Below are 288,358 nucleotides of genomic sequence, written 5' to 3' on the forward strand. Positions count from 1 at the left end.
CAGTGCCAGGCACCTTATCCTGTCACTGGATCCTCAGAATTCTACAGAGGCAGGTCATTTAGATTAAGGTCACAGTTGAGCAGGCTATTTTTCATCAAATCATCATTTCCTTTGCAGATTTTTTATTATTATTATTATTATTATTATTATTATTACTATTATTATTAAACAAAAGATGAAAAGGGAAAGAACTGGAGACCATCCTGAAATACAATGACCTGCAAATAATAGTTAGAAACCCTGGCAAAAAGAAAGTGCCAATAGTATAAGATGCCTTGGGTGCAATGTCAAAACATCAACATTGACCAAATCACTGGTCAATTTCCAAAACATAATTTCAGTTGAAACAGTTTATACCCTGAAACAATACCTTAATCAAGCAATAACATCTGCCTATCCCATCTAGCAATAGCAATTGCATTTAGACTTATATCCCGATTCACAGCCATCTCTAAGTGGTTTACAGAGAGTAAGCATATTGCCCCCAATAATCTAGATCCTCGTTTTACTGACCTTGGAAGAATGAAGGCTAAGTCAACCTTGAACCTACTGAGATTCGATCTGCCAAACTGCTGGCAGCTAGTGATCAGAAGTAGCTTGCAGTACTGTACTCTAACCACTGCGCCACCGAGGCTCTATTGGGAAAGAGTTGATTGGTGGATAAAAATGCAAATCTAGCCTAAACATTTGGCTGACTGTGTGACCAGCTATACTACTATGAAAATTCTCAATCATCCAGAGTCATGGTTGTCCCAAAGGTGCTTTTTCAGGAGGCAACTGGACTTTGTTTTTTTCTTTGAAGATGTTTCGCTTCTCATCCAAGAAGCTTCCACAGCTCTGACTCCTCAAAAAGCACTTTTGGGACAACCATGCCGTGGATGACTGAGAATCTTCGTAGATGTTTAGCTATGTACTTTGGGATGAACACCCTTCAAATGGTATGAGAGTATGAACAGATTTTCAGAACAATTGCAGACTATGGGAACCATTTGCACTTCAGGTTTGAGATGCAGGCACACAGACTCATCCCCAAGAGGTTGCACCTGTTTTCGACAGTAAAGGGACACAGAGCAAAAAACATCCTGCAGCCAAGAAAGCCCCACAGCTCAAGTGACCCTGAGGACACAGATAAACCTCCTCTAGAAAAGGATGGAAATGGACAGCTGTTTGCAAGAGATATAAATCCTTCCATTCTCCATCATCCACTCAAAGCTGAAGGAAGCTTCTTGGATGAGAAGCGCAATGTCTTCAAAAAAATAAATAAAAAGAAGTTTAGTTCCCTCCTGAAGAGGCACTTTTGAGACATATTGGATAATGTATTAAATATATAGTCTGCACAATTTCTTTCAATATTGTTTTCAATTTGCTTCCTTACACATTCTAAAAGATTTACCAATCTCCTCCTCCTCCTCTTCTTCCTCTTCTTCTCCTTCTCCTCCTCCTCCCTCTCCCTCTCCTTCTCCTACTCCTTCTCTTTTGTCCTATACTCTTTTGCGGCTGGGGATTGCTTGTTCTGATGTATCATCACCAGGTGCCTTCAATTCTTCCACCAACAATGACAAATGCACACAGAAAACCCAGAAATCCCCCTCCCTTTTTTTTGAGGTAAGGAAAAAAGACATTTAGTTTGCAGTGAAAAATTCCTCAAATCAGAGCCATTGCATTGACTTAAAAATGTAAAAATGTGGTCCAGTTGTCTTGAGATGCCAACGCAAGACAAGTCATTGGAAAGCATTGCAAAAAAATCCTACAGGGGTAATCCAGCTTTGTTCCAAGTTCAGTAAACCAGAACAAAACCAAAAATCTTATAAAATACACAAGAACAGTTCCAACTGATTACTCAATACAATGTGAACAGATAGAACCAAATCTGCTCCTGGAATGTTGCAAAGATGTTATTTTTATTTATTTATTTATTTGTCAAGTACGTATTGGTAATATACATAGATATAACATTGTTTATATAGATAAGATGGGTACTGATAAGAGGGAACATTAGGACAGCGACAGTAGGCATGCTGGTGCGCTTATGCACACCCCTTACAGACCTCTTAGGAATCAGTGGATAGTCTAAAGGTAAAGTTTTGGGGGTTAGGTGATGAAATCACAGAGTCAGGTAGTGAGTTCCAGGAATTAACCACTCTGTTGCTAAAGTCATATTTTCTACAGTCAAGTTTGGAGCGGTTCACTTTGAGTTTGTATCTGTTGTGTGCTCGTGTATTGTTGTGGTTGAAGCTGAAAAAGTCACTGACAGGAAGGACGTTTTAGCAGATAATTTTATTTTTGTGCTGAAGGTGAAATAGTTCTAAGTTTTCTAAGTCCAGGATTTCAAGTCTGATTGCATAAGGTATACTGTTATGGGTAGAGGAGTGAATGGCTCTTCTCATAAAGTATCTTTGAACAGTTTCTAATGTATTTATGTCCAATATGTGGTGTGGGTTCCAAATATGTGGTATGTGTTGGATGGACATATCCTGAAAGGACGTGCAGTAAGAGGATCTAACCAGGGCAAGGGTGTTAAACTCACGGCCCATGGGCCAGATGTGTCATGTGTTGGCTCCTCCTCTGCCCAGTTTAGCGAATAGGGAAAAAGTCCCAATACATCATGTGATGCTGCGAGTTTGACAGCACTGAACTAGGATTTTCCAAAATGGAAAGGAAAACACTTGAGATGAGCCCATCACTTAGCTCTCGAATACAGGCATCAAGTCATATACCCAATTTAATCATGATGGTTTTCATTGTTAAGATTAACTGATGCCTTAAAGCTGGAAACATTTATTTCAAAGACCCTTGAGTTAAACAGCAGTTAAGGATCTGCTTCCTGCTCAAATCAAATAATTCATCCTGTCCAGATTTTATTCTAGCAGACAATCATGGCAGGTGCTCTATGTCATCTAATCCAATAGCTCTAATTGCTATAAATCAGGCACTAAAAGAAGACCTGAGAACGGGGTTATCATGTGCTGGAAAAACAACAGGGATTTCTCTCAAAGCCAAATATGTGAACAGACAGAAGACCCTGCTGTAATTTTGTAAGATACAGCAATGATTACAACAGCAACGGTCAATTTCATCAGATGGGTATATCATCCAGAAATCTTTAGGAACCACAAATCAAGAACTGCAACTGTTTTGACCTACAGAGGGGAGAAAAAGAAGGAAACGGTGTGAATAAATCTTAAAAAATAAAAATGAAACACTCTTCTGCTTTGCAATTTGTCAGCTAGTGAAACAATAACAAAATTAGGGCACACAAAAGAAGGAAAAACCCCTCTCGGGATGAATATATTTTTCTCAGGTTCTACAGCTTTAGATTTTACTTCTTGGTCTGAACTATTTATTTATTTCATTTATTTATTTTGTCCAATACACAATGAGGGTTTTAGTGGGTGTGTATATTGTTCTGTCTGGGTTTTCCCAGACCTCCACACCCACTGAAAAAACAGCCAGACACTCTGGTAAAATCCAAAAGTAATTTATAGCAGGAAAAAATAAGCACAAAGGAAAACCTGTCTTCACAGCAGACAGGTTACAATACTTTACAACAGGGTCCTGATGTCCAGTCAATTCCAAAAGCTTCTTGCTGGCACCCCCCCCCCAAGGTTTCAAGAGTCCAAGGCACAAACCAGGATTGTAGCCACCAAAGTTCACAGACAGGTCTCACGAATCTCCAAGATAAAACTCCACAAGCCAGGAAGGGTGGGGCCGCCTTTTATCCTTTCCCAAGAGCACCACACCCAAACCCAGCTGTGACCTCTAATGCTGGAAATATCTAGCCAATTGCGTTCTTCTCTCGTTAGCTCTCCTCTGTCGCATATCTATGAAGTCACTAGCATCTTCCCCCAGGGAATCCAGGCTGCTTGCTGGGGAGAGCTCCCCCTGGTGGAACTCTGGCTGTCCTTCATCTTCAGCCTGGAATTCAGCTTCGTCGTCAGTCTGCCCCTCCTGGTCCTCAGCCTCTGAGCTGGACACCGACAGCAAATCAGCCATACTGTATATGTATATGTATATGTGTATATATATATATATATATATGTAGATTGTTCTGAGTTCGGGTTTTGCCCTGTGTAATATTTTGCATGTTTATGCGACGTTTCGGCGAAATCACATTCACCATCATCAGGCTAAAGTTCCAATCTTTGTGTTGTTGTAAAATGGAATGTTAGCAACTGTCATTTCTTCCTAGTATATAGTGTGGGGGTGGAGATTTGTTTTGAATGTAGCAAATAGATTGGGTGATTATGTTTCAGTGATCTGATTGGTTGGTGTAATCATAATTATTAGAAGGAATGACATGGAGATTTTTATGAAGTGTTTTGTTTAAGGCTGATTTCCAAATATCAAATTTCTAAAATCATAATTATTAGAAGGATTGACATGCTGATTATTATGAAGTGGTTTTTTTGTTGTTTAAGGCTGGTTTCCAAATTTCTGGTAGTCGGGACGTGTCATCTCTTTTATTTATGCATATTTTATTTATTTATATATATATATATACTGTATATATATATGTCACATGTTTAAGCTGAATTTGAAAATTATATATATATAGACACACATAGTAAAATACATGATGGTTATAGAGGAGATACTCATAGTAAAATATATCTAAGAAATAATAGAAAAGAAGATATAGTAATAGAACATATCAATGAAAGAATAGAAGAAGAGATATAGGAATAGAAGAAAGATATAGGAGATATAGGAGAGCAATAGGACAGGGGACGGAAGGCACTCTAGTGCACTTGTACTCGCCCCTTACTGACCTCTTAGGAATATGGAGAGGTCAACCGTAGATAATCTAAGGGTAAAGTGTTGGGGGTTTGGGGTCCGGTAATGAGTTCCACGCTTCGACAACTCGGTTACTGAAGTCATATTTTTTACAGTCAAGTTTGGAGCAGTTAATATTAAGTTTAAATCTCTTGTGTGCTCTTGTGTTGTTGTAGTTGAAGCTGAAGTAGTCGCCAACAGGCAGGACGTTGCAGCATATGATCTTGTGGGCAATACTTAGAGCTTGTTTAAGGCGTCTTAGTTCTAAACTTTCTAGGCCCAGGATTGAAAGTCTAGTCTCATAGGGTATTCTATTTCGAGTGCCTTCCTTAATGATAACAGGGGGAAATATTGATTCCACTAATACAATCTTTCCATCTCTGCAATTCTAGGGTTCTAGTCAACTTATATTCTAACTGAAACAAACTTTACAACACTATTAAAGGAACACAACATGAAATTAGATGATTATGTTAGCCCAGGTGTCAGCAACCTTAAAAACTCAAAGAACCATAGAGGTCTTAATCAGAAGCCTCCTGTTCAATTCTGAAGCCGACAGGAAGTCCAGTTTCCCAGACTACCCCCCTAGAATCTCCTCCTAGCCTGGCATCATTTTTCCTTTACTTTTTCCTAACTGAAAGCCCTATCAGTTGTGGAGCTGATCCGTGACAAGGAGCCACAGCAGAGGGATGAAAGAGCCCCAGAGGCTCTAGAGCCATGGGTTGCTGACTCCTGTCTAACCCAGGGGTAGGCAAAGTTGGCTCTTCTATGACTTGTGGACTTCAACTCCCAGAATTCCTGAGCCAATCATGCTAGCTCAGGAATTCTGGGAGTTGAAGTCCACATGTCATAAAAGAGCCAACTTCGTCTACCCTTGGTCTAACCTCTTGCACTAGTTCTCAAAAATATGAGCCCACATCTGAAAGGGTCTCCACTACTGAAGTAGTTTAGCAAAAAAAAAGGTGTTGAGCAACAGGATAATTGTATTATCTGAAGGCACAAACATCCTAAACCTGAAGAAAGTACAATAATCAATTGGCCAATACGTCTAGTATATTGTATTTACTACCTAAGATGTGGAATACAGGACTTCCTCCTGCCTCTTCAAAAGATTTTGATTATGTAGTGAAGGATTTTTTAAAAAAGAACATTCTATTGGAGGTTATGTACAGGATCTATATACAACACATTTCTTGATTAGTTTTATTTCCTGTAATTTGTATTCTTCGTCAACCAATGTATCGTTAGCTCATCTCAAAAAGCTCCAATCAGCTTAATAACTGAATAGGGCACTACTGTATTATGAAATCACATGGTTTACCGCCGGCGAGATTAGCCAAGATTTATCCAGCATTACAAAACATATGCTGGAAATGTAAAAAAGAAAAAGGCACTTTTTTCCATATGTGGTGGTCCTGCTCCAAAATTAAAAAAATCTGGGAAACCATTCACAACTGGCTCAAGGAAATTACAAAGGAAGAAATAGAATATTCCCTGGAGGGCATGCTTCTTGGAATTTGGAAAAGATCATACTCTAAGCAAACACTTTTCTTATTGACACATATAAACACAGCTGCTAGAATTGCGATAGCGCAAACATGGAGAAACGAACAGACTCCCAATGCAAACTTAATAATAGACAAGATATACTCATGTGCAGAAATGGATGAGATGACAAACTTACTTAAGGGAAATAGAATTAATGAATTTAAAAGTATGTGGTGTAATTGGCACAAATGGATTCAAAAGAAATTTCTTGTATAATATGATATAAAATTGCAGTACAAATTGTAAAAAAAATAACAAATACCTTTTGAATGCTGTTTTTCTGTCCTTTATTGCATAGTATTAAGATAGTGTCATTTATAAGACCTAACTTAACTAAGAACGATTGTAACAGGTAAAAAAGTTGGACAAGATCTGTAAACTGAACAAACAACATGTGATATATGTATTGAAAACAATAAAAAGAAATTTAAAAAAAAAGAAACCACATGGTTATAGATTATTTTTAAAAGTCGGGGATGCGGGGAGAAAATCCCAGAGAAAGGCATTTGCCAAGCCACTTTTCATATTGTTGCCAAGAAAATGGCAGCGCCGGACTTACCCGGCGGCAGGCTTTGCTGGAGGGACCGGGAGACACGGTCCCTCATGGCGGCCGCCATTTTGGATCCCGGGCGAAGTCTCGCGATGCGAGACTTCGCTCGGGAGGTCAGGCCTAATTGGCCAGGCTCCTGATTGGTCCGGGCGGGGCCTGCTTGCCCTATATAAGGGCGAGCAGGCCCGGGGCTCTCCCTTTTCGCCCGGACTGCAGAGCCTCGAGCAGACAGTTGTCAGTCTGCTCGCGGCGGCCATTTTGTGTGCGGCCTCGTGCGAGCCGCCATTTTGTGGCCTGTGTCGGTGGAAAGCCTTTTTTGCTGATCAGCGGAGCCAGCATCGGCTGGGCTCCGCTTGGGTTTGGAGCCCCGTTGCCCCTGGATTGAGGGTGGTGGGGGTGCTGCCCTCCTGTGGCCTTGCGTGCCCGCGAGGGTGCCTGGGGGGGGCAGGCGGCCTTAGTATAAAAGGCCTGGTGGTGGGGCCTTGCTGCCACCTTTGAGGGGGGTGGAGGATTGGCCCTGGGAGTGGCATATACGAGGCCTGCTGCGTAGGGCAGGCCTTGCTTGGTGTGTGCAGGGTCCTGGGGGGTTGGTCACGCCCTCCCCTCTTATTTTACATATTGTTAATAATAGAACATCTTAGCTTGTTCCATGGCCCCTAAAAAGCGTCAAGCTCAGGGCCCTCCGCCCCAACCAGTGGTGCGGCCCAGGAGGGCTGCCAGGCCGTCTGCCCGGGCTCGGGCTGCGGCAGAGGGGCCCCCGGGTGGGATCCCGGCGGGGTGGGGGGTGGGATTTATGCCCACAATCCCTCAACCCGAGATTTCCCCTTCTCTCTCCTGGGCCAGGGTCTTGGAGCGGCTTGATGACTTGGAGAGGTGGTGGTCGGGTGCAGGCCCGGAGGGGCTTCCCATGACTGCCACCGTAGCATGGGGCACCGACCCCGAAGAGGAGTCAACCCCAGAGGGGCAAGTGGCCTACAACACGCAGACGGCCCACACCGGGCAGGCGGCCCACACCGGGCAGACGGCCCAGACCGGGCAGATGGCCCAGTCGGGGCAGTGGTCATCGTTCCAGGGCCCAACAAGGATGGGCCCACCGTGGATGGCTTCTACCCCTTACGGGGCAGGTGAGGTCGCACCACACGTAGGCACATCACCGCTCCTTCCTGTGCAGGGTCCCGGGTTTATCCCGCCTGCATTGGGGAGTGGCAACAGCTTTGTGGGGGCTGCTGCGGGCACATGCGGGCAGGTCTGGTCTCCGCCTGCCCCGCCAGTGGGGGCGCCAGGGGTATCTTTCCCACCTGGGGCGGGGGGTTGGATCTCTCCTCCGCCGGCCATTATGCCACCGCCCCCTTTTGTGTATCCTTCGGGGCTTGGTGTGCTGGGGTCGGGGGCCACCACGGTGTGGGACCCGTTCGCCAGCATCAAGCCTGGGGCCATCCCTTGTGGGTTGCCCGCAACACCTTTAGGTTATCATCTCCACCCGTCGGTGAAGGAAGCAATATGGCGGGGGGAGTATGTCGACCTTTTCTCCATTCTAAACAGGGAGGTCCCCAAGCAAGACAAGGAGGTGGTGCCTGGGGAGAAGGTTAAGAAAACAAAGGTCACAAAGTGTTTCAGCTCTTGGCTGTATGCTTTTTTGACCTTTGCGTCGGTGGTAATTCAGAGGCAGCCGGGTAGGGCCGCTGCCTTGCTGAAGTACATCGACCTTATAGCAAGGGCCCACTTTGAATATGGGGGCACAATATGGAGGCATTACGATAAGGGATTCAGGATGCGTATTGCCCATGACCCCTACTTGCCCTGGGATATGGTGGTTCCGGACCTGTGGTTCCAGGCCACGCATATGTCAGGGAAGGAGGGCTGTGATAGGACCAATAGCGGTCACTTTATGGAAGAGGAGCCCGTGACGCCCGCGCCGGCCAAGGCCGTGGCGGGTGCCGTCGGGAAAGGGGCCTCTTTGGTGTGTAACGAGTTTGCTGCAAAGGGGGCGTGTTTTCGTCCCATTTGCAGGTTTCGTCACGCCTGCGGGAGTTGTGGGGGGAACCATTCCGCAGCCATGTGCCCCTGCCCCAAGAAGGGGGCTGAAAAGAATGGCTGGGGTCCCCCAAAGCCTCCCCCGCCTGCTGGGGGAAAAGGGGCCCAGCCCAATTAATTTACGAGTGCTTGAGGGTTGGTTGGGTGACTACCACCCTCGCTCGAGAGCGGCCGCTCTCTTGCTAGGATTTTCGGAGGGATTTAGGATCCCTTACATGGGTGTTAGGAGGGCCTTCATGTCTGACAACCTTAGGTCGGTTGTTGGTCATGAAGACATTGTTAGGGAGAAGATTCGGAAGGAGGTGGCCGAGGGCAGGGTCCTCGGGCCCTTCCCGGAACCGCCCTTCCCGAATCTTTGTGTGTCTCCCTTAGGTGTGGTCCCCAAAAAGGCGAGTGGTGAATTTAGGTTGATTCACCATTTGTCTTTTCCAAAAGGGGAGTCAGTGAATGATTTCATTCCTGACGAGCTGTGTTCAGTCCGGTATGCATCCTTTGATGCAGCCGTGACTATGGTTAGGAAGTGTGGGGTGGGAGCCCTTATGGGTAAATGCGACATTAAGTCGGCATTCCGGCTCCTCCCCATACACCCAGACGACTTTGGGCTGTTGGGCTTCCATTTCGAGGGGGGTTATTACGTGGACAGAGCCTTGCCCATGGGTTGCTCTGTCTCATGCTCTCTTTTCGAGAGTTTTAGCACCTTTTTGGAGTGGGCGCTCAGGGGGCAAAGTGGTCTGGGTACTGTCGTTCACTACCTTGATGATTTCCTGTTGGCGGGGCCTGCGCATTCGGAGCAATGTTTTGCTCTGATGCGGGACTTCGAAGCCCTTTGTGCTCAATTAGGGGTGCCTTTAGCCTCTGAGAAGACCGAAGGCCCCGCTACCAGGATTACCTTTCTGGGTATTGAATTGGACTCCGAGGAGCAATCTTCCAGATTGCCCCTAGAGAAGTTGGTCAAGAGTAAAAGGAAGCTTGATGAGGTGCTGGGCTGCCGGAAGGTGACCCTACGGCAGCTTCAGGAATTGGCAGGCATTCTTAATTTTGCCTGTCGGGTAGTTGTTCCTGGTAGGGCTTTTTCCAGGAGGTTGTATGACGCGATGAAGGGGCTCCGTTTGCCCCATCATCGTACCCGCCTCTGCGCTGACCTCGGCGTGTGGCGGGATTTCTTGGTCAGGTTTAATGGTTTGTCTTTCTGGAGGCACGAGCTTCTTTTGGAAGCTGAGTTGCAGCTCTGCTCTGATGCCGCGGGGACTTGTGGTTTCGGGGTGGTGTTAGGTGACCAGTGGTGCTGGTCGGCATGGCCTCCGGAATGGAGTGCCTCTTCGTTGGTTAAGGACCTGACGTTCTTGGAGCTCTTCCCCTTAATAGTGGCCTTAGAGCTTTGGGGGGAGCAGTTTAGGGACAAGACCGTGCACTTTTGGTGTGACAACCTAGCGGTTGTCCATGTGGTGAATGCCCTGTCCTCGAAGAGCGACAGGGTCATGCGGCTTGTCCGCCATTTTGTGCACAGGTCCTTGTCTCTAAACGCATTGTTTTTGGCTAAGCATGTCCCCGGGTTGGATAATGGGGTCGCTGATGCCTTGTCCCGTGGTCAGTTGTCCAGGTTTCGGACCCTGGCCCCGTGGGCCCGAGAGTTGCCAGAAGCATTCCCCAGCCACCTCTGGAGTCTGGGGGGGATCCAGAGTGGTGGAGAGACGAGGCATCCCGGGCAATCTCCTTGTCTGTAGCGCCCGGCACCCTCAGGGCATACCAGCGTGCAGGTAAGGAGTTTGGGGAGTTCAGGCAGGGCAGGGGTTACCAGCTTAGTTGGCCTGTCCCTGTAGAGCACTTGGCCGAGTTTTGCGTCCAGCTTAGGCAGCGTGGCCTGTCAGTTAGGACGATCCGGTCCCGGTTAGCCGGCCTCGCCTTTCTGTCCAAGGCGGGGGGGTTTGCAGATTTTTCGGGTGACTTTCGCATCCGGAAGATGCTGGAAGGCTGGCTTAGGGAGCAAGCTGGGGCCCCTGGTGACACTTGTCAGGCTCTGACGGTGGAGCAGCTGTCTTTAATCAATGTGGTTTTTGGCAGTCTGTGTTCCTCATTGTACGAGGCCCGTCTTTTTAGGGCAGCGACTTGGGTCATGTTTTTTGGGGCCCTTAGGGTCAGCGAGGCCATGGCTTCATCTCAGGCTGACACTTCACTCCGAGCCTTCCAGTATGCTGATCTGGCCTTTAGACAAGGGGGGGTGTCCCTTGTAGTAAGGCGGTCTAAGACAGATCAGCTGCGCAGAGGGGTTACCATCCAACTTAGTGCGGCCACCGACCAGTCGGTGTGTCCGGTGTCCGCCCTACAGCTTTATTGTGGTCTGCGGGGGTCAGGTCAGGGGTACCTGTTTAGGCATTGGGACGGTACCCCTCTGACCCATTTCCAATTTTGGGCGCTAGTATCCAGGGCAATGGCCCAGGTGGGCATGGATCCCTCCGGTTACGGAACGCATTCGTTCCGTATCGGCGCCGCCACTAGCGCGGCACTTTCTGGGTTCCCGGCCCATCGGATTCGGGAGATCGGCCGCTGGCGGTCAGCGGCATATTTGGGTTATGTTAGGCCCGCTGAGGATCCTAGGCAGGGCTTAGGCTAGGTAACCTCTCTGTGTGTGTGTCCTCTTGCAGGTCCCCAGGCTAACATGAAACCGACGGCGCTGCTGTGTGGCCACAGCATGATTTTTTGGGCCGGCCGCTCGGCAGCCAGGAGCGCCATCGGGACCCAGCTGTCCCTGGGGCAGTGGGTCAGGGTTGCCTGGATGGGCCGGAGAGATATGCGGTGGGAGGGTCTCCTACCGGCGTTGCTGGGCGGTCAGCATTCTGTGGCTGCGCCCGGCAGTATGGGGGGCGGCTCCTGGAGTCGTGCCCAAGTGGGTTTGGGTGGGCAGCGTCCTGTGGCCGCACCCAGGTGGCTGGTATTGCACTTAGGTGGCAATGACCTGTGCATGCTGGGAGGCCTGGCGCTGATCATCCAGGCACGCGAAGACCTGCGAAGGCTTCGTGAGGTATGGCCCACCACGCAAGTGGTGTGGTCAGAAATATTACCTAGGCTTGTGTGGAGGGACGCCTCTTCCCTTAGGGCCATTCACCGGGCTAGACGACGGGTGAATAGGGCTATGGGTAAAACAGTTAGGGAACTAGGTGGGGTGGTAGTGCCCCATCCCCTTATCACAATAGACCGGCCATGGCTTTACCGGGCCGATGGCGTTCACCTGTCAGAACGGGGGAACGCCATTTTCTTACAGGACCTGCAGTGGTCTCTGCGTGAGCTGGCGCAGCTAGAGGGGGGAGTCGGGGGGCCAAGATAGAGATCTGACCCCCGCTCCTGTGGCAGGTTAGGGGCGGAAAACTGGGGTGGTTTAGCAACCGCGCGTTCTCCCTTGGGCATTTTTGGGGATGATTGACAGGTTCTCCGCAAGCTCATGGAGGGAGTTTCTGCCTGAGCAGCTGGGGGGAACCTGTCTTTGGGTCCTGCACCTTTAATTCCCGGATTCGGGTTAGCCGGTGGGACCCCCCTCATGCACAGCATGGCAGGGTCGCAGGTGATGGTCTGGCCCCTCACCTGGACTTGCATCAAGATACGCCCATGAGTTGCCCAGGAATGTTTTTTGGCATAACGTCATTTCCGCCCCGGAAGTATTTGTTTGACCCTGCAGGTCCATTTCCGGGTCATAGTTGATCATGCTAATTTATGCAAAGTATTGAATAAATTATGCAAATTTATGTTAATAAAAATGACCCAATTTAAATCTAGCTCTTGTGTCCGTGTCGTTACTCCGTCTCTCCAGCAATGGCAGCGCCGGACTTACCCGGCGGCAGGCTTTGCTGGAGGGACCGGGAGACACGGTCCCTCATGGCGGCCGCCATTTTGGATCCCGGGCGAAGTCTCGCGATGCGAGACTTCGCTCAGGAGGTCAGGCCTAATTGGCCAGGCTCCTGATTGGTCCGGGCGGCGCCTGCTTGCCCTATATAAGGGCGAGCAGGCCCGGGGCTCTCCCTTTTCGCCCGGACTGCAGAGCCTCGAGCAGACACCCGCCCGCCCTCCCTATTTTGCAGTGTGCTTCGGGGTCGCCCTTAGGGGGCCGAATGGGAATTTTTTGCAGTTCTGCCTCTTAGCCGAGCTGTTTTTTCGCCCATTCCACACTGAGGAGATGGATGTGCGGTTAGGGGGTGCTTGCATTTATTAGGTTAATTGGCTTACCTTTGGTCATTTGGGTAGGCAGGTTAGGGGCGGAAAACTGGGGTGGTTTAGCAACCGCGCGTTCTCCCTTGGGCATCTTTGGGGATGATTGACAGGTTCTCCGCAAGCTCATGGAGGGAGTTTCTGCCTGAGCAGCTGGGGGGAACCTGTCTTTGGGTCCTGCACCTTTAATTCCTGGATTCGGGTTAGCCGGTGGGACCCCCCTCATGCACAGCATGGCAGGGTCGCAGGTGATGGTCTGGCCCCTCACCTGGACTTGCATCGAGATACGCCCATGAGTTGCCCAGGAATGTTTTTTGGCATAACGTCATTTCCGCCCCGGAAGTATTTGTTTGACCCTGCAGGTCCATTTCCGGGTCATAGTTGATTATGCTAATTTATGCAAAGTATTGAATAAATTATGCAAATTTATGTTAATAAAAATGACCCAATTTAAATCCAGCTCTTGTGTCCGTGTCGTTACTCCGTCTCTCCAGCAATTACATGGACAAGTCTACAATGTTACCACTCAACTCACAGAAGTCTTTATCTTTCTTCAAAGAAAATCACAATAGGATTGCTGTATTTTATCCTCATACATAATCCTGTGAAGATCATTAAAGATCAAATTGCATACCTCCTGTTTGTATCTTCTGAGTGGGAGGAGTCAACAGATCCCAAACTGGGAGAGATTTTTAAAAGTACTTTAGAGCAATCAAGAACATCTATTGCTGAGATGATTTACAGCAGGCCGGTCAAACTGGCTGCCCCTGGGCTGGATACGGCCCACATAGGCCATTCCAACCATGGCTCCATAAAGGCAAAAAACCATCCTGATACATCATGATACGGCCCAAGATGTGATTGGGTTTGACACTTCTGATTTACAGGGTTCAGAAGTAATGTGACTAAATTAATTAGGCCAGAGTCTTTACAGGGCTAGAAGAACTGAGTACTTAACCCCTAAGGCGTAGAGCAGTATTTGAATTGCATTTGTAAAAAAAAAGATGATTAATTCAAACCTATATCAAAGTGTCACAGTTTGACAGTGAGAAATTTCAGGAGAATACAAACATGAAAATGGGAAGAATCTTACTTACTGAAAATATTTACGGATCCCTCGCATTCTGGACATAAATTGTTTCAACTCCTACTCTCAAAACAACGCTACAGAGCACTGCACACCAAGACAACTAGACACAAAAACACTTTTTCCCCGAACGCCATCACTCTGCTAAACAAATAATTCCCTCACTACTGTCAAACTATTCACTAAGGCTGCATTGGTTTTGTTTGTTTGTATTTATATGCCGTCCCTCTCCGAGGACTTGGGGTGGCTTACAACATATAAAAAAGAACAATAAAATACTGTAAGTTAAATCCAATTTATTAAAACTAAGTAACTACTCTAAAATCCTTAATTATATTAAAAATCAATCATACCCATTCAAACAACTACCTTATATAAAATTTGTCAGCCACGGGGCTAAGATCTAATCGCCTCAGGCTTGGCAACATAAATGAGTCTTAAGACTCTTACGGAAGGAGAGGAGGGTGGGGGCAGTGCGAATCTCTGGGGGGAGCTGATTCCAGAGGGCCGGGGCCCCCACAGAGAAGGCTCTTCCCCTAGGCACCACCAAGTGACATTGTCTAGTTGATGGGACCTGGAGAAGGCCGACTCTGTGGGAACTAACCGGACGCTGGGACCCATAGGACAGAGTCTTCTCATCATTCCTATCTCCCAGCTCGTCCCACTTATGACTGCATGACTGTAAATTGTTGCTTATATGCTTACAATTTATATTAATATCGATTGTTTCCTGATTGCTTATTTGTACCCTATGGCAATCATTAAGTGTTGTGCCTCATGATTCTTGACAAATGTATCTTTTCTTTTATGTACACTGAGAGCATAGACACCAAAGACAAATTCCTTGTGTGTCCAATCACATTTGGCCAATAAAGAATTCTATTCTATTCTATTCTGTTCTGTTCTATGCTATGCTAAGCTATGCTATGCTATGCTATGCTATGCTATGCTATTATTATTATTATTATTATTATTATTATTATTATTAATTAGATTTGTATGCCGCCCCTCTCCGAATGCTATGCTATTCTATGCTATTCCATTCCATTCCATTCTGTTCTCCTTGGAATCCCATGACACAATACTAATTTTAAAATATTATGATTTTTGTTCCTCTGTGATGGGCTCCCAAATCATTAGAAGCAATCTTTCTGAAAGGTCTTGAGTTATTTTCTGCCTTTCATCTGACTTACATATTCTTACTTTGTCTAGTCAAAATGGTTCACAATTCCAAAGTTCTGAAACTGGTCTCAGTATGTCATTCAACATACTTTCAGTCCAACAAAAGAATTACTGCATGAGGATTTGAGCCTATTGTCTGCCAATAAAACTGCTTGGGCTGAAGCAGATAATGAACAAATGAGACAGGTACCTGAAGAATATGAAGTGTATCACGAGGTTATTTTGATGCATTGGAGAATGAGTCCACTTTTCCCACATACGGTGCTCGCTTCACAGCAACAGGCTGACATTCCTGCAATGATATATTTAATTTAAAAAAATTTTTTTTTACTTTTCTTAACAGCGAAGTGAAAAATAAATAAAATAAATAGTCTTTATGCTTTGCAAACCTGGCCTAGATGTTAAAAAAAGGAGGAGGAACCTGAGAAAACTCTTGCTAATTTTAGTTGTCTGGACTATTGAGTGAGAGCTGCATGACCATCAAGACATCATTTCCCTTATAAGACCATACAGATTCCTAGTATCTTTCCTTCTTTCTCTCTTCCCCTTTCTTTCTTTCTTTCTTTCTCTCTTTCTTTTTTTCTCTTTTCTTCCTCTCTTTCTTTTTCTTCCTTCCTTCCTTTCTCTCTCTCTCTTCTTTCTTTCTTTTTTCTCTTTTTCTTCCTCTCTTTCTTTTTCTTCCTTCCTTCCTTTCTCTCTCTCTTCTTTCTTTCTCTCTCTCTCTCTTGCTTTTTTCTCTTTTTCTTCCTCTCTTTTTCTTCCTTCCTTTCTTTCTTTCTCTCTCTCTTCTTTCTTTCTTTCTCTTTCTTTTTTCTTTTTCTTCCTCTCTTTCTTTTTCTTCCTTCCTTCCTTTCTTTCTCTCTCTCCTTTCTTTCGCTCTCTTTCTTTTTCCTTTTTCTTCCTCTCTTTCTTTTTTTCTTCCTTTTTTTCTTTTTCTCTCTCTCTACTTACTTTCTTTCTTTCTTTCTTTCTTTCTTTCTTTCTTTCTTTCTTTCTTTCTTTCTTTCTTTCTTTCTTTCTTTCTTATTGGACTTATATGCCGCCCTTCTCCAAGGACTTAGGGCATCTTTCCTTCCACCTTACCTCCACCCTACTGCCCTCAAATTCTACCTCTACAGTATTTTTAGCACCATATCAATAAATTGAGACAAATCAAGTTCTGGTTTCCTCTAAGAAGGCTGACATCATACACAGAATTCTGAAGTTGTTTTGAAAAAAATCATAGAAGTCAAAGAAACCATTTAGATTTATAACCCAACTCCCTACTCCATGCAGACATCCAAATTAAAATATCCACAAGAGATGGCAGTCTAGCCTTTGTTTGAAAAATTAATGAAGAGCAGCCCACCATTTCTCCAGTTAATTGGTTCCATTGTCATTACGCTCTTAATGTCACAGATGCCTCATGTGCATGAATTGGCAGCATTAACTGTATATATAGAATTACTTTAACAAAATCTCTTTGCTGAAAATAAACAACAACAACATTGGAGCAGTAAAAGTTATAACATACATAATTAGTGCAGAATCCACTAGAACATTTCTGACAGATCCAACTTCTGTTTAGAGACCTCCAAACATTTTATAACAAGATATAACTTAACTTTATCTATATCTTCTACATCAGGGATTTACAAACTTGGCAAATTTAAGACTTGTGGGTTTTAACTCCCAGAATTCCCTAGACAGAAATTCTGGGAGTTAAAGTCCACAAGTCTTAAAGTTGCAAGTTTGGAGACCACTACTCTATTGTTGTGTTTAAACACACACACACACAAACACAAATTAGGGAACCTTCAGATATATGATTCAAAGTCATAAGAACTATAAGATCAGTTAAAAGACAGCATTTTTTGCTATGGTCTGATTGTCTTTTTTTGTCAAATGAGAGAAAAGGGAACATTTTGCAACTTCTCACCTAAACATCCAAACCTCAAATACTTTGTTTAATCGAGAAAAGAGGAAACATACTGTATAAATACAGACCTGATCCCGTTGCCAGATTCGTTTGTAAACATATTCAGGGAAAGGGTTACAAGGAATGTATTTCCCCTCTCCTGCTTTGATATGAAAGATTCCATTTTGAAAAGCCACTTTGCCCCGTAAAATTGTCAAAAGGGGAACTCCATGGCAGAACATTCCTTCAAATATATTAAAATCATTGGCCTGGTGATGTGTTTTTGCTGAAATGGTCCTGCGTTTGAAAGAACAAAGTGATATCAGCTCTTATTTTGGATCTTCTGTTTTAATCCAGAATTTAAAGCTGTTGAAAACTTTTAAAAGCTCAAAACAAACAAACAAACAAACAAACAAACAAACAAACAGACAGACAGACAGACACACAAACAAACAAACAAACAAACAAACAAACAACAACAACAGAGAAGTTTGGAAATTCCACTGAAGCAGACAGAATTTTAAGTAAGTTACAGTTTTCAGACACAATCAATATTGATATTTATATGATTTTTATATTTTTAATTGTATAGCTCCCAGAGTCAATTTATGAGTGAGATGAGCAGTCCCTAAATTTGATGTATGAATAAAAATAAATTTGAAATATTTTCCTTCAATGGGGAAATCTCTTCCCATTTTGGAACCGTACTGCATATCCTATGAACAGTGAAGGGGTTTCTGTAGAACAAGCTTTCATGTTGCCCTTTTTGAGTATCACAGTTTGAAAGGAAAAAAACTCTGAAATAGTAATATAGTTCATTGAATCACTGAAAATATTCAAATGGAAAAGCCTCAACACACTCAAAAAGAGTCTGAAAAATGGCTTAAAGAACTGTTTTGTCTGGAGCTCCTTAAATCAATGTTGGTGAAACAAAGTAAGAGTTAAGAAAGCTGATAGGGAGAATAACTCAAAGATACAGGGAAGGCACAGACTGATTGAACAACTACCAATAAATTACTCAACATAGAATAATACAGAGAGCGAATGAGAAGGTACTCAAAGGATACAAGAGTGCAAGTAGATTTGTTTCCTATAATTCCTATTGCAAACCACTTGAAAATGTTCAGCTTTGTATTTTCCCTTCAAATATTTTTTACTTCAGGTTTATCTAGTAGAATTCCATAAGACCTTTTGAAAATGCTTTCTGGCTGCGTTCATGGGGATCTTTAACTCAGTGCATGCTTATGGATTGGTTTCAACCTAAATTATGTTGTGACCGAGGTATGCAAAACATTCAACATGTGACCCTGTTTGTTTGATCATTCTGAACATATTTTCAGCTAGGATTACTTCCTTAATGATTGAAACAACCATCTCAAACTTAGAAAACGTCAACATTTCAAATATATTTTGCTTATCTGTCTCCGTAGTGGAAAGAAATAAGTGAAATGTCTTTGTAAGTTGCTTTGATATCGTAGAAAAAGGACCATAAAATGCAATTCATAATAACATAATAACACAGCTAAAACCAACAAGCATTAAATGTGGCATAAATCCATGATCCCACAGTACACAGTTCTAAAATATTGAAATGCTACTGTAAATAAACCAGTGAAGAAGGAACTCATCTAGGACAATACCCATGCTCTCACTTACCCATGTCCTTCAAGTTAGCTAAACAAAGGTTTTGACATAAAATCATAGCACTGGAAAGAGTAATTAAGGTCACTGGTCCAACTTTCTGCTCATTGTAGGATAAAAACATCCTGAACAGATGGATGCCTAATCTCTACTTCATAGTTAGCATCTTTGCAACAAACCGGACAGGTATATTAGTATATAAAGAGTTGTACACAAGGGTGGGTCATGGTGGCGCAGTGGTTAGAGGGCAGTACTACAAGCTGCTTCTGCTGACTGCTGGCTGTAGTTCACCAGTTCAAATCTCAGTAGGCTCAAGGTTGACTCAGCCTTCTATCCTTCCGAGGTGGGTAAAATGAGGACGCAGATTGTTGGGGGCAATATGCTTACTCTTTGTAAACTGCTTAGAGAGGGCTGTAAAGCACTGTGAAGTGGTATATAAATTTAAGTGCTATTGCTAAAGAACTTGTCCGAACCAGCTTTTACATAATAATAATAATAATAATAATAATAATAATAATAATAATAATAATAATAATAATTTATTAGATTTGTATGCCGCCCCTCTCCGAAGACTCGGGGCGGCTCACACAACAACGATAAAAACAATATTATAATGGCACAAATCTAATATTAAAAAACTAAAAACCCTATCATAATTAAAAACCAAACAGCACATACATACCAAACATAAATTATAATAAGCCTGGGGGAAAGATGTCTCAGATCCCCCATGCCTGGCAGTATAGGTGGGTCTTAAGTAGTTTATGGAAGACAAGGAGGGTGGGAGCAGTTCTAATCTCTGGGGGGAGTTGATTCCAGAGGGCCGGGGCCGCCACAGAGAAGGCTCTTCCCCTGGGGCCCACCAGACGACATTGTTTAGTCGACGGGACCCGGAGACGGCCAACTCTGTGGGACCTTATCGGCCGCTGGGATTCGTGTAATAGTCTCATTTTTCTCATGAAACCTATTTTAATTTATCCTCTCCTGGTGTTGTCCCTCACAAATCTGCATCCTCACTGCTTCAAATACAATTTTTTTCATACAAATACAGCTTCCTAACCCTGTTGAGTACAATATAATTCAAAGTGGGTGTTCTCTGTTTCATGAGGGAACAATGCCTTACATAAGAAGGGAAAATCCAGGTTATGGGGTTTAGAGGAACTGAGACACAACCAGGACAGATGACTCAGTACACAATCAAGTCTGCTAAATAAAGTACAAAGAGCAATCTTCCCAGCATGAAGATAGGGAACATACGGTATCCCCAAAGTAAAGGTGAGGAATAAACATTGTCTCCAATTGCTTCCCACAGTGGATATTGCTAGCCAGGAAAACCCTGGTTTCTTTCTTTTCTTTAACTATATTGAATAGACAGAATTTTTTTTAAAAAAAAATGCTTGCTTGAACCTGCCCATATTTGCAGACCAAAAACAAAACCAACCCCCCCCCCCAGAAACCATGAATTATGTCAGAGGTCTCCAAACTTGGTAACTTTAAGACTTGTGGACTTACACTCCTAGAATTGTCCAGCCGACTATGCTGGGAGAATTCTGGGAGTTGAAGTCCACAAGTCTTAAAGTTGCCAAGTTTGGGGACCCCTGGATTATGCAAACACATCTACTATGGAGGTGGGTTCCTATCCATTCGGACTGGGTGTATAGAACAGTTAGTAACTTGGTGGCCTGGGTCACTGGAACCGACAGTGATCCAGGGCTGACACATCCCCAAGCTGGCCCTCTTGGTGGCACCATAGGCAGCACCAGCTGCTGATACAGTTCTACAGAGGAATCTTTGAGTCCTTCATCTGCACCCTTATAACTGTCTGATTTGGTTCTGCAACTCAACAAGACCAACACAGACTTCAGAGGAGAATCAGAACTGCAGAAAGAACAATTGCTGCCAACCTGCCTTCCATTGAGGACCTGTATACTGCACGAGTCAAAAAGAGGGTGGGGAAAATATTTACTGACCCCTCACATCCTGGACACAAATTATTTCAACTCTTACCTTCAAAACGTCGCTACAAAGCACTGCACACCAAGACAACTAGACACAAGAAGATTTTTTTCCTGAATGTCATCACTCTATTAAACAAATAATTTCCTCAACACTGTCAAACTTTTTACTAAGTCTGCACTTCTATTTCTACCAGTTTTTCTCATTATCCCTATCATCCTTTTCCTCCCACTTAGGACTGTATGACTGTAACTTGTTGCTTGTATCCTAAGATTTTTATTAATATTGATTGTTTCTTCATTGCTTATTTGACCACTATGACAATCATTAAGTGTTGTACCTCATGATTCTTGACAAATCTATCTTTTCTTTCATGTACACTGAGAGCATCTGCACCAAGACAAATTCCTTGTGTGTCCAATCACACTTGGCCAACAAAGAATTCTATTCTATTCTATCTTGTTTTTTTGCTTCTGTGCATGTGCAGCTGCTTTTATTAGTACTGTGCATACACGCAACCCACACCCACTCATGTGTCACATCCTTGAGTGAACCGGCAGTAGCAGAATCTGGAACCCACTACTGATCTGCTACTTATTCTTCCATAATTGCCAGTTACGCTTTATCTCGTCTTAGAAATACAGCAGATGTCATCCATTTGCTCTGTCCTACACATCGGCAAAAAGAATCAGAACTTCAAATACAAATTTAATAAACAAATTATCACAGATAATCCCCATTAAAGATCTAAGTGCCAAAGCCCACTGCAACAACATCGCTAAGAAGGCCTCAAGAGTTGTTAATCTAATCCTACATAGTTTCTGCTCTGGCAATCTCATACTACTTACCAGAGCTTACAAAACTTTCGCCAGACCCATCCTCTATACAGCTCATGTGTTTGGAACCCCATATCGCATCTCAGACATTAACACCCTTGAAAATGTTCAAAGATACTTCACAATAAGAGCCCTTCATTCCTCCACTCGAAACAGAATACCCTACGAAACTAAACTTACAATCCTGGGTCTTGAAAGCTTAGAACTACGACGCCTTAAACATGATCTAAGTATTGCCCACAAGATCCTATGCTGCAATGTCCTGCCTGTCAAAGACTACTTCAGCTTCAACCACAACAACACAAGAGCACACAACAGATTCATGCTTAATATTAACTGCTCCAAACTTGACTGTAAAAAATATGACTTTAGTAATCGGGTTGTCGAAGCGTGGAACTCCTTACCGGACTCTATAGTATCATCCTCTAACCCCCAACATTTTACCCTTAGACTATCTCATTGTGTATTATTGTGTATTGGACAAAATAAATGAATGAATGAATAAATAAATAAATTTAGGAAGGCCTTGAAAGCTTGGTTGTTCCCTCAGGCATTATTGCTAGGACACTAGAAAAACTTGTATACAGTGAAGGGCTGCAGTGAAGGGCTACCAAAAATTTTACTACCACACTGTGGGCATGGCTTATACAGGACGCCCTTCATTTTCTTTCAAAATATTTCAATGCAAATTGGGTGCTCTGGGGTGGAGCTCCATTTTCACTACCCCACTGTGTTTCCTACCCCCACCCCAATCTGGGCAGTAGCCCACCCCTGCTTGTATGCCAACTGTGTCTTTTGCTGTTGTTTTTGTAAATTTGCTTCTGCTGTATGCTGCCAAGAGTTACCATGTTGTAAGTTGGGCTGCATATATAAAACTTTAAAATATATTTAATAAATAAATGTACCTTCAAATCAGATACTGCATTACAAGAAACTACCATGACCCGGAACTGTACAAGTAGTCCTCAATTTACAACTGATCATTTAGTATCTGTTAAAAGTTACTACAGGCTTCCTCCCCCCTTCATACACACACACACACACACTCCCAAATGGTATTTACAACCTGGTTCCAAAATTCCTCACAGCCTGCAGTCATGTGACTGCATTTTTGTGGCAAAAATGTTCTGTAGCAAACGTTTCACTTAATGACCACAGTTTGGTTTAATGCTGCATTTTCGAAAGGCCATGAAGACCTGGCTTTGCCAGCAGGCCTGGGGGCTGTGAATACTACCATGTTTCACGGCCAAATTGTATTGATTGGATAGGTATGTATATTAGGTCGATTGGATTGATTCGCAAGTTTGTATAATGGGATTTTATTGTTTATAATTTTAGTATGTTGAATTAGTGTGTTGACTTCTTTTTATTATATTGTATTGTTTTATATTGTTGTAAGCTGCCCTGAGTCCTAAGGGATTGGGCGGCATTGGGTGGCATAGAAGTCAAATAAATAAATAAAATTTGTTTTACAACTGTCATGTTTTCTTAAATACCATCACAAAAATTGTTTATAAGATAGTGTCAGTCACAGGATGACCTACTTAACAAAGTTCAAAACTTATGACCGTAATTAGCAAGCTCAATTACAGTCACAAGTCATTATTATTATTATTATTATTATTATTATTATTAATTGGATTTGTATGCCGCCCCTCTCCGCAGACTCAGGACGGCTAACAACAATGATAAAAAACAACATGTAACAATCCAATTTAATAAAACAACTAAAAACCCTTATTATAAAAACCAAACATACACACAAACAAACCATACATAACTTGTAATGGCCTAGGGGAAGGAATATCCTAACTCCCCCATGCCTGGCGACAAAGGTGGGTCTTGAGTAATTTGCAAAAGACAAGGAGGCATTCTAATCTCTGGGGGGAGTTGATTCCACAGAAGGCTCTTCCCCTGGGGCCCGCCAAACGACATTGTTTGGTTGATGGGACCTGGAGAAGGCCAACTCCGTGGGACCTTATCGGCCGCTGGGATTCGTGCGGTAGAAGGCGGTTCCGGATGTATTCTGGACAATCTTCTACTGTCCGAGAATTCCCTGCTGTAGTGAGATGTAGCGTACATTTAAAATTATAGCAATACGGTACATTCTTTCCGAATTAATATCTCTGTCTATAAATTAACTCTGAAAGTTTTATGCCATTCTGTGTTCTCTTTCCTTTGGTGATACCTTCCCCCCTTCAAACGGTAATGCAGAGGTAGAAACTCTTTATATAGGAGATGATCCTAATTTCACAAACAATCAGCATTCAGGGTCAAAGCCATCTCTTGGAACACCACTTATAGACTCCTTCAGGCCTAAAGAGGTAAAAGAACATGAACAGTCTTCTCTTATATACATCAAAGCTGACAGCGGTTCCAAGCCAGCTCAATAAAGTGAAGCAAAACAAAGCAAATAAAAAATGCAGTAGTTCTAAAATGCAATTTCCCTGAGCAAAACTAATTTACTCTCAGCACCACAAACATGCCCAGATCAAACAGGGTGCTTCGAAGGCAGGCTGAAGGTCACAGCAACATTAACTTTACAAACTGTTACTAGAATCCGAAGGTTTCCAATCTGGAACCAGAGACAAAATACAGGACCAGAAACTTGACACAAAACAGGAAAGTCAGGGGTTTGTTAGCGCAGCAGGTGAAGTCAGACACACCTCCCCAATTTACTGAAATGATAACTTTTAAATGCCAATACAGACCTGTTCTTTGGACTTGAAGAAAGGTGGGGATTGCAGCTTACCTCCGCTAATGGTGTGGCTGCACACATAGCTCAGGATGACCAGTGTACGTGTTCGCCAAAGCAAGATTTTGGCTTCTGCACATGCACAGGAAGCAAATCTCGTGAGAAGGCACAGGGCTGTGTGAGATTCCGGCAATCTTTTTCCACGCATGCGCTGAAGCAAAAAGTTGCCAAAAATCACCAAACTCTCATGTGCCCACGTGTCCTCTCACAAGATTTTACTTCCTGCGCATGTGCGGAGGCCAAAACTCGCTCCGACGATGCGCCTGCCTGCCAGCCAACCAGACCTGTGCGCGCAGCTCCATTTTTGCTACTATAATGCCATGTCCTCCCTCGTTCAGGTAGGAACCCAATACTGGCTCAAGATCAGGGATTCTAATAGCCAAGTTCAGAAAAGTAGAAGTTGCATTTTTTAAATCATACTTAACTATCTTACCAAACTACCACCTATTTAATGCTACACCTTCTATCTTGCAGATTTTATTCATATTCTCCAGAGAGGTCCCTGGGGTTCTGTCTTAAACTCATTCACACTCTGAAAAGATATTTAGCAGCAGACTAAATAGACACAACTTTTGGGCATAGCATACCTTCTCTAACCAACAAACCTACATTCCCAAAACACAAATTTATGCAATACAGTACAGTGGTACCTCTACTTAAGAAAGCCTCTACTTAAGAACTTTTCTAGATAAGAACCGGGTGTTCAAGATTTCTTTGCCTCTTCTTAAGAACCATTTTCTACTTAAGAATCTGAGCCCGGAAAAAATTCCCAGGAAATTTGAGAGTAGCACGAAGGCCTGGCCAGTTTCCTGCCATTCCCCCTGGGTTTCTCTCTCTGGCAGAGTGTATGGTAGGCAGCTTTGCACCGGGTGTATGGGAGATGCGTGCTTCTCATTGCCGCTTCAGATGCCCTCCTTTAAAAAAAAAAAAAAAAAGCCTTAAAAGTTTTGGATTTTTTTGATTCGGCAGTGACTGTCCTCCTCCTCTTCTTCTTCCTCCTCCTCCCGCCCAAATTCTGAGCTTTTATTTCTTTCCTAATGGGTTTGCATGCATGATTTGCTTTTACATTGATTCCTATGGGGAAAAATTCCTTCTACTTACAAAGTTTTCTACTTAAGAACCTGGTCACGGAACGAATTAAGTTCTTAAGTAGAGATACCACTGTATTTTCTTTTTGAATATCTGTAACTAAGCCTGGATTTTCAGACATAAGTTAGAGCAAAGCATTTAGACTTACAAAGCATTTAACCCCATATTATTTTACAGCACTCTCTGGGGAGTTTACAATGTGTGTTATTTGCACATTGCCCCCAATCTGGCTTCTCATTTTATCAACCTCAGATAGCTGGAAGGCTAAGTCAACCTTGAGCCCCATCAGACCGAACTGTAGGCTATGGGTAGAGTTTGCCTCCAATACTGCATTCTAACCACTGTGCCACCAGAGCACAATGCCACCTTGCATCACTATGTGATTCCATCTGATTTTACATCTTGTTTTGTTCTGATCATTAAATTAGTGCCACTGCATTAAGTCAATGTGATATTCACTAAGCCAGTGATGGCGAACCTATGGCACAGGTGCCAAAGGTGGCACACAGAGCCATATCTAATGGCACACGAGCCATTGCCCTAATTCAGCTCCAATGTGCATGTGTGTGCCGGCCAGCTGATTTTTGGTTCGCACAGAGGCTCTGGGAGGGTGTTTTTGGCTTCCAGAGAGCCTCAAGAGGGATGGGGGAGGGCATTTTTACCCTTCCCCCAGTTCCCAGGGAAGCCTTTGGAGCCTGGGGAGGGAGAAACACGAGCCTCATGGACCCACCAGAATTTGGGAAACTGGCCGTTTCTGGCCACCAGAGGGCCTTTGGGGGCGGTGGAAGCTGTTTTTGCCCTCCCCGGGCATTCAATTTTGGATGTGGGCACTCATGCATGTGTAATAGCATGCGTGCACACTCTTTCTGCACCCGAGGAAAGAAAGGTTCACCATCACTGCACTAAGCAAACCCATTTTAGCCAATGCATGCTTTTTGTGGGAAACTGGAATTAAATACCAGTTTGGGGCAAAAAACATAATTATATACTGCTCAAAAAAATACACTTAAACAACACAATATAACTCCAAGTAAATTAAAACTTTTGTGAAATCAACCTGTCCACTTAGGAAGCAACACTGACTGACAATCAATTTCATTTTGTTTGTCAGCATATTCAACTTTGTACAGAACAAAGTATTCAATGAAAATATTTCATTCATTCAGCTCTAGGATGTGTTCTTTGAGTGTTCCCTTTTTTCTTTTGAGCAGTGTATAATAAATAATAAATAATATAATAAATAATGAAAAGCATAACAGGATGCTGCAAATGGCCATATGTGTGGGCTGGTTGCCATCTACTCAAAATTTGATAATGTGGCCGCAATTGAGGGCGGGGCAGCTGTTGTAACTTTGAAACCAGGTTGAAAGTAGCTCTGGCGACATCTGTCATAGCTTCAAACTGTTGTTAAATGGCCAGTCATAAGTCAAGGACTACTTGTAATAAATCAGGGGCATCTTCAGGATGAATTTAAAAAGGCATTAAAATATAGGATGTAACTGAAGTCAAATGCCAAACAATTATTTTAATTTATCCAGCTTATACGTTTATAACAGTAAATTAAAAATAAATAAAATATATCCAGTTTTGTTCCATCTACAACACTGAAGTGCATCTCTCCGTTGTGAATGAGACCATTTGGTATTCAGCATATATTTTGTGAGCTGCTCCGAATCTTCGGAGAGGGGCGGCATACAAGTCTAATAAATAATAATAAAATAATAATAATATATTTGGTATGACTTTTATGATGGACATCCTTTCATAACAGCCTTTTATTTTATTTTTCATTCACTTTTCCACTTATCATTAAAATAGATTTCCAGGAAACACTAAAGTCAAACCAAAATAATACTGGAACATCATCATGTTTTTTGTATTATTATAAAAAAAATTAAAGTTAAATGGCAAGTTCATCATATTAAGCATGTCATTTTTGTTTTACGCTGTCACAGAAGCAAAACTATTATGTTTCAAAAGAAACTAGATTGGAAAATGTTATTAAGAACTAAAAGTTAATAAAATAAATTCATAAAATATTGAATGATGCTAGAGTCCACTAAGCAATTTATGTTAAATTGTAACAGCAGGAAAATGCTTTGCCACTTTCTTGTAAGGTAATGTTTTGGTCTATCTTGCAATCCCAGAACTCTCTAATGCTGTGATTTAAAATTAAGTAATAATAATAACCATGCCTAAGCACAATTAATTTTTGACTGCAGATAAAATCGGCTTGATCTGTTACATGCTATCTGGTACATGTTCTCAAAATCCAGTTCTTAAAAATAAAAGGGAAAAATAAGTCTTGCAGGATCCAATCTGGGTCAGTCACTGGGACCAGAAGTTTAGCCTTCTGAGCTGGTCCTGATGACTGACCCATATTGGATCCTGCACCATTATAAAAACATCTCCCAGACAAAGCTCTCCAGATGCCTTATGCCTAGACCTCATTCCTAGTGTTTATGCTTGCTGTAAATATGGGTGTTAGACTGCCTGATCTTGAAGCTGCCAAGTTGAAGGAGGTTGGGTCACTATGACTATGAAATTCATCCAGGCTGCTTGCTGTTGTCACAACAGTGAATAATGCTAGAATTTAAGGAGGAAAGTATAATTATCTGCTATATCCTCAGGGAAGAAAGCACTGACATTTTAAATTTATGGATTCAGAAACTATATAAAATGAGTCTGAAAAACAAATAAACCTTGAGTGTATAGTTGAAAAGTTGGACGGATTAAACTATTTTGACTTACAAGTTGATTCTGGGAAACAGAGCAGGATTTATAGATTTATTTACAGCATGCCCAAATTTATTTATTTACTTACTTACTTACTTACTTACTTACTTACTTACTTACTTACTTACTTACTTACTTACTTACTTACTTAACAATAAATGCAACAATACAGATAGATTGCATCAGGTTGAGAAAGGGTTACATACCTTCTATGGCTGTCAAGGCGAACCTATGGCACGCATGTCACAGGTGGCACGTGGAGCCATATCGGAGGGCACATGAGGCTTTGCCCTATGTCAGCTCCAGTGCGCATGTGTACACTGGCCAGCTGATTTTTGGCCTTCTGGAGTTTAGTTTGGTTTAGTTTAACTGGATTTGTATGCTGCTCCTCTCTGAGGACTCGGGGCGGCTCACAGCATATACAAAGACACAGTAGTACAATTAATCCAATTAATCCACTGAAGCTGACTGCAGATCTGAAGGTCAGCGGTTCAAATTTCATCACCAGCTCAAGGTTGACTCAGCCTTCTATCCTTCCAAGATGAGTAAAATGAGGACCCGGATGGTGGGGGCAATATGCTGGCTCTGTTAAAAAGTGCTATTGCTAACATGTTGTAAGCCGCCCTGAGTCTAAGGAGAAGGGCGGCAAACAAACAAACAAACAAACAAACAAATAATATACATAAAAATAATCTCTTAAAATTCTAATTTTAAAAACTTTCATTAGCATTCATTCAATAAATCATACTTAAAACATTTGTTGGTCAGGGGAGAAGATCTTAGGAACCCCAGGCACGGCGACAAAGAGGAATTTTTAAACTCTTTCGGAAGGCAAGGAGGCTGGGGGCAATGAGAATCTCTGTGGGGAGCTGATTCCAGGGCCGGGCCCCTCACGGAGAAGGCTCTTCCCCTAGGTCCTGCCAGCCAACATTGTTTGGTCGATGGGACCCTAAGGAGACCAACTCTGTGGGACCTCACTGGTCGCTGGGATTTGTGCAGCAAAAGGAGGTTTCGGAGATAGTCTGGTCCTATTCCATGTAGGGATTTATAGGTCATGACCAACACTTTGAATTGTGTCCGGAAACAATTGTGTCCGGAGGGTGGGATGAGGCTGTTTTCACCCCAGGCTTCAGGAAAGCCACTGGAGTGGGTTGGAAAGAGTCTATAAAATGGACAGTACAGAACTGGTACTGGTACATGGTGGATCACATTCATTTTGAAATCATGGAAATATGATTAAACAACTTTGATGAAAATAAATTGGAGAAGCTGATGGCACGATGGAATAAGGTGAAAGGTTATATGCTGAGTAGAATCTGTGACGAAAATGTGAAAAATAAACTCCAATCACTCTTTCAATAATAACAAATGCAAAGTAGAGCTAAGGAAATTTAAAAAACAACAACTAGTAAATATTTGAACCCCCCCGTAATTGGTGGTGGTGGTGGTGGGATTGTCAGTCGGGTGATGGGCACATGCACTGTGCACTCTTTTATGTTTGTTTTATGTAACCTTATGTGCAAAACCAATAAAAAAATATTTTTTTTAAAAAAAAGGAAAGCCGCTGGAGCCTGTGAAGGGAAAAAAACAGGCCCAACAGGAAAGCTTCCTGAAGCCTGGGGAGGGCAAAAAACAGCCCAATGGGTCTACCGGAGGTCCAGAGGCTTCAGTGAAGCCTGCGTGCATGTGTGTGTGTGTGGGCAAAGTGAGGAAGTTGTGTGCGCATGCACAGGGGTAGGGCATTGCATTAGGTATGTGGTCATACATGTATGTGCTATTGCACATACGTGCACCCTTTTGGCATCCCAAAATTGAGCCGGGATGGCGCAGTGGATAGAGTGTAGTACTGCAGGCCACTAAAGCTGACTGTAGATCTGTAGGTCAGTGGTTCAAATCTCATCACCGGCTCAATGTTGACTCAGCCTTCCATCCTCCCAAGGGGGGTAAAATGAGGACCCGGATTGTGGAGACAATATCCTGGCTCTGTTAAAAATGCTATTGCTAACATGCTGTTACTCCCTTTGTTAAAAGTGCACTATAAATAAATGTTTATTATCCAAGTTAAAAAAAGTTCGCCATCACTGTTCTATGGTTTCAAGAAACATTTTCCCTTAGGTTTGATATTTGGTATCCGTTGCCTGGAATTGGCAGAGATTGAACACAGGATGTGGTATATAAATCAAGTATACGCCATTTTCTTTGAGTGTCTGGATTATTACTCAAAGATGCAAAACGGATGTGCCAATAGCTTATAGTTTCATTTGGTATATGTTTTGTCATCCCTCACCTCCAGATATATTAGATTTCAATTATCATATCCCCAACAATATAGCTGGAATGCAACAGACTGTGGCCATTATGTAATTTATTCAATTTCTATATCTGCCCATCTCAATCAGTGTCTCTGAGGTGCTTACAATTCAAAATATATAATACAATTAAAACAATAAAAACATTTTAAAACAGTAAAACAATAAAACCTAAATGAAATACTTACCCCAAAGAAAAGAAATATTTGTTTCATTTATTAATCAATTATATATCAGCTCAACTCAGCTCATTACAGTTGTCCTGAGTCTACCCCGAATTAAGAGATTACAGGGTCATAAAAAGGGAGTTTTATATAAGGGAATTGCTATTTTCCTATCTGATTAGCAGTTCAGACAGATTTATTTTTTAAAAAATATACCTACTAAGCATAGTCCTCTACATAGATGCTTTGAGCCCAAATAGTTCAAATTGAATGCCTTCTGTTCACCAGAATGAATTTCTTAAAAATTATTCTTCCTTTACCCAGAGATATGATGAACAAATGGATAGGTCAGACCTTACCTTGTAGCTTTGGGGTCCCAAATGACAATGTCAGCATCAGAGCCCACGGCTATTCTTCCCTTCTTTGGGTATAGGTTAAAGATTTTAGCTGCATTTGTGCTAGTAATGGCTACAAATCTGTTTTCATCCATTTTGCCACTATGCTGCAAAAGAGTGGGGGGGGGGGGGGATTCTTAATAAAAAGCATATGAAGAATGATAGAAAGTGCTCGGGCGGTAATAGTATTAAGTTGGAAGGATACGACAAAATGGACATTACAAAACTGGTATCGGTATATGGTGGATCATATTCAATTTGAGATTATGGATAAGAGGATGAATTCGGCCAATGAAACTGGTCTGCGGGAACTGATGGGATGATGGGACAAGGTAAGAGGATATATGGTCGGTAGAATTCGAGACCAAGCTATAAGAAATAAATTGGAATCACTTTATAATATGTAAATAGATATATTGCTCTTGAGTCAAAATGGTATATACAAAATATTTTGGTGGAGAAGTGCGGATGTTGTCTGGTGGTGGGCACTAATCACTGAGCACTTGTTATATGTTGTGTGTGTGTTTTATATTATAAAATCAGTAAAAGTATATATATATTTAAAAAGCATAGGAAGAAGGCAAAATATTCATAAGCTTAGTCCTGGCGAACCCCATTTTGTTGCTGGATGAGAGATGGGTGGCAAATAAATGTTATAGAGGTAGTCCTTGAGTTACAACCACAACAGAGCTCAAAATTTCTGTTGCTAAGTGAGTTTTGCCCCATTTTACGACCTTTCTTGCCAGCTAAATGAATCAGGCTTCCCGCTTCCCCATTGACTTCGCTTGTCAGAAGGTCACAAAAGGGGATCACATGACCCTGGAACACTGCAACGGTCATAAATATGAGTCGGTTCCCAAGCATCTGAATTTTGACCACGTGACCAGTGATGGGCTACCAAAATTTTTACTACCATACTGTGGGTGTGGCTTATGCATTTTATTTCAACACGTTTCAGTGCAAATTGGGTGTTCTGGGGTGGAATTCCAAATTTTGCTACCAAAACTGCGTTCCTGACCATTTCCGTAGGAGCCCACCACTGCACGTGACTATGTGGATGTTACAATAGTAGTAACATATTGGGGTTGCTACCGGTATGGATGAGGACGGAGCACCAGTAGTGAAAGTTGCATTGTACACACAGCTTCTCTTCTCCAGTGTGCGTGTCTGTGCGTTCCAGCATGTTTTTGCTTCTGCGCATGTGCAGGAATTAAAATCTTGTAAGGGGATGTGCAGGTTCACCAGATTTCGGCGACATTTTGCTTTTGCACACGGACAAAAAATTCCCACCAAAGTATCATGCACACATGCATCCCGTTGCAAGTCTTTGTTTCCTGTGCAGGTGCGTGCGCACGTAGGAAAAGAGAAGCTGCCCGTGCAGTTCTCCAGTAATGGCGGCAATGGGTAGTAAGTGTGAAAAAAGTTCATAAGTCACTTTTTCAAGTGGTCACTAAGTGAACTGTTGTAAATTAAGGACTACTGTATATAAATAAATTAATAATAAACTTTCCAATCTGGGGAAAATAATTCCCATATAACAATAACAATAACAATAACAATAACAACAACAACAACAACAACAACAATAATAATAATAATAATAATAATAATAATACAAACATAGAAACATTGAAGTCTGACGGCAGAAAAAGACCTCATGGTCCATCTAGTCTGCCCTTATACTATTTTCTGTATTTTATCTTAGGATGGATATATGTTTATCCCAGGCATGTTTAAATTCAGTTACTGTGGATTTATCAACCACGTCTGCTGGAAGTTTGTTCCAAGGATCTACTACTCTTTCAGTAAAATAATATTTTCTCATGTTGCTTCTGATCTTTCCCCCAACTAACTTCAGATTGTGTCCCCTTGTTCTTGTGTTCACTTTCCTATTAAAAACACTTCCCTCCTGGACCTTATTTAACCCTTTAATATATTTAAATATTTAAATATTATTATTATTATTATTATTATTATTAATAATAATAATAATAATAATAATAAATTAAAATAATTGTTTAGGGAAATTAAATAGACTAATACAGTACATGAAATTACTACACATTCTTAAAATGCATACAGCTTATCACTATAATAATTCTGAAGTGGGAGCCCAATAAATAAATAAAACTGAAAAAAGTCTTGGAGAAAATATAGAGAAAAGAAATGCAACAATCAGCAAAACTGAATATGGATATTATGGATAAAGTTCCTGCCTAAACAGAAAGCTTGTCTAAATGAATCGCCAAGGTTCTAACTTTGATGGATACTAATATAAATTGCTTCAATAATTTTGCATGTGCTGTCAAGAAAGCTCTCAGAGGTTGCCATTTGTTAAAAGGTGGAACAGGTGCAAATAAAAATATTAGATTATTTGCAAATTTAGCAATCCTATGCATCTTTAAAGTAAACAACTCATATAGGAATTAATTTCCAAGCTGGTAAAAATATTTCACTCTTATGCTATGGAAATGATTTGGTTCCTTAGAATTATTAACTATATTTGGGGGGATAACGTTCTGTAGTACAAATGAAATATTCTCTTTTGGTGCAAAGAAAAATGATATTCCCTTTTCGTGCATAGAAAAATGACACTGGGAAAAGAGTAAAGACATTATCAAATAAATGAATCTTGTTTAACCCTCACAAAGGTCCCAATCCAGAGTGAGTTCCTATGCCTAATTTAGAAATCTTTTTCATGTCCTTGTTCAGATCTATACTTGAGTAGCCTTAGTAGATAATGATTTAGTTATTTAGAAAATTTTATCCTTCTTGTTGTTGTTAAGGATATTCAGAGTGATTTAGCTTCATCTAGCTCAGTGCTTCTCAATTATTTTCTGTTACTCCCTCCCCCCGGAAGAAGTAAACATTTCACGCCCTACAACTTTCCATCAGGATGACTGTTTGCAATATTTGTCACGTTTACGCTGAAAAAATCCAAGCGGCTTATCAGCATGATTGGGGTGAAATGTGTTTAAGTGACGCCTTAAGTGACCCAGGGGAAGAGCCTTCTCTGTGGCGGCCCCAGCCCTCTGGAACCAACTCCCCCCCGAGATTAGAATTGCCCCCACCCTCCTTGCCTTTCGTAAGCTGCTTAAAACCCACCTCTGCCACCAGGCATGGGGGAATTGAGATACTCTTTCCCCCTAGGCCTTTACAATTTTATGCATGGTATGTCTGTATGTATGTTTGGTTTTTATAATAATGGGTTTTTAACTGTTTTTAGTATTGGATTATTATTATATGCTGTTTTATTATTGCTGTTATTGCCGAGTCTCCGGAGAGGGGCGGCATACAAATCCAATAAATGAACAAATAAATTTGGCTTCATGCTGTCCGCTGCCAATATTTTTAGACACAGTACACATACCAGTCTTTCCTCGTCTCCCACCGTAGTCACAATGAAGCCATAAGCTTCGTCATATTTCCTTGTCCTGGGGAGACTTGTGTTTGTCTCATTATCTCTGTCTCTCTCCTCCTTTCTTTTCATCCCTCTTAAATATTTTTCCATGGGGTCTCTTAGGGGTTTGTTATCTTCACTTCATGTCTCCTGCTCTGTGCTCTGTGCTATTATTTGCTGCAAAAAGCCCCTACTCCCTGAGGCAACCCCCTCCCCATATTCCCCAGGGTCACATGGGGCTCAGATAAAGTTATAATATTCTTTCCAGGCAGCTAATTCTACAAATTTACCTGCCATATTCTGGATCATTTCCAGGTGCTATCCAATATCAAGAGCAATCCAGAGCAATATATATAGTCAAATCAGAAATATTACTAAAAGTAGTACAGTAACAACACTTTTATCTTCCAGGAAAGAGAAATTAATGTTAATATAGCTATACCCTTGAAAGAATTTAGTTCAGATCAGAAAGCTAAAGAAAGAAGCAGCCATTTTTGAGAATGCATGTGTTTTTGTGCATGCTTTAGATTTAAAGGGAAAAATATTTTAGTGCACACAAAGGATGCTCATGAAGCACCTTTCTATAGATCTGAGGTTAAGTATGTCTTTTGCTAGGGCTTCATTGTAATTGAAATGGCAAGCATTAAATTCTAGGGAAAGATGCAGCTGCTTTAATGAGAACTTTTTGTTCTTTGTTTTCGCCCATTATATTAGAGAATGAATTGAAATCCCACTTACCACTCCTTTTTCCCATATCACAGACATCCTGTCTTCCACTCCATTCACTCCATTTGGGATCTTTGTAAAATTATCTTTTCCCATAGCCTTCTGGCAAATATCAAATGTACAGTTATCTGTTCCCGTCACAGTCAAGTCATCACTTTAAAAAAAAATTAGGGAAAAGAAATACTACTATGGAATTGGCATAAAAGACGAGATAATTTTATATACCCCAACCATCCTTCCATTTCAGAATTATACACCCTACTTGGTTCATTGTTTAAATCTTTAAAAACCATTAAAGTGCAAAGAAATTTGCTGGATTTGGTATGGTATGGTAAATGATTTAGCTTTACTAGATAAATGGTCAAAGCAATGGAAACTGCAGTTAATGTTTCCAAATGTAAAATAATGTACTTGGGGAAAAGGAATCCTCAATCTGAGTATTGTATTGGCAGTTCTGTGTTAGCAAAAACTTCAGAAGAAAAGGATTTAGGGGTAGTGATTTCTGACAGTCTCAAAATGGGTGAACAGTGCAGTCAGGCGGTAGGGAAAGCAAGTAGGATGCTTGGCTGCATAGTTAGAGGTATAACAAGCAGGAAGAGGGAGATTATGATCCCGCTATATAGAGTGCTGGTGAGACCACATTTTGAATACTGTGTTCAGTTCTGGAGACCTCACCTACAAAAAGATATTGACAAAATTGAACAAAGACGGGCTACAAGAATGGTGGAAGGTCTTAAGCATAAAACGTATCAGGAAAGACTTCATGAACTCAATCTGTATAGTCTGGAGGACAGAAGGAAAAGGGGGGACATGATCGAAACATTTAAATATGTTAAAGGGTTAAATAAGGTCCAGGAGGGAAGTGTTTTTAATAGGAAAGTGAACACAAGAACAAGGGGACACAATCTGAAGTTAGTTGGGGAAAGATCAAAAGCAACATGAGAAAATATTATTTTACTGAAAGAGTAGTAGATGCTTGGAACAAACTTCCAGCAGACATGGTAGATAAATCCACAGTAACCGAATTTAAACATGCCTGGGATAAACATATATCCATCCTAAGATAAAATACAGAAAATAGTATAAGGGCAGACTAGAAGGACCATGAGGTCTTTTTCTGCCGTCAGGTTTCTATGTTTCTAAGAAAAAAAATGAATCACCAATAAAGAAATTGGTAAATGCAGACATTTGTGAAGATAACAGCTCTTATTCGACCATACCTCCAAATTAAATGGAACAATGTCATAAGAGCAGTGAAAATAAAATTATGGGAGACGTTCTGTTCAACCACATAAGGAAGCGAGGAACCCTTGCCTGCCTGGAGAGTTGCAATATAAAGAGTATCTGTGCCTTGGAGCCACATAATCCTTTCAGGAAATAGAAATACAGCCCAATGCTTTCTTTGGAAGCATTCCAAATATTTAGAAATTGACCAAGACATGCTGTACAAATGAGGAGAATAGTGAAGGAGTTGTGCTAGAAGAGGAGAGAAGGATAAAGAAAGCAACCTATTGGAATTAGATTAGATTTATTGGATTTATATGCCGCCCCTCTCCGTAGACTCAGGGCGGCTCACAACAATGGTAAAAAACAATACATAGTAACAAATCTAATATTTAGCAATCTAAATTACAGTTTTAGGTTAAAAAATCCAAAAGAAACCCCAATATATAAAAAACAAGCACACAGTCGAATCATACACAGAAACTACATGGGCAAGGGGGAGATGTTTCAATTCCCCCATGCCTGACGGCAGGGGTGGGTTTTAAGGAGTTTCCAAAAGGCAAGGAGGGTGGGGGCAATCCTAATCTCTGGGGGGAGCTGGTTCCAGAGGGTCAGAGCCACCACAGAGAAGGCTCTTCTCCTGGGTCCCGCCAGACGACATTGTTTAGTCGATGGGACCTGGAGAAGACCCACTTGGTGGGACCTAACCGGTCGCTGGGATTCGTGCAGCAGAAGGCGGTCCTGGAGATATTCTGGTCCGATGCCATGTAGGGCTTTATAGGTCATAACCAACACTTTGAATTGTGACCGGAAACTGATTGGCAACCATTAGCTCCTAGTAAACAGAGAGTTGTTACAATATGGCCATCAAGAGGGCTATAGCTCCATAAGAAGCTGATTTTGAAAAGCTAAGCGGGGTTAAACCTGGTTATTATTTGCCTGGAATGCCACAAAGAAATAACTTGAATTGAGATTAGGTAGGAAGTTGAAAAACCTCTCAGGATATAGCAGTAGCAAATCATTTGTATAGTTTTGCTAATTAAACAACATAGATGTGTCTCTAAGGTCAAACATGACTCACTTTCATTTTATCTTTGTGATTGGTAAAGTTTCCCTTCCAAAATCATCTATTTTCTGAGAGGGTCTGTGATAAATTCTCAAAATAAGCTTCAAGACTTCTGTTCAATATTTAGCTTTTTCCAAGCAAAATGGGAAAACCATATTGTAAATGACAAATATGTGACTAGGGGGATTTTTACACAGGTTTGCCTGGTGCACCATTTGCGGCCCTATCTGGATACTGTTGTGGTTCAGCCTGAGCCAGATCAAAGAGCAGCTGCGTCTCTGCTGGCTCCATGCCCGGAGGAGGCTGAGAGCGGAGAGGAGAGTTGTTTGCAGCCAGACAGTGCAGACAGCAGTCACGAAAGTGATGCTGATGCAAGGCCTGGGAGCCCTGGGGAAGGGCTATCTCCAGCAAGTAGCTTTGATTCTCTGGAGTCCCTGGATGACAACGCACAACCTATCATTAGTATGCGGCAGAGACGCATAGCTCAAAGGAGAAATCAACTGCGTAGATATTATCAGCATTGAATGAGGAACACCAGGGGGTTGGGTGTGGTCCTCATTAGCAGGGAAGGGTTTATAAAGCATGAGAACCATTCCAGCAGCGTGGAGTGTTATCAAAGGGGAGTTGGTGTTATCTGCATTTTCTCTCAGTGTTTTTGTTCCTGGCTCGTGGCCCAGCAGCCTTGAAGACTGGTGGGAGGTGTGTGTCTGTTAGCTCAACAGCCTCGTCTGGCATTAAGGATCCTGTGTTTCTGTATGAACAATTGCCTTCGTGTATCTATTTGGAGTTCCAGTGTTTTCCTGATCTGTAAGAACATTTTCTGTTGGCTTCTTTTCTCTTTACCATTATAAAACTGTGTTTGGATTCAAGCGGTGTGTCTGGCTTATCTTTTTGGGTTGGTCATAGCTTCGGGAGTGACCCAGACAGAACAGATAGGGAGTCTCTTCTCACAGTCACTCAGGCCCTCATCACCTCAAGGCTCAATTACTGCAATGCACTCTACTTGGGGCTACTCTTAAAGAACGTTCAAAGACTTCAGTTACTCCAGAATGCAGCCGTCTGAGCTGTTATGGTGTATCCAGATACGCCCATATAACTCCATCACTCTGCAAGATGCACTGTCTTCCGATTGGTCTCCAAATGCAATTTAAGGTGTTGGTTATCACCAATAAAGCTCTACATGGCTTAGGACCAGATTATTTGCGAGACCTTCTTCTGCCGCATGCATCCCAGTGACCGATTAGATTGCACAGAGTTGGCCTTCTCCGGATCCCATCATCCAAGCAATGTCGACTGGTGGGAGACCGCAGGGAAGGGCCTTCTCTGTAGCAGCTCCGGTCCTCTGGATTTAATTCCCCCCCGAGATTTCACTGTCCCCACCCTCCTGGCCTTTCGAAAGGCTTTAAAAACTTGGCTCTGCTGGCAGGCCTGGGGCCGTTGAGTGACAACATTCTGCTATGGCCAGTAGTATGAATGGCAGATGGATGAATGTTTTTTTTTAATATTGGGGTTTAAAATTTTGTATTTGGCTTTTATTTGGCTTTTATTGCTCTATGTCTTCCCGAGTTTGTCAGGAGAAGGGTAGCTTATAGCTCTAAATGAATGAATGAATGAATGAATGAACGAACGAACGAACGAACGAACACACACACACACACACACACACACACACATATTTCTCTCCAAAATAATATTAGAACTCTTCTCCATATTATTTCATATTTTCTCTTCAAAATCCATTGAAATACATTACAGTGGTACCTCTACCTAAGAACCCCTCTACTTACGAACTTTTAAAAATAAGAACCGGGTGTTCAAGATTTTTTTTTGTCTCTTCTCAAGAACCATTTTCCACATACAAACCTGAGCCTCCAAAACTGTAACCGGAAAAGGTAGGGAGAAGCCTCTGTGGGACCTCTCTAGGAATCTCTTGGGAGTAAACAGGGCCGGAAAATGTGGGGAGAAGCCTCTATGGGGTCTCTCTAGGAATCTCCTGGGAGGAAACAGAGTCTCCACTATCCCTGTGGTTTCCCCGGTTGCACACATTATTTGTTTTGACATTGATTCCTATGGGAAAAATTGCTTCTTCTTACAAACTTTTCTACTTGAAAACCTAGTCACGGAATGAATTAAATTTGTAAGTAGAGGCACCACTGTTCTTGTATTTTGCATTTTTGTTTATGCTGGCTTTAACACCCACTTAGGATCCATCTATTAAAGGGCTCTTGTGAATGATGAACCTCCTTACTTGGCTAGAAGATTCATGAGGAAGTCTGGAGTGGAAGCATCAGGCCTCAATGGAGGAGCCATGACGTGACCTGCTGCGCGAGGCCAGTCCTTATGCCAATAGTGAGTGCCATCTGTACCAAGGCTTGCAGCTATAGGCTCACCATACACAACTTTGCCTGGGGAAGAGAAGAATGAGGCAAATTAATGATAAGACGAACAAAGCCAGTAATACTAACTTGCAATATCAAACAATTGGAACAGATATAATATAGTCTAGTGATGACGAACCTATGGCACGTGTGCCACAAGTGGTACGCAGAGCCATATCTGCTGGCACAGGAGCCTCAGGTGCCAAAAGAATGTGTGTGTGTGCTGTCGCATATGCACAAGTGCCCACACTTATAATTCAATGCCTGAGGAGGATGAAAACAGCCTCTCCCACCCCCGAGAGGCCCTCTGGAGGCTGGAAATGGCCTGTTTCCCAACTTCTGGTGAGCCCAGTAAACTCATGTTTTGCCCTCCCCAGGCTCCAAAGGCTTCCCTGGAGCCAGGGGAGGGTAAAACGCTCTCCCCCTTCCCCTGATGTTTCTCTGGGAGCAAAAAATGTCCTCCCAGAGTTTCTGGGTGAGCCAAAAATCAGCTGGCTGGCACATATTTGCATGTTGGAGCTGAGCTAGGGCAACGGCTCATATGTCAGCAGATATAGCTCTGTGTGCCACCTGTGGCATCCGTGCCATTGTTCGTCATCACTGTGATAGACTTTGGCATACTTCTTATTGATCTCCCTCTCTCACACTTTTCTCTGAAGGAAACCCTAACTCCACTCATTTAAAAATTGCCAAAGTTGAGAAAAAATGCTCTAGGTGTGTCAAACTCAAAGCGCTTAGATCTGGCCCATAGGGCCACCCAGGAAATAGCAAAGGGACTGGTGTGTGGTGCTTCCGCCAGCAAAAATGGAGCTTGGGAAGACCGCACACAGTCCCCCAAGCTCAATTTGTGGCTGCACCGGCCTCCTGCGACCCTCTGCATATGGTGCCCTCCCGAGCTCCGTTTTTGCTAGCGGAGTGCTCAGCCCACCACAGATGCCCCTGACACAAGTGGCATCAAGCTGGCCATGCCCCCCCTGGTCATGTCCTCTCAGGCCCCTCAAGGTCAAACACAACTCTGATGTGACCTTCAATGAAATCGAGTTTGACACCCCTGCTCTAGAGGAAAAGCTTTTCCTCTAGAGCAGTGATTCTCAAATAGTGGGCTTGCCCCCCTGGGGAGGGTGTGGAGCGATGCCAGGGGGCATGTGACCCAGGAGAATGGGGGGTTTTTGCCTCAGGGAGTAGGATGTATGTCCTACCTGACACTTGTAGCGGTAGCTCTGTTGCATTCCTCGGCATTTTGTCCAGGGAAGCCCATTCAAAAAGAAAACATCTCACGAGTTCAACCAAACTTCTCAAACTCATGAGATGCTTTCTTTTAGAACCTGCTGCCCTGAACACAATGCTCAGGAACTCCACAGCTGGATTACTGCATTTCTGTCTAACAGGCAACAAGTGGTCAAAATAGGAAGCTCCTTATCCACACCCGTCCCTGTTAAAAGCAGTGTCCCCCAAGGTAGCGTACTGGGATCTACAATCTTCATTCTCTGCATCAATGACCTTTGCGACCTCATCACAAGCAACTGTGTTCTTTTTGCAGACGATGTAAAACTCTTCAACACCACTGATAACACAACTACCCTACAAAAATACCTAGACTCAGTTTCTGACTGGTCCAACACATGGCAACTCCAAATCTCAACCAGCAAATGCTCTGTCCTACACATCGGCAAAAAGAATCAGAACTTCAAATACAAACTTAATAAACAAATTATCACAGATAATCCCCCACTCGGTCAAGGACCTTGAGATACTAATAACTAAAGATCTAAGTGCCAAAGCCCACTGCAACAACATCGCTAAGAAGGCTTCAAGAGTTGTTAATCTAATCCTACGTAGCTTCTGCTCTGGAAATCTCACACTACTTACCAGAGCTTACAAAACTTTCGCCAGACCCATCCTCGAATACAGCTCATCTGTTTAGAACCCATATCGCATCTCAGACATTAACACCCTTGAAATGTTCAAAGATACTTCACAAGAAGAGCCCTTCATTCTTCCACTTGAAACAGAATACCCTACGAACCTAGACTTACAATCCTGGGTCTTGAAAGCTTAGAACTACGACGCCTTAAACATGATCTAAGTATTGCCCACAAGATCATATGTTGCAATGTCCTGCCTGTCAAAGACTACTTCAGCTTCAACCACAACAACACAAGAGCACACAACAGATTCAAGCTTAACATTAACCGCTCCAAACTAGACTGTAAAAAATATGACTTTAGTAATCGGGTTGTTGAAGCGTGGAACTCATTATCGGACTCCGTAGTATCATCCCCTAACCCCCAACATTTTACCCTTAGACTATCCACAGTTGACCTCTCCAGATTCCTAAGAGGTCAGTAAGGGGCATACATAAGTGCACTAGAATGCCTTCCGTTCCCTGTCCTATAGTCTCTCCTATATCTCGTATTTCTTCTCTACTATATCCTCTATAACCTTCATTGTGTATTATTGTGTATTGGACAAAACAAATAAATGAATGAATGAATGAATGAATAAATCTCAACGGAGGTACTGGTACAAATGTCATGTAGGACGCACATCAAGCAATTTGGGACTGGCAGGGCAGATGGAGCAGTCTGTGAGACGCACGTCGGCAGACAATTAGGGGGGGTGCAAAATGTTTATTTCTTCCTGGAGGGGGAGTAGTAGAAAATAATTGAGAAGTACTGCTCTAGAGCATAATAATAATCTACTAATATAGAATCAGTAATTGGACTGTAGCATCAACTGTTAATTAGAAGAACTACTCCAATTTACCGCAGATTAATTGTGATCATTCCCATCCTTTCTTGTCTCCCAAATGATCTTTATATTAATAATCACACATTTTTAAAAAATCTATGTTTTTGTTCTAAGTGTTTTTAAGGATACTGACTACAGCTATGCAATAAGAGATAACACTACATGTTTTGTGTGCAGAATCTTTAAATCGATATTGTTGAGATATCTCTGCCCATCTATTTTTGCAGAGAGATCAAACAAACAAAACAACCTTTGAAGATAAAAAGACAAATATTTGGGGCCAGCTGAAGATGCTGCTGCTTTATATAGAGAGGGAAAAGCTAAAAATGTTTACTCAATAGCCGATACTTATTTAAAAACTTTGCAAGCTGCATTTCGTACTATTTATCCCAGGACTGCTTACTATTGCAAATTGAAGTGAAACAAAACTGTAACATTTATCATAAAAAAATAAAACCACAAAAATAATTTCAATTGAAATTAAAACAACTCTTTGAAAATTTTGAGTCCCTAGATATTGAAGGCTAAGAAAATTGAAGACGATCTATCTAGGACAGATTTTGCAAAATTGACAGCATAGTTTTCCAAAGAGCCAACTCAGTAAAAATTTGACTGCTATATATTGAACTACAATTGTGACCAAAAACAGCTCTAGATCTATGTACAATAGATTACGGTGTACAGATTTACCGTACTACTATACCGAGATTACATAGACAGTTAGTTGTCAGCAAACAAAAACAGAAAGCTAACCCTCTGATGTCTTACTGATTATTTTTTCCAGGTGTCACATAGGAAAAAAAAAATAGAATCAGTTTGATCTAGAAGTAAAGGCACAAGGCAGGGAACTGTGAGATTGTGAGTTCTAATCCCACCTTTGCTATGAAGGCTGATTTGATGATTTCGGGCCAGTCAGTCTCTCTCAGCCCATAGCATTAGGCTTGGAACAGAAGGCAGTTGATCAATTCCTCTTGCAACTAATAGATCAATACTTTGCTGACCCCAAAAAAGTGGATGCTAGGAAGAAGAAAAGTAGCTACGGATGAGATTCTTATAAACCTGAATTCAAAGTTTTATAATTCTTGCCATCTGCAGCTTTTATCCTAAAACAGCAATTCCTCCTATTGTTTCCCATTAGTTGGCTAGTTCAGCCATTCCCAAATGGGGATATTTGACAGGGCTACTGCAAAGGATTTAAGATGGGTAGGCGATAAGAACAGCATCCAGTGGGCTTCCTATGTATCATACTTATAGATAGTAAGGAAAGTGATCCGGATGGAGATGTGCAGAGTCATTACCTGCACAAAAGGGGCTGAAACGTATTTAAAATCCAAAACAGTGAGAAAACATTCAGAAGCAATCAATGCAGAGGCCTCCTTAATTCCCTGAACTGTTAGATAGAGGAAGAATAATAACACAATATAGGAGCTGTGGTGGTGCACTGATTATAATGCAGTATTATTGCAGGCTAACTCTTCCTATTGCCAGTTCAATGTGGACCGACTCAAGATTGCCTTCCACCCTTTTGAGATCAGTAAAATGAGGACCCAGATTGTTAGCAATATGCTGACTATGTAAGCAAAGAACATAAGAGCATAAGAAGAGTTTAGTTTAGTTTAGTTTAGTTTAGCTTACCTTAGCTTAGCTTAGTTTATTAGATTTGTATGCCGCCCCTCTCCGAAGACTCGGGGTGGCTCACAACATAACAGTGATACAACACATTACAAATCCAATAGCAGTGTTCCCTCTAATTTTTTTGGGGGGTGGGCGGAAAAGTATAGTGTCTGAGCGGCAGTCCCTTCGGGACTGGGCGGCACAGAAATAATAAATAAACAAACAAACAAACAAACAAACAAACAAATAAATAAAAAACCCACCCTGTTTTGCCTCAGAGAATTTCAAAATAAAATACTGCACTGTGTGTCATAATAGGGCAACTCTATCAATATCAAAACGCCACTTAAATAGTTGAGCTAATTTCAAACTAGATTTTGATTTTCTTTCTCTCTTCCTTACTCCCATTCTTTTTCTTTCTCTTTTCCTTCCTCTCTTTTTTCTATCTGTTTCTCTCTCTTCCTCTCTTCCTCTCTCTCTCCTTCCCTCTCACTCTTTCCCTCTCGGCTTCTGGGCAGGTTTGGAAAACTCTGAGTTGATGATGATTTTTAAGTGAGCGGTTGCTCACTGCTCAGCTTAGAGGGAACTATGTCCAATAGTAGAACCATGCTGAATCAGGCCAAATTTGGCCCATCAAGTCCAACATTCTGTGTCACACAATGGCCCTCCAATTGTCCATAGGGTTCTTGAGCAGAAAGAGAAGGCAAAACCCTCCCTTTCTCTTGACCCCCAACAAATGGTACTCAAGGGAATACTGTCTGCCTCAACCAACATAGAGGCAGCACCTGGACATCCATTTCAATAACCCCTGATACACTTGACATCCATGAGTCTGTCTAATCCTGCCTTGAAGCTATCAAGACTGACAGCTGTCACAACTCCTTCTGGAAGTGAATTCCATAAACCAACCACCCTCTGGGTGAAGAAATATTTCTCTTTATTTGTCCTCACTTTCTTACCTATGAGCCCCCTCGTCCTAGTATTGTGTAATAGAGAAAAGAATTTTTCTCTATCCACCTTTTCTATCCCAAGCATGATTTTATACACTTCGATAAAGTCACCCCTTAAATGCTGTCTTTCAAGGCTGAAGAGACCCAGGCGTTGTAACCAGGTATCATAAGGGAGGTACTCCATTTCCTTGATCATTCTTGATGCCCTTTTTTGCACCTTTTCCAGTTCCATTATATCCTTGAGGTGCAGTGGCCAGAACTGTACACAGTACTCCAAGTGTACAAACACATATAGTGTTTGTACACTATAGAGTGTTTGTACAACACTTATAGAATGTTCTAAAGCACTATGAAAGGGTATATGTCTAAATGATCAAATCACCCCTTAAACGCCGTCTTTCAAGGCTGAAGAGACCAAGGCGTTGCAACCTGGTTTCATAAGGGAGCTACTCCATTTCCTTGATCATTCTTGTTGCCCTTTTTTGCACCTTTTCCAGTTCTATTATATCCTTCTTGAGGTGCGCTAACCAGAACCGAGCACAGTATTCCAAGTGTACAAACACTTATAGAATGTTCTAAAGCACTATGAAGGGGTATATAAGTCTAAATGCTATTGCTATAATCAAGGCTAGCAAGATTCTGTTATTATAGAATAAACATAGTTTTAGCTTTCCCGTGCAGTTCATCTAGTGGAGCTGCCAATGCCTGAGGTTATCTAAATCTCAATATAATTTTTCCTAGAAACTGCGGTAGCGAATGTACTGCACTAAATACAATATGTTTGCAAGTGGCCATAATAAATGCTTAGAAATAGCTGCAGTTTATTGCTTCTTAATGTACAAGTCTGACTCCTCTCAGCCAAATCTGTTTATGTGGTGTCTGCAAAAACATGTGATGATGATTGATGATTCACATTAAGAAGAAGGTTGGGAACCCTTGGCTTAGCTGATTAACAGCCTTATAATGTGGGCTCCAAAATAAATGAAGTAGAGTAATGACATAATCATTTGTACGAATGTACATTTGTATGATCAGGTGAATGTTAAGAGATGTACATTAAATATATTCTACCTGGCCAGAGTTCATGTATAGCTGAATAGGAGTGATTGACAATACCAATAAACCTGTCTGGTCCCAACTCAAAAATATGATTCCAGAGCAGACATGGTTAAGAGCTGTCTGGTGTGGTCAGACTTAGTCATTTGGAAATCATTCTGGGAAAAGGCAATAGCAAATCTTCTTTATGGTTAAGACATAGAAACATCTATATGGTAACCACATTATTCACTCCCCCCCCCCCAGTTGTTAGATCATCTCCCTACAAGGACACTATCTGAGGAAACAGGGTCTATAATGTGTAAAAATGATAAAATGTTGCATTTTTCAGAGTATAAGATGCACCCTTTTCCTCCCTAAAAGAGGCTGATAATTTGGATGTGTCTTATACTCTGAATGTAGCTTTTTCTTCAGCCCTAACTAGCTGCTAACGATCTTCTCAGCTCTTACCTTGCAGGCTCTTTCATTGTTTCTCTCTGCAAAGAATGTTTTCCAAGCCCTAAGTCTTGTAGGGTTTTCCCCCATTGGTCTAACTTGCTCCAAATATTTCTTTCCAGCCATAACCAGGTGCTAACAATGTTCCCAGCTCTTACTTACTCGCAAGCTCTTTCATTTTTACTCTCTCTGAATAAAGTTTTTTTTAAAGCCCTAACCAAGGGATAAAATAATGTGCTGCCTAAGGACACTAGCCAGATTCTTTTCCCTATTTTCCTCCCCATCTTATACTCTGGTGCGTCTTATACAAGGGGACACAATCTGAAGTTAGTTGGGGGAAAGATCAAAAGCAACATGAGAAAATATTATTTTACTGAAATGAGTAGTAGATCCTTGGAACAAACTTCCAGCAGACGTGGTTGGTAAATCCACAGTGACTGAATTTAAAAATGCCTGGGATAAACATATATCCATTGTAAGATAAAATACAGGAAATAGTATAAGGGCAGACTAGATGGACCATGAGGTCTTTTTCTGCCGTCAGTCTTCTATGTTTCTATGTTTCTATGTTTCTATGTTTCTATGTTTCTATTATTATTATTATTATTATTATTATTATTATTATTATTATTATTATTATTATTATTATTATTATATTAGTATAAGGGCAGACTAGATGGACCATGAGGTCTTTTTCTGCCGTCAGTCTTCTATGTTTCTATGTTTCTATACCCCGAAAAAATACGGTATACTGAATTTAGAAAAAACGAGTTCATTTTTGAAGGTAAGTTCTGTATTACAATGTTTCTTGGCAAATTTAAGATGTATGAACTTTACCTCTCAACTCAATATTATGAGTTGAAGCCCACACAACTTAAATTTGTCAAGGTGGAGAAACACTGAATGTATATATGCACACGATGAAGCAGAAACCTTCTAATTCTTACCGTTTGGAAGCTTCTGGATAGCCTTGGGAAATTTTGTTCTGACCTACATATTTTAGCTGATTATACAGTTTATTACACTTGATTTTGAAAACACCTCATTTCCCACAAAAGATAGCTTATTCGGGCTACAAAATAAATTCATTGCATTGTCAACAGTGACACCTTGTGGACATCTTGGGGACAATGAAACCAGCCTAGTAATAAGGAGGAAAGGGACTCGGCTTAGCCTTATATTTAAGTTAATTAAATATTGATTAGTTACAGGGGGGGAAAACTGAAGCCTAGACTGCAGAAGAAAGTAGAAATGTTCTTTAAACCCAGAGACAGACTCCATTTAGCTGAAGGATTACTCACAGAGAGCTTTGCAGTTATATCCTTAAGAAAACGCAATGTTTCATAGTCATATTGTCATGTAACCCAGATTCCAAATCTTGTCAAACTTTTAATACAAGAACTTGAGCTCCTGAATATAAATCTAAGACATGTCGGAGAGCAGATTCTGTAAACTCGGACAAAATGGCTGCCATTGAGGAATAAAATGAGGATAAGATGAAATGGTTCTTTGCGAGAGTTTTTGCTCTACAGGATGCATCCTCTTCTAGAGTTTACTTTCTACATTCCCAATCCCTCTGGTACATTTACAGAAGAAAAAAAAATCCAAAAGAAGAACTTGTAATTTTCATTTCCTAATAATATCTGAAGGTCTTATGTGGAAGCTGAGAACATTTTTTTAAATAAAGTTTGTTGTGGTTAGCTCTGTGCAGGTGGATGTGGGGGAAACATCCACATGCCACGGGCCTGTTTTGCTCCCAATGGAATCTGACGACGAAGCCTCCTCTGACCAAGGAAGCATGAGTGACAGGGAAGAGGGGAGTTTGGCAGACAGCCCAGGAGATCAATCATCTGTATCATCCTTGGATTCTGAACAAGAATTAATGACACATCCACGCATGCGTAGAGTGATGCATAGGAGACAACAACTGAAGGATTATTACAAGAGAAAATGAAGCCACCTGTGGTAGGGTGGGGCTGTTGTAATTAGTGCCACAGATAAAAAGAACAGCGTGCTGGTTTAGCCTTGTGACAGTTTATATGATTCATTGTTTCGTCAAGATCATGGTTTTGTGCTATTCAAGATTGTGTGTGGACTCTCTGGACTTTAGAATTGGACTCAATTTCCCAGTTATTGAGTGAGCAATTGGATTGCATTTAATCTGTGCCTTGTGTGTACCAGAAAATCCCTTTGACATTTAAAAAGGGAGCTGTTTCTGTTTTTCTGTTTATAAAAACTTTTGGGTTTTCCTTTTATTGTGTGGTGTGTGTCTTCCTGGACTAATTACCCTGTCAACACGCCGGCAGAACAAAGGGAAGGGTAACTTTGCAACTTGTCCACTTATTTTTGTTTAAGTAAGGACACTGTAAGGAGTGAGGCAGGGTGGAGGAATTAAAACTTGATAGGGCAACCAGCCAAACCTGTGCTCTCTAACCTTGGCAGATTTCAGACTTGCGGGCTTCAACTCCCAGAGTTCCTCCACCAGATTTGCTGGCTGTGGAACTCTAGGCATTGAAGTCCACAAGTCTTAAAGTTGCCATGGTTGGAGTCCACCAAGCTAAACAACCTCCAATGGAGATAACTGTAGAATCATATTGGCACCCCAGGTCTAACCAAATAAGAACATAATAAGAGCCGGGGTGGCGCAGCAGGTAGAGTGCTGTACTGCAGGCCACTGAAGTTGACTGTAGATCTGAAGGTCAGCGGTTCAAATCTCATCACCGGCTCAAGGTTGACTCAGCCTTCCATCCTTCCAAGGTGGGTAAAATGAGGACCCAGATTGTGGGGGCAATATGCTGGCTCTGTTAAAAAGTGCTATTGCTAACATGTTGTAAGCCGCCCTGAGTCTAAGGAGAAGGGCGGCATAAAAATTGAATGAATGAACGAACGAACGAACAAACAAACAAACAAACAAACAAACAAACAAACAAACAAACAAACAAACAAACAAACATCCAAACATTTGTAGCAAGTATGTACCTTGTCTGCGGGCATCTGCCACTATCTTGGCTGAAGACTTACTCATCACGTGTACAACATAAAGAGGGCAATTTACTGAGTTTGCAATGGTAATAGCTCTTAACGTGGCTTCTGCTTCCACTTCTTCTGGTCGGGCCATTTCATGTCCCTCTGGACCAGTTATTCCCAAAGCCAGCATCTTCTTTTCACCCTGTAGACCAACCAAAGTAAATGTACATGCTAGCATTACCAACAGCAAAAGTAAGAAGTGAGATTCGGTCAACAAACTGCTGTAAACATTACAGTCCCATTCATTTGATTGCCATGGAACAGGAAGATTTGGTCCACTAACCAAACTGATTATACCACAATACAGTGTTCCCTCGATTTTCATGGGAGATGCGTTCCAAGACCGCCCGTGAAAGTCGAATTTCCATGAAGTAGAGATGCAGAAGTAAATACACTATTTTTTGCTATGAACAGTATCACAAGCCTTCCCTTAAAACTTTAAACCCCTAAACTGCAATTTCTCATTCCCTTAGCAACCATTTAGATTATTACTCACCATGTTTATTTATTAAAGTTTATTTAAAATTTTTTTATTAGAGGTGGATGAAAGTTTGGCGATGATGTATGACGTCATTGGGCGGGAAAAACCGTGGTATAGGGGAAAAACCCGCAAAGTATTTTTGAAAAACCATGGTATAGCCGTTTTGCGAAGTTTGAACCCGCGAAAATCAAGGGACCACTGTATTTAGAATCCAGCAAACCAATTGCATTACATTGGACTCCCAATGTGAGAAACTATGTAGGGCCAAGCTACATGTTACATGAACAAGTACAGAATGTTTCACCAGACAAAGAAAAGTCGGAATGAACATTCGCTAGTGTTGTGTTTGCAGGGATTGACTATGTGTCAAATGAGTAGGTGTGTCAAAGTATTGTTGTACTATTGTGATGCAAACCCTACTTCTTTTGTATGGGCTGTCACACACAAACACACACATACACACCAAAAGGCCCGAGCCTGCAGCTTGGCACTGCTTTCATTATTTTGACAATATGTGATCCCTGCCGTATTCTCAACATGAATTTAAAATTTTCTGCCTTCCACTGAAGGATTCTCTTTTAGTTCAATGAGAACATACAGGCTGGGACAGATCACCTATGATCTCACATAGGTGAATATTACACATGATATTCAACATCCTATAAGAGAATAAAGGTGGTTTTTACTGTCTATTTATGGAGAACAAATTATGTGATTAGCTTTTGGTTTGGTTTGGTTTGGTTCTTTCTGGATGTAAGTAAAGAAGGAAAGATTAATTACTGACATAAAAGGAAATAACTACACACTGTAAAAATCCAATGAATTTAATGGGCGCACACTTATCTCCTTTAAGGAATCAAGCATTGAAGTCATTATTCAATGGCTTTAACTAGCAGATTCCTTTAAAAAGTGGCATCTTTCTTTTTTAAGGCTATGATGGACAATTGGAAAAAGAGTCCATTTTAATGGCTGGCAGAGATGAAATGCCTTTCTCAAGCTCCTAAATTTTTCCTCCAAATCATTTGCAAAGCATGAATATAACGGATGCATTTGTTACTGTTAATGCTTAGTTTCAATGCACAAACATACATGCATGACAGGTGCATGTAATGTAATTAGGGCGGTTAAGGAGTGTGTGTGTGTGTTTCTCTCTTCTCCTTGGTTTCCTGTATTTTGGTCAAATCTGAGTTAATACATTGTCAGCAAATTCTATCCAATGGATTTTTTTAAAATTGCTACATTTATGCATCCAGAATGATGGAAGTTGTAATAGAATATTGAAGGCCTGGCTCCAACAATAAAACATGCTTGGGAAATATACCTGAGAACTTTAGAAGAGATCCTTAGGCCTCCTAGCTGTAAGTTGGGATAACAAAGGTTCTTTGCACTGCAGTACAAGAGAAGTCTTGAGCAACTGCAAAGCAAACTGAGGCCATTGATCTGTGTAGGCACCCTGATTGAATAAAGCAAAGTGCAGATAAAACTGGATTGCTTTTTTCAAGCAGGCATATATGCCCCAAAGGGAATAAGAAAGAACTTGGAAACATGCATGTACAGTAATGGGCTGCTGCCCCCAAGGAAGGGGGAACATAGTGGGGGTAGTAGGTTTAGCCATTATTTATTGAATTCTAAATAGGTTTTTTTTATTGTCCTTCCTTCTCTTGTACCTTAGTATGATCCTTAATTTCTTTTAAAATAGGAAATAATTAAATAGTATGTTTTTACCCATAAATACGTTAATTGTTTTAATCATTATCTAAAACTGAACTTTTACAGCAATTAAAGAAAATTGAGCTACTTGCCTAATCTGTTATCATACTGAACCTTGTGGGTTCAGTACAAAACCTTTAAATGCTACTGCGCTACTCAGCAAATAATGCTGTCTATCATTTGTCCTTTTTGTGGCTATTCAAATAATGTGACTTAATCAACTGAAAAAAAAAGTCTGAAAACTTATCTTGGTCGGTAAGCCACTCCCACCAGTCACATGACCTTCTGGAACCAGCTCCCCCCAGAGATTAGGATTGCCCCCACCCTCCTTACCTTTCATAAACTCCTTAAAACCCACCTCTGCCATCAGGCATGAGGGAATTGAAACATCTCCTCCTTGCCCATGTTGTTTTGGTGTATGATTGATTGTGTGCTTGTTTTTTATATATATTGGGGTTGCTTTTATGAATTTTTTAACCAAAAACTGTAATTAGATTGGTAAATATTAGATTTGTCACTATGTACTGTTTTTGCCATTGTTGTGAGCTGCCCCGGGTCTGCGTAGAGGGGCGGCATTTAAATCCAATAAATCTAATCTAATCTAATTTTTAAGCCACCCCTGGTCACATGATTGTCAAGCCATTCCCACCTGGTCACATGGCCGGCAAGCCACTCCTACCCGATCACATGACAATCAAGCCACACCTACACAATAAGCCACACCCACAGTGTGGCAGTAAAATTTTTGGCAGCCCCTCACTAAGTATGTATATATATGAGAGGCTACTTTTAGGGCTGTGGTAATCTCAGATGCTCTGCTTTCATGGACCTCCCATCTCCAAGACTTAAATGATAAGGATGTACCTTCTGTGACTGCCTCAGTCTTCACTGGGAGCTGCAGGGCAAGACTGTGAAGTGAGACCAATGCCTTATCAAACAACCTGTGGAGCTTCAATCATATAGTTGGAGATACCATCTTGGCATTTTAACACACTCAATTCCCCAGATGCTCCCGTGGTGTCTTAGGTGCTTTCTCAGCATGGTTGTTTTCCTGCAGACATTTCATTACCAAACTAGGTAACATCATCAATATCTTTTACTAAAACAACCAAGCTCAGAGAGGACCCCACAATTCAACCCTATATGTCATACGTATATGCCAGGGGTGGGTTCCAATTTACCTCGCTGCTGGTTTACTCCCTCCCATGCCACGTGGCTGTGTCTCATGGGCTTGCTTGCACTTTGGGCATATGTACATAGGCAGTAATGAAAAATCCCCCAAAACCCCTCCAAAGCCAGAAAAAAAGATGGCGACCGCATGCACAGTGCTAGAAACTCGGCTTCTGCACATGCTCAGAAGACAAAAATATTTTTTAACAAAGAATAAAAATAAATAAAAATAAAAATAAATAAATAAACCAAAAACAAGATGGTGACCGCATGTACAGTGCCAGGACTTGCCTTCTGCGCATGCTCAGAAGGAAATAATAATAATAATAATAATAATAATAATAATAATAATAATAATAATAATATATTAGATTTATATGCCGCTCCTCTCCGAAGACTCATTTTTAAAAAATTAGCTATATAATACAATATTAAAATTTAAATAAAAGACATTTTATTAATGTTTGCATTGATGAAATGTAACTTTTTATGGTAAGATGGAGAAGAAGAATTTTTATTTAGACTTTAAGAATTGACAATGTTGTATAAAATTAATAGAAATTTTTAGATGAGGAGAGATAAGAGCCTCCATTGAGTGAGTAATAAGAAAAGAAAAGTTTATATATGATTGATTTTAAGCACTGTTATTGTGTTTATAACTATATATTGTTTTATTTTATGATGGAGAAATATAAAAAAAATTATACCCATAAAAAAGAAGGAAATAATTTATTTAAAAATGGCAGCGCCAAGGAATGGTGATGTCATCATGATGTCACCAGTGGGTCGTACTGGTTCAGATGAACTGGTATGAACTGGGAGAAACCCACCCCTGGTATATACAGTACAGTGATACCTTGTATTACGAACTTAATTGGTTCCAGGACGAAGTTCTTAAGGTGAAAAGTTTGTAAGACTAAACAATGTTTCCCATAGGAATCAATGGAAAAGCGATTAATGCGTGCAAGCCCAAAATTCATCCCTTTTGCCAGCCGAAGCGCCCGTTTTTGCACTGCTGGGATTCCCCTGAGGCTCCCCTCCATGGGAAACCCCACCTCTGGACTTCTGTGTTTTTGCAAGGCTGCAGGGGAATCCCAGCATCGCAAAAACGAGCACTTCGCTGGCAACGGAAGTCCAGAGGTGGGGCTTCCCAGCAAAGAGAGCATCAGTGAAATCACAGCATTGCGAAAACACTGAAGTCCTTGAAACCCCACCTCCGGACCTCTGTGTTTTTGTGATGCTGTGATTTCACTGAGGCTCCCCTCGTTGGGAAACCCCACCTCCGGACTTCCGTTGCCAGCGAAGCGCCCGTTTTTGCACTACTGGAATTCCCCTGCTGGGATTTCCCTGCAGCATCACAAAAACACGGATGTCCGGAGGTGGTGTTTCCCATGGAGGGGAGCCTCACGGGAATCCCAGCAGCGCAAAAATGGGTGCTTCGCTGGCAACGGAAGTCTGGAGGCGGGGCATCCCAGAGGCGGCGGTGGGTTTGTAAGGTGAAAATAGTTTGTAAGAAGAGGCAAGAAAATCTTAAACCCCGGGTTTGTATCTCGAAAAGTTTGTATGATGAGGCATTTGTAAGACGAGGTATCACTGTATATTATAATTGCAAGTGACTGAAGAGATCATTTTAAACATGAGAATTACCTCTGCAATCAAATCCCCATTCTCCGCATGAACTTGAGCAATGGCACCAATTTGTTTACATAGACTGAAGATGGTGTGTAATTCTTGATCCCCAATCATATAGACATCTTTATATGCCATAAACATCTTAAATGAATTGACACCCTTTTCCCTGGCAAGAAATTTCATTTCCTCTTTGACCTGAAAAAAAGTAGGAAAAATATTGTCACAAAACTTAATTTTTTCTATGCATACTGCTGAAACTTTTTCTTTTTAAAAAATCAACATATCTAGCTATGATCGTTCCTGTTTCATCATTGCGCCCATAATCATTCTGGTAACATTAATGTTTCATTTAAAAATTATCTAGCATAATATAGTTGTAACTCTCCTTAATAAGGTAGAGAAAAGGAAGACTGATTGTAGACAGACTTCCAAGAGTTATTAAAACTGTAATTACTGAGAAATTCACTTTTAATTATAAGGAAAAAAAACCTCACATGGGACATGTCATTCTTCCAGCATCAACCAATTATTAGTATCTTACATTGAATTAATCACCAGAAGGTATGTTGAAGGCTATAAGCTAAGATGGCTTTCAGGGGGATTAGACAAATTTAAGAGGAATAGATATATTTGTTGAAACATTTCCTAAAACATTTGTATGATTAAGAACTGCCCTTAGTGAGATTAATTATTTTCATAGTTGAGTGTAGAAATCCCTTTCTTGGAAATTTATCTGAGGTTATCTACGTGAAAATCAGTAAGTGGGTGTTCCATAACTGGAGGTTTTAAAGGAAAGAATGGTATAGGGCAGTGATGGCGAACCTATGGCACGGGTGCCATAGGTGGCACGCAGAACCATATCCGCTGGCACATGAGCTGTTGCTCTAACTCAGCTCCAATGTGCATGTCTGTGGCAGCCAGCTGATTTTTGGCTTGTACAGAGGCTCTGGGAGGGTGTTTTTGGCTTCCTGGGAGCCTCCAGGGGGATGGGGAAGGCGTTTTTACCCTCCCCTGGCTCCAGGGAAGCCTTTGGGCCCTGGGGAGGGTGAAACATGAGCCCACCATAAAAAGTTATTATAAAAAGAAAAGCACACCATTCTTACAGTTGTCCATCAAGCTGTAAATTTATGGCCCCCAGGCCTGTCGGCACAGCCAGCTCTTCATAGCTTTGCAAAAGGCCAGTAGGGTGGGAGCAGTATGGATATCGGGGGAAAGTTGGTTCCATAGAACCGGGACGGCCACAGAGAAGGCCCTCTCCTGCGGTCCCGCCAACCTACATTGTTTAGTCGACGGGACCCAGAGGAGGCCAACTCTGTGAGCTCTTATTGGTGTCTGGGAGGTATGCGGCAGGAGACGGTCCCGTAAATAGTCTGGCCCTGAGCCATGTAGGGCCTTATAGGTAATAACCAACACCTTGAATTGAACCCAGAGTTATGCCTACCATACCTGCTCACTGCACCACGTGACGGCCACATGAAGCGCATAATCACAGCAGACCTTAGGATCAGCCCAGTTTCTCCATTGGTTATAGGCTTCAATGAGGGAACAGCCTTTCTGAGGGATTGCAAAGTCCATTATCATAGTGGTGCCTCCTGCAAGGGCAGCCTGAAAAAGAGAGGTTGCAATTAAATACTTGTTTTCCCACTGAGCAATCTAGAATATAGCACAATTTTAAACTATTCCAACATGAAAGGAACCAGTCCAGCGGTAGGCTGTAACTTACCTCGCTGCCAGTTTGCTTCCTCCCGTACTGAGGGCTCAGTAGAAAATAATCCAAAAAATCACCCCTCAAAAGCCAAAAACAAGACGGCAATGCATGTGCAGTGCTGAAAACTTGGTTTCTGTGCAAAAAAAAACTGGGGAAAAAATTCTCTTCCCCTGAAAAACTCCGGGGGGAAAAATCTGATTTTTTTAAAAAACAGGATGGCACCTTCATGGATCAGCACCTACCAAACCATTCCGTGATGTCATTGCGACATCACCAGTGATGGCCTGCTACCGGAACACTAAGGTGCTCCATTCTGGTAGCGATTTTTGGAATGTGTGTGCAGCTGCGCACTCCCAATGCATTTATGTGCATTCCACTGCGAAAATTCACTTCTGCATGCGCGGAAGCAAAAATATCAGCAAACATAATCGAAATCTCGCTTCTGTAAAATCTCACACTGCTGGGTGCCCACGCATTCCCCTGGCCAACTTCCATTAACCCTAATCAATGGTCAACAATGATGGCAGCGGTAGACTAACAGTATCTGGAGAACTGAACATTCATTGCCCTTCTCACAATGACTCTGGTGATGTTATTATATATTTTATTTATTTGTTTGTTTGGATTTCTATGCTGCCTTCTCCGTAGACTCAAGGTGGCTTACAAAAATAGGAATAAAACACAAGATACAGCAGAGGGAAACCCAAACATAAAACTAGTATTAAAACCCCAAAGTTATAAAACCAGACATTCGCATTCATTCTAGCCACAGTCATACATTCATATCATTGGCCGGAATGAGATGCTAGTTCTCAACGACCCCAGGCCTACCGGCAAAGGTGAGTTTTTAGAACCTTGCGAAAATGCCAGGAGGGTGGAGGTGGTGCCAATCTCTGGAGGGAGTTAATTCCAGAGGTCCGGGGCTGCTACAGAGAAGGTTCTTTTATATTATAGGTTACAAATATATCACCAATCTAGTCTTAATTATGAATATAGAAGGCAATTGTCAAGGTTCCAGGTAGTACCCAAACTAAATCAGAGTCCAAATCATAGTACTCCTCAAAGAGAAGTGTTTTTAATAGGAAAGTGTACACAAGAACAAGGGGGCACAATCTGAGGTTAGTTGGGGGAAAGATTAGAAGTAACATGAGAAAATATTATTTTACTGAAAGAGTAGTAGATGCTTGGAACAAACTTCCAGCAGACGTGGTCGGTAAATCCACAGTAACGGAATTTAAACATGCCTGGGATAAACATATATCCATCCTGAGATAAAATACAAGAAATAGTATAAGGAAAGACTAGATGGACCATGAGGTCTTTTTCTGCCGTCAATCTTCTATGTTTCTATGTTTCTAAAGTTCCAATTTATTGCCGGACCCATCCTGGCACCTACACTGGGAAACCTGAATCTGAGTTTCCCACCCAATTGAAAGTTCACATCACTTGTCCCTCACCCACAACTTTGTCATTTATTTATTTTATTATTTATTTATTACTTAGATTTGTATGCCGCCCCTCTCCGAAGACTCAGGACGGTCATGTTGCCCACTCAGATTGTGACAGCGTGGCAAGTCCTTCCTCTGCTTCCGCCCAGGTGGGTGGGTATAGGATGGCCTTGAACCACACAAAATAATGCTTTATGTCTGTATCTGTCACCTCATGAAATCACCCCTCCCAAGTTCCATAAACACACTACAGATAGTGTGGCAAGCCGTTGATTTATCACAAACGTCTGCACCGGCTTGACAACCATATTTAGCCTTTTCATGAACTCACTAGGAAACTCCATGTTGGGGAATGTGTATACTACTGATAAGGAAAGAGGGGTGTGTGTACGAGTGATTTATTGTTGGGGATACCAAGTAGAACATTAGTGGGCTTAAAGGAATGCATCCAGTTCTGGTCACCACACTTCAAAAAAGATATAGAGACTCTAGAGAGGGTGCAGAAAAGAGCAACTAAAATGATAAGGGGACTAGAGACCAGGTCATAGGTTGCTGGAACTGGGCATGGATAGTCTGGTAACAAGAAGGGCTAGGGGGGACATGATAGCTGTATACAGGTACTTAAGAGGTTGCCACGGAGAGGAGGGGGACACATTGTTTTCCAGGGCACCAGAGGGCCGGACGAGGAACAACGGTTGGAAATTGACCAAGGAAAGATTCAACCTGGAGATAAGAAAGAATTTCCTGACAGTGAGAACGGTCAACCAGTGGAACGGCCTGCCAGCGGAGGTTGTGGACTCCCCAACTTTGGACATTTTCAAGAGGAGATTGGACTGCCATTTGGCTGGGGTGCTGTAGGATTTCTTGATCAGGCAGGGGGTTCAACTTGATGACCTGTAAGGTCCCTTTCAACTCTAATAATAAATAATAATAAAAAATTAATGCAGTGGGTTCATTTTTCATGGAGTCCTGGAACAAGAGTGAGGATCTAAAGCATCTGATGTGGCTGGGGCAAAATGCACCATATACATCAGAGGTCTTCAAACTTGGCAACTTTAAGAATTGTGGACTTCAACTCCTAGAATTCTCCAGCCAGCTATACTAGGAATTGAAGCCCACAAGTCTCAAAGTTGGGGACACCTGATATACATTGATTCTGCATAAACAAGTTGGGTATAAAGAGAAGGCTGGAATGAAATCAGACTCCCAAAGTTTGAGACAACTCTTGTTGGAGTAGGAGATGCTCTGAAACTGCTTCCCAGACCATTAAAATACAGTCTGGCCACCTGTGTCGAAAGTGTAAGTATTGTGTGAATGTGAGGCCTAGTTACCTCAACTTGAGATGCCTTGTTGGGCATAGTTATTTGAATAGACTTGTTGGGCATAGTAACTTGAATAGCCTGATTAGGCATAGCTTATTGTAGTAATATAACTTTGAAACTGGACAAGTAAATATATAAATATAAAGGAACTAATTAAGCTTAATTGCATGCTTGTCTTGCTTTTTGTCCAAATAACATAAGGAAAAAAACCCCAAACTGTTGTAAAACTTTGTTTTGAGTGGCTTGAACTCAATTTTATGACAACACAAGCATTATTCCATTATTCACAGCCATAGATTATTACTGGCACTGTGAGCAATATCCCTGAATTGGAGTTACTCTTTTGAACTCAGTTTGTTGGTTTGTATATACAGAGAGAGAGAGAGAGAGAGAGAGGGAGGGAGGGAGGGAGGGAGGGAGGGAGGGAGAGAGAGAGAGAGAATGAAAAGGGGCTGTTTGTTCTTGATACACATAAAACAGTTCTTTTGAAAAGAAAATACACTGCTCAAAAAATAAAGGGAAAACTTAAACAACAGAATATAACTCTAAGTATTCAATAACACTATTTCATTCATTCAGATCTAGGATGTGTTATTTGAGTGTTCTCTTTTTTTTTTTTGAGCAGTATATTTCGCTTCTCTTGAAAAAGCACCTTTGGGACATAGATATCTCCATAGATATCTTCTCTAGTGGTCAGTACTGGACATGATCCAAAGCTTTCCAGCAGAATCTCACAAAGGGGGAAGATATGGCCTCCAAGTGAGATAACAGGAAGATATGAAATACCTTTAAGGTGGACCCTCCTTTGAGAATCAGGTTTGATTCTCCATGAATTGTAGATCTTTCCATGTAAATTGTCCCGGTACTAATGGGAAAGTGAGGGCTCCTTGGTGGTAAAGAAGACTTTCTTTACAATATAATATCCTTTACAACAATATTGTAAATATTCATTACAATATTGTTGTAAAGAAGACCTTCTAAGAGTGTTGCTTTAGTTACTCTTATCTCCTTAAAGGGGATCTTTAAGAAACTGTCTTGCGGTGTTTCATTCAGCTGCACAATTTTATCACTTGTTGGAAGAAGCTGGAGAGGCGTTGGCCATCTCCAAGTCAACAAACCGAAGAGCTCCACTCACCCAACCCAACGTGGTGGTGGTGGGGAAACTGCTGGTGCCGATTTGCAGGAAATGGGAGCGGGGACATTTGCACCAGTAGCTCTATCGTTTGTTTTCCTAAGGGGACCTCGGGGAATCCATGGTGGGCGGAAGGGCGAGGATCGCCTCGGAAGCGTTTACCTTCGTTCCTTGATAAAAGTCGTCTTTGGACTTCGTCCCCATGAAGGGGAATTGCATGTGCGTGTGCGCATCGATCCCGCCGGGAAGCACCAACTTGTCCGTGGCATCCAACACCTGGACTCCGTCGGAAGAAGGCTGGAGATGAGGCCCCACCGCCCGCACAACCCCGTCCTCGATGTACACATCGGCCACTTGCGAGAAGTCCGCGTTCACCACTTTGCCACCGCGAATCAAGAGCTTCTGCATGGTGCGCGCTGGGGAGGGAGTTTCTACTACAGCTCAGTCGCCGCGAGCGGAGCTCCTCGGAACTGAGTTTTGAAGGTTCCCTCTCGACTCCGCCTATCCCCCCCCGGGAGGGGCTCTTCCCCTCTGCCTCCCCTTCCCCTCCCCTCCCTGGCGGCCTTTTCTAAAGAAGGGACTCGGATTCGCTCCAGCGTCCTTGCCAAAGGCCACTTGGCGCTTTCTTGCGCCACAGGTGGAGGCGGTGGCTCTGGAGGCGCAAACTGACCCCGGGTCATTAGTTGATGGCCGTCTGGCCGGGGTAGTAAAGGTCTCATAACTATAAAGAACCCTCCCTATCCCCATTCTATTAAACCCGCCAATAATTACTGTGGAATAACAACACGTAATTAGTATTCTTACTAGTTTCTTACTGAATCTCTATCTCTCCCCAAAATGGAACATTTAGGCTAGGCTGTCTTTTTGTAAGCATTAATTCTGTAAAAATAGTTTTTGAAAAATTAGTTTTTCTACTTTGTCCTGGTTTCTAATTCCACAATTGCTTGCCAGGCTTGCCAACTAGGGTTGCAAAGACACCCTACCCCCTATTGCCAATTAGTGATCCAATTTTTTGCAGCCCAGGTAAGGTAAGTCCTAAATTTGGGGTTACAGCTATTGAAGTCAAACATCTTGCCCTCTGGAGGCCAGAAATGGCCCGTTTCCCAATTTCTGGTGGGCCCAATAGGCTTATGTTTTGACCTTCCCAGGCTCCAAAGGCTTCCCTGGAGCCGGGGGAGGGTAAAAATGTCCTCCCTGTCCCTGGAGGCTCTCTGGAAGCCCAAAACACCCTCCCAGAGCCTCTGTGAGAGCAAAAAATCAGCTGGCTGGCACACACATGCACGTTGGAACTGAGCTAGGGCAACAGCTCGTGTGCCAGCAGATATGGGTCCACATGTCATCTGTGGCACCCATGCTATAGGTTTGCCATCACTGTTCTAGCCTATGAAATATTTTTAATGTAGACCCTTGGACTTGATTCCTGGGGAATTGTAGACCTTTCCATGTAATTGTTTATCTTTTCATTTTATTTATTTATTTATTTTGTCAAGTACGTATTGGTAGTATACAAAGATATTACAATGGTTATATACATGATGCTAGTAAGAGAGAAACATTAGAACAGGGGATTGAAGGCACGCTGGTGCACCTATGCACATCCCTTACTGACCTCTTAGGAATTGGGAAAGATCAACAGTGGATAATCTAAGGACAAAGTTTTGGGGGTTAGGTAATGATACTAGTGAGTTCCATGCATTAATTACTCAGTTACTAGAGTCGTATTTCCAGCAGTCGAGTTTTGAGCGGTTTACTTTAAGTTGGTATCTGTTCTGTGCTCGTGTGTTGTTGTGGTTGAAGCTGAAGTAGTCATTGACAGAAAGGACTGTCTGTGCAACAGTATGGAAGGAAGGGGTTCTTGCTTTCTGAACTTGGTTGTTTTCTTGCAGATTTTTCATTACCCCAAAATCATCAATGTTACAAGGAAGTGACAATTGCTCCCAGTTCATATTCCAGTGGCCTGCTCTGTCAATATTGATGGAAGAGGTCTTGGAGTTACTTCGATAAGACTGTTTACTATTCTGCTTGCTTGGCAGTTCCTTGATTGGGGTATTGTTTACTTCTTGATTGTTGGTCTGGTGTTAATCTTGGCGTTAATGTGGGTGAGAAAACTATCGAGCTCAAAGAGCACCAAGGATCCAGTAGTGGGTTGCTACTGGAAGGGTAAAAGATGCTGCATCTTTTACCCTTCTATGCATCGGTAGCAAAAGCTGAGCTGCGCATGCAGCTTTGAGTGTCCTGGGTGCCTACGTGTTCCAGCGAGATTTTGCTTCTGCGCATGCGCAGCAAACGTACATGTGAGATTTGGGCAATTTTTTGCTTCTGTGCATATGCATAAGCAAAAAAACCAACACACTGAAATCTCCTGCATGGGTCTCCTCGCAAGATTTTGCTTCATGCGCATAAGCAAAATGTCACTGCAATGCACGCACACATGCACAAGACACTTGAAGCTGTGTGCGCAGCCCATCGGTAGCAGCACTAGGAGGAACCTCCCCTGCAAGGACACCTCATTTCCACCCTGAGCTACAAATACAGTGGTACCTCTACTTAAGAACGCCTCTGCTTAAGAACTTTCCTAGATAAGAACTGGGTGTTCAAGATTTTTTTTGCCTCTACTTAAGAACCATTTTCTACTTAAGAACCTGAGCCTGGAAAAAATTTCCCAGGAAATTTGAGAGTGGCACGAAGGTCCGGCCAGTTTCCTGACATTCCCCCTTTAATCCTGGCCATCTGGGCTGCCAGAAGAGCCTTTTGGTGGCACTTAAGGAGGCTTTGGCAATCCAGAGTGAATGAAGCATTTTCCTTTCTCTGGGCGCTTGGACAAGGAATAAAGCTCTGCCAGTGCCCAGAGAAAAGAAAGGCTCCCTTCGCTCTGGGCAGGCAAGGAATCACCACAGCGAAGGAAAGGCGCCGGCTACAAAGCGAACAAGCGAGAGGAGAGGGGAGCCCGTCAGCATGGGAAGGAAGAGGAAGCAGGTAGCAGCAGCAGCAGCCAGTGTATGGGAGGCAATATATGGAAGGCAGTCTCATGCCGGGTGTATTGGAGGCACGTGCTCCTCCTCGCCGCCTCAGAGTCCCTTTTTTTTTTTAAGCCTTAAAGTTTTGATTTTTTTATTCCCCTCACCTCATCTTTTTCCTTCAGCAGCGACTGTCCTCCTTTTCTTCTTCCTCCTCCTCCCACCCAAATTCCGAGCTTTTATTTCTTTCATAATGGGTTTGCATGCATTATTTGCTTTCACATTGATTCCTATCGGAAAAATTGCTTCTACTTAAGAACATTTCTACTTAAGAACCTGGTCACGGAACGAATTAAGTTCTTAAGTAGAAGTACCATTGTATTCTCCTTTATTAATATGAAAGTGATTTGGCACTGCTTATTCCTGAAACATTTATTCAGTTTTCCAAGCTTGTGTACTGGTCTACTGTTCTTCCAGGGCAGCATTTCTCAACGTTGGCAACTGTAACTCTCTCGTTAGCATTCTGGGAATCAAAGTCCACATATCGAAGTTGCCAAGAAACACTGTCTTGGAGGAACAATATCCCCAAACCAACTAACCCAGTTCTAATTTCTCATCTCACATCTATACTGTATTACAATATGCTGAAGTCAATGAACTTTTATCTTTCTTTCTTTTTGGGGGGGTTTGTTTAATTTTCTGATAAGAAGTTAAACTTTAAATAGTTTTGGTCTGCAAACATTGAGTGGCCTTGTGACAACTTGGGATGACCAAGTTGTCAGTTATCTCAAAGGTGCTTTTTCAAAAGTCAACTGGGTGATTGTTTTTTTTATTTGAGGAGGAGGAAGACGTTCCACTTCTCATCCAAGAAGCTTCATCATGCTTGTCACAACTGATGAAGCTTCTTGAATGAGACATGAAATGTTGTCTTCTTTCTCAGAGAAAGAAACAGCCCAGTTGCCTTTTGAAACAAAGACATTTCAGATTCAGTGGCCTTGAACTCAAAACACATTTTTCTCTTAAATGATGGCAGTGCTAAAGGGCCCATTTGGAAAATGAATCAATATTCTTGAGAAGTTAACAGCAGAGGTAAGGAAGAAAGTCTACTCACAAAATATCAAATTGCCATAATGCTGCCTCCTACCATTGCCTCTAGACCAGTGTTTCCCAACCTTGGCAACTTGAAGATATCTGGACTTCAACTCCCAGAATTCCCCAGCCAGCATTGAAGTCCAAATATGTTCATGTTGCCAAGGTTGGGAAATACTGCTCTAGACTTCTCCACCTGCATTGATGCTCTCTGTTGCCAACTTTAACTTAAATTACTTAATGTAATTTTATAATATGTGTGGGCCATGACTATCCTATGGTTATTTTACAATGGCCAAAATGTTTTAATTAATAAATAGAATTAACAGTAGTTCTTGACTTACGACAAGAACAATTGGAGCCAAAATTTCTTATCAAGCAAAGTGATGGTTAAGTGAGTTGGGCCCAATTTTATAATATATATATTTTTTTTTGGGGGGGGGGGGTCACATTTGTCAACCAAATCACTGTCAGGACATTGCAACCATTACATGCCAGTTGTCAAGCTCCACAAATTTTGATCAATAGACTATGTGACTGTCATTAGCATGAGGACTGGTTGTAAGTCACTTTTTTCAATGACCATGTAACTTCAAACTAAACAAATAGTTGTAAATTCAGGATTACCAACATGGTATCTTTACAGAAATGGCCAACAATTGGATTTTGGTTTTCTACTGGTAATCCACAACTTAATTTTATCTATTAAATCAAGGGTCAGCACCTGCAGCTCTGGAGCCGCATGTGGCTCTTTTATCTGTTATGACTCCCTGTCGCCGGTCAGGCACCACAATTTTGAGAGAAGCTTCAGGTTGGGTTGGGGAAAGCAGGGCATGTCAGTAGGAGATTCTATGTCAAGGAATGGATTTTCCGGTCAGCTCCACAATAGGTAGGTCTTCCAGTTAGGACTGGTAGAAGAAAAAGGGCGTTGTGCTAGGAGACTATGGTGGACAAACTGGACTTCCGGTTGGCTCCAGCATTGAACAGGGGGATTCTGGCTAAGACCTTTGTGGCTCTAAGTGTTTAAGATTGCAGACCTCTGTACTAAATCATACCAACATTTGCTGTATCAGCTCAGTATGGCCTATTATCTGCCAGATAAAAATAGAGAAATCTCTTCATGTTTTTGAAAAGGTGGCTTTTCTTTGCAAATTGTAAACAAATTTAATACAACAGAAGGTATATAAATTGAATTTACTAAGTCTGCACTATTACTACTAGTTTTTTCTCATCATTCCTATCACCCATTTCCTCTCACTTATGACTGTATGACTGTAACTTGTGGCTTGTATCCTAAGATTTTTATTAATATTGTTTACTCATTGCTTATTTGACCCCTATGACAATCATTAAGTGTTGTACTTCATGATTCTTGACAAATGTAGCTTTTCTCTTATGTACATTGAGAGCATATGCACCAAGACAAATTCCTTATGTGTCCGATCACACGGCCAATAAAATAATTATATTCTATACTACATAAATAATACATTTTGTTTTTTTGCTGCAACAAACAGGGTTGGAATCAGTTCAAAAATAATTCTGTTAACAGTACATTTACAGTACAAAAAATATTCTTTGTTAACAGTAGTTTCTTACAGACCTGACCTGTTTAATACAGCCATTTCTGTAATATTGTGTAATGTATAATCTGTAATACTGTAATAAAAGTATGTTAATCCACAATGCTTCTCTCTCTCTCCCCTGAACTATATTTGCCATCAAAGCATTTATGATAAGTCACCTCCATCTTTGCAAGTAGATCTGTTCCCTGTTTCTACACATCGCTGGGGCTATGAAGGTCATCCAAAAGATTGCAGGTGATTTGGCAAACCTTATCTTTGACTGAAAAATACTTTGCTCTTTGTGAAAAATTTGTCAATTTCTTTGCAGGAAAATTTATTTCTATTCGTTCTCATTTTGTCAGTACACATAGATGATCTGCTTTTGACAAATCATGTTTCCCTTTTAATTACATTGTGAATAGAGAAATAGGTCCTTCATGTTACTGTATTTAAGCATATTAATAACTTATTTCCTGCCTCTGTTTATAAATAACTAAAGGAGGTGAATATATCTAATACTCGTTCCTCTTCCTATTTTCTCCACAGCAACCATCCTGAGAAAGATGAGCTGGGTGGAGAGAAAGACTAGCCCAGCTAGCTTTCATGTTTAAGGTGAGATTAGAATTTATGACTTCTTGCATGGTGTCTTAACCACTAAACCCAACTGGATGTCTTATGGACTCTTGTGGAGAAATTTGCACTTAAGCACATGAATAATGATTCTGACACCACAGCCACTCTGAACGTAGCATGGGCAAGTCGGTGAAGGCTCTATCCATAGAGACCTTCTCTCCTAAAGAGTTCCTCTGCTATAAGAGAGTCAATATACAATTTTCAAACATATATACTGCACGATCAAGGCAAAAACTGGTTACCTAAATAGTTCTCCAAGTGGTCATCTCATGCTCACAAGTGATGCATTTATACAAAGGCCCATTTGAAACCTCACAGAACTATGTGTCAGGAGCTCCGTCCTTCAGGCATATCATAAAATTATAGTCAGCTTCTGCTAAATACTTAGTTTTAAGATAAGCACAGCAGATTTGAAGAAGCTATGAAATCCTGAGACTATGTGGGTTAGAATTATAGGTCATGTGAATGCACAGATAAACATTCAAAGGCCAGGGAAATACAGATCATTATATCATTTCTTTGCTTAAGTGTAGAATGTTGTCTATACATGTTGGAGCTTGTAAAAGGAGACTCTCTAATATTGTTTTGGAAATTTTTTAATCACCTCCGTAAATAACACACACTGATGAGTAGTAAAATATAGTCCTAGGAAAATGGTACCATAAAATTTAAGTAAAAGGCAGGAATTTAATAAGACATCCAGGGAACAAAGCAATGTTTCCATTGGTGTTTATGAGTTGGTAAAATACAGGAAATAGGTCATAATTCAGAGGGAAGGTAAAGTCTAACCTTGGAAGGAAGTAAATCTTTTGATTTAAGAACTTTGTAATGAGCAGAGTTCTCAAGATCAACTAGCCAATTGGGGAAGGGTTTGTGATGGCAGCCACAAATTCAAAAGATATCAACATTAAAACAGAGCAAGAAAGACCAGAAATGGTAGAGACACTGGACTGTAGAGAAGCAAGCTAAGTCTTTATGAAATGTTTTATTATTTATTAGCAAGTTAGAAAAAAAAGAACCTAACAGAAGAGAAAAGAGGCCTGTATGATATGTTTTATACTTAAAAGAGCCAAGTTAATGAAAGAGAAAAGTGGAAAGGAGATGAATCTGATATTATAAAATCAGATTAATCTGAGTTCTTTATTGGTCTATTGGAGGATGGAGAGCCATTGGCTTACATTCCCCCCCCCCCCCCCATAAAATTGGCTGGAAAATTATTTTTTCACATCTAGAATGTGTGATTGCACCTAAAGTTGCAATCTTACGCATGCCTACCTAGTATGAAGCTGCTTAAACAAACAGGAAAAGACTTCCATGTATAAGATTATACTGAACAACTTAATTGTTTACAATGTAGGATAAAACAAAAGTCATAATCTATTCAAGCAATAATTTCATTATTTTCTTGAAATCACTGAAAATGAAATGTTTTCTAAGCCAGTGATGGTGAACCCTTTTTGATTCACATGCCAAAAGTGTGTATATGTGTGTCTGTGTGTGTGCTAGCATTCCTCCCCCACCATAGATGCGGACTCCCTGTGCTGACCCCTGCACATGCGCACAATCCCTCCCCATCCCCACACATACGCACAGCCTACACTGAAGCCTGGGATGGTGAAGAAACAACCAAACGGACAAACCGTTTGGAAGTTCAGAAAAAGGGACTTCCGGTTTGCCTGTTGGGCTGTTTTTCAAACTCCGGAGCCTTCAGGGAAGCTTATCTGTAGCCTCCGGAATGCAAAAAACAGCACAACCGGCAAACCCGAAATCCATTTTCCCAAACTTCCAGTTTGCCCATTGGCCATTTCACCCCCTCTCTGCGGCTGCAGAGAGCAAATCTGCCTTCCCCAAGGACAAAAATCAGCTGGCTAGCACGTGCATTTGCGTGGGAGCTAACATAGGGCAACACCTCACGTGGCCTCCGATATGGCTCCACTTGCCACCTGTGGCACGCATGCCTAGGTTCACCATCACTGTTCTAGGCATTCGACTTTTGCAATATATTTTTATCTTTCTAAGTTATTTTAGCCTAATTCTACCGGTATGTTTAAAGAAAAACCGCCTGATATTTAGTTTCAAAGATTAAATAATGCTTGAAAACTCAGCAGCCAATTTTGCAATTAGAAATCTTGAATTTGATTCCAGAATCCATTCTCCACCCCCAAATATGAAACATTCCATGTCAGAGACCCCAAGTCCTGGGCTACAGCCCACTACTGGATTGCGGCCTGTTTGGAACTGGGCCACGCAATATATGACAAGGTTTTTTTAATGTGATATATCTTAAAACACGAAGTGTTTTTTGATAGCATAACAAGAATTCCACAAGTCTTTAAACATGCTTTAAAATGACATTCAGCAATGTATGTAAAATTTAATAAATAGGACACAATCATACACAAACACATTTTTCATAATAAATCATTAAGCCTACTTAGACTGCCCAAATATAAATATAACAGCAATTCACAACCTTTATCTTCTCAAAAGATTCATTTCTTGGTATCATCAGGAAGTAACAACCACCAGGTGGCCATTAAACTGGAAACCGTCCCCCCCCCCCCCCCCTATTGCTGATATATTTTGCACTAACAATGTGGGATGTAATAAAATAAAATCCTAGACCTTTCTTTTGTTTTAAAGCAAGAACTAATACTATATAAACTAGTTTTTAAATACAGTGAATAAATAGGAAGTTAGTAAAGCAAATATATCAACAAACCAAAGAAAGTTAGAACACAAGAACTGAGTTATGGAAGTATATATTCATTGTTGAATTAGAGACTAATATTTAAAGTTATAGTGCATGTGCACTAATTCTTTAGAGACCTTAATATAAGTTTAGTGCAAATCCCTTTAGACTGAACAAATTTAAACTCTATCAGGGAAAGATTCATTGCAGTTTTCTAAAGTTATGTGTACCTATTTCATCTTAAAAAACATATTATATACAAGAATCAAATGCATATTTATCTGCTTTAAGTATCTGTCTACAAAGATAGATGAAAAATTTCTTTGAATTTTTACACCTTATTTGGTTGTACCATTCTAGACCAACACATTGAAGTTAATGTTATAAAAGCTACAAAACATTTTTTTGTAATCAGTTTCTGCCATTTCAACATTTACAAGAAAAAGAAAAAAAACAAATACAGTGTACTGTATGGGGGAAAAAATCCATCCTTTGAAAAAAAGAGAAACTTGACAAGAGATCATTCAGCAATTTGACAATATAAACCACAAAAGGAAAAGGAAAATAAGAATACTTTCAGCAATAATTAGCATTTAGTATATTGTATTAAATTATATTGGCAATTTACACTGGATTTGATTTTAACATGAAATAAATATTACGTACAAAACAATCTGACAAATGAGAGTGAATGATAGGCAGCCAAAAGTGTGGATGAGCAGCCATGTTCCTACTGTAAATTACACAATGTTAAAACTATCTGAAACCAAGGACCACTTCCTAGATAGTGCTATTCTCTTTTTCTTCCAGAAAGCATGAGTAAGGAACTGCTGATAGATGCATGCCTTTTACAACACTGAAAATGCACACGTACAGGTATGCCAGAAACTTGCATGCTGCAAAATTCCACCAAGTTCACCCGTTGGTGATGTGTTTTATAAATTACAGAGACAACCTACTCTCCATCAACTCCTTGCACAGGCTTTAAGGAGTCTAGTAGAAAAAGCAGTACTAGGAAAAGCTCTCAAGAAAAGGACCCTTAAAGGGTAATAGTAACAACAGCAACAACAAAACAACCACCCCAGCAACAAACATACATTATGTATGTAGACCAGTAACAATCTTGCTTTGTTGCAACAGATTCACTGAGTCATGCACAATCAAATTTGGAAGTCACATGAGTTGCCCTGGATTCTTTTTTGAAACAAAAATCTATTCCCCCGCCCCACTTTAAGGATGAAGTACAAAAACCAATCACCATATTGCTCCAACTTGCAGACATTTCCACTCATTCAATTAATACTTAGCAGAGTAACAAAGCCTCATCATCACTAGTTTTCGTTTTTCAACATAGCTTCTAAGCACGAGTCAGGTATCTGAGCAGTGTGTACTATTCCACAGTGCTCACAGGGGCCATCTCGATTGGAGGGCTGTACTCCATTAGGCGTTGCACTGTATGGCTGTCTAGGCCCTTGTCCTTGATCTGAAGTGAGATCGAGCAGAGGTTGTGAACAATCATTCACATTGAAGTCTGATGCTACATCAGAAACTGGAATTAGCATTTCAACATCGTCATCTTCTTCTCTTCCTCCACCCACTCCATTATCAAGCTGTCTCAAAGGGCTTTGGTTCTGATTAACCGGACTTGATCTTCCTAAGGTGAAGCGTACCCAACGTAACCCTTGAGTCATTCGACTTAACGCACTAGAAAACTGATGTCGTCCTGGACTAGAACTTGGAGGTTCCATACTTGCTGGTTCTCTTCCACTGTCTGTACTACTGCTAGTATTCTGGGTTGAGGAAGTTCCACAGAAAACAGTTGCTTCCACGGCAGTTGCAGGAGGGACCTTTTGAGGCAATGTAGCAGCAACACCACCAACTGCACCTGTTGTGTCTCTTCGTTCAGTTTCTGTATCAGTATCATCAGATTCCACTGAAAAGAGACTTCGATGTGAACTATTTCTTTCTGTTTCTCTGTTACTGTTCTGGCTGGTAAGATCATCTCCATCTGATGACACCAATGACATGGATGCAGAATGACGGGATCTTGCAAAATTGAAGATTCGGTTCCAAATATTGCTTGACCGGCCAGCAATTGGAAATCTAATTGATGTAAATCCAAGCTGAGATCTCACTGCTAGTCTCAAATTTTCTAAGACTGAGGCCTGAAAAACAAACATAGGTAAACAAATGCTATAAAAAGGTAAGCATGAATGTAATATTTGTTTCATTTTATTTTTTTCTGCAAGTCACTGTCCGCTAACATGGAACTAATATCTTACTGAATCTGAGCAAACAAGAGAATGAGGCAGCCAAGAAGTCTGCTTTTGCTAAAATGTCTTAAAATAAAAGTATTAAAATCATGCTGAAGCTTGAACTTCTACTTCATTAAGTAGTCTTTCAAAAGCACATACCCTCTACTCGTTACTACACAAACAGTCTGGAGTGCGCTTCATGCAGCATTAATTTTAGTTTCATAAGCAGCTTGAAACACAATCAAGATTGTTTCCTGAATCACTACATATCATCTACTTGAAAAAACAAAGGATGTTTGATGAGTGAGGCATGGCCAAATAACAGAGTGGAACTCTTAATGTCCCACTGTGGACCTCGAAGGAGTCCTCCAAGATATAAAGTAGAACTCTTTAAGAATTGTGAGGTACTGGGCAATCTTCAAAGTTAGACTTACTAAACATAGTGCTAAAAACATTGTCCCAGGCTTAATTATAATTTCAGTTCTTTAGTTCAGCATACACACTGATTTGGTAATGGATTTAATTAATAGAACAGTTGTTATTATTTAATTAATAGTGCAATTGTTATTATTTTCCACATTTAGACATTACTGACATGGTGTTCTGATATTCAAAGAACCACTTAGAAATTTCTACAAAGTTAGGACATAGTAAAAATTTCTGACATGGAACTTTTTGTCATGGTCCAATAATTTGCCAACAGTAACATCTGCCCAACTACATTATTACAGTGATAATATAAAAACGATGCATATAAAAATCTATATGATTTCCCCCCAAACACTCCACAGAATTTATACTGAGACTAGTAATTAGAGAAATGAAGTTTTTCCAACATGTTTTGAAGACTTCTGTGTTTAAAAAAAAACAGGAAGAATTTAAACAGAAATTAAAAGACTCATAAAAACACTCATGAAATGTAAGTACTCATAAAATGTAAGTATTAAAAAAACAAACTATGTATAACGAGCAGAACTATTACTCCTCCTACTGTAGTGTATGTAGGAGTCATTCACAAATTAGCATCCATATGCAGTTTGTGAATCTGAAATATTTTTCAGATTTATTTCAGAAATATTTCAAGAACTCATGAAATGTACCATATTTTTCAGTGTATAAGACACACTTTGTTCCTTCCTAAAAAGAGGCTAAAAATTTGGGTGCTGCTTATACTGTACTCCAAATGTAGCCCTGCCCACTCACCGGCCCCTACTTTTTGGCCTCCGCCCTTTTACTTCCTGGCTGCAGATTGCCAGTGACAATGGCTTGTGTTTTTGGGCTCCACGCGTTGTACAGTAATACCTTGTCTTACGAACTTAATTGGTTCCCGGAGGAGGTTCGTAAGGCAAAAAGTTCGTAAGACGAAACATTGTTTCCCATAGGAAACAATGTAAAGTGAATTAATCCGTGCAAGGGGAAAAAAACGCAAAAACCCGCCGCTGCCCAGCTGTCACCTTTTGAAACAGCCGGGTGCTTCTCAGTGTTCTCAAAATGCCGAACCCGGAAGTTCGGCAAAAGTTCGGGTGGCCGCCAAGAAGCCCCGCCGCCCGACTGTTGCTTTTTGAAACAGCCGGGGGGGGGCTTCTCGGCGTCCTCCTGAACCCGAACGCCAAATCCGAACTTTTGCCGAACTTCCGGGTTCAGCGTTCGGGCGGCGGGTTCGTAAGACGGAAAAAGTTCGGAAGAAGAGGCAAAATTTTTTCGAACCCCGGGTTCGTATCTCGGATTGTTCGTATGGCGAGGGGTTCGCATCACGAGGTACCACTGTATTTTCAGCCTGCAAACGCTCACACAATGCCCAAAATGGTTACCTGGAACAATTTCTGCCTTCTCTTCCCCATTGTGCCTGATTTAGTCACCGGAGCTCCCTCCGAGGATCAGGAAGCTGTTTTTCAGCCCAAACATGAGCTAAGCAATCTTCTTTGCTTTGTCTGCTTTTCTAATTGCTGCTCCTTCAGACAATCACCTCAAACCCAAAAGGCAAACTAATGTGCTGAAGCTGACCAGGCTAAGGACTAGCCACATGAATATCTGGCAGGCAGAATACCCCCCTCCTTTATTTTCCTCCCCCAAAACTAAGGTGCATCTTATACTCCGAAAATTATGGCAATTATTTCATATAATAAACTAAAGCAGCTTGGATTTTATGACCAAAATTGTTTGCCCAACTTTGTATCTCTATAAAAATCTTAATCTTGTGGCAATTAGATTTAGCAAAAACATTCCCAATCTAATGGCCTTATTTGAAGAGAGGGGGAAAGGCAGAATAAATGAGGTGTTGGGTTGGAGCTAAAGGATCCAGTGTGTCAAAAATTATATATCTGGCAAAATATGTATCTTCCCCTCTTTGAGGGAGATGGGGTGTTCAGAAATGTGAAAATGTAAATAAATATAATTTGAATCTAGAAAACCCGGTTGTAGTAAGGAGCTGAACTAAAACTAGTGCATGATTTTCCAGAGCAACCAATTTATAGTTACCATAGAAGATCTTACCTGATTTGGTGAACAAACTGGGAAATCTTCAACGGGTGGAATTAGTCCTTGTGCAATCAACTGTCCGTAAGAAGGAGGGGCTTCTCTTCTCAATAACTCTGCCTCAACCCTTGATAGCTGTGTCTCAAATGACCTGTCCAAATATACAGAGATGCTATATGGAGTCCAACTCACTTGTTTCAATGTATATGTAACAGCAACAACATTTTTGTGCTATACGGTAGCTTTGTGTTACTCTTAAGACTACAACTGCCAAGGACAGAGATGTGTCCTTTTTTAATCTAAGACATAATTGGAGGACAGGAGGAAAAGGGGGAACATGATCAAAACATTTAAATATGTTAAAGGGTTAAATAAGGTTCAGGAGGGAAATGTTTTTAATAGGAAAGTGAACACAAGAACAAGGGGACACAATCTGAGGTTAGTTGGGGGAAAGATCAAAAGCAACATGAGAAAATGTTATTTTACTGAAAGAGTAGTAGATCCTTGGAACAAACTTCCAGGAGACGTGGTTGGTAAATCCACAGTAACTGAATTTAAACATGCCTGGGATCAACATATATCCATTCTAAGATAAAATACAGGAAATGGTATAAGGGAAGACTAGATGGACCATGAGGTCTTTTTCTTCCGTCAATCTTCTATGTTTCTATGTTTCTATTTACACACTGGTGTTGCAAAAATAATTATGAGCGCAATAATAATTTCACCAAAGGAAGAACTGGTTGGTGTAAGCATATCAACTTCAATTTCTTATTTTTACTTTTTCTTTAACAGATAACATGTAGAATTCATCAGTGACAAAAGCTATTCTGTGAATACTCTATAGCAGGGGTGTCAAACTCGAGATCATCTGTTTGACCTTGAGGGCTGGGGTGGGTGTGGCCAGGGTGGGCATGGCCAGCTCGACGTCACTCCTGTTGGTGGGCTGAGCACTCTACCAGCAAAAACAGGCTGCCAAGCTCAGTTTTTGCCTGCCACACCCTCCTACAATCATCTGCCAGTGAAATGGAGCTCGGGAGGGCCATGTACAGCCCTTCCGAGCTCCGTTTTCACTCGCACAGGGTTTGCAGGAGGCTGTTGGAGCTCATTTTCATTGGCAGAAGTACTGTGGGCCAGTCCTTTTCTGTTTCCAGAGCAACCCCATGGGCCAGATCTAAGTACCCCACAGGCCGAATCTGGCCCCCAGGCCTTGAGTTTGACACCGCTGCTCTATAGGTAGGTCTCAATTTATAGCCACAATTGAGCCCAACATTTCTGTCTTAAAGCAAGACAGTTTTTCCCCATAGTTGTGAATCACTGCAGTCCTTTATTAGTCACATGGGTTGTTACGTGAATCTGGCTTCCCTACCGACTGTCTTTGCCAGGCCACAAATGATCTCAAGACATTGCAACCATCATAAATATGAAACCAGTTGCCATGAATGCAAATTTTGATCATGTTACCATGGGAATGCTGCAATGGTCATAAGTGTGAAAAATGGTCATAGGTCACTTTTTCTGTGCCATTGTAATTTTGAATGGTCGCTAAATGAATCGTTGCTAAGTCAAGGACTACCTGTATAATATTTTCAGACAAAGAATAACAAACCGGCAGTTTAAGCTTTAAACAGTTCGCTTACCTTCGTTCAAACATTCTTAATGAATACAGTTTGCAAGTACATCCCAAAGCAATGACCAGAAGCAGGCCACAGATAAGGCTTCCAATGACAGCAGCTGTAATTACTCTGGTGGGCACAATCACCGGACAGTTCTCTTCATCGCTACCATCACCACAGTCATCTTGAGAATCACACACCCAGCTTTCAAACACACAGCGGTTATTTTTGCAGTGGAAATTTCCTGGCTGGCAAAAGAAGCAATTCTTTTCATCCGAACCATTGGGGCAATGATTTTGGTAGTTGCAGCGATCAGAGCGTGGGTAACAGACACCATTCCGGGAGCAGGGGAATTCTTCCTTCTGACACATGGTACAGTTGGTTTCATCCCTTCCATTTGGGCAATGCCAGTAGCCATCGCAACGCTGCTGCTCGGTGTAACATCCCCAGTTTCCACCACAGGGAATTTCCCATGGCAGACAAAAACCGTCTACTTGATAGGTCGCATTAAAGCCTCTTGCAGCATTTACTTTGTCAGCACAAAAATGCACTCTGATTTGACCAGAAGATGAAACAACTGTAAAAGGTGCATGAGAGTCAAAGGCAGTTAAAACACGCAATAGCTTGTGTGGATTTTCTTCTAGTCCATCGTATATTTTGACATAATCCCCATAACCAGTACCGTCAAGTTTAAAGTCAGTGAAACGCAAAATAACTTTGCGGTGATCTCCTGTATCTATCAGCCAAGTGCAATTGCTCCCTGGTGGATAAAAGTCTGGATAATTAGGAGAATTGAAAGTACCATAAAAATATTTTAGTAACTGCCCACAGCTTGGCATACCACAGTCTATTTCATCTCCTAAGTCAAGACAGTCAAGGTTTCCATCACATCTTGAAGATTCTGGAATGCAAGTATAAACATTGAAACGTGAGAGACACTGGAACTGATTGTATGCGCAAGGCGGGAAGGGAGCAGCAGTTGGAGGACTAGCCTTGGGACAGATCTCTTCATCAGAATTATCTCCACATTCATCCATGTCATTACACTTCCAAGACTCTGGAACACATTTCCCATTAGCACAGTGGAACTGGTTACAGTCGCAATGCAATTCGCTGGATTTACCTGAAACCAATATATTTAAAAAGCATTTAATTATTTAATGACTTTCTACCATTAACACTTTTTAATTTTACATTAGCCCCATCTATCAGTGAGATAATCTGTACAAAATGAAACTGGAGTATAAAGAATTGGTTTTCTTTCAATTTATTCATATTTCTGCAGATATCTGAGGTTTAGCCCATCCTAAAATAACTAGGTTCCCCTAAACTCTTGCATGCATGATGTTACAAAAGCAAGAATCAGAATCCTTTTCATGACTCTTGGCCAGATGGAGGGGTTAGATACTAGCATCGACTGTCATCTCTACAAGGTACATCCAATCAGGAAATTGATTCTACATGAAGAATAGAATTGCACTTGATTACCATATTTTTGGTGTATAAGATGCACCCTTTTACTGCAAAAAAATGCTTTAAAAATTGGGTGTGAATGATGCAGAGGCAGGATGGGGGGGCGGTGGCAACTGCTGAGGAGGCTCTGGTAGCTTCCCTTCGAAGAACAGCAGCACCAGGAATGTCACCTCCACGCCCCAGGCCGCCGCCACCGAATCTAATCTTGGTGAACAAGCCCTGAAGGGGCAGAGCCGTCGTCCACACCAGCGCCATGTTTGGGAGCGCACGACAATCAGTGAAGGGCACTTGGGGGGAAGCTGTCTCAGCCGGGGAGAGGCGGCACCTGGCGGGTCCCTGCCACAGCCGCTCACCTGGCTCGGCTGAGACAGCTTCCCCCCAAGCGTCCCCGAACCTGCCAGCCCCTGCCTTAGCCAAACCGGGCAGCAAAGCCTTGAGGTTTTTTTGAAGAGAGAGAGCAGTGGCATCAGGCGCGGCCAGGGGCGAAAGAGGCGGCGGCAGTGGCCACGCCCCCAAAACAGCCAGGAGGCCCTTCTCCTCTGCTGCAGCCGGCCCTCCAAGACCCTCCCCACAGCGCTTGGGCCACACAGATAAGGAGAATGCTCGCCTGGCTTGGCTGAGGCAGGGGTGGGCAGGTCTGAGGATGCTTGGAGCGAAGCCGCCTCAGCCGGAGAGAGGTGGCATCTGACCTGCACCTCCCACAACCTCTCGCCCGCATCGGCTGAGGCAGCTTCACTGCGAATGCCCTCGGACCTACCCACATAAAGGAAGGTTTATGTATAGACTAAAGCCAATGATAATGAAATTCATTGGTTTGGACTTAGCCATACTTAGCCATAACTGAGCCATTTTTGTTTGTAAATCACAATTTATGAATTTGTATGTTGCATGATTTGATAAATTCCAGTTAAACAAAAATGTTTAACTGGAGCCCACATTCTAAACAAATGTGTAAACATATTGATCATACCATTTTTAAATTTAAGCATACCCGCAAAATAAGTCAGTCTGAAGCCCTTTCGTGATATGATATCATCTGAATGAAATCTGATCCAAACGTGGTCTTGTGAAGAGATATACGGAGAGGGAACTGATGATCCACAAACTCTGTAATTTTCCATATTTTTGTAGGTCCCTATTGTTAAAGAATCTGAACTGCATCGCCGTGATCCCTGAACATCAAAATCCTGAAAACTATGAAAACAATTATTTTGTTAATAATTACCATTACTATTTAATAAAAGGCAATTTCATACATATGTATGATTAGCTTAAGGCTTAAAGAAATATTAACATTATCATAAGATTCCTTATTTATTTTATTAAACAAATATATATAGTTGCCCGACTCATATGCGGCTTACAAAATTTAATGATTTACATATATTCTATTCAATAAGTTAATGCATTTATCTTATTCAATCTTTTGCCTAATTTTTTGAAGAGAAAGGGAAAACCTTTGAAAGCCCTAGTTTTAAACTAAACAACTGCATGCTATACTGTAATACCTAAAATCTATCTGCATCTATGAGCTTTTTCTGTCATAATGAAAATATGAGTTATTCCACTTCTCTAGTTTCATTGAAAACAGAGCTTATGAGAGAAATTAACTTGTCAAAAAAGCAGGCTACATCAGTCAGAATATTCCTTTCTCTCATTTTATCTATCCTAAGCAAGCAATCTGTACAGTGGTACCTCGAGATACGAGTTTAATTCGTTCCGGACCTGGGCTCTTAAGTCGAGCAGCTCTTATCTCGAACGACTTTTCCCCATAGGAATTAATGTAAATAATTTTAATTGGTTCCAGCCCTCAAAAAACTCACAAAGTTAGTCTAAATTATGCAGAAAGACATGTTTTTAATGAAGAAATGTACATGTACATATAAATGAATAATGAAGTTTCTTTCACTTAACTTGTAAACTTTCTTAAACTTTTAAATTTACATATGTTCAACTTCTCTGCCACCCAATCCTGTAGGACAGAGGTCCCCAACCCTTTTTGCACCAGGGACCGGCTTTAAGCGATCAAGAGAGGAATGGGTGAATGAATGGACGGAGGGTGGGAAGGAAGGAAGGAAAGAGGGAAGGGACAGGAACAGAGGAAGGAAGGAAACTTATGAAAGGGGAGAGTAAGAGAGGAATGAGTGAAGGGAGGGAGGGAGGGAAGAAGGTGGGAAGGAGAAAGAAAAGAAGAAATAGAGGAAGGGAAGGTAAAAGAGAGAAAGAAAAAGAGCAAGAAAGAAAGAAAGAAAGAAAGAAAGAAAGAAAGGGGGAAGGGACAGGAACAGAGGAAGGAAGCAAGGAAACTTATGAAAGGGGAGAGTAAGAGAGGAATGAGTGAAGGGAGGGAGGGAGGGAAGAAGGTGGGAAGGAGAAAGAAAAGAAGAAGTAGAGGAAGGGAAGGTAAAAGAGAGAAAGAAAAAGAGCAAGAAAGAAAGCTGCAAGCACCCCCCCCCCGAGCCCCCCAGGCCGGCTGCAACCTTTTAAAACACGCGCGCCGCTTCGCAGCTGCCTCCTGAAGCCGAACGCGGAAGTTAGCGTTTGGCTTCAGGAGACAGCTCCTTGGCGCTTGTATCTCGAATTTGGGCTTGTAAGTAGAACAAAAATATCTCTCCCCTCCCAGCTCTTATCTCGAGTTGCTCTTAAGTAGAGCAGCTCTTATGTCGGGGTTCCACTGTATTTATGTCAGAGAATGGTTAGCATACTATTAAAAACCACAGCAATTTTTAAATTTCTTCTTGTGCAAAAGGTAGATGAATTGGAAACATTTTTCAATTTTGTTTCATTTTGAAAGTTTTGAAAACTTGTCACATCCCTTCTCATCAAGTTAAAAATGTATACTGTACAATGTTATAGCAAATAAGCACATCTAAGAATGTGGGGAAAACCCTCTTTGGTATAATTAAGATTCTTACTTTGCCTAACAAAAAATAGTTTGTTTGAAAGATTTTGCTACTTTGAATGAATACACTGCTTGCCACAAAGAAACTGCTTTCAAAACAAAATTGTGATGGACATGGAGAAAAACCAAAAGAAGTACAGTGATACCTCATCTTACAAACGCCTCATCATACAAACTTCTTGAGATACAAACCCGGGGTTTAAGATTTTTTGGCCTCTTCTTACAAACTATTTTCACCTTACAAACCCACCGCTGCCGCTGGGATGCCCCGCCTCCGGACTTCCGTTGCCAGCGAAGCACCCTTTTTTGCGCTGCTGAGATTCCCCTGAGGCTCCCCTCCATGGGAAACCCCACCTCTGGACTTCCGTGTTTCTGTGATGCTGCAGGGGAATCCCAGCAGCGCAACAACGGACGCTTCGCTGGCAATGGAAGTCCGGATGTGGGATTTCCCAGTGAGGGGAGCCTCAGTGAAATCGCAGCATCACAAAAACACAGAGGTCTGGAGGTGGGGTTTCGAGGACTTCAGTGTTTTTGCAATGCTGCGATTTCACTTGATGCTCCTTCACTGGGAAACCCCACCTCCAGACTTCCGTTGCCAGCGAAGCGCTCGTTTTTGCGATGCTGGGATTCCCCTGCTGGGATTCCCTTGCAGCATCGCAAAATCACAGAAGTCCGGAGGTGGGGTTTCCAATGGAGGGGAGCCTCAGGGGCATCCCAGCAGTGCAAAAACGGGTGCTTTGGCTGGCAAAGGGGTGAATTTTGGGCTTGCACGCATTAATCGCTTTTCCATTGATTCCTATGGGAAACATTGTTTCATCTTACAAACCTTTCACCTTGAGAACCTCGTCCCAGAACCAATTAAGTTTGTAAGACAAGGTATCACTGTACATGGCTAGTTTTCCTTGACCTTTTTCAAAAAATTGAACTCACATATATTTACTTCTTGATTTATTAAAGTCTTTGTCCATCTGTCTGGGAGGAGTTTGACTTGGTGACACCTGATGAAGTGGACAAGGCCATTGGAGCTGTGAGTTCCGCCACCTGTTTACTGGATCCGTGTCCCTCCTGGTTGGTTTCGGCCAGCAGGGAGGTGACACGGAGCTGGGCCCAGGAGATTACCAACGCTTCCTTGGGGAGGGGAGTTTTTCCATCACTCTATAAAGAAGCGCTTGTGCGCCCCCTCCTCAAGAAGCCCTCCCTGGACCCAGCCGTGCTTAATAACTACCGTCCAGTCTCCAACCTTCCCTTCATGGGGAAGGTTGTTGAGAAGGTGGTGGCACTCCAACTCCAGCGGTCCTTGGAAGAAGCCGATTATCTAGGTCCCCAGCAGTCTGGATTCAGGCCCGGCTACAGCACGGAAACTGCTTTGGTCGCGTTGATGGATGATCTCTGGCGGGCCCGGGACAGGGGCTTGTCCTCTGTCCTGGTGCTCCTTGACCTCTCAGCGGCTTTCGATACCATCGACCATGGTATCCTTCTGCGCCGGCTGGAGGGGTTGGGAGTGGGAGGCACTGTCCTTCAGTGGTTCTCCTCCTACCTCTCTGGTCGGTCGCAGTCGGTGTTAGTGGGGGGTCAGAGGTCGACCTCTAGGTTTCTCCCTTGTGGGATGCCTCAGGGGTCGATCCTCTCCCCCCTGCTATTTAATATCTACATGAAACCTCTGGGTGAGATCATCCAAGGGCATGGGGTGAGGTATCATCAATACGCTGATGATACCCAGTTGTACATCTCCACCCCATGTCCAGTCAACGAAGCAGTGGAAGTGATGTGCCGGTGCCTGGAGGCTGTTGGGGCCTGGATGGGTGTCAACAAACTCAAACTCAACCCAGACAAGACGGAGTGGCTGTGGGTTTTGCCTCCCAAGGACAATTCTATCTGTCCGTCCATTACCCTGGGGGGGGGGAATTATTGACCCCCTCAGAGAGGGTCCGTAACTTGGTCGTCCTCCTCGATCCACAGCTCTCATTAGAGAAAGATCTTTCAGCTGTGGCGAGGGGGGCGTTTGCCCAGGTTCGCCTGGTGCGACAGTTGCGGCCCTATTTGGACCGGGAGTCATTGCTCACAGTCACTCATGCCCTCATCACCTCGAGGCTCGACTACTGTAACGCTCTCTACATGGGGCTACCTTTGAAAAGTGTTCGGAAACTTCAGATCGTGCAGAATGCAGCTGCGAGAGCAATTATGGGCGTCTCTAAGTATGCCCATATCACTCCAACACTCCGCAGTCTGCATTGGTTGCCAATCAGTTTCCGGGCACAATTCAAAGTGTTGGTTATGACCTATAAAGCCCTTCATGGCACCGGACCAGAATATCTTCGGGACCGCCTCCTGCCGCACGAATCCCAGCGACCGGTTAGGTCCCACAGAGTCGGCCTTCTCCGGGTCCCGTCGACCAAACAATGCCGTCTGGCGGGACCCAGGGGAAGAGCCTTCTCTGTGGGGGCCCCGACCCTCTGGAACCAGCTCCCCCCTGAGATTAGGATTGCCCCCACCCTCCCTGCCTTTCGTAAACTCCTTAAGACCCACCTCTGCCGTCAGGCATGGGGGAACTAAACATCTCCCCCTTGCCCATGTTGTTTTGCCATTGAGTGATTGACTGTGTGTCTGTTTTTATATACATTGGGATTGTTTTATAAATTTATTAATTTTAAACTGTAATTAGATTGGTTGGCATTGGATTTGTTATTATGTACTGTTTTATTGTTGTTGTGAGCCGCCCCGAGTTTGCGGAGAGGGGCGGCATATAAATCCAATAAATCTAAATCTAAATCTACAACAAAATACAATATGGGAAATTATGGGAAATGTTATTGGACTTCATTTTTACTTTTGGATTCAACATTCTGTCTTAATAATGGAATGGTTTGTATCTGAAAATCTAATATAAGGATGCCTTCTTTTTTGATAATCAAGAGATACTGATAAATCTGAAAATAGAAGCAATTAATCAAAGTATCTGTAAAGCTCTTAATTTTCATTAGAGAAGCATCTAACAGAAACATGTTTAATTTACACTTTTCACACATCCCTAAAATATAAACGAGTTACCTTATTGTAATAATTTCTCCTGGATTTGCCTGGATATACCAGCTACAATTTAATCTAGCAGGATATTCAAGAGGCCAGCCGGGGCTTGTGATTATCCCACTTGGACCTTTAATTTGTTCTGGAATATCTCCACAACCTGAAAAAAAGTATACAGAGTTGATGTTACTAGTCGTAAAGTATTATTGTATTTTGTTACTTAAGTTTAAGCAAAAGAACATTTGGAGCTGCACCCAAATTGAAGAACAGTTGGTTCTTCTAATACAGGGATGTCAAACACAATTTCATTGAGGGCTGCATTACAGTTATGTTTGACCTCCATGAGCTGGGCTGGGCTGGGCATGGCCAGGGTAGGCGTGGCCAGAGTGGGCTTTGTCAGCTCGATATCATCCATGTCAGGGATGTCTTCAGAGTTCCAGTTTTGGCTGCCATGGCCTTCTGCAACCTTCTGCCAGTGAAAACGGCAGCTCTATTTTCATTGGCAGAAGCACTGTGGGCCAGTCCTTCAATGTTTCCAGGGAAATCCTGCGGGCCAGTTCTAAGTGCTCTGTGGGTCAGAGCCTTGAGTTTGATTAGAACCCCTGTTCTAGTAGAACCATCTTGCCACTTGAAGCCGAACACATACAGTATCCCCAAATCTGTTATATAGAACTGTAGATTATCATGAGAATGGTTGCACAGCAAAAATAGTATTTCTGTCCCGCAGTTGTCACATTCCACTATTATCACAACTGAATAAAACTATAATAAAATAAAATACAGCTGAATAAACATTTTGATAGTAGAACATTAAAACATGTTTTAATTTAGTATTTTTCTCATTGCATCTCCAACAATATGAACTACTAGTAGTTTTTCCATGTAAGTTTAATAGAATTCAAATAACTCTGAAATCTTATTTTTTGTTGTTGAATAAGCTGTAATATACTAAGATACACAGTATTGTTTTGACAAAATGGGGATATTCAATTCCAAGTACCATGTTACGACTAGTAACATGCTTAATCAATATCAAGTACCTATAATGACTAATCATGGATTTTTAAATATCTTACAATTATACCTACTAATTTAGGTATCATTTAAATTATTGCTTCTAATAATTTAAGTGCCTGTATGCCTAAAAATGTCACTTTTCCAGGTCAAGATGTTGAGATATTGTTATATGGAAGCAACAGATAAATGATATTTGTCTTTTAAATGTCAATACAATATGCTGGGTCTGTTAAAAAGTGGTAATGCTAACATGTTGTAAGCCATCCCAGAAGGGCGGCATAAAAAAAATTGAATAAATAAAATAAATAAATAAAATGCATAACAATTGCAAACATTTCCAAAAGTCTATGCAAACTCACATATGCAAGTGCTCAGAAATGAGGTAAAAATACTAAAATGCATTTAATATTTCATTCATTTATTCTAAAGAAACCAAGAACAGAAATACTACACCTATATGATAAAAGGACAAAAAGAACAATAAAATAGAGTGAAAATTAATCTTAGCAACAAAATAAATATAAATGCAGCACCTCTTTATTACATGTGAACAATGCAAGAGCCAACACTGTACTACGAAAAATACAGCATGCACAAATATAGTATGGTAAAGGTAACAGACTATAGGCAAACATACCTCTAGCAAAAATGTTTTATTAAATAGCTGAAATCAGCAAGGGAATAAATTGAAGAATTTTATGCTTGTTAAATATGATTACTGTTATTAGGATTTTTAAAAATGCAAACCTTAAAAAAATTCCACAAATAAACATTATTTTTTTGTTTAACTTCCCATTAGGTGGTGCTCTTATCTCACCATTTTTGGGAAACCTCCATATTTATTTACATATATTGAATCTTTTCTTGGAATTCATGATATTAGCTAGAACAGATGATCTCATTTCTATATAAAGGTCAACAAACCTCAAGACAAACCACTTCCCTTCCAAATTGTGGGGGCAATATGCTGGCTCTGTTAAGAAGCGCTATTGCTAACATGTTGTAAGCCGCCCTGAGTCTAAGGAGAAGGGCGGCATAAAAATTGAATGAATGAATAAATAAATAAATAAATAAATAAATAATTTTGAAATTATAATTTAAAAACAGCAGCTACGTATATCATTAATATTTGTTGTTTCAAAAATGCATTAATTCCTTCAAAAACAGAAGTTTCCCAAATGTCATTCTCCCAACACACCTTTAACAATAAAAACCATTGGAAAAAAATCTAAATATGTTATGACAAGTCATTATTTATTTTGTTTTTTTCTTTTAAGTGGTAAATTAACCCTCATTTTGTACAATCTCTAAATCTAATTCAAGCTACTTTCTTATGAAGCCCAATATGGCCAGAATGCTTTAGAAAGAACTTTTGGTAGGAAGATCCTTCTGCCTGTTGAGAACAACAGATGGAATGTGGTTGAACTTGTTAGCTTTCGGACAGGCTTCCTATAGGAAATACCACACGTAGGCTTGAGAAAACATCCTGGGAGAAGCTAATGGAAAATTGCAAGTCCATGAAATCACCAAGACCCTAAAGCAATAGATCTTTTAAACTCATCATTATGTTTCTTTTATAGAATCCAAGTCCATCTAGGGTAGTAATGATCAGACATCAGAGCCTGCAGTTGCTAATTGAACTTGGCCAGGAATTTTACCACTAAATTCTCCCTATCTCCTTTTAAGAGTAGGCGTTGACTACTGCCATAGATATAGAAAAGAGAATCCTAACTCACTTCCACCCATCTCCTTAGTGGGACAAACTGCTATCTACACCACACCCTGTCAAGTGTAATAAATACTTTTATGCAGAGGTGGGTTCCTACTGGTTCTAACCAGTTCTTTACAACTGTTAGTAAACTGGTGGTGATTTCGTGGAACCGGTTCTGTTGGTACTTTGCTCACGAGTGTGCAAAACGTGCACTTCCGTTGCGATGCGAACCAGTGGGGAAGGTAAGAAGAATCCGCCCCTGCTTTTATGCACTGCACAAACTAACTTCTCATGAGATGGGTAGTTATATAAATTTGATAAATAAATAAAACATGGAACTAAGGATCTTGGGTGGGAATTTTAGGAGCTCAGGAGCAAAACAAGGCAAGAAGAATTCCAAGTGCAAATGAATTCAGAACTGTACAGAGATTATGTACAGACAAATCAGAACAGGCACCTTTCAAATTTGGTAGACGTTCCTAGGGGGATTGCTAACTCATAACCCCAAAATTACAATACAGGATTTACGCAAACAAACTAATGGGGTGGGATGACGACAATTGATTATAGTACTGTACTATAAAACACTATGATTCATTTGCAGTTCTTTAGTGTATTACCAGGGGTCTGCAACCTTAAATACTCAAAGAGCCATTTGGACCCTTTTCTCACAGAAAAGAAAATATTGGGAGATCACATGAAGTGTCAATACCACTGTATAATGCCTTGGTAAGCCAGACTTGGAATACTACATTCAGTTTTGGTCACCATGATATAAAAAAGATGTTGAGAGGAGTGCAGAGGAGTGCAGAGGAGAACAACAAAGATGATTAGGGGACTGGAGGCTAAAACACATGAAGAACGCTTGCAGGAATTGGATATGTCTAGTTTTATGAAAATATGTATTAGGGAAGACATAATAGCAGTGTTACAATATCTCGGGTTGCCACAAAGAAGAGGGAGTCAAACTATTTTCCAAAGCACCTAAGAGTAGAACAAGAAGCAATGGATGGAAAACTAAACAAGTAGAGAATCAACTTAGAACTAAGAACTTTCCTTAAACAATTATCATATTTTTTTGGAGTATAAGATTCACCTTTTTACCAATCAAAAGAGGGTGAAAACATGGGTGCATCTTAAACACTGAATGTAGCCCCCCATGGTCACATCCATCCTTTGGCCTCTGGCTCCCTGCAATTTACATCCCTGCAATTTACATCCTTGCAGCAAACAGAACAGAGACTGTTAAGCCAAACAACTGATTAGCAGGGTCTGGACTCTCAACTGGTGCTAAAACTGAAAGTGAAACTAAGCTGCAAGGAGGCAAATTGCTAGGAGGTAGAGGCATAATTTTCTTGTGCTAATCAGAGTGCTGAAACTGGATGCAAGGAGGTAAGTCAATACATATAAATGTCTACAGAATGTTCAAATTGTTAGATTTAAATTATTAGACTGATTTATTATTGCTCTAGACAACTCAACAAAATGAAAATCCTTTTAAAAATAATTCTTAATCTGAAGAGGCTCAGTGCTTTTGTATCTTAAATAGCATGTGTGGCTTTCAGAAAGTATACTTTATTAAGTATACTTTCTGTAGCAATAATGTGGCTTTCAGAAAGTAGCAATAATGTGGCTTTCAGAAAGTATACTTTATTAAGTATACTTTCTGAAAGCCACATTATTTTAATAGCATCTGTACAAGTATAGTCTGAAATGTACAGTATCTTTTTTACTATTAAGCTAAGGCAGCTGACTCAGTCATATTTAGAGTAGATCTATTTAAATAATTGGGAGAAGTTAGTGTGATTACATTTAAGAAAACATCCTGACATTAATATACTTCTTTGCTATTTCTATGGGCCAGGCACACATACACAGAAATACACAACAACCAGTATACAGTATATCTGTACTGTTTGCTGGGAGGCAAATTGCTGGGAGGCAGAGGTAGAATCCCCCCCCCCCTTGTATTCCTCCTCCAAAACTAAGGTGCTTTTTATACTCTGTGCATCTTATACTCTGAAAAATACGGCAATCAGTGGAACAACTTGCCTCCAGAAGTTCTGAATACTCCAACATTAGATTGCTTTAGAAGATCTCCAAGGTCAGTTCCAACTCTGTCATTCTATTCTATTCTATTCTATTCCATTCTATCGTATCCTAAGAAGTAGCTCCAGAATTGTACCTTCTAGCTTTTAATAAGGGAATTTTATTAGGCATTTTAAATTCCAATTACAGATATGGAAGAAACACAACATATCTTTTCCTTTGAGAACAAAATAGCCTGATTCTGAGTACAAAACTCTAAAATGGTTCAAGTGCTTTATGTTGTGACAAAATCAAGTGAAATAATTCCACAGTTGAGGCCATAGGAAGCAGTGAGAAGTTGAACAAGCCCATAGCTTTCTTCTTTTGCACCTTAATTGCTACCTTCTGTTTGTCTAAAATCAGCTAAGATGTATTTTATTGTTTCCTACATGAGTGATTTGCCATGGCACAGTATTCGCTGTTTACAAAAGTAAAAGAGGTTTAAAAATTATTATAGTTCCTTGAAATTCAATTGCTTATCTTACAGTGTTTCATTTTACTATGGTGAATCTTACCCATCCACAAAATTGTTCAATTACTTTACTGAGAAAACTATTTGCATACATTTATATATTTAAAATCTTACAGAGTTGCTTGAACTCAGGCAACATATACAATTTATAAAGTATTATTATTATTATTATTACTACTACTACTACTACTACTATTACTACTGCTGCTATCATTATTATTACTATCATTATTACTATTGTTATTATTACTATCATCATCATCAAAATTTCAATGTAAAAATTTTGTGATTAAAGGACAAATCACACATCAGCCCTTTCCAGCGCCATCCATTCCATTTCTGCTTGAAGATTTATGTAACATCTTCCTGCTCATGTCTGAGGAATTATGTCCTTGCAGAATTGTTTTTGCTTTATCCTCAATATTTATGCTTTCTATTAAAAAGAGTTAGAATGAGAACCCATATTTTAGGGGGCAATATGCTGTAAACAACTTGGAGAGGACTGTAATGGCGCTGTGAAGAGGCATATAAATTTAAGTGCTATTGCTATTACTACAATTGAAGCAGTTATTAAAAAAAAGTTTGTGATTATTTCACTTCATATATATATATATAACAGCATTTATTTTTTTATACCTTGAATAGTTTTTCACTGGTGACTACTGGGACAAGTTATTGCAGGTATCTTTGGCAGAAATAACTTATTCAGAAATAAGTTTTCCAATGTCTGCTTCCTAGCATTGATAGTGTGTAACTGGACCAAGACCACCTAGCAGGCTTTGTTCCAAAGGCAGGATTAGAACTTTTGTCTACTGGTTTCTAGCCTGGCATCTTATACACTACACCAAATCCACCAACTCTCTTAGTCAGAATTTAGGTGAATTGATTCACTATGGAAGACTAGACTTGATTCATATTCTATTCATAGCAACCTTAATGCTTGTAAATTAATATAAAGCTGGAACTGCAGATGTCCACACTATTTATCTTTCAGGTAGACAAGCAAGAAAGGTCAATGGAAAAAAAATCCGACTTCAGATTTATTTATTTTTTTGAAAACGTGTCCCGACTGGTTTTAAAGCAAATTATTTTAATATTGCTTTCACCCTGCTTATACTCTGTGTTTTATGTGCAGTACTAGAGGTCCTTCTTGCTTGTCTACATTTGTGGCAACTATGGAAAATGGCCTTTTCTATAGCCATAGCCTAGGTGTGGCACAGTTTCCCACTTGAAGCCCATTAAAGCCAATCATTATAGATTTTCAAAAAAATCTTCTGATACCTTTCCAATTTTTTCTTTCTTTTTTGCTGTGTTTTATTAGGCAATGCATATTTCACTCAAATGTTTAATTATGAATTTGAATGTTTATTACTGTTCAATATACTTTATGATATAATTTTGCTCTTTAAGATGCAAAAAAATACAGAACAATACAACCAAGCATCAGGAATTATTTGCGTTTTTTCCTTTTGGCTACAAAGGAGAAGAACAAACCTTAAGGACCTCACCCTATTATTTTGTAGAGTAGATAATAGTACTGTATAGATGCTGTTCATTTGACTAAATGAACAGCATCCTCAGATGTTGCATCATGTTTGAAGATGTGTAATACATACTTTAAAAAGACTCAAAACATTTAATTGCACAAAACTTTGATATAAGAAATCAAATTAGCTAACTTTTCTTTTTAATGTTTCCAAGGAAATATAATTAAACAGAGAGGAATAATCTGTTCGTGACCATAGTAGTGGTATCAATTTATCTTATGAAATTTTTTTTCCATGTTCCAGTTGCTTCATTCCTTATTACATGCTGCAAAAGGCAGTAATAATTTTTATAGCCAAATATCTCTTCATAAGATACCAGGTGGCTTTCAATATTTACTATTTAAGTCATGCATGAAATTTAAACATTACAAAAAAGAGAGACTTACCAGTTGAGCTTCCTGAAATATGCACATTTTCAGAATGTTCTGCAAGAGCACTGTTTCCTAAAATTAAACATAATGAATAAACTAATTTTCAAGATAAATTTTGTAAAAAAAAAATTCAGATACAGTATTACAGAAAAGAACAAAAAAGTGAACTACTTTAATATTCTAATTTAATACTACGTTAACATTTCATTTTCAAATACTGCAGATCCTAGGTCTCTTGTGCTGTATTTTTAAAAGAAAAAGAAATGATGGGTGGGAATAAAATGATGATATAATTAAAGAACCAAAGGAATCCATGTTACACAATGAATAAGTTATGCAAAGAACTAAGTAGGTACTAAGAGCTTGGTAGCTTGCAACAGACAAGGGATTTGAACTATTTAGTTTAGTTTATCCTTCCAGTGCTCTTTCACTCTTTTTATACTTTCCTTACTGCTTTTAAGAGAAAAATATAATGAGACATGTAAAGACAATAAAAGGAAAACCCCCAATGGCTGAAGTTTTTTCAAATTTTCTCTTATAGGGACCCAGTATACGAACCCTGACCAAGCAGATCCTGATTGCTTTTGAAATAAGCTAGAATCTACCAAGTATTTTTTTTTTAAGTTGCCTGGTACTTTAGGAGCGTCATCCTTATGATATTGATGTATACACTGCATCTCAGTTCTATTTAGAAACACATATCACACTGCAATGGTTGTCCACAAGCAGAGTGGTTTGTTTCAGTGACCAAAAACATCAAGTATGTTATTAAGCAGCATACACAGTATTTTTTGGTGTATAAGACGCACCTTTTTCCTCCCTAAAAGAGGCTGATAATTTGGGTGTGTCTTATACTTTGAATGTAGCTTTTCCCCCCAGCTCTAGTTAGCTGCTAACAATCTTCCCAGCTCTTACCTTACAGGCTCTTTCATTGTTTCTCTCTATGAAGAATGTTTTACAAGCCCTAAGTTTTTGCAGGGTTTGTTTCATTACTCTAACTTGCTCTGAGTAAGTTTCTTTCCAGTCCTAACCAGGTGCTAACAATGTTCCCAGCTCCTACAAGCTCTTTCATTGTTACTTTCTGCAAAGAAGAATGTTTTACAAGCCCCAAGTCTTTGCAGGGTTTTTTCCATTGCTCTACTTGCTCAGGCTGTTTCTTTCCAGGTGCTAATGATGTTCCCAGCTCTGACTGGCTTGCAAGCTCTTTCATTGTTACTCTCTAAGAATAAATATTTTTAAGCCCTTAACCAGGAGATAAAATAATGTGCTGAAGCTGACCAGACCAAGGACACTAGCTAGATGAATACCTGATAAGCAGATTCTTTTCCCTATTTTCTTTCCCCAAAACTAAGGTGCGTCTTATATTCCGGTACCTCTTATACACCGAAAAAATAGGGTACCTTTAATGAATAAGTAAATAATATTTGCTACATAAGAACAGTAAGAATACGGATTACCACCCAAACAGAATTTAAGGCAGTATTTTATATTGCATAATACACTGCATTCCTTCCCATGGCCACGGATTCTAAATACACTGCTCAAAAAAATAAAGGGAACACTTAAGCAACACAATATAACAAAGTATTCTATGAGAATGTTTCATTCATTCAGATCTAGGATGTGTTATTTGAGTGTTCCCTTTATTTTTTTGAGCAGTATAGTTTTCCCCTTTGCCTATGGAGATTCTTAATCATTCAGGTCATGGTTGCCTGAAGGGTACTTTTTTCCTCTCTCTCTCTCTCAAAATGCAACTAGACTTTTTTGGGAGTTTTTTCTTTGAAAATGTTTCCCTTCTCATCCAAAAAGCTTCTTCAGTTTTTCAGGAATAATTTCAAGAAGCTTCTTAAAACAAAATGTTTTCAATGGGGAGGTGGGGGAGTCCAGTAGCCTTTTGAGAAACAGAAAAAAAAACACAACTTGTGGATTTCCCCCCTTTTGTTAATGTTCTTTTATTACATGCCAGGGAAATGTGAGAGGATGTTCTTTTGGCCATGATTTTTGTCCAGCATGACGACAGCTACCCTAGGAATGATATACTTGTTCCAGTTATGGAGAAAACATTTGCTTCAATCTTTTTATCCTGTGCCAAAAGAGGACCCCATGGCACACTCCAAATATTTATGCATTTCTGTATTGTCTGAAACTGCAGACTGAAATCTCTGGCAAATTGGACTTCAACATTGGTCCTTCTGCACAACATTACTGCATAGTATGTTATGTAAATCTTTTTAAAAGGAGGCATAAAGAAAGCACTTTCTAGTGAAACAGATGAAATCTAATACTCTTCTAAACCTCTTGAGAATTTTGGGCTTTCTAAACCTCTCCCCCCCCCCCAAATATTTGATACTTACAACCTCCCCAGGGCAGACTTATTGGGGGGGAGGGGGAGAGGAGGGAAAGGTAAAAGATGAATGATGAAAGAATGGAATTAAAGCTGTCCTCATTTCATGACAACATGGTGACAGATTTTGAGTAGCTGTTGGCAGATGTAGTGGTTCTCACTCAAAGACTAGGAAAATCAGATATAAAGGGAAAAATCAGGACAATTTGGCTAAAGTCTTGGTTTGAATCTAAAGGAATCTGAGGTGCTTTAGTCAACTTTCAAAAATTTTCATGAGCAAATCTAAAAGCAAAAACATTACAGTGTTAGCTGCCCATAAATAAATCATGATAAACAGAAACTAACAAAATAGCAGATTTTTATGTAAGTGATATAAAGGGAAAAACTTGGGGCAGCAATGAGCAATAACATTTCGAAGGATAATATAGAATTGACGCAATTACTCAAAATGATCACTGACATCGGAATATATGCTAGAAAGAAAATAAATAATCCTGAGTCCATTACAGAGAATATTGTATTATCTTTGACTTACATAAACACGGTTTCATAAACAGGATGCACTGCACAATATTGTACACAAAATTATTCAGTATAACTGAACAGAAGCTTTAAAAATTCTGTAAAAGTATTATAAAAGAAATAAAATTCATTCATCATTGGTTGATTTTAAACCTCCAGAAAACTGGCTCTCTTTGTTAGCATTATCTCCTTGACTCAGTAAACACTTATTTAAAAACTGAATATTTTATATTGTATTACCTTTTTTAAAGTTGTCAACAGTTGCTCAATGCAATTCACAAGCTGCATTAACTATTACCCTGAGAAATGTACAATGTAAACAACTTCAACTTAAAGGTAATGAAATGTAACCCTTTTCATGTATTTATTAGCAAAACTGATACAATGTTGTTTGTTGCAATGAGTACTTCCAAATGGCTTTTAGTCAGTATTGACTCCTGAGGACTACTTGAAGAGGTCTCCAGGTAATGTTTTTCAGAAGTGGCTTGCTATTGCTTCCATTGGGAGGGGTCTTTCTTCCCCCTACTTCCATGCCTATCATTCCTACCCTCTCCCTTTCCCCTCCCATTCGCTTCTCTTTCCCACCCTGTCTATGATCCTGGCACTTTGCTCCAAATCCATCAAACACTTCCCCATTGGTCCACTGGAGGAAGTCCCAGGTAGGGTACCCGACGGATGACAATTTTACAACCCCTTTCATTCCCTGCACAACAGGGAATGTTGAAAAAAGGAATCCAGAGAATTGGAAGGCAAAACAGAAAAGAGTGTTTCCACCTGAGATCAAGCATGTTGAGGGAAAGACACTTGTTAAGGCCATGCTGTAGAAATTTGAGGCCATTGGTGATGGATAGATCAACAGGGGAATACCCCACCTGTGAGCACCAGGAACAAAATATTTCCAAGGGCCGACTAAATTATTTCTGTGGACAGCCTCTTGGAGGCCTTGGAGATTCCAAATGGCACTGTCTGGGACATTGTGGCACCTTAGAGTGCCTGCTCAAGCGCCAGGTGATCAGTTGGTACCACTGTGGGTCCGGGTGTACCAGTGACCACTGATATATCAACGATTGTCGGCTGGATTCTCCATGGCTGACAGAATGACAGAGCTCCGAGGTCCACAAACCAGGCTCTCCTGGGCCATTAAGTAGCAAGGAGTAATACTTCAGCCTTCTCCGAGGGCAATCGGCTGCAGCAAAATCAGTTTGCTGTCACCCCCTAGCCAAGGTAACAGCACAAAAACTCTTCTGGCCAATGGTCCTATGAGCGCAACAGCTCCAGTGAAAATCGACAAACTGTGACAGCAAGCGATGAGAATGCAGTCAGGGCCAGACTGCAACACCTCAAATGGAGCCAGACAAAGAAGGGCGGAACAAAATTCACAAGACTGAAATGAAGGGAAAATTCCCCCTTAGAATGCAATGGCCCTTGGCTCAGGGCTTGGCAGGCAGGGAGAGCAGGAGGCCTCACTACACTTGACCCAGTGACTCCGATGTGACTCAGTTGGGGAGAACTCAGTTTAAAACTAGATGGCCAATTGAAAGGAAACCTCGAAGAATGGGAGTGAGACTAAGTTAAAGAGAGGGAATTAAGACAAGAGGACAAAGAAATACAATTTGACAGTTTCAGTCCCTATTGACTGAAGGGATCATGCCATCCCATTCTTGGAGGTTAGCTCCACCCATTATGGACAATATCCCGTACTTTCCCCCCTAAAATTTTTCATTCCCATAAATATGCAATAAAGCTTACAGGGCACAGGATTAGGGGAAAAACTTTAATTCGACAATGAAGTTAGCTGCTGTGCAGCCAGAAAAAGTCACTTAAATCAGTTTCAACTATCCTGATGCAAGCACATAATTCTGATTTATACAAATGCTGTATCTATAGGGAGGGAGGGAAGGAAGGAAGGAAGGAAGGAAGGAAGGAAGGAAGGAAGGAAGGAAGGAGGATCCCAGCTATCTTTAGCAGGCAATCACAGTGGTGAGAATATGGTCTTGGAATAAAACAATTCCCATTTCTGATTTAGGTAGTCAGGATAGGATTTAGGATTTTTACAACAGCACATTCTATAAAATCTACACATTAAAGGAAGGAGAGAGTAATAGAAACAATAATTCAAATTGCCTTAAAATATGTTTAAGTAGTGATTCATTTTCCTTTTATGGGCAATCTTAATATTTTGGAACAATGTAGTTTCTTTTTGCCTGCTAAGTAATAAAAAGTAATAAAAATCATATAAGCTTCCAATTATAACAGTAGAAATGAAGACAAATCCTTTATTGCATTTTGCGAAATCAAAGGTTTCTGCTAAACATAACAGCTGGCACAGGCAGACAATATTACAAGCTAGGATAAGCTCTGTAAGCAGGTTCCTTTAACATTTTCCGTTGTTTGGAGAGGGAGGCAATTCTTTCTCTCTCTTGGTTAATTTACATGTATTATCTATATTTTATTATTGTGAGCTGCTCAGAGCCATAAAAATTAGATAGAAAACAAGCTTTAATAAATAGGTTATTATTATAATAAACTTTTTTTACAGGTAGCTTTTGCCTTATGATCTGCATGTCAGCCCTGAAGCATCAGAGCTATTTGAATTTCAAGGCTGCCCTTCTCCAGGGGACTCCAATATGCTTACAATATAAAATCAATACAAAATACAGATACAAATGATAAACGCAAACCCAAATTTTAAAATCCTATATATTTAAACCCATCCATCCAAGCATATCCCAGTCACAAACATACTATCTGCCAGAGAAGAATGCCAACGGCCAACGGCTTCAGGCCTGCTGGCAAAGGTGTGTTTTTAGAACCTTTCGAAAGGTCAGAAGGGTGGGGGCAGTGCAAATCTCTGGGAGGAGTTGATTCCAAAGGACCAGAGCTGCCACAGAGAAGGCCCTTCCCTTGGGTCCTGCCAGGCAACATTGCTTGGCTAACGGGATCTGGAGAAGACTGATTCTGTGGGATCTGACCGGATGCTGGCATACTCCACAAGCCTCCTAATTGTGGCCTGTGGAGATTCCAAACTAATTGCTGAATAGAAGGGTGGTGGTACTGATAAGTGAGCACACGAGATGGAGTGCGGTAGTTTAAATGTGGTGGTGTGGGTACACTAACAAGCTAATGCTGACATTTCATTTCATTACTTTGAGTGATTGTGAATACATGGTCAGAACACTGAAGATAAATAGCTACAACCCTGTTCTTTGACTGTTGAGTGTTTCCTTGTTACGTGGATCTGGAACCTGACACTGCAGTCACAACTTCCCCCAAAACACTTCTGGCAATTGTAACACAACACGCTGCCACTTTTTTCACATGATCACATTTCATGTACTTGGCAATATCTGCATTGTCAATCAATTGTCAAGTGCCCTGCAATCAGGTGATCGCCACTTGCAACCTTTGCTGGTTTCTCCAGAAAGTCAATGGGGAAACCGTCAGGTTGCAAGGGAGGGAAAATCTTCCTACACACTGGAGAAATCAATTTCAAATTTGGTGAAAATGCCATAAAACACCATCATTCTGAGCTTCGTTGGTGTTCATAAGTGCTTTAGCAAGTGCTATCGTTTCTGCTTCTTTGGAAGGGAAAATGCTAGCAAATGCCAGTGTGGAAGCTCTCAGAAGGTTGGTACTCACCAGCATTTTAGTGCATGCCACTGCTTCCATTTGGAGGGGGAAATGCTAGTGAACATGTTTTGAGCCTTCCAACAGTATTTGCTTGTGTTTTTCACCGGATTTGTGATCCATTTCTCTGTACATTGAAGAATTAAAGTAATGCAGGAAATCCCTGAGTTTACGGAAAGAACAGATCTCAAATTGGCAAGGCACTAGCGGATGCCGTTGTTCATCACAATCATGGTGGGGTTTGAGAGAGCCTGGGGAGGAAGTCTGGGTCCTCTCCTTGCTGCACCATACTCAAAGAGTCCCAGGCCCTCCTCCCAGTACTCTGTTGATTCACGTGGTGGCTTAATGATCTCAACTGGAGAAACTGGGATTGTGGTCGTTTAATGAAGTTATTAAGTGGCATTGTGCTTAATCACTGGTTTGTTCAACAACTCAGATTCTAGGCCCTATTGTGGCTGTAAGTGGAGGACTACCTATACATTATTATATTTGTCCTTCTATATCAAAATACCAGTAAACATATCCACCCAAGCATATCCACTCCAAAGTTCTAGATTCATATTTCAACCCAGCATTAACAATTCACTCCTGCTTTTTATCGTTAGTATTTACTCAGCTGCCTTTCTATTCATTATTCAATGTTATTCCAAATCAGATAATGCATTCCAAATAAATATTTATACAGAAAATTCCTTAGTTAAATCAGATTTTCAGACACTGACATTTGGCTTCTAGAATTGTAAACTGGGTTAGACAGAAGAAGGCTCAATCCTTTCCAACAGATTTTTGTTTTGTCTTGCCAGACAGAGATGATTACATACTGTAATATTACGATTGTGGGTTTTATTTTGTCAACTTAAAAATCCATCTTTTTCCCAGATGTATCACAATGTGAGATATCAAATGATGATTGGTTAGTTCTGCATTATGTATATACGGTACATAACGGTGAACCTCAAAGTTCCTCATAAAATCAGAACAATGGCCAGACTAGGCTACTATTGTTACTTCCCTCAAGACTTGGTAACTTTAAAATATGTGGTTTCCGATTCACATAATTCACCAAGGGAGTTCTGGGAATTTAAGGTCATACATTTTAACTTGCCAAATATGAAAAAATTGAACTTAATGCTTCCAGGTTATTGTACTGGTATGGCTGGAATATATTGATAGATTTTATGCTGATAATATTTTCTAAATCACTAAACTTTAGATATCTAATCCAGAGAAAAGCAAAACCTGTTCTCTCCAAATGTTCTGAAATTTAACTTTTAACAACCTTAATATATGAGAATTGCAATCCAAAGAAAATCCTGTAAATGTCTGCCAAGTATGAAAAAAGATTTTTTTAATGTTTATAATTTTGGTTATATTTTTCTTAAAATGTATTTGAATTATTCTACTGTATATTTTACTAAAATATCAAGTTATATGTTGTTCTGTCTATATTATCTATTTTAATTGTTTTAGTGATTATACATGTGCTTTTTCACTTACAATAGGTAAAAATGTGTAATTATTAGTTGCCATCTATATTCTGATGTTTCATTATTTTCTGAATTCTTTTATACATAATAAAATAATTATCCTAATTACTGCATATCCTTGCTGAAGGATATACAGTAAATAAACTGAACTGTCATTTGATGGGAGACTGAGAATTCTACAGTATATAAACTACTCCCATATTTCTAAAGAATGAGCTAATTAGATAGGGAATAACTGCTACCTGCAGATCAGCAACTATCCATTTTACAAGAATAATGTGAGACAAATTGTTTATGTTTCTTATGGTCCATATATGAACAACTGAAAGAGATTTATCCCTGATCTTGGTCTAAAAATGTGCCCTTGGTTTTGTCACCTGGTCCAAGAAATGCATGTGCCTGAAATAACTCTTGGTTAGGCACAGCCTACCATGAATTATTCATAAAATATATGCACAAAAATAATCACAGTAAAATTATTATGGAATAATTGTTCAAAACTTTAATCCCACAAAGCTATATCTAATCCAGCTGTCTACAACTACATACAGTTTGTTCAAGCAGACTTATTTTTCTGTTTTAATTTGAAACTCATTAAAACACATCTTGCAACCTTAGTTTAGCTTGAGGCCCCTGTTCATTCATATATCTTTGTAGGACTTGCATTTTGAGTTTAAATCAGAAGGTTGATAGGGAAAGAGATGTAGAGGAATGTTACCACATTCCAGTCCTTTTCAGGGTCAAAAGATAGCTCAGCCCCAGATATAGTGAATGATATATACATAAAAATCCTTAAATAGTAAATCCATAGATCCGTGATAACGAACCTTTGGCACGCGGAACCATATCAGAGGGCCCTATGTCAGCTCCAGGGCACATGTGTGTGCTAGCCAGCTGATTATTGACCTTCTGGAGGGCGAAGGGCAGGTGGTTTTTGTCCTCCCCACGCTCCAGGAAAGTACCCTGAGCCTGTGGATGGTGAAAAACGCATTCAACAGGCCTACCAGAAGTTCAGAAACAAAATTCTGGTTGGGTTATTTTTCACTTTCCCCAGACTTCAGGAGGCCTTCCTGAATCTTGGTGAGGGTGAAAAATGGCCCAAGGGCCTAACCAGAAGTTTGGAAATGAACTTGTTTAAATTTGCATATTCTCTGCTTTTTTTTCTTTACTTCTCCAGGATCCTCATGTTCTAAAAAAAAGGGAAAACTATCTGCTACATTCACTTCTTTGCTATCGTATTTACTAAGATTGATGTTATCTTTGTTTTAATATTTAAAACATCATTTAACCCATTATAACTTCCATAAGGTTTTCTAAGTCTTTTTGCTTTCAGAAAAGTGTTGGCATGTCACGTTTATATTTCAGAATGTTATTGTTTCTAATTTTGACTCCAGGTGTCATCTTTTCAAATTTTGCCATTCTTACTATACCCACTAGGACCCCTAATAAGGCTGTTATTATAAAAAAATGTTTTTTAAAACTTTGGATATTACTGGACACTTGTTTCATAATAAAAACCATACCATACTATTTCACAAGTTCACTTCCTTTCAATTTATTAAATAAGCAAAGAAATAGGGAATATTTTTGTATACACTCCTCTTACAATTTCTCAAATTCATTTTTATTATCTCAACTTTAAGTTTAAGCTTGTTGAAAATTCTACTCTTCTCCTTGCAATGCTTTTCATACTTAATCAGTACTTGTTAAATTCACTGCATACAATTATGTCTATTTTAAAATGTTTGCTCAGAATCATAGTTCCCTCTAAGCTGAGCAGTGAGCAATGGCTCACTTAAAAATCATCATCAACTCAGAGTTTTTCAAACCTGCCCAGAAGCCGAGAGGGAAAGAGTGAGAGGGAAAGAGTGCCGCCCAGTCCCAAAGGGACTGCCGCTCAAACACTATACTTTTCCGCCCACCCCCCAAAAAAATTAGAGGGAACACTGCTCAGAATGTTAAATTTCCAACATACCATGCTATGTAATATTTGTATATACTCTCTGCATGTAATATTGATTTAGTATCCATATTCGGGTATTAAAAGTAGAAAATATATTGGCATCTCTATCAGACAGACCCAGCTAAATAATTCTATATCCCAGAATATCTACCATATTTTTCGGAGCATAAAAGGGCACCTTTTTCCCCCACTCTTTGATTTCTGCCTACCAGCAATTTATCAGGAGCAAAGCCTGATTAGCACAAGCCACTGATATCTGCTTCCTGACACTCAGTTGATTGATTGAAATTGCCAGCAAGCCCAGGTGCTAAAACGAAAGTGAAACTAAAGCTGTAGGGAGGCAAATTGCTGCAGGGAGAGGCAAAGGATGAAACTGACTTTGTTTTTTGCTGCAAGGAGGTAAGTCAATAATTATAAATGCCTATAGAATTTTCAAATTATTACTTATTTTTTAAAGACTGATTTATTACTATTTTAGACAACTTAACAAAATGAAGCTGCTTTTTAAAATAAATGCTTGATCTGAAGAGGCCGAGTGCTGTTGTATCTTATTTTAAATAGCAGAGAAAGCCACATCAATTTTAAAGATCTGTAAAGGTATAATCTGAAATGTCCTGTTTTAGTATTAAGTATTAGTATTAAGCTGAGTTAAATCATGACTTAGTCATGTTTGGAGTAGATCTACACAGCAAAGTGTATATAAATTGCTGGGAAGCAGAGGTCTTTTTTCCTCATTTTCCTCCCCCAAAACTAAGATGTGTCTTATACTTCAGTCTTATATTCTGAAAAATACAGTATTTTTCCCCTTTCAGAAACACAGTGTAATTTATAAGAAAACATATGAAAATGTCAAATTTAGCATGATTGGTATGGTGTCATATCATTACAAGGATATTCTCTAAAAATCTTGGTTTTATTTTGCCCATTTCATTCAGGTGAATATAAAAGATGATGATTAATTCTTAATTCCTATTCTCTTCTATTGCTGTTCTAGAAAGAGGTAGCGGGGGGGAGTGGAACCCCAAAATAGGAACAATACTGCTGCTCTTATTTTCCCAGACTTTAAGAGAAAAACACTGCAATTTTATCTTCCTTTTTCTCCAGAGAAATCAGGGTGTATAAATGTGTGCTCATATTTACATGGTTATATCGGAGGATATTTGTGTCTGCACGTGCTCATTTGTGCTCTGGCAGACATACTCCAAAGGTCCAAGAGATGATTGATGTATAGTATACTTATGTCCCCAAAGTTGCTTACTACTTCTGTAATTTAAAAAACCTGGCTATTTGTGAGGTGCAAGGTTTTATATCTCGATCTTCTCTTTATGACATGCAACCATGCAAGCTCTAACATAAATGTGATCTAAAATAGAAAGCCTTGAAAGAAATAACCTTTTGTGCAGTTTCACTGAGATTTTTGAGGATAATTTCAAGTTAACTGAGTTTATAGCTAGGCTTATAGTCTTTACAGCAGGTTTTAATGGCCAAAGAAACTGATAAAGCATGACAGGCTCACAGTTCATTATTTGAAAGGGGTACAGTGCATATTAAGTATTGTGAAATAGAGGAGGACAAAGAACATTAAAGTAAAGGAACACTGGGCCCATATAGCCATGCCTGAAGTGTGCCATCATGCTGTTCCATTATTTAGTATCAAGAACACCAGTACTGAAAGCAGTAAGGCAAGACAACATTGAAAAGGAATTTAATGCAATCTCTACTACATTGTATGACATAATTAGAATTACCATGAAGCAAAAGTAGCTGTTGAGCTTTTCTTCAACTTATCCATCCACCTTCTCCAGAATGTTTGATAAATGGCATGTGTCATTTACAATGCAAGTGACTAAAATGTTTGAAAAGTGTGACTCATAATTAGTTTTAATCATTGTTAGAATACCTAATACATTAAATACATCGGAACTATTACTGCAAAAGCAATACAGGTTTATAAAGTTAAGTAGGAAGGTAGTATCTCACTTCTTTATCTTAAGGGTCCATAGCAAATCTTTTAATAGAAGCATAAAATGTAATCTTCAAGCAAAGATTTACATTACTGGATATTTACCAAAGAAGTTAAACTTTGTTTAAAGGAGGGAGTGTTATTTATTCACAAATATATTAAATTGGTGAGACTATTCCCTGGTAATTTATGTTGTCTGGGTAATGTTGCCATCATGCATAATTTTATGACATGTCACTGCTTGTGAAATTCATCATGTTGAATTTCATAAACATTGTATTAAGGAATGTTTGAATCAATAAAGCAGCCTAGACAATAAGATGTTGAAAGAAAGAGTGGCTTGGTGTACTACTACAGGTACTAGTAGTATAAAATTAGGAAATCTTGGATATATTTATCTACAGTCTAGATCAGTATGATAGCTTCTGAGTAAGATCATGTGAAACAATAAATACATGTTGATGTGTCATCATTCTGCTCGCTTATTCAGAGTTAAAATAAAACTCAGGTCGACAACAATACCATCATATACTACTTTGCATTCAATGTTGCAGAGAACCTAAAACTTTCATTACCTACCTCCAGAAAGACAATAATTGATAACCTACTTATTGATGCTTTTGGTCTTTGTAACTGTTCAACATTGGTAAGTATTTTGGGCGAATGTTGCTTCCCTATGTTTTCTAATTTTCTAGCATCTATTTTGTCCCATGCAATTATGCTTGATGTACATGTTCTTTTGGTTAGAGTATTATTAGTAAACTACAGTGTTTCTCTACCCAAATATTAATCCTACAATTCCCTCCCCCCCAATCCTAACTGTATATATTATTTGAACAACAGAGTACAGTTCTTATATTTCTTTTGATCTGCCACTTACATTAATTATTTTGTGGAGAATAAAAAAAGGTTTCATAATATGTATCCTGCAAGGGGGGGGGGGAATCATTTGCAGAAATTTGCAAGGTTGGATTTAACAGTAAGAATGCTTTTGGATTTTTAAAAAAAATTGAAACAAAGAGGTTAAGAGATGCTTACAGACTTGCCCTTTAGAGAGCTTACTATAAACACAAGTGTTTTCTGAGAAGAAGTACTGTAATTACTTTTAAGCCAATTTAGACATGTAAATACATAAGAACTTTTGCAAATGTGTAAACAAGAGGCCCACTATTTCCACTTCCCCAGACTTTGGCAGTCTTAAAAAGCAGAGGGCAAAGCCAACCACAATGCAATACACCCTTTACTATTAATCATTTAGTAAACTATAGTAATAGAAGTATTTAGGTACTGCATGCAAATGTTTTAAAGGCAGCCCCAAACTTCATGTTGATAATTAAATCAAAAAAAAAGTTCTGCCCCTAATTTGAAAGCAGAAATATTGGAAATTAAGAACACTGAAATATTAATATTCATCCTTCTTTGGGAACAAAATAAATGCCTTCTAAAACAGAATTTTTCAAAGCTCATCAAAGGATGTTTATGTGTAATCTATAGCATTAATCTAAAGGTAAGCATAATGAATATTATAATTATAGTTCAATATATCAATGTTTTTAGCTCTTAGTGAAACATCAGAAGCAATTTTCATCTAATCAAAGAACATTAGTTACATAGAAACATAGAAGTCTGACCGCAGAAAAAGACCTCATGGTCCATCTAGTCTGCCCTTATACTATTTTCTGTATTTTATCTTAGGATGGATATATGTTTATCCCAGGCATGTTTAAATTCAGTTACTGTGGATTTATCTACCACGTCTGCTGGAAGTTTGTTCCAAGGATCTACTACTCTTTCAGAAAAATAATATTTTCTCAGGTTGCTTTTGATCTTTCCAACTAACTTCAGATTGTGTCCCCCCTAGTTTTATATTTAACATGCACCTAAAGTCTAGTATGCAGCAGTCTTACTTAAAATGCTAGGCCAGATTTTCCCAATTTAATATCTAGGAATTAACAGGATTGAATTCAATGCATCTGGTTTGTACCATGTTGCGGAAGCTGATTTTATGTATTTGGCGGCAATCCACCAATTAAATGTATTGGTTTATAGCTTGTGGCTTCAAGAAAGTGATAGACAAGATTGAATCTAAGTATCACATTAATTCATAATGTGGGTTAGCTTACTTTTGGCTTAATACAGTAAGTGAACTCTATTTCAACAGAACACGTTTAAAGCTAACCATGGCTTACTGTGATGCATGGACCCAGGGGAAAATAATTATCTATTAATTTCCAGTTTCTATCCCATGTCTTGCAGTCAAGGTTATTTGTCTTATCATCTTGAAAAGAAAATATCTCAGTATTTAGATTACATTCCATGGTAGGATACAGATTTTACACAGTGGAAAACCAACATGTTAACTGTTATAGCAACCAGTTCTATTCTGTAAAGGCACAAATCACTGGAAAACCAAGATTTAAATCCTGTGTTATTATTCATAAAGAAAAACAAACAGGATGCCCAAAAAACTCAGATAAGAGTAGTCTCTCTATTATTCAGTCACGTAATCTTTTACATCAGATCTCTAGGTGAAAGCAGTCTTGACAGAAAGGCATATTTGAAACATATTTCCATTGACTACCTAATAACAGAAATCAATTCCCCCTCCAAAGCTTCAAGCTATACCTGCTGCTTACCCGTTACAATCTATTAGATTGTAGTGCTTCTTAAAAACTGCAATTCAACATTTAGCCAAGTTTGTGTGAACAGCCTCTTCCCTTGAGACCACCCTCACAAATATAGTATCAACTTTCTTCCCAAGCGCTCTGAAACTTAGCAGAAAAGCAGCTTCCTGTTGTGCAGAAGTAAGTCTATTCCTGCTAAACACCAATAACCTATTTAAGAACTAAGTTAAGATGGAGAAGGGGGAAAATTTTGGTGGCCATTAATGACATGTATGATTTTAAACTGTTTTAATTATTTTTAATTGTGGGTTTTAAATTGTTTTAGATTATCTTTTAAGGGGGTTTAATGTTACATCGGATGTTTTATTCCTTGGTTGTGAGCTCCCGGACTCCTTTGGGAGGTGGGTGGCATACAAATCAGATAGATAGATAGATAGATAGATAGATAGATAGATAGATAGATAGATAGATAGATAGATAGATAGATAGATGAGATAGATAGATAGATAGATAGATAGATAGATAGATAGATAGATAGATAGATAGATAGAGGGAGAGAGAGAGAGATTTATTTTAGAGATGATTTATAGATCTCGCAGGCAAAATCCTAAAACTAAAAACAGAAACATAGAAGACTGACGGCAGAAAAAGACCTCATGGTCCATCTATTCTGCCCTTATACTATTTCCTGTATTTTATCATAGGATGGATATATGTTTATCCCAGGCATGTTTAAATTCAGTTACTATGAATTTACCAACCACGTCTGCTGGAAGTTTGTTCCAAGGATCTACTACTCTTTCAGTAAAATAACATTTTCTCATGTTGCTTGTGATCTTTCCTCAAACTAACCTCAGACTGTGCCGCCTTGTTCTTGTGTTCACTTTCCTATTAAAAACACTTCCCTCCTGAACCTTATTTAACAGCTACCCTAATTTAAGGATGAAGTGGGAAAAATTGATTTGACCTTTAAGCATCCCCATCTGCAGCACCATAAATAAACAAAAATAAAAAATCTGAGGAAATTCAGCCACTCAAGGAAGGAATTATATAAAATGATCTTAAAATAGGCTGCAAAAAAGGCTGGCTGGCGCTCTAGAGACACTTCTAGGTTTAACTTCCATTGAACTTCACAGAGAGACGTTTCCCGGTACTGCATTGTAACTGCTGAGCGAAAAGGGGAATTGGAAGGCGCTTGCAGGTTAATTGAAAAGCCGATCCAGAAAACACCGATGTCGGGATGTATGTGTGTGTGTTGGGGTGTTGTAGCACCGAGACAACCCCCCCTCCGAAGTTTCACTCCTCCCATTGTCTCAGCACTCACAATGGACGGCTGGCATCTCTTTGACAGCCGGATTCCCCATTTCAAAATGGGGGGGGGAGCAAGAAGGGCAAATTTCCAGGGCCTGCTTTAAAACCCCACAGGCAGCTTTTGGGAGACTCCTTCACAGCGACAACCACCGTTCGTGGAGACGGCCCGAGACTCCGGTGCCTGGCAAAGACGGGGTGGAGAGACGGGCACGAAAGGCAGGGCCGCCCGTCGCCGTCCCTCAGACTCCCTCAGAAACAAAAGCCGGTCTAGGAAGTCTCGTCCCGCCAGCTTGCTGTGAAGGGAGGGGGAGGTAAAGGAAGGAACGGAGAGAAAAAAGAAGCGGCGTTTGGTCCAACGACAAGCCCGGCTTTCCCGGTTCCGGACACAAAGGACATCACCTTACCGCAACAGGAGGCGACGAGGAGCAGGAGCTGCGCTGACCTCCAAGCAACGGACCCTTCCGCTCCCCAGCAAGAGGCCATAACACCGCCGCGCGGGGGAGGGGGGGGAGGAGGAGGAGACCAACCGGAGTTGCGTCGCGCGAGCCCCGCAGCGGGAGGGCCTCGCCGTCGCCTGGCCGGGGGAAGAGCTCCCCCTCCCCCGCCGCTCCGCGCGCCCCGCCCTCCTCCTCCTCAGCCTCCGGGAGCCATGAGCCGCTCCGCCGTTGCTTCTACTGCTGCTCCCCCCGCCGCCGGCTTCTTCGGCTGTCTCGGCTGTCTCCGGAGCGGTCTCCTCCTCCGACGGGAGGGGCTCCGCCGGCGCAGGTGCGCATGCGCACAGCCGAGCAGCTGCCTCCCGAGTGGGCTGGCCGGGGCGGGGAAACCCCAGCTTCCCCCTCCCTCCAGGAGGAGCAGCAGCTGAAAGCTTCTGCTGCCCAGCGAGGACTGGTGGTTGGATGTCTGGGCTCTTAGTGTTTTTTTTTATTATTATTCTTTCATTTATTTATTTAGACAAGTATGTATTGGTAATATTGGTAAAATTTATTTAGGCAAGTATAGAAACATAGAAACATAGACCTCATGATCCATCTAGTCTGCCCTTATACTATTTTCTGTATTTTATCTTAGGATGGATATATGTTTATCCCAGGCATGTTTAAATTCGGTTACTGTGGATTTACCAACCACGTTTGCTGGAAGTTTGTTCCAAGGATCTACTACTTGAAGTTTGTTCCAAGGATCTACTAAGGATCTACTATGTATTGGTAATATTGGTAAAATTTATTTAGACAAGTATGTATTGGTAATATTGGTAAAATTTATTTAGACAAGTATGTATTGGTAATATTGGTAAAAATTTATTTAGACAAGTATGCATTGGTAATTTGCCGCCAAACTGATTTAACTGTTCATAAAATCAAACACCAGAACATCCTTCCTGTTAGTGACTCCTTCACCTTCAACAACAACAACACAACAGTATGTAATAGATACCAACTAAATGTAAATCGCTCCAAACGTGACTGCAGAAAATATGACTTCAGCAACAGAATGATCAATGCCTGGAACTCACTACCTGACTGTTGTTTCTTCCCCTAACCCCCAAATCCTCAACCTAAAAAAAATTGCTATACTGTATAAACTACAAGTAGCCCTCAGCCCATTTCTGTTGCTGAGTGAGACGTTTGTTAAATGAATTTCCCCCCATTTTACGACCTTTCTTAAGTGAATCACTGCAGTGGTTAAGTTGGTGACCTGATTGTTAAGGGAACATGGTTTCTCTATTGACTTTGTGAGAAGGTTGCAAAAGTCCCAAAGGTGGGGTTTCCTCTCCCCCCCCAATGGACAACTGGACTTTTTGGGTTTTCTTTGAAGACATTTTGCTTCTAGTCTTCAAACAAAAACCAAAAAGTCCAGTTGTCTCTTGAAAAAACAACCATGGGACAACTATAACCTGGTCCTGGATGACTCCATAAATTAAGGTTGCAAAAGGTGATCACATAACCCCATATCATTGCAATCTGTCAGGAGTCAGTTACCAAGTGTCTGAATTTTGTTCACATGACCGTGGTGCAATGGTCACAAGTGTGAAAATGGTCATAAGTCATTTCATGGTCGTAACTTTGAATGGTCACTAAACAAATTTGTAAGTTGAGAACTATTTGTATAAGTGAGTGAATGAATGAATAAATAAATGAAATCTTTACCATTAACTTCCCTGTCTGAGTTTGTCATTTCAGTGTAAAGCATTCTTTGGGGAAGGGAATACTTAAGTATAGGTCAAACATCCTGTCCTAGAATTAAATTTTGCTTATTGTGACTATTTGTCACTTGCCACACTCCCCATTTACCTTTGTATAGCAATGCTGATTCAGGGTTTATTTATTTATTTATTTATTACTTAGATTTGTATGCCGCCCCTCTCCGAAGACTTGGGGCGGCTCACAACACGTGGAAACAAATCATAAATAATCTGACAATTTAAAATATTTAAAGATTTAAGAAAGACCCCATATACTAACAGACATACACACAAGCATACCATATATAAATTAAACATGCCCAGGGGGAGATGTTTCAGTTCCCCCATGCCTGACGGCAAAGGTGGGTTTTAAGGAGTTTACGGAAGGCAGGAAGAGTAGGGGCAGTTCTAATCTCCGGGGGGAGTTGGTTCCAGAGGGCCGGTGCCGCCACAGAGAAGGCTCTTCCCCTGGGGCCCGCCAACCGACATTGTTTCGTTGACGGGACCCGGAGGAGGCCCACTCTGTGGGACCTAATCGGTCGCTGGGATTCGTGCGGCAGGAGGCGGTCTTGGAGATATTCTGGTCCAATGCCATGAAGGGCTTTAAAGGTCATAACCAACACTTTGAATTGTGACCGGAAACTGATCGGCAGCCAATGCAGACTGCGGAGTGATGGTGAAACATGGGCATACCTAGGTAAGCCCATGACTGCTCTCGCAGCTGCATTCTGCACGATCTGAAGTTTCCGAACACTTTTCAGAGGTAGCCCCATGTAGAGAGCATTACAGTAGTCGAACCTCGAGGTGATGAGGGCATGAGTGACTGTGAGCAATGAGTCCCGGTCCAGATAGGGATGCAACTGGTGCACCAGGCGAACCTGGGCAAATGCCCCCCTCGCCACAGCTGAGAGATGTTGTTCTAATGTGAGCTGTGGATCGAGGAGGACGCCCAAGTTGCGGACCCTCTCTGAGGGGGGCAATGATTCCCCCCCCAGGGTGATGGACGGACAGATGGGATTGTCCTTGGGAGGCAGAACCCACAGCCACTCCGTCTTATCCAGGTTGAGTTTGAGTCTGTTGACACCCATCCAGGCCCCAACAGCCTCCAGGCACCGGCACATCACTTCCACCGCTTCGTTGCTATATGCTCCTGACTTTCCCTATACAGTATTATGGGAGCTCAGCAAATAACAAGTTTTTCTTTTTCTTTTTTCTTTTTAACATTCACTTTGTATGGAATAATTTAACCAAAGAGAAGTCCTACTGATATCCAGAGCTTAGCTGATAAGGAACTTCCAGTCACTGAAGGTGATTTCATCCAAGCTTTTTTTAAAAAATAGTTTTGGATATTGCCAATTAAATCTGCTCTTTAATATAGATTTTACTATATTATTATTATTTAAACTTGTTTGCTGCCTGAAACATAACAACTGTATGTAGCTTACAACTATGAAAGAAATCACAATAAAATTAACCATTAAAATCTAAAGATAAAATATGCCAAAAGTGATGAAGTGAGGAATCTGATTCCTTCCCCCTCACCAAAGCCTATAAGCAAATTCACAAACCAGTTTTGCAGGGAAGTTTTTTTTTTAATGTCTAATCTGTGTTGTCTTTAGCTCTGGCCCAGCTCCTGCCCCAAGGACTGTGGATGTGAGGGAGACATCCACATGCCGCAGGCCTGTTTTGCTCCTGGTGGAATCCGATGATGAAGGCTCCTCTGACCAAGAAGACATGAGTGACAGGGAGGAGGAGAGTGTGGTAGACAGCTCAGAAGGAGATCAATTATCTAGCTCCTCCTTGGATTCGAACAAGAGTTAATGATACAGCCACGCATGCGGAGAGCGATGCATAGGCAGCAACAACTGAGAGATTATTATCAAAGAAAATGGGGCCACCTGTGGTTGGGTGGGGCTGTGGTAATTAGTGAGGCTGCTATAAATAGCAGCATGTGGGTTTGGCCATTGTGGAGGATTATCTGATCGTGCCTGCTTTGCTGACTTTGACCTTTGTGTGCTGATTTTTCCCCGCTTTGATACTAAACCAGAGCAAAGTGTGTTTCACTTTGTGAAAGAAGAAGGACTGTGAATTGCCTCACAGCTGCAAGCTAAGCATCACAGAACTGATAAGGGACTTGTACAAATTACCAGTTTGTTTGGAGACGAGTGCTCTTTGCTATACAAAAAAGAGTGCTTAGTTTATTTGAATTTTCGGTATAAAGAACATTGTTTTGAATTTTCAAACGTGTGTGTGTCTGAAATTGTATCTGTGCATTTTCGGGAGGATTCTACCAGAGAGTTCGACAGAACAGTCTGGAGCAATGTGATCAGCTTTTAAGTTAACATTGTTTCCTAGTTTGGATGACCAGCATGTCCATTAAGATTATTAGCTAAAGGTTATCTAGATTTCTCACTTAATGAGGTCAGTTCTATGCAGTGAAGAGCTTCTAAAAATTTTACTACCACACTGTGGGTGTGGCTCATGCATTTTCTTTCAACATCTTTCAGTGCAAATTGTGTTCTCTGGGATGGAGCTCCATTTTTGCTACCCCACTGCGTTACCCTGGATCCGGGCAGTAGTCCACCCCTGTTTCATGTAACCAGGAGGAAGAATCCTTTGATTCAAACAGTTTCTGCCACCTCAGGCTTATACATTGATTCAAATGCTTCAAAAACTATTACTGGTGCCTTCGCCATTAATTCAGAGAAGGCTGTCTTTTAAGCCATCTACATCCGGGTAAGAAATGTTTATGTGATAAGGAAATATAAATATACATGTTTTATGGCCCTGCAGTACTTTGTAAATTGCCTTTCTCATTCCTATGCTCACAGAATTCAATAGTAAGGCTTTTCTCTCTTGACAGTTTCTTTACAATAACACAAACATGTTCTGGGTGTCTAGAAAGCCTTTAGGGCCTCGATGTCCGTCTACAAGAAATAGGACACAAGAGGTCTCGGACAGCCTTGAGGAAACCTTGAGGTTGTAGCGTTTATAATATATATTATATCTTGTCTGCATTAGAAGTACAGTACTTTGCTGAAGGATATTTCTCCTACTACTGCTATAGGATTCAATTGATCTTATATACTACTGAATGCAAGATCTTTGCCCTAGATTTTTCAGGCGAAGATTTATGTTGATAAAAAAAGGAGCTTTTAGTTAATTATATGAGACACAGCTAGTTCTCAAAATAGAATCAAGTCGTCTTTGCAATATTTTAAAGTTAAATAGGAATGCGTTGATATGTGTTACGCTAGGCAGTTTATTGATTGATTAGCCTTACAACTATATTTTTTTTAAGTAAAATACAAGATCAATTTCCTGGATAAAACATATTTTAAAAATGCTGTAATAAAATATATAGTACATGCTAAACGCAAAGAATCAACATTCAGATAAATACATTGCCTTTACAAGATACAATGATCTGTTCAATAGAATGCATTCTCATAAACTTATAAATGTATTCTCTATAAACTTATCAGCTCTGCTAAGAATGCATTTATTATTGATTGATTGATTGATTGATTTGATTTGATTTCAATGCCACACTTCTCCCAAGACTCAGGGCAACTCACAACAAAGCAAATACAAAACATACAAGAAATCTAATATTAAAATACAGTGATCCCTCGAGTTTCGCGATCTCGATCTTCGCGAAACGCTATATTGCGATTTTAAAAAAAATTAATTTAAAAAAACCCACTTCCGCGTTTGGCTTCGGGAGTCAGCTGGGAAGCGGCGCGGCTGTTTTAAAAGGTCGTAGCCGGCCTGGGGGGCTTCCCAGCACCCCCCCGAACCCGGGTTGGGGGTTCGGGGGGGTGCTGGGAAGCCCCCCAGGCCGGCTGCGACCCTTTAAAACAGCCGCGCCGCTTCCCAGCTGAGTCCTGAAGCCAAACGCCAAAGGCAAACTTCCGCGTTTGGCTTCAGGACTCAGCTGGGAAGCGGCACGGCTGTTTTAAAAGGTCGCAGCAGGCCTGGGGGGCTTCCCAGCACCCCCCCGAGCCCCCAATCCGGGTTCGGGGGGGTGCTGGGAAGCCCCCCAGGCTGGCTGCGACCCTTTAAAACAGCCGCGCCGCTTCCCAGCTGAGTCCTGAAGCCAAACGCCAAAGGCGAACTTCCACGTTTGGCTTCAGGACTCAGCTGGGAAGCGGCGTGGCTGTTTTAAAAGGTCGCAGCCGGCCTGGGGGGCTTCCCAGCAACCCCCCGAACCCCCAACCCAGGTTCGGGGGGGGGTGCTGGAAAGCCCCCCAGGCCGGCTGCGACCCTTTAAAACAGCCGCGCCGCTTCCCAGCTGAGTCCTGAAGCCAAACGCCAAAGGCGAACTTCCGCGTTTGGCTTCAAAACCCTCAATACTAAAAGCATATAAAAATCTAACTTAATTTATATTCTAAAACTCCAATTCATTTAAAAACCAATCATCCCCATTGTGTTTTAGCCCATGATGAAACAGGACAATCTGCAATTAATATCCAAAATGTAATATTGACCTGCACATTCTGGGGAAACAAAACAACCACTTCACAATTGCATCACACAACACAGGAGAACAAACCCATCAGAACAAGATTCAGCAATCTGCCTGCATCTGAAAGAGAAAAATCACTTTATTTTTGAAGACAGAAATTCCACAATCTGGAATCAAAGAAGCCTTTCCCATTAAAATTGAACAGCCTTCTCTCAAGAGACAGGGAAGAATATGACATCACCTGTCTTCTGTCTACAACACTGTCCTTTCGGCAGTCCCAAAAGGTTCCACGCCCTTTGGCACTCTTATTCAGGTGAACCTGAGCATAGAGATAAGCCTCCTACTCAATGACTTGGGACTAACAACCGACCTTCAGAGTGCTAACGACCAGATGTCCTCAAAGAATATAATCCTTCTATTCCTCATCATTCATTCAAAACTAAGGAAGCTTCTTGGGTGAGAAGTGAAATGTTTTTCAAAGAAAAAAGAAAGTCCAATTGCCTTTTGAGACAAGCATGATCAGGATGATTAAGAATCTCCCTAAACATTCTTAAATATAATAATAATTAATAATAATTTACAGTGATCCCTCTATTATCGCGAGGGTTCCGTTCCAAGACCCCTCGCGATAATCGATTTTTCGTGATGTAGGGTTGCGGAAGTAAAAACACCATCTGCGCATGCGCGCCCTTTTTTCTATGGCCACGCATGCGTAAATGGTGGAGTTTGCGTTCCCCACCGCCCACGCAAAGGGGAAACCCCGATTCGGCTCCTCGCTGCTGCTGCGCTACCGAGCAGATCAGCTGCTGGGCGGCCGAAGGAACCTTCCCTGGGTCTTCCCCCTCTTGCTGGCGGGCGAGGAGCCGGGGTTTCCCCTTTGCGTGGGCGGCCGGAAAGACCCAGGTTAGGGGTTCGGGGCGGTGCTGGGAAGCCCCCCAGGCCGGCTGCGACCTTTTAAAACAGCCGCGCCGCTTCCCAGCTGACTCCCGAAGCCAAACCCGGAAGTGGTTTTTTTTTTATTAGTATTTTTTTAAAAATCGCGATATAGCATTTCGCGAAGATCGAGATCGCGAAACTCGAGGGATCACTGTATTGGATTTGTATGCCGCCCCTCTCCGTAAACTCGGGGCGGCTAACAACAATGATAAAAACAGCATGTGACAATCCAATAATAAAACAACTAAAAACCCTTATTATAAAACCAAACATACACACAGACATACCATGCATAACTTGTAATGGCCTAGGGGGAAGGAATATCTCAACTCCCCCATGCCTGGCGGTATAAATGAGTCTTGAGTAGTTTACGAAAGACAGGGAGGGTGGGGGAAATTCTAATCTCCGGGGGGAGTTGGTTCCAGAGGGCCGGGGCCGCCACAGAGAAGGCTCTTCCCCTGGGGCCCGCCAAACGACATTGTTTAGTCGACGGGACCCAGAGAAGGCCAACTCTGTGGGACCTTATTGGTCGCTGGGATTCGTGCGGTAGCAGGCGGTTTCGGAGGTAGTCTGGTCCAAAGCCATGTAGGGCTTTAAATGTCATGACCAACACTTTGAATTGTGACTGGAAACTGATCGGAAGCCAGTGCAAGCCACGGAGTGTTAAGGAAACATGGGCGAATCTTGGAAGCCCCACGATGGCTCTCGCGGCTGCGTTCTGCACGATCTGAAGTTTTCGAACACTTATCAAAGGTAGCCCCATGTAGAGAGCGTTGCAGTAATCGAACCTCGAGGTGATGAGGGCATGAGTGACTGTGAGTAGTGACTCCCTGTCCAAATAGGGCCGCAACTGGTGCACCAGGCGAACCTGGGCAAACGCCTTGTATTGTTAGACATCTGCGTAACTACTGTATGAACTTAGGAAAAGTCATGTCTCCTTCAAGGAATCTTAAAACATATCGCGAGGATTTCCATGTTGGGTCTGAAGCATCTTGGCCTTGTTTATATCCAAATACTGGCTTAGCTGATTTGTACTGAATTATATTGGTCTGGGGCTGATGGATGGAAACAGCAAAGGCGATGGCTAGTGGTAAGTTTCTCTCTGTGGTTTTTAGAACCAAGAACAAGATGGGGGAAAAATCAATCTACTACCCTGGATTTTATCCAATGATTATCTGTTTCTGTACAAAAGACTACCAAGGGAAGATCGTAACTCTTACGAATTTCTATTTCCAAAAATAAAATAGTGTAAGAAAAAGTTCCTATGAAGAACGTTTATTTTTAGTAAAAACATTTCCTTTTAAAAATAAGTGACAGGCTTTTATTTACATGTTTGTGACTAATTTAGTCCAACAGAAAGCACACAACCAAAATTGAAAAGGGGTTTTAATAATGGTGAATAGTTAGAGATGCAATCGAGCTGAACGAAGTACAATCCTCAATAGAAATGCTAAGAACAGCAAAGGAAGGTGCTTGCTGAACCAGCACAGTTCAGAAGAGTTTTTTTTCTTCTGATATCGATTAAACACCTGCCAAGAGGCAATAAATGAAGATATTTAGGATAAAGGTAAAGACAGAAAAATATATTCTTAAAAATCCTTGGCAAGTTGAAGAAACACGTTAGCCATTACAAGTAGTCCTTAACTTATGACCACAATTGAGTTCAAAACTGATGTTGGCTAAGTGAGAAATTTGTTAAGTGAGCCTTGCTTCATTTTACGACTTTTCTTGCCACATTTGTTAAGTGAATCTCTGCAGTTGTTAAATTAGTAACACAGTTGTTAAGTAAATCTGGTTTCCCCATTGACTTTGCTTGTCAGAAGGTTGCAGAAGGTGATCGCATGACTCTGGGATGCTACAACCTCCATAAATGTGAATCAGTTGATTAAGTCCCATTATTTAAATAGCCACAAAAAGAACAAATGATAGACAGCATAATTGGTTGAGGAACACAGTAACATTTTAAGGTTTTGTACTGAACCCACAAGGTTCAGTATGATAACAGATTACGCAAGTAGCTCAATTTTCTTTAATTGCTATAAAAGTTCAGTTCCAGATAATGATTAAAAGGATTAAAGCATTTATGGGTAAAAACATACAATTTTATAATTTCCTATTTTAAAAGTAATTAAGGATCATACTAAGGTACTAGAGAAAGAAAGACAATAAAAGAACTATTAAGTATTCAAAAAATAGGGCATAAACTTATTACCCTCACTGTGTCCCCGTCCCCCCTGTGGATGTAGCAGGCCATCAATGTTTTACGGTATGAAATAATATAAACCAGGGGTGAAATCCAGCAGGTTCTGACAGGTTCTGCAGGACCGGTAGTGGAAATTTTGAGTAGTTTGGAGATCCGGCAAATACCATCTCTGGCTGACTCTGGCTTTTGTTGTGTCCTCCCCCTGCAACGCCCCCCAAGCCACATCATGCCCACCAAACAATGCTCACAGAACTGGTAGTAAAAAAAAATAGATTTCACCATTGATATAAACCTTGTGTCATCATTCCAATTAACATCTAAGTTTAAATCAGAGTCCAAGGCAAAGACTTTCTCAAAGTTCCAATTTATTCTTAAAGCTATCTTGGCACATCTCTGGGGAAACCCGAATCGGATTTCCCCAGGATTTCTACTTCCAGTTTACAGTTCATTCTCCTGTCCCACATCCACAAGTTCATCATACGGACAACTAATCTTCTGCCACTAGGTCCGTACATGCCCATTTTCTTCCGGCCAGGTGCTAGACAAAGGATGACCTTGAAACTCTAAAAGGAATTTTTTTTGTCTACCTGTAACTCCTAATGCAACCACCCTCCCAATTTCACACAGCAGGAAACATTCCAAAAGAACATAGCATAATGGGGCAGGGCAAGACATCCAAGCATTCTGGCTTCGGGCTGACACCTTGTTCTTTTCTTTTTTTGTAATTTTACCAAGATCAAGTGGACCAAAAATTCAGTCTCTGAAATCACAAATTGTGGGGCATAATTAAACATTGTTGTCTCTAAATGCCACATCCGCACTACCCTTCCCCAAGTTTTCACATACATACAGTGAAGGGCTACCGAAAGTTTTACTACCACACTGTGGGCGTGCCTTATGCAGGATACCCTGCTTTTTCTTTCAACATCTTTCAGTGCAAATTGGGTGCTCTGGGGTGGAGCTCCATTTTTGCTACCCCACTGCGTTCCCCCCCATCCAGGCAGTAACCCACCCCTGGTCCTGGTTAATGATGCAAACACCTTCAACGATTCACAAAACTGAAGCAAATAATGACTGCTCATTGTGTGGTATATACAGATTTGCAATGTGACCACAACAAATTATTTTTATGGAAACAAAGGTGAAATGAGAGGCCTTGGTTTAACTGGTTTCCGGTGAATTTCTTAGGGTTTATATTGGTAAACTTGTTTCTGTTCCTGCCGCAAATCTAATTGTTGCTTGATAGAATTAGCATTTTTATATTGAACCGATAGCAGCTCTTCAATGGATGATTCATCTCCTTGGTAAAAATTTTAATATTTTTGGAAACTATGATATCCAAAATACTAGTATAGTTAATTTTGATGAAAAATAGATTACTTTTAGCTCCAAAATTTAGATGATAAGTTGTCTTATCCTCTAATCTTAAACTGGTATTAAAACACAAAGGAATTACTAAAATGGATGTCAAATTTCCCTTCTCTTCTCTTCTCCTCTCCTCTCCTCTCCCCTCCTCCATCCCATCCCATCCCATCCCATTTGATGGTGATGAAGTAAAAGAGAAATAAAATCTTATGATGGGCAAATAACATTTTGTGCTTGGTTTCTTTTTTAATACTTGGATTCTGTCTCTGTGTGATCCAAACAATAGCATCTTTTTGAAATTCATGGCCATTTGGTGCTAAATGAACAGTATTATAGATGCTTTTGATGGTGATATAATCATTTCCATGTCCCATTTTCTTGGAAAGCTATTTCTGAATTTTCATTATACATATAGACAATTCAAAGGACAGGGAGGAATATATTGCTAAGACGCTCTGAGGCATGTACTCACTCCATGTATATGCTTTCTTGCTTTGAGTTCTGTATAGCTATTTTTAAACATCACTTTTGTGAGTCTGGTGAGAGCATGGGAGGACAGGAATTGAAGCATGCAATTTTCATTAGTAATGTGCAAAAATATGAAATGCAGCATCTGTATTACTTAAGCTATGATAAATGTGATGACAGTTATAGACTTTGTATAATAGAAATCAGGAGAAATTCATCGAATTTAAATATAATGGGAGTCTCCTTAATTTTGGGGTTTTAAACCAATTCATAAGCAAGGTACACAGTGTTTTAGATTTTTTTCAGTGCAGTTCGCTCCCAATTATAAAGGGTTATGTTGAGAAATGTATATAAAAGTACAATTCTTGCAGTTTCCCAGCATCAGGCCTTGTGGAGAAGCAAACAAAATGAACGGGACTTTGGTGGCAGAATTCAATGGGAAGAAGAGTCAAGAAGTCAAATAAATGACTAGGGAATTGTGTTCTGAACAACTGAGCTCAGTTGTGTGGGAAGAAAAGGTTATATTCTGAAGAGCTCTGTTTGCAGTGGGCGGGTGTCCGGAGAGTTGGCAATTACGATTGTCTTCAGTAGAAGAAAAAGACGCATTGTTGAAGAGGGGAAAGAATAGAGAAGATGCAGCTATACTGTGCAAGAAGATAATAAAATTGTGGCAATCAGTGACTCCCTACTATGAGGAACTTCAACAAATAGTACCAGCCAAAACCACTGACTTATGAAATGTATTTACTAAGTATTGATCAGGGAAGTGGCAAAAGAACACCCAAGGTTTATTAAGTCTACTGATAATTGTTCTTTCCAAGTGGGACAACTAATACTGGAGAAGCAATTACAGGTAGTCCTTGACTTATAACCATTTGTTTTCTGACCATTCAAAGTGACAACAGCACTGAAAAAAGCGACTTCCAGTTAGCAGCGAGCCATCATTCCCAGCTCTACCAGAATGGGCCGGGAGTGCAGGAGTGTATGCGCATGCCCAGTGCAGGATTCAGGTTCTACACATGTGCAAAAGCTGAATCTCGCGTGAAGACGCACGTGACCCTCTGGAACCAGCTCCCCCCAGAGATTAGGATTGCCCCCACCCTCCTTGCCTTTCGCAAACTTCTTAAAACCCACCTCTGCCGTCAGGCATGGGGGACCTGAGACATCTTCCCCAGGCCTATATAGTTTATGTATGGTATGTTGTGTGCATGTTTTTTAAATTATGGGTTTTTAACTTTGTAATATTAGATTTGTATTGTACATTGTTTTCTATTGCTGCTGTGAGCTGCTCCGAGTCTGCGGAGAGGGGCGGCATACAAATTTAATAAATAATAATAATCTGCTCTTTGGCTAATCTGATTTTTATTTTGCTTTGTGCCTTTTATCATTTTAAAATTTATATATATTGTTTTCAACTTTATAATATGCTGCCCAGGATAATTCAATAGGGAGGGAGGCAGCCATATAAAACAGAGAAATAAATAAATGTTGTCTTTTCATCTCTATTCAATATTTCAAGAAACAAAATAAATAAAAGAAGAGACAATTGGCATTACTACCTTGTTCCTTTTTTTGTATCTCATGGGTTTTGTTATATCTCCATTAACAATTATTCATGCTTTCTGTGAAGTGTAAATCAATCTTTTCCATTTTATAAGCTTCTTTCCGAAATCTATATTTTCCAAAACCTTGAACAAGAAGGCCCAGTTCAAATTGTCAAAGGTCTTCTGTGCATCTAAGAAGATCAATACAGTCTCTTTTTCGTTATGTTGTTCCAGACATTCTAAAATGTCCAACACATTTCTAATATTGCCCTTTAACAGTCTTGTAGATAAAAACCCACATTGATCATTTTGAATAAATACTTGCAAAATTATTTTCAGTTGATCAACTGGAACAGTGGTATCAAACTCAATTTCATTTGAGGACTGCATCAGGATTGTGTTTAATCTTGGGGGGGGACATGGCCAGGTTGGGTGCCATCTCAACACCACTTGTGTCGGGGGCATCTGTGGTGGTCCGAACTCTCTGCCAGCAAAAATGGCGTCCCGAGCTCCATTTTCACTGGCAGAGGAACATGGTCTGGTCCTTTGCTGTTTCCAGGGAAGCCCGTGGGCCTGATCTAAGCAATGCATGGCTTAAATTGGCCTGCAGGGCTTGAGTTTGACTACTGCATTAGTCACTGAATAATCACTGCAATTTGTTCCCAATTAGAATAACTAGAACTAAAATAATTGCGAACAACTTGTAGTGATTATTCAGTAATGAAAGTGGTCTATAGTTTCTTGTTAAAGTCAGAGCTTGTCCCTCTTTGAGTATTAATGCTACTGGTTTTCTTCCAGCTCTCTGATATATTTTCTCTCTGTAGGATTGAGTTCATAATTTTTGTAAAGTATGTAAAAGTTCACCTTCAAAACATTGCTAATAAGACCCTGATATTCTATCGGGTCCATCTTGCCTAGTTTAAATTTTTTAAATAGCCTTGGAATCTTTTATTATTCTTATATATCAGGGTCCTCAACTTACAACCACAATTGGGACCAGAATTTGGATCACTAGGTGATAAAGTCATAAAGAGAGACATCAATGGCCAGTGTTGTACCTATCCACAAGAAGGGCAGTAGAGAAGAAGCTGGACAGTTATAGTTAAAATGATGGAGATTCTATTCAAAAAGAGGATAAATCAGCACCTAAAAATCTTCTTGTTCAGACATTTTCTGAAGCAAAGCTGGTGTTATTCACCTCTCTGCTGATTGCTGTTAACAGTACTCTCCTGTCCTCCATTCTTACCATTTTCTGGTGGTTGCCATCAAGATATAATCCAAAAATGAAAGTGTGTGAAACAAGGGAAAAAGTCAAGCTTCCCTCTTTATTTTCTCTTTTGTCATACTGTGCCTTTAATATTTTAATTAGAAATGAAACTCCATAGTTATAGTTAGCATCACAATCTGGCTCATGTTATGTTTATTTATTGTTTTGTTTATAAAATCCACTATTATCAGCATTCTTTAGTAGTAAACAATAAATTTTTCATGAAATTTCAGTTTGCTTGTGTAATTTGATTTCAATTTATTCTAAAGCACTTTCACCCAAACCAAACTTTCTCTTGATCTATCTATCTATCTATCTATCTATCTATCTATCTATCTATCTATCTATCTATCTATCTATCTATCTATCTATCTATCTCTATCTATCTATCTATCTATCTATCTATCTATCTATCTATCTATCTATCTATCCATCCATCCATCCATCCATCCATCTACCTACCTTCCTATCTACCTATCTACCTACTTACCTACCTTCCTACCTACCTATCCCTCCCTCCCTCCCTCCATCCCTCCATCTACTTACCTACCTACCTACCTACCTTCCTACCTACCTACCTACCTACCTACCTACCTATCTGCCTATCTGCCTGCCTATCTGCCTATCTGCCTATCTGCCTATCTGCCTATCTACCTATCTACCTATCTACCTATCTACCTATCTACCTATCTACCTATCTACCTATCTACCTATCTACCTATCTACCTATCTACCTATCTACCTATCTACCTATCTACCTATCTACCTACTTACATACCTTCCTACCTACCTATCCCTCCCTCTCTCCCTCCATCCCTCCATCCCTCCATCCCTCCATCCATCCATCCATCCATCCATCCATCCATCCATCCATCTATCTATTAATTAGAGTTGAAAGAGACTTTACAGGTCATCTAGTCCAACTCACTGCTCAAGCAGGAAAACCTACACCACCCCAATCAGATGGCAGTCCAATCTCCTCTTGAATATGTCAAGAGTTGTGGGGGTTACAAATTCCACTGGCAGGCTGTTCCATTGGTTGATTGCCTTTACTGTCAGTAAGTTCCTCCTTATTTCCATGTCGAATAACTTCTTGGATAGCTTCCTTCCATTGCTCCTGGTCTGGCCCTCTGGTGCCCTGGGAAACAGTGTGACTCCTTCCCCTCTGTGGCAATCCCTAAAGTACCTGTACACTGCTATCATGTCCCCCCATGGCCCTCCTTTTCGCTAGACTATCCATGCCCAGTTCCAGCAACCTCTCTTCATATGTCTTGGTTTCTAGTCTCTTTATCATTTTGGTTGCTCTTTTCTGCATCCTTTTCAGAGTTTCTATGTCCCTTTTGTAGTGAGGTGACCAGAATTGAATGCAGTATTCCAGGTGTGGTCGGACTAGGGCGTTATATACTAGTATTAGTACTTCCCTAGTCTTGGAGTTGATGCAGGTTAAGATTGTGTTGGCTTTTTTAGCCCCCCCCCCCCACATTGCTGGCTCATATTTAGTTGGTTATCCACCAAGATTCCGAGACCTCTTTCACATTCACTACTGCTAAGTGTGGTTCCTCCCAGTTTGTATGTGTGTCTTGGGTTTTTTCTTGCCTAGGTGTAGGGCTTTGCTTTTCCCGACATTGAACATCAGTTTGTTAGTTTGGGCCTACAGTGTTAATCTATCTAGATATTTTGTATTTGGAGCCTATCCTCTAGGGCAGTGTTTCCCAACCTTGGCAACTTGAAGATATCTGGACTTCAACTCCCAGAAGTCCCCAGCCAGCATTTGCTGGCTGGGGAATTCTGGGAGTTGAAGTCCAAATATCTTCAAGTTGCCAAGGTTGGGAAACACTGCTCTAGGGTGTTGGCTACCCCTACCAGCTTGGTGTCATCCATAAATTTAATTAGTTCTCCCTCTATTCCTTCGTCTAGGTCATTAATAAAAATGTTGAAGGGCACTGGGGCCAGGACTGAACCATGTGGTACCTCGCTGCCTACCTCTTTCCATGTGGATGTCGTTTGGTGGGACCCAGGGGAAGAGCCTTCTCTGTGGCGGCCCTGACCCTTTGGAACCAACTCCCCCCAGATATCAGAGTTGCCCCCACCCTCCTTGCCTTTTGTAAGCTCCTTAAAACCCACCTCTGTCATCAGGCAGGGGAAATTGAGACTTTCCCTCCCCCTAGGCTTAGAAAATTTATGCATGGTATGTTAGTATGTATGATTGGTTTCTAAATTGGGGTTTTAAATTAACTTAAATATGAAATTTGTTTACATTGTACTATTATTGCTGTGAGCCGCCCCGAGTCTGCGGAGAGGGGCGGCATACAAATCTGATAAACAAACAAACAAACAAACAAACAAACAAACAAACAAATAAAATTTCAAAATAACTGTCGCCTTTATATATTTTAAACTTTCTTACATTGACTTTTTGTTAAGCCTTTTGACAAAAGTTTTAAAAACCATTTTTATTTATTCCCTTATATTCCAGAAAAAAAATAACTCACAAAGTGGAATTTTCTTTTCCTTCTGCTAAGAAAAATCTCCCTTTAGCTGTAAATTACTTATAATTGAAAGTGGCTAAGAAATGAAGCTTGGGTAAGCCTTATATTCATATGGCTGCAGTGAAATGCCCCAAATGTCACCCGCTCAACTCACGAGTCAACTGCAAAAAACTTAGTTCCTGCAATCTACTCATGAGAAGCAGCTGTCTGGAATGCAAATGGGTGATCTCATGATCTCTCTCTTTTATGGAGAAACTTTGCTGAGCAGAATTCATAACTCAGCTGCCATCTCTACTGCAGTGTTGTTCCTTTTCCTTCAGGGACATCTAGTTCACGATGAACAGCTCAGTTTATATCTTTTTTGATTAAGCATTTTTTTAAAGACTATTATGAGAATGCTTAGGACATTTTTATTTTTAGCAAAACATTTCTCCAGAAATACATGACATTTGCTTAATCTGCTGCACTGCACTTAGAGATGTGAGTTGGATGGCATAGCAATCAAATAGGATTCATTGGGGTTTCCCCCCCTGTTCAACCTGCACCTATTTTCTCAATCTTTTATTCTTTGACACTTTAATTATTTAAACAACAGGACAGAAGAAATGATTCAAAATGGCATGTGAAAAATAAATCAGATATATAACTAATCCTACAGAAGAAAAAAATAAAACACATTATTAATAGACTGAAGTGACAGGCTGGAGTCAATTCTACTAAATTGCTAAATTACTTGTCATACTAAACTACAAAAATACTAGAAAACTACCATGCCAATCTCTACAGCATCTTCTTTCATTTACTTTTATCATGCTTTCTATGCAGTAGTCTCACAAATTTTTGCCAGTTGTTGTTCTGTCGGGCTCTCTGGTAGACTCCTCCCAAAAATTCACAGGTACAAATTTCAGACAGATACACGTTTGAAAATTCAAAACAATATTCTTTATAAGGAAAATTCACCTAACTTAAGCCCTCTTTTGGTATAGCAAAGAGCACTCGTCTCCAAACAAACTGGTAATTTGTACAAGTCCCTGATCAGTTCTGTGATACTTAGCTTGCAGCTGTGAGGCAATTCACAGTCCTTCTTTCACAAAGTGAAACACACTTTGCTCAGGTTTAGTTTCAAAGCGGGGAAAAAGCAGCACACAAAAGGTCAAAGTCAGTAAAGCAGTCACCAAATCCACAGGCTGCTCTTTATAGCAGCCTCACTAATTACCACAGCCCCACCCAACCACAGGTGGCCTCATTTTCTTTGATAATAATCTCTCAGTTGTTGTTGTCTATGCATCGCTCTCCACATACATGGCTGTATCATTAACTCTTGTTCTGAATCCAAGGAGGAGCTAGATAATTGATTTCCTTCTGAGCTGTCTGCCACACTCTCCTCCTCCCTGTCGCTCATGTCTTCTTGGTCAGAGGAGCCTTCATCATCAGATTCCATCGGGGGCAAAACAGGCCTGCAGCATGTGGATGTCTCCCCCACATCCACAGTCCTTGGGCCAGGAGCTGGGCCAGAGCTAACCACAACAGTTGTGATGTAATATTGTGATCTTATTTTCAAATATTTTACAAGATTATAACAAATTTAGATTTTAACAAATTTAGAAATTGTATTATAGGAATTATCCTATAATTTACAACTATCTACAATACAGGTGTCGAACTCATGGCATCACGTTGCCACCATGTGATGTTTTTCTCATTCACGGAGCTCAGGTGGGCATGGCATGTGTATGATGTACCCAGCCTATAGGCCACCAGTTTGACAACCCTGAATTCTATAACAAAACCAAAGGAGGAGGGAACTGGTACGTTACGGTCCCTGGCATCACAAAGTCAGACACAATTTAACAACTGAACAACAAATTATGTTGTTGCCGGTTAGGCGGGCTGCAGGGAAGGGCCTTTTTTGTGGTGGCTCCAATGCTTTGGAACCAACTGCCTCTGGAGAGCCATGTTATCCCCACCCTACCAGTCTTCCAGGAAGCTGTTAAGACCTGGCTTTTCCGGCGGGCCTGGGATCATGAATGATTGAGAGTATGTATGGTGTTATGGATTATTAAATGTGTTTTTATATTGTTTCTTATTATTTTTGTTATTGTAATCTATATTTTTATACTGTTTTTAATTATGGTTATTTTGTAAGCCGCCCGGAGTTTAATTGGAGTTGGTGGCATATAAATTAAATCATTCATTCATTCATTCATTCATTCATTCATTCATTCATTCATTCATTCATTCAATTAGAGCAGTGTTTCCCAAACTTGGCAACTTGAAGATATTTGGACTTCAACTCCCAGAATTCCCCAGCCAGCATTCGCTGGCTGGGGAATTCTGGGAGTTGAAGTCCAAATATCTTCAAGTTGCCAAGGTTGGGAAACACTGAATTAGACAGATTACCATTCGTTGTTCACAGGAGGGTTTTTTTTTTAAACTTTTAGCAAAATGGAATTGATTTTTTCCCTTGTATCCAGCAATGGGCTCCTAGCCAGTAGCTCGCAAGTGCTTGTGGGGCCAGCACAATTTTGCTTCTGCACCTGTGGAGATAGCAAAATCGGGCATGAGACGCAGGTGTGCCCGTGTTTCGTTGAGGTTTTTTTTTCTTCCGTGCATGTCGAAACATGGGTGCACCTGCGTCTCCGTGCCCGATTTTGCTACCTCCACAGGTGCAGAAGCAAAATTGCACTGGCTCCGCAAGCACTTCATGGCATCGGACCAGAATATCTCCGGGACCGCCTTCTGCTGCACGAATCCCAGCGACCAGTTAGGTCTCACAGACTTGGCCTTCTCCGGTTCCCGTCAACTAAACAATGTCACTTGGTGGGATCCAGGGGAAGAGCCTTCTCTGTTGTGGCCCCGACCCTTTGGAGCCAACTCCCCCCAGATATCAGAGTTGCCCCCACCCTCCTTGCCTTTCGTAAGCTCCTTAAAAGCCACCTCTGTCGTCAGGCATGGGGGAACTGAGACTTTCCCTTCCCCCTAGGCTTATAAAATTTATGCATGGTATATCTATATGTATGATTGGTTTCTTAAATTGGGGTTTTTAAATTAACTTAAATATTAGATTTGTTTATATTGTCTTATTATTGTTGTTAGCTGCCTCGAGTGTACGGAGAGGGGCGGCATACAAATCTGATAAATAAAGAAATGAATGAATGAATGAATAAATAAATAACTTATGAGCTGTGGCGGTGAGCGCAATTTAGCATTTCGGCTAGTAGACCACCACTTCCTGTACCTGAATATTGTTGTGATTCAGCCTGAGGCTCCTCAGGGACCGGCTGCGTCTCTGCTGGATCCAGGCCCGGAGGAGGAGGACAGTGAACAGGAGGGGGAGGACCAGGCAGACAGGAGGGAGGAAAGTCAGGAAGAGGATGAGGGGGAGCAGCCTGACAGCCCGGGGGGGGGGGGCTTTCCCCAGCCAGTAGCCTGGCCTCATTGGATGAGGAAGCACAGGCTATAATTGATATGAGACAGCGACGTACAGCTCAGAGACGGACCAATTAGAAAGGTATTGGCATCACTGAATTGGCAACAGCTGGGTTTGGGTGTGGTTTTCCTCAGCAGGGTTTAAAAGGCAGGCCAGCCCTTTAAGTCATGTGGAGCGTTATCAACTGGAAGTTCTGTGACCCTGCTTTGCTTCTCGGCGTCTCTGATCTTGGCTTGTGGCCTAGAAGACTGGAAGACTTGGGGGAGGCGTATGTTTGTTATCTCCAGCGTTGTTTTTGACAGAAAGAATCCTGTTTTACTTCATGGCCTTCGTGAAACATCTTTGAAGTGTCAGCGTGTTCTGTTACCTGTGTTTGCTTTGAATTCTATAAACTGCCTTTGATTTTTACCAGTGTGTCTGGATTCTCTTTTTGGGTTGGTGTTGGCTTCTGGAGGGACCCAGACAGAACAAATATTAGGGGCCCAGACCTTGTAGGAAAAAAAGTCAGCTTGTGGAGAAGGCTTAGATAGCTCAGGTCTCTCCCTTTGGTAGATCTAATTGTGATCAGAGTGTAGCACTTGGAATAATAAAAGACTTTAAAACTTTACATAGGAACTTGATCTGAATGACCTCCAAGACACAGCCCTTTTTTCTAGGCTAAATTTGCATCACAAGAGAGTTATACCAAAGACCTGGCAACACAAGCTTTTATGACAGCTGGAAAATAATGAGCTCTCTTGGTGTGAAAGAAGGACAAGGCAGCAACTAAGATCCTTTGTGCATTCTGAGCAACATATTAAAAATGAGCCTTGCAGTTGCCCAAGGACATTAGGTAAGTCATTTAATTAATGCAGAGCAACACATTACCTCTGCAAAATTACAGTAATTAGGACCCTTGTGCCAGTTAATCAACAACTTTATTTAAATTCAAATTAACACAGGATTTTAAAGGGAATTTTCAGAGCCTTTAAATTGTCCTGATGTATGCCCAATAGTGTGCAGTTGGTAAAAATAATATCCCTTAGTTTGTTTTGCCTTAGGAGAATGTTGATTGAAGACAGGGAAATTCTGGTGTAAACAGTGATGGGCTCCTATGGGTACGGTCAGGTATACAGTACCGGTAGCAAAATTTTGATTTTTCTTTTTTTGCCCTCTGGACTCTGGGTATGTTTTTCCTATAGCAGTAAATGAGGTTGAATGTGTATAATTTTAGAAGAGCTGTGTGTGTGTGTGTGTACATACACTTTATGTACATAGGGGAAGGTTTGGTAGGGAAGGTTTGCCTATTTGCCGATGACTCTAAAGTGTGCAATAGGGTTGATATTCCTGGAGGGGTCTGTAATATGGTAAATGATTTAGCTTTACTAGATAAATGGTCAAAGCAATGGAAACTGCAGTTTAATGTTTCCAAATGTAAAATAATGCACTTGGGGAAAAGGAATCCTCAATCTGAGTATTGCATTGGCAGTTCTGTGTTAGCAAAAACTTCAGAAGAGAAGGATTTAGGGGTAGTGATTTCTGACAGTCTCAAAATGGGTGGACAGTGCGGTCAGGCGGTAGGAAAAGTAAGTAGGATGCTTGGCTGCATAGCTAGAGGTATAACAAGCAGGAAGAGGGAGATTGTGATCCCCTTATATAGAGCGCTGGTGAGACCACATTTGGAATACTGTGTTCAGTTCTGGAGACCTCACATACAAAAAGATATTGACAAAATTGAACGGGTCCAAAGACGGGCTACAAGAATGGTGGAAGGTCTTAAGCATAAAACGTATCAGGAAAGACTTAATGAACTCAATCTGTATAGTCTGGAGGACAGAAGGAAAAGGGGGGACATGATTGAAACATTTAAATATGTTATAGGGTTAAATAAGGTTCAGGAGGGAAGTGTTTTTAATAGGAAAGTGAACACAAGAACAAGGGGACACAATCTGAAGTTAGTTGGGGGAAAGATCAAAAGCAATGTGAGAAAATATTATTTTACTGAAAGAGTAGTAGATCCTTGGAACAAACTTCCAGCAGACGTGGTTGGTAAATCCACAGTAACTGAATTTAAACATGCCTGGGATAAACATATATCCATTGTAAGATAAAATAGTATAAGGGCAGACTAGATGGACCATGAGATCTTTTTCTGCTGTCAGTCTTCTATGTTTCTATGTTTATATAGTAGATAATCCCCCCATCCGGGACTACTGCCCGGATGGGGGGGAACACAGTGGTGTAGTGAAAATGGAGATCCACCCCAGAGTACCCAAATCGCACTGAAAGACGTTGAAACAAAATGCAGGGCGTCCTGCGTAAGCCACACCCACAGTGGGCGTGGCTTATGCAGGAGTAAAAATTTTGGTAGCCCATCACTAGGTGTAAATAATATCACAAACCTGAATGATTCTAAGCCTAGGGTACAAAACCAAACATTTGTAATTTCCATCTATAGTAAGGTTTGGGTTACTTCCGAATGTACACACATTTTTTGAAAATCATCAGTCTGAGAGTAAGAATCTTTATAAATTAATCTGTATACAGCAGGTTAAAACTAGGAGTATAAAGTAGAAGTTTTGATTATGAGAGCCAATCTAGCAGCTGGCATTTCTAGTTTCAGACTTAATTAAGCAACTCCTGGATTACAGCAGCTTTAATCCATAATTAAAACAAAATTATCAGTCTTTCAGGAACCAGCAAAAGGGGAAAAACAAAAGAAGCCCCAACCAATTAGCAAACAAAATGAAGCAACAGAATCAAAACATGTCTAAAATTAAAGATACATTCACTTGTGGGTGGAACGCAATATAGAAAATTATGTAACCCTTTGGGCAAATGATTCCCCAAACAAAAACTTTTTCTCATATATTGCCATATGAGAACAAACGTTGCAGGTACCAGAGTCCTGCTAAAAGTGCTCTGAACGATAGGTTTTGATATGTCTTAGACTAGAGGACATACAAACGGAGGCAGACATGCTTGAGGGCTAACAAATTTATTCAGCTCAAGTAAATACTAACAGTGAAAGTGTTAGCCTCTCTGCTTAGGATGGCATGCTCAAGTTAACAGAGAGCAGCAAAGTCAGTATCCTTGACAGCTCCTTATATATTTGAGCCAGAATGGCTGCGACCAATCAGCTTTCAGCAGCAGGCCAGCATCAGCTGAGGACCTAACAGAAGCCTGGATGCAGTAAGTTTAAAGTTTTATTCAATTTATTTATTTATTTTATTTATTTATTTATTCATTTGTTTTGTCAAGTACGTATTAGTGGTATACAAAGATATAACAATATTTATATACATGATACTAGTAAAAGGGAAACATTAGGACAGGGGACAGAAGGCACTCTGGTGCACTTCTGCACACCCCTTACTGACCTCTTAGGAATTCGGAGAGGTCAACAGTAGAGAGACTAAGGGTAAAGTTTTGGGGGTTAGGTGATGATTAGTGTTGGGCATAATTCGGGTCCGTACCGAATTTTGTGGTGTTCGGCATGCTGGACCCGAGCCACGAAAGCCACTGCCCGGCTGTCATCTGCTGAGAAGAGGAGAAGGAGCCGGGCGCTGGTGGCGGCGGATGAAGGTGAACACTGGGGAGCTGTCAGCCGGTCGGGAGGCTGGGAGGGAGGCACAAAAGGAGCTGGGGAATCCCACCAAGAGATTCCGGGGGCAGAGCTTTGACGTCACATACACTGGCAGGTTGCTAAGGACGCCATGGAATCCAGGAAGTGATCACTTTGGCGTCCTTAGTAACCTGCCGGTGTACGTGACGTCAAAGCTCTGCCCCCGGAATCTCTTCATGGGAGGGATTCCCCTGCTCCTTCAAAGTGAGGTCTTTTCATGTAAATTTTTAAAAATATATTTTTACAAAAAAGGATGCCGCAGCGGCGCCGCAAGCAAAGGGAGGTCTTTTCATGTAAAAATAAAAGTTTTTATTTTCACGTGAAAGGATCTCCCTTTGCTTGCGGCGCTGCTGTGGTGTCCTTTTTCGTAAAAATAAAAATAAATAAAAATAAAAAATCCGTAAAAATAAAAAATGATGGGATTCCGGGGGCGGAGCTTTGGCACCATGAACCGTTCAGGTTCGGGTTCGGCCAAATTTTGCATGAAGTTCATCTGAACTTGCTGAACCCGAACACCATTGGGTTTGCCCATCACTAGTGATGATACTATAGAGTCTGGCAGTGAGTTCCGTGTATCAACTACTCGGTTACTAAAATCGTATTTCCTGCAGTCAAGTTTAGAGTGGTTTACTTTAAGTTTGTATCTGTTGTGTGCTCGTGTGTTATTGCAGTTGAAGTTGAAGTAGTTGTTGACAGGAAGGATGTTGTAGCAGGTGATTTTATGGGCTATGCTTAGGTTGTGTTTAAGGTGATATAGTTCTAATCTTTCTAAACCTAGGATTGTAAGTCTAGTTGCATAGGGTATTCATTATTATTATTATTATTATTATTATTATTATTATTATTATTATTAATTTATTTATTAGATTTGTATGCCGCCCCTCTCCATAGACTCGGGGCGGCTCACAACACAATAAAACAGTTCATAACAAATCTAATAATTTACAATTTAAAATATTTTAAAAACCCCATTATTAAACAGACATATGTACAAACATACCATACATAAATTCGTTGCAAGTGGAGGAGTGGAGGGCTCTTCTAGTAAAGTATCTCTGGACATTTTCTAGAGTGTTTATGTCCAAAATGTATGTGGGTTTCAAACAGATGAGCTGTATTCAAGGAAAGTTTTGTATGCTCTGGTTAGTAGTGTCAGATTATAGTGTGAGATTAATGTGAATAACATCTTAAAGTATTTTATATATACATTATGGTTACTAGTTTTCATTTAAATACAAGAAAATGTTCCTGATGGTCAATTCAGTTTTAATTTATTATGACCATTTGCTAGCAACTAAATGCACAAACATGGAAAGACCAAAGCAAAAAAGCAAGCAATAAAACACACTGTAAGTATACACATATTTCTGACTTATTATGCGCTGCAGATGCCCTACTGCAGTCTTGAAGTTGCACATTGCATACATTGTAGATCTTGTCTGCAGGAAATGAATCAACATAGAAGTAATCTGAATGGTTGGAGATTGATGCTGTTGAAGATAATGATATTGGTGCCTTTTCAGACAAAATCTATAGTCAAACATAACAGGTAATCAATTCAACCTCATCTTTGTCACAGGGCTAAAAATAATGTCGTACAGGTGCTTTCCCCCCAAATAATTGGACTTTCTTGAACTTCAATTCTGAACTGAAGCAGCTTCTTGGATGAGAAGCAAAATGTTTTCAAGGAAAAAGACCAAAAAAGTCCCATTGTTCCATGACTTGGATGATCAAGAATTTCCATAGATGTGCTATAGGAAGAATATTACAATATTATATAGTATTTGCCCCATATACAACTTACTAAGGAGAGCATTGCAATGTCCCATAGTAAAAGACCTATTAGTATTTTTGGTGTTATCAGAGTAGGAAGGTAATATGGCATAGTTCTCTCACTAAATATTTTTGGTGTCTTGCATTACTTAGTTCTAATTATGCTGTAATTCAGTTTGTAGGTGTATCTTTGATTGGGACTCGCCAAGGTTACATAGAGCAATCTGGGAAAATCAATTCCTGCTTCAGGGACTTCTTCCAGTGGACTGAAATGTGTCAAACAAAATAGAACTGCTGATAAATGAGCTTGATCCAATAATTAAAAGCAATTATCCAAGCTCTTTTTTCTCAATCTAATCAGACTAGCCTAAAGACTGCATGAGAAATATATTTAGGAGTGCCAAATATATAACTGAGAAATCTAGATCATACACATTCAAGTGGTCTAAAGTTAGGATAGGATCTGGATGCAGTCCAGAATAATATATAGTTATGCTGTTGCCTGGGAAAGGTTTTTAGCCACAGGCAATGCTAATTCATACAGTGTTTTCAAGTTTGGCAATTTAAAGACATGTGGACTTCAACACCCAGAATTCCCTAGCCACCATGTGACTAATGATGCTGTAAAAGTTATAAAATAGTTATTTTGGCCAAATTGAAGGCATAAACCGCACCATAGCTCCTTCTTCCAAGTTTCTTGAATAGTTTAACTTTTTAAAACACATGATCATCTGAATGATCCATCTGAAAAATTTTGCATGTATTAAAAAAAACCTATCTTGGTTTCTTACACATTACCTCTAAAATGCTCCTTATGACAATGCTGGATAAAGGCAGGAATAGTTTTCTTTACACCAATACAGGCTAGGATAAAATAGCAGCAGCAACCACTTACAATTGAATTGAAAGACATACAGTATATTCTTCAATTTGGGAGCAAAGCTGTTTTTAGGTTAAACTGCTGTATGAAGGAATTAATACGCAGATGGGTCCTTATATGAAGATCAAACTAGATTTGGATGGAAGACCTGCATTGTTAGCACAGACTAACATAACAGACCTTTTATGTGACCTATAAAGAAGACATAGAAGGCAATTAACAATTGAATTGTTTCTCAGTTTAGATCATGGTATGACATAGAATCCAATACTACACTACAATAATTAATATGGTAGCAAGCATATTGCTCTTGGCTCTATCAGTATGTTTATCAATAAGACGCTGCCAAACCAGGCAACAATGCATGATCAAATTGATGAATCTATATCTAGCTTGTTCCTTCTTTTCTTTTGGATAATCCAGGTCTCTGTTTAATTGCCAATGGTTGCTAGATGCATAATTTGCATATAACAACAACAACAACAACAACAACACAACAACAGAGTTGGAAGGACTTGGAGATCTTCTAGTCCAACCCCCTGCTTGGGCAGGGGACCCAACTTCAGACAAATGGTTATCCAGCATCTTTTTCAAAACTTCCAGGGTGTAGCATTCACAACTTCTGGAGGCAAGTTCATCTATTTCCTCTCTTTGGTTGTGTGGCCTATAGTATAGGCCTATGGCAATGGCATGTCCCCTACCCCCTTTAATATTGACCCAAATACATTCAAGATCATTTTCATTATTGTTGTGATCTTTCTGGAGAGATGTAGTTACAGTATTTCTTATACAGAGTGCAACTCCACCTCCTCTTTTATTTGGTCTACATTTTTAAAAACAATTTAAATCTCTCTAGTTGTATATTGCATTTGTCAGTTTCATCTCACCAAGTTTCTGTAATGGCAACTGTATCATATCTTCCCTCATTTAGCCAATACATTAAACTCTGCTACACATTGGCCTTTCCCTTTTTGTTCCTTGTATACAGGTAAAACGTCTGAAAAAATAAGCCTACAGCCTAAGTTCATATCCCAAGCTCTGGAAGTCACTCTGCACCGAAAGTACATCTTTTTGGGTCAGATCATTTGTGCCAAGATGTATAATAGCATCAACATCACACTCCTTACTGGTATTCTTATTATCTTAAGAATACCCCTCTTGTCTCTGCTGGCACCTGGGAGACACTTGACCTTTTTCAAAACCTCGATATCCTGAATTTACATCCCTTACAAATGAATCACCAACCAGAACATGGCTTCTCTTTTTGATTAACTGGCTGTTTTTGTGTGACTGGTGTGTAATACCTGATTCACACTTTCCCCTTTCTAAAATAAGTTCTTCCTCTTGCAGCATGCTCCACTGCTTATTTGAGTTATTATCACAACTACCTTGACCTTGCAGTTGGAAAAGCAAGTAGAATGCTTGGCTGCATAGCTAGAGGTATAACAAGTAGGAAGAGGGAGATTGTGATCCCGCTGTATAGAGCGCTGGTGAGACCACATTTGGAATACTGTGTTCAGTTCTGGAGACCTCACCTACAAAAAGATATTGACAAAATTGAATGGGTCCAAAGACGGGCTACAAAAAATGGTGGAAGGTCTTAAGCATAAAACGTATCAGGAAAGACTTAATGAACTCAATCTGTATAGTCTGGAGGACAGGAGGGAAAGGGGGGGACATGGTCAAAACATTTAAATATGTTAAAGGGTTCAATAAGGTTCAGGAGGGAAGTGTTTTTAATAGGAAAGTGAACACAAGAACAAGGGGGCACAATCTAGGTTAGTTGGGGGAAAGATCAGAAGCAACATGTGAAAATATTATTTTACTGAAAGAGTAGTAGATGCTTGGAACAAACTTCCAGCACACATGGTTGATAAATCCACAGTAACTGAATTTAAACATGCCTGGGATAAACATATATCCATCCTAAGATAAAATACAGAAAATAGTATAAGGGCAGACTAGATGGATCATGAGGTCTTTTTCTGCCGTCAGTCTTCTATGTTTCTCCTGGTTCTCTCACTCAGGCCTCCAACTTCCAGCCAGTAACTCCATCCCCAGCTTCCATGAGTTTAAACAACCAGTAACTCCAACCCCAGCTTCTGTGAGTTTAAAGAGTCAGTAACTCCAACCCCAGCTTCTGTGAGTTTAAATATCTTATTGATGATGTTGAGAAAACCAATTATCACAGTAATCTCTGAACAAAGAACTCAGTTGTACTCATTAATTGTTGCGGGTTTTTAAAGAGAAAGAAGCTTAAAAGTTGAATGAAGGTGATGAATCCAGTGAAGCCCTATATTTATCCTCATTTGACTTAACCTGAAAACTTCATAGAAGGAAAGCTTATATTCTATGATATATAATTTTATTCATGTTTGATATTTGGTAGCTGCTTAAAAAATGATTCCCCACCCCTTTTAGTACCCACAATATAAATCCCATCCTCATTCTCTTTTTCCTGATCATTATTTTAGTTTGAGAATATAACACCATCATTAGACCATCCACCTGTTCATTTTGTCTCAGTTTCAATTACTGTTTTCAGTTATTAGCATCTTGAATATATTTTAAGTAACAGAAAGAAAGAAAGTGCTTTTTGTCTGTAATAAAGCAATAATTGTTTATTAAGTTTTGTTTTAAGTTTCAGTTGCTTTAAATAATTGGAGTCGTGGGGTGATCTCAATCAGTGAGACACACACAGAAGTGACTAGTAGAATTAAAGATTGCAGAAAAAAGCTAGGCTTTGATTGCATGGATGTAGCTTCCATATTGACTTTTTTTGACACATAGGGAGCCGTTCCACCTTTTATGTCACTCATCTCTTTTTTTTTGTTCTAACTTCTTAACTTAAAGTTCTAAAGCTCTCCCCATGTAGTTTATTCTTAAAGTCCCTAGTTTTTAACTCATATTGCTGCTTTACCAGCAGTAATAATCTCTCTCTTCCTCTTACCTGTTACTTCCTAATTAATCTGCCTCATATCCAGGGTCCTATTTCCTCTGTATGTTTTTATAATTCGATGCTTTTGTACCTCCTAATTGCTTGCTACAAATCCCCTTTGCGTCAATCTTTAATTCTACTAGTCACTACAATTTCTAAATTGCAGCCGAGATCCTACTGTGTATCCAATGACATTCAGATAGCTCAGCAAAACTTTTAAATTAATGTTTAAACATTATGAAATAACATATTGGAGAAACGTATAGTGCTGAGTAAGCTGTTAGAAGCATCAAAAAGATAAGTTCAGAAAAGTAATTAAGCATGATCTGGTAGTCCACGTTTCTGAGAGAAAAATGAATCAATTTCCAGTAAGTCCGTTCTGTGAATCATCACTATATGCAGATCTCTGTATTTGCAGAAAACTGATGCAACATAGAAATTAAGGTCCAAACTGACTGTGGAAATACAGATTCAGATCAACCATTAATGAGCCATTAAATTTTCTGGATGATTTTGGCCCATTCTCTGTTTATCAGCCCAAGAGACCTCACAGAATTGTTGTGGGAAAACCTGAAGGAGAAAATACTGCATTCATTATTATGATTTCCTGAAAAAAGGTAGGATGGTGCAGGAGAAGAGCAGGCAGAGATGGGGAGGACAAAGTTAAGTGAGTCATCAGCCTAGAGCCGTGATGGTGAGCATTGGAATAGCAGTGTTCCAGTATCTCAGGGGTTGCCACAGAGAAGGAGTCAACCTATTCTCCAAAGCACCTGAGGTGAGAACAAGAAGCAATGGGTGGAAACTAATCAGGAGAGAAGCAACTTAGAACTAAGGATAAATTTCCTGATAGTTAGAACAATTAATCTGTGGAACAACTTGCTTCCAGAAGCAAGTTAATTAATCTTAATTAATACAATTAATCTATTGTATGCCATTAATCTCCAACAATTAATGGCATACAATAAAATGACTGGGGGGAGCACAGACGTTCAAGAACCATTTCTGTTGGACTCCAGGTGAGAATTTTCAACCAACAACGTATTTTTTTGTTTGGGCAAATTTATGACAGCAAACAAAAGAATTACTCTATTTCACTAAAATGATAAAACAAGTGGCAAACATCACTGTATTCCTCGACCCATCGATCCATCGATCCATTCATCAAGAGTAGAGAGAAAGCAACAAAGATGATTAAGGGCCTGGAGACTAAAACATCTGAAGAACGGTTGCAGAAACTGGGCATGGCTAGTTTAATGAAAAGAAGAACCAGGGGAGACATGATAGTAGTGTTCCAATATCTTAGGGGTTGCCACAAAGAAGAGGGAGTCAGGCTATTCTCCAAAGCACCTGAGGCTAGAACAAGAAGCAATGGGTGGAAATTGATCAAGGAGAGAAGCAACTTAGAACTAAGGAGAAATTTCCCAATAGTTAGAAAAATTAATTAGTGGAACAACTTGCCTCCAAAAGCTGTGAATGCTCCAACGCTGGAAGTTTTAAAGAAGATGTTGGGTAACCATTTGTCTGAAGTAATGTAGGGTTTCCTGCATAAGCAGGGAGTTGTACTAGAAGGACCTCAAAGGTCCCTTCCAACTCTGTTGTTGTTGTTGTTGTTGTTGTTGTTGTTGTTATAGGCCTGGGGGAATTGAGACATCACCCCCAGGCTTACAGAGTATGCTTGTGTTCTATGGTTTTTTTAAATGATGGGTTTTTTAGATGTTTTCTTTTAATTATTAGATTTGTTACGCTGTATATTGCTTTTGTTATTGTTGTGAGCCGCCCTGTCTGTGTCTAATACTACTACTACTACTACTACTACTACTACTACTAATAATAATAATAATTAATAATAATTAATATTATTAACCTATTATTAACCTATGGCATGTGTGCCACAAGTGGCACACAGAGTCATCTTTGCGGGCATGCGAGCCATTGCCCTAGCTTAGTTCCACCATGCATACACATGCACCAGACAGCTGATTTTCAGTTGGCCTTGTCCATGCTGCCTCTCCCAGGAGTCTCCACATGGCCTGTTTTCGATGTGAGGTTAATGCAGGGCTTGCACAGATGCTCTGGGAGGATGAAAATGGCCTTCCCAGAATTCCCTATATTGGCCGTTTCCAGCCTCCAGAGGGCCTGCGGAGGCCTTTTACACCCTCCCAGAGGGTCCAGAAAAGTTTCTGGAGCCTGGGGAGGGCAAAAAACAGGCCTACTGGAAGTTTGGAAATGGGCTATTTCTGGACTCTGGAGGCTTCAGGGATGCCTGCTAGGCCCAAAATGGGACATGGGGGGTTGTGTGCAAATGTATATTGTGGAGCAGGGAAGTAATGGAGGTGTCATACATGCGAAGGGAGCGGAACAGCATGGGGGGTTGCGCACACGTGTGACGGGGTGGGCTGTGCAGGAAGGCATTGCATTATGGTGTGGGCATGCGCAGGTGCACTATCAGGTACGCTTGCACACTTTCGGCACCCGAGGAAAAATGGTTGGCCATCATTGGTCTAAAGTCATTATATTTCTACAAATAGTTCAAGTCCAATTTCTCCTGAATAACATTGATCCTTATCTGGCACCAATCTAGTACTGAAATATAATTGACTAGATTCTTGTGTATAGGCTTGAGCAAGAAATCTTCTTAACTGCAATTTTAAAGTATGGCCTTGACTCTTTGTGCCTGATAGACAGAAATCTAACAAACAAATACAGCTGCTTAGTAAATACTGTTCCTCTACTAATGCTGTTTTGTCTAGTATGGATTACCCTTATGAGCTGCTTTTTCTGTAAGCATTTTAAGGCTATTAATACGATCCGTCTGCTTTTAGTAGAGCAAGTTACATGAGTAAACATCTCTAAAGTTGGTCGAATATCTCCCTTGGTGAGATGGCAAAAGAGGCTGTGCTTTCTCTCCTTGGATCAATATGCTTCATTTTCATATACTATTTCCAATAGTACCATCAAGTAAACAAGTTTTCACTTTTACTTGCACCATTTCTGCCAATTGCTCTCTGTAACATTTAGAAATCAGAATCATCATTTTCAGTCCATTAGAAAGATGCCTTGGATTTATATTTTGATACTAGCAATCCCTCCCCCCAAATATTTGCAGCAGTACCTTTTAGGAGGCATTTGGACGCCAAATGGATGTCTATAAAACTTTATCTTCCAAAGCCATATTAAAAATACACAGCCTTTGAAGTTTTATTATCAAGATGAAGTTGCTAAACCCCTACACAAAGAATTAAAAATATTTTTCACTAGCCTGTTTACTAACTACCGGTACCTAATATTGTGTGGAAAGAAAATACTGTACTGAACTTTCAACTAATTAGCCGTATTTTGATTTACTTCCTCTCTCCATATGTTTGTGCTGAAAATGAATAAATTATTGTACTATATTTACTTCTCTCACTAATCTGTATTTTTCAGAGCATGGCTGCCAGGAGAACTAATAATCAGACCCAAAATATAGAAAATTCACAGTTTGCTCACAGGCCACAGTGCATTCTACGGCAGTATTTTTCAAAATGGGCAACTTTAAGATCTGTGGATTTTAACTCCCAGAATTCATGGGAGACTATGGAGAGGGGCGGCATACAAATCTAATAAATAACAATAACAATAACAATAACAATAACAATGGTTGGGGATTTTGGGAATAGAAGTCCACACATCTTAAAATTGCCAAGTTTGAAAAAAACCCTTTGGTATGATGGATTAGAAGCACAGAAGAAGTTTCATATACATATCATGTTTGACTAATAAAAGATTTATAAGTATTAGTTACCCTCAAGTAATTCTGACAGTTATTTGACAGCCGAGGTGTCAAATTGGTGACCCATGGTTTGGATGCCTCACGCAGGTCACACCCACCCCAGTTCCACAAAGGCAAAAAAAATGCTGCAGTGCATCATATGATGTCATGTGATGCAATCGAGTTTGGCACCCATGCACTAGAGTACACCATATACACCTCTAGAGTAGCTGACAACCACTAGAGTCTATCTTATTATTCATAGCAAATATATTCAGGTTTTAAAATTGTATGCTGCTCAAAAAAAATAAAGGGAACAGAATATAACTCCAAGTAAATCAAACTTCTATGAAATCAAACTGTCCACTTAGGAAGCAACACTGATTGACAATCAATTTCATTTTGTTTTCATCACATTCAACTTTGCACAGAACAAAGTATTCAATGAGAATATTTCATTCATTCAGGTCTAGGATGTGTTATTTGAGTGTTCCCTTTAATTTTTTGAGCAGTGTATTTCAAAGTAATCCCCCCCATCTTGCATTAAAAAAAACTGTACAGGTATTCTTTGAGTTACTACCATAATTGACCTTGGCAATTACAGTCATAAGTCGTGATGTTCATAAAGCGGATCCTCATGTGACCATCCTGCAAATCTATCTATCTATCTATCTATCTATCTATCTATCTATCTATCTATCTATCTATCTATCTATCTATCTATCTATCTATCTATCATCTATCCATCCATCCACCCACCCACCCACCCACCCACCCACCCACCCACCCACCCACCCACCCACCCATCCATCCATCCATCCATCCATCCATCCATCCAGTTATTTAGTTATTTAGTTATTTAGTTATTTAGTTATTTAGTTATTTAGTTATTTAGTTATTTAGTTATTTAGTTATTTAGTTATTTAGTTATTTAGTTATTTAGTTATTTAGTTATTTAGTTATTTAGTTATTTATTTAGTTATTTAGTTATTTAGTTATTTAGTTATTTAGTTATTTAGTTATTTAGTTATTTATTTGATTTTTTATTCTGCCCTTCTCCTTAGACTCAGGGCGGCTTACAACATGTTAGCAATAGCACTTTTTAACAGAGCCAGTGTATTGCCCCCACAATCCGGGTCCTCCTTTTACCCACCTCGGAAGGATGGAAGGCTGAGTCAACCTTGAGCCGGTGATGAGATTTGAATAGCTGACCTGCAGATCTACAGTCAAATGAAACATATTTTTCACTAGACTATTTACAAAGTATCTAATTTATAGAATACTATTCTAAGTTGTAGAATACAACTATTTTACGGCAGTAGTTAAGCAAATTACTATGATTGTTAGTGGTTTTTAAACAAAATTTGTAGTTGTTAAAAGAACCCCTTGTTTGTTTTCAGGCCTTTTTGCCAAAATAAAATAAAATAAAATGGAATGGAATTGGAGTTGGAATACAATAGAATGGAATAGGATAGAACGGAACGGAACAGAACAGAACAGAACAGAACAGAATGAAGTAAACACCAGTTTTCAGCAAAAATGTTGTAAGTCACAATAATATGATCACAGAACACTGCAAATAGCTGGAAATAAAAGTGAGTTGTTGAGATCCCAAAATGAGGTTACATAACACATAACAGAAGATCATTGTAACTTCTGAGTCACACCTACTTTTTTGTATATTTGTTATAATTTTGAATAGTCACTAAGCAACCTGTCACAAACTGAGGACTACTTTAGCAATTTATGCATCTGGGACTTCTAACAACTTTTGTAACTTGTCACAATAGGAAAACTATTCTCTTTTCTCATTAAAGATGAGAAGATGCAGACGTTAGCCTGGAGTTTATTGAAACTTAGCATATTACACAGAGACCAAAAGGAAAAACAACAACTTGCCATACCACAAAGAGCCCTAGGAGGATTATGAAACATCAGTTTTTCTTGTCTTTGAATACTTAATCCATTCATTTTGGGTTTTTCTAATCTTTCTTTCTTCCTTCCTCTCCTTTTTTTTTGAACTGACCTTCTGCTTTGCTTATCTATGCTTCTCAATAAAAAAAACTATTTTTATAGTCATTTAAATAAGTGGTGATTATTAGCTCTACTTAGGAGATTCCTCAAGAATCCCAAATCACTTTTAAATCCAATAAGACAATGATTCAAAAGTAAAAAAGACCATAATTCCTGGGAGCAAGAAAGAAAAGGAATTAATTTATTTACAAAAAACTATTCAATTTTTTTCATTCTATCTGGTACCTGGATTCATTATCACCATGGTGATATCAGAAAATGTACATTAATAAAGACTTCCATTAGATGAAAAGCTTTATTAAATACCTTTTACTGATTGTCCTTTGGCATATTTGTACATTTCAAGTAATTTACTCAAGATGATGCCAGGATTTAAGAGAAAGCAATAATTGTCTTTGTTACATGACAATTGGATAACTTTTCACTTAAATTTCTTATAGCAACAGCACTGAGACTTATATATTGCTTCATAGTGTTTATTTTACCAATATCAGAAGGATGGATGGATGGAGTCAACCGTGAGCCAGTCAGGATCAAACTGCTGGCTTTGAGCAGAGTTAGCCTACAATACTTTCGGGACCGCCTTCTGCCGCACGAATCCTAGCGACCGGTTAGGTCCCACAGACTAAGCAATGTCGTTTGGCGGGACCCAGGAGAAGAGCCTTCTCTGTGGCGGCCCCGACCTCTGGAACCAGCTCCCCCCAGATATCAGAGTTTCCCCCACCCTCCTTGCCTTTCACAAGCTCCTTAAAACCCACCTCTGTCGTCAGGCATGGGGGAATTGAAATTTCACTTCCCCCTAGGCTTATAGAAATTATACATGGTATGCTTGTATGTATGAGTGGTTCTTTAAATTGGGGTTTTTAGATTATTTTTAATATTAGATTCGTTTACATTGTTTTTTCATTGTTGTTAGCCGCCCCGAGTCTTCGGAGAGGGGTGGCATACAAATCTAATAAATAATAAATAATAAATAAATACAGCATTTTAACCACTATGCCACTTCAATTCTATGACATAATTTAAATTATAGATAATTTAATTTTGATTTATATTTGATTTATTCTTCAAACCTAGAGGAGCAGTTCATTAAAAGAAAAGGAAGAAACATACATTTTGATCCAGTCTGATTTGAACTATTAGCTTGGGTTATTCAATCAACCTGATCTGAACTGTCACTCAATTTGGATCTCTGAACCTATTTAGATATAGAAACTATATTATCAAATCAAGTTTTAAATCTATTGGATTTTTGAACTGAATCAGAAGCTTCTAATTTATATTGACAGTTTGGTTCCAGCTGGCAACCTCAATCTGGATCTTTGATCTAGACTAGAGAGTCAAGTGAACTGATTTCAAACCAGTATCACAATTATTTGCATCCGCTTTGGGAACAAAGAAGCAGAATCCTATTCTGAGTTTCTCTGCTTACAAATCAGCACCCTCTAGTGGAAGGAAAATGATTTTTTTTAAACATTAATATGGCAATACCTTTATTAAGGGTAAACAAAATACCATACATAAAAAGGTCAGCTTTTGTATTAACTTTTATAATTCCAGTATCTATTTATGATTAATTCATCTGATTTCTTCATCTTGATGAGAGTGATTGCCTTCTGTAGCACAACCATGTTTTATGTTATTTGATTCTTACTAATAAAGGCTCTCTAGTTGTGGAATCACTTTGTTTTGCTCAGTTTTACTTTTAAATACAGTGGTACCTCTACCTGTGAACGCCTCTACTTATGAACTTTTCTAGTTAAGAACTGGGTGTTCAATATTTTTTTGCCTCTTTTCAAGAACCATTTCCACTTACAAACCTGAGCCTCTGAAACTGTAACCCGAAAAGGCAGGGAGAAGCCTCCGTGGGGCCTCTCTAGGAATCTCCTGGGAGGAAATAGGGCTGGAAAAGGTGGGGAGAAGCCTCCATGGGGCCTGTATAGGAATCTCCTGGGAGGAAACAGGGCCAGAAAAGGTGGGGAGAAGCCTCCGGGGGGCCTCTCTAGGAATCTCCTGGGAGGAAACAGGGCCTCCGCCCTCCCTGTGGTTTCCCCAATCGCTCACATTATTTGCTTTTACATTGATTCCTATGGGAAAAATTGCTTCTTCTTACAAACTTTTGGTTTGTCATGGAACGAATTAAGTTCGTAAGCAGAGGTACCACTGTATCTCAAGAACTAGCATAGATTTTAAAAAGACTATTTCATTTGCTATTATGAAAACTGTACTGATTTGCTATTTTTTGTAACAAATGCAGACTGACCACAATAAGATTAGATTAGATTAGATTAGATTTATTGGATTTATATGCCTCCCCTCTCCGAAAACTCGGGGCGGCTCACAACAATAATAAAAAACAGTACACAATAACAAATCCAATGCCCACCAATCTAATTACAATTTAAAATTAGTAATTTCATAAAACAATCCCAATATATATAAAAAACAGGCACACAGTCAATCAATCAACAAAACAGCATGGGCAAGGGGGAGGTGTTTTAGTTCCCCCATGCCTGACGGCAGAGGTAGGTCTTAAGGAGTTTACGAAAGGCAGAGAGGGTGGGGGCAATCCTAATCTCAGGGGGGAGCTGGTTCCAGAGGGTCGGGGCCCCCACAGAGAAGGCTCTTCCCCTGGGTCCCGCCAGACGACATTGTTTAGTCGACGGGACCCGAAGAAGGCTGACTCTGTGGGACCTAACCGGTCGCTGGGATTCGTGCGGCAGGAGGCGGTCCCGAAGATAAATACTGTATTACTGTATGTATTATATTCTTAACATTATTGGAAATGCATTTTTTAAAAAACCAGGAGGAATTTAATAACTGTGTTAATATGGAAACTTTATTGTATTAACACATTGGGGAGGGAAACAAAATGGCATTCTGAAATGTTAAGTGTAGCAAAATAAAAATATTTTAAAACAACACCAAAACCGCAACACCAGCCATTTTAGTTAGAGTCTTTGGCCTGCCACACATTATGCTATTATAAAATGTATTTTTTGCTATGGGAATTTGGGAGGGGTCATTGCATGACGGATGTCTGCATGTAGCCATAACAAATTCCTTGTGGATTGTCAAGGTCATCCTTTGTCTTTGCACTTCTGCACCTGTATGGAAGGAGATGGGAGTTGCTGTGAACTTGGCAGATGAAGATTGGTAAACATGACTTGGGGGTGTGGGGACAAGGGATTGAACTTTCAATTGGGTGGGACTTCAGATTCGGGTTTTTCCCAGATGTGCCAATGTGGCTCTGCTAATAAATTGGATACTTAGCCTCAGATTCTGATTTAATTTTTGATGCTATTTGGAACCCTGACAACCAGCTCATTAGATTGCCTCCTTGAATAATTCCTTGAAGGAGTTATTTCCAAGTACAATGTGTATTTTATTTTTTCCCCTTTATTTTTATTAATTTCCACATTTTTATATCATAACATTTCCAAGCAGCTCTACACTCACATATGTACATTCACATTTGTACTTATATTGATTATACACTATGCATTGCTTTTTCCTATCATCTCCTCTTTCACTTCCATCTCACATTGTCTCTTAATCTTTCTTTTCTTTACTCATTCGTACCATTTGGTCCTTATATTATGATACTCAGAATCTTTCTGCCCATTTAACTCCATCGTTTATCTGTCCATCTTGGCACAATCATAAATCTTTTTTATAATTTTCTTCTGGGGTATTTGGGAATCCTTCCATCTTTATGCATATGTGATCCTTGTGGCTGTCCCGATGTGTAGAATTAAATATTTGGTATTTTGGGGATAAATAAAAATAATAAATAAATAAATAAAATTCTGGTGTATACTCAACACTTATTCCTACTATTTCCTGTATCATTTATGTATTATCCTCCAACACCATTTAGCTTCAGGACACATCCGCCACATATGAAAGAAGGTTCCTCACTCTATTTTGCAAGTTTGATTAGAATTTGGATATATTTTGGCCAAATGTCACTGATAGAACATTTTATAATAGTTTTCTTCATATGCTATTGATTTTTTAAATTTCATATTCCTGGTGCAAATTTGCTCCCATTCCGCCAGATGTATATTATGTCCAATGTTTTTGGCCCATGCAATCATCAGCCCTTTTACTATTTAAACATGCCTGGGATAAACATAGATCCATCCTAAGATAAAATGCAGAAAATAGTATAAGGATAGATTAGATGGACCATGAGGTTTTTTTCTGCCGTCAATCTTCTATGTTTCTATTTCTTCATGTTTTTCAATTCAAGCAAATATTATATATTTTAGATATAATTTTTTCCTCTGGGCTGGTGAATAGTTTATCTAATTTTTGGGTTCCCCTAACAATACCAATTCCTTCTATGTCCTTTTTGTATCTTGTTCGTATTTGAAAATAGGGCCCCCAATCAATCTTTATATCTTGTTATGCCAATTCTTCCCTACTTTTTAATTTTCCAAGTGGGTTTAATATTTCTTTATATTTAATTGTTTTGGTCATCTATCATATTTGGATATATTAGGCTTCCATGTTGAGAGCCAATTTGGAAACTTTAAATAGTGTTTCCTTTTAATTTCTTTTTAAGTATTTAATAGGGAGTCTCTAATTTAGTGTCAGTTAAAAAATTTCTTTTTTTATTTTCCGTCTCTCATAAATAAGCATGCCAACTTTTCTCTAGGTCATGACCTTCCAGTTACAGTATACATTTATTTCTTAAGTTTATCCAGTCTCTGATTCAAGACAGGGAGGCTGCTTTACAATATACACTGCTCAAAAAAAGTAAAGGGAACACTCAAGTAACACATCCTAGATCTGAATGAATGAAATATTCTCATTGAATACTTTGTTCTGTTCAAAGTTGAATATGCTGACAATAAAATGAAATTGATTGTCAACCAATGTTGCTTCGTAAGTGGACGGTTTGATTTCACAGAAGTTTGATTTACTTGGAGTTCTATTCTGTTGTTTAAGTGTACGCTTTATTTTTTTGAGCAGTATATTTCTAGTCAGGTAGTCTTATAAATTGATTAACTTTATTCTTGGCTTTTTGCTTTGCCATATGAATTAATTAATTAATTAATTTTATTTTATTTTATTGGATTTATATGACGCCCCGAGGACTCAGTGCGGTTTATAACATATAAAAAGGAACAATAAAATATAATAAGCTAAATCTTATTAATTAAAACTAAGTAACTACTCTAAAATCCTTAATTATATTAAAAATCAATCATACCCATTCAAACAACTACCTTATATAACATTCGTCAGCCAGGGGGCTAAGATCTAATCGCCCCAGGCCTGGCTACATAAATGAGTCTTAAGACTCTTATGGAAGGAGAGTAGGGTGGGGGCAGTGCAAATCTCCGGGGGAGCTGATTCCAGAGGGCCGGGCCCCCACAGAGAAGGCTCTTCCCCTAGGCCCTGCCAAGTGACATTGTCTAGTTCACAGAACCTGGAGAAGATATGAGTCTACGGAGAGGGGCGGCATACAAATCTAATAAATAATAATAATAATAATGATTCTGTTTAAATTTGTAAAAAAGTTTGTTTCTAATTTAATAGGAATTGTTTGAAATAAAAAAAAAATTGAGGAATACGTTCACCTTGATTATTGATATCCTTCCTACTAACGATAATTGTAAATTCCGCCATATTTCTAGTTCAACTTTTGTTTGGTTTACCCGCATCAGAGCCACATCTTAATAATGACTTTATCTAGAAGTATGGTGTTGTTTTTACTGAGAATCACATTTATGTTCTGCACAAGTAGTCAGCATATGGAAGTATGAACAAGTAAATCTGGACCAGCTGCTGATATATAAATATTGTATTGGATAAATTCTTTACCAGACATTTCTTTCCTGAATACTGTATAAATAAGCAAATATATATGAGGAGGTTTACAAAGCAACTCTTTGTAAAAGCATCTATCTTTTTAAAAATGTTTGGGCAATACTGTAGCCCCTGCCCCCATCTGTCTCCATTGATATGGTATTTGTTGTAAAATATATTTTTCCAAAGGATTTTTTCACTCCTCTATGGTATGAGCTGAATTGAGCATTGAGCTGCATTTACAATGTGGCTAACTGAACAATCTAAACTGTGCAGTTCTGCTGGTTTGTTTATTTTTTCTATTCATAAACCATTGAATCTTGTGACACATGGAGGTTCACATAAGGTAAGAGCATTAAAAAAATGACAATACAATGGAAATCAGGTAATAAAATAAGCCGGTAAAATATCAGAAGCCAAAAGGTTAGCAATGCAATACAATATACTTCAGATGAAAGTCAAAAATAGAATAGAATAACAGAGTTGTAAGGGACCTTTGAGGTTTTCTAGTCCAACCTTCTGCTTAGGCTGGAAACCCTACACCACTTCAGACAAATGGTTATCCAGAATCTTCTTAAAAACTTCCAGTGTTGGAGCATTAACTATTTCTGGAGGTAAGTTGTTCCACTGATTAATTGTTCTGACTATCAGGAAATTTCTCCTTAGATCTAAGTTGCTTCTCTCCTTCATTAGTTCCCACCCATTGCTTCTTGTCCTACCCTCAGGTGTGTTGGAGAATAGTTTGACTCCTTCTTCTTTGTGGCAACCCCTGAGATATTGGAACACTGCTATAATGCCTCCCCTAGTACTACTTTTCATTAAACTAGACATACCCAGTTCAATGTTCCCTCTAATTTTTTCCCGATGTGGGCGGAAAAGTATAGTGTCTGAGAAGTATAAATAAACAAACAAGCAAACAAGCAAACAAACAAACAGGCCAGGGGTGCGAGGGGGCCAGAGGCGCCGGGGTGAGGGGGGAGGCTCCCTTTCCTTCTCCCACCGCCTATGTCTACTGCCGGCGGCCATTGCCGGCGGTAGACATAGGCGGTGGGAGAAGGAAAGGGAGCCGCCCCCGCCTGCTGCGTATGGGCCGGTGCCGAGCCTCTCAGTTGTGGCCTCCCCGCGCCCCTGTGGGCTGGCAGGGTGATGGGTAGTGCGCGTGTATGTGCGCCCATCATTTAAAAAAAAACAACTTCATTGGCTTCCGCACTTTCGTTGCTCCCTGCCCCCAACTCCACGCGTGGCCTTGGAAAAGGCTGTGCGGAGGGTAGTTTTTGGGCGCGCTGCCACATGGCCGTGCACCTTAGAGTAAACATTGACCCAGTTCCTCCAACCATTATTCAGATGTTTTAGCATCCAGTTCCTTAATCATCTTTGTTGCTCTTCTCTCTACTCTTAATGAATGAATGAATGAATGAATGAATGAATGAAGTGATGTCTGCTGCTTATTTTATAATTTTAGTGAAACAGAGTAATTCTTTTGTTTGCTGTCATAGATTTCCCTAAACCAAAAAATATGTTGCTGGTTGTATTACCTCACCTGGAGTTCAACAGAAATGGTTCTTGAATGTCTGTACTCTCCTGGTGATTGTATTGTATTCCGTTAATTGTTTAATTGCTTTAAATGTTAGCATGGCTGTTTAATTTTTTTGATTTTTTGCCACTGTTTATGTTTTAATTGTAAGCCATCAGAGCAGTTATATAAATTGAATAAGTGGAATAAACATACTGGATAAAAATAAACAGGAAGGTACTCCTTAATAAAAAATAAGAGAGAGAGAGAGAGAGAGAGAAATAATCCTAGAAGCACAATGAAAAAAAGTAAAATAATAAACGATATTTATTTCTTCATGTTGTGGCTGTGTGTGTATGTATGAATATGCGGGGAGAATATGTGTCTATTAGAATATACTTTTGGAAAATGAAAGTGCAGGATATTGTCAATAAAAAAGCCCCACAATTTATAATTTTGCAAACTAAAAGGAAAGCATTCTTATATGCTATTTCTATCAGAACAATACCCTGTGGGATTCTGACAATGTTCCAAGCCTCCCTAGATTCCATTATTCATCCATAACTACTGGAAGCAGAGAAGCCTATTCCAGATGTGGGTTTCTTTCCTCCTCCAAAGGTTTTATTGTATTTTCCCCATTTAACAAGTTTCTATACTTAATATGTAACTGTGCTCATTTACCTATTGTTTATTACCAGATTACCTGCGAGACCACCTCTTGCCGCATGAGTCCCAGCGACCGGTCAGATCCCACAGAGTCGATCTTCTCCAGGTCCTGTCAACTAGACCAGTGTTTTTCAACCAGTGTGCCGTGAGACATGGTCAGGTGTGCTGTGGAGAAATTAAACATGGGTCCCCAAACTAGGGCCCGTGTGCCGGATATGGCCCACGGAGGCCATTTATCCAGTCTGCCGCCAGCCGCCTCCATCCAAACATAAACATTCCCCTCACAATCCCTCCAGCTATCAGCAACAGGAAGAGTGGAGGCACAGGGAATGCTTACTGACCAAACTGGCCAATCATCTTCTAGGATTCATGCCTATTCTTTACATGCCATTACATTCAAATTTAAGAATGTTTCATAGATAATATTTGCACCTCCTTTCATTCAACTCCATATATTCCATACTTTTCAAATATACATTTTACTTCCTCTTATGTATAACTCTCCCTCCCTCGTTTTCTATATTCAATCCATTTGTACCATTTCTTCCATGATGCGCAATATTCCGAATTCATTTGTGCTTTCAGTTCAATTTTTAGTTTCTCCATTTCAGCATAATCATGTATTTTTTATTACTAAACTATTACTACTCTACTCTACTCTACTCTACTCTAAAGACCATACCAGTTTATGAGGTAGAGGAACAAGTGGGCAGGTGAAAGTAAATTGCATAATAATGGGGAAAACCTCTTCAGTTCAATAGCAATAACAATAGCACTTGGACTTATATAGTGCTTCACACTGCTTTACAGCCCTCTCTAAGTAGTTTACAGAGTCAGCATATTGCCCCGAACAATCTGGGTCCTCATTTTACTGACCTCAGAAGGATGGAAGGCTGAGTCAACCTTGAGCCTAGTGAGATTCGATCTGTCAAATATACTTTTCTTCTTGATATACTTGTTCCCAGCTTATCTTTCTCTCAAGGAATTGTAAAACATATAGGAGAAAGGTGATCATCAACTTACAAAAATTCATTCAGGGACTGTTCAAAGTTACCAATTAAAATGTAATTTATGGCTGTTTTTCACAGTCGCAGCATATGAAAACTGAATGAACATGTGGACACGTGAATGAAATTCAGATGCTCGGCAGCTGACTCATATTTATGACGGTTGCAGTATCCCAGGGTTATGTTGTTACCTTTTGTAACCTTCTGACAAGCCAAATCGATGGGAAAGCCAAATTCACTTAACAACCAGATTGCTAACTTAACAACTGCAGTGATTCACTTGAAAACTGTAGCAAGAAAAATCCTAAAACTGGAGTAAAATCAAAAAGTCTCTCGCTTATCAACGGAAACTATGGGCTCAGTTTTGGTCAGAAGTCAAGGATTACCTCTATCATAGCATCAACCATCTGAATAAACATAAAATTATGTTTCTTTGGTGAACTAGTTTGCCCTGACTAAGATCCTACAGCTCAGTCCTATACATTTTTACTCAAAGTTTCTTGTCTTCGAAACAAGCATTATTTATTCAGAAACTGGATTTGGTATAACTGAAGCCAATATTTTTTTCTCTGTATTTTTTATTTATTTATTTATTTATTTTTTATTATTATTATTATTATTATTATTATTATTATTATTATTATTATTTATTAGATTTGTATGCCGCCCCTCTACGTAGACTCGGGGCGGCTCACAACAATTAAAAAAAACAATGTAAGAACAAATCTAATAATTTAAAAAACACTAAAACCCCCATTATTAAAAGCAAACATACACACAAACATACCATGTATAAACTGTATAGGCCCGGGGGAGATGTCTCAGTTCTTCCATGCCTGATGGCAGAGATGGGTCTTAAGAACTTTATGAAAGGCAAGGAGGGTGGGGGCAGTTCTAATCTCTGGGGGGAACTGGTTCCAGAGGGTTGGGGCCGCCACAGAGAAGGCTCTTCTCCTGGGTCCTGCCAAACGACACTGTTTAGTCGACGGGATCCGGAGAAGGCCAACTCTGTGGGACCTAACCGGTCGCTGGGATTCGTGCGGCAGCAGGCGGTCTCGGATATATTCTGGTCCAGTGCCATGAAGGGCTTTATAGATCATAACCAACACTTTGAATTGTGACCGGAAATTGATCGACAACCAATGCAGACTGCTGAGTGTTGATGTAACATGGGCATACCTTGGGAAGCCCATGATTGCTCTTGCAGCTGCATTCTGCACGATCTGAAGTTTCCGAACACTTTTCAAAGGTAGCCCCATGTAGAGAGCATTTAATTTTCCTATTAAAATGTATTTTTTCATGGAGCATCCAATGCAAATTGCCTCAACTGCTTTTAAAAAATATTGTTAAAACTGATCAGAATTAACATGTCTCTTGTGATATGATTCGTAAACAGGACACAGAGATCTTTTGGAGGGGCAGGGAAGCAAATGACGGTAGGGGTGCTATGATGGCCTGATACAAATGACATAACTTATATACTTGTGGCACTTATCTTGATGCAAATACTAAGATTGATTCTTTGACTATCTGGAGATCTATCTTTGAAATTATTTGCACATGTCATTATTTCGGTGCTCACACCCCTAGGAAAGGGATAGATACTTGGATGATCGCTAGACATTTTGGAGTATGGTTCCCACAATTTCTTTTCATTGGTTCTTCTAGATCAGCGGTCCCCAAAAATTTGGGCACCACGCACAGGTTGTGTCGAGAGAGGCTTTTCCATGGACCAGAGGGGTTTTCTTTCGGTGTACGGCCTGAATGTCATGAATGGGATTCACTTGTTTGTATGGCTTGGTTTCTGGCATGCTGTGGAGTGATGCTGGCTCAGGCACCAGGAATTGGGAGCTGCTGTTCTAGCCAACATTGAAAAAGCACAAGATCCAGAACATCTAGAGTGCCTCAAGTTGCCTTTATCCATGTAAAACATTTAAATGCATTTCAATCCCCCATTCTGTAATACTATGTGCCACACTTGGAAAAAACCTTTTGTTTCCAATTTAGGTGAAAGCAGAAGGTAAAAGACAGCATTAAAAACTGATTTAGTTATAACTCCAGACAATTTATCCAACCGAAGCCTTAATCTTTGCCAACAAATCGTCTCCTAAAATGAAAGGGTCTTAATGATAGGAGGTGCACAGTCAAAATGACCAGAATTTTATCTCCGTGTCCCCTGTTAATGTAGCCATTACAGCATAATGCTTCACTTTGTGAATCATGGTTTACCTGAAGAATTGAAATCTGATAAAAATGGGCCCAGGTCTGTATCTCAAATAATGAGGAACCTTTGCCAGTACGATAATATTTGACATGTTTTTATCTGCTCTCTGCCATCAGAGTAAGTGCAAATGGGAAACCAAATGTGTTTAGAACTTTTAAAACTGCCATGAAAACTGTGAAGGGAGATATCCTATCTGTAAATCAGAAAATAGCTTCCTTCCTGTTATCTTATCAAGCAGCACTGCATAGTTCTACAAAATGAATGTCCACTGAACTAATAGGAAGAGAGTTCCTGGCCTAGGAGTAAGGACACCCAATTTTTAGTAACTTGGGGAGCAATGCTCAAACCAACACAGCTCACAATATATCTGTGGAAGAAAGGAGATGAATGCAACATCGTATAGAAATGCACAATGCAAAATGTGGGACCGCTTTCTCCAACCTAAACCTTTTCCAGATGCATCGGACCTTCCATTACATCAGCCAGATCATGGAAGCCTGTAATAAACGAGGGATGATGAATTGTCTAGATATAACTATAGTTGGTACATATTACAACCAGATGCTAGGCTTGCTAATGTTGTTAATATTGATGGAACAAACAGATACTTCACGTTTTCTGAATTGATCAAATGAGATGTGAAGAGCAATCTTAAATGCATTAACTAACAATTAAGACTCACTAAAGATATTTCCCACTTAAGCTAAGTGTTGAATTTGTTTCTGGGCAGGCATGCATAGACTTGCATTTTAAGGTTACAATTACACAGGAGTATGCCCTGTTGTCTAAAACTCAGCTTACTTTAACACAATGTTTCTTAATTATTTTTTGTTATGCCTCCCCCGAAGAAGTAAACATTTTGTGCCCCCTACTCTCCACCGGGATGACTGTTTGCAATATTTGGCATGTTTTTGCTGAAAAAACTCAAGCGGCTTATCAGCATGATTAGGGTGTAATGTGTTTAAGTGACGCCTTAATTTATTTGGCTTCATGCTGTCCACTGCCAACATTTTTAGACACAGTAAACAAGCGGTATTTCCTTGTCTCCCACCGTAATCACAATGAAGCGCTACATACGCTTCATCATATTTCCTCATCTTAGCTTTCAGGAGACTTAAAACATTTGTCTCATTAACTCCGTCTCTCTCCTCCTTTCTTTTCATCTCTGTTAAATATGGTGTCTTTTAAGGGTTTGTTATCTGCACTTCATATCTCCTGTGCTATTGTTTGGTGCAAAAAATCACCACTCCTTGAGGCAAAAAAAGCACATTCCCCAGGGTCACGTGCCCCCCCCAAGCATTGGTCTGCACCTCCCCAGGGAGGGCCACCCCATTATTTGAGAAGCATTGCTTTAACATATGAAAGAGAATTAACACCATTTTCACCTGTAGCAGAGGTAGGCAAAGTTGGCTCTTCTATGACATGTGGACTTCAACTCCCAGAATTCCTGAGCTAGCATGATTGGCTCAGGAATTCTGGGAGATGAAGTCCACAAGTCATAGAAGAGCCAACTTTGCCTACCCCTGACCTATAGCTTTGATGGAGCACTTGCCAAAGGTGGCATGCAGTGCCCTCTCTTTGGGCACACCATCGCCCTAGTTCAGCTCACCATGCATGCACATGTGTCCCCTGCCAGCCGGCTGATCGTTGGTTCTCTGCTGTGCATGTTTGGGAGGCATGTAGAGGAGCCGCATGTGCATGATGGGGGTGGTGTATGCATGTCCCACACATGTATGGGGGCTGGGGTGCATGCATGGGGCATGTGCATATAGAGGGTGCTGCAGGAGGTACACACATTGTATTTTTTTGGGGGGGGTTAGGTGTGTGCATGCAAATTCGCACACGTTCGTGCACACTTTAGTACTCAATCCAGAAAAGGTTAGACAACATTTCTTGATTTAAAAGCTAAGTTTTATTTTTACTTAAGGACCATGAAGCTCTTCTGGAGGCTGAACACATGGCTGTGGTAGTTCATTTGAGGAAGTATCTGATGGATGATGATGAGCCACAAATGTAATGAAGGCTGCTGAGAAGGAGGAAGAAGCAGCATCTTTCTCCAATGCCTCCTTTGTTTTTATGATTGTCTGTCTAAGCAAATTCTCCTGAGTTCAGTGAGACTTATTTCCAGGTACGTATATACCTGAATACAATCTTGGAGATGCATTCTGGTTTGATTTTAGTACTCTTCCAGTGTTCTTCCATCCTAGAAGACTGAACTTTATATTTCAAGATTTCAACCATTAGAGTGAAACTGTAGTCTCTCTCATCCTGTAGTTCAGTGTTCTCCAATCTTGGCAACTTTAAGTCTTGTGGACTTCAACTCCCAGAGTTCCTCGGCAAGCTGGCTGAGGAATTCTGGGAGTTGAAGTCCACAAGACTTAAAGTTGCCAAGGTTGAGGACCCCTGGTCTAGTTAGTTGGCCTCTAAAAGCCTAGATTTAGGAACATGGTTTAGGATAGTTTCCTAGCTCTAAGAAATTTGTTTTTCTAGATCCAGGTTCCCCCAATTTGGGTGTCTTCTACAAGGGTCACTCAGAAAGTAATGTACCACATTTTTTTCTTCAACAATTGTTTATTGAACAAAATTAAACTTACACACAAGGAAGAAAGATGTTTCTTCTACACTCCCTATTTTTCCACGTAATCTCCATCCCGTTCTTTGGCCTTCCTCCAGTGAGACACAAGGGTGTGTATACCCTGTCAGCACCACTCCTTGTTCTAATGTCCTCACCCTCTGTTCTTCTGTTCTGTTCTTCTAATGGCCTCACCCTCTGTGTCCAGCGACTAACCATAATTCTGCAAATTTTCCATAAACTGTACACAAATGTTTGTGAATGTTCCCAAAAGTTTCTTTCTCTGCAATGAGAAATTCAATGACGGCACGCTGCTTGTAACGTACATCCCTTACACATGCCATTTCAAAACACTGCTGCAGCTACACTATCTGCCTGAAGAAATGCAAATTTTACACATGCACTCCTGACAATTCAAATAATGTATATCTAAAGTTTCACATTCGTACCATTACTGTAGGCTGAGAAAAAAATGTGGTGCATTATTTCTGGGTGACACTCGTAGTTATGTGCACTTCTGATAACAAAATTGTCCAACCATGACTGAGAATTCTAGAAATCCATAGATCTACAGAACAGAATAGAATAGAGTAGAATAGAATGGAATGGAATGGAACGGAACAGAAGAGAACGGAACGGAACGGAACAGTATAGAATAGAATAGAATAGAATAGAATGGAATAGAATGGAATGGAATGGAATGGAACGGAACAGAACAGAACGGAATGGAACAGTATAGAATAGAATAGAATAGAATAGAATGGAATGGAATGGAATGGAATAGAATAGGATAGGATAGAATAGAATAGAATAGAATAGAATAGAATTTTATTGGCCAAGTGTGATTGGACACACAAAGAATTTGTCTTGGTGCATATGATCTCAGTGTACATAAAAGACATGTTTGTCAAGAATCATGAGGTACAACCCTTAATGATTGTCATAGGGGTCAAATAAGCAATGAAGAAATAATCAATATTAATAAAAATCTTAGGATACAAGCAACAAGTTACAGCCATGCAGAGCATCCAGATTAGGAAAGGTTCCTATAGGACATGAATTGATTAATTTCTGCTACCTTCATTTTAGTTCTCAAAACAGATCCCAGGATTCTGGAATGTTTTCAAATAAGGTAACTTGCGTACTCTCTGAATATGGAAAAATGATGTCCCTATGGATTGCCACTGTTGGCACACTGATTGTGGTCAGCATACCACACTGCCCCCACTTGAAATTGTCTCTGGAAACATTAGGATGGGAAAAGTATGGCCAGCAGATGGCCAATCTAGATGCCATTATTATAGTTATTGTTAATTACTTAATTTGTATACTGTTATTCATTAAAAAGAAACAACTATGATACCTAGAATCTGCTGTCTGAGATAAGCAGCCCACATTTTGCCTAATGGAAGGGCTGGCCTTGTGTTTCATGAATTGAAATGAAACACTGTAGGGGGAAAAAGACATATTGAAATGGAATATTAAATTTTGGAAATGAACATTAAATCTCGTGTAGCCACTAGATGGAGGTCTTGAGACATTCATAACTAGTGTTGGACTTCATTTTCTATGGTCCCTAGATCTCATTTATCTTTAGCAAAATTCATGGAATGCAACTTTATTCTTGAAGTATTTGAATTTTTACTGGGTTGTGCTGGTTAAAAAGGGTAGAGTCATGGATCCAATATATAATTTTTAAACATACTGTATGTGTCAAATAAAGGTTTCATTACATTGTATAACTACATTCCGCACTAACAGGAAGTTACAAATCATTTTTGTCTAAGCACTTTATTTAATTTCCAGGAAATTTCTTGCCATTCCCATTAAGGAAGCACAGGGATTTTTAAAAAGGGAGTTATATTTTCTGACAGGTTACTGGGAGGAGGAAAAAAAGGAACAGTTATTTACTTCCTGAAGCTAGGAATACTTTTATTTCTGTATGTATCTTTTCACCTGTTCCAATATTGTGGATCATATCCTTTTCTCCAAGGCCAGGGGTCCCCAAACATTTTACACAGGGAGCCAGTTCACTGTCCCTCGGACTGTTGGAGGGCCGGACTATTAAAAAAACCTGAACAAATCCCTATACACTGCACATACCTTATTTTAAAGTAAAAAACAAAATGGGAATGTACTATTTAGAGGGGGGGGGGAAGAAGTCTGAAATTCATATATGTTTATGTTTTGTTTTTATTTTCTTTTGTTAACATCTGATTGTAGGTTTTCTTGGCTTATAGAAAAATGTATAAAGAAAGAAAGAAGCACTTTGGCATAAGGGTTAATAAGTTAGAAATATAATTGGTGTACTTTTTGAAGGAACATTAAGGAGGGAATTTAATTAAAAGAAAATGAATGTAACTGGATGACAAAATTAGAAAAAAAACTTTTGCAACTTTTTTGATGATTGATATTAGTTACTAACAAAATGCCGCATTTTATTCATAGAAAATTAGATGGAACACTGTGTTGTGTCACTCACCCGCGGGCCGGATAAATGGCCTCAGCGGGCCCCATGCGGCTCACGGGCCGTAGTTTGGGGACCGCTGTCCAAGGCCAATGTTTATTTGGCTTGACATAGCTTGGCTGTTAGCTGAGGCAAAGTTTCTTGGCTTGAGGAAGCTTGAAACATTAGCTGGAACAAAAGTAGGCAACCTAGAAATAACATCCACGGAGCACCTGAGTTTTGCTGAATATACCAAAAATTCCATGGGGCTAAAATGTAAGCCCTTCCTTAGCTGCTGGGGAGGGAGATAGTCTCTTTATGATTTATTGGATCATGGTTAGCAAAAGGGACGGCAATATCTGGAGAGTGGCTTTTTGTAAGAGCCCAAGATCCCCATGAACTCAACTCCTTATGTAGAAATTGAATACTTTAAGAAAATACCTCTGCAATCCACATCTGGAATTAAGGACAGGCATCTTGGTTTTGCTCTGCTTGATAGCCTTGTTCCTTTAGCACTGTTCAAGGAAAGGAAACAAGATGGGTGTTAGGCAAAAATTAGGGGAAATGCAAGATGTAGTTAGGCTGATTGAATCTGATAGCTTTCTATTTAATGGGAGTGCATTGCTCTTCTTTTATATGGGAAGCGTTACGAAAATGAATTTCTGAATTTTCCGCTTAGTCCTTTTTCTCCTTCTGCTCCTTGAAAATGACTTCGCTTTTAAGATGTTCTACCATCTGTCACATAATGCGGTTTTGAGCAGGATATCAGGGTTCTTTAACTCCTTCCTAAAATTAACCTTGTTGTTGTTTTCCTCGAAGGTGTAAAGTGCACAAAAGTCCTTTCATTCTGGATTATTTCTATCTTCCATAGAGAAGTGAAGCAATAAAGGACCGAATTATGCTTAAAAGCACCAAGCTGACTGCCGATCATTTTGGAACTGTAAAGAGAAATATGGAGCCAATTTTGATACATTAAACCCAGGAGTCTGTTCATTTGCAGCCTCCTTGTGTGAAGGCATTTTTGCAAGAGAATAAGGCATACAGTTTTAAGACAGCTTACCGCTGTGCTACAGTCACCTGCTCTTCTGAAGCAAAATCAATAGATTGGGGAAAGGGAGGAGAATTTATTTCAATAAACAATTGTTTTCACAGTCTGGACAAATGATTTTATGAACTGCTACATGGGGGTCAGACAATCTCCTATGGTGGATGTCTCTGTCAATATAGAGCTAGATGATAATCTATTAAAGTTACGAGATGCATGAAAAATGCCATTAAACAAGTCTTTACTGGCCTTGACATGGTGATTATTTGCATAACTGATTAATCAAAACACAGCAATTTTTGGTCACAGGAATTATTGTTAATATGCTTTAAAGTCACATAATTTTTATACTGATAAAAATACATAATTTTATGTTTAGGCCTTTCCAAGATTTAGCCTCTCTAACTTTATAAACCTTAAAAGCAAATAGTTTTTAACAAACAGCGGGGGAAAATCTGTATATTTTTGCACTACAGAAATTTGAGCTTGAATTGTATTTATCTCACTATTTGTTGACAGATGTGAATCTTGCAATGTAATCTGGACGGCATTTGGAGCAATTATTATTGGATTATGGCTCATTCAGTACTGTCTATAAAGTTCAGGTTGGGTACCAGCCTTATTCTTTAAAATCCATCCCAATAGGTGTTTGACTCCAATAATTCAAAGTCAATGCAATTACCATTCTTTTAAAATGCTTGGGGAAATGCCTTAATTAGCAATTTGCTAAATCCTTCGAATAAATCCTTGAATAACTACTATTGAGAATATTCTGACTTTCTGTCTTTGTGACCTAAATTTGACATTGTTCATAGAGTTTTGATTAGCATCTTACACATTTTGGAGGTTTTCCATGTAGCTTCTATGGCCCCTGGGTCCCAAAATATATTTTAAGATTGGTAGTTATTAGAATGAGTAGAATCCATTTGGAAAAAAAGCGAAGGTTTTGTAAAGGTACAATGTGCAATGACCAGTATATCAATGCTACTGCAACTAAAGAATTATAAGAGGTCTAAAACTGAATAAAGTTTGTCATCACAAAATAACTTGATGGCCATAAAGAGAAAAGGTATATAGAGAATAGTAAGTTAGATGGGAATGTATCATAAAACAAAGGGGCCATACATATTGGAATATAATATATGGTTTAAAAGTGATTAAAATTAGTCTACTATAGGGAAACATACATCCTTGTAAATTGAATGAGTAGGAAATTCTGCAAAAAATAGCTTTTGGGGCTTGTTCATTACAAAATATGCATTATGCACATTAAAATTAAGAAACGGTTAACTAGTCCTAGAATTCAGTGGCATTCACCTTACTGGCTTTAATAGAATTTATAAATTCATCTAAAATTTATAAATTCATCTAAACTGTAAACTCACTATCCTCTGTAATATTAAAATGCAGATGCAAAATTATTAATACATCAAAATATAAGACCATGTTTCTTTATTGATGAGATTCAAATAGAATATATTAGGATTGTCAGATGCTATCTTGAATATTAAAATAAGATATTTGTGGGAAAATGGCTTCATACAAACAATATAACAACCTTTTCCTTCATGATCCAAAGAAAAGTATTGCATAAACTTTAATTTAGTTAATTGATTAAGTTTAAGCCAGGCTATACATCATACCTTTGTTAATATTTATCTCACTGTGGTTTGCAATGTAAATTCAACTATCTGGGTAATATTTTATCTAAATTAAGGATTGATTTCAGCATAGTGAATTAGGAGTGAAATTAATTAGAATAGTCTGGAAAAAAATATGTTATGACTAATGTTGGAATTAAGTCAGTGAATTTATGATGTTGCAGTCCAGGGGGGCCAAAATGGTGGCCCGTGGGCCAGAAGCATCATGAGGAGACTATGCCCGCCCCAGATCCACAAAGTCTATGGAGAGGGGCGGCATACAAATCTAATAAATAAATAAATAAATAAATAAATAAATAAATAAATAAATAAATAAATAAATAAATAAATAAATAAATAAATAAATAAATAAATAAATAAATAAATAAATAAATAAATAAATAAATAAATAAATAAATTGTGATACATTGTGTGACAGCAATGTGACACGGCAAGTTTGACACCCATGTGTAGTTGTGATTTCTAGATTCCGCTGATGTGATGGAACATTTGGAATACTGTGTTCAGTTCTGGAGACCTCACCTACAAAAAGATATTGACAAAATTGAACGTGTCCAAAGGCAGGCTACAAGAATGGTGGAAGGTCTTAAGCATAAAACGTATCAGGAAAGACTTAATGAACTCAATCTCTATAGTCTGGAGGACAGAAGGAAAAGGGGGGACATGATCGAAACATTTAAATATGTTAAAGGGTTAAATAAGGTCCATGAGGGAAGTGTTTTTAATAGGAAAGTGAACACAAGAACAAGGGGACACAATCTGAAGTTAGTTGGGGGGAAAGATCAAAAGCAACATGAGAAAATGTTATTTTACTGAAAGAGTAGTAGATCCTTGGAACAAACTTCCAGCAGACGTGGTAGATAAATCCACAGTAACTGAATTTAAACATGCCTGGGATAAACATATATCCATCCTAAGATAAAATACAGAAAATAGTATAAGGGCAGACTAGATGGACCATGAGGTCTTTTTCTGCCGTCAGTCTTCTATGTTTCTTATGTAACATAGTAGGCTGGATATCCAGGAGGAAGGATGTTAGTACTACGTACATAACTAGTTGGGTTTGACAATATATAAAATAAACCAACAATGTATGCTTACATGCATTATAACACTATTGCTTTAAGAGCTAGTGTTACGGATTGCCATAAGAGGGAGCCAGAAGCGTGATTCACTCTCTCAGCTATTCTCTGCTATTTCTGTTTTGTCTATGTGACTATGCTGTAGTAAGAACTGTGTGTTCAAATGATGGTTTATGTATTTGTAAGCTGAACAAGTAAGGCTTATGGTTCTGTAAATGTATTGACTGATTTAACTGTGTATGACTAGGACTGTTCTTGACTAAGATATTTGCCAAAGTAAATAATCTTTTATACACTTAATGTATCTGGATTAAATTACTGAATTATTACTCGTATCTATGGGCTACTAGCTGGATATCTGTTTCCTCTGTGTACGTGTATATTTGACCACTCTGAGATTACTCTGTAAACTCCTTAACAAAGGACATGCATTCTAGAGGAATAAGAAGCAGTTCAGTCCAGAGGTTTTGGATAAGAGATAGAAAATGAAGACAGCTTGTCCGTAATAGTTCTCAACTATGTGCTTGATAGAAGGTGTTCTATCTATAAGCGTTCAACAATAAAAAAACTTGTTTGGAAAAAAATCACCATGTTGCTTTCTTGGTTTTTGGGACCTAATGGCTATCTAGGGTTTTTTTGTTGTTGATTGGGAATGATTATGGATATTGAAAATGTCTCAAGATAAGTGAAAATGACAGTAAATTGGAGGAGTCTTTGAGTGAGTGGATGCTGTTTCTGTCATGGTCTTTGGTAAAGAAGAAACTGGGTGAAAAAGAATTGGGCAATTATGCATAAGTTAGTTATAAGTTATGCATACGTCAGTGCATAAGTGCACTAGAGTGCCTTCCGACCCCTGTCCTATTGTCTCTCCTATATCCGATATATCTTCTCTTCTGTCCCAATATCTTTCTTCTATTCTCTCATAGATTTATTTTATCCTATATTCTCTCTTCTATTCTTTCTCTAATTCTATTTCCTCGAAGGTGTCCTCTGTTACCTTTATTGTCTATTATTAACTAACTAACTAACCTACCAACCAACCAACCAACCAACCAATAAACCAACCAACCAACCAACCAACCAGCTAACCAACCAACCAACCAACCAACCAACTAACTAACTAACTAACTAACTAACTAACTAACTAACTAACTAACTAACTAACTAACTAAATAAATAAATAAATAAATAAATAAATAAATAAATAGCTAATAATGAGAGGAAAGAAACAACAACATGAACTCTGTGAAGTCTTCAAGTATCTGTTCTTCTGAAGATGTTGTTCAGGATTGTAAACGAGTTTCAGGAATAGGCAAATTACATTTGTAAAAGCCTTCTTGTTGGTGATATTAGGTAGTAGCTGCCATTGTAGCCTAGATAATAGAGAAAGGTGGGGGCAGGTTAAAGGCATAGAATGACTAACATGCACATGGGTGATCCAAAGGTGCTTTTTCAAAAGGCAATTGGACTTTCTTTGTTTTGTTTGAAGATGTTTCACTTGTCATGAAGAAGCTGAAGAAACTTCTTGGAGGAGAAGTAAGATGTCTTCAAACAAAACAAAGTCAGTCTGGTTGCCTTCTGAAAAGGAACTCAAGGCCTGTGGGCCGGATCTGGCCCACGAGTGCTTAGATCTAGCCCATGGGGTCGCCCTGGAAACAGCAAAGGCCCGCCATGCCTCTGCTGTGAAAATTTATTTATTTATTCATTTGTCCAATACACAAATACATCGGAAGAGAATAGACATGAAGTAAAATATATAAAGATAAATGTAAAAATAGAGGAGAAGATATATGAAAGGAAGAAAATATATATGATATATGAGATAAAGGAAAGACAATTGGACAGGGGACGAAAGGCACACTAGTGCACCAATGGAGCTTCGGACAGCTGCGTGTGGCATTGTTTTTGCTGGTGGAGGACTTCAGGAGGCCATTGCAGCCAAAATGGAGCTTGGAAGCCTGTTTTTGCTGGCAGAGCACTCAGGTCATCACAGGCACTATCATCATGGGTGACATAGAGCGGGCCACGCCTACCCTGGCCACACCCACCCCAGCCCACAAGTTCAAACTCAACCTTGATGCGACCCTTAATGAAATTGACTTTGATACCTCTGTTATAGAAATTCTTAGGTTGATGCAGATTTTGTTACACTGTTTTCATTCGCTGTGGCTGGAGCTTTAATGCTACCACATTTTCAAATGGTTTGTAATAATGAGGATTTTTTTTGGTTTCAAGCGGCTTATGGTGCTATTGAGTGACATATAATATAATAAAAAAAACAGCTAATAAATACAGGATAAATAGAAATATTAAAATAAATTATTTCTTTGCTGAAAGATGTACTGTATGAAACAGTTGTATTTTAATCTGCCTGGAATAGAAATGAAATTTCCATGTCACTAAGGTTTTCTGCTTAATAGATGTTTTAAAAGGAGACAAAAAAGAAAGCTACAAAGGTAAGGCTATATTCTTTGTATGGGCTACTTTTAAAGGCATTCTCTCCCTCTTGACAATAAAGTGTTTAAATTTATGTGTATACCTATTGGAGAATATGTCATAATGGCTCCATAAAAATAATGATTTAGACACATTGATTTAGATTCATTTATTTCTTTATTTCTGCCAGTGATCTATCTACTTACAAAGGGGATTTATATTTAATACTTTTACAAGTGAATGTTTGGTTTTCAAAATTTACCTGCCCTAATTTATCAGGCTTTCAGGCATCTTATCTATTTTGTTTGCTGAGATTTGTGTTTATGTTTGTTTTCATCTAATAAAGAAGGAAGCACTGTATATTCAAAAGGAGCTTAAATAAGGTTCATTTTGCAAATCAGAGTTACTCCAAATGGCTGCTAAATTAGATAATGGTATAATAGCTAGAAATGCCAAAATTGCATATAAGAAACCCTTTTATTAGTTGTACAGCTAAAGTAGAGAAATGTCATTTCCCCAAATACGCATTTGTCTTCCAATAGTGAGAACCAAATTGCTATTAAAGCAATGTAGAAAATGGGTGGTGATAGTGGCAAGGAAATGAACTCCAATTATTTACATTATACCAGTAGTTAACTATTGATTATTAAGAACAATATGGATGTGAGAAATGTACTAAATTACATTTGATCTATTTCAGAATAAACATGCTTAGGAACTCTATTGCCAAACTGTGCCCATATTTTCTAAATTAAGGTATTCAGAACTAAGACTTGGGCTTACATCTTAACAGTTGGAAAATGGATAAGAAAAGTTTGGAAATATTCAAAGAATATTCTTTTTAAATATCTTGCTTTGAAAGGCTGGGTATTTTTGTACCTTTCAGCCAGTGAAACTCAGATGAGTTATTACAGATCTCAGTTTTTAACAATGAGGAAGGTGATTGACAGACGAGAGTCTGCTTCACTATATCACAACCCACGTTAGTTGTGCTACCCTAGGACATTATTAGCAAACTGGAGAAATTGAATCTGCCCAACCTTTGGTTGAATGGATTAATTCCAAGCTCTGAATTAAGCGTACAATCTGAATTAAATTGCAAAACTGAATTGTCTGAACTGAACTCTTTTAAGTGTTGAGAAATAAAAAAAGGTCTTTATATCCCCAAAGAGCAATAGATCAGAATATTTGTTCAAAATTAAAGTTTGAAAGTCTTGTTCTTGCGTAATTGAGCTCCCTCTTATTATTTTTATTATTATTATTATTATTATTTGGATTTGTATGCCGCCCCTCTCCGAAGACTCGGGGCGGCTCACAACAAGTGTAAAACAAATCATAAATAATTCAATTAATTAAAATATTTAAAGATTTAAAAAACCCCATATACTAACAGACACACACACAGGCATACCATGTATAAATTAAATGTGCCCAGGGGGAGATGTTTAGTTCCCCCATGCCTGACGGCAAAGGTGGGTTTTGAGGAGTTTACGGAAGGCAGGAAGAGTAGGGGCAGTTCTGATCTCCGGGGGGAGTTGGTTCCAGAGAGTCGGTGCCGCCACAGAGAAGGCTCTCCCCCTGGGGCCCGCCAACCGACATTGTTTAGTTGACGGGACCCGGAGGAGGCCCACTCTGTGGGACCTAATCGGTCGCTGGGATTCGTGCGGCAGAAGGCGGTCTCGGAGATATTCTGGTCCGATGCCATGAAGGGCTTTAAAGGTCATAACCAACACTTTGAATTGTGACCGGAAACTGATCGGCAGCCAATGCAGACTGCGGAGTGATGGTGAAACATGGGCATACCTGGGTAAGCCCATGACTGCTCTCGCAGCTTAACAATGAAAACAATGATATTCCTTCTTCGTTTTGATTTTTTCGGTAAGCAGTGCGCTCTTCTGACTCGAAATGTCCCATCCCAGGCCATCTCAATTCATTTCGTCTCTCACTGTGTGTTCATCTTGATACTATTTACATTCTGTGTTTCCACTGCAATTCTATCATTGCATTCAAATTTTCCAATTTTTTCATAGAAGAAATGCAGTTCAGATTGCCTTTTCCTGCATGGCAACTTCAACAGCTAGACATCCCGAAGGATTTAATCTAGCCATCTCTTCCCCAGTAGCATGCTAAATGCCATCCAGTCTATCATCTGTCACAATCTCAACAATCATTTTACATTTTCTATCCATGTGGTTAATTTCTAAAATGTCAAAATGGGTTACGCACCTTCTTCCATACAATAGAAATGGATGGCTTTGCCTTTGCCACTAAATTGATCATCTGCCTTCAGTATCTTATGTGCCTGATTCATTTTCGTTGAGCAGTTAGGAATAGATCTTCGATGACTTTGCTAGGAAAATATGGCCCAAACCCTATTAGCCTTTCATTATTTATTTATTTTTATTTATTTATTTGTCAAACAATTATAGGGTGATAATTTATCTGGGAATATCTCCAGGACCGCCTTCTGCCGCACGAATCCCAGTGACCGGTTAGGTCCCACAGAGTTGGCCTTCTCCGGGTCCCGTCGACTAAGCAATGTCGTTTGGCAGGACCCAGGAGAAGATCCTTCTCTGTGGCGGCCCCAACCCTCTGGAACCAGATCCCCCCAGATATCAGGGTTGCCCCCACCCTCCTTGCCTTTCGCAAACTCCTTAAAGCCCACCTCTGTCGTCAGGCATGGGGGAATTGAAATTTCCCTTCCCCCTAGGCTTATAGAATTTATACATGGTATACTAGTATGTATGAGTGGTTCTTTAAATTGGGGTTTTTAAAATTGTCTTTTAATATTAGATTTGTTTACATTGTCTTTTTATATTGTTGTTAGCCACCCCGAGTCTTCGAAGAGGGGCGGCATACAAATCTAATAAATAAAAATAAATAAATAAATAAAATTTGTACATATAAAACATTAGATAAGTAATGATAAAAAATACACAATAGGACAGGGACGGTAGGCACAATGGTGCGCTTATACACGCCCCTTACAGACCTCTTAGAAAGGAGGAGAGATCAATTGTAGATAGTCTATGGTTAAAGGTTTTGGGGTTAGGAGTAGAAACCACAGAATCAGGTAGTGCATTCCAAGCGTTGATTACTCTGTTGCTGAAGCTGTATTTTTTGCAGTCAAATTTGGAGCGGTTGACATTTAGTTTAAATCGATTTTGTGCTCGTGCGTTGTTGCGGTTGAAGGTGAAGTAGTCGTTAACAGGTAGGACATTTTGGTACATGATTTTATGAACTATAATTAAGTCGGAATGGAGACGACGGAGTTGTAAGTTGTCTAAACCAAGAATTTCAATTCTGGTGGAGTAAGGTATTTTGTTGTGAGAAGAGGAATGAAGGACTCTTCTTGTGAAATATTTCTGGACTCTCTCAATTGTGTTGATGTCAGATATGCAATGTGGGTTCCATACAGGTGAGCTGTATTCTAGGATTGGTCTGGCAAATATTTTGTAATCTCTTGTTAGCAGTTCAAAATTACCAGAGAAGAAGCTGCAAAGGATTAGGTTAACAACTATTAAAACCTTTTTGGCAATGTTGTTGCAGTGGGCTCTAGGACTTAGATCATTGGATATGAGTACTCCAAGGTCTTTGACAGATTGAAAGTTATCAATAAGTTCAATTCCTCCAAGTTTATATTTGGTATTCTGATTCTTTTTACCAATGTGTAAGACAGAGCATTTAGTGGTGGAGATTTGAAGTTGCCAGGTTTTAGGCCATTCTGCTACATGGTCTTTTTGAAGGGGAGCAGCATTGTCGGTGGTATTAAATAGTTTGACATCATCTGCAAAGAGAACGCAATTGCTAGTGATGCAATCGCAAAGATCGTTTATGTATAGTATGAATAGTGTGGGTCCTAAAACACTACCTTGAGGGACACCACTATTGACAGGAACAGGAAGAGAAGTTGCACTTCCTATTTTGACCACTTGTTGTCTGTTAGATAGGAATGCTGTTAACCAATTGTGTAGTAGTCCAGAGATGCCATAGGATTTGTCGTGGACAACTGAGTCAAAGGCTTTGCAAAAGTTGATATAGATTGCATCAATTGGATTACCTTGGTCAAATGTTTTCACAGTGTAAGAGTTGTAGATTACAGGATAATTTTTTTCTGAAACCAAATTGTTTATTGGAAACTAGGTTATTAGCTTCAAGGTGGAGTGTAATGGATTGGTTTATGATTGATTCCATAACTTTGCAGGTGACACAACACAAGGAGATAGATATGTAATTATGCTCAGAAACCTTTTGTACTTAATGTGGTAAGGGCTCTACTTCTTGGTTTTATTTTATCTCAGCTGCTAAGTATATTTATTTTGTATTATTTTTATTGAAATGAAGATAAATATATGTGTTTCAGGGTTCGATCTGAGTATACACACACACAAATACACACACAGGTATGTAACATATTTTTGCTGATAATGAAAATGAAGGAAGACTAGTATAGATCTATTTCAAGCTATTTAGCTCTCATCAGCTAGCCATATATTGATATATTAATTTTCAAACACTGCACCATGTCTTCATGATATTTTTGATTGGCATAAGAATCATTGGTTCCTTGGTAACCTTAAAGATTAACTCTCCCCTCCAATATTTAGCTTCATACACTATAAAAGATGGTTTGTCCCATAATCAAAGCCTCTCATCAACCTTATATTGTTCACTAAGTTTCTGAGTTTTCATCACTAACAGTCCAATCACATTTTTGAACCTGGACTTTTCCATATTCCATCATGAACGGACTTGAATTAAGCCATGTACTCAAGACAAGAACTTTTTACTCAATAACAATTACCATTGTTGTTCATTCTTGGTCCAATATGTATTGTCTTAGTCCATTCATACCCATCGATTCATGTCATGTAACAGAATAATTCTCCCAGATTCCCAATTGCACACATTAATATTTTGAAAGTTTTCTCCAAAAATTAACCTTTAGACCTATGGAATAGTATTATCCTGGAAAGCTGGATAGCCCTGATTGCCCTATCCTTTTATAAGAGATTAAAAACCTTGATGTTATCTCAGATATTTAACTGGCAAATTAAAATAAAGAGCCGGGGTGGCACAGGAGGTAAAGTGCTGTACTGCAGGCCATTGAAGCTGACTGTAGATCTGTGGGTCAGTGGTTCAAATCTCATCACTGGCTCAAGGTTGATTCAGCCTTCCATCCTTCTGAAGTGGGTAAAATGAGGACCTGGATTATGGGGGCAATAGGCTGGCTCCGTTAAAAAGTGCTATTGTTAACATGTTGTAAGCTGCCCTGAGTCTAAGGAGAAGGGCAGCATAAAAATGGAAAGACGGAAAGAAGGAAGGAAGGAAGGAAGGTAGGTAGGAACAAACAAACAAACAAACAAACAAACAAACAAACAAACAAACAAACAAACAAACAAACAAACAATATAGCCTTATTGCTGGATCTGCTTGCTTTTTCTTTAAGATTGAAATGAACAATTTTTAAACACTGGGCATGTAATACTAATATAAATATATTTATCAATTTTATTAGTCAAGGCTACTTTGATCTATTATTTGATCTATTATTATAGGTCAGCGATGGTGAACCTATGGCACTCGTGCCACAGGTGGCACACAGAGCCATATCTGCTGGTACCCCAGTCATTGCCCTAGTTCAGTTTCAGCGCACATGTGCATGCTGACCAGATGATTTTTGGCTTGTATAGAGGCTATGGAAGAACGTTTTTGGCTTTCAGAGGCCCTCTACAGAAGCCTTTGGAGCCTAGAGAGGGTGAAAAATGGGCCTACTGGGCCTACCAGAAGTTGGGAAATGAGCCATTTCCGGCCTCCAGAGGGCTTCTGGGGAGGCAGGAGAGGCCATTGTCACCTTCCCCAGGGCATTGAATTATGGGTGTGGGCACCTGCGATAGCATGCACTCATGTGCTTTCGGCACCTGAGGAAAAAATGGTTCACCATCACTGTTATAAGTAGTCTTCAATTTAGGATTATAACTAGGACCAGAATTTCCATTGCTAAGCAAGGGAGTTGTTGATATTCCTCAGATTTTACAATATTTTTTTCTAATGGTTATTATGCAAATAACTGCAGTGTTTTAGCGAATCTGTCTTCCCTCATTTATTTTGCTGAGAAGGACATAAAGGATGAACACATGATTGTCACTGGCATGCTGGTTGCCAAATGCCTGAATTTTAATCACATGACTGTGCGGATGTGGCAATAATTATTTATTTATTTATTTATTTATTTTTTATTTATTCATTTGTCCAATACACAAATACATAGGAAGAAAAATAGATATGTAGATATATATAAATAGATATATATAAGGGTGAAAGTGAACTTAGAGAAGAGGATATATGAAAGAAAGAAAATATATATGATAAGTGAGAGAAAGGAAAGACAATTGGACAGGGGACGAAAGGCACACCAGTGCACTTAGGTACGCCCCTTACTGGTCTCTTAGGAACCTGGAGAGGACAATCGTGGAGAGTCTAAGGGAGAAGTGTTGAGGGTTAGGGGTTGACACAATTGAGTCCGGTAATGAGTTCCACGCTTCGATAACTCGATTGTTGAAATCATATTTTTTACAGTCAAGTTTGGAGCGGTTTGTATTAAGTTTGAATCTGTTGTGTGCTCTTGTGTTGTTGCGGTTGAAGCTGAAGTAGTCATTGACCGGTAGGACGTTGCAGCATATGATCTTGTGGGCAATACTCAAATCGTGTTTTAGGCGCCGTAGTTCTAGGCTTTCTAGGCCCAGGATTGTTAGTCTATTTTCGTAGGATATTCTGTTTTGAGTGGAGGAGTGAAGGGCTCTTCTGGTGAAATATCTTTGGACATTTTCAAGGGTGTTGATGTCTGAGATGTGGTATGGGTTCCAGACAGATGAGCAGTAGTCTAGGATGGGTCTGGCAAAAGTTTTGTAGGCTCTTGTGAGTAGTGTGAGATTGCCTGAGCAGAAGTTGCGTAGGATCAGGTTAACAACTCTACAAGCTTTTTACTTACTGTGTAGTTGCAAGGACTGGTCCTTTTTATAATGCCGTTGGTCTCTAAACAAACAATGGAAAGTCAGGGACTTTCTGTTTATCCTTTCCTTTAAAAAATAAATAAAAAGATTTTGTTTAAATCCTTTTCCACTCTTTGTTTTGCTTGTGCTCGTTACTGTTTCAGGAGAAATAGGTCTTTGATGGGCCATCAGAGTATATGTTTGACTAAGGTATGACTTGATCAATTTGTTTATGATTTATTTAATATTCAATATAGGACAAGGACCAAAACCAGAAGTGCAACAATTAGTCCTGTATATGCATCAAGAGGTACAGTTGTATAAAAATAATATTTAGAACAAAAGGAAAAAGAAAGAGAATAAGAGAGAACGGATGAACGGATGGATGAATGAGTGAATCAGGGAAAGGTTCATATTATTAATTTTACCATAAAGCCATTTATTTCATCATCAGGCAACAGTGCTTAATCTGGTGATTATTTAAGAACATACAATTTTATTTGTAATTTTTTTAAAAAAAGAAGAAGCTAAGATTGAGCTGTTCATGCGTGACACCGTAGTTGTTCAAGCTACAGAAGAATTTATCTTCCATCCTTCACAATAGAAAAACTGATTGAATAATTGTTGCAAGCAGAAAGGAAAATACGAGTTAATATTGGTAGTTCAAAAGCTCAATATTTTTTAAAGAAGAAACTAAATGAATCTGTGATTGTGACATTGCAGCAATTTGCAATAATCAAAAGCTTTCAGGAAACAGGCCCGGAGTATAAGTAGAAAGGAGCAATCAGACTGCCAGAAAGTGTGTATCTATAATTTATGTTTTCAGTTTGTCATGCCAGTGCATCCATCCCCTCCAATTCAGTGAAAGGACTTTTGAATCTGATCAGGTTGATTATATCCATGGAAGGTGACACTGTATTTTGCGGTGAATGGTTGCCTTTATGTTTTAATTTTTCATCTGGTAAGAATAAGGGAGAAGGGAATCTTTCTTAATGAAGAAGAGACCATTCCTAAATTGCTTTCCCATCCTCTCAAGAGCAAGATCATTTTCAGCATTAAAAGTACATTCCACCCCTAAGGCATGGGTGTCAAAATGGCGGCCTACAGGCTGGATGCATCAAACACAGGCCACACCTACCCCAATTGAGCAAATGTGAAAAATGTCAAAAAAGTCATCTGACAGCAATGCGACACAGCAAGTTTGACACTCTTGTCCTACGGGATTATTATTATTATTATTAATATTAATATTATTAATATTATTAATAAGATTTGTATGCCGCCCTTTCCGTAGACTCGGGGCAGCTCATAACACAATAAAACAGTTCATGACAAATCTAATAATTTACAGTTTAAAATATTTTTTTAAAAAACCATTATTAAGCAGACAGACCCACAAGCATACCATACATAAATTGTATAGGCCTGGGGGAGATATCTCAGTCCCCCCATGCCTGACGACAAAGGTGGGTTTTAAGGAGTTTACGAAATGCAAGGAGGGTAGGGACAGTTCTAATCTCTGGGGGGAGCTGGTTCCAGAGAGCTGGGGCCGCCACAGGGAAGGCTCTTCCCCTGGGGCCCACCAGTTAGTTGACGGGACCCGGAGAAGGCCCACTCTGTTTACCAATGTTTATCAATGATGCAAATACAGCCTTTACCTTCAACCAAGCCTCTTCCAAATATGACGGCCAGCATTCTGGGTTAGAATTCTGGGAACTGCAATTCTAACGTACCTGGAAGATTTTACTTTGGATATAACTGGCTGTGAGAATAACTTTGGGAGACAGGAAGGTAAGGAACCAAAGCCTAGGCAATGGCCAGACAAGAGATGTCTCAGCCCACAGAGGGAATGGGAATATGGGAAGCAGCTCAGAAGGAGCCTTCTGGAAAGTAAAGCCAAAGAAGTGGATACGTGCTATCAAATTTGCAAGATTCAATTGTCATAATCTTGAAAAATAGTTAGTATTTTAGTAGTATAGTATAGTTTGGGTTTTTTGCCTGGGCTGACATTGGGAAACTATATATGAAACTGTATTCAATCATATGTATTCAATTGTTATGTTTCCTTTGATATGTTGTGAGCCACCCCGAGTTCTCGGAGACAGGCAGAATACAAATCCAATAAATAAATAAATAAATAAATAGATAGATAGATAGATAGATAGATAGATAGATAGATAGATAGATAAATGAATAAATGTTAAGATATCCATTAACTGGGAGAGCCCATGTTAACAAGATCAGACAATGAAGAGTCATAGCAACTAAGTCAGCTAACACGAGCTAAACACTTCTGAGTCTGTGCAGGGAATCGAAACTGAAAATTTAAGCTTAAGGCTCAGCCCATTCTGCTCTTTGTCCATTCTTTACTCTCAGCCCACTCTGTGCTTGCCTACTCTGCTGAAATGGAACTAACTCTCCTGCTTGTTTTTACTTGGAGAAATAATCTACTTGTGGTATTTGTATATATATATTACTGTTTATAAAGACATTAATGAATCCAGCTGAATCAGTTATCTATGTGTGCTTCTGCTTTTGATTTTTATGCAATGAACTCTGATATTTTTAAAATATATTGTCTTAGTCAATTTGTAACCATCCATACATGTTTTACAGGACAATAATTTCCCCTGATCCTCAATTGCACTCATTCATCATTCTGAAATTTTGAAATTATTACTGCTCTTAACTTTTGGATGTGAGAACTGTCATATAAAAAATGATACAAGTAATTATTAAAGAAAATGTTCTTTGTCTCTCGCCTTCCTTTTTTGCATATTTTATGAAATGTGTAACAATGACCATTATTGTAGTAATAAGTAACTGGATTTATACATTTTCCTGAACTATAATGTCATTTATTTTGTTTAGCTTAGCATGTTATGAGATCTCGGTTATAGCTGTTGTTGATTAATGGTGTTATGTGTTGGAAGAATGTCACCTATTTAACCAATAAGCTAAGTTAAACAAAAATGGCTTAGTGTGATATGTGTACCCAGTTGATCAATGTCCAAAACTTCCTGGCTCAGATATTCTGGTTATTAAATTGAGTATAAAACAGAATACTCTATGCTAAACACTTGGAAAACCACCAGATCATAAGATTATATTATAAGGATGTAAACATACATGGAAAAACACTGATGTTCCAATTGAACATGGAATTGCTAATTCTTTTATTTGATTCAAATGTTGCCTGCCAAATATATTCTGGCTACTTAAATTAAACCTAGGTTTCCTGCACAGCAAAATACACAGAAAGTCATTGAGAGCTTCGCTTATTTTTGCTACGGTGTCAATGTTTTCAAAGTTGGTGAAAGCTTGTTCTTCAGTTTTATTAGCCTGTTTGAAAGAAATCTCATTTAACTGGCGTCTCTTACATCTACATTAATTCTTTTAAAACACTGACGTGAGTGTTCTACAGCTATGTAAAGAAATGCATTATCAAAGAATTAAGATATGATTAAACTGACATTTTCTTAAGAAAACGAAAGGAGCAGGAAAAAGCCATTCTAAAAGGACTGAGTGCTACATACTCCAGATATTATCTTCAGTGCTTGCTCAGGGATCTTTAAAGAAGCTTATTACCAAGTACCCTAAGAAGACAAGTGTGGATGTGTACAGATCAGAGGAATGCAAGTTAATGCACCTGCCAGATTTTACTATCATACAAAGCTTGTCAATCAGCACTCAGACCTTGCATTTAAAAATATGTTCCCTCAGATTTTCCCCAGCAATGGATCTTACAATATGATATTGCTGCTTTTGGTGGCTGCCTTGTATTAGAGGGATCATAATTACACTTCTGAGCATGCCTACAATTAGCATGGATTTTCTTAATTAGTGTCTGCTTCCTGGCACAGTCAGTGCTACATTTGTTTGAGTCTGGTGGTGGGCACTTATGGAATTTGGAAAGCAGATTCTGGGCACTTTCATAACATGACTTATAGTGGCCAGAAAGAAAACTGAAGAAGTTATTTGTTTCTATAATCTCTCCTGGGAGAGATTTTCTATCTCCTGCGACTTCTCTGCTAACATATTTTTCGGTGTATAAGATGCACCTTTTTCCTCCCTAAAAGAGACTGATAATTAGGATGCGTCTTATATTCTGAATATAGCTTTTTCCCCCCAGCCCTAACTAGAAACATAGAAACATAGAAGACTGACGGCAGAAAAAGACCTCATGATCCATCTAGTCCACCCCATACCATTTTCTGTATTTTATCTTAGGATGGATATGTTTATCCTAGGCATGTTTAAATTCAGTTACTGCAGATATACCAACCACGTCTGCTGGAAGTTTGTTCCAAGGATCTACTATTCTGTTGTTAGCCACCCCGAGTCCACGGAGAGGGGCAGCATACAAATCCAAGTAACAAATAAATAAATAAATAAATAAATAAATAAATAAATAAATAAATAAATAAATAAATAAATAAATAAATAAATAAATAAATAAATAAATAAATAAATAAATAAATAAATAAATTCTTTCAGTAAAATAATATTTTCTCACGTTGCTTTTGATCTTTCCCCCAACTAACTTCAGATTGTGTCCCCTTGTTCTTGTGTTCACTTTCCTATTAAAACCACTTCCCTCCTAGACCTTATTGATCCCTTTAACATATTTAAATGTTTCGATCATGTCCCCCCTTTTCCTTCTGTCCTCCAGACTATACAGATTGAGTTCATTAAGTCTTTCTTGATAACTAGTTGCTAATGATCTTCCCAGCACTTACCTTGCAGGCTCTTTCATTGTTTCTCTCTGTGAAGAATGTTTTCCAAACCCGAAGACTTCACAGAGTTTTTTTCATTGCTCTAACTTGCTCTGAGTAAGTTTCTTTCCAGCCCTAACCAGGTGCTAATGATGTTCCCAGCTCTTACCCGCTTGCAAGCTCTTTCATTGTTACTCTCTGCGAAGAATGTGTTCCAAGCCCTAAGTCCTTGCAGGGTTTTTTTCACTGCTCTAAGTTGCTCTGAGTAAGTTTCTTTCCAGCCCTAACCAGGTGCTAATGATGTTCCCAGCTCTTACCCGCTTGCAAGCTCTTTCATTGTTACTCTCTGCAAAGAAGAATGTTTTCAAAGCCCTAAGTCTGCAGGGTTTTTTCCATTGTTCTGCTTACTCAGACTGTTTCTTTCCAGGTGCTAATGATATTCCCAGCTCTTACTGGCTTGCAAGCTTGCTAGTGAGAGGAGAGAATGCCAAGGTAAAGTTTACATTGTGTTTGTTATGTTAGCAATGTTGATCTTGTTTACATTCTAAAATGAATATTTTTCTTATCTACTTTCATATCAACGCTACGATTTTGCATTCTCATGATTCCCATCCTACAGAGGGCACCTGATAGTTTTCAGGGCTGGAGATCTGACATTACATATAACTACTTTATAACCACTACCATGATTTGTTTCAGTTTCAGTTAGAACACATGAAAAAAAAATAGAAGGCATGTTCTGCAGATTTGAAAGAAAAATCAGTAGTCATATTGGACTAGGTTCAAAAGCTACTGAGAATATGCATTCCCAAAACAGTGAATGTTATAATCCACCCTAAATCATTAATACAAAACCCCCAAACAATAAAAATATGAATAGTCCTCATTTAATGACTGCCTCATTTAGCAACAATTCACAGTTACATTGATGAGATGAAGTCATAACTTTGTGATAAGTTCTTGCTTTTACGACTGTCAGAGGCCTCTAAATCAAAAGAAAGGTAAAATAAGATTGTAAGATCAGTCATGGTCTCACTTAGTGACTGTTTCGCTTAACAATTAAGTTACTGGTCTTAGTTTGGATGCTAAATAAGGGCTAACTGTGAAACCAAGAAACAAAAAACCAAGAACCAGACTTATTTTAATACAAAGGCAGGGTAAACCATTATAATGCATCTGTGCCTTACAAATCCTCATTACATTTATTTGTTTGTTTGTTTGTTTATTTATTTATTTATTAGATTTATATGCCGCCCCTCTCCGCATATTTTTGATGCAGTTATAAAATGTACTGCAATTAGCTGAGGTATCTGATATTAAAAAGAGTACATACAGGTTCATATTGTATAAAATAAAGCCAGTTTTGTGTAGCGGTAAGACACCCGGCTATAAACCAAGCTATAAAGTAGGTGTCAACCCTGAACGTCTTTAGGGTTGTCACAGAGAGGCTGGATAGAGCTGTGAGAAAGGGAGGGGGGCAGTAGAGATAAGTGGGGAGCTATGTAACCAAAACAGTAGGTTTCTTCTGGGACCCAAGGACACTCTTGCCAGCACCTGGCAGGGTATAGATGGGAATCATGGGAATCAAGGGTATAGATGGGAATCATCTGGGTTTAGGACTGTGACCTGATTGGAGCATGTGATGCTTGTGTGTAATGGGAGAATAATAATAATAATAATAATAATAATAATAATAATAATAATAATAATAATAATAATTAATAATAAGAATAATAAGTAATAATAATTTATTAGATTTGTATGCCGCCCCTCTCCGGAGACTCAGAGCGGCTCAAAACAATCACAACAATATACAAATCCAATATTTAAAAAGAAACAAAACATTTTAAAAGCCCATCATTAAGAACCAGTCAATACAATCATACCATTCATAAAACTATATGTGCTCAGGATATCTCAGTTACCTAATGCCTGGCAACAAAGGTGGGTCTTAAGTAACTTGCAAAAGGCAAGGAGGGTGGGGGGCGTTCTAATCTCTGGGGGGGAGCTGATTCCAGAGGGCTGGGGCCACCACAGAGAAGGCTCTTCCCCTGAGGCCCGCCAGACGACAATGCTTAGTCGACGGGACCCGGAGAAGGCCAACTCTGTGGGACCTTATCGGTCGCTGGGATTCATGCAGCAGAAGCCGGTTCTGAAGGTATCCTGGTCCGATGCCATGTAGGGCTTTATAGGTCATTACCAACACTTTGAATTGTGACCGGAAACTGATCGGCAGCCAATGCAGCCCGCGGAGTGTTGATGAAATGTGGGCAAATCTAGGAAGTCCCATGATAGCTCTCGTGGCTGAGAAGAAATTTGGATGTTGACTTGGGTTGGGTTATCACCAGCCTTGCTAATACAACATGCCTAATAAAGCCATACTTTGAGGAAGCCTTCAGCCCTGGAATTTAATTTTATTTGAGCTATTACTTGGAACCATGTCAGTATTATGTACTGGGTTATAAATTGTGAGTTCTAATTCTGCCTTAGAATGAAAGCTGACTGCCTGATTTTGGGCCAGTCCCTATCTCTCTCAGCCCTACTAATCACAGGGGTTTTGTTGGGAGGAAAACAGGAAGAGGAAGAAGTATTAGATATGTTTACTGCCTTCAGTTATTTACAGAAACAATAAGGGGGAGTTAGTTTTAAAACAAACAAGATTGTCCAAGGTGGAAAATATTGCAATGTTTTTAGAAAATTTGGAATAAGCAAGAGGCCAATGAAGTCCAATTAAGAGGTCCCTTTGCCAATTTATCTGGAAACTTACGGTATTTTTCAGAGTATAAGACGCACCATTTACCCTCCTAAAAGAGGCTGAAAATTTGGGTTTTATACTCTGAATGTAGCTTTTTTGAAGCTTTTCCCCACCATCCCTAATGAGGTGCTAACAATCTTCCCGGCTCATCCCGGCTTAAAGGCTTGTTTTCATTGTACTCTCTCCAAAAAGGTTTTTTAGATCCTAACAGGGTGCTAACAATTTTCCTGGTTTGCAGGATTGTTTTTCATTGCTACTTTGAAGACGTTTTTCCCCAGCCCTAAGTCTTTGCAGCCTTGTTTTCATTGCTACTCCCTCCAAAGAAGTTTTTTTTAGCCCTAACCAAGGGATAAAATAATGAGCTGATGCTGTAGAGAGTAAGGATGCTAGCCAGATAAATACTTGGTAGCAGTAATGGGCTGCTGCCCCTATGGGGAGGAGGGGGACAGACACAATGGGGGTAGTAAGTTTGTGCACTATTTATTGAATACTTAATAGATTTTTTAAATTGTCCTTTAGTATGATCCTTAATTACTTTTAAAATAGGAAATAATTAAATTGTATGTTTTTACCCATAAATGCTTTAATCATTTTAATCATTATCTAGAACAAAACTTTTCTAACAATTAAAGAAAATTAAACTACTTGCCTAATCTGTTATCATACCTGAACCTTGTGAGTTCAGTACAAAACCTTAAAATGTTTATTCATTTATTTATTTATTAGATTTGTATGCCGCCCCTCTCCACAGTAAAATGTTACTGTGCTCCTCGACAAATGCTGTCTATCATTTGTCATTTTTGTATCTATTCAAATAATTTATTTATTTATTTATTATTTAGATTTGTATGCCGCCCCTCTCCGCAGACTCGGGGCGGCTCACAGCAAAGTGAAAAACAATTTACAACAAATCTAAATTACTATTTAAAAATATTTTAAAAACCCCATTTTCTAAACAAACATACATACAGACATACCATTCATAAATTGTAAATGCCCGGGGGAGATGTCTCAGTTCCCCCATACCTGATGACAAAGGTGGGTCTTAAGGAGCTTACGAAAGGCAAGGAGAGTAGGGGCAGTTCTAATCTCCGGGGGGAGTTGGTTCCAGAGGGCCAGGGCTGCCACAGAGAAGGCTCTTCCTCTGGGGCCCGCCAACCGACATTGTTTAGTTGACGGGACCCGGAGAAGGCCCACTCTGTGGGACCTAATCGGTTGCTGGGATTCGTGCGGCAGCAGGCGGTCTCGGATATATTCCGGTCCAGTGCCATGAAGGGCTTTAAAGGTCATAACCAACACTTTGAATTGTGACCGGAAATTGATCGGCAACCAATGCAGACTGCGGAGTGTTGGTGAAACATGGGCATACCTTGGGAAGCCCATGACTGCTCTCGCAGCTGCATTCTGCACGATCTGGAGTTTCCGAACACTTTTCAAAGGTAGCCCCATGTAGAGAGCATTACAGTAGTCGAACCTCGAGGTGATGAGGGCATGAGTGACTGTGAGCAGTGAGTCCCGGTCCAGATAGGGCCGCAACTGGTGCACCAGGTGAACCTGGGCAAACGCCCCCCTCGCCACAGCTGAAAGATGGTTCTCTAATGTGAGCTGTGGATCGAGGAGGACGCCCAAGTTGCGGACCCTCTCCGAGGGGGGCAATAATTCCCCCCCCCCAGGGTAATGGAAGGACAGATGGAATTGTCCTTGGGAGGCAAAACCCACAGCCACTCCGTCTTATCCGGGTTGAGTTTGAGTCTGTTGACTCAATAATGTGACTTAATCAACTGAAAAAGAGTCCAAGCACCTATTTGAAAACTTATCTTGGTCGGTAAGCCACTCCCACCCAATCATATGATTTTTAAGTCAGCCCCAGTCACATGATTGTCAAGCCACTCCCACCTGGTCACATGGTAAGCCACTCCTATCCATCACATGACCAGCAAATTACATCCACAATATGGCAGTAAAAACTTTGGTGGCTCATCACTGCCTGGTAGGTAGATTTATTTTCCTTTCTCAAAACTAAGATATAAAGTGAATCTTATACTCTGAAAAATATGGTATATGTGAGTTTTCTATTTGCCATATTTATCTTTCATAAATATATTCCAGGTGCGTCAGAATCTGCCTCTTTTCTGATCTTCTGGTTTTGAGTAATTTTTACTATGGTGGGCAGGAGAATGTATAAGAGGTTTTTATTCTGAATTTGGGGTTGTCTATAACCAGAGTGCTCAACCATCTTCCTGTCTTTGGCAGCCAAGTGGAGAATGTATTACATGGCATGTAATTTCAGTCATCTGGGTAAGCTCCAGTTGTGAAAAGCAACCAGTCTTTAGATCACACCAACAAAAAATTGCAGAGGCTGGTCCCCCAATGTCTCAATCTGATACCCAGTAGGTGATTCCTTCACAGCTTCATCTATGCTTTTTTCCATGTCACACCGCTTGTAAATATGTAAAGAGAAGGACAATAAAACAACTGCTGGGAAATTGTCTGAAGGCAGAGAATGTAGCATAGCAACCTTGCTAAAGCGAAGCAGATGTGTAATTAGTCAGTGCCTAGGAAGGCGACTGCAGTTCCATGTGTGCCAGCTGGAATTCCAGCATGAAAATAAATCGGGAAACAATTTTTAAGTTTTTTTTTACAATAGCGATGTCTGTATATCAATTCAAAGGGCTGGCTTGCTACTTCACTAATGTTAATTGTAATATATACCATTGGCAGAAAAATCTTTAAAGAGGAAACTCCAAATAATTGTCCCCCTCACACCAAATATCACATGGAAAACTATCTATCATCTATAGGAGCACCAAATAATACTATCATTCAGTAAGAAATGTGTTAACTAAGTTGGAATATTTGCACAAAAATAATAACAGTCACATGTCTATGGTTTTTTTTGCAGTTCTTCGTATGAAAATAATTAGAATTACTGCAACAAATTTGGATGGGTCTATTAAGACTAAGAAATAAAAACAGCAACACCGATCTGTACATGAATTAGAGATTTTCTCAGTTTTTAAAATAATTTGTTTGAAACACATGTCTGCATCTTCTAGATTCAAATTAAAAAGAAAAGAAAGAAAAAGGAAAAAAAGTCCAAATTCACCAAAATTCAGCAGTCAGATCTATTATCTATCTAAAGATTGATATTTTACTTAATAAAATGTCAAGATGCTTGTTAATTGAAATCTATTTTAATTCTCTTTAGAAATATTGACTCATCACATCTTCATCCCAAATGCTTTAACACTGACCATATTGAAAAAGAATACGGCTTGTATTCAAATTTTATTTTTTTTCCAAGTCTGACTTTTCCTTTATATAAAATAAAAATAAATCCCAAAGTGTGTCAGGTATTTTAACACCTGCATTGCCTAATTGCAGGAATTAGCTGGTTCTTAACCATTCCAGGAGTTCTCTGTGGTTTTGCTTTGTGTTTTAATTCTCTAGGACATCTAAACCACTGCAAGATAAAGAGAACGTTGCAGCCACAATTTTCTGCTGCCCAAATACTTCCAGCTTGCAATTTAGATATCAATTAGCTGGGATAAAATTTGTGCTAATCAGATGTCTAGTGGAGAACACGAGACCCTGTGATTATCAGTAACCAGCAGGGAAATCTGCATGGGTTAAGAAGGGCATGAAATAAAAGTGAAGATTTCAGCCACCTTCTTAGTGTTGTTTTTTTTAAAAATATCCTGGAAACCAATAATGTTTTTCACCATATTTTTCATAGGCTATGAGATGTTGGAACATAATTTGGCCATAAATGATCTGTGACTTAGTAACCTTTTATTATTATACAGTCATTATATGCAGTACTGTGGGTTACTTCTGCTGACTGCCGATTGCCAGCAGTTCAGCAGTTTGAATTTCACCAGGCTCAAGGTTGACTCAGCCTTCCATCCTTTGAGGTCGGTAAAATGAGGACCCAGATTGTTGGGGTCAATATGCTGACTCTGTAAACTGCTTAGAGAGGGCTGTAAAGAACTGTGAAGCAGCAAGTGCTATTGCTATTGTTTGATTGTAAAACTTTGTCAAACTTTTCAACACCACTGATAACACACTCACCCTCCAAAAAGACCTGGACTTTGTCTCAGACTGGTCTAGCACCTGGCAACTTCAAATATCAACCAACAAATGCTCTACCCTCCACTTTGGCAAAAAGAATCCTAATCGCACATACGAACTGAATAAACAATCTCTCACCGCTAACCCGCATTCTGTAAAAGACCTTGGAATACTAATATCAAATGACCTAAGTGCTAAAGCCCACTGCAACAATATCGCCAAAAAAACCTCTAGAGTTGTTAACCTGATCCTACGCAGCTTCTGCTCAGGCAATCTCACTCTACTCACAAGAGCCTACAAAACTTTTGCCAGACCCATCCTAGACTACTGCTCATCTGTCTGGAACCCATATCACATCTCAGACATCAACACCCTTGAAAATGTCCAAAGATATTTCACTAGAAGAGCCCTTCACTCCTCCACTCGAAACAGAATATCCTACGAAAATAGACTAACAATCCTGGGCCTTGAAAGCCTAGAACTACGGCGCCTAAAACACGATTTGAGTATTATTTATTTATTTATTTATTTATTACTTAGATTTGTATGCCGCCCCTCTCCGAAGACTCGGGGCGGCTCACAACATGTAAAAAACAAATCATAAGCAATCAGACAGATTTAAAATATTTAAATATTTAAAAAACCCCATATGCTAACAGTCACACACACAGACATACCATGCATAAATTAAACGTGCCCGGGGGAGATGTTTTAGTTCCCCCATGCCTGGCGGCAAAGGTGGGTTTTAAGGAGTTTACGGAAGGCAGGAAGAGTAGGGGCAGTTCTAATCTCCGGGGGGAGTTGGTTCCAGAGGGCCGGGGCCGCCACAGAGAAGATCATATGCTGCAACGTCCTACCAGTCAATGACTACTTCAGCTTCAACCGCAATAACACAAGAGCACGCAACAGATTCAAACTTAACACGAACCGCGCCAAACTTGACTGTAAAAATATGATTTCAACAATCGAGTTATCGAAGCGTGGAACTCATTACCGGACTCAATTGAGTCAACCTCTAACCCCCAACACTTCTCCCTTAGACTCTCCACGATTGACCTCTCCAGGTTCCTAAGAGGCCAGTAAGGGACGTACATAAGTGCACTGGTGTGCCTTTCGTCCCCTGTCCACTTGTCTTTCCTTTCTTTCACCTATCTTATATATTCTCTTCCTTTCATATATCCTCCCCTCTAAGTTCACTTTCACCCTCTTTTATATTATCACATGTCTATTTTTCTTCCTATGTATTTGTGTATTGGACAAATGAATAAATAAAATAAAATAAAATTACACAATGTTGCTAGTAACAATATATTAGACCTACATAAACACAATAGAAAGTTTAAAAAGGTAATATATCTAATACAGGGGTCTTCAAATTTTTTAAACAGGGGGTCAATTCACAGTTCCTCAGACTGTTGGGGGGGGGGATGAACCAGCTAGGTGGGCATGGCTGGGAGGTCATATGTCTGGTTGGGTGTGGCTAGGAGGTCATGTGAGTAGGTGGGCAGGGCCAGTTTAGCAGTCCATTAAATAATGCACACAAATTAAACTTTAATTTGTTTTGCTCCTTGGAGTGTTTTATTTGCTTTTGTTTGCGTGTAGCTCTTTTGGCTGATTTCTTTTTACTAGATTATTTTCTCAGTTATTTAGGAATTTAGTGGTCCACTTCAGGAAATTCAAGGTTTGCAGCAATTCTTCTCAGCCCCAAGGAGCTTAAAATCAACAATTTATTTATTTATTTATTAGATTTGTATGCCGCCCCTCTCCGTAGACTCGGGGCGGCTCACAACAACAACAAAACAATTCAAGACTAATCTAATAATTTAAAAACATTAAAAACCCCATTATTAAAAACAGACATACACACAAACATACCATACACGTATAGGCCTGGGGGAGATGTCTCAATTCCCCCATGCCTGATGGCAGAGGTGGGTTTTAAGGAGTTTATGAAAGGCAAGGAAGGTGGGGGCAGTTCTAATCTCAGGGGGGAGCTGGTTTCAGAGGGTTGGGGCCACCACAGAGAAGGCTCTTCCCCTGGGACCCGCCAAACAACATTGTTTAGTTGATGGGACCCAGAGAAGGCCAACTCTGTGGGACCTAACTGGTCGCTGGGATTTGTGCGGCAGAAGGCGGTCCCAGAGATATTCTGGTCCGATGACATGAAGGGCTTTATAGGTCGTAACCAACACTTTGAATTGTGACCGGAAATTGATCAGCAAGCAATGCAGACTGCGGAGTTTTGGTGTAACATGGGCATACCATGGGCATATTTTTTTGTAAATTTGACAATATTAATTTTGCTTAAAATCAACATTAAAAAGTTAATCCACAATATGTTATGGTATTGTTTATAACAAAGAAAAGCTGGAGTATAATTAGACTAAATAAGTAAATAAACTTGGTATCAGATATAGTATTCATTTGTGATTGCCTGAAAAGCAAACATTGAAATTTTATGAGAAAAGATGTTTTCAAAAGTTCACAAAAAACCACAATTCTCACCACTATGAATACTTAGCTACTTCCATATCCTAAGTATGTTTCCTTAGAATTATTGTAAGTTTGACCTATTTCAGTAAGATTTAATTCTAAGTGGGTACAGTTTATAATGTGTGATTTCCTATACCCCCATGACTTTAAAGTAAATAAACCTTTCCTCTTAAGTATAGGTAGCATTAAATAGAGACTGTGGTGATTTGGCCGTCATGGTCTCCTTCATAACACTACTGGCAAGGATTATGAATATTCAGAAAAATATCTTTTACACTGTGTGTAGTATGTTTCCTAGTTTCAAACTGAATCACAGTCTGTGAAACCGGTACGTTTTCTTGGAAATACCAAATGTGAAGAACTTGTAAAGAATGATCTCCACTAGTTAACATTGGAACAATTACTGGCTTCTTATCTAATTATAACTTTAGTTGGTTCTTTAACTATAATTTGTTCAAAAATAAAACTTAGATATTACTCTTCTCATTAATTTTATATAATAACTATTATGATCAGACCAGATATTAAAACAACCCCTTGGTTACTATTTTCTCAAGGATTTCATTAATGTGAAAGAGAAATGTGAATAGATTTTTTTCAGAATGAGATTTATAAAATAACCAGTGATGGGATTTTTTTTTTTATTACAGGTTCTGTGGGCATTACTTGGTGGGTGTGACAGGGGAAGGATACTTTAAAATCTCCATTCCCACCCCACTCCAGGGGAAGGTTACTGCAAAATCCCCATTTCCTCCCAATCAGCTGGGACTCGGGAAGCAGAGAATAGACCAGTCAGAGGTGATATTTACTGGTTCTCCAAATTATTCAAATTTCCTGCTACCAGTTCTGCAAGTTGTTTTTCAAATTTACCAACTGGTGTTATACATTTGTTTAATTCTGAAGAATCACCAGAGTATCATCTAAAGATACGCAAAATTGTTCACCAAAAATGATGTCTTATCAGCTCTAGGATCTCTTCTTCAAAAGTTTTTATTCAAAATACTTCACTTAATCATCCTTAAATGATTACATCAGATACTTTTTATGATCTTGGTTGTGAAAACACATGCAGACGGAAATGGCCTTACCAATTCATTCAGACGGCTCAAGACTTGAGCCATTGATAAGACCGCACAAATCCAATACCTGTTTGCAAATCCTGTCATAAAGTTGTTTCCTGTTTAACCCGTCGCTGGCTGTTTTTGTCTTTTGGCTGCCTGTGCAAACACTAATGCTGGATAAGCTTCAGTTGCTCTTTGTGTCACTCAAGGCAGCTCTCCAGATGCTAAGGAAAAGTGGATCTGGCTCATCTTCAGATTTTAAAAAGTACTTTTGTGCCTCTGCACACTTAGAAATTCTCGGCTTTTGGTTTACAAGAGCTAGGGCACCTGAAAGATTTGGAATGGGTTTGTACAGGATAAATTTGTGTCAATATATCAGCTGGCAATCTGGGATGTTAGAGATGTCCAGCAGCTTTCATTCTTCTGTGCACATTTATATGGATATTAAACCTTCCAATTGCTCTAACTTAAATGGTAACGGAAAGGTGAAAATATTCAATTCAATTCAATTTATTAGATTTGTATGCCACCCCTCTCCGAAGACTCGGGGCAGCTCACAACAGTAATAAAAACAGTATAACAATGGAACAAATCTAATAATAAAATATATAAAAACCTCAACAATTAAAAACCAGACAGCACATACACATCAAACATGAAATATAATAAGCCTGGGGGAGATGTCTTAGTTCCCCCATGCCTGGCGATATTGGTGGGTCTTAAGTAACTTGCGAAAGACAAGGAGGGTGGGGGCTGTTCTAATCTCCGGGGGAAGTTGATTCCAGAGGGCTGGGGCACAGAGAAGGCTCTTCCCCTGGGGCCCGCCAAACGACATTGCTTAGTCGACAGGACCCGGAGAAGGCCAACTCTGTGGGACCTTATCGGCCGCTGGGATTCGTGCGGTAGAAGGCGGTTCTGGAGGTATTCTGGTCCAGTGCCATGTAGGGCTTTAAAGGTCATTACCAACACTTTGAATTGTGACCGGAAACTGATCGGCAGCCAGTGCAGGCCACGGAGTGTTGTAGAAATGTGGGTGAATCTAGGAAGCCCCACAATAGCTCTCACGGCCGCATTCTGCACGATCTGAAGTTTCCAAACACTTTTCAAAGGTAGCCCCATGTAGATAATATTAACAATGCTCAGGGACCGAAAAGCATTCTTGCTTTTCTTTCTACATTTTTTTCTTCCCAAACAATAATGTAAACCTCAAACACACAAACACAGATCTGCCTTAATTCAGTTTGTCCTGCTTTTAGAACGATTTGGAGAAGTTATTGTCTTTTGAGACCTACTAGTCTCCTTTCCATGTTCCCCATGCCACATCAAATTAGTCCCTTGAATGTCTTTAAGGCAGTTTGTAGGTACCTTCAGCCTGAGTACTTCTATTTGATTACTGTCAGGATACAATTTAGCAACCAGAGCTAGGCACAAATGACTTCTGAGGTTTTTCTAACAACTTAGTAGGCTAAAATCATCAACCAATTCTCCATTGGTCAATGTCAGGATTCTTCTCTTTTCTACTTTTCAAGCCTAGAAAAAGGTTAACTCCATGTCAGATTTAATGAAGTTTTGGAGAAGCTATGCATCATTGGCAGAATGGCATTATTTTGTATGCAAGGAACACTGTGTGTTAATAATACTTTTTGGTTCACTGTGCTTTTGTAGTGCCTGAAAATTATACTTGTTGATTAAAACATCTGTCCTTTTGAGTATTAAAACAAAATCACAAAGGATCGTGTGATCGAAGTACCACCTCATTTTAAAATGGGACTTGTGCACATATAAAAAAGTTGCAAGACCTCAACCGTGGAGCACTAGCTTGCTTTCTGATTTTGACTCCCAATAGATCCTACACAGAAGCATGCATTTTGCTTAATGCATAGCACAGTTATTATTCATCTTTCTGAAATCTACAGGTGTAAATGGAGCTGCTAGTGGCTTGGGAGAATTTATTTATTTATTTATTTATTTATTTATTTATTTATTTATTCATTCATTCATTCATTCATTCATTCATTCATTCATTCATTTAGTCCAATATATAATACACCTTGAAGAGAAAGATATGTAATAATATAAGTAAAGAAAAGAATAGAGGAAAATATATAAAAGTATAGGTGAACATATTTGAAAGGAAGAAAAGATAAATGAGATAAGGAGAGACAATTGGACAGGGGACGGAAGGCACACTGGTGCACTTATGCACGCCCCTTACTGACCTCTAAGGAACCTGGAGAGGTCAATCGTGGATAGTCTAAAGGAAAAATGTTGGGGGTTAGGGGTTGACACTACTGAGTCAGGTAATGAGTTCCACGCTTCGACAACTCGGTAGCTGAAGTCATATTTTTTACAGTCAGGTTTGGAGTGGTTAATATTAAGTTTGAATCTGTTGCATGCTCTTGTGTTGTTGCGGTTGAAGCTGAAATAGTCATTGACAGTTAGAACGTTGCAGCATATGATCTTGTGGGCAATACTTAGATCGTGTTTTAGGCAACGTAGTTCTAAGCTTTCTAGACCTAGGATTAATTTGATCTCCTGAAGAAGTTTAACAGTACATATCAAAAAGAAAGAAAGAGGGAACTTTTTAAACATATAAATATATATTATTTTTCAAAATAATGCTACAGGGCACTAACACTTCTCTACATAGAGTTCTTAGTCCTAAATTCAATATAAAATCCAGTATTATTTGGCCTTGCAAATAATTAGCAGGAAACAACAAGTATAAGGCTGTTACAGGAATAGCATCTCAAATGAAAGGTGTGCTTAATTGTAGACTGTATGTTTCCACACAGTCACATTCAGAGGGTTAGTATTCTGAGCAGAAGAATGAGCATCCTATTTCCATTTTTCTCTAAATATTTTGTATATTCCATAGAGATTCTATTGGCAGATACCATGTTCGATTAATTTGCTCCATTTTACAGCATTTACATTCCATGTTAATGGAAATACATTTTATAGAAATGCAGGTAAAGACATGTGGGGGAAAAAGAGCAAAAATAGGCACACTTTAAGCAGTTTACAAGAGACAGATCATTATCTCTTACAAAGGAATGGAAACAGAAAAGCTGTAAATAATAAGTTCTGAATAGGAATGACAAAAACAACCTAATCAATGTCTTCCAGAACTGGCAAGTGACACTGCTTTGTTTTTTGCAAATAAAACCCTTCTTAACATCACAATATGAACCATTATCTCTGCAGGCAAGGTATATTTAGAAATGTACAAAATGTACATTTCCTGCCAGCCAGCAGATCAGTAGGTGGGGATCTAAAGTCATGCAAATCTTACAGTAAATGCAAGCAACCAGTTTCTAATTATTCCATATCAGCAGATTTGTGAGGAATATAATTTATTAAAAAAAGAACAGTTTATGATCAGCAGACCTTAGTTATGACTGTTTAGGAATTCAGTGCATTTTGATCTAATCAAAAAATCAAAATATTCATGAAACACAATGATATCTCCCCAAAGCAGCCGGGCAGCCATTAATTTTGAAATTCGGGTAATTTATTAACACTTATCTGTAGCTGTAAAAGCTTACCTCTGTGTTTGTAATACGGCTAAAAGTGAAGGCAGTTTTAAAACTGATTCCTAATGATTTATAATGGTTTGCTGTAATTTGAGCCAGAAATTCAATTAAAATATATGTCTAGTTTTGTTTCAAGATGTTTAGTTAAAAATTCTATTAAAATGCTATTTCCTTCCCGCATTAAATGCATTTGTTATCTACATATACAGGAAATATAAGAAAATGCTATAATCCCCCCCCCCCCCCCCTTCAGAATATCTAAATGCCTTTAACACTGTTTATTTTATTTCATATTTTGACACCAGCATATTTTGGCATTGGGATGCTGCTTAATGGAACTAAGTCAATTTTACATTATTCTTTTCATGAAAAGAAAAGACAAAATAAAGTACCCAAAGGTTTTATTTCTTACTATTCAATAAAATGCTTATTGGATCATTAAAGTAAGACAAATAATTATCAAGTGCATGGCCACTCTTAAATATAATCTTTTGTTTTCTCTACGTATATGCTTTAAATGATGTATAAGTATTATAAAACCTGATTATTATAAAAGACATTATAGTAGGTTATCTTGGGAACTAGGTACAGATGAAAACAAGTTAGTTTTAGTTTCTGAATGTACTAAAAGTAGCTTTAAGTGTTTTTGAAATTCTATCAAAGTAGAATAAGAACTAACTATTTGGAGCTGGAATTACATTCGATACTCAGTTATGGAATGGTACAGATTGATTCCTTTTTGTTTCCTAATGAAACACATAGAAACTCATAGACCAACAGACAACAGACTCACTTGGGCATATTGCTAGTGTTTAGTACCTGAGTAAAGGTAAGACAAATAATTATCAGCATTATTTTAATATCTTTGCTTGCAATAACGCAAACTAGCTAGAATTCTAGTCAAAGTTGATAGTGACAACACTACTATCCTGTATTAATTCCACAATTTCTATAGTCCTGAAACCTTTTCTAACATTTATATGTGGAAATTGTTGCAGAATTGTAGCAGAATTAAAACTAAATACCTGTTCAGATTTTTAAAAATTATTTCCTTCACTTCTTCCACAAATAATTACAGGGAGTTATACCAACCAACTTATTCAGCTCTGAGATGGTTAATAGTGCTGCAATTTTAAAATATATTCAAATTTTGCTGCATTCAATGTTTCTTCGTGCCAGGTACATTGCTGGCCATTCATCTTCCTTCATTTCCCATTTGTCCTATTATTTATCTGGATTAAACTTTATACAGTAAGTTTCTTGCATTAAGAATGTGTAGCAAAATATGATACCTATTAACAGACACTTTCTTTTTATGAGCCCTTTCTTCTTCCACATTATATACAGATATAAGATGAATCATCCTGGAATATGGTGATCAATCTGGTACACTCCTTGTACAAAGTTCTTTATTGGCCAACTGTGATTGGACACACAAGGGATTTGTCTCTGGTGCATAAGCTCTCAATGTACATACAAGCAACAAGTGATAAATCATGATCATAACCTAAAATATATTCATCATAAAATATGATGCAACATTCAGTGATAGTCAGAGGATACTAAATAAGCAATGAACATAAATCATAGTAGGATACTAAGTGAAACAATTAATATAAATTATAAGATAAAAACAACAATGTTATAATCGTAAGAAGATAATGAAATAGGTAATAGGAAAGATGAAAAGGAATTTAGTTGTTTTGCAGAATAATGCCATGGGAGATAAACTGTCCTTGTGTCTAATTGTTTTGTCCATGATGTTAGGGGTCTGCAGATATTTTCATAACCCACTTTCTCAGGTCTTCAATAGAAGGCAGGCTGGTAGCAATTGTTTTTTTCCCCCTGCAGTCATAGTTCCCTCTAAGCTGAGCAGTGAGCAATCGCTCACTTAAAAATCATCATCAACTCAGAGTTTTCCAAACCTGCCCAGAAGCCGAGAGGGAAAGAGTGAGAGGGAAGGAGGAAGAGAGGAAAAGAGAGAAACAGATAGAAAAAAGAGAGGAAGGAAAAGAGAAAGAAAAATAATGGGAGTAAGGAAGAGAGAAAGAAAATCAAAATCTAGTTTGAAACTAGCTCAACTATTTACCGTATTTCTCGCTCCATAAGACGCAGTTTTTTTCCTCCCAAAGTAGGATGAAAAATCAGCCCCGTCTTATGGAGCGAAGATGCAGGCAGGGAGGAGGGGGGAGGCGCTGGAGCAGAGGGGGGGCGGTGATATCCCAGCAGCCAGCTTCCAAGCCGCATTCGCCTTCCTCCGCCGCCGCCAGCCAGAGCGAGCTGCTGGGCTGCACGTGGCGGGAGAAGCCCAGACAACGCCGGAGCGCTGGGCAGCACTACCGCCGCCGCCGCCGCCATATATATATGGGTGCAGGTATATATTACGAGCTCACTGTTATAGACACACAGTATAGTTTTTTATTTTGAAATTCTCTGAGGCAAAACAGGGTGGGTTTTTTATTTGTTTGTTTGTTTGTTTGTTTGTTTGTTTGTTTGTTTGTGTGTGTATGTATGTATGTATGTATGTATGTATGTATGTATGTATGTATGTATTTATTATTTCTGTGCCGCCCTGTCCCGAAGGGACTGCCGCTCAGACACTATACTTTTCCGCCCACCCCCCCAAAAAAATTAGAGGGAACATTGCCTGCAGTTCAAAATATCTGTTGAAATCTGTGTTTGTCTTGTTTGGTTTGAATGCTAAAACACATATTGCATTGAAGGTTGTATCAGAGACTTGTAGTATCCTTTGTTTTAATTTTCATTTTATTAATAAAACTAGGGCTCTTGCGGGAACTTTCTGCTATCGACCTCCAGTCTCAAAAATAAAAGCTATGTTTTAAGTTGAAACCAGGTTGAAACTGGAATTAGCATTGCGGGCCTTTCCATAAATGTTCCTTCTTAAACAAACGATGTGCCAAACTATGAAAACAGAATGACATAAATATAGGTTTTTTTAAAAAATGGGGATATAAATGAACAACATGAATTAGTTGCTGTAGAGATGACGTACCATTTTGAAATTCAGAACAGTTAGGAGAAGGTAAAAATGTTGCGATGACCTTGGCTTTTAGACAAGTAACCTAGCTAACCAATGTACTGTTAGGAATTATGTTATCGAAGCCTGCCAAGATTATTTGGGAAATTATGTACTAAAGGTTATAAATGTATTTTGATTGCTGAATAAATCCTGATTTCTTTATGTATGCAAAATAAATAATATAAATATTTGGTCAGTTGTCATAATCAAAATTGGTCACCATCGAGCCCAAATTAAACTTTTTAGCATTATCACGGATTTGAATGGGGAATTGAATTTTAATCTGTTGCAGTGGATCTATTCTAGAGGACTTAAAAGTGGAATTTGGAACAATGTTTTCATACTTCCCTTGTTTACATAATGTACTTATATATTGAAATAATTTTGCATGTTGCTCATGAGTGGAAGAACTCATTGACCTTGATATATGGTACCATATTGGAAGTTATAGTAAATATTAATTCTGGCAGATTTCTTTTTCTCTTAGAAAAAGTGAAAAACATATTTTATTTTAGTCTTTGTGCCTTTAAGTCTTGATTCCAGAAGAGTAGTTCTTGTAGGTTTCTTGACAATGTTTTGCAGAAACCCTAGGGCTGTGAGAACGTGACTGGCCCAAGATCACCTAGCTGGCTTTGTGCTCAAGACAGCACTAGAACTTATAGTCTTCTAGTTTCCTCAGAGGTGGGTTCCTCCAATTCGGATCAGTTTGCCCGAACTGGTAGCGACCCTCTGATGATGTCACAATGACATCGCAGAACTGCTTTGGTTGGTGTTGGTCTGTGGGTACTGTTAGATATTTGCTTGGGTGACCTACCCAGACAGGGTAAAAGTCAAAAGTTCAGATTTGTTTATTGCATGTTGATTGGTTGCCTTCTTTTGGTGCTTAAAATGTATCTTGGTAAAACTGCCTGTTGCTGGGCTAGATTGTATAAATAGGAGAACTGTCATTGTATAGAGCTCTCAATACTCCATTGCTTCTTGACTGAATTGACTTCCTTGTCATGTTAGCAAATAAACCTTGCTTGATTCAACCTTGCTTTGAGAGTTATTACAGGTACCATCTTTTTTTAAAATGTCTTTTTATTTTATTTTTAATTTTTTTCTTCTGAGCATGTGCATAAGTTGCATTTCCAGCATTGCGCATCAAGCGGGGATTGCTGCTCCTGCTGCTCTCAGTGCGCTTCTGCACATGCACAGGAAGCACAATCTTGCAAAGGGATGCGTGAGCGAGAGAGATTTCAGTAATTTTTTTTGCTTCCACGCATGGACAGATGCAAAAGTTCGCTTGGACACGCGCATGCACACACCGGAGAGCTGCATTCACAGCTCCATTTTAGCTACTGATGCAATGGCATCGACCGTACTGGTAGGAATCCGCTACTGCTGTGCATGGGTCGCCATCTTGTTTTTGGCTTTTTTTCTTTGGAAGGGTGTGATGGATTTTTTGGGCACCGTGCATGTGGAGGAAATGAACCAGCAATGAGGTACGTTAGAACCCACCCCTGAGTTTCTGCTTGGTGTCTTTGAACTGGCTCTCAGAACATATATTGACATGTTTAAATTTGGTGCTACATCTGAAAAAAAAGAGTTGTAGTTTAAGTCAGGCATCTAAATATTTAATATTTATTAGACTTGTGTGCCGCCCCTCTTCGGAGACCCGGGGCAGCTCACATCATACAAAACAAAACAATATATATGCAAATTTAATAATTAAAACTATGACTATCTTAAAAAACAATCAATATTTCACAATCTTATCCACACGTAACATTTAATGGTCAGAAGGGGGGGGGCATGTACTAGCTGCCCCATGCCTGGTGACATAGATGAGTCTTAAGGATCTTGCAAAAGGCGAGAAAGGTGGGGGCAGTTAGAATCTCTGGATGGAGCTGATTCCAGAGGGATGGAGCTGCCACAGAGAAGGCTCTTCCCCTCGGCTCTGCCAGACGACATTGGTCGACGGGACCTGGAGAAGGCCAATTTTGTGGGACATGATCGGCTGCTGGGATGTATGTGGCAGAAGGCAGTCCCGTAAGTAATCTGGTCCAGCGGCATGTACTTTTAAAATCTTTTTTAAAAAAAACAAGGATTCTTCCCTATGGAAACCAACAAACAAAGGATTCTTCCCTATGGAAACCCTATGGAAACCAACAATGCCTACTGAGATTTTCACTTGTAGAGCCCAGAAATTCTGATTTTAAATATTTGTAAAATGTGCTTCCATTTGTAATCACCTTTCATGTTATGTATTCTTATCTGTTTAGCTATGTTGATGAGCAATGTCTCACTAGAGAATATGATTTTAAGAGACTATGGGTTTTTTTTGTCAGCAAAGCATGCCTTCTTTGGTCTTAAGCATAAAACGTATCAGGAAAGACTTAATGAACTCAATCTGTATAGTCTGGAGGACAGAAGGAAAAGGGGGGACATGATTGAAACATTTAAATATGTTAAAGGGTTAAATAAGGTCCAGGAGGGAAGTGTTTTTAATAGAAAAGTGAACACAAGAATAAGGGGACACAATCTGAAGTTAGTTGGGGGAAAGATCAAAAGCAACATGAGAAAATATTATTTTACTGAAAGAGCAGTAGATGCTTGGAACAAACTTCCAGCAGGCGTGGTAGATAAATCTACAGTAACTGAATTTAAACATGCCTGGGATAAACATATATCCATCCTAAGATAAAATACAGAAAATAGTATAAGGGCAGACTAGATGGACCATGAGGTCTTTTTCTGCCGTCAGACTTCTATGTTTCTATGTTTCTAATGCAGAGCTTGGTTCTGCCATTGTGCATTTGCTTGCAGCCATATCTGAAATCCAATGATTGACAACTAACTACAGACTGGGTCGACAGTGGGCAGATATTATTGGATTTTTTTTTAGAAGACTAGAAATATCAGCCATCAGTACCACCTGTCCTGAGCTGGGTTCTAACTTATCTTACTGCTGATTTGCTTCCTCCTGCACTGTCTAGCCATGCCTCGTGGGTGCCACACCAAATGCACAGCACCAAATTTTTTAAACCCCCTCCCAAAAAAGCTAAAAACAAAATGGGAATGCACGCACATTGCTGGAAACTCAGCTTCTGTGCACGTGCAAAAGAAACAACAACAACAACAACAAAATAATTTAATTTTTTTTTAAAAAAATAGAGATGGTGGTGTCCACGGACCAAACCGGTTCCGTGACATAATCATGATATCACCAGTGGTTTGCTAACAGTTTGGATGAACCAGCCCGAACTGGGAGGCACCACCTCTGCACCTGCCTCACACACCGTGCAGTAATCTAGTTTAAAACAATTCTGACAGGTAACTTTTAGCCTCTGAATTTATCAGCAGATGGAAAATGCTCAAATGAAAGCTGCCTTCCTGTACTTTTCCTGTACCCCTGATCTGTGTCCTACAGTCTGGGAATTTATGGTGTAAGTGACAACCTTCCAGGTACTTAAAAAGTGCTCTATTTTCTCCTAGTTTTTCGAGGCTAAACATATCATGTTTCCCCCTATCTCTTCTTTTCATAAACACATCACAAACTGCTTCTAAATATCTCCTTGCTTTGAAATTAAGATAAACCAAAACCAAAACCATTTTCCAGTAAGGGTGCTGTTTAAAGTGTGCTAAATCTATAGTGTTTGGGCTGGCTGGAATGAATTATACTATTTTGTGACTTCCAAGTATATAGTGGACTTTAGCTATATGTGTTTATGGCACATGTGGTAGTTGTACAGAAATAATGTACAGAATCTGTTTATTCCTGATGGATAGAAGGGTTTGCAATCTTCTCCCATTCATTAGAAGAAAGACTAGATAGTTGAAATATGAGAAACAATGGTTTGTTGCAATCTCATACACCTCTGTTAATGCAGCCTAGAACTGTGTTGGCTTTTTTGGCAGCTGCTGCACACTGCTGGCTCATATTTAAATGGTTGTCCACTAGGACTCCAAGATCCCTCTCACAGTTACTACTACATCTCTTTGTTATAAACAAAGTTACAACACATAATTATTTCAACCTTACCATCACTACACGGATAACTTCAATTTGAACAGAAAAATCTTCTACCCAGAAGAAACACAAAGAGTAAGGATGCTCATTCTCTTCTCTAACTCAGAGTTGTAAAATTTAATAAAATGGGGTGTTATGAAGCCCATTTACAAATACCCTATTCCTACATAGAAACATAGAAGTCTGACGGCAGAAAAAGACCTCATGGTCTATCTAGTCTGCCCTTATACTATTTTCTGTATTTTATCTTAGGATGGATATATGTTTATCCCAGGCATGTTTAAATTCAGTTACTGTGGATTTATCTACCACATCTGCTGGAAGTTTGTTCCAAGGATCTACTACTCTTTCAGTAAAATAATATTTTCTCATGTTGCTTTTGATCTTTCCCCCAACTAACTTCAGATTGTGTCCCCTTGTTCTTGTGTTCACTTTCCTATTAAAAACACTTCCCTCCTGGACCTTATTTAACCCTTTAATATATTTAAATGTTTCGATCATGTCCCCCCTTTTCCTTCTGTCCTCCAGACTATACAGATTGAGTTCATGAAGTCTTTCCTGATACGTTTTATGCTTAAGACCTTCCACCATTCTTGTAGCCCGTCTTTGGACCCGTTCAATTTTGTCAATATCTTTTTGTAGGTGAGGTCTCCAGAACTGAACACAGTATTCCAAATGTGGTCTCACCAGCATTCTATATAGTGGGATCATAATCTCCCTCTTCCTGCTTGTATTACCTCTAGCTATGCAGCCAAGCATCCTACTTGCTTTCCCTACCGCCTGACTGCACTGTTCACCCATTTTGAGACTGTCAGAAATCACTACCCCTAAATCCTTTTCTTTTGAAGTATTTGCCAACACTGAACTGCCAATACAATACTCAGATTGAGGATTCCTTTTCCCCAAGTGCATTATTTTACATTTGGAAACATTAAACTGCAGTTTCCATTGCTTAGACCATTTATCTAGTAAAGCTAAATCATTTACCATATTACAGACGCCTCCAGGAATATCAACCCTATTGCACACTTTAGAGTCATCGGCAAATAGGCAAACCTTCCCTACCAAACCTTCCCCTATGTCACTCACAAATATATTAAAAAGAATAGGACCCAGAACAGATCCTTGTGGCACACCACTTGTAACCTGACTCTGCTCAGAATACTCGCCATTAACAATAACTCTCTGATGTCTACGCTTCAGCCAGCTGCAAATCCATTGAACTATCCAGGGATTAAGTCCAATCTTCACTAATTTATCTATCAGCTCTTTATGTGGAACCGTATCAAAGGCTTTGCTGAAGTCCAGGTAGGCAATATCCACGGCACCACCTTCATCCAACACCTTTGTGACATAGTCAAAGAAATCAATGAGATTAGTCTGACATGATTTGCCTTCAGTAAAGCCATGCTGATTTGGGTCTAATAAGTTATTGTTTTTTAGGTGCTGATTTATCCTCTTTTTGAGTAGAGTCTCCATCATTTTAACTACAACTGATGTCAAGCTAACTGGCCTGTAGTTACCAGCTTCTTCTCTACTGCCCTTCTTGTGAATAGGCACAACACTGGCCATTCTCCAATCCTCAGGAACTTCTCCTGTTAACAAGGATTGGTTAAACAAATCAGTCAGGGGGGTAGCAAGGACAGATCTGAGTTCTTTAAGAACTCTAGGGTGGATGCCATCTGGACCCATTGCCTTATTTATCTTTAATCGTTCAAGTTCTTCTAAGACATCGGCTTCTAAGATCACTGGAGCTGAATCCGTACAGCTGGAAGCAATGCTATATCCCTCTATAGTATTATTTTGTAAGGTGTCTTTTGAGAAAACTGAACAGAAGTAGCTATTGAAATGGTCAGCGATCTCCTTGTTCCCATTAATGCATGTATTATTCCCGGTACTAAGCTTCGTGATGCCGCAGTTTTTCTTCTTCTTATCATTAATATATCTGAAGAAGGTTTTATCCCCCTTCTTTACAGATTTGGCAATTTCTTCCTCTTTTGAGGCTTTAGCAGCATATATTATCTGTTTCGCCTCCTTCTGTCTCATTTTATATACCTCCCTATCAGCTATACTTCCAGACTCTTTATACCTCCTATAGGCAGCCTTTTTTTCATTGACTATAGCCCTTACATCATTGCTAAACCATAGCGGTTTCTTCTTCCTTTTACCTTTAGTTATTTGTCTTACATACAGTCCAGTGGCTTTTAAGATGGCCTTTTTTAATACAGTCCACTGGATGCTCGCTCCTGCCATTTTATCCCTCCCCTTTAATTCATTATCTAAATATTCTCCCATTGCATTAAAATTTGTTTTTCTGAAATCCAATACTTTGGTTGCATTATAGGATTGCTCACAATGAGTTTTTACATCAAACCACAAACATAGATGGTCACTGCAACCTAAATTTTCTCCCACCTTGACATCTGAAACCCAATTCCCATTCGTAAAAACTAAATCTAGAATATTCTCCCCTCTAGTTGGTGTCTTAACCAGCTGTGCCAGAGCTGCTCCTGTAAAGGCCTCTACTATATTCTTACTTTTGCATGTAAGGGCACTGGGGATATTCCAGTCAACATCAGGCATGTTGAAATCACCCATAACCACAATATCTCCCTTTACTGCCATTTGGGTAATTTCATCCACCATCTTGTTGTCATATTCCTCGGATTGCCCTGGAGGCCTATAGATCACCCCAATTCTAATGACAGAACCTTCTTTATTTTGCATGCAAATCCAGAGAGTCTCTAGATCTTGACACGTATTTTGAATTAGTGTTGTTTTTAGACTTTCTTTAATATAAATGGCTACTCCACCTCCCCTTCTCTCTATTCTATCCTTCCTATACAGTGTATATCCTGGTATGGATATTTCCCATTCATTAGAATCCTTAAACCATGTCTCAGTTATGGCAACCAGGTCCAAATTATCTCTAGATATTATGGCCATTAATTCACAGAGCTTGTTGCTCAAGCTTCGAGCATTTGTGCACATTACCCGAAGAACATTATTTTCGTTATTAGTTTGCCCCTTATCATCAACAACTACATCTATATTATTTGCAGCTCCCTTTTCATAAGCTTCCAAAAACTGCTTTATCCTCATTGGTCGGGGACAGAAATCACCCACATCAGTTACATCTCTGTCCCCTTTACCTAGTTTAAATGCCTGTCCAAAAAAGTTCTGAATTCCTCACCGAGCACCTGGGTACCTCTGTATGATGGATGCAAACCATCCCTCTTAAACAACTCCCTATTAGACCACCTACTGACCTCATGACTTACATAGCCAAAACCTTCAGCTTTACACCACTGCCTTAACCACACATTAAACTCTCTGATACACGTTGTTTTATCCTCTTGGCCACAAACCGGTAACACCTCTGAGAAAGTCACTGAATCAGTTATTTTACCCAGCTTCACACTTAGACATTGAAAATCTCTTTTTACTACATTAACATTTCTCTGGGACAAATCATTTGTGCCAAGATGCACCACCACATCAACGTTATTACCTTTACTCACAGTCTTAACAATGTTTGTAATCCGCCTCCTGTCCCTGCTGGCAGTGGCCCCTGGGAGACACCTCAGCACCTTAACCACATCCTTGCTCTGTCCCAAATCAACACCTCTAACGGTCGAATCACCCACAAGAAAATGTGTCCTCTTTTTATTTCTACTAACTGTACTTGATGGTTTGGTGACATTTATGACAACTTCCCCTTTGAACATCCCCTCATTCTCTGCCTGAGGGACCTTGCTAATATCTCCAACATCCTTACTATTTAAATCCGCAAGAACACTATAGGAATTCGATACAGAGAGACCAAAATTGCGATGTTTTTGCTCAACTGCACGCAATCTTCCTGAACCGACAGTTGTCCACACAGCCCTCCTCCTCGGGGGGCGCTGTGGAAGTGGAGGCTGGACACATGGCTGCATTACAGCACGTGGCTGGGACAATCTTTCCACTTCTGACTGCAAGCTACAAACTAAGGACTGCAGTCTAGAGATCTCGCCATCTAACCTAGATGTCCTTATGCAAAGAGGGCAGTACCCCAAGTTCCACAAGGTACTACGGAAGACAACAGCCAAACAAATGTTACACTGCACCAAGCCAGTCATCTTAACAATGTATTGAAATACAAGTACTTAGCAGGAAAATCAACAACCCCTATTGCTACCAAACTTTGCTGATTTTGGTTTATAGTTATATGATTCGGCGCGCGGGTCACTGCCTTCCTCTCCTTCTCTGTGATCTGAAGTGCAAATTAAAATGGCTTTTTCCTGCCTTTTATACTTCCCAGTCTAATCCTGCCCCAGCCTAATCTGATTGGTCTGTGTTTGAAAACAAACTGCTAATAAAATTGTCTGTAACAGCCAGTTATAAATGCCCCTTCTCCTTGAATTCAAAAAATGCAAATGCAAAAAGTAAACAGCACTACCTTCCTCTCCTTCTCTGTGATCTGGAGTGCAAATTAAAATGGCTTTTTTCTGCCTTTTATACTTCCCAGTCTAATCCTGCCCCAGCCTAATCTGCAGTGACCTCTGGATAAACTGAACATCAACACCCTTTAATTATTATTTCTTTAAGTTTTACATAGCCTACTCGGATCACATCCATAGAAGAAATGCATTCCAGAGAACTGGTAGTTATTCTTAAATACCAAAAGGATAAAGTAATAAGTTCACCCAATAGCTAAAAACATTAATCCAGGCTCTCACTTTTATAATGAATAGTATGCATGTGGGTTTCTTTTTTAGTTCTGTTGTCCATTTTTATTCATTTCTAACGGAATCTTTTTAATTTGTAAATTAATGCTAGATAGATCCTTGAATAGCCTTGGAATGAAAGACAAACACTTTTGAATAAACTCCTGAGATTGTATATTCCATGGATTGACAATACATCAAGTTTATCCCATGTGGCAGCTAGTCGTGATTTTGTTATTGACAGGCCACAAGAGAAGCTTCATATTTTTGTCACATTAAAAGAATGTAGTTGACCAATTGCATTTTATGGCTATTTTTCCCCAAATAAAAAAAAATACTGTCATGGTTGAAGATATCCATGCAGCTACAATAAGTCATTCCTTGCGAAATAAATAATTCTTTTGGTAATAATTTTTAAAGTGTTACAAGCATCTTATATCAGACTTTGAAAAGTTATGAAGGAATTTCAAACCATCAAGGTCTTTTGCTTTTGTCATTGTGATAAATGGGGTTTACACAGAGTGCAAATCAACTCTTAATGTGAAAGTGAAATCCTGTGATGGATTGGCAGTCGAAAACTCATATGTATATACTGGCTCGGACAGAGATTTTTTTTTCCACCTGAAGCATCTGTTACACTGAATCCTTAACTATCTTTTGGTAACACCCTTGCCATAGATAGAACATGGAATTAATGCAATAGTGCTGTTTTGCTGAAGTTTTAAATAATTAGAAATACAGGTAGTCCTTGACTTACAACAGTTCATTTAGTGACCATTCGAAGTTACAACTGCACTGAAAATGGCAGGTGTGTTTGGGACACTACACATCCTTTTCACCACCTGTTTTCCTTGCTACCTTCTAGGAGGAAGAGACTTTGTGGTATCTGAAGCAGAACCTCCAGATTCAGTCACAATCTTGTTCCATATAGCATCAACCTTGTAAACTCTCAACTTTTCTCTTTCAATTATTGTATTCAAAATGGACAGTGATTAGTGTGTGTGTTTGTGTGTGTGTTAAAGTTTATGGCAAAATCAAAACCAGAAACATACACAGATGACTGATTCATCTGGATTCATAAATTTCTTTATAAACACCATAATATACATATTTACAATACCATTAGCAGGGTAGCTTCATTTCAGCAGAGTTCAGAGTAGAAGAGTACAGAGTACAGTAGAAGAGTACAGAGTACAGAGAGGACAGTGCAGAGAGGACTGGAGCCGCACCCAGCCTTAAGCTTTAGTATTCAGTTTCGATTTTCTGCACAGACTCAAAGGTAGTGAGCTCCTACTGGCTGACTGAGTTGCTATGCCTATTCATTGGTTGAACTTTTTACCACTGGCTCTCCCAGACATGAATATTCTAACAGTGTGTGTGTATATATATGGGTGCAGGTATAAATGTATTTATAGATATATATAGCAGGACCAGACTACCTCCGGAACCGCCTGCTACCGCACGAATCCCAGCGACTGATAAGGTCCCACAGAGTTGGCCTTCTCCGGGTTCCCGTCGACTAAACAATGTCATTTGGCAGGCCCCAGGGGAAGAGCCTTCTCTGTGGCGGCCCCGGCCCTCTGGAACCAACTCCCCCCAGAGATTAGAATTGCCCCCACCTTCCCTGTCTTTCGCAAACTACTCAAGACTCATTTATACCGCCAGGCATGGGGGAGTTGAGATATTCCTTCCCCCTAGGCCATTACAAGTTATGCATGGTATGTCTGTGTGTATGTTTGGTTTTATAATAAGGGTTTTTAGTTGTTTTATTATTGGATTGTCACATGCTGTTTTTATCGTTGTTAGTCGCCCCGAGTCTACGGAGAGGGGCGGCATACAAATCCAATAAATTATTATTATTAATTATTATTATGTGTGTATGTGTGTTATGTATGTGTTTGGGGAGATATATACTATGTCCCGAGAGCAGGCAACAGAATTTCATTTTTAATGTGGACCAGTGTGCTCACAGTAAAAAATAAAAAAAGACAACAAAGTTTCTTATCTTATGAGATGTGGTGGCACAGTAGCTAGAGTGCAGTTCTGCAGGTTCCCTCTACTGCCTGCCAGCTGCCTGCAATTTGGAAGTTTGATTCTCACGGTGCAATGTTGACTCATCCTTCCAGCCTACGGAGGTGGGTAAAACAAGGGCCAAATTGTTAGGGGAAATATGTTGACTATGTAAACCACTTAGACAGGGCTATAAAGCAGTGTGAAGCGGTATATAAGTCTAAATGCTATTGCTATTATTCACACTTTTGACCATTATAGCCTCCTTATGGACATGTGATCAAGATTCAGGCACTTGGCAGCTGACTCATATTTACAAGGATTGCAATGTCCCGGTGTCATATTTTTATCCTTTGTTACCTTCTGACAAGCAAAGTCAATGGAAAGGCAGTTTCACTTAACAACTGTACTACTAACTTAACAACTGCAGTTATTCGTTTAACAACTGTGGCAAGAAAGGTCATAACGTGGGGTAAAACTCACTACAAATCTTTCACTTAATAACATAAATTTTGGGCTAAATTATGACCATAAGTCAGGGACTACCTGTATTTAAGTAGCTTTGGTTAGTTTCTTTCTCTCTTGCTTGGTAACAAAGTTGGTTGCTCTAAAAGTGAATAGGATAATGGGTAACTATGCATGCACAGAAACATAGAAACTTAGAAGTTTGATGGTGTTGTGTTTGGGCCTTGGCCAGCCGTTGCTCCCACAGATGGGAGAGACGCGGCACAAAGTGAGTGCGAAAGCCTGGCTGGCAGCCAGGAAGATGTGGCAGACAGCCAGGAAGACATGGCAGACAGCCAGGAGGATGAGGCCACTGGTTCGCAGGATTCAGCAGACAGCCCAGGGGATTTGGCATGCAGTCCCTCAGACAGTCTTTCGTCCTTGGGTTCTTCTGCAGATCAATATATTGATCTGCATAGTCAAAGAGCTATGCAAAGGAGGGATCACTTGAAGGAATATTACAAGTCATCAGAGTAGCACCTGGGCTGGGTGTGGTTCTAATACTGAGGGCTGGGTGTGGTTCCCTTAATGAGGGCTAAAGGTATAAAAGGGAACAAAGGCACAAGGCAAACTGTGGCTGTTTATCTGTGTTGTTTTGTGGTTCCTGCTCTGAAGTTTCTGTGCCATGCCTTTGGAGTTTTCAACCCAGCTTTTTCAGACACATGGGAGGTGAAACCTCTGGGACTTTGCTGTTTGCTCCAAAGATTCAAAAGGACTCCTGAAATGTCTTTGCTCATTCCAGGTTGTCTTTGTTTGTTTTTTCCTGTGTTTTTGTATGTGGCTGAAGTAAGCCTTGCACTATCATTGTTTCTTGACACTAAGGACTGTTTTGAGTAACCCGTTTTTGTTTATTTAATACAAGTTTGCTGATTAGCAGAGCACATGTGTGTTTGATTTCTTTTCCTTGGACTGTTACGCATTGCCTAGCCCAGTCAGGCAGAACAGATGGCAGAAAAGACTTCATGATCCATCTAGTCTGTCCTTATACTATTTCCTGTATTTTATTTTAGGATGGTTATATGCTTATCCCAGGCATGTTTAAATTCAGTTACTGTGGATTTAATTTTTTACTGTGGTTTTGTTCCAAGCATCTGCTACTCTTTCAGTAAAATAATATTTTCTCACGTTGCTTCTGATTCCCCCCCCCCAACTAACCTCAGATTGTGTCGCCTTGTTCTTGTGTTCACTTTCCTATTAAAAACACTTCCCTCCTAAACTTTATTTAACTCTTTAACATATTTAAATGTTTTGATCATGTCCCCCTTTTCCCTTCTGTCCTCCAGACTATACAGATTGAGTCCATGAAGTTTTATGCTTAAGACCTCCCATCATTTTGGTAGCCCATTTTTGGACCCGTTCAATGTTATCAGTATCTTTTTGTAGGTGAGGTCTCCAGAACTGAACACAGTATTCCAAATGTGGTCTCACCAGCACTCTATACAGCGGGATCACAATCTCCGTCTTCCTGATTGTTATACCTCTAGCTATGCAGCCAAGCATTCTACTTGCTTTCCCTACCGCTTGACCGCACTGGTTACCCATTTTGAGACCATCAGAAATCACTACCCCTAAATCCTTCTCTTCTGAAGTTTTTGCTAACACAGAAATGCCAATACAATACTCAGATTGAGGATTCCCTGAAGCTTACAATCATTTCTCTATGCATACACCAGGGGTGGGTTCTGGATCGTCTTGCTGCCGGCTCGCTCAGGGTTGCACCGGATGCGTTTCATGCATGTGCGCTGCCATTACAATTAAAAAAATAGCTTCTGTGCATGTGCAGAAGCAGAATCCAAAATGGCAGTGCCCATAAGAACATAGGAACAGCCATGCTGAATCAGGCCAAAGCCCATCGAGTTCAGCATTCTGTGTCACACAGTGGCCCACCAATTGTACATGGGGATCTCAATCAGAAAGAGAAGGCAAGACCCTCCCTTTCCCTTGATCCCCAACAAGTGGTACTCAAGGGAATCCTGCCTGCCTCAACCAATATGGCGACACTTGGACATCCGTTTCAATAACTACTGATACACTTGGCATCCATGAGTCTGACTAATCCTGCCTTAAAGCTATCAAGGCTGACAGCTGTCATGACCTCTTCTGGAAGTGAATTCCATAAACCAACCCATGGACTGGCACCAACAGAACTGGCCCTGTGACATTATCACCAGTTTACTAACAGTTCGAAAGAACCGGTTAGAACCAGGAGGAACCCACCTCTGGCATGCATGCAAGCTGATAAGCACCTCTACTACATGGTTAGCTCCATAGTTACAAAACAAAGAAGTGTTGTGCTTTGCAGGTCATTTAATTTTGCCACTAAATCACAGAATAGCCACAATTTATTTAAAGCTCTTCTAAGCCAGAAACAGAACCTACAAACTATTGTTTTCAATGTTTAAATAGTATGTTTATACCATCATATTCTCACCGTAGCTGTCATTTCAACAATATAAATATTAGAGGCTCTGTGCGTCTGTATGTGTGTGTGTGGATGTTTTCCTTTCCTGCATTGTGAAGATAGGCTGGTTAAGTTAACTACTCCTTGAATAATATACATATTATGCATAGACAAGGCTGTTGAGTAATTCGTTTTAAAGACCTGTTATTTCATTTTAGAAACTGTTGTGATTGAATGAATAGGTTGCGCTTCACTGGTTTACATCTCTCAGTGTGAATGCACCGTTGCACCTAACAGTCCGAGGCATGCTCTTTTGAGCTGGAACTCCTGAAGATTCAATTTCTCTAACCACACATAGGGTATGTGTGCTTTTTTTACCCTTGTTTAGAAGAATGGAGAGCTGGAAGCCTGGGTATTGAGAATTGGTAATGCTGTGTTTTAGTATGCCCTTTTCTAATTACAATGGCACCTCTACTTGCGAACTTAATTCATTCTGTGACCAGGTTCTTAAGTAGAAAAGTTTGTAAGAAGAAGCAAATTTTCCCATAGGAATCAATGTAAAAGCAAATAGTGCGTGCAATTGAAGAAACCACAGGGAGGGTGGAGGCCCTGTTTCCTCCCAGGAAATTCCTAGAGAGGCCCCACGGAGGCTTCTCCCTGCCTTTTATGGTTGCAGTTTCAGAGGCTAGGGTTTGTAAGTAGAAAAAGCTTCTTGAGAAGAGGCAAAAAAATCTTGAAAATCCGGGTCTTATCTAGAAAAGTTCCTAAGTAGAGGCGTATATATATAGTTGCATATTTATATAATTCGGTTTTTCACACCTTCCCTTGATGTGCATTTTTTTCCCAATAAATTTTATTAATTTTCTTAAAATGGACAAAATCGACAAACATACATTTAACATAGAAGTGGGGTTGTATCTTCCCCGCTTATTCTAGAAGTAAAATTTCAATACAGAAAAAAGAACACATTTAAAAAAAAACTTAAAATCAACTTATTACTTTAAATGAAAAGAAGAAATTTGTTTAACTTTTTATAATAAATCTTCATACATAAGCTAATTCTAACATAACCCTTAAATCATATCCCTACTCATTCTAACATAACACTTAAATCGTATCTCTACTAATACAATTTTCTTATTTATTTATTTGTTTATTTTTACTTTTAATATTTCTGCTTGTTTATCCATATATACACTTTGTTCCATATCTTATAAAATTCTGTTTCTTCTTGATCTTTTAACCGTCTTGTCATCATATCCATTTCAGTGCAATCTAATATTTTCTTGATAACTTCCTCTTCTTTGGGGATATTTTCCCCTTTCCAATTTTGCGCATATATTATCCTGGCTGCGGTTAAAATATGAATAACTAAATGTAAAATTTCTTTCTTATATTTCTGATTGGTTATACCCAGTAAATAAAATTCTGGGGTTATTTCTATCTCCTGTTTTGCTATTTCTTTTATTATTCTTTCTATCATTTCCCAGTATAGCTTAACTTTACTACACGTCCACCATTGATGCATATTTTTGCATGGGGATGGATATGCTTTTCAAACACATGCCTCTGTGCATTTTTATTTTGACTTATGGAACAAATGGCAAAATTCTGAAAAGTATGTATTTAGGTATGTATTGCTTCCAGTTTCAGTATTGGGTTGGAGCTGAAAACTTAATGAATTTGTAGGCACATGTGAACCTATGTCTGCTGCTTCCACGCTCTTTCAGGTCACTGAGCTGTTGCAGCTATACATAATAGAAAATAGTGAAGATGTGACACTATAAACCAGCTCAGTCTCATCCTGACCTCCATGACTAAGGTTGGCATTAAAAGCCTGACAGCTGTGTAAAGAACTAAGTGCTGTAGACATCTTAATAGCTTCCTCTGCCCCCCAAGCCAGAGACTTAGCTTAAATGGTGAAGTGTACGGCTCCACTCGTAACCTGATGGCTTTCAACTTTCACTTTGTATAAAATAAAATGCTAAATTACAGCTTGGCTTAATGCTACTAATTTAGAGTTCTTAATGAAAGAAATAGAAGATCAAAGCTCTGTCAAAAAGGATCACAAACATGCTGATACTGTGGAAGAGGGTGAGATGATAACTAGAAAGTCTATCAATGACTAGGAAATATGTATATGAATGTATACGATATGAACAAAACTCGAACAAAGCTTTCATTGTCTGTTTCAGCACTAAACATTTCAGTACAATTTTAGTGAAGTCCTCCCTTATCATGCTTACAATGGCGTTTGAAAATTCTGTTCATTGTAGAATCAGAACATCTGGTGAACACGACGTTAGAGAAGGTTGGTTTACATAATCTATGTTGTATTCTGCATAGAAAAATGCTACCAGCTCAGTTCCCCAAGAAGTAGAAAACAGAACTGATTCCATCAATAAGAGCATCAATCAGTCTGCATTGGTTGCCGATCAATTTCCGGTCACAATTCAAAGTGTTGGTTATGACCTTTAAAGCCCTTCATGGCATCGGACCAGAATATCTCCGGGACCGCCTTCTGCCGCACAAATCCCAGCGACCGATTAGGTCCCACAGAGTGGGCCTTCTCCGGGTCCCGTCAACTAAACAATGTCAGTTGGCGGGCTCCAGCGGAAGAGCCTTCTCTGTGGCAGCCCCGACTCTCTGGAACCAGCTCCCCCCAGAGATTAGAACTGCCCCTACCCTCCTTGCCTTTCGTAAACTCCTTAAAACCCACCTTTGTCATCAGGCTTGGGAGAACTGAGATATCTCCCCCGGGCCTATTCAATTTATGTATGGTATGTTTGTATGTATGTATGCTTAATAATGGGTTTTTTAAATATTTTAAATTGTAAATTATTAGATTTGTCATGAACTGTTTTATTGTGTTGTGAGCTGCCCCGAGTCTAGGGAAAGGGGCGGCATACAAATCTAATAAATAAATAAATCTTGGATTACCTCAGTTTATTTGTAATCTTTCTCTAGTAAATTATTGCACATTTTAGAAGAGTTGGACCAAATACAGTACTGGCTTTTTACTGCTAGGTACTGAGGAAATGGCAAGTAAAGATAAAGGTGGTAGTTAGGGTTGACTTATTTTGCTGATTTCTAGTATTTAATAAACATGTATATCACTCCTTATCATTGCAAAGCAGGTGCTATCAGATTTACGCATAGACTAAAAATGATGACCATGGAATCAAAGATAGGAGTAAGTTATAAAATGTAAATAGTTCATGTTAATGCAGACATGGTTAGGCATTATTGCAAGCTTTACACCTACTGAGAAGCACAGGATTATCTGATATTACACTATTCATATTCTTCTATGAAGTCATATCATATGAAAATATTCTATGAATCTAATTTAAATATTTTTTTGGCTTTCATGGAATAGTAGTCTAGGGAGATGGACTTCATTTCAATTCAAATTTCCTCTGACTCAATTTTCTTAGGCTAGGATTCTTCATATTTTTATTCCATGGATCTCTCTGAGAGTCTGTTCAAACCTGTGGACTCCTTTTGAAAAAATATATTTAAATCTATTGAAACATAGCTATAATTTATGTTATGTTATGTTATGTTACGTTACGTTACGTTACGTTACATTACGTTACGTTACGTTACGTTACGTTATGTCACGTCACGTCACGACACGTCACATCACTTCAGAAATTGTGGGAGCTTCAATATATTTGTTATTACTGCATATTCATTCATTCATTCATTCATTCATTCATTCATTCATTCATTCATTCAATTTATTGATTAAATTTGTATGCCACCCATCTTACTATCCAAAGTTTAGTAGGACTAACAGAATCTGGGAGTGGAGTTAAAAAAGATCAGCCTAAAATCCCTACATAGCCACAACTAAATCCAACCTCCCTGAATTCTGTTGACCTTAACTAACTCCAATGAGGAGTTAACTTTTAGTTGAGAAGATTACTGTGCAGAGACCTGAATAGCAATAAATTAAATCTGCATAACTAGAGGTATAACAAGCAGGAAGAGGGAGATTATGATCCCGCTATATAGAGTGCTGGTGAGACCACATTTGGAATACTGTGTTCAGTTCTGGAGACCTCACCTACAAAAAGATATTGACAAAATTGAACGGGTCCAAAGGCGGGCTACAAGAATGGTGGAAGGTCTTAAGCATAAAACGTATCAGGAAAGACTTAATGAACTCAATCTGTATAGTCTGGAGGACAGAAGGAAAAGGCGGGACATGATTGAAACATTTAAATATGTCAAAGGGTTAAATAAGGCCCAGGAGGGAAGTGTTTTTAATAGGAAAGTGAACACAAGAACAAGGGGACACAATCTGAAGTTAGTTGGGGGAAAGATCAAAAGCAACATGAGAAAATATTATTTTACTGAAAGAGTGGAATGATCCTTGGAACAAACTTCCAGCAGACGTGGTAGATAAATCCACAGTAACTGAATTTAAACATGTCTGGGATAAACATAGATCCATCCTAAGATAAAATACAGAAAATAGTATAAGGGCAGACTAGATCAGTGTTTCCCAACCTTGGCAACTTGAAGAGATCTGGACTTCAACTCCCAGAATTCCCCAGCCAGCAAATGCTGGCTGGGGAATTCTGGGAGTTGAAGTCCAAATGTCTTCAAGTTGCCAAGGTTGGGAAACAATGGACTAGATGGACCATGAGGTCTTTTTCTGCCGTCAGACTTCTATGTTTCTATGTTTCTAATTGGCTCTTCATGTGTAGACCTGATCCTTTTCATCTAACCCCTTGATAACTGACTCTGGATAGCTTACAATATGATAAAAGCATAAGTATAAAAACATTAAAATATTAACATTAACAGGAATTAAATAAATTTGGGACCAGGTACTGTACATGAGTAGAACTGAAGTCGGATTCTCCCTCATTTCATCAGTGACTTCCAACATAAAGTGAGACCCAATCCAATTGACAGAGACAGTTTTTGAGGCTTTCAATTTGTATAGCCATCCATAATTAACTTCTAACTGATTTTTTAAATAATTCTCCCTGCCTGATTTTAAATTTTAATGTTTACATACTATTTTTATTTTAATATTTTATTTGAACATTATCCAGTTCCCTTATCTGTGGAAAATGGGCAGATTAAAAATGTGATGACTAATAAATAAATCTCAGTGTGTGACTTTGGGTGGTGAGTAGTCTTAAAATAAATGAAAAACAAAATTGCATCATAAATGCAGAAATTAAAATACTCAGACACACCCAGGAGCATGTCAGAATCAGTGATGGTCAACACAACCAGGAGATGGGGCCCTTCACACACTTGGGACACAGAACCTGGTCTTTTGGGTCTAATGAAAGGCCATCAGATGGGGTAATCACTGTTGAAACTAATCATGTATAGGATAGTAGTAGTTTATATAAACTAACATAAGTAAAAAGTAACGATAAAAGAGGACAATAGGACAGGGATGATAGGCACAGTGATGCGCTTATGCACGCCCTTCTTAGAAACAGAGAGAGGTCAACTGTGGACAATCTAAGGTTAAAGTTTTGGGGGTTTAGGGAAGAAACCAGAGTCAGGTAGTGCATTCCAGGCACTGACCACTCTATTGCTGAAGTCGTATTTTCTGCAGTTGAGTTTGGAGTGGTTTACCTCTAGTTTGAATCTATTATATGCTCGTGTACTTTGCTGGTTTGAGATGATTTTTTCCCAGTAACATAACTCAGCACAGCTAGATATCACAGATTATTTTATTACAGGCATTCACACGATAACTCATGGTTATGATACAATTCTTCTGCAGTATAATGCTTCCCATTGTACAGGTAAAAAGCGATTGAATCGTCCCCGGCTCTACATGTTGCTTCTACATGCTGGCTTACTTAGTGAAGAACAAAGGACCCGCTGGAATGCTCTTGCCAATTACCCCTCATCCTGGGTCAGAACCAATAGGAATACACAGATGTGGTCACATGTAAAACTATATTACCCAGAGTGCAATTTCACTCAATTTCTCCTAATGCAAAATCTGAGTAAGAATTTGATGCATTTTATGTTTGAGATATTACTTAGTAATGAACTATAACTCTATAAATTATAAATTGGCCAAGAATTCCAGATTACAGTGATACCTCATCTTATGAACTGCTCGTCATATGAGCTTTTCGAGATACGAACCCGGGGTTTAAGATTTTTTTGCCTCTTCTTCCAAACTATTTTCACCTTATGAACCCGCCGCCGCTGCTGGGATGCCCCTCCTCTGGACTTCCGTTGCCAGCCGAAGCTCCCATTTTCACGCTGGTGGGATTCCCCTGCTGGGATTCCCCTGCAGCATCGCAAAATCCGGAGGTGGGGTTTCCCATGGAAGGGAGCCTCAGGGGAATCCCACCAGCACGAAAACGGGCGCTTCAGCTGGCAAAAGGGGTGAATTTTGGGCTTTCACGCATTAATCGCTTTTCCATTGATTCCTATGGGAAACATTGTTTCGTCTTATGAACTTTTCACCTAACAAATCTCGTCCTGGAACCAGTGTTCCCTCTAATTTTTTGGGGGGGGGGGGGTGGGCGGAAAAGTATAGTGTCTGAGCGGCAGTCCCTTCGGGACTGGGCGGCACAGAAATAATAAACAAACAAACAAACAAACAAACAAACAAACAAAAAACCCACCCTGTTTTGCCTCAGAGAATTTCAAAATAAAATACTGTACTGTGTGTCTATAACAGGGAGCTCATAATAGGCAACTCTATCAATATCAAAATGCCACTTAAATAGTTGAGCTATTTTCAAACTAGATTTTGATTTTCTTTCTCTCTTCCTTACTCCCATTCTTTTTCTTTCTCTTTTCCTTCCTCTCTTTTTTCTATCTGTTTCTCTGTCTTCCTCTCTTCCTCTCTCTCTCCTTCCCTCTCACTCTTTCCCTCTCGGCTTCTGGGCAGGTTTGGAAAACTCTGAGTTGATTATGATTTTTAACTGAGCGATTGCTCACTGCTCAGCTTAGAGGGAACTATGCCTGGAACCAATTAAGTTCGTAAGACAAGATATTACTGTATTTGGCGACTACATATAAAAATAGGTGGTCTCTTTAAGGAAGGGTTCTCCCAATAAGTCCACTTGTTCCAAGTATATATACATTCCCCTTTATTGTCTACCCCATTTGCAAAGGGAATTTTTTCCTCTCCTGCTATATTGAAATTTCTTAGATTTTTTTTTTTGAGAATGAATGTTTATCTAGCTTGCTTTCAGGCCAGCAAGTGATAGTCTTTGAATTGAAGTCTAGAAATTAAAACAACAACCACAACAGGAAATGTGGAAACAGTGAAAGGTAGAAAGATAAAGGACGTTAGATAACACAAAAGGTTTTAAAAAACACTTTCAGAGGTACAAAAAAAAGACCAATTGAGAGGCTAAGCATAAGAGAGCATCATAAACAGAGAAATTTGACAAGGAGTCAGAAAGGGAGAAACAACAACCTTTATCAGTAAAAAAAATCATACGATACACTTATAATTAAGTCAAATAGGTTAAAGCTTGTTATGCTAGGATTAACGCAGGATAAATACATTCACCAAATTACACAAAGATCCGTGGGGTGATTATGTAGAAAAATCCCATGTAATGAGATGTATTTATCATCAAAAGGTCTGTGGCCTTTATAAAAAATGTTACAACCATTAACACATAAACGTGAAAAGTCAATCCTGGTACAAATGCCCATCTTTGCTCCTTTATTGTGATTGGATTAATTTTGATAAGACCGTGGCCTTCTGACATTTACTAACCCAGAGGAATGCTTGTGGTGCAACCTCTCAGCTTGCTCTCTTGACTTTTTATGCACCACTTTTCTACTAGTGTTGATCTGAAATCTCATAACTCAGTCGACCAATATTTAGTCAGAACTATTGCATTCATCAGGTTGCAGGTTTTTATTTAGGCACAACACTTTATTTTATTTTTTTATTTTTTTATTTTGTCCAATACACAATGAGGGTGTTAGTGGGTATATATCTATATACACATAGTAAAATACATGATGAAGGTTATAGAGGAAATACTCATAGTAAAATTTATCTAAGAAATAATAGAAAAGAAGATATAGTAATAGAACATATCAATGAAAGAATAGAAGAGATATAGGAATAGAAGAAAGGTATAGGAGATATAGGAGAGCAATAGGACAGGGGACGGAAGGCACTCTAGTGCACTTGTACTCACCCCTTACTGACCTCTTAGGAATCTGGATAGATTAACCGTAGATAATCTAAGGGTAAAGTGTTGGGGATTTGGGGATGACACTATGGAGTCTGGTAATGAGTTCCACGCTTCGACAACTCGGTTACTGAAGTCATATTTTTTACAGTCAAGTTTGGAGCGGTTAATATTAAGTTTAAATCTGTTGTGTGCTCTTGTATTGTTGTGGTTGAAGCTGAAGTAGTGGCTGACAGGCAGGACGTTGCAGCATATGATCTTGTGGGCATTACTTAGATCTTGTTTAAGGCATCTTAGTTCTAAACTTTCTTGGCCCAGGATTGAAAGTCTAGTCTCATAGGGTATTCTATTTCGAGTGGAGGAGTGAAGGGCTCTTCTGGTGAAGTATCTTTGGACATTTTCAAGGGTGTTAATGTCTGAGATGCGATATGGGTTCCAAACAGATGAGCTGTATTCAAGGAAGGGTCTGGCAAAAGTTTTGTAAGCTCTGGTAAGTAGTGTGAGATTGCCAGAGCAGAAGCTACGTAGGATTAGGTTTACAACTCTTGAAGCCTTCTTGGCTATATTGTTGCAGTGGGCTTTGGCACTTAAATCTTTTGTTATTAGTATACCAAGTTCTTTAACCGAGTGGGGATTATCTGTGATAATTTGATTATTCAGTTCGTATTTGGAGTTCAGATTCTTGTTCCCAATGTGTAGGACAGAGCATTTGCTAGTTGAGATTTGGAGTTGCCATGTGTTAGACCACTCAGAAACAGCGTCAAGGTCTTTTTGGAGAGTAGTTGTGTTATCGGTGGTGTTGAAGAGTTTTACATCGTCGGCGAAGAGGACACGGTTGCTTGTGATGTAATCGTAAAGGTCACTGATGTAGAGAATGAAGAGCGTTGGTCCCAGTAAACTACCTTGGGGAACACCGCTTTTAACTGGGATGGGGGTGGATATGGTGCTTCCTATTTTGACCACTTGTTGTCTGTTTGACAGGAATGCTGTAATCCAGCTATGGAGGGATCTTCAATTGCAAGACAGAAGGAGGTTTTAAGACGCAATCATAGTCCGCCACGAAGATCAACTCCTGTCCTGAGAAATTTTAACAAATTAACAGAGATGTTGGAAGGAACCTTGCATTCATCTAGTCCAACCCGCTATCCAAGCAGGAGACCCTAAATCTGTCTCTATCTAGGATTGAACTCATAACCTCCTGATTGTAAGGCAAGAGCTCCACCACTAGGCCATAGCAGCTGGACAGAAAGCAACCTGAAATACCAGCTTTGGAATTCGGAATAATCAGCTGATGAATGAAATTCAGTTTTGAAAATTCTGGAGAATGCTCCATCCTATTAAGGTCTGGATATTTACATGACTAAATATCTAGCACTGATGATGTTACCTATTTAGGATAATGAAACATTTGCAAGAAAATAAACAAGAGAAGGATTTAGGGGTAGTGATTTCTGACAGTCTCAAAATAGTCAGGAAAGCAAGTAGAATGCTTGGCTGCATAGCTAGAGGTATAACAAGCAGGAAGAGGGAGATTGTGACCCTGCTGCATAGAGCGCTGGTGAGACGAAATTTGGAATAGTGTGTCCAGTTCTGGATACCTCACCTACAAAAAGGTATTGATAAAATTGTATGGGTCCAAAGAGAGGCTACAAAAATGGTGGAAGGTCTTAAGCATAAAACTTATCAGGAAAGATTTAATGAACTCAATTTGTATAATCAGAAGGGAAAGGGGGGGACATGATTGAAACATTTACTGAAAGACTAGTAGATGCTTGGAACAAACGTCCAGCAGACGTGGTTGGTAAATCCACAGTAACTGAATTTAAACATGCCTGGAATAAACTTATATCCAACGTTTATCAGTAAAATACTGATAAATAGTATAAGGGCAGACTAGATGGACCATGAGGTCTTTTTCTGCCGTCAATCTTCTATGTTTCTATGTTTCTAAGCTCAGAGAGCACCAAGGACCCCACATGATTAAACACTTAACATGGGTAACTAAAGACTTTAAATTTTACCCATTAAGTTCAAATGGGCAACACCACCCCCAAGCATTAAATAAGTCCTAATGCTCTTCAGTTTACAGCAGTGTCTCACAATCTTGGTAGTTTTAAAATGTGTACACTACGACTCCCAATAGTCCCCAGGCAACATGGAAATGTTGGGAGTTGAAGTCCACACATCTTAAAGTTGCTATGTTTGAGGAACACTGGCCAACAGATGGAAGAATGCTCTTTGAAATAAATGAATTAATTATTTCTTGGTTCTTTATTTAGGAATATTATCTCACATTATAGATTCTAGCATCAGACAGTATTGTTGCAAAGAGACAAATTCCAATGTTGGGATATATAATATAACTTTATTATTAAAAACAGAGATCTCCTAAATGCTAAGATATTGACAAGTGTAGATTTTGGTGCATATGATTATTCTGATGCACAGTCAAGCAAAAAAAAGAAAAAAGTAAATACATATTAACAATGTAAATGTAAGTCTTTCCCATCACTAGGACTATCCAGCCATTGCTGTCAAACACTACAATGTTTAAAAAGATGGTACCAAACTACAAGAATACCCTTGATTTGTTACATAAAAATATTCTTGAATTCAAGACAGGGATGAAATTCAGCAGGTTGTGAAAGGATCTGGAGAACTGGTAGCAGAAATTTTGAGTAGTTTAGAGCAGTGATTGATTGGTTTGTTTATTTGTTTATTTGTTTATTTGTTTATTTGTTTATTTGTTTATTTGTTTATTTGTTTATTTGTTTATTTGTTTACTTACTTACTTACTTACTTACTTACTTACTTACTTACTTACTTACTTACTTATTTATTTATTAGATTTGTATGCCTCCCCTCTCCATAGACTCGGGGCGGCTCACAGCATACAATAAAACAATTCATAACTAATCTAATAAATTTAAAAAAACATTTAAAAATCCCATTATTAAAGCAGACATACACACAACCATACCATACATAAATTGTATAGGCCCGGAGGGGGGGCATGCCTCAATTCCCCCATGCCTGACGGCAGAGGTGAGTTTTAAGGAGTTTACGGAAGACAAGGAGGGGGGCAGCTCTAATCTCCGGGGGGAGCTGGTTCCAGAGAATCAGGGCCGCCACAGAGAAGGCTAAACCTTTTTTGAGCCGTGGCACATTTTTTACATTTACAAAATCCTGGGGCACACCACCAACCAAAATGACACAAAATGACACTCTAACACAGTACATTTTATACATATAGTTAATAATATAGTTTCTAAATGTATTTATACTCACTTAGTGTGAAACCTGGGGCTGTTTCAATGAACACAAAAGGGATATCCTGGCAGGAATGGTAGAAAGACACACACAAAGCTCTTCCTCAACAGTTCTCAGTCTCTCTCTGCTTTTAGTTTTTATCGCAGTCAAGCTTGAGAAGCTCAGTTCACCACAGGTTGTGGCGGAAACATTTACCTCCAGTCCTGACCAGGATTAGAAATCGGGAACATGGGGAGAAGTAGCAGCTTCAACTACTTGCCATGGCCACACAATGACAAGTGCACAGCAGGCCGAGTGGGGACCTTCCTGGGTGTGGATGAGAGGCGGTCTGCTATTGGTTCATCGCTAGTGGTTGGGATGAATCCTAGAAGGTGATTGGTCAGTGAACGTTCCCCGTGCCTCCACTCTTCCTGTCGCTGATAGCTGGAGGGATTGTGAGGGGAATGTTTATGTTCGGATGGAGGCGGCTAGTGGCGGCCTGGATAAATGGCCTCCGCGGGCCGTATCTGGTACGTGGGCCATAGTTTGGGGACCCATGTTTAATTTCCCAACGGCACACCTGACCATGTCTCACAGCACACTAGTGTGCCGCAGCACACTGGTTGAAAAACACTGGTTTAGAGAACTGGAAAATACCCCCTCTGGCTGGACCAAGAGTTGAGTGGGAATGGAGATTTTGCAGTATCCTTCCCCTGCCACAGCCGCAGATCCAGTAGATAAAATTTGAATTTCACCCCTGATTCAAGGGATAAGGATCTAAAACCATATACAAAATGTAAGTGGTCACTTGACAATGTTTAAGGTTTAAGGTTAACAATTTAACCTTAATCAGGTTCCTCTGCAGCTTGATTTTGATTTTCTTGTAGTGGAGAGTTTATGTCTACCCATTTATTAATTCTTTTGCCATTGATTAACATTTGCATATTATGGAAAGTTATATGTTAATTATACCCTGCACTTGTTTGGTCTAATAAAATAATTCAGAAGTCTGTGGAGAAGGGCGGCATAGCAATCCAACCAAATAAACTTGGAAGTATTTCTTTTTTTATTTAATCATTTCCCTTCACCCTCCCTTTTAACTTAAATGCATTATTTATTTATTAAAGTGGTTTTCCATTTCTCTTGGATGCTAAATGAGGACAGAAAAAGATCCCCCTTATCATAAATGGCAAAGGAAGTTTTATAGCTGTCCCCTGATTTGGAATTACAGAAGTTTAGAGTATGTTCTACATAAAGGCAGCTGCCTGTTTTGGAATTTACAAATAGACTATTTTTTATCAAAGGTTTTCCTTTTATGTCTTTTGACTTCTAAGCAATACAAGTTAATGAAAAGATAACTAAGCATTAACCCTTATTGCAGTTTTTATCTCTTTTGGCAAATCCCCGAGGTCTTCAGCTAAGTACATTAAATGAAGGCATAAATCTTTCAGTTGTTTTTATTAAGTTACATATTTAGAATACATAGCCTAGTTTATTTGATCAATTGTAAAATATTAGCTGCGACACTGAAATTGGTGACATAGTTTGTAACAAGTGAATATATGTTTCTGGAACTGGCTAAAATATTTTCACACATTTTATCCATTTACATGGATAAGTGAAGAGCTTTTTATCTTCAGAATATTCTTCTCACATTTGCGATCCCCCGAATTTCTTTATTTACCATTTTCTGAGCTCTTATTCAGGCCTATCTTACCCTAAATAAATTCATATTCCAGAAGATACAAAACAGTTCAATATGAAGAATAGTTATTTACTAATTTTCAGATCATTGTCCAACTCTTGGTCATCCTATGAATAGCAATGTGAAAGAGAAGTTAGTTGAAAAAAGAAAAACAATATTTATTCATGGCCCAGCACCATGCCCAAGATACATCAAATGGCTAATATATAAAACATTTGGTATATCTTAATAAAATATCTGTTTCAGATGTCATAGTTTTGATTTTATACACACAAATACACTGTTCTGACGGCGTGTCTCAACCACCCGTAATTACCGGGTAATTAGTCCAGAAAGACACACACCACACGATAAAAGGAAAACCCAAAAGTCTTTATCAACAGAAAAACAGAAACAGCTCCCTTTTTAAATGTCAAAGGGATTTTCTTGTATACACAAGGCACAGGTTAAATGCAATCCAAATGCTCACCCAAATAACTGGGAAATTGAGTCCAATTCTAAAGTCCAGAATGTCCACACACAATCTTGAACAGCAAAAACCACGATCTTGATGAAACTATGAATCAGATAAACTGCCATGAGGCTAAAACAGCAGGCTGCTCTTTTATCTTTAGCACTAATTACAGCAGCCCCACCCAACCACAGGTGGCCTCATTTATCTCCTGTAATAATCCTTCAGTTGTTGTCTCCTATGCATCACTCTACGCATGTGTGGATGTGTCATACATTCTTGTTCAGAATCCAGGGATGATAAGGATGATTGATCTCCTCCTGGGCTGTCTGCCAAACTCCCCTCTTCCAAGTCACCCTCACCTTCTTCTTCTTCCGAGGAAACTCCACTACCTGACTCTATCGGCAATAAAACAGGCCTATGACATGTTGATGTTTCCCCTGCATCCACCTTCACATTCCTTGCGGCAGGAGCTGGGCCAGAGCCAACCACAACACACACCACCCTTTTTTCATCCTTCTCTATACTGAACTCATTACAGTATTCCTAAGATTCATTAGGATCTTAGTGTTGAGATTACAATTTTTAGGTTGATGTCTTGAATTGAGAATGAGAAATATGTCACTTTTATTCTAAAATATTCTGGAATCCTGCATACTTGTCTGCTTTCTAAACATGTTCAACATGTTGTAGTCCATTGTTTCACTTGCAATGATTGTTCCCTAAATAAGGAGTTTCATAGGACAGTCATTTCTAATTCAAACAAGGGAAAACTGTTTTCTTTCCTTTCTCTTGAAGATCTTATTTATTTTATTTTATTAGATATTTATCCCCCTTTATTAGTTTATAAGTAACTTAAGGTGGTGAACATGCATAATACTTCTTCCCAGTGAAGGGCTACCAAAATTTTTACTACCACACTGTGGGCGTGGCTTATGCAAGATGCTCTGCATTTTCTTTCAACATCTTTCAGTGCAAATTGGGTGCTCTGGGGAGGAGCTCCACTTTTGCTGCCCCCGCATCCAGACAGCAGCCCACCCCTGCTTCTTCCTCTCCTATTTTTCCGACAGCAATAAACCTGTGAAATAAGTTGCGCTGAGAGAAAGTAACAGGTCCGCAAAGCAACACGTTGAATAAAAAAATTGAAAAATTAATACTATGTGAAAGAAGTAAAATTTTCTGATCGAACACCTAAAAAGTGGGGAAACTTTCATTTCCCAAATGTTGTATGTGTATGTTTCTGTGTATGTCTTTTCTTTTTTATGTTATATTTGAAAAAAACAAACAAATAAAAAAAAGAGAGAGAGAAAGTATCTGGTCCAAGGCAGTGGGCGGTTGCTGCTGGCACAGCTAATTGTGCACAGCTCCACGACTCTGGAGCGTGAGTACAGGATCAAGCGCAATTTTGCTTCTCGCATTTGTGCAGGTAGCAAAATCTCGCACAGGGTTGTACTTCCGGGCACATTTTGGCTAGGTTTTTTGCTTCCCCACATGCGGGAAGCAAAAGAACTCTGCAAAGCATGTCCCCACCCGCATTCCTGTGCGAGATTTTGCTACCTGCACAGGTGTGGAAAGCAAAATTACGCTCAATCCCGTGCTCGCGCTCCAGAGCTGCGCACAATTAGCCATTCCGGCAGCAGCCCACCGGTGGTCCAAGCTGCCTTTTGTTATGTATTAGGATTTGCATGTTAGCAAACTGCTTTCACTCAGGTCCACCTACCAGAGCAGAAGAATAAAGAGCATTGATTGGTTCTTCCAGCCGGCGCCCTTTACTTAAAGGAGAGTTGCCGGCTGGCTGTTTGCTGGAGTTTCACTTTACACTAATAAATAGCGGTTGTCACTAAGTCTGCCTCATGACTCTTTAGTATGAGAACTTAACAGCTTTCATGCTCAAAATGGGACTAGAACCCACAGCCTCTTGCTTTCCAAGGCCAGCACCTAGAAACCTAGGTACTCAGTCTTCCACATTGTTCAGCAGGGAAATAGCCTGAGGTGGGGTGAGGGAGAAGTTTGCTTTCCAGAAAACTACATCTTGCCATCTCTCTACTGTTCTATCTGGAGCAAAGATTCTTTCTCCAGATCAAAAAAATATATTGTCTTTACTGAATTTATTTGCTATTCTTAAAGGCATCTCTGAACGTATCTATTGTTTTTTTACTGCAAAACTTAAGTAGTCAGCTCCATATACAGTATTTGCAACTGGAGTCAAATCTTATATGTTCTATAATGGTATATTGCACAAGACAAGAGATTATCTCTGTTTCTTTCTCTATCTCTCCTTTTCTTTCTTTCTCCCTGCCTCCTTCTGTCTCTCTCTCTCTCTCCCTCTCCCCTCTCTGTCACTCTCTGTATGCCTCTATTTCTATCTCTATCATCTCCATCTCTATCTATAATCTATAATCTCTATTTTGGAACAGTATATCCCTTACTGTCTGGGCAGCAACCCACAAACTAATGAAATCTTAACACTTGGTTGTAAAGATCTAGATTGCAATTCTTTGCACAGATAAGTGCTTAAATTCCATTAAAGTCAATTAGATTTAAGCAGCCCAATTGAATCCAGGATAGCAGCTATTTATCTTTTGGTCCCTGGAAGAATACAGTTTTACAACTATGATGAATCTCTTTACCTTAGACTTAATTCTTACCGAAGTAGGAAAACTGTGTCTAGGTTTTACCACTTTAGACAATAGCTGGTGGTCCAGTCCATTGCTCAAGAATTATCTCCCGCTCTCTATCAAAATGCCGAGCTAGGTGATAACTCCTAGCTCACTTTAGCTGATGCCAAAAAACAGGCAGGAGCAGATCTTTAAAAACTAGCAGACCTTTGGCTAGGTAGGGAAGTCAAACCCCCTGGAAGGTGGTTGTTTTGTTGTTGCCAAGTGAATTACTGTACATGGAACTACAACTCAATCTGAAGGTGACTTTGGTTTTTATATATTTATAAAGTTGCTGTTGTGGTTAGCTCTGGCCCAGCTCCTGCCCCAAGGACTGTGGATGTGGGGGAGACATCCACATGCTGCAGGCCTGTTTTGCCCCCCCCAGTGGAATCTGATGATGAAAGCTCCTCTGACCAAGAAGACATGAGTGACAGGGAGGAGGAGAGTGTGGCAGACAGCTCAGAAGGAGATCAATTATCTAGCTCCTCACTGGATTCGGAACAAGAGTTAATGATACAGCCACACAGCGGAGAGCGATGCATAGGCAACAACAACTGAGAGATTATTATCAAAGAAAATGAGGCCACCTGTGGTTGGGTGGGGCTGTGGTAATTAGTGAGGCTGTTATAAATAGCAGCCTATGGGTTTGGCCATTGTGGAGGATTATCTGATCATTGTGTTTCGTGACTGCTTTACTGACTTTGACCTTTTGTGTGCTGATTTGTCCCCGCTTTGAAACTAAACCAGGGCAAAGTGTGTTTCACTTTGTGAAAGAAGAAGGACTGTGAATTGCCTCACAGCTGCAAGCTAAGTATCACAGAACTGATAAGGGACTTGTACAAATTACCAGTTTGTTTGGAGACGAGTGCTCTTTGCTATACCAAAAGAGGGCTTAGTTTAAGTGAATTTTCATTATAAAGAACATTGTTTTGAATTTTCAAACATGTGTGTGTCTGAAATTTGTACCTGTGAATTTTTGGGAGGATTCTACCAGAGAGCCCGACAGAACAGTTGCCAACCCAGGTTGCTTCTCTGAGGGAAAATATCAAATATATAGACATTTTGTACTTTTGAGAAGTTTTTCCCATGATGAAGAGATAGCCACTTGGTAGATTTTTAATTTATTGTGGCAGTTTCAGGGCCAGAAATTTCATAGGTCATGAATTTCTGCCTCCCAAAATTTCTTATTATGCCTTAGGAACCTCTAGGAAATCAGGTTCTTTTCTATTCCTTTTTCAAGAAATATAAGTAAGAATCAATCTCCTTGTGATGTAAGCAAATATCCCAGCTGTGTTGCCCAGTCTTATCTTTCTTTAGGTCAAGAATCCCATAACACATTGTTAAAAATGGTTTGCAAAAAGCCTTTTATTGAACAGGGAGAACAGAATTTGGAGTTGGGGAAAAAATTCTCAGAACATATATTTCAGAGTTCCTTATTTCAAATTTTTAATGTTGGACATGTCTGATAAGACATTGTTCTATGACAAATTATGTGAGTTAATTAGCCATCAGGGTATGGGTGTATGGGTGGAGGAATTTGGTATGGGTTCTTTGGGGGGGGTGCTGAGGGAGGTGGGAGGTAGGACTAAAATGGAGTTTATAGATAAAAGACCTAAAACATAAAAGTAAAAGAGGAACTGATAACCGCATTAAAGGACAAGCTATTAGTAAATACCACTGCTATCCCATCCAGTAAACATTTGAATGACTTTAGATTACAGAGTGACATTTTTAAAAAGATATGGGGAATAGCTAAGAAGATGCACACTTATATATGCTCAATTTAATTGGGTATGTGTGCCTGCGTGAACATGTATGTATCTTTTTAGCTATTGCCTATATCATCTTAAAAATGTCACTCTGTAATCTAAAGTCATACACGCACACGTACACATACACCCCTACACTTACGTACTTATATAATACAGTGTGCATTTATGTATGAATTTAAATATTCATATATAAATTGCAAGTTGTATTATATATGTACGTAGGTGTAGGTCTCTCTCCCTCTCTCTCTCTGTACGATATTGTGCAGAGTATCTCAAAGCATTAATTTCCTAATTTATATTATTAATAATAATAATAATAATAATAATAATAATAATAATAATTTATACATTTTGAACATATTGGGATTCTTTAATTATAAGAATTAAAGTCCCCACAATCCTATATCCACTTATTCAATATAATGCCCACTGGATGTATTTGTTTGTTTGTTTACTTACTTACTTACTTACTTACTTACTTACTTACTTACTTACTTATTTGATTTGTATGCCGCCCCTCTCCGTGGACTCGGGATGGCTCACAACATATCAGTATTAAAACAGTGTGCAGTAATACAATTGGAGCCAATTAATATAAATAGTTAATTTAAAACATTATAAAAAGTTAAACATCAAAAATCATTCATTCAAGTACAAACCATAAGAATACTAGACATTCAGTGGCCAGAGGCTGGGTTCTAATGACCTGAAGCCTTGTGGCATAAATAAGTTTTCAAAATCTTACGAAAGGCAAGGAGGGTTGGGGCAGTATGAATCTCTGGGAGGAGCTGATTACAGAGGGCCGGGGCCCCCATAGAGAAGGCTCTTCCCCTGGGCCCCAGCAAGTGACATTGTCTAGTTGATGGGACCTGGAGAAGGTTGACTCTGTGGGACCTAACCAGACACTGGGATTCATGCAGCAGAAGGCGGTCCCGTAAGTAATCTGGTCGAATGCTATGTAGGGCTTTATAGGTCATAGCCAACACTTTGAATTGAGTTCGGAAACCAGTTGGCAGCTAATGCAGTTCACGGAGTGCTGGAGAAACATGGCCATACTTTGGGAGGCCCATGACTGCTCGTGCAGTTGCATTCTGCACAATTTGTAGTTTTTGAAAGCTCTTCAAAGGTAGCCCCATGTAGAGAGCATTTCAGTAATTGAACCTCGAGGTGATAAGGGCGTGAGCGACTGTGAGTAGAGACTCCCTGTCCAAATAGGGCTGCAACTTTAGTAGTGCTTAGTAGTACTTTCTCAGTAAATCTGTTGATACCAGTAATAAACACATTTTCTTTGTTTTAGGGACTACAGAGAATATTGTTGCTTTTTGCTTCTCAATTTGATGTTTGTGCAGATGTTTAGGCTGTTTAGGCTGTTTAGACACTGTTCTGAGAGAGCTATCCCCATCAAAGTAACATACCACTCATTTCAAATCCACATTCAGGTAGGCTTTGACTTATAACCAAAATAGAACCCAAAATTTCCATTACTAAGCAAGATAGTTGTTAAGTGAATTTTGCCCCATTTTCCAACATTTCTTGTCACAATTGTTAGCTTCTTAATATGGTTATTACATGAATCTGGCTCCCCCCTCTTGACTTTGGCTTGTCAGAAAGTCACAAAAAGTGACCGCAGAACTCTGCAACCATTTTAAATATATGCCAGTTGCCAAGAGTTTGAATTTAATTATGCGAGAATAGGGATGTTGCAATGGTTGTAAACAGGGGTGGATTACTACTGCTATGCCTTGGAGCTCCATTCTGGTAGTGGCTTGTGGAATGTGCAATTTGTGTGTGACAGCTCTGGTGCAGTCTTCACCAGTCTGTCACAGTGTCAGTGAAAGGGCTGAATTTTTTTTACTATCACACTGTTGGCCATGGCATATTTTGTGGGTGTGGCTTGCCAGCCATGTGACCATGTGGGAGTGGCTTGACAGTCTTGTCACCGGAGGGTGGCTTAAAGGTGGTCAACTTTACTCACTAATGTCAAGGATTTGGGTTAGGGTTATGGTGCCTGGCCTCTCCTTGCTTCAAAGATATACAATTTCTCTATTTACTATTACTGAACATCCAAAATATACTATTTAATTCTATGTATATATCCCATATGTGTACATATACATATTACACACAGGCACACAAAAATATACATTATCTACTATATAAACTGTATTTGCATGTACAGCTCTTCTAAAATTATACACGTTCAACCTCATTTACTGCGATAGGAAAAACATACCCAGAGCCTAGAAGGAAAAAAAGAAAAAAATTCAAACTTTTTCTACTGGCTCTCCGTACCTGACCAATTTTTTTCTTCCGTACCCCTAGGAGCCCATCACTGCATTGGGCCATCTTTTTTCTTTTCAAAAAAATTGCTTTATTTTGCTTCCTGTGCATGTGCAGAAGCAAAATCTTGTGAAGGGGACTCGCGCATGTGCAATTTCAGCAATATTTTTGCTTCCGTACGTGTACGGAAGTAAAACTTTGCCAAATTCGTGCATGAGCAAGCAGCCCCTTGTGAGATTTAAGTCCTTTTTTTTCTTTTCTTTTTTCACGAAGATGGATGAACAGTGCAGTCAGGTGGTAGGGAAAGCAAGTAGGATGCTTGGCTGCATAGCTAGAGGTATAACAAGCAGGAAGAGGGAGATTGTGATCCAGTTGTATAGAGCGCTGGTGAGACCACATTTGGAATACTGTGTTCAGTTCTGGAGACCTCACCTACAAAAAGATATTGACAAAATTGAACGGGTCCAAAGACGGGCTACAAAATTGGTGGAAGTTCTTAAGCATAAAACGTATCAGGAAAGACTTCATGAACTCAATCTGTATTGTCTGGAGGACAGAAGGAAAAGGGGGGACATGATTGAAACATTTAAATATGTCAAATGGTTAAATAAGGTCCAGGAGGGAAGTGTTTTTAATAGGAAAGTGAACACAAGAACAAGGAGACACAATCTGAAGTTAGTTGGGGGAAAGATCAAAAGCAACATGAGAAAATATTATTTTACTGAAAGAGTAGTAGATCCTTGGAACAAACTTCCAGCAGATGTGGTAGATAAATCCACAGTAACTGAATTTAAACATGCCTGGGATAAACATATATCCATCCTAAGATAAAATACATAAAATAGTATAAGGGCAGACTAGATGGATCACGAGGTCTTTTTCTGCCGTCAGTCTTCTATGTTTCTATGTTTCCTTCACATGTATATAATAAGCGTGATAATAATTATGATGATAATAATAATGATAGTGAAGATAGTGATAATGGTAATCGGTTATGATTTGGTCCTCATTATTTGCAGAACAGTGGTGGGATTCAATTTTTTTTTACTGCCGGTTCTGTGGGTGTGGCTTGGTAGCAGTGGTGTAGCTTGGTGTGCGTGGCTTGATGGGTGTAGCAGGGGAAGGATACTTCCCCTTTGCCCACTCCAGACAAAGATTACTGCAAAGTCCCCTTTTTCTCCCGATCAGCTGGGACTCAAGAGACAGAAAATAGAAGGGGTAGGGCCAGTCAGAGGTGGCATTTATCAGTTCTCCAAACTACTCAAAATTTCCACTACTGGTTCTCCAGAACTGGTCAAAACCTGTTGAATGCCACCTCTTTTGTAGAAGCTTAGGGGTCTTCATTGGTAGCACTGCAGAACTATAGAACTGGCAATGTATATGTAAGAGGTTCCTTAGATGCTCAGAAGAATCTGAAAATAACTGTGGCATTTCTCTTATGTTGCCTCTATCAGAGAACAATTCACTGATAAAAACTTAAATAAGTCTACAGCCTCTGAGGTTAATCTCTTTTGCATAAGAGTGATAAAGCATTTATTGAATCTTCCTACAATTCATTGTCCTTGTCAGAAGCAAAAGGCCTAGACTTTGAAAAGCTTTTAATGGTTCACACACAGAGCAAGAGGAATCAGTTGAAATGCAATAGTGCCTTGACTTCCAAATAACTTTCAGACATACGTTCAGGTTCCACAACTGAATTGAGAATGAGTAGAGTCTGATTTTAAAACCCTTATATACTGATAATGATACTTTTCAAAAGGTTTTTTAAAAAATTATTTTATTTTTTTATTTTGTCCAATACACAATGAGGGTTTTAGTGGGTATATATCTATATACACATAGTAAAATACATGATGAAGGTTATAGAGGAGATACTCATAGTAAAATATGTCTAAGAAATAATAGAAAAGAAAGTATAGTAATAGAACATATCAATGAAAGAATAGAAGAAGAGATATAGGAATAGAAGAAAGGTATAGGAGATGTAGGAGAGCAATAGGACAGGGGACGGAAGGCACTCTAGTGCACTTGTACTCGCCCCTTACTGACCTCTTAGGAATCTGGATAGGTCAACCGTAGATAATCTAAGGGTAAAGTGTTGGGGGTTTGGGGATGACACTATGGAGTCCGGTAATGAGTTCCACGCTTCGACAACTCGGTTACTGAAGTCATATTTTTTACAGTCAAGTTTGGAGCGGTTAATATTAAGTTTAAATCTGTTGTGTGCTCTTGTGTTGTTGTGGTTGAAGCTGAAGTAGTTGCCGACAGGCAGGACGTTGCAGCATATGATCTTTCTTTATTCCAGATTGGGATCTAAAATTTTCCCAAGTCTATCTTCTCAATCCATGGGATTTTCATGACAAAGATACTCCCAGATCCTGAAGATGAAACTTAAATACTTTGGCCACATAATCAGAAGGAAGGACTCACTGGAGAAGAGCCTAATGCTGGGGAAGATTGAGGGTAAAAAGAAGAACAGGAGTATATGGTGGCTGGATGGAGTGATTGAAGCAGTCACCATGAACTTAAATGGACTACAGAGGATGGTAGATTTATTTATTCGACTTCTATGCCACCCAATCCCGAAGGACTCAAGGTGGCTTACAATAATGATATAAATAGAAATACAAATAGATAGACAGCAATAAAAAAAAGTTGAATATAATCTAAACCAGGAGTCTCAAACTCGCGGTGAGAAATTGCAAGAATTGACATTGTTTACTGTTCTGTCTGGGTCACTCCGGAAGCCAAGACCAACCCAAAAAGAGAAGCCAGACACACCAGTAAAAGGCAAAGGCAGTTTATAAAATTCAAGAAAAACACAGGTAACAGAAAATGTCCTTACAAACAGGAAAACGCTGTATCTTCAAATATATCCACGAAGGCAAAAGTCCATGCAGCAATACAGGATTCTTGCTGCCAAGACGAGGCTGTAGATAGCAGACCTACACCTCCCACGGGTCTTCCAAACTGCTGGGCCACAAGCCAGGAACAGAGACGCCGAGAACAAAGCAGGACACCGTAACTCCAACTGATAACACTCCACATGGCTTCAAGGGCTTGCCTGCCTTTTAAACCCTGCTAAGGAGGACCACACCCAAGCTCAGCTGTTCCTTATTCAGTGCTGATAATACTTCTTTAATTGCTCCTTTCTTTGATCTGAACGTCTCTGTCGCATGTCAATGACGGCTTGTGCTTCATCACCTAATGACTCCAAGCTACTGGCTGGGGAGAGCCCCCCCCCCCCCGGGGCTCTCATGCTGTTCTCCTTCGTCCCATTCCTGACTTTCCTCTCCCCCGTCCGACTGTTCAGCCCCCTCCTCTTCGCTGTCATCCTCCTCCGGGCATGGAGCCAGCAGAGACACAGCTGGTCCCTGAGCAGCCTCAGGCTGAACCACAACATTTATATAGGTAGGTATTATAGAACATAGTGTCACGCTGAATATTGCCAGCCTCAGAGACATTTAGCAATTAAAGAGTTAACATGTTTTGCCTTTATTAATCTCTTCCTATTTTTGATGTAACATCCTGCCTAGTCATTTTCGCCTTCATGCTCCGTTGTTCTTCCCTCTGCCTTAAAACTCCATTATGTAAGGTACTCTGTTATTTTGTCTACTCAGACAATGTTTATTTTCACTTTTATAATAAAAGAAATCTTGTTTTGAACAAATGATTGGAGCTCTTAATCCATTGCCTCCACGATAAGGTTCTAACGGACCCGTTCAAATTGTGACACATAGGACATAGAATAATAGGGCTGGAAGGCACTTCTAGAACAGAATTGTCAAACTGACAGCCCATGGGCCAGATGTGGCATGCACAGTGAAGAACTACTAACATTTTTACTACAGCTTATGCAGGACTCCCTGCATTTTCTTTCAACATCTTTCAGTGCAATTTTGGTGCTCTGGGGTGGAGCTCCATTTTTGCTTCCCCACTGCGTTCCCCTTCGTCTGGGCAGTAGCCCACCCTGAATATATCTCCAGACACTGCGAGTTTGACACCCAGGTTCTAAACCAACCCACTATTCAAGTTAGGAGCCTTATACTATCCCAATCAATTGTCCAAATTCTTCTTAAAAGCCTCTGGCAATGGAGCAGCCACAATTTCTGGAGGCAAGCTGTTCCAGTGATTAATTGTTCTCACTGTTGGAAAATTTCTTCTTAATTCTAGGTTGGAGCTTCCTTAATGATCTTCCACTTGTTACTATTTGTCCTCAGATGCTACAGAATAGAATAGAATAGAATAGAATAGAATAGAATTCTTTATTGGCCAAGTATGATTGGACACACAAGGAATTTGTCTTGGTGCAGATGCTCTTAGTGTACATAAAAGAAAAAGATACATTTGTCAAGAATCATGTGGTACAACACTTAATGATTGTCATGGATTCAAATAAGCAATGAAAAAAACAATCAATATTAATAAAAATCTTAGGATACAAGCAACAAGTTACAGTCATATAGACCTAAGTGGGAGGAAAAGGATGATACAAATGATGAGAAAAAACTAGTAGAAATAGAAGCGCAGACTTAATAAAAAGTTTGACAGTTTTGAGGGAATTATTTGTTTAGCAGAGTGATGGCGTTTAGGAAAAAACTGTTCTTGTGTCTAGTTGTCTTGGTGTGCAGTGCTCTGTAGGACGTTTTGAGGGTAGGAGTTGAACTAATGTGTGTCCAGGATGTGAGAGGTCAGTAAATATTTCCCCCACCCTCTTTTTGATTCGTGCAGCATACAGGTCCTTGATGGAAGGCAGGTTGGCAGCAATTGTTTTTTCTGCAGTTCTGATTATTCTCTGAAGTCTGTGTCGGTCTTGTTGGGTTGCAGAACCAAATCAGACAGTTATAGAGGTGCAGATGACAGACTCAATGATTCCTCTGTAGAACTGTATCAGCAGCTCCTTGGGCAGTTTGAGCTTCCTTTGAAGAATAAGTCAACTCCCTCTTATCCGTGACAACCCCTCAATACTAAAAGATAGTTATCCTGTTCTCCTAATCCTTCTCTTTGATGTATCAGTCAAACCTAGCTCCCTTAACTGTTCATCGTATGATTTATACTCCAGACCCCTTATCATCTTTGTTGCACTTCTCCACACGTATTACAGACTCTCAATATCTTTTTTTGTATTGTGATGACAGTATTCCAAGAACCGGTTCCAGTATTACAAATGATCAAGCTATGCAAGCTTTCTTTTAAAGCAGAGGTCTTCAAACTTGGCAACTTTAAGACTGTGGTCTTCAACTCACAGCATAGCTGGCTGAAAGAATTTTGGGAGTTAAAGACCACAAGTCTTAAAGTTGCCAAGTTTGGGGATTCCTGTTTTAAAGCAAAGATTGGGAAAGTGAATAGAATAGAGAGATTAAGATCTGGTTTGCAGATAAGTTATCTGTGAAATGTATTAGTGAGCTTGTACTTTTGGGAACAGATTGTGGAGGAAGGCAAAGGTTTTTGAGTTAGAAAAAGCCTGTTCCAAAATTCTCCAGAACACTGCTATTGAAAGATTGCAAAATGTTGTGCCTAAATTCATAGGGAGAAAGCAAAACACCAATGTAGATGGATCAATGAAAATGTTGGATGAGGAGATTCCTGGATTAGCACCGGAAATCAAGCAAACAAACCAATTTTAAAATAGGTAGATCACACGAGAGGTAGAACACAATCAACCTTATGGCCTTTATCTTGAAACCCAAGTGGGAAGCATAGAAACAAAAGCATATCTTTTGTAAATGACTTTGAATCTATTTGTGTAGGAAGTAGCATAAAATATAATAAATGAATAAGTAAATGAGCAAACACTTATGCCTGTTGTGTTTAGCTCTGGCCCTGCTCCTGCCCCAAGGACTGTGGATGTGGGGGAGACATCCACATGCTGCAGGCCTGTTTTGCCCCCGGTGGAATTTGCTGATGAAGGCTCCTCTGACCAAGAAGACATGAGTGACAGGGAGGAGGAGAGTGTGGCAGACAGCTCAGAAGGAGATCAATTATCTAGCTCCTCCTTGGATTCAGAACAAGAGTTAATGATACAGCTACGCATGTGGAGAGCGATGCATAGGCAACAACATAGAAACATAGAAACATAGAAGACTGACGGCAGAAAAAGACCCCATGGTCCATCTAGTCTGCCCTTTTACTATTTCCTGTATTTTATCTTACAATGGATATATGTTTATCCCAGGCATGTTTAAATTCGGTTACTGTGGATTTACCAACCACGTCTGCTGGAAGTTTGTTCCAAGGATCTACTACTCTTTCAGTAAAATAATACTTTCTCATGTTGCCTTTGATCTTTCCCCCAACTAACTTCAGATTGTGTCCCCTTGTTCTTGTGTTCACTTTCCTGTTAAAAACACTTCCCTCCTGAACCCTATTTAACCCTTTAACATATTTAAATGTTTCGATCATGTCCCCCCTTTTCCTTCTGTCTTCCAGACTATACAGATAGAGTTCATTAAGTCTTTCCTGATACGTTTTATACTTCAGACCTTCCACCATTCTTGTAGCCCGTCTTTGGACCCGTTCAATTTTGTCAATATCTTTTTGTAGGTGAGGTCTCCAGAACTGAACACAGTACTCCAAATGTGGTCTCACCAGCGCTCTACTGAGAGATTATTATCACAGAAAATGAGGCCACCTGTGGTTGGGTGGGGCTGTGGTAATTAGTGAGGCTGCTATAAATAGCAGCCTGTGGGTTTGGCCATTGTGGAGGATTATCTGATCGTTGTGTTTTGTGACTGCTTTACTGACTTTGACTTTTTGTGTGCTGATTTTTCCCTGCTTTGAAACTAAACCAGAGCAAAGTGTGTTTCACTTTGTGAAAGAAGAAGGACTATGAATTGCCTCACAGCTGCAAGATAAGTATCACAGAACTGATAAGGGACTTGTACAAATTACCAGTTTGTTTGGAGACCAGTGTTCTTTGCTATACCAAAAGAGGGCTTAGTTTAAGTGAATTTTCATTATAAAGATCATTGTTTTGAATTTTCAAACGTGTGTGTGTCTGAAATTTGTACCTGTGAATTTTTGGGAGGATTCTACCAGAGAGCCCGACAGAACCATGCCCAGCTAGGGTGAGATATATCTATGCAATATGTCAGAAAATTGATTACATGTTATAGATATCAGTACGGACTTTCCAAATGCCAATAAAATAAATAAATATATATACATACATATACATATATGCACACACATACAAACCTACAGTTTACAATACATGACAAATAAATAAATAAATAAATATATATATATATATATAAATAAAGTAAATAAGTAAGTAAATATATAAATAAATAAATAAATAAATACATAGTTTCCCAATGATATCAGAGAAAGAAGGAACAACCTTCATTCTTTATCTATGATAAAATGTTTTGGTCTAAGACAATGAATAAAATATTATGGTCCATATTGCACATTTTAATTTAAAAAAAAAAGTCTTTAGGAGATAATTTATTTACTTTATCTTTTGCTTTGAACTTACTTAAGTCATCGTTTCCAAAACTCCAATGCTCTTATGCATTGAAATCTCTTGATGTCCTTTTATGTAATTCATGGGTGAAGAGAGGGAAATTTATTTCTAAATTTCTACATGCGTCAGTAATTTGGAAAAATAAAATAGGATAGTCTGATTTGAAAACTGGCTTAATTAGAGTTGTAATTTTGACATAAATATAGGTTTTAATTTAAAAATTAACAAAATGAACTTTTTGTAGCAAATAAATTGTTTGCTAGGGTCAGCAAAGTGCCTCAAACTGCACTATGTAATGTCCATTTCTTCATTTGTTTTTCCTAGTATGTTGGCTCACAAAAACACTGTCATTTTCTGATTCCATCTGCTATAGATGATATGATGAATGTAGCCATTCCTTTTCCCCTATCATTACAGCTGTTCTTTGATCCAAAGCGCCTAATTTATATTTACCATCTATCACCTACCATCATGGGTTTTACGAAAATAATATCTAGGTAGAGTGAATTTTCTTTGATCCTTTTGGAGAATATCTCAAAACATGATTAAGACATATTTATTCTACTTTTGATGGACCTCATGAAAACAATCTTTAATTTCTCTAGCAGGAAACATTTGTTTATTTCCATCATTATAAACATTTTAAATTCATTTAATATTATTATCCATTCCCATTATATTTTACTCATTTAGAGAGATTTATTTTCAATTGTATTGTTAGGTGATGTTGTCTTTAATTACTCTTATGGCAATTTCCCCCCTCCCCCCACTTTATTATACACAGTATTTGAAATGTAAGACCAAACTAGTATATAATTTGATATTTAAGACCAAAAAAAGCTAAGTGTAAACTCTTATTAGTATTAATAAATGTACAGTGGTACCTATACTTAAGAACTTAATTTATTCCGTGACCAGATTCTTAAGTAGAAAAGTTTGTAAGTAGAAGCAATTTTTCCCATAGGAATCAATGTAAAAGCAAATAATGTGTGCAAACCCATTAGGAAAGAAATAAAAGCTCGAAATTTCAGTGTGAGGAGAAGGGAGAAGAAGAGGAGGAGGACAGTCACTGCTAAAGGAAGAAAGTAAGGTGAGGGGAATCAAAAAAATCCCAAACTTTAAGGCTTAAAAAGAAAAAAGAGGGACTCTGAGGCGGCGAGGAGGAGCACGTGCCTCCCATACACCTGGCACAAGACTGCCTCCCATACACTGTGCCAAAGAGAGTAATTCAGGCAGGAACCTCCCACTCCATTGACCAAAAAGTGGCTGCTGCTGCTGCCGCTACCTGCTTCCTCTTCTTTCCCATGCTGAAGGGCTCCCCTCTCCTCTTGCTCACTCGCTTTGTAGCCGGCGCCTTTCCTTCACTGTGGTGACCCCTTACTGGCTGGCTTGATCCAGCTGGGCGAAGTGCCCCCTTTTGCTTTTCCATGCCCATACACTCTGGGAGGCAACCTCGCATCGGATGTATGGAAGGCAGCACAAGGGAGTCACCATAGCAAAGTGGTTTATTCCCTCTCCAAGTGCCCAGAGAAAGGAAAACACTGCATTTGCTCTGGGCTGCCCAGAGCGAAGGGAGCGTTTCTTTTCTCTTGGGTGCTGGCAGAGGTTTATTCCCTCTCTGGGATTAAAGGGGGAATGGCAGGAAACAGGCCGGGCCTTCATGCCACTCTCAAATTTCCTAGGAAATGTTTCTGGGCTCGGGTTCTTTAGTAGAAAATGGTTCTTGAGAAGAGGCAAAAAAATCTTGAACACCCGATTCTTATCTAGAAAAGTTCTTAAGTAGAGGAGTTCTTAGGTAGAGGTACTCTACATATTTAAAACATACCTGTGGAACCATGACCCCATGTGCAATGACCCAATCCCTATTGTATTCTCTACTGTAAATTCTAATGACTTCAATACCTCAAAGTTGAGCAGGAAGCATATCTAGAGCTCTGAAAGACCCTCAGTGATTATCATTGAAAGTAGAAATAGGAACTCTAAAAAGGCAATCCTTGATTATGATGAAATCTCTAATTATAGTCAAGTAGATATGAATATAAACTTGAGGAGAGGAGAAGAGAAGAGGGAAGGGGAGATAAGGGGAGAGGAAAAGAGAAGAGGAGAGGAAAGAAGAGAGAGAAGAGAAGAGAAACATTTAAAAGGAGTCAAAGAGTGGAATTGAATAAAGTGGGCGTAGAGTATGGGTGTAACATGAGTCAGAATCAGCTGTGGGTTGCTTCCTGATTCTGTGAACTGGTAGTGGCGACAATGGGAGGCTCCACCCACCCACCTGGGACACTCCACCCACCTCCCTGGAACCCTTCTGCACATGTGCAGAAGAGTTGTGTGTACAAGCACACACGCGAACCAGTAGCAAACTAATTTAGAACCTACTACTGGTCAGAATGCAAATACATTCATAAGTGCACAAGGTGTGCCTTCCATCCCCTGTCCCATTGTCTCTCCTTATCTCATTTATCTTTTCTTCCTTTCAAATTTGTTCACCTATACTTTTATATCTTTTATTCTGTTCGTTTCTTTAGTTATATTACTACATATCTATTCTCTTTAATGTGTATTATGTATTGGACTAAATAAATAAATAAATAAAAGAAATAAATTCTCCCTTGTACTTATCTTCTTTGAGCCTAATGCCAGAAAAAACTTTTAATGATTTCCCCCCCTCTTCTATTTGTAAGCATTATACATTATAGATGGAAATTATAAGAATTGTTGTATCCTGCTGTGAGCCGCCCCGAGTCTGCGGAGAGGGGCGGCATACAAATCTAAATAATAAATAAATAAATAAAATAAGATGTCTAACATATCTAAACAGCATTAGCTTGAGAAGGAGAATTTGTAACAGCAATATAAAGAAAAATAGATACAGGTGTGGCAACACATGTGCTTTCTTAATGATGTTTAGAAGTGGACATGGAACAAAAATGGAAGAACTATATGAAAATAAAAATTACAAGGGTCCGGCTTGCTATACCAGCTGATAGCTTTTATTCTGGAGGAGAGGGAAAGCATACAAATGTTGTGAGCCACCCAGAGTCTGCAGAGAGGGGCGGCATACAAATCTAATAAAACTAAACTAAACTTGTTAGTTGAAGTGAGTTGGAGGAATAGTGGGGGCAATGCTTATTTTACATTGCTTTGAATAACTATCAAGATTGAGATTATATGGGAACAGAGATAAAAAAATCAAGAAGAAATAGGAAAGACCCCTAGCATTAAAGACAAACTAAAACAGATTTGCATCTTTAGGTCAGGTAATCAATTGAGACCCAATATAGGTATAGAGCGCTTGGGAGACCACATTTGGAACACTGTGTTCAGTTCTGGAGACCTCACCTTCAAAAAGATATTGATAAAATTGAATGGGCCCAAAGACGGGCTACAAAAATGGTGGAAGGTTTTAAGCATAAAACGTATCAGGAAAGACTTCATGAACTCCATCTGTATAATCTGGAGGACAGAAGGGAAAGCGGGGACATGATTGAAACATTTAAATATGTTAAAGGGTTAAATAACATTCAGGAGGGAAGTGTTTTTAATAGAAAAGTGAACACAAGAACAAGGGGGCACAATCTGAGGTTAGTTGGGAGAAAGACCAGAAGCAACGTGAGAAAATATTATTTTACTGAAAGAGTAGTAGATGCTTGGAACAAACTTCCAGCAGACGTGGTTGGTAAATCCACAGTAACTGAATTTAAACATGCCTAAGATATACATATATCTATCCTAAGATAAAATACAAGAAATAGTATAAGAGCAGACTAGTTGGACCTTGAGGTCTTTTTCTGCCGTCAGTCTTCTATGTTTCTATCCTGGAACAAGAACTCCTTATATTAAGATGCTGCTAGTACATCCATTGCAACCCCTTATTATAAAGAAATCTTGACTTTCAGTCAAAGTCAAAATCAATTCCCATGACCAACCTAATATATACCGTATAACAGCAGAATGACAGAAATGGAAGGTAACGTGGAAGTCTTTTAGTCTAAACTTCTGTTCAAACAGGAGGTCCTGTACTACTTTAGACAAATGGCTGTATAATCTCTTCTTAAAAACCTCCAGTGTTTGAGTACCCACAACTTCTGAAGGCAAGTCATTCCACTGACTAATTGCTCTAATTGCCAGGAAAATTGTCCTTATTTCGAGGTTGGTTCTGTCCTTGATTATTGTTATTGTTATTGTTATTGTTATTGCTATTGCTATTTACTTACTTACTTACTTACTTACTTACTTACTTACTTACTTACTTACTTACTTACTCTATTTATTTATTTATTTATTTATTTATTTATCAGATTTGTATGCCGCCCCTCTCCGTAGACTCAGGGTGGCTCACAGCATACAATAAGACAATTCATAACAAATCTAATAAATTTAAAAAACAGTAAAAAACCCCATTATTAAACCAGACATACACACAGACACACCATACATAAATTATATAGGCCCGGGGGAGGGAGGGGGAATGCCTCAATTCCCCCTTGCCTGACGGCAGAAGTGAGTTTTAAGGAGTTTATGGAAGGCAAGGAGGTTGGGGGCAGTTCTAATCTCCGGGGGGAGCTGGTTCCAGAGAGTCGGGGCCGCCACAGAGAAGGATCTTCCCCTGGGACCCGCCAGACAACATTGCTTAGTCGACAGGACCCGGAGAAAGCCAACTCTGTGAGACCTAATCGGTCGCTGGGATTCGTGCGGCAGAAGACGGTCCCGGAGATATTTTGGTCCGATGGATTAGTTTTCATCCATTGTGTGTTGCTCTGTCTTCAGGTGATGCGATGATTAGGTTTCTGGCAGTCCCCTAGGTATTGGAATACTCCTATCATGTTATATATATATATAAAACATGACAGTACCACATTGGACCGCATTGACTTTTTTGGCAGCTGCAGCACACTGCTGGCTCATATTTTGAATGATTGTCTACTAGGACTCCAAGATCCTTCTTGCAGTTACTACTATTGAGTTAGGTACCGCCTATTCTATATCTGTGCATTTGGTGACGGAAGAACTTTACTTTTTTCATGCCCATTTATTTATTTATTTATTTATTTATTTATTTATTTAATTAATTAATTTGTATGTAGGCTCGGGGCGGCTCACAGCAGTGATAGAAACAATGTACAATACAAATCTAATAATACAAAGTTAAAAACCCATAATTTAAAAACCATGCACGCAACACACCATACATAAATTATATAGGCCTGGGGAAGATATTTCAATTCCCCCATGCCTGACAGGAGAGGTGGGTTTTGAGAAGTGCCCACCATCATCATAATAAAATAAAATAAAATAAAAAATGAAGGAGGTGAAAAACAACATTTGAATTTTGAAGAAAATTCCTGTTGGCCATGGAAGACATTTCTTCCTTATTTCCTTACTTAGTTCATTTCCTCAAATAACACAAAATAACGATATGGATGGGGTGACATCAAAATTTGTTTACCAAGAACATTTTGGGGCCTTTACAAAGGATTCCCTTTAGCTCGTATTTCTCCATTCCTATCCATTCTCATATCTCACGTTAGCCATGGACCTACCCCCCCCCCCTTAAAAAAAAGTTCAGGAATGACTTTTAACCAGACATTTCACAATTGTTTTTTTAAAAAAAATTATCTAAAAAAACAGACGAAGAGTTTAATTAGCAAGCTCCAAGTAATAGTTATATCCTTTTCCCTCTGCTATCAGCTTTCACTTTTATTTACGATGGGAGTCCCTCTTGTATCTCTTTTCCCACAGGACTCGCTATCAGTAATATTTCTGTGATCTGGGAATAAACTAAAATTTAAAGTTACTTATAATCAATGCATTTTAATGATTTCTTGTTGCTGTTTTTTTTTTAAAAAAAATATTTCAATCAGGAAAAGCAGCTTTGTAGTCAAAATCCCATGCTGGCCTTGAGTGGGAGTTTTTCCAGCCTCTGCCTAAATCCAAAAAAATACTGCAATCTTCTGGCACAGGCTCACTGTAATGCTTTAAAAACAATTTAGCAACTGTCATTGCTGTAATTACAGTAACTAATTACCATCCTTAGCAAACAAATAGCTTAACATAATACGCAAGCCGAATCAATTTTGAAGAAATGCAAATTCCGAAAGCAAAAAAGGGCATTTTGGCAAACCTGAAAGAGAAGCGGGAAAATAATACACTTTGTTTTATCTCCACATAATTCCCAGGGAATATCATATCATAAATATTTGCATTCAGTTCTTATCAGGACATTTGCATTTGCTTCCTTATCAGTCTGCAGGCTGGACTCTGCCAGATAGAGAGTCGAGCTCCACACCATGTACATATTTCTAATGAATCACGTCTCAGGCTGAAAGAATATTTTGGCTGGAACTTTATCACTCCGATGAAGAGGTCATTTACACTCCAACTCAGTTCATCTTGGAATCGTCTTGAGATTCCAGGGTGATTCAGTGGGTTTCTTTTCTCCCTTCCCTCCGTGCTTCTGAGCAAACCCAAATAACCCCAAACCTGGTTTCTTTTAATGTTGATAACAGTTCCATATTGAAACAGTTTTTCAAATAGGCCTATGGCTGCATTCCAAAAAATGTAAAAAGTGCTTTCCACTTTGCTTTACAGGGAGATCTTGTAATCAGTGATTTTTGATAGAGCAGAGCATCTTGCCAAATAAATATATCAAGAAGAATTTTTAATGTCTTGGTTGACTTTAGAAATGCAATAGCATATCTTTTTCTGAGATCTTGTGTGTGTGATGCCTTGGTTTAAAATAACATGATGCCCATTATGCTGGTTTCAAAAGTGCTCTTTTATTATTTTGGCCTTAGTTGGCTTAAACCTGTATCCCAAATTTATGAAGCTCTTTCCTAAAGATACAGTGGTACCTCTACTTACGAACTTAATTTGTTCTGTGACCAAGTTCCTAAGTAGAAAAGTTTGTAAGAAGAAACATTTTTTCTCATAGTAATCAATGTAAAAGCAAATAATGCATGTGATTGGGGAAACCACAGGGAGGGTGGAGGCCCTGTTTCTTCCCAGGAGACTCCTAGTGATGCGCCATGGAGACTTCTCACCACCTTTTCCGGCCCTGTTTCCTCCCAGGATATTCCTAGAGAGGCCCCACGGAGGCTTCTCATCGCCTTTCCTGGCCCTGTTTCCCCCAGGAGATTCCTAGAGAGGCCCCACAGAGACTTCTCCCCACCTTTTCTGGTTACAATTTTGGAGGCTCAGGTTTGTTAGTGGAAAATGGTTCTTGAGAAGAGGCAAAAAAATCTTGAACACCTGGTTCTTATCTAGAAAAGTTTGTAAGTAGAGACATTCTTAAGTAGATGTACCACTGTACTGTGCTTTCTCAAACCCATTTTTTTTAAAGTACATGCTTTGCAAAAACTGATCAAGCAAGAGTTTTTTCCAATTATTGGTGAACAAAGCATTCTATAGCTTCTCTCTTTGCAGAAAATGATATCAGAAAACTTAAAACCCTCTTCTTTCTAAACTACTCATAATTATCGATCAGCTCTTTTAAATTCATTAAACAATTCATCACAAATGCTAGAAGCCCCAGCTGAAAGAAAGAAACTGATTTGTCTAAAGAAGCCCTGATATAACGTTTCCTGCTTTAAATTTCTGAGACAACAGAAATAATAGCAATTACAGGCTGGCCTAAAAAAGAAGGCAACCATGTAGGCAGGTGGGTGGGTATATTCTGTGGAAAGACTGGGTTATCTCTCTCTTTTATTTTGCATACCACATTTTGGTTTATCTGAACACAAACTGCAATTTCTAGTTCATCATTATTCAAATATCTGACAAAGCCAATTTGAACCAGTGGAAAAACTGTATCAACTGTTTACTTACAGTCTACTCCCACTGTCCCAACGTCTGCAATTTCTGATAATAGACTTCAGCTTGCATAAGGATAAGAAAAAGAGAGTATCAAAAGCTTAGAAGGAGAAGATGCAGAGCTCTTATATGTATAGTACAGATGAAAACAGGAACCTATATTTTAAATGCAAGGACATTTTTGCGAATGTAGCTTGCCAGGTAAGGCTGAGAAAATCTGCACCTATGGAATTATTTTTCATGGGGCATTTATAGTGCATTTGGTCACCCTATCTCAGGGATGGGGGATTTAAAAAGGTAGCAAAAACAGGTAATCAGACCTATTGCAGAACAGGCAGTCCTCCTAATGCAGTGGTATCAACTCACGTCATCATGGCATTGTCATGTGATGTATCGGGACTTTTACCCCCTTCGCTGAACTGGACATGGGCATGGCCAGCGTATTTATTTAATGTATTTATTTATTGTATTTATATGCCATTCATTCCAAAGCGGACTCAGAGAGGCTAATAAGTGGGGTAAATACAATAGTACAAAAATATAATCAAAATACATCATAAAATCAGTAATATAATAACAATAAAATAATATCCTAAAAAGAACCATACACACACAGCAGTCGATCTAATTCCAGGCCTGCTGGAAAAGCCAGGTCTTAACAGCTTTCCAGAAAACTGGTAGGGAGGAGACAGTGTGAATCTCTGGAGGCAGTTGATTCCATAGGGTCGGAGCCACCACAGAGAAGACTCCTTCCAGAGGTCCCGCCAACTGACATTGCTTGGTGGATGGGACCTGGATAAGGCCGACTCTGTGGGTCTTTACTGGCTGCAATGAGGTATGAGGTCGGAGTTGGCAGTCCCATAAATAATCTGGCCTTGAGCAATTTAGGGCTTTAAAGATGATAACCAATACCTTGAATTGGAGACCAACTAGCAACCAATGTAGCTGGTGTAGAGTTGGAATGATATGGGCATACCTAGCTATTATGGTTAGCTCTGGCCCAGCTCCTGTCCCAAGGAATGTGCAGGTGGATGTAGGGGAAACATCCACATGCCACAGGCCTGTTTTGCTCCCGATGGAATCTGCCAATGAAGCCTCCTCTGACCAAGGAAGCGTGAGTGACAGGGAAGAGGGGAGTTTGGCAGACAGCCCAGGAGGAGATCAATCATCGGTATTATCCTTGGATTCTGAACAAGAATTAATGACACATCCACGCATGCATAGAGTGATGAATAGGAGACAACAACTGAAGGATTATTACAAGAGAAAATGAGGCCACCTGTGGTTGGGTGGGGCTGCTGTAATTAGTGCTACAGATAAAAGTGCAACCTGGTGTTTTAGCCTCATGGCAGTTTATCTGATTCATTGTTTCGTCAAAATTGTGGTTTTTGTGCTGTTCAAGATTGTGCGTGGACTCTCTGGACTTTAGAATTGGACTCAATTTCCCAGTTATTGGGTGAGCAATTGGACTGCATTTAACCTGTGCCTTGTGTGTACCAGAAAATCCCTTTGACATTTAAAAAGGGAGCTGTTTCTGTTTTTCTGTTTATAAAAACTTTTGGGTTTTCCTTTTATCATGTGGTGTGTGTCTTCCTGGACTAATTACTCTGTAATTACAGGCGGTTGAAACACGCAGGCAGAACACCTAGGAATACCCGTTATTGCAGTATTGCAATAGTCAAGACGAGAGGTGATGAGGGCATGAGTGACTATGGAGCGTCTTCTGGTCAAGGTAGGGCCACAACTGGTGGACAAGTCAAACCAGTGCGAACCTCCCCTAGCCACAGCTGAGAGATGTTGCTCTAGCATGATGCATCCATGAGTTTGACAGCCCTATCCTAATGGGTCAAATATAGCATATGAGTAAATTATTGATGACATAATCCATTTATCTAGAGGACTATGCAAGGTTAAGTATATTTTTTTCTGGAGGTATTGATAAAAGTTCCACAGATAACCTTCAACTTAAGACCAGTCGCTTAGCAGCCATTTGAAGTTATGATGGACACATCTGGTGGTACTTACAACCCAGATTCAAAGTTCTAATGGTCAGGCTACTTCTGGTCATGTGGTCATACTTTGCAACCACAGTTTACAGGGTCCTGCAGTCATGTGTCCATGTTCTACGATGGTTTTATTGAAAACTTTGCCCATATGGAAGCAGATAGATGTCCTTGCCTTGGTATGCTTCCAACTTGACATAAATGCATCTTTACTAAAATCTTGGCATAGGCTGGATTACTGTATGCTGCAGATCAGGTGTATCAAACTGGCAGCCCATGGGACAGATGTGTCATGTACAATCCACGCCCACCCCAGCTCTGCAAAGGGGAAAAACATAATGATACATCACGTGATGGCAACATAGCACTGTGAGTTTATTTATTATTTATTTATTTAATTTGACTTCTATGACACCCAATCCTGCAGGACTCAGGGCGGCTTACAACAATATAAAAATTACAAATAACAGCATCACTAAAAAAGAAATCAAGGAAAAAAACTAATTTCTAAAATCATAATTAAAACTAAAGACAATTCAATTGCATACATACTAATCATTCAAGACAATTTGAACACATGGACAAGCTAGTGGTTGATTTAGGGCCCCCAGGCCTGTTGTCATAGCCAGGTCTTCATGGCCTTACGGAAAGTCAGCAGGTTGGGGGCTATATGGACCTCGGAGGGGAATTGCTTCCATAAAGTCGGGGCAACAACAGAGAAGACCCACCCCCATGGCCCCGCCAATCTGCATTGTTTAGCTGATGGGATCTAGAGGAGGCCGACCACACCCATGCTATGGATTAATTTTAATAGGTTAAACAAGGAATGCTCTGAATATTATTTTCAGATTATTATGTTTATGTTTATGTTTATGTTTATTTAGATTTGTATGCCGCCCCTCTCCGCAGACTCGGGGCGGCTCACAACAAAGTGTAAACAACAGTATATAACAAATCTAAATTTCTACTAAAACATTTAAAAAACCCCATTTTCTAAACACGCATACATACACACATACCATTCATAAATTATATATGCCCGGGGGAGATGTCTCAGTTCCCCCATGCCTGATGACACAGGTGGGTCTTAAGAAGTTTACGAAAGGCAAGGAGATTATTTATTAGTGGATTATTTATTTATTTATTTATTTTATTTTATTTTATTGGATTTGTATGCCGCCCCTCACCGAGGACTTGGGGCTGCTCACAACATGTACAAGAATCAATAATAGCAATCCAATTAATACATTAAAAAACAGTCTTTAAAATTCTAATAAAAAAGAAAAACCATCAATATCATTCATTCAACAATTAAATTAAGGCATTCATTGGTCAGGGGTGAAGATCTAAGGAACCCCAGGCCTGGCAGCAAAGATGAGTTTTTAAACTCTTCCGGAAGGCGAGGAGGGTAGGAACAGTGTGAATCTCCGGAGGGAGCTGATTCCAGAGGGCTGGGGCCCCCACAGAGAAGGCTCTTCTAATAATGAGATACATGAAAAGACATGTAAGCATGAAATGTTGATTGGGGGAAATAATCTTTTTTACAGTGGAGCTGCTTTAGACGAAAGTTCTATCCATGCTATATTATTGACACTTCATAGTTTTATAAATGACTCCAATTTGTTTTTGTTTTATTTATTTTTTTCTACCTAGCAGTAGAGTTGAAGGGAGGAAATCCCGGTAAGATGAAAAAGACCAGCAGATTCTTTGTGGTGAATTTGCAAGCTCATCTGGTATAAAAATAATCTTTATCTTCTCTGTATTATCATTTGTTTTAGCTTTGTTTTTGAGGTGGGAAGGGCTTAAAGTTAAGAGGCTATTATCAGAATGAAGGATGCAGGAAATCCAAAATATTTATGTTTGTCTGTGGCACATGGACAAGAAACAGTGCTTAGGAAAAGGGTTTTCTGATTAAGTGATTGAAAACACTCTGGTGTGTGTTAATAGTTTCTTCTGTCCAATAGATAACATCATCTCCAGCCTTATCACTGTTCTTGAACTTAGTTTAAACATTCTCTCCTGCTCTCCCAATTACTGCATATTAGATGCACTTCGAAGTATGCAATTTCCTTGCTTTTACTCTTCTCGTTTATTTCCTTTCCAATTTTTAATCACTAAGATGAGTGTTAAAAAAGGAAATATTTAAGAGATAGTTGAATTCAAATATTTTCCAGTATGAAGTTAATTTACATGGAGGGAAATAACATCTTGTAGGAAGGAAGTGATTTCTTAAAAAAAAATATGTATATGACTGCCTTTACATAATTTGGGGAAATTTGGGGAAAAGGAATCCTCAATCTGAGTATTGTATTGGCAGTTCTGTGTTAGCAAATACTTCAAAAGAAAAGGATTTAGAGGCAGTGATTTCTGACAGTCTCAAAATGGGTGAACAGTGCAGTCAGGCGGTAGGGAAAGCAAGTAGGATGCTTGGCTGCATAGCTAGAAGTATAACAAGCAGGAAGAGGGCGATTATGATCCCGCTATATAGAATGCTGGTGAGACCACATTTGGAATGCTGTGTTCAGTTCTGGAGACCTACAAAAAGATATTGACAAAATTGAACGGGTCCAAAGACGGGCTACAAGAATGGTGGGAGGTCTTAAGCATAAAACGTATCAGGAAAGACGTAATGAACTCAATCTGTATAGTCTGGAGGACAGAAGGAAAAGGGGGGACATGATTGAAACATTTAAATATATTAAAGGGTTAAATAAGGTCCAGGAGGGAAGTGTTTTTAATAGGAAAGTGAACACAAGAACAAGGGGACACAATCTGAAGTTATTTGGGGGGAAAGATCAAAAGCAACGTGAGAAAATATTATTTTACTGAAAGAGTAGTAGATGCTTGGAACAAACTTCCAGCAGACGTGGTAGATAAATCCACAGTAACTGAATTTAAACATGCCTGGGATAAACATATATCCATCCTAAGATAAAATACAGAAAATAGTATAAGGGCAGACTAGATGGACTATGAGGTCTTTTTCTGCCGTCAAACTTCTATGTTTCTATGTTTTTATAATCCCTGAAATTCTCTTTTAACTTTTTCATTGCATGAGTAGTATGAAACATAGCTAAAGTAAAGTTGGATATGTTAATTAACGTAAATGAATGAATTGTCTAATGAAATCATGATACAGAGGTCCCTCTACTTACGAACTTAAGTCGTTCCGTGACCAGGTTCTTAAGTAGAAAACTTTGTAAGAAGAAGCAATTTTTCCCATAGGAATCAATGTAAAAGCAAATAATGCGTGAGATTGGGGAAACTAGAGGGAGGGTGGAGGCCCTGTTTGCTACCAGGAGATTCCTTGAGAGGCTCCACCGAGGCTTCTCCCCGCCTTTTCCAGCCCTGTTTCCCCTAGGAGATTCCTAGCGAGGCTCCACAGAGGCTTCTCCCCGCCTTTTCCAGCCCTGTTTCCTCCCTGGAGATTCCTAGAGAGTCCCCACAGTGGCTTCTCCCCACCTTTTCTGGCCCTGTTTCCTCCCAGGAGATTCCTAGAGAGGCCCCAGGGAGGCTTCTTCCTGCCTTTTCCGGTTACAGTTCCGGAGGCTTGGGTTTGTAAGTGGAAAATGGTTCTTGAGAAAAGGCAAAAAAATCTTGAACACCTGGTTCTTATCTAGAAAAGTTCGTAAGGTAGAGGTACCCCTGTATTTGGATCACAGACATTTATTCATGGGCATAAAGGACAGCCAAAGTGAGCTAGCATTCTGGAATACTAGGTCTGCTCTATAAACATTTCAATTTATATTTTAAAGCACAGTGGTAACTCTACCTAAGAACGCCTCTACTTATAAACTTTTCTAGATAAGAACCAGATGTTCAAGTTATTTTTTTGCCTCTTCTCAAGAACCATTTTCCACTAACAAACACGAGCCTCTGAAATTGTAACCAGAAAAGGTGGGGAGAAGTCTCCATGGGGCCTCTCTAGGAATCTCCTGGGAGGAAACAGGGCTGGAAAAGGCAGGGAGAAGTCTCCATGGGGCCTCTCTAGGAATCTCCTGGGAGGAAACAGGGCCTCCACCCTCCCTGTGGTTTCCCCAACCGTACACATTATTTGCTTTTACACTGATTGCTACTTCTTACAAACTAAGAACCTGGTCACGGAACAAATTAAGTTCGTAAATAGAGATACCACTGTAATTCAAAAGGGATTCCTTGACTGAATTGAAAAGCCAAATTTAACACAATATAATGCTAGTAAAACTACCCTACAAGGTTCAAAGTTTTGGGCAGTAACCCACCCATATTTTCAAAGAGAAAATATTATTTTAGTGAAAGAGTAGTAGATGCTTGAAACAAACTTCCAGCAGACATGGTTGGTAAAACTTTCTTTAACATTTATAGTGCAAATCTGCAGTGGGTTCCAAAGAAGTGCACATCTCTTTAAGTGTTAAAGCATCCAGAAGAGACTGGGGCCAGTTGTCTGAAGTGGCCCCAGGTCTCTTCCGTATACTTTAACACTTAAAGTAACACTTAAAGCATCTGCTGTCTGTGTCTATATGCCCAGACACAGCCACTTTGCATCATCATGTTTCCTCCTAGTAAATGTATTGTCTAGGCTAGTACAGAAAGATAGCTGGGAACAGCTTTGAAATAGTCACAGAAGCCTTCTAAACAGCTTTAATACTTCAAATGCTTTATGGGACAGTCTGTTTAGAATGCTTTGCACCAGGGGTGAAATTCAAAAATTTTCCCTACTGGTTCTCTGGGCATGGCTTGGTGGGCATGGTAGTGGGAGGATACTGCAAAATCTCAATTGCCATCCCGCTCCTTGGGGAAGGATATTGCAAAATCTTCATTCCCACCCCACTGTGGGGTGAATTTTCAAAAGTGTGTGTGTCTGAAATTTGTACCCTTGAATTTTCGGGAGACTCTTACCATAGAGCCCGGCAGAACAGTGTGTGTATGCCATCTTGAGTTATTTTTAAAAAGTAATCAAGAAACGATATAAACAAACAAATAAATATTAATTAAATGGATATAAAGTTGAAGCTAAGGAGTGGAAATAATTTCAATACTAAAAGGTTTACAGTGATTTCTGGAAAAGTATACAGAATTTAGATGTAGGATATAGAAACATTTCAATTTATATTATAAAGTACAGTGGTACCTCTACCTAAGAACGCCTCTACTTATGAACTTTTCTAGATAAGAACCAGGTGTTCAAGATTTTTTTTGGGTCTCTTCTCAAGAACCATTTTCCACTTATAAACCTGAACCTCTGAAACTGTAACTGGAAAAGGTGGGGCGAAGCCTCTGTGGGGCCTCTCTAGGAATCTCCTGGGAGGAAATAGGGCCTCCACCCTCCCTGTGGTTTCCCCAATCATCCGCATTATTTGCTTTTACATTGATTCCTATGGGAAAAATTACTACTTCTTACAAACTTTTCTATTTAAGAACCTGGTCACGGAACGAATTAAGTTTGTAAGTAGAAGTACCACTGTAATTCAAAAGGGATTCCTTGACTGAATTGAAAAGCCAAATTTAACACAATATAATGCTAGAAAAACTACCCCACAGGGTTCAACGTAGCAATGTCTGGGGTTGTTACTATTCTGAAAATGACGTAGAAAAAAAATTATATCGCTAATTCTTCTAAAGTTTTCCTTTAGGGATGAATTTTAACCATCTCAAACAAGAGTTTTAAATCTATTGTTTAAGACAGTGAGAAATTCTGAGTTTGTCTCTCACCTGAAAAAAAGACTGAAATATTTTTAAAACCATTAGAGAATAACAGATTGCAACTCCATATAGGGCCCCTGTTCAGAAAACATACTTATCTACTGAACATAAATATTCTTATGAATGTAGCTTGTTTATGATGGAATCTTCTAAGTATTTCCCATTGTCTTCATTGATTTAGATACTGGGTTCTAGGCGCTTTCTCCTAACATTGTTTCACATAATAACTTTATGTTTCATGAACACTAGTCAACTACTAACTTCAAGAAATAGTTGCAGACCAATTTGCATTTAATTCAAAGAGCAAAGAAAGTTTTAAGTTTTCCCTTTGTAAGGAACTTTACTTTGGGGGAATTAATCCTCACTCCTCACCAACACTAATTATTTATTATTGTCTGTCCCAGACTCGCAAATAGAGGAAAAGAGAAAAGAAAATGTTCTCTCTTTCTGTTTAAATGGCTTAATACTGATTGAAATATCACCTTGGTAAGTCTTTTTTATAGTTACTAATTGATATAGCCAGCCCAAATGGAGGCATCGCTCAGAATAGTCAGCTGGTTTTTATATCCAGTGTACTTAAATTTGGCATATTGTTAATGGGACAATATGGAAAAGAAAAACCTCATATTTTGATTTATGAATGTTTTCAATTTTTTAAGATTGTCAGAAATGTTGGTTCACCTGTATGGGGAGAGATAGTTTGTTTGGCTAACTGCCTTGTCTGACTGAGTGCCAAAAAATGAATAATGCCACATTCAATATTCTAAATTTGTGTTCCAAATTCTGAATTCTGAATGAGCCACATGGACGAACACTGATAAGTTACGTATTTTTTACTCCAAGGATTCTCTTATGTCCAATCTTAAAAAGTACTAGCCTTACTCTGTTGAAAACATTTCAAATGGTAGAGTGATTTAAAGCCACCCTCCACTACAATACTGGCATTTTTTTAAAAAAATTCCAGCTTTCTCCATAAAGTCTGGAAGACAGGTAAATTAGTTAGACACATTGTTTTTTAAAGGGGGGGGGATCCCCCCATTAAAAGTCCCAGTTCAACCCAAGCTATTAACATTAAGAAAAGAGTAATAAATAGTTTATGATGAATATTACCAAAATATTTGAAAATGCCTCAAGAGGTCAGCCCTTCGTTGTAAGTAAAATGGATATATTTTAATGCATTTTTAAAATTGCACCGTTCTTCATAAGAAATCAGAGAATTAACATCAATTAACCTCAAATGTTAGAGAAGCCTTATTGAGAATGTTGGCATTTAATTTCTTCAAGTGAGGAAAAGCATTTCAGATATCTCTTACCATATTAACTGAGTAGATCTTCTATTAGCTGATTTTTAAAAAAATATATTTTGGATGGTTATTGCTAACAAGATAATTTGTAACTGTAACAATCAGCATAAAAACCTAATAATATTAGACTTTTTCAGCGAAACAAATTATTAACTTGAACAATAAAAAAGAAGACAAAAGTCTAATCACGATCTGTGTCTAAATGGATATTTCAAGTATGTTGATATTCAGGAAATTACAGGTATTATAAATTAATGACACACCAATAAAGTGGTCTGAAGATTATTGTGAACATTCTGTTGAGCTCTTTTGAGCAAATATCCATTAATTAAGAAGTCACATTTGTCCAGTTATCGATCTTAAAAAACAGCTGCAACTGAGATGAAAAGACTATTTAAAGTCTTTTTATTGTAAGCTTGTCAAAGTACCTTTTTGTGATGGGAGAGTATTTAGGCAGTGTAAAAATCAACCAACAAATAACATAAATCTTCAAGTATTGATGTACAAATAATTAGTACAGCAAATAACTTGGATTCACAGACATTTTGTCAAATATGCTGAGCAGTCACTGATCGGATGCCAGAACGGGAGAAGAAAACAGAGCCAACCAGGTCTTAGGAGTTCTCAAGCCTATTATAATTGGAAATATCCATCACAATACAATGTACTTTTAAACTGTAATCCTTTATCTGGCATTCCTTTAAATGGGAACAATTTATTATGACTTCAGTAGAGTCTGATGGCTACCTTGGTGAAACTTTTCTCAGTCGCAATTCAAAATGGTAGAAAAGAGGTCCTTTCAGTTTTCAGTTTTCTAGAAGATGGTCAATATACATCGACTTATGACCATAATGGAGGCCAAAAATTTATTTGCTGAGTGAGATGAATTTTGCCCATTTTCCAATCTTGCTTGGCACATTTGTTAAGTGAATTTACAGTTCTTAAGTTGGTAACATGGTTGATAAGTGATTCTGGATTCCTTATTAACTTTCTTTCTTTCTTTCTTTCTTTCTTTCTTTCCTTCCTTCCTTCCTTCCTTCCTTCTTCATTCATTCATTCATTCATTCATTCATTCATTCATTCATTCATTTATTATCAGATTTCTATGCCACCCTTCTCGAGGCAATTCAGGGCGCCGTACAACTTTGCTTGTCACAAAGAAGGATCCCATGATCTCAGGACATTAAAAGTGTCATAAATATGAGTCACTTATCAAGTTCCTGAAATTTGATCCGACGACCATGGTGTCTTCTCTGGTAATATTGTACTTTTAACTAGAGCATCATAATGGTTATAAGTCACATTTTTTCCGTGCTATTGTAACTTCGAATAGTTACTAAACAAACTATATTGTAAATTGAGGACTACCTATAATAATTTCATTTTAAAGAAACATAATTTTTTATGCCTTACTTTTGTAACTGGGAGCTCTTTCTCACCCAGATTCTGAATCTGTGCATTTCACTTCTCAGTTGACCATCAGTATTGCTCTGAACAATGTATTTGAAAAGATGATGTGGTTCATGAGTTCTAGGATTGAGGGACACCCAGATTCTATCTTATATTTATATTTATATTTAGAACTTGAGATACAGCACAAGTTCAAAAGCCCAGAAGACTAAACTTCCTGATGACTGGCCCAGATTAGATACTGAACATTATCCCAGAATACATATATTTGCCTTCATTTGCCTGGATCACAGCACAATTTCCTTTTCCTCAAATTCCTAAAATCTTGGTTTGTTTGTTTGTTTGTTTGTTTGTTTGTTTGTTTGTTTATTCATTTATTCATTCACTCATTCATTCATTCATTCATTTATTTTGACTTCTATGCCGCCCAATCCCAATGGTCTCAGGGCGGCTTACAACAATATAAAATACAAAAACAATTAAAAAAGAAGTCAAATATACAATCTAACTATAAAACCCAGATTAAAACCCATAATAAACTAAACAGTCAACATGCATGTGTACCATTTATTTATTTATTTATTTACTGACTTACTTACTTACTCACTCACTCACTCACTCACTCACTCATTCATTCATTCATGCATTCATTCATTCATTCATTCAATTTTTATGCCGCCCTTTTCCTTAGGCTCAGGGCGGCCTACAACATGCTAGCAATAGCACTTTTTAACAGAGCCAGCATATTGCCCCCACAATCTGGGTCCTCATTTTACCCACCTCGGAAGGATGGAAGGCTGAGTCAACCTTGAGCCGGTGATGAGATTTGAACTGCTGACCCACAGATCTACAGTCAGCTTCAGTTGCCTGTAGTATAGCACTCTACCTGCTGCGCCAAATCTATACAATTTAGCCATGATGGTTGTTAATTCATGGGCCCCAGGCAGTGATTTTTACTACCACACTGTGGGCGTGGCTTATGCAGGATGCCCTGCATTTCCTTTCAACATCTTTCAGTGCAAATTGGGTGCTCTGGGGTGGAGCTCCATTTTTGCCAGCCCAATGTATCTCCCCCCCTGGTCTGGACAGTAACCCACCCATGTTTCGAGGCCTGCCAGCAAAGCCAGATCTTCCTGGCCTTACGGAAAGCCATTAGGATGGAAGCTGTATGGACCACGGGGTGGGGAGTTGATTCCATAGAGCCAGTGCTGCAACAGAGAAGGCCCTCTCATGTGGCCCCGCCAACCTGCATTGCTTAATTTTCCTCAAATAATATACTTTTCTTGACTATGACTTCAAATTTATTTCGGAGCAGAGACCCAAAGATCAACACACACTTACACCCTCAATATAACATCCTTTCCCAATTAAGTTTGAGATTTTTAGTCTTAGAGACTTACTATACCATTTTCCTTATCTCTTCTGGAGTGTGAGACTATGGGAGAATCAGGTGATGGCTGGGAGTTTAGGAATACTTGGGGCATCCTTACGTTTAAGGGTTGTCATACCCAATAGTACTGTGACTAAATTAACATTTTGGTCGAAAAGCCTCATCACCAATTGCTTGGGAAATACACCTCCTATCCAGTAATGGGCAGCCAAAATTTTTACTGCCACACTGTGGGTGTGGCTTATTTTGTGGGTGTGGCTTAATGGTCATGTGACTGGGTAGGAGTGGCTTGCCAGGCATGTGATCAAGTGGGAGTGGCTTGAACTATCATCATCGTTCAAGTGAATTATTAAGTCCTTGACTTACAACCTTACCAGTGTCGCTTGCTGGGGTGTCAATTTGCTTTGCATTTCCCATGCTCTCCTTCTTGGGTTGCTACCCCGCCTCAGGCTGGGTAGCTAGGTGAATGGGTGCTGCCAGAAGCATAAATGCTTTCAGCACCACTTCCACCCACACCTTCTGCTTGCACCTCAGGCAATAGGTGTCCATGTGTGGCTAGAGGGGAGTTGGGCAGGAGTGAGGGAAGCTCATCCAAGGCCAGGAAGGAGGAAAGAGGAAAAAAGCAAGGAGTGCAGACACAGCAGCAGCAGGGGGAAAAAGGAGAGCTGAGCGGAGACCAGTAATTCAGGAAGTGTTGTGGTTAGCTATGGCCCAGCTCCTGCCCCAAGGAATGTGCAGGTGGATGTGGGGGAAACATCCACATGCCACAGGCCTGTTTTGCTCCCGATGGAATCTGCCGATGAAGCCTCCTCTGACCAAGGAAGCATGAGTGACAGGGAAGAGGGAAGTTTGTCAGACAGCCCAGGAGGAGATCAATCATCTGTATCATCCTTGGATTCTGAACAAGAATTAATGACACATCCATGCATGCGTAGAGTGATGCATAGGAGACAACAACTGAAGGATTATTACAAAAGAAAATGAGGCCACCTGTGGTTGGGTGGGGCTCCAGTAATTAGGGCTGCTGCTATAAATAGCAGCGTGTGGGTTTGGCTGTTGTGAAAGAGTATCTGATCGCAGTTCTTCAGGAATCGTGTGTTGCTGTTTTCTGGACTTTGTTGATTTTTCACGCCTTTGAAACCAAAGCAGAGCAATATGTGTGTGTGTGTCTCACTTCATTGGAAGAAGAAGGGGTGTGAAGTTTCTTCACAGCTGCTAGCTAAGTACTTAATGACTGCTAAAGGGAAATTGTACAGACTACCAGGTTGTTTTGGGACGAGTGCTCTTTGCAATACAAAAATAGTGCTTAGTTTATTTTGAATTTTGTGATAAAGAACATTGTTTTGAATTTTCAAACGTGTGTGTGTCTGAAATTTGTACCCTTGAATTTTCGGGAGGCTCCTACCAGAGAGCACGGCAGAACAGGAAGTGACAGCTGCCGATCAGCTGGACCTGCACACACATGTTCATTTCCGCCGGTGGAACTGCGTTCCACCCTGTCCTGCCTGCTGCCCACCCCTGCTCCTATCCATGCTGTGAATTTCTTTTCAAATGTACCTAGCTAATCTCATTGTTACTGATTGCTGGACAAGATACAGTGGAGTTTATTATGAACATTTTATTTTCTTATTTCTGTACGTTTCTCCCACTGTTCCAGAGAAACATTGATTGAAGAGAAATATATCTCCATCTCCTGCTGGTGTATGGGTGGCCAATTCTTCCCAATATTAGACTAAGATGGATCTTTGCTGAAGCAGCATGATCTTACTTCCAAGATCTAAAATTAGCTTATTTCATCACTATTCTTTCAGGCAAATTACTGTACATGCTAATTAAAATGTACATGCTAGAGTCACGATTAGCCCAGAAACTGATTTATCATTTTTATAGTGGTTCATATTTTCTCTATTTTTTAAAAAAATAGAGCATAGTCATCCTCCTGTATTTGTATTTGTTTTCCTTTTTCACAAGGATCTGCCACCCCCGAAATTGGATGAAAATCTCATTAGCAAAGCTATAATGAATCTGCAGCAAAGCCCCCATCAAGGCTGCGTGCTTACGGCCATTTGCCTGTTGTCTGACTTTTCATCAGCAACCTGAAATTACCCATCAGGATTGCCATAAAAGGTGAGTTAGGAATTATGATCTCCACTGTGCTGCGGAACACGCTAAAATTAAGCAAACCTTAAGGCAGTGCCAAGGCTCGTATACAAGTATGGTTTTGATCTCCCATGTCCTATGGCAACACAATGGTAAAAAGGGACAAAGGGTCATGAAAGAAAAATAGGGGAATATCTGAAAAATATATATCTGAAAAAAACATCACTGAAGCCTTCTGTTATTACTGGAATCTGCAATAAATAAATCCAGCTCCGTAATAATTTGGCCCAATGTCAAAGACAATTTATTTCAGCTGTTAATTATAATGATTTAGAATCACACAACAACCACGCAACTGACATTCTTTTAACCGTCTGTGTATGATTGAGGCAAAATAGTGCTGATAAATGTGGGCTCTTCATCTCCTTTGAACAGGAACTGGAGAACACATCAAAGCAACAGACAAGAAGGCCAAGTGTGGAGCTATCTCACTCTCCCGCCTGCCATTTGCCCTGACAATTTTAAGACTGCTGTTGTTTCTCCACAACCAGATCCTGAGAAGCCCCAGGATGAGAAGACAGACAGAAAGATTCATTTTAGGAAAAGCTGCAAGTAAAACAAAAATAAAAAAATGAAGAATTCTATTTGCTTCACTGCTACACAATTTCCCAACCCTACCTTGCATTACATTTATATTATTTATTTTATTTATATATTTATATCCTGCCTTTATTGTTTTTACAAAAAACTCAGATCTGCAAACATATCCAACACGCAGTAATGGGCAGCCAAATTTTTTACTGCCACACTATGGGTGTGGCTTATTTTGTGGGTGTGGCTTGATGGTCATGTCACTGGATTGGAGTGACTTGCCGGCCATGTGACCAGGTAGGAGTGGCTTGAACGATCATCACCTTTCAAGTGAACTGTTAGATAATAACATCACAAAGTTAGTTGGGCTGAGAGAGAGTGATTGGCTCAAACTCACTTTCATGGCTAAGGTATTAAACTCACAGTCTGTTGCTTGCTAGCCTGGGGCATTATCCACTAGACTAAACTGGCTCTTATTCCTTAAATATGTACCTGGGAACCTGAATTTGCCGGCTTCAAAAACATAATTTTCATTAAGCATCTTCTCCATTGTCATTTGTGCATGTAGTTTACTGTTTCTCAGAATCAACTTATTTTTATGTCTATTGATAAGTTGGCTATCTAACTTCATGGAATTTCGTAATGAATTGAAGATATTGATCAAACCTTAACTTTTAATGTTGGTAAAGTTGTGGCATAATTTACCTTTAGATCACATTTGATAGTGATCTAAATGATAGTGAGCAAATTGGTAGAAATGGCTGCAATAAAGTAAATAACATATATCACAGTTTATAAGAGTGATTCAGATTATCTGTTGCTGCTGAATGAAGAAAATGCATGAGTGATATTCTAGATTTTTTCCCCAGGAAGATCTTGCTGAATAAAAGAGAGACTGGCTCCAAATGTTGGAAGAGGAACATCATCCCTCTACATCAATAGCTAGACTGGTTCAAAACACAAATTTTCCAAATAAGAGAGAATTTCTGCAACCTGTCAGAGAAGAGTCCTTTAAATACTGTATTGCAACTGCTGTTGGAGAACTTGTTTTTTCAATAGCTTTCTGTTGTTATAATATTTTGATGATATAGATATATTTCTGCAGGGTGACATGGGTAATTTGTACCTTCCATTCTCATGTTCTTAATGTCATATAGATTAACAAGATTTATTTTATGTGTTTCTTATATTTCTTATCCTTGGAAGACCAGAAAATTCATTATATCATCAAATTCATTGCTAGAGCCCACTGTAGCAACATTGCCAAAAAAGCATTAAGAGTTGTTAACTTAATCTTGCATAGCTTCTTCTCTGATAATATTGTACTTTTAACTAGAGCATACGAAACATTTGCTAGACCAATTCTCAAATACAGCTCATCTGTGTGGAACCCGCACTACAGATCGGAAATAAATACAATTGAGAATATTCAGAGATATTTCACAAGAAGAATGCTTCACTCTTCTGCTTGCAACGGAATACCTTATGCCACTAGACTTGAAATTTTGGGCTTAGACAATTTAGAACTACACCATCTTAGATCTAACCTAAGAGCAGCACATAAAATTATCTGCTACAATATCCTACCCGTCAATGACTACTTCAGCTTCAAATGCAACAATATTTATTTATTTATTTATTAGATTTGTATGCCACCCCTCTCCAAGGACAATACATGAGCACATAATAGATACAAACTTAAGGTAAACTGCTCCAAATATGATTACAGAAAATATGACTTCATATTCATATGACATGCATAAGCGCACTAATGTGCCTACCGTCCCTTTCCTAATGTTCCCATTTATTCAAAACCATCTCATGATTTGATACAAACAAACAATAAACAAAGAAATCTTGCCTTACTGTCTTGTGTTTCATCCCAGATTCAAGAAAAATTCTCTGCTTATGTCTGTTTAGGGAAATTGTGATAGCTAATGAAGGGAAAATTACTCACCAATTACTCACTAAAAAGTGAATACAAACTATGGAGAAACGTGAGGTAATAGCATCACCACCAAATAGAACCTTAGCCCTTATAAGTCATGCAGAATCCTAATATTATTTCCCCCCCAATAAAATGCTGAATTAGAATGGGGTAAAGACAATTATAATATTTTATGGGGATGTGGTAAAGGAAAGGATTTAAGAGTGCAGAAAAACGGAGGGTGATATTTTAAAAATATACAAAATTTTGTGGTAAGAATAGCATCTAGACTTAGCATTTAGACATATATCACTTCACAGTGCTTTACAGCCCTATGTGGTTTATAGAGAGTAAGCCTGTTTCCCCCAACAATCTGGGTCCCCATTTTACGGACCTTGGAAGGATGGAAGGGTGAGTCAACCTTGAGCCTACTGAGATTCAATCTGCCAAACTGCAGAAGTAGCTTGCAGTAGTGCACTCTAACCACTGCACCACCGAGGCTCCTAAATGATCCAAAAGAGACCATGTTTGGTAAGAATGATGCAAGAGACCAGTAGAAGAAATGAAATATCTTCAAAGAAAAACCAGAAAGTTCAGTTCAATGTCTTCAAAGAAAAACCAGAAAGTTCTTGAAAAAGCACCTTTGGGACAACCATGACATGGATGATTGAAAATCTCCATAAACATTTAGCTATGCACTTTGGGATGAACCCCCTTTGAATGGTGCGGGAGTATGAACGGCTTTACAGAATAATTGCAGACTACAGGAAGCATTTGCACTTCAGTTTGAGATATAGACAATACAGACTCATCTCCAACAGTCTGCAACTGTGCTGAGCAATAAAAGGACACAGAACAGAAAACATCCTGCAAAAAGCATAGCTCCAACTTCTCAATGATGCGACAGATTCAAATGGCCATTCCAATAAAGGCAGTTATGATGATGATGATGATGATGATGATGATGATGATGATAATAATAATACAAAATAATATGAAATCCAGCTATTTCCTATTAAAATCTGCAATAAATAAGCTGCAAATAGCACTTCTAAAAAGAAAAGTTACACGTAACTATAAAAAGCATTATTATTTGCAGTCCATATGGAAATAGACGCACAGTTTTTAAACATTTGAAAACCTGATAGGGTTGAACAGACTGGAAATTCCATTCTACCATTGCATAAAAGATAAATACATAAATACATGCCAATTACCAAGTATCTGATTTTTTTGATCACACAACCAGAGGGATGCTTATGGTCATAAGTACAAAAACAATCATAAGTCATTTTTTCCAGTGCCCTTATAACTTTAAACAGTCACTAAATAAATGACGGTAAGTCGAGAACTATATTTTGGAGTGAATCAGAGCAAATTCTCATCAATAGTTAATAACATCAAAACCGTCATCAAAAAAGCAAAACAAAGAATGTTCTTTCTGTTCCAACTCAAGAAGCTCAAATTGCCCAAGGAGCTGCTAATACAGTTCTACAGAGAAATTATTGGGTCTGTCATCTGCACCTCTAAAATTGTCTGGTTTGGGTGTACAACCCAATAGGACAGACTTCAGAGGATAATTAGAACGGCAGAAAAACAATTGCTACCAACCTGCCTTCCTGTACACTGCATGAGTCAAAAAGAGTGCCGTGAAAATATTTACAGACCTCTCGCATCCTGTACATAAATTATTTCAACTTCTACCTTCAAGGCGATGCTATAGAGCAGTGTTTCCCAACCTTGGCAACTTGAAGATATTTAGACTTCAACTCCCAGAATTCCCCAGCCAGTGTCACATCACTATGCTAAATAAATAATTCCCTCAACACTGTCAAACTATTTACTAAGTCTACACTAATATTAATCTTCTGATCATTTCCATCATCCATCTCCTTCCACAAATGACTGTATGACTGCAACTTTATTGCTTGTATCCAGTGAAAGGCTACCAAAATTTTTACTACCACACTGTGGGCGTGGCTTATGCAGGACATCCTGCATTTTCTTTCAACATCTTTCAGCGCAAATTGGGTGCTCTGGGGTGGAGCTTTATTTTCACTACCCCACTGCATTCCCCCCCCCCCCAATCTGGGCAGTAGCCCACCCTTGCTTGTATCCTTACAATTTATATTGATGACTCCTAATATTGTTAACCTGATCCTATGTAGCTTCTGCTCCAGCAATCTCACACTATTCACAAGAGCCTACAAAACCTTTGCCAGACCCATCCTTGAATACAGCTCATCTGTCTGGAACCCATACCACATCTCGGACATCAACACCCTTCAAAACATCCAAACAGAAACAGAATATCCTACGAAAATAGACTAACAATCCTGGGTCTAGAAAGCTTAGAACTACAGCGCCTAAAACACAATTTAAGTATTGCCCACAAGATCATATGCTGCAACGTCCTACCGGTCAATGACTACTTCAGCTTCAAGTGCAACAACACAAGAGCACACAACAGATTCAAACTTAATATTAACTTCTCCAAACTTGACTGTAAAAAATATGACTTTAACAATCGAGTTGTCGAAGCGTGGAACTCATTACTGGACTCAATTGTGTCAACCCCTAACCCCCAACATTTCTCCCTTAGACTATCCACGATTGACTTCTCCAGGTTCCTAAGAGGTCAGTAAGGGGCTTACATAAGTGCACTAGTGTGCCTTTCGTCGCCTGTCCAATTGTCTTTCCTTTATCTCATATATTATATATATTTTCTTCCTTTCATATATCTTCTCCTCTATTTTTACATATTATCTTTATATACATTACTTCATGTCTATTCTTTTCCATATGTATTGTGTATTATTTATTTATTATTTATTTATTGGATTTGTATGCCGCCCCTCTCCAGAGACTCGGGGCGGCTAACAGCGACAATCAAACAGTGTACAATAGTAATTTGGTATTGATGATTAAAAATCAATTAATATAAAAACCAAACATACATACATACATACCATGCATAGAATTGTAAAGGCCTAGGGGGAAAGAGGATCTCAATTCCCCCATGCCTGGTATTGGACAAATGAATAAATAAAATAAATAAATAAATAAAATTGATTGCTTATTATTACCCAGACTATCATTAAGTGTTGTACCTTATGATTCTTGATGAACGTATCTTTTCTTTTATGTACACTGAGATCATATGTACCAAGACAAATTCCTTGGATATCAAAGAACACATGGCCAATAAAATTCAATTCAATTCTATCCTATCCCATCCCATCCCATCCCATCCTATCCTATCCTATCCTAAATCATTTCTTCCAAGTCAGATGCTTTCCAAGTATACAGAGATTGCCAAAATCTTGAATTGGAGAGGACTAATAAAGTGGTACTAATATTTTGCAGCTAACAGCTGCTGTTCTCAATATTTCTGGATATTTATTATTTCTATTATTCTTGAAGCTTTACCTCTTGTTATGTTAGTGAACTACTGAATGAACAAAGAAATGACAAATAAATCTTTTTAGGGACTAAGAAGAAATTTGAGAAATTTACGTGCAAGATACAAATGTGACCATCTGTAAACACTGTAGAATATTCATGTGACTTGGTAAACATAAATTTATTTCAGGTTCATTCAATTTAATTTTTTTTATACACTCACCACCACCTCCGCCCCGAAGAGATGCAGAGTTCATTTTATAGTATGTTATTTATTGGTAGCTTGTGGCTCCCTTCTTCCCCCTTCCTCACCGAGTTTATGAACAGTTATTGGGGGGAACAAATGTTCCAGACAACTTAAACTATGAGATTATTCATAGATAAAACGGTAATATTTGCAAGTTCCCCCTCCTTTTTCTGTCTTGTTACTTTAATACATTGCATGTTATAATGTAATCTATGAGATAGAAACAATACTAGGAGTCCTAATTAAATTAAAAGTAATTACCACTCGTACAGATACGGCATTCAATTGAGCAGCTGCAAGTTGATATTTTGTCATGCCCAGTTTATCTATATGGCTGATTCTTTGTATCAGTTATTAATGGTGTTTACTCAGTGGCCAAGAAGAGTGGAAGCAAAGGAGAATGAGGAAATGAATAAAATTATTTCTTTTAAAGGAGGGTGAGAATTATAGGGAGATGATTCATACAAAATTTCTATTACGATTAAGATATAATCTCATTTTTGAGGCTGCTAATTCACAATTGGGCTCTGCTGTTCATAACTGTACCTCGAAACGAGCACTATTAAAATCTATGGGAATTATTTTTGAATAGCCATGCTTAAGATTGTAACATCAAAGTAGTAAGAAGAAAATAATTCAAATTTATGAAAGAAAATGGAATCTAACTCTCTGTAGATCAGAGATGAACATCTTTTGAGGACTGAAATCAGTGATGTCCAATATTTAATACATGTATTAAATAATTTTTTTCCACCTATTAAAAACAATAATTTGGGAAAACATCTTAAAAGTTTACAAGGGCAGATGTCAATGGCTCAGGATGGGACCATAAAGTCCATTGTGGTAAAATAGCCGGCTAAATGGAAAAATAAACTACAGTACTAAACTGTAGTGTTTTCAATCTTTCCCTATGCTAAGAAGAATATTTGCACATTTTAAAGAAAACTGGGGCAACTTTTTTCTTCCATTCTAATTGTCTACATGTAGGGAATTTTCATTTCATAAACCAATGAAGGTTTGAAGCCATGTAGTTCACACCTATTTTTTACACTTCCTTACTCCATTCTGTTTCCAATCCTTCTCAGAATCTGTGAGCATTAACATAGATGGATATTCATCAACTTTGTCAGGGTAAGAGTCAATCAGAAAATTAACTGTTATTACTCTACTTCCATCTCCATTAAATTTGAAGGAAAAATTGCACGCAGAAGTGGATTACTCAGATAATTTTCAGCAGTATGATTTTCATAAATTCCCCAAATCGTTTCACCCACATCATATAGACCAGTGTTTCCCAACCTTGGCAACTTGAATATTTGGACTTCAACTCCCAGAATTCCCCCATTCAGCATTCGCTGGCTGGGGAATTCTGGGAGTTGAAGTCCAAATATCTTCAACTTGCCAAGGTTGGGAAACACTGATATAGACCACTAAGGGTTTGCCACCAGATGGCAGAATAAATGAAAGACCTCACTGCAGGAAAGTCTATTGCTCCTTTTAAATTCGTTTTGGCAGTGTGGGCAGAACAGAAGTAAGATCATCCTTTTGCTATTAACCTGCCAGGGGCCTGTTTGGTTTATCCTCCCTGGATAAGATGACATGATGTGGAAAAAGTGAAGGGAGAGGGGGGGAAAAAGAAATGCACTTATTCTTAAGGTTTCTTCGACAAATGCAGTTTTTTGTCTGTACCTGGGACTTATAAAACGGCAGGCAGCCGTTCAGTGGACTGTGTCCATCAGCACTGGTGAGAAAAGGCAGATAATATGAAAGTAGATAATTACCAAACGAACATCACCAGACACATTTTCTCAGTCAATTTTTTTTTATTATTAGAAAAACAAGTTAAATCCTGATATCTAGTATGTTGGTTGTGTTTTTCTGGCACCCACTCTGTATTTGTATGCCTGCTGGGCTGCAATCCGGAGACTGAAGGGGGGGAAAATATAAAATAAAATAAAGTACACTGCAATTTCTAGCCAGATACTTGGCTGTTCTCTGTGCCTAGCTTCAAAGATTTTTTAAAATATATTTTTCTGCACCACAGCTCCGAGTCGCTAAATCCAGAAATTGAAACATTCTGGGAACCAAATCATTTTGGGGGGAAATCAAAGCTCTTGGAATGCTGCCCTCAGGATTTTCAAGATAGTAGTTAATAGTGAAAACAGTTTAATATTTTTAAGGAAATCCCAATTACTGCAGGCTGAACTATTCAAATCCTTGAATGAAGGGAGCATATCTATCGGAGGGTTAGATGCTGTGAGGGTGAATGGCTGCCTATACTTCATATATGGGAGTTGAAAAATTAATGGGAAAAGTCCCTGTTGTCCTTCACATCCATTGTACATTCTGATAGAAAACCTCTGAAGACTTCAGTTATTGACTGCGGAGGTGAAGTTTTGTTCCGTGTTTTATAAAACTCAGGCATTAAATTCCTTTATTAGACATGAAAACATATAATTAATGAAACAAAATTACTTCAGAAATAATGTTTTGATTTTTCTTAATAATAAATCCCCATACTTCTGCTTTGAGTTTGTTGTAAAACCATTTCTAGACACATCGATCGGTTAATAAAACATTTCACAACAATCTAGTACTTTAGCAAATTGGAAACAAGCTGGGCTAAAAAGATACTACTAGGCTTTAATTTTACAACATAATAAGTATTTATTTATTTTTATTTATTTATTTATTTATTTTGTCCAATACACAATGAGGGTTTTAGTGGGTATATATCTATATACACATAGTAAAATACATGATGAAGGTTATAGAGGAGACACTCATAGTAAAATATATCTAAGAAAGAATAGAAAAGATAGAACATACCAATGAAAGAATAGAAGAAGAGATATAGGAATAGAAGAAAGGTATAGGAGATATAGGAGAGCAATAGGACAGGGGACGGAAGGCACTCTAGTGCACTTGTACTCACCCCTTACTGACCTCTTAGGAATCTGGATAGGTCAACCGTAGATAATCTAAGGGTAAGGTGTTGGGGGTTTGGGGATGACACTATGGAGTCCGGTAATGAGTTCCACGATTCGACAACTCGGTTACTGAAGTCATATTTTTTACAGTCAAGTTTGGAGCGGTTAATATTAAGTTTAAATCTGTTGTGTGCTCTTGTGTTGTTGTGGCTGAAGCTGAAGTAGTCGCCGACAGGCAGGACGTTGCAGCACATGATCTTGTGGGCAATACTTAGATCTTGTTTAAGGCGTCTTAGTTCTAAACTTTCTAGGCCCAGGATTGAAAGTCTAGTCTCATAGGGTATTCTATTTCGACTGCGCTATAGATAGGGTTTTTTGGCTAAATCAGTATGTGTCCCAATCCTAACATGAGCCCAAAATTTGCTGCAGCTAATGGCTACTGCTATTATTCCTCACCCACAACTCTTAACATTACAAGGTCAACAGTAAATTAGGATGAAAAACAGCCCTTGCTTCTTTGGAATTTTAATTCCTCATTTATTTCTGAAATGACTCCATCTACTTGCTTTTTCCAAAATCCCTTTATTACTTTCTTCTGTTTTATGTCATCCTCATTACAAACTCTTTCTCTTTTACCTGTTAGTAATGCTTCCTCTTTCTTCTAATTAATTTCCTTCTTGGTTCATATAGACCTCATTCTTATCTTCTTCTTCCTTCTCCTCCTCCTTTCTGAGTGATTTCCAACTCTTCAGCCCTATTCTTGAAGGCTACTTGGAGTATATTAGCACATTCTGGAATATCTCTCATTCTATTATTTCTGGCTGAAACTTCATCTCTGGTGAATCTCAGACAGACTGAGTGTTTGGATGCTGGGTTTTTTGGAAGTGCTGAAAGAACTAGATTTTGTTTGGGTGAAATACTTTTTACTATAACAATTTACAAGCAAATAAATGAAATGAGATTGTGTTCAGCAGGAAACTTTTGTAACAACAGAGCTGACTTTTCCTTGAAATTAAAATGTATTCTGGAAACTATTTTTTCAGCGCCATTCCAGTGATCCATGGTTACATTAAATAAGCCATACATCAGGAATTAATCAATAGGCAACAATTAGCTAAACAAATGCAGAGACGTTGGAAGAACATGACAATGTGTAATATGGGAGTTCTTCATTTAAAGGGAAATAAAACTAAATGTAGTCAAAGAGATATCATGGATTTTAAAAGAAGTGACATTTGAATAAATTCAGAGGAATGGCTGCAAAAGCTAATAGGAGGGAATGGATTGAGCCTTTCCTAAAGAAGTTCTTAAAAGCTGCCAATCACTCTGTGCCAATAATTACAAGAGAAGAAAATAGCAAAATAAACCATTATGTGCAATGGAATGTACAGATGAAGAGATGGAGATGGAGGAGGGAAGAAACATTGCCTGGGAAATAGTCAGAGAAGAGGATCCCCCAATAGCTTAACAACCAGAGAATGAAATTTAAGAAAGACCTGCCCTTGCAAGGTTCTGTTAATGTGGCCCAGGTGTATTAAACTCAACTCACACCCTGTGGGCTGGTTGCATCACCATGCTGGCCCCATCCCTACCTGGTTTAGCGAAGGGAGGGAGAATACTGATATGTCACGTGACAATAGAAACATAGAAGATTGACGACAGAAAAAGACCTCATGGTCCATCTAGTCTGCCCTTATACTATTTCCTGTATTTTATCTTAGGGTGGATCTATGTTTATCCCAGGCATGTTTAAATTCAGTTACTGTGGATTTACCAACAATGTCTGCTGGAAGTTTGTTCTAAGCATCTACTACTTTTTCAGCAAAATAATATTTTCTCAGGTTGCTTCTGATTTCCCCCCCAACTAAGCTCAGATTGTGCCCCCTTCTTCTTGTGTTCACTTTCCTATTAAAAACACTTCCCTCCTGAACCTTATTTAACTCTTTAACATATTTAAATGTTTCGATCATGTCCCCCCCTTTCCCTTCTGTCCTCCAGACTATACAGATTGAATTCATTAAGTCTTTCCTGATACGTTTTATGCTTAAGACCTTCCACCTTTTTTGTAGACCGCCTTTGGACCAGTTCAATGATAGCAATATCTTTTTGTAGGTGAGGTCTGCAGAACTGAACACAGTATTCCAAATGTGGTCTCACCAGCGTTCTATATAGCGGTATCACAATCTCCCTCTTCCTGCTTGTTATAACTCTAGCTATGCAACCAAGTATCCTACTTGTTTTTCCTGCCGCCTGACTGCACTGTTCACCCATTTTGAGACTGTCAGAAATCACTACCCCTAAATCCTTTTCTTCTGAAGTTTTTGCTAACATAGAACTGCCAATATAACACTCAGTGCCACAATGCCATGATGACGCAAGTTTGGCACCCCTGATGTTTTGATAATTTAATTTAATTTAATTTAATTTAATTTAATTTAATTTAATTTAATTTAATTTAATTTAATTTAATTTAATTTAATTTAATTTAATTTAATTTAATTTAATTTAATTTAATTTAATTTAATTTAATTTAATTTAATTTAATTTAATTTAATTTAATTTAATTTAATTTAATTTAATTTAATTTAATTTAATTTAATTTAATTTAATTTAATTTAATTTAATTTAATTTAATTTAATTTAATTTAATTTAATTTAATTTAATTTAATTTAATTTAATTTAATTTAATTTAATTTAATTTAATTTAATTTAATTTAATTTAATTTAATTTAATTTAATTTAATTTAATTTAATTTAATTTAATTTAATTTAATTTAATTTAATTTAATTTAATTTAATTTAATTTAATTTAATTTAATTTAATTTAATTTAATTTACAGGTAGACTTGCCTGACGATCACAGTTGAGCCCAAAATTTATTTTTGCTTAGTGAGACATTTAAGTGCGTTTTGCCCCATTTTATAACCTTTCTTGCCACAGTTGTTAAGTGAATTACTGCAGTTAAGTTAGAAACATGGTTGTTAAGTTAATCTGACTACCCCATTGACTTTACTTGTCAAAAGGTCACGAAGAGTGATCATATGACTCTGGGACACTGCAACTGTCATAAATATGAATCAGTTGACAAATTGATCACGTGCCCCATGGGCGGTGAAAGGCTACCAAAATTTTTACTACCACACTGTGGGCGTGGCTTATGCAGGACGCCCTGCATTTTCTTTCAACATCTTTCAGTGCAAATTGGGTGCTCTGGGGTGGAGCTCCATTTTTGCTACCCCACTGCATTCCTTCCCCCCAATCCGGGCAGCATCCCACCCCTGCCCATAGGTATGCTGCAATTGTCTTTAGACAAAACAATACTTGAGTGAAAATATTTGCAGTGGACCCAGATCACTCTGCAAGATAATAAAAATCCTTCTTTCCTCATATTGTTACTGAGTTTTTGCAAACTACTAGTAAAAGAATGAATGTATAAAAAAATCAAGTGACAACAATGTATGTATGGTATGTTGTGTGTATGTTTATTAATTATGGGTTTTTTAGTTTTTAAATATTAGATTTGTATTTTACATTGTGTCCACTATTGCTGTGAGCCGCCCCGAGTCTACAGAGAGGGGCGGCATACAAATTTAATTAATAATAATAATAATAATAATAATAATAATAATAATAATAATTTATTCAAATGTGCATGGAGCTTTTAGGGCAAATCAGTATTAAATCAGTTTTTAAATGCTAACATTTTCCTGGATTTATATAGATATTTTTTTGTATATTTGCCTTGGAAAATTTTTGGATTTTCATCTCTTTATTTGTTCTTTTGAAGAATTTCCAGATTTTTGTGATTATCTTAATTATGGAAGGTATAGAATAATTTTGCATACATTTAGAAAAACAAGCATTCACAATACTTTTGCAATCACAAAGTCGACCACTAAATTAGTATTTCATGTGTTTACATTTAAATTATTAACTCTGGCTGAATACAATGGAAGCCGAAAGAACTTGTAATTTTGGTGATAATAATGGAATACGATTAGCAGCATATCTTTCTGAAACCTAAATGTGGTTTGGATTTGCATTTTGTTCTCGCTTTAGCTGTTGCAAAACCAAAATGTATGTTTTGCTTCATCTAAGTCTATGTAATATTTTTAGTTGTTGTTTTTTAAATTGTAAAATTAGTGACATCTAAACAAGTATTTATGTGCAAGACTAGGGTTAGTTTTTTTTTTAAAGTAAAGTAAAGATGACTGAAGCTATATCTATTTTTTTTGTCTGTCTCATGTGCAGTCTACAACATATTCCACAACAATAGAGATTTGTTGTGTTTCTGAGTTTCCAATGAAATTAAACTGCTGAACTTTTAGATTTCCCAAACATTTTTGATATTTTGTTTTGCACTTCTAAAAATCAGCAAATCCTTAAAAAACAAAGAAATAGAATACACAGAAAAGAACAAAATTAGGAATCTAAATAAGCTACAAATAAGCTACAAAAACATATAGGCCATATATTAAAGGGCATGTATAAAATATATTAAAATGTATTAAAATATATTAAATATATACAAAATGTATTTTAAAATGTGCATGTGCATCAATGTGCCTACTATCTAATGTCCTAATGTCCCTTTTATTTGTATCCATTTCATATATTAATAACCATGTTTATACCTATATCTGTATATAATACATTCTTGACAGAATGAATGAATGAATGAATGAATGAATGAATGAATGAATGAATGAATGAATGAACGAATGAACAAACGAACAAACAATTTCAATTAATGGAAGAGAAAATTCATTAGAATAATCCATATGTAAATTATATTGATAAATTCTGCAGGCCCTAAATAGTTGAATTTGTATATTTGTCTTTCTGATAGATGAAAGTAATGTATAGAAAATCCACTTTCTTTGCCTGAAATAATCTTTTTTTGTCTGAAGTACTATTTTAGAATAACATTTTGAACTAAAGAACTGGCTTTGTACCTTCACATTAGCTCATCCCTGATCAGGTAGGGAAGATACGTTGCAGATCTCATTTGTCAAAGAATTTGACTGGCAGAGTCTAAGAAAAGAACCTTCTCTGCCATTGACCTATGGAATATTCTCCCCCCAGAGATGAGAAGGGCTTCCATTTTCCTGAGCTATTGAAAATAAGTTAAAATATGGCTTTATGGCCTTGCCTTCATGCTGGATTTTAAGCACCTTGCAGTGTGTACCTCTCCATTCTTCCTCCATGCTCTGGGTCCTTGATTTCCAAATGAGATGCAAAAGTTTCCACAGTCTGTGTTGATTTGGAGAGCCATGTCATCTGCTGGTGTTGGAAATATTTGAGAATTGTACTCTTAATGCTGGCTGTTTACTTCAAGTTTGAAGATCGTGAAGATGACATTTGGCATGCATTTTTAATCATTCTTAAACTCCCCTTTTCTCCTTGCTTTTCTTGATTTGAAAAAGCCTATGGGAAAGGGCTACTCTTGGGATTTAATTGGCTGCTGGCATCTGGGGGAAAAAATCTATAATAAAAGACTTGACATTCTAGAATCTGGATTGTCGAATCTGTTATACAACATCCTGATGGTTGTTGTGGTTAGCTCTGGCCCAGCTTCTGCCCCAAGGAATGTGCAGGTGGATGTGGGGGAAACATCCATATGCCGCAGGCCTGTTTTGCTCCCAATGGAATCTGCCGACGAAGCGTCCTATGACCAAGGAAGCGTGAGTGACAAGGAAGAGAGGAGTTTGGCAGACAGCCCAGGAGGAGATCAATCATCTGTATCATCCCTGGATTCTGAATAAGAATTAATGACACATCCACACGTGCGTAGAGTGATGCATAGGAGACAACAACTGAAGGATTATTACAAGAGAAAATGAGGCCACCTGTGGTTGGGTGGGGCTGCTGTAATTAGTGCTACAGATAAAAGTGCAGCTTGGTGTTTTAGCCTCATGACAATTTATCTGATTCATTGTTTCGCCAAGATTGTGGTTTTTGTGCTGTTCAAGATTGTGTGTGGACTCTCTGGACTTTAGAATTGGACTTAATTTCCCAGTTATTGGGTAAGCAATTGGATTGGATTTAACCTGTGCCTTGTGTGTACCAGAAAATCCATTTGACATTTAAAGGGAGCTGTTTCTGTTTTTCTGTTTATAAAAACTTCTGGGTTTTCCTTTTATTGTGTGGTGTGTGTCTTCCTGTACTAATTACCCAGTAATTACGGGCGGTTGAAACACACCGGCAGAACAATGGTTAACTGATTTTAGCTTTTCCGAATCAGTTACAACTTATGAAACAAAATAATAGCACTGTGTAGCGATTTAGATGGTGCATGAACCCACCTGTAGTTCCTACTACAAAAACTTAGCTACAGAATCATGGCAAGATATTCCCTCTCTCATTTAGTCCAAGTCTTATACTGCTCTTCAAATGTGCAGCACAATTGAGTAGTTTCCTTATTTTGTTGGCTAAAGAAATGTATACAATAATACATTCTATTTTCTTTAGTTTTCAATTTGAAGCATAAAAAGAAACTTGTTGGATGCACCCAAGGTGCTCCAGACATGAAAAATATCCCAGTGATGTTACAGATGCAACAAATAGGAAAAATTGTATCATGTATAATCCAACTGGAATTAGATGTTTTTGAAGTCCAAAATAACTGCAATATCTTTCCTTCTTTGCACTGACCAATAGGTGTGAGGAGTAAACTTTCTGGAGGATTTAATTTCAAATTTAAGACACTAATTTTGAAACAAAAAAACTCACCCCAACCTTAATCTTTCCTAAACATCATAAAAACACATCATTTGGTAGAAAATCTAACTTAGCCTCCAAATTACATTTATGGCATGCAATTTTTTTTTTATTTCTTAGAGAATGGGGAAAGTAATGCATCAGAATAACGGTTTATATTTTTCTTCAAGCTGATGACATGTTACCTAGTGTTGGACTTCACACATTACTTCATTTTATTTTGGATGCCAAGTGTTTTAAGTATGCTTAATAAATTATTCCTCATGCCACAGCAACAGTTAGGTGTGAAACAATGACAGCTCTTGAAGACAAGATTGCTAATGGTCTTCCTTTGATAATGAATGCATTTCTTGAGTATCATTGACCCATGATGCTACATCATATGACCTTTATGGTTATCTACTTAAAAAAAATAATTTGATTTATACCCTTTCTTTTTGCATTTATGAGCATTCAAGCTAGCAAATTTTTGACCAGATTAAACATGTATATACTGCCCTAATCCCACTTACTGAAATGTAAAAGGTAAAGTCTCCTTCCAGTTGAGCTCAATTCTTGGGTTTTCCATTGTAGGCTTCTGAGATATTTTTTGACTTGTACAGCCATGAAATTCCTGGCTAATCTCCCATCTAACTAGACTTGACTCTATTAAGTTTGCCACCTGCCAAGCCTTCTTGAAATGTAAATCCCATTTATTTCAATGAAACACCTTTCAAATAAAAATATAAGCTTTGCAGAGAAGATAGTAAGTCATCCCAATTAAAATGATTAGAGATCTGTCATGTCCTAACTACATTTTAATATTATATTTTGAAATATAAATACCAGTGTATATTTCAGATAGCCATTTCTATATCGCCCTGGTTAAGAATGTCTACAAGTTTCTACATTTTGTCCCAAAAGATATAATGCCATTTTTTTTCAATACTGTTGTTTCAAAAAAGAGTTTAAAAAAAACTTTGTAACTGCAACTCTATATATTTTATCACCTGTGAACATTTCACCGATAATAAAATGTAACATCCTTTAAATTAATTAGATTTGATTAAGACTTCAGGCCCACAGGCCACTTAATTATGCAAAAATTATGTTAGCTATTTAAATTACCATTAAATTGATTCTTATGTTACTTGATATCTCACTTATAACCCTTCTTTACACTTCTATAAGTTCACAGGAAATTATTAAATCCCAGTGCTTATACCTGAAAATGATTAAACAACCACTCTTAAAATGAAAATACATTAAAATATTTCCTAAAGACAAATATAGTTCCAGAAGAAAGTACTGACCACTTTCAGAATTTTCTGAAATTTTGAACTTCCTCCAATTTAATTTATCAAACTATTTGGGTGCTGATTTCTTTATATGCTGTATCTATAAAACTCCCTTTTTACAACACTGTAATGCCTTAATTTGGGGCAGAGTTGGGGCAATTGGATGAAGCTGAGCATTTACTGGTCAGCATCCAAAGTTCACAGCATTATTTTTTGTACCCTAAGAGAGAAACATCTGCCGCTACTTAGGACTGAACTCTCAACTTTCTGAGTAAGAAGCTAGCATCTTCACTATTAGGCCCTCATGCTGCTCAGTATTTTTTATATATCTGTACACTACTAAAACTCTCATTGTGTTTAAATGTTTACCTGTTTGTATCCTCAAGGTACTCCAGTCAATTTTTAAATCAAGGTACCTAAAATCCACTAACTTAAATAATGTCTATTAAAAAAATCTAGAATTCATTACTCTCGTGCAGTTCTAATAGCATGTTCTGACCAGTTGTGACCATTGCAGTATCCCCATGGACATATTCCCTGCCAGCTACCCACAAGCAAAGTCAATGGGAAAGCCAACAGAAAATTGTAAATCACTCCTATCTCCTCCTCCCCCCCCCCCGCCCCTAGTCATTCTGTTTATCTGTTTAGGTTAGTAAATAAAGACTTGTTATTGAAGTTTATTTGTGACTACAATTATTTTTAAAGACCTAGATTATGTGTTAGAATGGTCAAACAAGTGGCAACTTCAAATCTCAACCAACAAGTGCTGTGCCTTACATAATGGAAAGAAAATCAGAACATAAAATAAAAACTGGATGGGCAAGACCTTGTAGATGACCCTCACTCTATCAAAGACCTTGGAGTATTCATCTCTAATGATTTATGTGCCAGAGTCCACTGTAACAACATTGCAAAAAAAAAAAAAAGCATTAATAGCTGTTAACCTAATCTTGCATAGCTTCTTCTCTGGTAATATTGTACTGCTAACTAGAGCTACAAAACATTTGCTAGACCAATTCCCGAATACATCTCATATGTCTGGAACTCATATTGCATATTGAACATTAATACAACTGAGAGAGTCCAGAGATATTTCACAAGAAGAATATCTTATGCTACCACACTTAAAATTTTGGCCTTAAACAACTTAGAACTATGCCACCTTCAGTCTGACCTAAGCATAGTACATAAAATTATTTATTACAATGTCCTACCTGTCAATGACTATTTCAGCTTCAAACACAACAATATACAAGCACACAATAGATACAAATTTAAGGTAAACCACGCTAAACTCAATTGCAGAAAATATGACAACAGCAATCAGTGGTCAATGCCTGGAATGCACTACCTGACTCTGTGTTTTCTTCCCTAAACCCCCAAAACTTTAACCTTATACTGTCTACTGTTGATCTCACCCCTTTCCTAAGAGGTCTGTAAGGGATGTGCACACTGTAAGCACACCAATGTGCCTACTGTCCCTGCCCTAATGTCCTGTTTTATTAGTATCCATTTCATGTATTAATCACCATGTTTATACCTATATCTGTTATCTAATACATGCTTGACAAAATAAATAAAAATAAATAAATATATTTCACTGTTTATGATATACTAGACAACCTATCACCTACAGTATTGGTTCATTCTCCTTCTCTTACAGAATACAGGCCTGCATCATTTTGCCTCTCCTCATGACCAGTAATGGGCAGCCAAAATTTTTACTGCCACACTATGGGTGTGGCTTATGTTGTGGGTGTGGCTTGATGATCATGTGACTGGGTAGGAGTGGCTTGCTGACCATGTGACCAGGTGGGGATGGCTTGAATGATCATCATCGTTCAAGTGAACTGTTATTGCCGCACAATGCCTTTTCATCTCAGCTGTGGGCAGAGTGAGGACTTCACGAGGGGAAAAAGACCACAACCCAGACTGCTTCGGCATGGCCTTGGGAGGTGGCTGCGTGAGACTGGAGGGGAGCCAGGCAGGACAGAAGGAAGCTCGTCTGAGGCGAGGAAGAAGAAAAGAGGGAAAAAGCAAGGAGCGCACAGCAGCAACAGCAAGGGGAAAAAGGAGAGTGGAGCTGAGACCAGTAATCCAGGAAGTTACTGCCACCAATCAGCTGGAGCTGTGAATGCAACTTCATTTCCACCGGTGGAACTGTGTTCCACCCTGTCCTACCTGCTTCTCAACCCTGCTCATGACCTTTAAGAAGCCCTGATGATTTCCCCTTCTGCTCCTCCTCTTTCCTCTTTTCCCCTTCCAAACTGCATAAAAAAAGGAACAGGGGACCGTAGGAAAAACTGTACCTCTTCCTACAATTCCAGCATGTCTGCAAAGCTCCCTTACTTCTAGGGAGGAAGAGGGTTCACACATCACCCACTCCAGTATCGGCTTCCTGCCGGTATGGATGAGAACGCGACACCGGTAGTATAGCTGGAGCTGCGTGTTCTGTTTTGGCTTTCTTGTGGGTGCGTGAATGTGTCCCCTCATAAGATTTTGCTTCGGTGCATGCCGAGGAAGCAAAATCTCATGAGGGGACGTATATGTGTGTGAGATTTTGGCAATTTTTTGCTTCTGCGCATACACAGAAGAAAAAAAACCCACTGAAATTTCACATACGAAACGCATAGCTTTCTGTGCATGCGCAGAAAGCAAAATATTGCGAGGAGATACACATGCATGCACGTAAGAGACCCAAAGCTGCATGTGCAGTGCACCGGTAGCAGTAGTAATGGTAACCGCCACCTGACCCACTGGTGACCCCTAGTAAGCCCCATTTCACCAGGAGGCAACTCAATGACTCTCACATCTTTCCTCTTTCCAAATATACTACAGGCTTGGAATATTTTACCTCCCCTCACAACCCTTAGGACCATTCCTGTAAAGTCTTCTCCTTCTCCTTGGCTAACCTCCATAATTGCCTGCCACTGTTCTGGGGAGGGGAAACAAAGGAAGATATGGGCCAATCCCCATTCTGGTCTTCTTCCAAGGTTTCATTTTTTTCTCAGCCTGAATAGGAAAAATAACAAGATAAATACGCAGGAAAATATCTGATGGGAGGAGAAGAGTTAAGAAATAATAATAATAATAATAATAATAATAATAATAATAATAATAATAACTGGTGATGAAATATGAAATCCAGCATAGTGATCTCGTTGGCTGTGTTGTACTGACATAATAATAATAATAATAATAATAATAATAATAATAATAATAATAATAATAATCTACCATACACTATAAAGTGCTCTCCCATATATCCTTCCATAATATCATAAGTCTGAACAGGCATAGTTTAGTTATCTCCCATTAAAACCAGTAACTAGATGGTCTATTCCAAGTCTAAGATTTTATCATTTTTTAAAAAAAGTATATTCAAATTGAAAGGAATGCAAAACTAAGCCAATAAAAAAGGGGAAAAAAGATAATCGCCACACTTCCATCTACTGCTTTGAACTCAGAGGTCATTGCCAAAACCACTTCTATTACTTTAATTTTTCTTTCCCTGGGAGGTTGTTGGTTGTAGCGGCAGTCATACGACCATTTAGTCATACAACTTAGTCATACATCATTTCCTGGGAGGAATCTTCAGAATGGAAAGTGTAATTCTTATTTTATTATTACAAGGTAAACTTTTTGATGCAGTGCTCTGTTCACTGAAAGGGTTATACATTCACACCTTTCCCCCCTACCAAGCCTAAGATTAAATACTTTACACCAAAGCATAAGCTAAACTGGGGCCAAGTTCCTGAAGGCTACATTAGAAGGCACTGGATTTAAATATTAGCTGTCAAGGAAGTCTATATTTTTGGCAGTCATCAGGCACCTTTATTCTGTGTACTACTGAAAAACCAACTTTGATTTTTTTCCCCCCTCTGCAACAAGACGAATTGCATATCTTGCTTTAATTTCTGATTCTTTTTTTTTTTTTTTTGCCTTTTGGTCCAATGATGCTATGCAAAATGAATACTTTAAAAATTAATATTAGCTTGTATTAAATAATGTATCATAAAATAAGCTGATTTGAAATTATAAGTTGAACTTCCTGACTACTTCCGAGAATCTTCCTTCTCCTTTCTTGCAGGAGAGCATTATCTTCATTAATGATTTCTACTGTCTTTGTAAAAAGTCAGAATATTTTAATTTTTTTTCTATAAATTAAGTGATAGGAAGCCTCTTAGAAAGTTTGGGGGCAGGGCAAAAGCTCTAAATTTTAAAGTCTAAAAACTTCTTCTTTTTAAGCACAAGGAAAGCACTTTGGCCTGTATAAGGCATCTATTTTTAGACAATAGATAGTTGGCAAGGGAGATGGTTTCAGTTTTAAGCTTTCCATGTCCAAAAACAGTACATCAAAAGATGGAAATACTTTTCTTAAGGCTTGCTTTGATGTTAGCTTGAACACATTTTACTGACTTAAGTGATGATAATTGCTTGTCTTAAACAGAATCCAGATTAAATAAAATCTGAATTCCTATCATTATAATAGGAAGTGGGAGTTTTGGATCCTAACTCCCAGAGAAAATAAGAGGAACCAAATCACCTGTAGCTCTTGTTAGTGCTGCTACCATAATGATATAGCAAAAGTGTATCTAGATGGTAGGATGTCCACTAATGAGTCTTCAGTGCTTCATTCCTGTAATATATATGTTCTGTTGCCTCAGAAAAGCTGGAAAAACTTCTTTGGATCAAGGATACCCTCATAGCTTAGACTGCCTTTCTGGTTAGAACATAATAGCTGAAACACATACAAATAGTCCTCATTTAGCTACCACAATTGGAACTAGCAGCTCTGTCATTAAGCAAAGCAATCACGAGATTGATTGATTGATTGATTGATTGATTGATTGTTTATTATTTATTTATTTATTTATTATTTACTTATTTACTTATTTACTTATTTACTTATTTACTTATTTACTTATTTACTTATTTACTTATTTACTTATTTACTTATTTACGTACTTACGTACTTACTTACTTACTTACTTACTTACTTACTTACTTACTTACTTACTTACTTACTTACTTATTTATTTATTTATTTATTTAGACTTCTATGCCACCCAATCCCAAAGGACTCAGGGCGGCTTGCAAGAATATAAAAAAAGATGTAAATGCAATAAAAAGAAGTCAAATACAGAAATCTAAAACTATAAAACCCCAGTTAAAAATGCTCAACTCAATTGTCCAATCAACACACATGATAGTTTCAATTTCTGAAGACTTGAAATACTGACAACATGGAGCTGCTGCAGATCATTCAGTTCCTTCCCTCCTACCATACAAACAGAAGGAAGCCCCAAAGCAGCCTGGCTAAAGTAGCACATCATTAAGATCTTTGCTTAGTGTAGAGAAAGTTGCACATTTTATTTTATTTTATATAGACTCTCCTCTCCATCTCTCTATTTAATACAGGTATTCCTTAACTTACAACAGTAAGTAAGTCTTCCCATTACAGGTGCAAAGCAGGGGTGAAATTCAGATTTTTCCCCCCTACCAGTTCTGTTGGGCATGGCAGGGGAAGGACACTGCAAAATCTCCACTTCCTCTCCACTCCTGGGGGAAGGATATTGCAAAATCTCAATGCCCACCCCACTCTAAGGCCAGACAGAGGCGGCAGTTGATCATTCCCTGAATTATCTATCTATCTATCTATCTATCTATCTATCTATCTATCTATCTATCTATCTATCTATCTATCTATCTATCATCTATCTATCTATCTATCTATCTATCTATCTATCTATCTATCTATCTATCATCTATCTATCTATCTATCATCTATCATCTATCTATCTATCTATCATCTATCTATCTATCATCTATCTATCTATCTATCTATCATCAATCTATCTATCTATCTATCTATCATCTATCATCTATCTATCTATCATCTATCATCTATCTATCTATCATCTATCTATCTATCTATCTATCTATCATCTATCTATCATCTATCTATCTATCTATCTATCTATCTATCATCTATCTATCTATCTATCTATCTATAATCTATCTATCATCTATCTATCTATCTATCTATCTATCATCTATCTATCTATCATCTATCTATCTATCTATCTATCTATCTATCTATCATCATCTATCTATCTATCTATCATCTATCTATCTATCTATCTATCATCTATCTATCCATCATCTATCTATCTATCTATCTATCTATCTATCTATCTATCTATCTATCTATCTATCATCTATCTATCTATCATCTATCTCTCTATCTATCTATCTATCTATCTATCTATCTATCTATCATCTATCTATCTATCTATCTATCTATCATCTATCTATCTATCTATCTATCTATCTATCATCTATCTATCGATCGATCGATCTGTCTATCATCTATCTATCTATCTATCTATCTATCATCTATCTATCTATCTATCTATCTATCTATCTATCTATCTATCTTCTAGCCATCCATCCATCCATCCATCCATCCATTTATTTATTTTGTCCAATACAAATGGAAAGTTAAAGAGAATAAAAAGATGTAGTAGTAAATATCAGGGAAAGGATAGAAGAAAAGATATGAGAATAGAATACGTCAATGAAGAGTAGAGGAAAGGATATATGAACTACTCAAAATTTCTGCTACCAGTTCTCTACAACAGGTCAGAAACTGCTGAATTTCATCCCGTTGCAAGAGTGATGTTCATAAAATGGTTGACCCATGGGACTGTCTCGATTTTACAACTTTTTTTGTGTAGCTGTTAAGTAAACTCAGTGATCATAATGCACATGTGGTTGTTAAATAAATTCATAGTTTTCTAAGGGGCATGTTGGCTGAAAACTGGAAGTAAACATTGGGTTTTGGCCAAAATGTTGTGATTTATTTATTATATTTATTTATTATTTATTTATTTATTCAATTTTTATGCCGCCCTTCTCTTTAGACTCAGGGCGGCTTACATTATGTTAGCAATAGCACTTTTTAACAGAGCTAGGCTATTACCCCCACAATCCGGGTCCTCATTTTACCCACCTCAGAAGGATGGAAGGCTGAGTCAACCTTGAGCTGGTGATGAGATTTGAACCGGTGACCTTCATATCTACAGTCAGCTTCAGTGGCCTTCAGTACAGCACTCTACCTGCTGCGCCATCCCGGCTCTTTACAGTCATGTCACTGCAGGATGCAGCATATTAACATAAATGTTGGCCGATTGTTTTTTTTAAAAAAAATAATAATTTCAAGACAAGACAAGGACACATACAAAAACACATAACATAAAAAAGGAGCCCAAGCTGCTCCATACTTTTCAGAAGTCTAAGAAGTTTAAATACAAGTCTTATAGATCATATTAAGAAAAGGTCATACAAAGAGAAAGTAAAAGGAAGAAAAAAGTATAAACTGTCACTAATTACTATTTACAAAAATTTGCGTAGTTTTGTACCATCTAATATACATTCGCAATTATTTACCATAGCATTCTTTTATCCAGCCACTCATAGAACTTGTACCAAATTTTGTAATAGTCAGATTCTTCTTGTTCCTTTAACCGTCTTGTTGGCCGATTGTTGATTCCTGAAATGGGCTAATTGCATCTTAGGAAGGGGGCAACGATTGGAAATTTGGAATTGGGTTGTAAATATCTTTTGGGGGGGGGGGAGTCTATCGTAATTTTTAAAAATTGCTAAGCGACTGATCATAGGTTGAGGACTACCTGTAGATGGCTTTTTTTCCATCAATAGCTGTGGTGTTTATTATTACTATTAAATAGAATAGAATAGAATAGAATAGAATTTTATTGGCCAAGTGTGATTGGACACACAAGGAATTTGTCTTGGTGCATATGCTCTCAGCGTACATAAAATAAAATATACATTTGTCAAGAATCATGTGGTACAACACTTAATGATTGCCATAGGGGTCAAATAAGCAATGAAGAAGCAATATTAATAAAAATCTTAGGATATAAGCAACAAGTTACAGTCATACAGTCAACATGGGAGGAAATGGGTGATAGGAATGATGAGAAAAACTAGTAGAATAGTGAAGTCTGTGTTGTCTCGGCTGGTCTTGCAGCAGGAAACAGCTGTCCTCGTTGCGAGCTGGTGGGCTGCGGTCATCTGGGTCCTCGGCGCGGGAGAACGTGGAGTCTATCTTGGCGATGACTTCTTTCTTTTCGGTATCTATCAGCTCTTTAGCAGCGGCGTCGGTGACCTCTGCGGTTTGCGCTAGCTTAATCACTGTTTGTAGGGTCGGTTCGTCTTCGGTGAGGAGTTTATTCCTGACCGCGGCGTTTCTCATGCCAAAAACTAAGGCATCGGTGAGGCGAGCTTCCGGGTTGTCAAACTTGCATTTCGCAAGCACCGTTCGAAGTCGCATTGCAAATTGGTTGATTGATTCCGCTTCGCGCTGAGCCATTCTTGAAAACTGGTGCCGGAAAACCATGGCTGGTTTTGTTGGCCTGAAGTGGCTCGCGAGCTTGTCTTGTAGGACGTCCCAAGCGACGGATCTTGCCGTTAGCGGGTCGGTGAGAGTCTGGGCGAGGGCGCGGATTTCTGGACCGCAGTAATTTAGGAAAATGGCCCGTCTTCGATCGGCGTCGGCGTCCCGTATTCCTGCTGCCTCGAGGAAGATTTTGAAGCTGGCTAGGTAGTCGTCCCAGGAAGTCTTTTCTGGGTCAAAGAATTCAGGAGCCCGGCCGATTTGGAGATTGTTCATGTTGCACGTGTAGTTTCTTCCGTCCGTCGTCGCCAGTGAAGTAAACCCAGAAGCAGGGTTGTTTAGAACGGTACTTTATTCAGCTCAGCATAGGTAAGTGACTTTCAGCGAGTACCGTCTGCTCTGCTTAGGAGAAACCGCTTCTTTTATACATTTGCGGTTCCCGCCAAAGCAAGAGCAGAGCGCGTCTGGGCCAATCAGGAGCGACTTCCTGATTTCCAGCTCAGGCAGCGCTTTAGCAAGGAACAAACTATTTACAGAGATACAAGGTAGCCATTACAGGATACAACAAATAGAAGTGCTGATTTAGTAGAAAGTCTGACAGTGTTGAGTGAATTATTTGTTTAGTAGAGTGATGGCGTTCGGGAAAAAAACTGTTCTTGTGTCTAGATGTCTTGATGTGCAGTGCTCTGTAGCGACGTTTTGAGGGCAGGAGTTGAAACAGTTTGTGTCCAGGATGTGAGGGGTCAGTAAATATTTTCCCCATCCTCTTTTTGACTTGTGCAGTATACAGGTCGTCAATGGAAGGTAGGTTGGCAGCAATTGCTTTTTCTGCAGTTCTGATTGTCCTCTGAAGTCTGTGTCGGTCCTGTTGGGTTGCAGCACCAAACTAGACAGTTATAGAGGTGCAGATGACAGAGTCAATGATTCCTCTGCAGGAGTTTACCAATTTTCCAGTTGCTCAAGGAAGAAAGGTTTCAGCCCTTGCTGCCATATAGCCAAAATTGGCTATTTTCTGCTCCCCAATTTCTAACACCGTCTAAAGTTGCTACAGAGTAAGTTGGGATCTTCTCCATTAAATGCAGTATGAAAACATACCTAGAATTACACAACCTGAATATCGAATGTTTAATAGTAAAGAGGACAGAAATCATTACAGGATAGCGCTTTCAAAACCTGCATACTGAAAGTGCAGGTTTTAATGTAACTCTAAGTAGCACATTCTTGTGTTCTACAATTTTCTGAAAAAACAGTAGCACACTGAAAGATATTTATTTTCTCCTCTACAGCAAAGAATAAAGAACTAGATGGTTATAATTCTAATCCAGACAAAGTGCGAAGCATGCTGATAAATCACTATGAAGAATCTTTGACAGTCTAAAAAGCGATCAAGACTTTTTTTCTGTTTCAATTAAGAATATTTTTGTTTATCAATATATCAAAAATATTTTTAATGCTTTTCTCAAATAGTTAGAAAACCTTTGCCATAAAAATTAGCCAATGCAGGAAGCAGTTTCTGAAATGGCTTCAAACATCACCTGTCTTCTGGGCACTTAAACATGACTATCTATTTCTTGTGATTTTGGAATGTAATAAACCTGATGGTAATTTTTAAATGGATGAGGATTAGTATATTCCTGCATTGTTCATTTGGGTTCACAGGGTATAATATGCTTCCAGTCAAATCACCTGAAATACAGATGGTGAAAAGAATGGGTGTTATTATTTTGTTTTAAAAGATAGGCCATACCTGGCTTGTTATCTTTGACCACAAAGCAGAAGTAAATTTGCCCCGTCAAACTAGATGTATCCATGTTTTATGTATGCTCGCTGCAATAACATTTCCCTAGAATGTAATGAAATAGTCCATCTTTCTTAGTCTTTACACTGTATAGATTTACGCAGCATGGACCACATATACTGTATTATCCCACATAACGCAATTACGGGAGGTATATAATATGTGATTCCTCAACGGGAGCATGAATTATGTTCATGCAATAGTTTTCTTTCATAAACTACATAATTTATTTTTGACTTCTCCAGGGCATTTGTTTCTTTCCCACAATTTATTTGCTTGGAATAAATTGGAAATATTTATTTCCACAATATCTATTTAGAGGCAGAGAAAGAGGGAGAGGCGTAATTTTATTATCTTTAAAAATCTGCTTTGCAGTGGGAAAATGTACAAAATGAAGTACCCAGAAAATGTTGTATAATATATGGCACTGATGATCAACTGGGGATGTGTCATATGTTTATAATGCACAGTGGTAAATGCTTTTATTCGGAGGTTGCAAATCTGTGTCTTTTGGGAATGATTTGTAGTTTTCTCCCCTAAAATGGGAACTGCCCATTAGTCAGGGCTTAGAACCAGCTGACCTTCAGATCCCAAGAATCTAACTTTTCAGATTTTAATCATAGGAAATTTAGACAAACTGCTCCTAAAATTATTTCCCTCCATTGCTTGTAATTTAAAGCAAACATAAAAATACAATAATTATTGTAGAGTCTGTAGATGAGGGAAGGAGATGATGAGGTGTAAACTACTATCCTATCCCCAGCAGCAAATAACCGTCGTTAAATTGCTCCCTTTTTGAGGTATTCTAGAGTTGTCCAAAGCAAGGAGGATAAAGCAGCATTCAACAACACTGTTAGGGCCACATCAACAATAACAATAGCATATTCTTTATTTTCTCATGCCATTGAGACAAAATATTGCCAGATTATATAGTACTCTAATACTGATGAACATACCCTTGGAGCAGTGAAGGGCTGAAGTTTTTTTTACTATCACATTGCGGGCGTGGCTTATTTTGTGGGTTTGACTTGCTGGTCATGTGACCAGTTGGGTGTGGCTTGGTGGTCATGTGACCAGGAGAGGCTTAAAGGTCATGTAGCTGGCTTAAAGGTGGACAACTTGATGTCACTCATGTCAAGGATTTAGGTTAGGCTTAGGGTGCCTGGCCTCGCCTCGCCTCAAAGAGATACAATTTCCCTATCTATTTAATATTACTGAACATCCAAAATATACTATTTAATTCTATGTATATATGTCATATGTGCACATACATATTCACACAGGCACACAAAAATATACATTATCTACTATATAAACTGTATGTGTATGTACACAAACACACACATGCACAGCTCTTCTAAAATTATACACATTCAACCTCATTTAGGAAAAACATACCCAGAGCCTAGAAGGGAATAAAAGAAAAAAATTCAAAATTTTCTACTGGTTCTGCATACCTGACCATACCCGTAGGCAGTGTTCTCTCTAAATTTTTTTTGGGGTGAGCGGAAAAGTATAGTGTCTGAGCGACAGTCCCTTCGGGACTGGGCGGCACAGAAATAATAATAAAATTTCCCTCTCGGCTTCTGGGCAGGTTTGGAAAACTCTGAGTTGATGATGATTTTTAAGTGAGCGATTGCTCACTGCTCAGCTTAGAGGGAACTATGCCCGTAGGAGCCCATCATTATCTGGGAGATTCTAGAGAGTGGCTATCTTAACTCTTTCCTCTGTCTCTGATCCAGTTCTGGGCTGTGTTGTCTCTTGTCTCAACAATTCCTTAGAAAGTGCTGCTTCACTGTGATCCAATCTATTGCCTCTCTCTAGGTAGGCACATTTTGTCACCATATCTCAGCCCTCCTGCTAGTACATATGTCATGATATTGCACGCAAATGCAAAAAGGGTGGAGCTTACATTGCAACAGCACAATCCTGCTTTAATCATATTGGTGAAATTCTTTAATCCTGCAGATGCCTCTGGAACACACTGATATTACAGAATAATTGTGTTGTAATGGTCAAAATGTTCAGTTTTGTCCAAGCTCAAGTTCAGACCCTTCAAACAGACAGCTAAGTTTGTCCACTTCCTTTCTGGAAATTGCTTATTGTAATATTAACAACTTTTTTCATATCAAGTGTTCTGCCGATGTGTCTCAACCACCCGTAATTACAGAGTAATTAGTTCAGGAAGACACACACCACACGATAGGTCTTAGCAAAAGAAGTTTCATATAGGTTTAAGAACTTGGGGAAGATATTCTGAAATAAATAGCAAAAGGATAATTAGAACATTAATTTTGGAAAGTTATAAATGGATTGAGGAGCAGATGAATTGTAGATAAGATTTTTGAAATTATTTATAATAAATCTGCTAGTAGGGTCTGAAGTTTTTCTGTGGATTAGATGAAAACATGATAAAGGAGACTTGGAAGGCTGACCAATAGAGACAAGGAAAACAGACCCACTAATACGAAATGGAGAATAATATTTAACTTTGGAAGAATTCAAGGTCATTTGAAATAATAAACCTAGAAATTTCTCTTGCTGTTAAGATTGTCTACTATCATAAAAAGAACTTAAAAGAAGAGACAAGAGGATACAACTAAGAATAAGGCTTTTTTCCCGAACGCCATCACTCTACTAAACAAATAATTCCCTCAACACTGTCAGACTTTCTACTAAATCTGCACTTCTATTCTACTAGTTTTTCCCATCATTCCTATCACCCATTTCCTCCCATGTTGACTGTATGACTGTAACTTGTTGCGTATATCCTAAGATTTTTATTAATATTGCTTCTTCATTGCTTATTTGACCCCTATGACAATCATTAAGTGTTGTACCACATGATTCTTGACAAATGTATATTTTATTTTATGTACGTTGAGAGCATATGCACCAAGACAAATTCCTTGTGTGTCCAATCACACTTGGCCAATAAAATTCTATTCTATTCTATTCTATTCTATTCTATTCTATATGAATATGGATTTTATGAAGAAAAAATACAAGCATTATATCAATATGGACACCTGATTTACAAATAAATAGTATATCAGAAGAATTACTTAGATCATTTTCCTATCTTGGACTTAAAAAATAAGTGTGTTATACTCTTAAAAGAGCTTTTGAGAAAGACAAAGAGAAAACAAGAATAACAAAAAAAACAGTTTTAGGGATACTTAAGGAAATAAATTTCAAAATCCTTAAAAGCAAAAAGAAGAAATGTAAAGTTGGCTTATTTGATCAAGGTTAAAATATATATGATGCTCTTTCTATTAAGTTTTAATGGGCTTTTCCTCAAACAGGGCTTAATAACAAGGCTTAATGACAAGGCTTCTCAGTGGTCTCCCGAATGCCGAACCTGGAAGTTTGGCAAAAGTTCGGGTTCGGGAGGCCGCTGAGAAGCCCCGCCGCCCGGCTGTCACCTTTTAAAACAGCTGGGGGGCTTCTCGGCAGCCTCCCAAATGCCGAACCCAGAAGTTCAGGTTTGGCGTTCGGGTTCAGGAGGACGCTGAGAACCCCCCCGGCTGTTTCAAAAAGCGACAGCCGGGTGGGGCTTCTCAGCGGCCTCCCGAACCCGAACTTTTGCCAAACTTTCGGGTTCGGCGTTCGGGAGGCCGGCGAGAAGCCCCGCCACCCGGCTGTCACCTTTTGAAATAGCCGGGGGGCTTCTCGGCAGCCTCCCAAATGCCGAACCTGTAAATTCAGGTTTGGCGTTCGGGTTCAGGAGGACGCTGAGAAGCCCCCCGGCTGTTTCAAAAGGTGACAGCCGGGCAGCAACGGTTTTTTCGGGGGGGGGGTTTCGTTGCATGGATTAATTGATTTTACATCATTTCCTATGGAAAACAATGATTCGTCTTATGAACTTTTCGTCTTACGAACCTCCCCCGGGAACCAATTAGGTTCGTAAGACGAGGTATTACTGTACTTCTATATAATGCCTTAGTAAGGCCACACTTGGAATACTGCATTCAGTTTTGGTCGCCACAATGCAAAAAGGATGTTGAGACTCCAGAAAGAGTGCAGAGAAGAGCAACAAAGATGATAAAGGGATTGGAGGCTAAAACATATGAATAACAGTTGCAGGAACTGGGTATGTCTAGTTTAATGAAAAGAAGGACCAGGGGAGACATAATAGCAGTGTTCCAATATCTCAGAGGTTGTCACAAAGAAGAGGGAGTCAACCTATTCTCCAAAGCACCTGAGGGTAGAACAAGAAGCAAGGGTGGAAACTAATCAAGGAGAGAACCAACTTAGAACTAAGGAGAAAATTTCGGACATTTAGAACAATTGTTCAGTGGAACGGCTTGCCTTCAGAAGTTGTGAATGCTCCAGTGCTGGAAGTTTTAAAGAAGATAGTGGATAACTATTTGTCTGAAGTAGTGTAAGGTCTCCTGCCCAAGCAGGGGATTGAACTAGAAGACCTCTAAGGTTCCTTCCAACTCTGTTGTTATTATTAAGTGATTTTTACTTACTCTAGATAGATAAGTTACTGTGTTCAAAGTAAAGGAATATGAAACATTTATTTGATTAAAGTTTATAAATAATCACACACACAATTTTAGCAACGAAGACCAAATGACTAATAATTTGTATTCGTATTTTATCTTCATCTTTTTAAAGTTTATTGAAAATTATAGATATGCAGAATTTTCTTCAACTGTGGCTTGCTTGGAGGATAATTTACCCAAATGCTAGCTGTTTGTGTTTGGTGCTCAAATGATATACACAAATGTGTGCATTTAATTCCACTGAAATCAGTGACTTTAAGCCAAAGAGTTTTTGTTCTTGCTTTGCTTTCAAAGGATGGGAAAACGGAGCATCATCATATATGAACTTTGAACTTACAAAGGGATAGATGTAGTTCTTTTAAAATGTTGAAAGACATAGGATATTAAAAGAACAGGGTAGGAAGTCATGCAGTTTGGTGTGGTAGTACAGCTTTTTATATGCAAATAATGAAGAATGGGTGCTGGCCAGTGCTGAGCTGGATGAACCAGTGGTCTCATTCTGAATAAAGTAACTTCCAAGGTTCTCGTTAAATCTCAAACATTTACATTTGAGCAACAGTTCAGTCCTGTGCAAAGTAGTTATCTGTAAGGTCAGAGGGTTAATTGTATTGGCCACAGTGCAATGTACAAGGGGTTTTATTCTTGTAATGCAAAGTTGTCTGCTCTTTTTTTTCCAAACAGATGCCACTGTAGCAACCATTCATTATTACATATGCACGTGCAGAGCATATGAGAAAAGCAGTTTTCTCTGCTTCTGCCTTTTTCCATGTCCAGTCAATGCTATAGAGGAAAGGAACTGCTTTACCACTGAGTTTTTGAAGCATTGTATAATAGATAAATAGAAGCTATTTTCTGAAGGAATGGACAATTTTGT

The 288,358-nt window shown here is 39.2% G+C and overlaps 2 protein-coding genes and 1 long non-coding RNA gene across 3 annotated transcripts; 1 reads left to right on the top strand and 2 right to left on the bottom strand.

Annotated features, from left to right (window-relative positions):
• Window positions 1-1,882: 1,882 nt before the first annotated feature.
• DPYS (dihydropyrimidinase) lies at window positions 1,883-60,878 on the bottom strand. The gene is made up of 10 exons (XM_070748206.1): window positions 60,542-60,878; window positions 56,216-56,374; window positions 54,785-54,964; window positions 49,729-49,918; window positions 39,814-39,970; window positions 35,288-35,429; window positions 31,114-31,256; window positions 17,358-17,565; window positions 15,562-15,663; window positions 1,883-3,140 (listed from the first exon to the last, which is right to left on the bottom strand). Exons 1-9 carry the CDS (start codon window positions 60,785-60,787, stop codon window positions 15,589-15,591), a joined length of 1,500 nt encoding a protein of 499 aa, XP_070604307.1. The 5' UTR covers window positions 60,788-60,878; the 3' UTR covers window positions 1,883-3,140; window positions 15,562-15,588.
• LOC139165164 (uncharacterized) lies at window positions 60,579-71,679 on the top strand. Its single transcript, XR_011558757.1, has 4 exons — window positions 60,579-60,788; window positions 66,153-66,245; window positions 66,537-66,602; window positions 70,126-71,679. It is a non-coding gene; the product is annotated as an uncharacterized lncRNA (long non-coding RNA).
• On the bottom strand, window positions 68,963-106,723 carry LRP12 (LDL receptor related protein 12). The gene is given in 8 exon segments (XM_070748205.1): window positions 68,963-70,651; window positions 70,653-71,480; window positions 74,064-74,196; window positions 75,686-76,784; window positions 78,126-78,328; window positions 83,085-83,220; window positions 90,282-90,338; window positions 106,512-106,723. Coding segments are annotated over 8 exon segments (2,568 nt in total). The 5' UTR covers window positions 106,591-106,723; the 3' UTR covers window positions 68,963-70,618.
• Between the last annotated feature and the right edge of the window lie 181,635 nt (window positions 106,724-288,358).

Source organism: Erythrolamprus reginae, chromosome 3 (genome assembly GCF_031021105.1).
Source record: "Erythrolamprus reginae isolate rEryReg1 chromosome 3, rEryReg1.hap1, whole genome shotgun sequence".
In the NCBI taxonomy this organism is placed as follows: Eukaryota; Metazoa; Chordata; class Lepidosauria; order Squamata; family Dipsadidae; genus Erythrolamprus; species Erythrolamprus reginae.

Excerpts from the sequence above, each read along its gene's own strand:
- DPYS (XM_070748206.1), bottom strand. The coding sequence starts at position 60,787 with ATGCAGAAGCTCTTGATTCGCGGTGGCAAAGTGGTGAACGCGGACTTC. Across the intron at positions 54,965-56,215 it reads TCACGTGGTGCAGTGAGCAG|GTCAAAGAGGAAATGAAATT; the intron begins GTATGGTAGGCA and ends ACTTTTTTTCAG. Across the intron at positions 17,566-31,113 it reads TGGGACCCCAAAGCTACAAG|GACCATTTCAGCAAAAACAC; the intron begins GTAAGGTCTGAC and ends TTTCAAACGCAG.